Source organism: Vicugna pacos, chromosome 7, assembly GCF_048564905.1.
Source record: "Vicugna pacos chromosome 7, VicPac4, whole genome shotgun sequence".
In the NCBI taxonomy this organism is placed as follows: domain Eukaryota; kingdom Metazoa; phylum Chordata; class Mammalia; order Artiodactyla; family Camelidae; genus Vicugna; species Vicugna pacos.
Window position 1 is genome coordinate 21,026,268 of NC_132993.1, and position 233,347 is coordinate 21,259,614.

Here is a 233,347-nt window from a genome sequence, read left to right on the forward strand (position 1 = left end):
ATGGCTTGTATCTAGAATATATAAAGAACTCTTACAACTGAATAATAAAAAGACATAGAACTCAATTTTTTAAATGGGCAAAGGATTTGAATAGCCATTTCTCCAGAAAAGACACATAAATGACTAATAACCTCGTATAAAGTTGTTTAACATCATGAGTCATTAGGGAAATGCAAACCAAAATCACAGTGAGATACCACTTCACACCCACTATGATGGTTATAATAAAAAAGTTAGACAATAGTAAGTGTTGTCAAGGAGTTAGAGAAATTGGAACCCTCATATATTGCTGGTGGGAATGTGAAATGGTACAGCCCCTTTGGAAAACAATTCTACAGTTCTTCAAAGGATTATTTAAAGATAGTTACCATATGATGCAGAAATTCTACTCCCAGTTATACACCCATGAGAAATTAAAGCATGTGCCCTCACAAAATCTTGCACGTGAATGTTCATAGCAGCTTTATTCATAATAGCCAAAAAGTGGAAACGACCCTAGTGTCTATCAACTGATGAATGGATAAGCAAAGTAGGACACATATGTACAATGGACTACTACTTGGCAATAAAAAGGAGTGTAGTATGGATACGTGGCACGACATGGATAAACCTTGAACACATTACGCTAAGTGAAAGGCCAGGCACAAAGAACTACTTTTCTGAAATGTCCGGAATAGGCAAATCCATAGAGAAAATGTGGTGCCTGGAAGCATTCTGTAGAAGAGTGGTTGCTTAGGGCCAGGGGATGAATGGTGGTGAGAAATAGAGAGTGAATGCTGAAGAGTATGGGGTTGATTGCAGTGGTGGTCATACAACTCTGTGAATACACCGAACTATTGAATTGTACATTTTAAACAGGTGGATTTATGGTATATGAATTATATCTCAATAAAGCTCTTACAGAAACAAGCAGGAATTTGAGGTTACTAATAGGGGCCAGGACATCTGGTGCCTTGAGATGGACCCAGCTGTGGTTTTGACGCACTGGCCTCTACCCCTTTGCCATCTGACCCCTTCTCTTCTTACTACCTGGAAGGAGCAGCTCTGATTCCTCCTCAGCCCCTGTCTAAGATCTTATTTGTCTCAAGACTATGGGGTGGAGCTATGGTACTGGGTGAGATCAGGCCCTTGACCAGAGTCCCCATGGTAAGTCTTGGCCCAAACTCCTGCAAGATTGTGTCTTCCAGCCAGACTTCATAGGAAGGTGAGCATGGGCTGACTGCAAAGGGAGTCAAGAGAATGGCCGAGGGGCGCCGGGCTAACCTGAAGCGGGGGCCCTGGGCAAGTGCAGGCAATGCCCCTACTCACCAGCCTCTGTCAGCTCCTCATAACAAACAGAGTTGGGCCATGCTTTGCCTTTCTTTAGTCTGAATATTGGGGCCCTAGATCAGGAACGCAGGGGCAGGGGCCAAAGGAGCCTCTGAGACTCAGTACCCCCACCCCAGACCCAGTCCTCAAATTTTGCAACGGGGTTGAGATGGGAGGAGAGACCCTTAAATGTACCCATGTACTGGTACCTGCCAAGCAACCCCATGGCCATACTGTGGGATTAAAGCAGAGGAGGGGCAGCGCTGGCCAAACTGACCTACCCACGGGGTGCTGGCAGCCCCATGAGCAAGGGAGAGTACGCCTGGGTCTTATAATTGAGTGAAGACCCAGCACTGTCTGGGGAGGGCCATGGAGAAGTGGACGTTCCCAGTGCACAGAAAAGTCACGGGCAGAGGGAGAGGAGCAGGTTTAGGAGTCAGAGCTGGGGTGCAGTGCCAGTTCCTCGGCTCCCCAGCTGAGTGACGTTGGTTGAGCTGCCTAAACTCTCCAACCCCAGTTTCCTTACTCATCAAATGGGGACCATCACAGCACCCACCTCTGAGAGCTGCTGTCAGCATGAACTCTGAGAATCCTTAGCCCCTGCCTGGCTCCCAGTACAGTAGTTATTATCATCGCCACTCGGGGGCGGGGACCTAGAGCTAGGGCTGCCACTTGGGGCTGTGCACTGCACAACTCTAGGAGGGGCTCATTCACATTGAAGCCATTATGGATCTATTACAAAACTTTTCCAGCCAATGGAAGGAAGCACGCTGTCTTGAGAAGCTGTGCTTATCGCTAATTTGCACAAAGTTGCCTTACGGTCTGAATACTCGCTGTTCAGTACCATAGCCACTAGCTACATATGGCTATTTCTATTAAAATTAATTAGAATTAAATAAAATTTAAAATTGAGATCCTCAATTGCACTAGCTGTATTACAGGAGCTCAGTTGCCTCATGGGGCCATCAAATTGGACATTTGCAGGAAATTCTACTGGACTATGCTGGTCTAGATGGTCTCACACTGCCCAGAACCACAGAGGCTTTATAGAATCTTGACAGCAGGGCCATGAGGGATAGAAGAGAAAAGGGTGGGAAGCAGAGGGAACCGCAGGCAGGAAGCCACACTTATCTCTTCTCTTTGCCTCACCCTGTTAGCTTCTTCAAACCCTAATGGGATCCTTCGGAGTCAGTCACTGAGAAGAAGAAAGAAAGAGACTGCAGAAACCCCAGGTGGGAATGGGTGCAAGGCTGATTAGCAAGCTCCCTTCCAGGCTGGAGAACGTTGAGACTTGGAAGTCCCTGTGTGGCGCTTGGAAACATTCTGCCAACCCTCCTCCTCTCTAGGTCCTGGCTCTGTTTCGAGGGTCAGATGTGCAATCTGATTTTATTGGCCTCTCTTCGCACATACACTTTCAAGATTCCAGCAGGTTCCATTTAACAAGGAGGTACTGAGTTCCAACTGGAGTATTAACCTGTGAGCAGTGATGGTCAAGTGTGTGGACTGACATCGGTACTTGAGTAGGCATGCGGCAGCTTGACACACTCCCTGGAACACAGTGAGGGCGACCCCTGGCATTTTAAGGACAGGCACGGGCAAAGCAGGCCCTTCCCGGAAGGGGGCTGGCAGCTTAGCTACTCTGAACTGGGGGAAGGAATAGCCAGCAGAGGGATACAGCTGTGGAATTAGAATCTCAGATCTGTCATAAATAGCACATCCCCCACCGACTGCAGCTGCTCAGCCAGTCAGCCCGGGGAACCTTTGCCTGGAGTGAACATGATGTTGTAAATGGGGAGAGATGGTCCTAGGGGAATTGGGAAGTTGAGATGGGAGCCACCAAGAGAGGTGACTCAGGGGCAAGTTGGTGACTTGTGGGGGCAGGTGGGGATAGGGGCTGGGATCCTGCACAGCCTGTTTCCAAATACCACATCCAAACGCAGTCATGTGGTGTGCACACATGGGCATGTTGTTGTATGGGCCAGGTGGAGGGTGTGGAAAAGAAGACTGTGTTACCATTGGTCATGTCAGGTGGCAGTGATGGACAAGGAAAGGCGCTGGAGCAGGTATAATGACGGGCTTTGCCTTTAAACCCTTGTGGTAGTTTATTTCATTGGTTATAACTGGTGTGATCTCAAAGACATTAAATGAAGTATAAAAATTTAATCATTTACTAATCCCTTCTTCCCCTTCTTCCTCACCACAACCTTTTCCTTCCTGCCACCAGATCCGGAGAGAAAACTCACCCGCTGCTATTGACAGTACAGCCTGAAGGAGGTAAGGAACCACAGGTAACTTACGCTGGACTCTTCTGTGTGCCAGGCCCCAGGCCTGGGTCAGGCACCCATCACATGCTCGTTGCCTCACTGGACTCTGCCAGCCTGTGATGGTGGTTATTACTTCCTTCTACAGATGAAAGATTTTGGCTTAGAGAGGTAGAATAACTTCGTGGAATGTATGGCAAGGTTAGCATATCGGCTAAGGGCCCAGGGGAAAAGAGAATTCCTCTCGAAAGAGTTTAGCTAAAGAGCACTTAAAAAAGGGACCATTTACAGATCTGCAGGCACAGTTAAGAGAATCAACAGGGATGTTGAAGACCAGAGACTGACAGTTATAGGGAGCCACTTCTGCCCCCTGCACTGATGGGATAAGGGGAAGGAATAGCGTTACCACAAGAACCTTGGTGAGCAGGAGGAAGCCAGGAAGAAACACCTCATCCATTCTCCTCTCCTGCCCTTTAGGCCCTGCCAGTGCCGCTCACTGGCTGACCCAACAGGAAGCCAGAGTAATGCAGTCTGTACGGGGTGGAGAGGGAGAATGAATGGAAGAGGGAGAAACAGAGGACAATCAGCAGGACTTGAACTCAGGGCTCACTGATTCTAAGCCCTGGGGCCCTTCTGCTGTCCCGCATAGCAACACATGCTACTGTGCCCACAAGCCCCCCTGGGTCCCACACACCCTTCCATGCACGGGGACATCCTGTCAAGTAAGGACTCAAGCCTGGGCCCAAGTTATTCTTTCTTTAGCCAAAATATTCCTCTTCTAAAAAAAGTACTGCTATTTGGTTAGGATGGCGGCATCTGGTCCCACTAGCTCAGCAGAAAAATGTGAGCACCTTATTTCAAGCCTGACATCTGAGTGCATGTGTGGTCTCCTGCTTACGCCCCTCCCTCTGCCAGGGCCACGTCCCCTTCCCTTCGCCTGGCGTGGGACATTCCAGCCATCACTATTCCTGATCCGTTCATCCCTAGGTTCCTGTATCTAGCTCGATGCCAGGCACCAAAGAGGTACACAATGGTCACTCACGGCAGAAACGCAAATGCCTCTCCAAATAACACCCTTTCCTTAGGGCCCTTGATTTTTATTTCACAGAGTGAATTTTCCAGAAGCTTCTCTACTTTCTGTTACAGATAAAGAATGCTAATATTGGCTTTCAGGTGGGGCTTCAGTAGGAGATGATGATGTTGATAAAAATAATTATATATTTTGGGTGCTTAACATGTGCCAGGTACAGCAAAAAGTTGTATATGCATTGTCTCATTCGTTGGCCACCGCTTATGCACATTCTCTCAGCTGCACCTTATTCCAGTTCTATGAGGGCTGCGAGCAGCTCTGCACAGGTGCATCCTGGCAGCATCTTGACTCAGGCCCTGGCTGTAACTCTTGCTTTGTAAATCTGTCTTGCTTTGGAATTTCCCTGTTGTTTGGTGCTGGACACCCTGGGGAGCCCACTTGAGCACTCGTTCATGCATAACTGGGAGCAGCTAATGCCCTGTGGGGCCACCCTAGCCCAGTGGGGCCCCATGTCAATGGATAAGTGCTTCCACTTTCTGGCTGAGCCGCTTTCATACGGCTCAGATGGTCCCGTGGGATTGGACACAGCCGTCCATAGCAGTGACCAGCTCCTCCATAAGGCAGCCTTGCATCGGCTTTCCATCCTTCCCTGTTTTGCACTCCCCACCCCTCATTCTTGCCCCCTGGGGTCATATTCCAAAATAAATTTGCATGTAAGGCTTTGTCTCAGGCTCTGCTCTCAGGGAACCCAGGCTAAGAGAATCCTTACAAAAATCACGACAGAGGTACTATTATTATCCCCACTTCACAGAGGAGGAACCTGAGGCTTCGACAGGTTCAATAACTTGCCAAAATCATACAGGGGGTAAGGACAGAGCCACTGAAATGCTTAGGAAGGAAGGAGAGGGTATGACTCAGGGAGTGGGAGATTGGATTTACCAGGGAATTGTAATAAAATTTCTGTTGAAGTTTGCGTGTCTGTTGAAGTTTGTGGCCGTGAATTTGAAGCGAATCCAGCCAGCCAAGTGATGGAGTGTTCTCCAAAGATGCTCAGATGCCCCGACAGACAGACGCATGGGCTGGAGTAGGCACTGTGGGTGGGCAGGGGTGAGGGCATTGGGCAGGGCAGTAAGCAGCTAGGAGTAAGTGTGACCAGGGATGACTGAAGGGCTTGGGCTCCTGGTGATGATAAGGAGTGGGGGCCCTAGGGCCCCCAAGGACCTGGCATTGAATCCAGGTTCTGTGGTTTCTCCTCAGTGTGACTTTGAGCGACTTACCTGGCTTCTCGGGTTCCTCATCTGTGAAATGGGAATAAAGGCACTTCACCCACATGGTTGGGGTGACAGAAAGCACATAAGAGAAGTAATAAGAGCTAATGGCTACCTGCCAGGCTCCGTGCTAAGTGTGCTCCCCAGTCATTAATTTACTTAACTCTCACAAACACTCTGCCAGGTAGGTGCTGTTAGAGTCACAGGTCACAGCTAAGAAAAATCAGCCACTGAAAGTTAAATGACTTGCCTGCAGTCACATAGCAGGAAGTATCAGACTCAGGATTTGACCTGGGAGCTCTCACCAGAGTCTGCTCTTAGCTGCTCCTCCACCCAGCCTCCCAGGGCCCTGCCTTAAAACAGGCACCATTTTCTTTAACCCTGGTGGGAACAGAAGTGCTATTTCCTTGTTCTTTTTCCAGCCGCTGACCCTGGCTTTCCTCTGCTCCTGTGAGCCTAGCTCCCGGCCAGCTGAGGACTGAGGTCAGGTCTCAGCACTGGCTTAAGACCTCCCCTCCTACTCCCGCCAACTGCTCGGGGCATATTAGGGGCCCGCCCTCCTGGGGGGGACACTGCTTCCTCTTAAGATGCATGGAGAGTGGACTGGGGGGGCCTTTAGTCTCATCCTGGGCTGGGGGGCAGGCTGGCTCTGATTTGCTGCCCTTTACGGCAAGGAGGGAGCCTGCTTTGGCGGGATTCATAGCTCCACCCACCATGTCCCCTTGCCTGTGAGCTTGGGGTCCACTCCCACCTCCCCTGCTTCCCAGCTGCACTGAGGAGTTTCCCAGCTTTGCGGCCCATGTGACCAGCTTCCCTCACTTCCTTTGGCCCCCTCCGCCTGCAGAGCCCAGGGCCGAGTCCTGTCTTTGCCCAGACTCATCCCCTAGGCCAATCCTGAGCCCAAGAGCTGGAAAATAGGCTTAGGTCAGCCAGCGAAGGGAAGCCTTGGCATGTGGGGCTCAGCCTGCAGCTGCTGGGTTGGATAGTGGTGGAGAGTAGAGTCCAGGAAGGAAATGTAGAGGTGGGGAGAGGGGAGACCGGGAGCCCTTGACTTCCAGACCTGGAGCAGCATCTCTTGTTACTTATTTACTGAGCACTTAGCATGCGCCAACCACGACCCTACCCTAGATTCTTTATCTAAATAGTCTCACTTAGTCCTCATCGCAAGTCTATTAAGTAGATATTATGATCTCCAGTTTACAAACAGGGAAACCGAGGCAAAGAGAAGTTACAGACCTCAGGGCACGTGGAATTAGCTGAGCAGGGATCTGAACCCAGCTCAATTTGCTGTTACAGTAAACGGGCAAGGAAGGGGAAAAGCTGAACTGGGAACCCCAGGGTGATGGAGTAACCCAAGGCGCAGACAGACCGGCTCTCTCAGAACTCACAAGCAATGAATTTGTGGGTTTTTAGGGCCTGCTGTAGGATCATATGTGGGAGAAGTCACCCTCACCCCCTCCCAGCTTCCTGCTCTCCTGGGGGCTCTCCTGAGCCAGGGCTGGGGTCAATGTACCCATCAAGGAAGCAGGCGCCACGGGGCTGGATGACAGACACCAGAAGCCCTCCCTGAACAAAGACTGGGTGGGAGGCGGCCTGGTGTGTCCCCACCCCGCCTCTCCCAGCGCCTGCTGAGCTGAGACCACAGACAGCGAGGCAGGCAGGCGGGGCGAGCATGGCCAGGGCAGCGGCTGCTCTGCTGTCCCTTGTCCTGCAGCTCACAGGCCTGGCGCTGGCCCCGGCGACGGGCAGGGGTAAGTCGGGTTGCCTAGGGCTTGAGGAAGGCTGGGCAGGACCCCACCTCTTGCTCAGCCAAGTCTGAGGGAACGGCTAGGGGCAGGGGTCTGCCTCTCTGGGCCCTGCCTTGGGGTGCGTGTGCCCCTCAGTCCAGCCTGAGCCTTCCCCCTTGCTTGGTGAAGGAGCCAGCATGGTTGGGGCAGCAGGGAGGCTAAGGCATGGGGTCCAGGAGTGGGAGGGGTCTTCCTGCTCTGCCTGGGGAGGAATTCCTGCAGGCAGCAGTGGGGGAGAGGCTGCCCTGGAATCTGGGAGTCTGAAGTTAATTACTTGTCTTGAGAAAGGGGAAAAAAAAGGAGGCCCGCCATGGGAGCTGACTTTGAGTCTCTGGGTCTGGCTTTCATCCAGAGGGCAGGCAGGAATAGCGGGGCCAGTGCAGGGACTGTGCGGGGGAGGGTGAGGGGAGCCAAGGACAGTTCCTTGGGGAGCAATCAGGCTTTGTGCAGCAATCAGGAGCTCTTTCTGCAGGTCTCTCCAGGCAAGGGACTGGCCCTATCTTCCCTGAGGGTCCCAGAGGACCCCCAGCTTCTCCCTGAGCAGGCTTGTAGGGAGTGTCCTGAAAGGAAGGATCATAGGGGTGGGGTGTTGAGCTGGGGTGGAAGGTTTAAGATGCTGAAACCCCATTCTTGGCCGCTCTTCATGGGGCTGGGAAGGAGGCTCACCGAGACAGAGAGCCACTCCATGTGACTGGCACCCTGCCCGAGGGTTGGGGGTGGGAACAGCCACAAGAGATGTGGGTGTCGGGTGTTAGAACTCCAGATGTGGGGGGCAGTATGATAAGTGACACTTGGGAAAGGTCACACTCGCCACTGGGAACCTTCAGATGTCTGATTTAGAATCGGTTTGCCAGGAGAAGAGGAGCAGGTGGAGGGAGGGTGTCTTCAGCCTCCTAGGTGGAGACAGAGCGGAGAGGAAAAGAGCTGGGGGTAGGGGGAGGGGAGTTGGGAGATGACTGGGTGAGACCAGAGACTGACGGGGTTTGGGAGGAGAAGGAAGAGAAAAAAAAAGAGGAGGAGCCCCAGATTTCTGGGTCGGTGGGGATGGTATTAACCAAGACAAGGAACTCAGGACAAAGCAGGTTTGGACAAAAGAGGACAATTTAGATTTTGGACTAGAGTCTCTAACCCCCCTCGGTGGTGGCAGTGGGGTCTGGGGGTGTGAGCAACCTTGTTTCCCTGCTTCACACCCAGGCCCGGCCTCACTAAGGAGCTGTCTCTGTGGACAGACCCTCCCCTCTCCCTCCTCCTCTTCCTCCTCCTCGCTCACCTCCTGCTCCAGACCCTCTGCTGCCCTGCCCACCCCCACGGGGCAGGGGGGATGATGTTTGTGGGAACCAACGCCTGGAGTCAGACTACCCCCACAGCCATTACTTTCTTGACTTCGGAGAGAAGAAAGTGAGGTGAAGTGGAGGTCCCCACGCCCAGGCCTGAACCCAGAGGAGCCCCCTCCTAGGACCCAGTGTCATCTAGCGCCCTGAAAGGCTGTCTTCATTCTGCTGGGGCCTTGAAACCTAGTGGGTCCCTGTGAGCACCTTCTCCAAACACTTCAAGAAATGGAGCCAAGTCCTGCTCTCTGGAGCCCACCCTGCCCAGGGTGGGGTCCCCAGGCCTCTCTGCCACAGCCCTGGAAAACAGTGGCACAGCTTGGGAGTGAGGGCAGAGAGCAGAGTTGCCCCTCTCTGCGCACAGAAGTGGTGCCCTTTCTCACAAGTGAAGATAGGCAGTTGAAGGGTGGGGTCTGCTCACACCAGACTCCCCCAGGACCTGAAAGCAGCCCGCCTTTCTCACACACATCTGTCTCCCTCTCCTGTCCTCAGCCTGTGCTGGCCTGTTGGGCCTCCCAGCATGACTTGTCAGTTCCCCAGGCTGCCCCTGGCCAAGTCTCTGGCCCAAGTGAGGATGGACAACCCTGACATGGTCCCCCACTGCTGGCGACTCCTGTAGAGTCAGGGCTGGCTACAGGGGGGCCCTGGTCTAGATCCTCCTCCCACAGCTCCCAGTGAGGTGGTGTCCCTGGGGCTTGTATCTGACTGAGGTTCTTACTACTTAGGAAAGCTGGTCTGGGTCCCTTTTGTCCCCCTAGGACTCCCTCTCCCTCCTCCCATGCTTTCACTCCAGCCCCATCACAGGCCATCTCTCCTTCAGTGGATGGTGGGTGGCAGGTGGACAAGTGTGGGGCACAGGATGGACACTGCTGGAAAGACAAACCCTGGAAACGTTGCTAGCCCGTCACCCATAGGCCTTCTCTGGATTCTTATGCTTCAGGTGGGGCTGTCCCCAGGGAGCCCCCCGGGCTTGCTGACATCCATGACTACCAGCCGCAGGCACAGCTCCACATTCCTTCTCCTGCTGGGGGCCCCTGGGAGCGGCGGCACCCCCTGGAGGAGCGGCTGGGCAGACTGGAGGCTGAGATGACGGAGCTCAGAGACCAGGTACCATTGGAGGCTGGTGGGTATGTGTGGGGTAGAGCAGGCCTGGTGTAGCAGGAGGAAAGGAGAGAAGGGTTGGACCTGGGGGGGTGGCCCGTGGGACCCTGAAAATAGAGTTTTGTTTTAAATGCACACAGAAAGGTTCTTATCTGAAGAGTTCTTTAGAGCAGTTCTTTCATACAAATGAAGAACCCTCTGGGTATTTGCTTTGTCAATCAGATTTTCATCTTCTTCCATGTATTTGGCAAACATGGCGCGCCTACTATATATAAAGCATCACCAGGACAGATTTTGGATGGACAAAGGTCTTTAATTATTAGGTCATGAGTACTGGCTCACCTTTTGTCCAAAGGAGAGGACTGGGGGCCCCCTGCTTTCCTGGGAGCCTGTCCAGACCCCAGGCCCTGAGAACTGGGACTGTTTGAACTGGATGCTGCCTGGAGGGGGATCCACTTCTGCTCTGAAACTTTCAAGTTTCCTTCTCCTCCTGGCTAGGCTTCCACACCCCGTGAGTCTGCAGGAGGTGGTGGGGGAAGCTGAACCAGAGCCTCCTACCTCCCCACCTCTTTCTCCAGAACAAAGACCTGCAGGGGAGGGTGAGGCAGCTGGAGTCCTGTGAATGCCACCCAGCTCCTCCCCAGTGCTGGGGGCTGGGGCGGGCCTGGCCCGAGGGGGCTCACTGGGAGCCAGATGCCTGCACATCCTGCATCTGCCAGGACGGGGTTGCACGCTGTGACCCCAAGCCCGGCCTGCCCTACTGCCGTGGTGAGTGCCATTCACCTGCCTAGTGGCATCACCTCGGGGCATGGAGATGGCCCGGAGCACCTGAGTGAGAGCCCTATCTCCCCCTCAGGCTGCAGCCACGATGGTCAGGCCTATGGCAATGGGGAGACCTTCTCCATAGACGCCTGCACCACCTGTCGCTGCCTGGTGAGTTCCCACAATCACCCTGGATATTCCACACCTGTCCCCTTCAATTGTCTGCCTCACCTCGGCTACCTGTTCCTGCTGTCTGGTGTGCGGACTAAGTAGTGGGGTCTGCCTGCCCGTCCTCCCAAGACACTGGTGGCCTTCGGCTGATTCCAAATAGTTCTACTTTCTGGAGTTCAACCCCCGTGCACACAGTGGGGTGTCTGTCTTCATACCTGTCTCCTCACCTGTGGATCCTCACTGTCCCTGCTCATCCACCTATCCATGTCATCCACCTCCTTCTTCTTCCTCACTTGGTTCCACATCCACCTTCTTCTGGCCTTTCCTTTCTCATTCCTCGTTCCCTTCCTAAGATCTCTCCACTCTGAGGAATTTGCTGGCAGCCGGAAGAGACGGTTTCTGAGGGTCGAGAGTGGCAGGAGATAATGGGGTGGGGGAAGGACATCGCTTTTCTGTCCTCGGGTCAAGGGTAGCCCCGTACTCTGAGCCAACTCAGCCTCTTGTTCCTCTGGTGGGTCCCAGCCTGGGGTGAGGTTTTGGTTCTGGAGACCGTACCCTCCAGGGTTCTGATGCTGCTGCTCCACAGGAAGGAGCCATTACCTGCACTCAGAAGCCATGCCCCAGAGGACCCTGCCCGGAGCCGGGGGCCTGCTGCCCGCACTGCGAGCCAGGTCAGCCTCCTGCCAGCCCCAGCCCCACCTCCTCCACTTGCCTGCTTCCTGCCATGTGCCCAGAGAGTGCATGTCACTTGCTCTGGCAGTGGTTAGCGGAGTTTAGAACCAAAGCCCAAGTCAGCAAATGTTGCCTCTGGCCTGGAACTGAGCCAAAGGCTCTATATAATCTTGTTCCTTTCCTCAGGGAGCTACTAATGGAGCTGAGAAGATAAACGTATATAGCTAATATAATGCAAGATTTAAGAGCCAATGAACAGAGGAAGAGGAGGTGTAGAAAGGTAGTAAGTGGTTAGTTGCCAGAGGAGAGGGCAAGAAGGCAGGGGAAGCCCACCCAGACTCAGTGGGCAGGGAGGGCTCTATAATCAGTCCTCCCAGCTGGATCTTCAGGGGAAATTGGGGTTTCACCAGGAGAGGGCGTACTTGAGGGCCCTCTGGGCACACAGAGTAGGGAACAGAGTAGAGAGAGGTGTGTATCAGGAATTCAGTCTGGGACGGCCAATGGGAACAGATTGCCATAAGCCTTGCATGTTGGACTTTCTTCCGTGGACAATGGGGAGCCACTGAAGGCTGAAGAACCAGAGTGTGGCAGGTTCAAAGAGGCATTTTTGGAATATTCATCTGCTATGGGCTAGATGCAGAGAAACCAGTTTAGGGGGCTATTACAGCAGGTGCCTAGGCATGGAGCCAGGGGCGGCAGTGGGCTGCAGAAGGAGGGGTGTTTCTAAAGAACACGGTTGGATCCCACAGAATAGCGGACTCCAGGCGTGGGAAACTAGGAAGTCTGTGTTTCACACACACACACAATAAGTGATATGAAGAGAGCTTAAAGCGAGTGGAGGCAGCAGCTCAGCTGGGGGTGTTACTAGCTCATAGTCAGGAAGATACTGTTGCCAGGCTTAGCAAATGAAAATATGAGATGCCCTGTTGTATGTGAATTTTAGATAAATTTTGCACATTCTGAAGTAAATGCTAAAAAATTATGTGTTGTTCATCTGAAATTAACATTTAACTGGGTGTCCTGTAGTTTATCTGGCAACTCTACCCCAGGAAGAATGTCAGCTGGTAGTTTAAAAGGTGGGACAGTGGCTCAGGGGCCAGTGAGGTCTGGAAATGTTTTCTGAAAGTCTTGTCCAGAGATGAGAAATAAAATCTTGGGAAATGATAGATCTCAAAGAAAAAGCACACATGCACACATAGCTTGTAGAGCACGTGGTATCTCAGGGCCACTACTAGCCCATATGATGTCTTTGGTGAAACGGGGGTGGGGTGATAATTAGGTTTACTTATTTATTTACAGTTAAAGAAGGTACTGGGGATTGAACCCAGAACCTCATGCATGCTAAGCATGCACTCTACCACTTTAGCTATACCTTGCCTGTTGGTGAAATTAAAAAAAAAGGGGGGGGGACCCTTTCCTCAACACTTCTATGTGTTGTAAAATAACGGAAATCTACCCATTATGTTTGAGTCAGACACTATACTGCCATCTGCTGGGAAGTTGTAGTAAATATCAAATCTCTATCACCTGAATGGTGCCCCTTTGATGTGGTGCCCTTGTCTGTTCTTCTGCCCCAGTTCTCTGGGTCTCTTAGTTGGGGGCCTGGCCCTGGTTTTGCAGGCTGCCCTGGAGGCCACAGGGATGGGGAAACATGGCAGCCAGAGCCTTGTGTCATCTGCACCTGCCAGGTAAGGGAATCCAAGCCCGGCCCTGGCCATCACCCATGTCCCTGCTGCTCGGTGTACCGCAGGCCTGGCAGTGCCAAGCCCGTCTGGGGGCCTGGCAGGGCTGCTGCTGCTGCCACCCAGGCATTGAGGCCTGGAGTCTGCTAGGCCTGGTACGCCAGCAGAGAAACGACTTGGGCTGTGGAGAAAGCGGGAGGGCTCAGTGTCTGACCCACAGGCAGGGACCGTGCGATGCCAGGGGCCCTCATGCTCAGAGCTCAACTGCCTGGAGAGCTACGCCCCACCTGGGGAGTGCTGCCCCATCTGCCGGCCAGGTGACCTCCCCCCTGCCCTGCCTTCCATCCCTTCAGCCCTAGAGGGTTCAGTATCTACTTGGGATCATGCCTTCCCTTGGGTGATGTCCCCACCCTGCTCTCTGCTGACCAGCCTGTCACCCTGGCATCCCTCCCCAGGCTGTGAGTATGAGGGGCAGCTTTATGAGGAGGGGGCCAACTTCCTGTCCAGTTCCAACCCTTGTCTCCAATGCTCCTGCCTGGTGAGTCCCCCAACCTTGGCCCAGGCCCTGCTCCTCCTGGGACACCCCCACCTGCCCTGGGCTGTATCTGCCACTCCTTCAGCCCCTCACATGCCTTCCAAAGCCTAATGCCAGAGAGATTCTCCCTCCATCCCCACCCTGTACCCCACCCTTCCAAGGGTGCCAGACACCTGCCCACCCTGCTGTCTCTGGGAGCCAGCCCCAGAGGCAGTGCAGCTGTTGGCGCATTACAGAGGAGCCTGGTTCGCTGTGTGCCCGTGGAGTGCCCGCCCATCCCCTGTCCTGAGCCTGTCCTGAGGCCTGGACAGTGCTGCCCGACCTGCCAAGGTGAGAGCCCTGCCCCTTCCCTGGTGGAGCTCCAGGTGGGGCTGTCATGCCGTTTCTTCAACCCAGAGCCCACTCTGCTGGCCTCTGACCTGGGGGGTTCCATCAGTGGAGGAGCAATGCCTTGGCCATGCCTGCTCTAGAGCTGGAAAGCCTAGGCTCACATTCTGCCCTTGTCACTTAATGGTTGTGTGCCTCCGAGCGAGGTACTCCATGCCTCAGTTCCCCATTTGTAAGGTGTGGATAATGATAGTATATACCTTAAGAAACGTAGACTGTTAACCTGCTTTGTGCATGTAAGACAGAGTGAGCCCTCGAGGCGGACCACTAGAGGGTGACACTGAGTCACACACCAGCACTGTCACCAAGGCAGGATTAGTTTAAGCACAAGATACTATGGAAACTCAGGGGAAGGGGCCCTAATCGAGCCTAGGCACAAAAGAGAAAGTGTCCTGGAGGTGGCGTGTCAGGAACGAACCTAAAGGCTAAGGAAGGGCTGGGTATAGCTCAGTGGTAGTGTGCATGCTCGTTAGCGTGCACGAAGTCCTGGGTTCAATCCTCAGTACCTCCATTTCAAAAGATAAAATATTAAATTTTTTTTTAATTTAAATAAATAAATAAATAAATAAATAAATAAATAAATAAATAAATAAAAGTAATATTTTTTTTTAAAGGCTAAAGAACGGTTAGCTAGGTGGAGTTCAGAAATAGAAGTAGAGGGCAGAACAGAGCAGAGGGCATTCCAGGAAAAAAGGCACTCAGTGTGAGGTGGGTGTAGGTTAGTTGAGAAGGTGCAAGCACCAATGGCCAAAGCTCACAGTGAGAGGTGGGGTGGGGCCAGTGTCAGGTGGGCGTGGCCATGCTGAGGCCTGGAAGGCCTGGAAGGGCAACTAAAGAGCTTGGGCCTTACCCTGCCTAGGGGGCTGGGAGCAGGGGTCTAGGTAGAGGCAGGATCTGGTCTGGTTTAGGCTCAGAGGGCATGTGGAAGTGGGTGAGGCTGAAGCTGGGTTCTAGGTTGGCTCCCACCAGGCCTCCTCTCTCCCCGTTTCCCCCCAGCCCAAGGCTGCACAGAAGGTGGTTCTTACCAGGAGCATGGCCAAGAGTGGACCACACCTGGGGACCCCTGTCGGATCTGCCAGTGCCGGGTGAGCTCCTATGCTGCTCCTGGGCTATCCCCATCCCCACCCCCCGGGCCCCAGGCCTGCCATAGTCATTCCTGCATTCCACTGAACATATCCCAAAAGGCACTGTGAGGGAATAGAGATGGAGGAGACATAATCCTGGATGCTGTGAGGGTGGGGAAGGGGTCGCACCCTCTATCCAGTTCTGAGCGGAGCAGGCGGGCAGCACAGGTTTGGGAACGGACTCAAGGAGCTTCGGGCTACAGGAGTGAGGCTGGGCAGGATGTGACAGGCAGCCCAGACTCCAGGGAGGGAGAAGCACAGACTGGCTTGAGGCATCTAGAATTCTGCGGTCTGATCAGTAGCTACTGCACGTGGACACTGAGCCCTTGAAATGTGGCTGTCCTGTTTAAGATGGGCTATAAGCATAGGATATACACTGGATTTCAAAGACTTAGTACAAAAGAAAGGAATGTAAAATATGTCATTAACACTGCTGATTACATGTTGAAGTACCATTTTGGATATATTGACTTGAGTGGAATGTAATATTAAAATTTAGTGTCATCTATTTCTTTTTACTTTCTGAAATCTGACTACTAAAGAATTTTAGATGATGTATGTGGTTTGTGTTGTATTGCTATTGGGCAGCACAGATCTAGAAAATCTTCATGCACGGGGTTTACTTAGGTCTTAACGGGTGAGTAGGATTTGAGCAGGGAGAAATGGGGAAAGCCCCTCCAGGTGCTATAGACTGAATATGTCCCCCCCAAATTCATATGTTGAAATCCTAACCCCCAAAGTGATGGTATTAGGAGGTGGGGCCTTTGGGAGGTGATGAGGTCATGAAGGTGGAGCCCTTATGAAGGGAATTAGTGCCTTTATTGAAGAGACCCTGGAGAGCTCTCTCGTCCCTTCCACCATGTGGGGACACAAGCAAGAAGACAGCCATCTATGAACCAGGAAGGGGGCTCTCACCAGACACTGAAACTGCCATCACCTTGATCTTGGACTCTCCAGCCTCCAAAATTGTGAGAACTAAATTTCTGTTACCGGTCACCCGGTCTATGGTGATTTTAATATAGTAGCCTGAGTGGGCTAAGACACCAGGTGTAGGGAAGAGTCAGGGCAAAGCCTGGGGGAGGACAGTGGGGACATGGAGGCCCAGGCAGGGTGCACGCCGAGGAGGGCTGTGATTTATGGGGGCTGAAGCCAGAGCCACAGAGCTTCCTGACAGCTTGCCAAGGACTAAGGACTCCACTGTGAAGCCCGGGGAGCACCCAACTCCTTGGCAACCATGTACTTCCCCTCCTCGTTCCCACTGACACCCCACACCTCCCCCAACCTGTGAGAATAGTCACTGGCTGCCCAGATACTTACGGGGCCGGAGGTAGTAAGCCCAGGTGGAGGTGTGAACTCCAGGGATGGTCTGTCTGGGAAAGACCCTGGGGAGTAGCAGCAGCTTCAGTTACTGTGTAACCGCCAGCTTCCAGAGGTGGACGCCACGGCACACGCTGACCTCATCACCATAACAAGGCTATGACAACAGGACTATCATTGTCTCTTTTTTTTCAGATGAGTAAACTGAGGCACAGAGGACTTCAGTGACAGGCTGGGTTATGTATCTGTATTAGTTTCTAGGGCTACCATGATAAAGTACCACAAATGGAGTGGCTTCAACACAGAAATCAATTGTCTCACGGTTCTGGAGGCAGACGTCTGAAACTGAGGGGTCAGCAGGTTGGCTCCCTCCGAGGGCTGTCAGGGAGAATCCGTTCCAGGCCTCCCGAGCTCTGGTGGTTGGCCGGCCATGCTTGGCATCCCTTGGCTTCTGCCTTCATCTTCACATGTTGCTCTCCCTGTATGAGTGTGTCTCTGTCCAAATTTCCACTTTTTATAAGGACAGCAGTCATTGGATTAGGGGCCACCCCACTCCACTCTGACCTCATCTTAATTGATTACATCTGCTATGACCCTATTTCCAAATAAGGTCACATTCCAAGGTCCTGGGGGTTAGGGCTTCAACATAAGAATTTGAAGGGGGACACCATTAACTCATACAGCATCTAAAGTGGGTAGCTGGGACTTGAATGCTGTTTCCTCCACTTGCTGAGCTCTGATGACCCCTTCCCCTGCCCACTCTGCTCCCTTCCAGGAGGGCCACATCCAGTGCCGCCAGCGAGAATGTGCCAGCCTGTGCCCATACCCTGCCCGGCCCCTCCCGGGCACCTGCTGCCCCGTGTGCGATGGTGAGTCGGGGGTGGGGCCTGGAGGGGCTCAGAAAGCTGATGGACGGCTCCGTCAGGCCTCTCATGAAGGCCAGGACATTGAATGGTAGGGGCCCCTGAGGAGGATCTAAGGCACCCTCTTCCCAACAGGCTGTTTCCTAAACGGGCGGGAGTACCGCAGCGGGGAGCCCGTGGGCTCTGGGGACTCCTGCTCGCACTGCCGTTGTGCTGTGAGTGTGGCTGCCCCGCAGGGAGGGCCTGGCTCCTGGGCCTGCCTCTCCCATGCTGACCAGGTCCTGTTGGCAGAACGGGAGTGTCCAGTGTGAGCCTGTGCCCTGCCCGCCCACGCCCTGCAGACACCCAGGCAGGATCCCCGGGGAGTGCTGCCCAGCCTGTGACAGTGAGTGGGGGCTCAAGTCACCGGTGGGAGGGCAGGCACTGCTCCAAGAGAGGCTCTGGGTCCTGGGGGTGGGGAGTTGCTTCCATTGGCCCTACAGGAAGCCCCCTTGAACTAAAGTACACGGGAAATCCTTTATAAACCTAGGCTCTGTCACTACAGGTGAGGGACAAGTTCTCACCTTACTTAATGACACACTGGACACAGTGGTGGCCTGTCACTCCTGGGTGTGAGGGGAGGCTGGCAGGGTCTCCTGGAGGACAAGGGTGGCTGTCCTTGTCAGGTTTGGGGGTGAATGCCTTGGGTGGCATGAGGCTTCCCTATCCAGCCTTGTCCCCCAGTCCCACTGTTGTCCTGTCCAGGCTGCGAGTACCAGGGACACCAGTATCAGAGCCAGGAGACCTTCAGCCTCCAAGAGAGGGGCCGCTGTGTCCGCTGCTCCTGCCAGGTAGGCAGTCCCGCCATCTCACGCCCCAGATCTGTCTTGTCCCTTGAAGGCCTCTCACCCAGCCTCCCTCCTAGACCGGCGAGGTCTCCTGTGAGGAGCAGGAGTGCCCAGTCGTCCCCTGCACCCTTCCTGACTCTGGCCCTCAGTTCTGCCCAGGTATGTGTGGAGTTGGGGGGCAACCACAAAAGAGTGCTTCTGCCAGAACTAGAGGTGGAGGAGCATTCATTCACAGTAAAGCAAGGGGGCATTACTAAGTCCACCAGTCATTCCAGAGTGTGTTCAGAGGCTGCTGAGGGGATGGCAAAGTCAGGGTCCTGGGAAGGGTCCTGTGGTCTGGGAAGAAAAGGATGGGTGGAGGTGTCCAGGTTGCCATGGTGACAGCTTCACCCTGCTTGTAGCCTGCGTGCTTGATGGAGAGGAGTTTCCTGAGGGGGTCCAGTGGGAGCCTGATGGTCAGCCCTGCACCGCCTGCTCCTGTCAAGCTGGGGTGCCTGTGTGTGGGGCTTTGCTATGCTCCCCGGCCCCCTGCGAGCACCCAACCCAGCTTCCTGGTGAGTGCCCCACCCCAATCTAGCTTTCTTCCTTTCTTTGCCCAGCCCACCCTGACTAGCTGGGTTCTGATCAACCTACCCCACTCAGGTGCCTGCTGCCCCAGCTGTGAGAGCTGCACGTATCATGGCCAAATGTATGCCAATGGGCAGAACTTCACAGATGCAGACAGCCCTTGCCACACCTGCCGCTGTGAGGTACGTCCCCAGGCTTGCTTCTGCCCTGCTGAGCCCCTCCCGGGGCCCGCCCCCATTGCTCTCTCACCTGCTCTCAGGATGGGACCGTGACGTGCTCCTTGATCGACTGCCCTCCCACAACCTGTGCCAGGCCCCAGAGCGGACCCGGCCAGTGCTGCCCCAGGTGCCCAGGTACGGGCTTACTGCACCTGTATGGCTCAGGGGACCTTAGACCCTGCCCTCCCACAGCCCCATGGGCCCAGCCGATACCTTAGAAAGCAGTGGCCTTCTGACTTCCTTTCAGTCTGACAGGGCTTGGAGCTCTCTGGAACTCACAGGGCATGGACGGGAGAGAGGGGAGATTTGTTTGTCCCTTCACGTTACTGCACCCACTTCCCTCCTATCCTGTACTTCCCCTTCCAGTACCCCCGCTGCTCAGATATATACATGTATCTGCCGGTGTAACACTGGTTCAGGCAACAGATGTTTGAGTTTTCCAGTTGGGAGACGAGGAGGTGGGATACAGTATGCCCTGATCCTGGCCCACGTGGAGAGTGTGCAGGGCGTGTGTCCCCAACCCAGGCACGCACACGCATGAGCCCTTCGGCTTTCACCCTCAGAGACACATAAATCTGCCTGCAGGTAAAGGGACTGAATGCACACCTGCACACACACACACACACACACGTGTGTGCTCAGAGATACCCCTGCCTGTGTACACAGCCCCTCTTCCTCTCTCCCTCCATGGGGACAGCATCCAAGTGGCACTTCTGCAGTGGCTCTGGACTCAAGGGTAGAGGGCTTGTCAGCCTGCTCCTCGAATTGTCAGTCTTTGTCCCCACTCCTACCCCTCACCCCCACCCCACTGCGCAGACTGCAACCTGGAGAAAGAAGTATTTGTGCATGGCGAGAGCTTCTCCCACCCCGGAGACCCCTGCCAGGAATGCCAGTGCCGCGAAGGCCACGCCCACTGCCGACCTCGGGCCTGCCCCAGGGCCTCCTGTGCCCACCCGCTGCCTGGTGTCTGTTGCCAGAACAACTGCAATGGTGAGGTGGATGGGATGGGGGTGGTCTCTTGGGATGGCTTGGCCGCATCACTAGGCATTTAGGACCGGAAGGGCAACACGCCCTGGGGGGAGGAGGGCCTCTCCCAGGCCTATAGCTGCCCCCTCCCCTAGGCTGCGCCTTTGGTGGGAAAGAGTATCCCAATGGAGCAGATTTCCCCCACCCCTCTGACCCCTGCCGCCTGTGTCGCTGTCTGGTGAGTCTGCCACCGGGTTGGGAGGAGGAGCCCAGGGGAGGGGGGCTGGGACTTAAGGAGACCAGGAGAGGTCCGCCAAGGCCGGCATGGGAGGGGTCGGGCGGGGGGGTTCTCAGCCTTCCACCGCTAGCCGCGCCTGATGTGGTCTACCTGTCCTCTGCAGAACGGCAACGTGCAGTGCCTGGCCCGCCGCTGCCCACCCGTGCCCTGTCCAGAGCCCACCCTGCTGCCGGGAGAGTGCTGCCCGCAGTGCCCCGGTAGGAGCTGCAGGGCTCGCTGCTTCTCCGGGGAGCGGGGTGGGTCCCTCTCCGCAGCCTTCGCTGCATCCCCTGACGCCTGCTCTCTGGCTGCAGCCACCTTTTCTGATTGCCCTCGGCCCGGGGGCGAGGTCCCCGCCCGCCACCAGGAGCACTTCTCCCCGCCCGACGACCCCTGCCGACGCTGCCTCTGTCTGGATGGCTCCTTGTCCTGCCAGCGGCTGCCCTGCCCGCCCACGCCCTGCGCCCACCCGCGCCAGGGGCCCTGCTGCCCCTCCTGCGACGGTAATGCCCTGGCTGTACCCCTCCCCACCCCTGCCACCTGCTTCTTCCAACTCCTCCCCAAGGCCTTGCCTTCTTGGTCTCCCGCTAATTCTGCGTCCTTCCTTCTCTAGCCCTGGGCGGGGGTCCACCCTGACTCCCCTTTCCTACTGGCCCACCCCTCCCACATCGGGGTTCTCACTAAGAAAGTGGGGGAACAGTGCCCACCCAGTCTGCAGGGCCTGGGAGGCCGTGTGCCTGGTACATGAACTCCACGGCCCCTCAGCCCCTCGCCTGCCCCCTAGGGTGCCTGTACCAGGGGAAGGAGTTCGCCAGCGGGGATCGCTTCCCTTCACCCACTGCCCCGTGTCACGTCTGCCTCTGCTGGGAGGGCAGCGTTAGCTGCGAGACCAGGGCCTGTGCCCCTGCACGGTGCCCCTTCCCTGCCAGGGGTGACTGCTGTCCTACCTGTGACGGTGAGGAGCAGGGGACTGTGGGGGTGGGGGGGTGGGAAGGCTGGGCAGCGACATCTTTACTGCCCTAGAGTGGGTCCAAAATATTTACTACCTTAAGAAAAATGCCCTGGACCAAAGCCTGGATTTTTCTCCTGCCTCTGATGCTGTTTGGCTTTGTGACCTTGAAGAATTTACATAATCTCTCTGAACCTAATTTTTTTTCAATTAAAAATACATTTTATAAATGTGTATTTTTATAGAATGCATAACATTTTTGCAGGATGGTAACATAAAATTTACCATCTTCACCATTTTTAAGTGTAACTCTGGGCCTAATTTTAACTCCTGTAAAAAACAGAGGGTTGAACTAGACCCAGTTCCCCAGTCTTTGGTCACTCTTAATTATCTCAGAAATTTTTGCTACATACCCTCTACCACCTGAAACTTTATTTATTTAATGTTTTTCTTCAGATTAACTCACTTTCAGAAAGGAGCCTTGATATCTTACTGTAAATGAAAAATGAAATTTGCAAGGTATAGAAGATTACCATAAAAATGAATCCAATTAAAATAAAATATTAAATTCAAGTCAGATACTTTTGCCTGCCAAAGCTTTGAGCTGAGACTCACTCACTCTCTCTCTTTTTTTTTTTAAAGACTTTTTTAGAGCAGTTTTAATTTCACAGCAGAATTGAGAGAGTACAGAGATTTCTCATGCCCCCTGCCTCTACACGTGCACGGCCTCCTCCGTTATCAACACCCCCACCAGAGTGGTACACTGGTCACAATTGATGAACCTACATTAACTCATCAGTATCAACCAAAGTGCCCTCTCTTTTTTAGTGTCAGAGAGCTGCTAAGGTCAGGCTGCCGCCACCCCGGGACCCTCTCTCCTTCCTTGGTTAATCAGAAGCCTTAAAAGAGCATTGGAAAGAGGGTTCCTTGGGTCCATGCCACCTAAGTCACCTCAAGCAATTCCGAACTCTACTCGGGTTGGGAACATTGAGACCTTCTGGCCAGGGAGCTTCTTCGCAGGCTGAAGAGAAGAAAGTTTGCCCTTTGGCCAATCTAACCCCCAGACTCCTTTGCCACCTGCCTGGATTTAGTCCTCCCCCACCTTCTGGGTCTTTGAGGCCTTGGACTCAGGCCAGGCAAGTCCAGAGCCCGATGATTGGTCTCCTCTCGCCGATTTCTGCCCCTCTGCCCTGCCCTCCTTGTCCTTTCTCGCAGGCTGTGAGTACCTAGGGGAGTCCTACCTGAGCAGCCAGGAGTTTCCGGATCCCCGAGAGCCCTGCAATCTGTGTACCTGCCTTGGAGGCTTTGTGACCTGCAGCCGCCGGCCCTGTGAGCCTCTGGGCTGCAGCCACCCACTCACCCTGTCTGGGCACTGCTGCCCGACCTGCCAGGGTAGACCTGCCCTCCCACTGCCCCTCTCGACTCCCCAGGCCCCCTCCGCCCAATGTCACCCCTCCCTGGAGACAGCCGTGCAGCAAACCCACACCCTGTGTTTTCCTTGGGTTCCTCACCTTGTACCGGTGCCCTCCTCTCCGTCCCCGCTGTCACCTCACATGGACTGTTGTACTTATCAAAGAACCACCTCTCAGCTGCCAGACCTTCCTGCCTTTCCGTTGTCTCGCTGCCTTCCTAAAATACCATATCACCAGACTCAAAATCCTTCGACGGCTCCCTCTGCCCTTGAGTCGCCTAACACGAGGGGCAGCTCCCTTCCCTCCTGGCTTCCTTAGCCCACCTCCCCAGCCCATCTCACCTCTCCCCTTCATTTCCAGGTGTGCCCATCCCTCACATCTTCCCACACTCGCCTGCAGTCTGTGATCCTGCCCCCAGCCCTCCATCCGCTTCATGCAGGCTGATCTCAACCCCGCCCCCCGCTCCCAGGGTCTGGCTGATGTCTTTCCTCCTGTTCCCCACCTTCTCAGCCACTCATTTCTCCCTTTCTGACTCTTTAGCTAAGCTTTGGTAGAGGACCCCAGTCCCATCTGTGTGAGTGTGTGTGAGTGTGAATGTATGTGAGTGTATGTGGGCAGGTGTGAGTGTTGTGGGGGCAGTGGAGGGCTCCACTGATGGCGGCTCTGCCATTGCATCCCTGCTCTGCCAGGATGCCTCTATCATGGGGTCACTGCTGCCCCTGGAGAGACCCTTCCGGACCCACTTGACCCCACCTGCTCCCTCTGCACCTGCCAGGTGAGGCGGCCCTTTGGGAGCTTGAGAACACTTCATCCTTGATCCTCCTCTGGTCAGAAAGAAGTTGTTTCCTCCACGCAGCTGTCACAGGTTACACCCTGCCTGTGACAGCTATCAGGACAGGATTGGGTTCTAGTCCCCCGGGCCGAGAGAGGGTGTTTGGGCCTGGCAGGCTCAGTAGGGGCACCCCACCATGGGGCAGTGTGCAGCCTGGTCTGAGGGTGTGTGACATGGGAGTCGGGAAGTGGCAGCGTGACCTGTCTCCCCCAGGAAGGTTCCATGCGCTGCCAGAAGAAGCCGTGTCTTCCAGCTCTCTGCCCTCACCCCTCTCCAGGCCCCTGCTTCTGCCCTGTTTGCCACAGTGAGCACAGACGCCCCAGCCCTCTAGGCTCTTCCCTGCGCCTCCTCCCTCCCCTTCTGCCAGGCCTGAGGTTGGACTGGAAAATTTGGTATGGCACCCCCCACCCAAGAAATGTGTCACCCACAGACTGCCTCTCCCAGGGCCGGGAGCACCAGGACGGGGAGGAGTTTGAGGGGCCCACAGGCAGCTGTGAGCGGTGTCGCTGTCAGGTGTGGTACGGAGGTGGCAGAGGGGGCGGGGCACCTGGCCTAGGGAGCAAGTCACTGACCCTGCATCTCCTGCAGGCCGGCCGGGTCAGCTGTGTGCGCCTGCAGTGCCCGGCCCTGCCCTGCCCGCTCCAGGTCACAGAGCCAGGGAGCTGCTGCCCTCACTGCAGAGGTATGCCTGGCCGGTGGGGCTGCCCCCTTGCTTCTGTCCCTGGGTCCCATGTCCCTCCATCCACCCCACTTCCCTCTCCTCAGCTCTCCTCCAGCCTCCCCACTCCCCCATTCACCCATCTGGCCCTCCCGCACCTCGGTCCTTGAATTCTCACGATGCCCACCTTCAGCTCTTCCTACCTGGCCCTGGCCCTGGCCTCCCCAGAACTTCTCCCCTTCTAGGCACTTATTGGAATTTCCTCAAAGCCACACCATCTTATAATAATTACTTAATAACTTAATAATATATCATTTATAATAATTACTTAATAACTTAATAATATATCAACTACCCCATTCTCCATTCATAATAATACTGATATAATTGACATTTATTGAGAATATACTATGTGCCAGACCCTACACATACCTCATTTAATCCCCACAAAGATCTCATCAGATAGGTACTATAATTATTCCCCTTTTACAGATGAGAAAAATGAGGTACAGAGAGGTAATGTAACTTACCTTTGGTCACTTAGCCAGTAGGTGGCAGAGTCAAGATTTGCATCTAGGCCATCTAGTTCTAAAATAGGGGACTTTCTTAGCCTGAATGGGCCTTCGCCCCATAAACTGCTCAATATAGTGTAGTTCTCACAACTGGCAGTGTCTCCTTGCCCAGGGAGGTAGGCAGGACAGATGAAATCCCCATTTAACAGATGACAAGACTGAGGCTTGGAGAGATTGAGTTACCTTGGGCACATGGTTAGTGATGGAGCCTTTCATTTATCCCACATGCACTTATTACATGCCTGCTGCATGCCAGGAACTGGTGCTGGTGCTGGGCCACAAGGGACAGCACCTGCTGCCTGGCAGTTGGTTTAGCAAGCAAGCAGACAAGGAACAGGGTTAGAACCCAGGTGGTCTGACTCCGACCCAGTGTCTTTCCCCTCCACCACAGACAGGAGTTCTGCCCCAGGCCACCTTTTCACCATATCCCTGCAGAACCCCCTCCTGGCACCCACATGCCCTACTGACCACCCAGGGTGGGGGTCAGGGGCAGATTCACAGAACCTAGACTCAGAGCTTATCCCTGCCCATCTGGACACAGGCTGCCTGGTTCATGGGGAGGAGCATCCTGACGGCAGTAGCTGGGAGCCTCCCGACAGCCCCTGCTCCTCCTGCACGTGTCACGAGGGTGTCATCACCTGTGCCCGTGTCCAGTGTGTCACCTCCTGTGCCCAGCCCCTCCAGGGTCCTAGTGACTGCTGCCCTCGATGTTCTGGTACTGGGAGCCTTGGGCAGGGCGGGGGATACAGGGAGGCAGTGCCCGGTCAGCATCTCTGTTCCATTGCCCTGGACTGGGTGGCAGAGGCGGACTGTGCCAGCAGAAGTGGCCCCCATTCTTATACACACCCCAATCTCTGAGGCTGGAGGCCCTGGTGGGCAGAGAACCCCACCCCAGGCTGCCAGCCTGAAGTCTCCCTGGTTCTTACCCCGCCCCCCAAGACTGTGAGCACGAGGGTCGGAAGTATGAGCCTGGGGAGAGCTTCCAGCCTGGGGCAGACCCCTGTGAAGTGTGCATCTGTGAGGTAGGTGAGGGAGATGCTGAGAGTGGGGCACAGTGGAGGGGGCAGCCTGGACACTGCAGGGAGCAGGCACTGGGGGGTCAGAGACAGGAGCATGTCCCTGTGGCCAGGAGGTAAGGCAGGGGCTTGGGGTGAGGAGCCAGCAGGGCCAGGAAGTCTGGGGGTGGACATGGGCCACAGGTGCTGGGGGTAGGGGAGGCAGTTGGCAGCCCCCCTGGCTGGAGTGTAGGGTGGTGTGGATGGAAGTTTGGGGGAGACGCCTGCGAAGTGGTTAGGGGCCATATTAGGGAAATTCTATTTGAGAGGTCATGGTAAGCCAGTGGAAGGGCTTTGAGCAGGCAAATGACATCGCAGGTCAGGAGATAAGGCAGTGGGATGGGAGAAGAGGATGGCATGAGAGTGCCGAAGGGTTAAAGGTCACATGAAGATTCAGGCCCAGGTGATTACAGGGAGCAGGCACTGTTATCTCTGAGGATCGAGGCATGGGGTGAGGAGCAAGTCTGGGGAGACACTGAGTCTCGGCAGACCGGCGTCTGACCTGCTCAAGGCATAGAGGAGCCTGGAGTCCAGGGGAAAGAGGGGGCTCTCGGCTTCCATGGCCTAGGACCCACCCCCTATTCACTCATTCAGCTGCAACCTGAAGGGCCTCCCAGCCTTCGCTGTCACCGCCAGCAGTGTCCCGGCCTGGTGGGCTGCCCTGTCAGCCAGCTCCTGCCCCCTGGGCCCCAGCGCTGCTGCCCCACCTGTGCCCGTGAGTCCCTTGATTGGGGGGTAGATAAAGAGGGCAGGGCTGCCACCCCCAAAAGACACTGAAAGAGCCAGCCAGCCCTCCTCCACAGTCACAGCCCCAGCCCCAGTTCTTTTCTAAGACCAGTGGATTGTTCTGGAAGCCCATACCCTGGTGGATGAGACCTGCCCTAAGGGGCACTGAAGAAGCTTGCCAGACCTCTTGATTCTGAAACCTGGCGCATCTTGTCCAGCAGGTGGCGCTGCAAGGCTGCTGTTGTGCTGGGGGCTGGCTTCTTGAGGGCAGCGATGTTAGGACCAGAGGGGCAGTGAGTGGCCCAGCTACATTTGTTAGAATGCACTGCAGGGAGAGAAAAGGAATAATATTTATTAAGCACCTACTGTATGCCATGCACTGTATTTGATGCTTTTGATAAATAGTATCTCATTAAATTTTACCCAGTGAAGTAGGCATTTTTATTCCCCTTTTACAGATGAAGAAATTGAGGTTCAGAGAGATTGATTAATTTGCCTTAAATGACACAGGCACTAAGTGCAGAAGCCAGGATTGGAACCTGGGGCACCTGGCTCACTGTGCTTCCCTTTAGACAATGTGAAAGGAAGTGGGATGGGGAGCAGACCAGGAAGCCTGGTGGTCCTTAGTGACCATTTCCAGGTCCCCCATCCTAGCAGCCTAGCAAAGTTCCTTTTCAAAAGTCCAAAGTTTTCTCTGTTGAAACAAAATGAAAGAGGTTATCTTTCCTGGAGTCCAGGTGCTAGGATTATGCCTTGGGCCCAAGAAATCAAGGGACACAGTGGGTAAGAGGGTCAACTGGGCTTTTGTCCCTTGCTTCCCCTCCCCACATCTCCCACACTGTTCTTGTCTTCACAGAGGCGCTGAGTCACTGCACGGAGGGCCTGCTGGGGTCTGAGATGGCCTCACCAGACCCCTGCTACACCTGCCGGTGCCAGGTGAGCCCTCCTGCCTGGGGGACTCCCAAAGCCTCTTCTTCCTTCTCTATGGGCTGTTGCTGTGACTTCTCTCCTGCAGAAGACATTCCCACTTGCCCCCAGTGACATTCGCCCACTTGTCCCGAATGTCACATTCCACCTAGGTCCTGCTCCCTCCCTGCTGTTCCCTACCTGTGGAGTTTCTATGCCCTTCCACAGGACCTGACTTGGCTCTGCACTCACCGGGCCTGTCCTGAACTCAGCTGTCCCTTGCTGGAGCGCCATGCCCTCCCTGGGAGCTGCTGCCCCGTGTGCAGGGGTATGTCCCCAGTTTTGTTCTGTGCCCTCAGAGCATGAGCTCAGGAGGGAGGCAGGAGGGGTGGCATCCATGGGCCAAGTGGGCAATCTGGGGAATACACTCTGAATGCAGGCTTTGTTCTTTTGTAGAAATGAAGGGCTCTCTATTGGGGTGGAGGAGGGACCCATGATGCATAAGGAGGCAGGGAATGAAGCCTAGATTCTCCAGGCCTGGCCTGAGGCTTGTCAAGGGGGTCAGGGACCCCAGGCCCACTAGCAAGGCATTGCACTGCTGAGCTGACAGCCGGCCCAGAGAAGGGTTCCAGCCTCTGTCTTGCCTGGCTTCCAGGACACTCTGGCCATCCTCCAAGCACTGATGCAGAGGCTGCCATCTAGTAGGTCCCAAGGCAATGGCTGAAGAAATCAACACCATCAGGGTGCTAATTGGATGGGTGGGCACCCCCCTGCTATGGGCCTTCTAGGTGAGCTCATGCAGCTGGAATGACAATGTTCCCCCATCCCTATTTGTTTGTCCTCAGAATGTGTGGTGGAGGCTGAGGGCAGGACAGTGGCAGATGGAGAGAGCTGGCGGGACCCCAGCAACGCCTGTATCACTTGCACCTGCCGTGTGAGCAGGATGGATGGGAGGGTGGGGGGTGGAGAATCTTATAGACAGATAAAGGGAGGAGCCTCAGGACATTGGACCAGAGAATATGGGGCTTGTAACGAATTAGAAAAAGGCGCCCCCTCTAGGTGAGGAAGGAGCAGAGGCATCCCTGTGTGAGGGCAAGGAGCTGAGGGCAGATTTTATCCTCCACTTAAACATGAAGAGGGTGTTCTCGTGGGGCAGGGGCAGAGAAAGAAGGGGCTGCTGCCCCAGTCCCTGATCCAGAAGGCCCCCAGAAGTGTGAAGCCAGGCCCTCCAGACCCTGCTGAAGTCCTAGAACAATGACGTCTGTCCTCAGCGGGGCCACGTGGAATGCCGCCTCGAGGAGTGCCAGGCTCTCTCCTGTCCCCACGGCTGGACGAAGGTGCGGGAGGCTGGCAGGTGCTGTGAGAGATGCCAAGGTGAGGGCCAGGGCTATAGGGGGAGACGGGAACGAGACCCAATGTGAGGGACCCGCAGCAGACCTCGCCCCCTCCTGTCCCCTCAGCCCCCGCCGAGTCGTGCGCGCACCAGGGCCGGCAGGTGGCCTCCGGGGAGCGCTGGGCAGTGGACGCCTGCACCAGTTGCTCCTGCGTGGCCGGCACCGTACGCTGCCAGAGCCAGCGCTGCCCGCCGCTCTCCTGCGGCCCCGTGAGTGCCGCGGTCCGGGTGGTGGGGTGGGTGGGCAAGCGGCACCGCCCTCCTGGTGCACCTGGCGAGAGGGAGGAGGCGGGGTTAGCCCCGGGCCGTGCAGTTCCCGGCGCGGCCACGAGGTGGTGCCCTGACCCCACTAGCAGTGAGTCGGGGGCCCCTGGAGCCTCCCTCGCTATCCTCTGTTCTCCGCGGGGCTCTGCGTGGGGCACCACGGAAACGGCGGCGTGGTCTGACAGCGTCTGGGGCGGAGGCCAGGATGAGGCCCCCGCCCTGAGTCCCGGCAGCTGCTGCCCCCGCTGCCTGCCCCGGCCCGCTTCCTGCATGGCCTTCGGAGACCCCCATTACCGCACCTTCGACGGCCGCCTGCTGCACTTCCAGGGCAGCTGCAGCTACGTGCTGGCCAAGGACTGTCGTGGGGGGAACTTCAGGTGCGCAACTCCCTCTGCCTTTTCCCTGTCCCCCTACACCCGTCCCTGCTGACCACAGCACCCGGGCCTCCCACACTGCAGCGTGCACGTGACCAATGATAACCGGGGCCGGAGCGGCGTGGCCTGGACCCAGGAGGTGGCCGTGCTGCTGGGAGACGTAGCCGCGCGGCTGCTGCAGGGCGGGGCGGTCACGGTGAGCAGAGCTGAGAACCCTGGAAAAGTCAGTCCCACGCTGTCCATTCGTCCTTCCTGACCTCGCTCCTCCTCCCGCCTCCTTTTTCCTCCAGGTGGATGGGAGCCCGGTGGATCTGCCCTTTCTCCAGGAGCCTCTGCTGTACGTGGAGCTTCGGGGACGCACGGTGATCCTGCACGCTCAGCCAGGGCTCCAGGTACGGCCAGGGCAAGTGGGGGCAGGGGAGCCTCGGGCCTGTTCAGGCATCTGTTTCTGTAGAGGGAGTGGGGATACCAGCTACCTTATGGAGTTGAGAATTCTGCCGGATTCTGAGGGGAGGAGAGGAATCAGGGTTAGAGACCTCCAGGTGCAATGAAAGAAATTCTGAGCCTGGTTTCTAATCTTGACTCGCCCACCAAGACACTGGGGCTTTTAGGCCATTACCTTAAGCCAGTCCTCTCTGGGCCTCAGCTTTCCCATCAGTCAAATGGGGGAAGAAATGGGAGGTGGATATAAACTGTGGTCTCCTAGATGGTTTCAGAGATTGCTTCCAATTCCTGTGTCGAAAATTACTTCACTCCTCTCCCTCTAACAACAAGCGCACTTGTAAATTCATAAAATAAGTCTTGTGTACTCTTATGATACAGACTCTATGCTTTGTCCTCAGTAAGGCCTAAATGCCCGAGAATGAATCTCTGGAAGTGGGTTGCATTTCACGTAGGGGCCCACTTCAGGATGCCCACGGGAGAAGGCGCCCTCTTGCAGGAGTTGTGGGCAGCTCTTAACGTCTTCTGTGTATGCCCAGAGCTCTCCAGCATGTCCCCACCTGGCCTTGGCCAGGGCAGCCTCCCTTCCTTGAGGCTCCTCCACCTGTCCATTCTCCTCCTCTACAGCAGGGGGCGCGCTGACACAGTGTTTGCTGCCAGGATGGGCCCCGGGCTTCTTGGGGCTCTTGCCTTTTCCCACCCTCCAGTCGCAGCCTCTCTGCACAGGTGCTGTGGGATGGGCAGTCCCAGGTGGAGGTGAGAGTGCCTGGCTCCTACCGGGGCCAGATTTGTGGGCTCTGTGGCAACTTCAATGGCTTTGCCCAGGATGATCTACGGAACCCTGAAGGGCTGCTCCTGTCTACTGAGGCTGCATTTGGGAATAGCTGGCAGGTGAGTGGCACAGGAGCTGGGGGCTGGGCATGAGTCTCAGAGCAGCCCTCTGGTATGGAAAGTGGGAGGGTTGGGCACAAGATGGTATTTTGGCCTTTCAGGGAGGTTTGGGGCCTCCTTGCCTGTTATGGCGCTGGGGGAGGCAGGATGCCAGTTGAAAGAGGTCTCATATTCTGAAACCTCAAGCCCTGCTATGCCACTCACTGACTGTGTGATCTTGAATGAACTACCTACCTGCTCTGGGTTTTGGTTTGTCTCTCTGTAAAATGGTGACAAAAGAAAAGCAGCTGATGCTTCTTTTGCTGTTCTTGTAGGGAAGTTTTTGAGGCTAAAACAAAATATTTGGTTGAAAGTGCTTTGAGGAACATAGCACACAAAGGTTAGCTGCCAGTGGACGCTGTCATATCAAGGTCTCTTTCCCCATGCAGGTCCCAGAGGGGTCAGGACCTGGGCGGCCCTGTTCTAAGGGCCGCGAGGTGGATCCATGCCGGGCAGCTGGGTACCGTGCCAGGCGTGAGGCCAATGCCCGGTGTGGGGTGTTGAAGTCCTCCCCGTTCAGTCGCTGCCATGCTGTGGTGCCACCAGAGCCGTTCTTTGCTGCCTGTGTGTATGACCTTTGTGCTTGTGGCCCTGGCTCCTCGGGTGACACCTGCCTCTGTGACGCCCTGGAAGCCTATGCCAGCCACTGTCGCCAGGCTGGAGTGACGCCTGCTTGGCGGGGCCCCACGCTCTGTGGTGAGGGGGCAGTGCCCAGTGTGGGTTGGGGAAGGGGTGACAGAGGGCTCAGGTCTGGACAGGGTAGGTACAGGGAAGGTCATAGTGGGGAGCCAAGTGACTAGAACAGTGACCCTTCCTTCCATTCTGCTTGCAGTGGTGGGATGCCCCCTGGACCGTGGCTTCGTGTTTGATGAATGTGGCCCACCCTGTCCCCGCACCTGCTTCAACCAGCACATTCCCCTCAGGGAGCTGGCAGCCCACTGTGTGAGGCCCTGTGTTCCGGGCTGCCAGTGCCCTGCAGGCCTGGTGGAGCATGAAGCCCACTGTATCTCACCGGAGGCCTGCCCCCAAGTCCTACTCACTGGGGACCAGCCACCTAGCGCTCTGTTTGGCCCAAGCCGGGAGCCCCAGGGGCCACCCTGAGCCAGGATGACACTACCAGGACTCCTCAGGCCAGAAGTCTCCCCTTGGCAAGCAGCTCCCACCCTGCCTGGGCACTCAGAGCCCAGGCCCGGGGCCCACAGAGACCCCAGCTGTGTTGAGTTGGAGCAGTAAACTTGGGGCCTCCCCTAAGGTTTCCTTTCGTGTATGTGTGCTTCCTCCTGCTGCAGGGGTTCTGGTGTGGGCTGCTTGGAACCTGGGATCCAGAGGTCAATGTTTCCAGGGTCAGGGTGGTGGCAGCTGTGGGACCTTACCCATTCTTTGCACCTGTACCCCGAGCCATCCCAATACCGAGTGCTCAGGCACTTCCTGGGCCACTCTAAGAGCTGGTGACATAGGGATCCCCCACCTGGAGTAGGGAACAGGAGAGACAATGTGTCTGTGATGACATACAGACACATGTGAAACCCATGTACATCTGTGTGTGTTCATAGCAACACCCACCCCAGATGGACACGTGGGAGGGGACACGTGCAACTTTCAAAGACATCCTTATAGGGGAAGGAATGTGGGTTTTGAAGTTGAAAAAAAATCAATTTGACAAGAAGTCTCTTCAAAGAAAACTCTATTTTGAGTTCTCTTTGCCACCTACCAGGTGTGTGACCTTAGGGTTTTAGGGACCTTAGCTAAAAGATCGGGGCACTCAATTCTCATTGCAGGAACCTTATTATTCCAACAGGGAGCAAAGGGAGAGCGAGCTTTGGGCTGAACTGAGACCCCCTCCCTGCTTGCTCAGCCCATTTCTGCTGGGGCCCCTTTCACGGAGCCCTTACAAGGCAGTTACAGGCAAGACTGCTCATGGTGGCAGGAGGTGTGGAGACTACAGACCATCTCCTACGCCCGTTCCCTCCCCTTGTCATAAGTCATGCAAACTGTGTTCTCATCTGTCTGCATCTCACGTGTCTTGGGGAATAAACAGAGTAACCAACAGATAGCACTCTGCGCTCGGGCCACTTGCAGTGAGCACTGGGGAAGAGCATCCCTGCTTATACTTGGGACCACATTTTCCCAGAGCCTGATTCTCATGGCCGTCTGTCTCCAATGAAGGAGATAGTGCCACCTGTTAGTTAGGGCAACTTATTCTCTGGGGCCGTTTTCTTGACTGTGAACTGGGGATGAGAGTAGTAGCACCTACTTTGTCGAGTTGCTTCGAGGAAGGATTACACGGACATAGGCTTCTGTGTCCTGGCACACAGTAAGCTGCTGGGAGCTGCTGCTGTACTGGGCACATCACATACCCATACAATGCAGTTGCAAGCATAACATGTACAGTTGACATTTGGAACAATGGGCCTACTTATACTCAGATTTTTTTCAATGTAAATACTGCAGAACTACACCGTCCACTATTGGTTGACTCCTTGGATAGGGAGGAACTGCCGATACGGAGAGCCAACTATAAGTGATATCTGGATTGTCCACTGGGTGGAGGGTCAGCATCCCTAACCCCTGAGCTGTTGAAGGTTCAACTATCTATGTAAAACTGATGCTCGTTCCGGACTGCAAATGAGCACCTGCACACACCTCTTTATCAGGATCTTACTCCTTACCCCACACTGCCACCCAGATGGCCAAGAAACCTGCATCAGAGTCAGGTCAGCATCTCTATGAGACTTGGCTGAGGCCCAGGCCCTGGCTCAGATGTCAGGGAGCTGCATTATTTAGCTCAGGAGCCTTTGTCTCCTCCTTGCTCCTGTCCCCAGCTCCTGGTCCTCCTCCTCTCTCGAGGAGCAGCAGAGGGAGAGGAAGGCAGGATCATCTTCACTGGCCCACTACCCCATGGAGCAGACAGCCACTCCTGGGGGCCGAGGGCTCCCTTGTAGCCTCAAGCAGGCCTTGGCCCTGTACCAGCGCATCTTCCACTGCCCTGCAGGCTTGGGCCAGCTCTGGGCTGCCCTGCAGCAGGTGAGGGCGGCGGGGCACTGTTTTCAAGGGGGTGGGCTCTCCGTGGGGCCTGATTCCACTTTGCCTCCCCAGGTACAAGAGGGCCAGGCCTGTCCCTCAGGCCTGGAACTGCCCACGGTGCTACTGCAGATGGAGCGGAGCCGGCGGGCCCAGGAGCAGGTAAGGTCCAGCCGGCCAGGGGATGTGGCAGAGGGCAGGGTGGGTGCCCCTTCACATTCTGGCACCCTGTCTTCCTGCAGCTCCTGTGGGACTTGGAGCTGCTGACCGGGGCAGGGCTGGGCCTCTTCTGGCCCCACCGGGCCCAGCTTTGTGGTCTGAGAGGCCAGGCCCAGTGTGCATGGAGCCAGGGCAGCATGCCCCATGGTAGGATGGATGGGGGCTCTGAGCAGCGGACAAGTTGGGTGAGCTGAAGGCAGGGGGGCAGTCAGTGGGACTTTGGGACACTTAAAGTGGTTGAGAAGTAGAAGGGCTTAGAGATAGAGGGATCTGGGTTCAAATCTCTGCTGACGCTCCTTGTGATTGTGAGCCTGTTTCCTCAGCTACGAAATGGGGAAGATAATAGCTCTTTCTCAGGGGGCTGCAGGGGGGACTGTATCTGGTACCCAGGACTGTCCCGGCTCGTTACCATTCCATAGTGAACTATCTTGGTCAAATCAACTGCGTGTTGACACCTAGAAGCCTTTGGACATGGCTGCAGTGAGGGAGGAAAGCAGGCCTGGTGGGGCCCAGAGGGTGGAGGCACTGATTCCCAGGGTGCCTCTGAGATGAGACCCTGAGCAGCCCCAGTGCCTGGTCCCTCCCTCCAGGAAGGAGGGAGCTGTGGCGACTGGGAACTAGGATGTGCCTCCCAGTCCCAGCTCAGCCGTCAACTGCCCGAGGCCTTTTGGGCAGGTTAGTAGCTGTGGCAGGAGGGGGTGTTAGCGATGACCACTGAAGAAGTGTCCAGCCAACACTTTTGGCCAGGACTACAGTCTCAACTGAAGGCTAGAGTGGGCAGGAGGGATCCATTTCCAAACTCCTTCACTTGGAGGGGAAGAGGAGGGTGGTCACACAAGGACACGGATACCAGGAGGAGGGATCACTGGGGGCTTGGAGGTCGCCCACTACACTGGAGGTTGATGCCCTATGGACTAGGCAGCCCCCAACCCTTCCAGAGTTCCAGGCTGTGCTCATCGCCTCCTGCTGAGGACTCCCTGAACCAGACCCATCAGCTCCTGGAGGGGTGAGCCTTTCTCCCAGGGAATTTCATCCACTCCATGTTGCCACACTAAGCAACCAAGCACTGGATCCTTCGTTCTGTCTCTCTCCATACCCCTGCCCATCGACCCCTCCTCGTTCCCCCAGCTCCTCCTGGGGCTCTCACTCAATTGTATCCATAAATATGGTTGCCCACAGCCCCTGGAAACGGTAACCTCGAGTTCCAGCTCCTGGGACCCAGTGATGGGTACAGAGTTGGGGAAAGATACCCTGGACTGAGCTTGGGTGTTGGAGTGGGACGGCTTAGCAGCCTACTGGGGGCAGGGAGTCTGGGAGGCAGGGTGCCCCTGTCTCTCCAGAGCCCAGATGCAAAAGGTGCATCTGAGGCAGTCTTTGCATTCCTGTAGGGGGCAGTCGGTGGACCCATCATCAGCCTGGGATCTAAGTGAAGCCAGGAGTAATGCAGACCCAAGGTGGGAGAGCCCTGGCATGCCTGCAGAGTCCACGCCTGGTACGTTGACAGGAGGGGTTAGCAGCCAGGAGAACAGGCGTCCCTGGGCTGGAGTGGCCAGCCTAGGTTGGGAGGATTGGGGAAGCCCTCACCCCAAGTCCTGGGATTTCAGTCCATCCTCACCTATTCCTTGCCTCGTACTTTTTGGGGGGGTGCCAGGGGCACCCAGGGACAACAGGTAGATTTTCTTTTATATGCCAATTCCACCTGATTAGTACCAGCTGTCTCAGGCACTGTGTCCAAGAGGATTCTGAAGCTAAGCTGGGGTACAGAGGGGAGAGAGCTGGGAATCACTGTCCACGGCTGCCCAGGGAGGAGGGACTTGAATGGCCGCTCCAAGCTGCCTAGTTGCCACCCGCATGCCAGGCACTGGGGAGAAACAGCACAAGAGAGACTTGGCTCATCACTTGTCCTCATCTCTAAGGAAATCATAGCCTAGTGAGAGAGTATGACAATAAACAGGCGATCAGAATTCAGTAGGATGGATGCTGTGAGCCCTGGGCCTGTTAGTTTAAATGAAACAGGCTCTCAAGTGATTTGTTAAATAATAGGCCTGGCAAAGTCATAAGCCTTCAATTGTGCCATCATGCCCGGGAGAGAGGAGGAAAGTGCCAATGATTATTTCTGACCGACAGAGAGATTTTTACAAGTATATTATTACCTGGGAAGACATTGTGGGAGACATCAATTACAACACTACAACCAGAGAAATAAATGACCTAGTAAGACAACAGATCAGAATGACAAGGGGACAGGGGTTGGAGGTTATTTTCACAGTTCATAGCAATAATTTCTAAAGGCTTGGGAGTCTTATTAGATTCTTTTGTTTGAAACTCTTCAAAAGACAGATTTGTTTTCACAGAGAGCATTCCCATTTGGTTACTGTTATGAATATTCACACATCCATATTGCATAAAGATGGCATTTCTTGTGAGAGTTCTCAATTTAAGACCTTACAAAATCAAGTTCTTTTAACTAGTTTTATGGATGCAAAACAATGCTCCTTCCTCCACAGCTGCAAAGGAGCAGCGACATTTCATCTTTTTTTAGATTCCTTTTGTTCATTAGGAAGACTTGCAGTTTTTAGGTTAGCCTCTGGCCTAAAATTCCACTTCTTGAATTTCACTTGATTTTTCTGTCAGAAACCAAGAAAGAGCTAAGGAGGATTATCCTAAATAGTAAGAAACTAAGGTCCATATGGTGGGGCTGGGCAGGCACACAGGGATAAAGTGGGGGTAGTCCTTATGAAGGACTGACAAGCCAGGTAAAAGCAGTCCCTTCCTGCTCCTAGGCCTACCCTGGTGGTTCTGAGGAAGAGGGTGTGCAGGTTCCTCTGAGGTGGTCCTTGGCTGGGAGGATGAGGAAGATGGGGTCAGCTGTTGGCAGGCAAACCTGACAAACAGGCACATAGCAGACTGTGTAAATAAAAGGGGAGTGATGAACTGTGACAGCCTTGAAATTCCAATACCAGTCCTCAGGGTACCTCCCTGCTTCCATGCTGGGGACTCCCTAGGTTTCTTGGTTCTGGTTCTGGTGGAATGTGTGTGTGGGGGGGTGCTGGGACAGGAGCAGAGGGCTCCCAACATCAGTCTTTGTCCCGTAGGTTGCTTACAAGAGCTGAACCCCACCACCACCGGCAGTTTTGGGGAACCAGGAAGCTCAGAGTTCAAGTTGAAAGGGTTGAAGGGTCCTGGGCAAGACCCCTCTCAGATTGGGGATAGCAGGGGTTTGTCTGGGAGGAGGCTGCTGGGGTGAGAAGCCCACTCACTGCCAGGTGGAAGAAGGGACTATCAGTGAAGCACCTTTTCTATTATATAACATGGATTTAATGAATTCAGGAAAAAAGGCAAGGGCCCTTACAGGCCCACTGGGGTCTCCAGGGTTCCATGCGGGACATGGCCCTAGCACAGGGGGTGCCTCAAAAACCTGGGACAAAGTGTTCTTCCTTCCTAGGACCTGACCCAGAGGGATGAGAGGGGCCAAGCAGAGCCCACAACCCAGAGGCCCAGTCGATCATCATCCAGGAGCCTACAGGAGAAAAAGCTTGCTCAGGGAGCCCCAGGACCCTCAAGCTTCCCGCCCCAGGGCCTGCCAGAACCCCAAGATCCCCTGGAGGGGCTGGGCTGCAGCCCAGGCCAGGAGAGAGCAGAGCTTCAGAAGCTGCTAAGGATTGAGATGATTCAGAGTCAGAGAGAGGAGGACCCTCAGGAGCAGAAAGAAGAGACCCCTCAGGATCAGAGAGGGGAAGCCCCCCAGGGGAAGGACAAAGACTTTCCTCAGAGGAAGAGAGAGAAGACACAACAGGGTCAGAGTGTGGAGGCTACGCAGGCTCTGAGGGAAGAAGAGGCCCCTGAAGGGCAAAGGTGGGAGGCCCCCCAGGGTGAGAACAAAGAGGCTCCTCAAGGTCAAGACAGAAATCACTCTAAGTGTCAGAGAAAGGAGGCCCTCTTGGAGCAGAGTGAGGATTCTCCTCAGGGCCTGGAAGTGAAGATCCTTCAGTCTTCCGACGGCAGAGGCTGTCTCTCACAAGCCCTGGAGGTGGCTCAGGGAGAGGCGCCTACACTGCCCTCGGAGGAAGGCGGCTCCCTGGGAATTCTGGGGGACTTCTGCAGGTCCCTGGGAGAACAGATGCCGCAGCCTGAAAGCTGGGAGAGCCCAGGCCCCCGGGGAAGGACCAACCAGCTGATGCAGGTTAAGACTGATGCCTGGACAGGAGAGTCGGCATCGGCCGTGGGAGAGCAGGGGCCCGCCCGGGAAGGAACGTGGGTTCCCCTTCCGACCCCGAGGCCCCCAGCCCAGCCGCCACTCCCAGGCCCAGGAGTGGTGATGCTAGCGGCCCGACACACTGGGGGCTCCGGGCAGCTGGAGCACCTTGCAGCTCCCTCGGGGCACCCGGGCCTGGTGCGCGATCCGTACGCGCTTCAGGGCCCGGGAGGAAGCCCCAGCCCCGCGGAGCAGGAGGTGGGCGGCTCCACGGGGCTCCCGGGCGCCCTCGGGGAGTCGAGGGGTGGCGCCGAAGCCCCCAAGGCCTCGAAGGCCGCTTGGCCCGAGCCCCCGGGCAGGAAGAGGTCGTCGGCGGGTGTGAGCGCGGCGCAGCAGGAGACGGCTCTTCAGCGGCTGCTGGAGCTGCACCGTGAGGCTAGGCGCCGCCGGCGGCAGGACCGCGAGCAGCAGCGGCTCCGGGTGCGCGGCCGGGCCGGGCCGGGCGGGCGGGCGGGCGTGCTGTCGGGACACCGAGGGGCGGCGGGGCGGCCGCTGACAGCCGCCTCCCCCAGGTCCTGGAACGCCTCCGCATCGCCAGGAACCGCCACTGCCGGGTGCACCCCCTGGGACCTCCACCCAACCCAGCTCAGCTCCCACCACAGGCAAGACCCCCCCCCAGGAGAAGGCAGTGGGGCCGTAACGACCCTGCCCGGGCGGGAGGCGGCGGCCGAGCTGGGCGCGACCCGGGTCCCTTGGATGTGCTTGCGCCGCGCACTTGCAATGACACCTGCGGAGAGCGGGAGGGGCGGGCCTTCCCGGGTGCTGCCCCCTGCTGGCCTCATCGAACCCGGGCGCTGGGAGGCGCGGACGCTCAGCGCTCCGTACGGCCCCAGGAGGACGCGGCCGGGCAGCGGCGCGCCCTGCGGGAGCAGCTGGAGCGGGCGCACCGGGAGAGGACCGGGCGGCTGCGGGCTCTCGGAGCCAGGTGAGGGGGCGAGCGGGGAAATTTGTGGGGTGGTGGCAGTCCTCTTTCCCTGGCATCTGGGGTGACAGACCACTCTCTCCCCAGGAACACCCAGAACTTCCAGCAGCTACTGTGGCCCCCTGGCGCTGAGGAGCCTGGAGAGTATCGCTCACCATTCCCAGACTCCTCTAGTCACTGCTGAATCCTCAAAGGGATGATTAAGAGATGGGGGGTTAAGGAAAAAGCAAGAGGTCAGAGAGTTTCAGAACGGCCCAGAAAGCAGCCTCAGCGCCTGGGAGAGCCAGACAGACACACACGACAGCCTTGCCCCACCAAGAGGTGTGTTATTTCTTTTTATCCCCCCTCAGCCCACTACCTGGCCTAGGGTCAGAGGGCCAGGTCCTGGGGGTCAAGCAGTGCGAAGGCCCCATTCTTGCGGAAGAAAGATTCAATGCGGCACATCTTGCAGGAGACCAGTTCTTGCTTCACTGGGGGGCCTGGGAAAAGATGTCAGAGACCAGGAATGGGTTCCTGGGAAAGGAACTTGCAGAACATGGGAGCCCTGCCTGCATAACCCTAGGAATCTGCCTGTGTTGTATCCACTTTGTAAGTGTGAATAAATAAAAAGAAGTGCTTCTGAGGAGTGGGGAGCTATGGGAAAACAGGGAGCTGGCTGGCTGCTCAAATCAGCAGTGATGGCCCAATGCCAGTCAGCTGTGTACCACCATCTCCCCCAGCCTCAGGATCCTCCACAGAGGCCATAGTGGGACACCCAACCCTGCTTGTTACAGGGACAGACAGAGCTAGACTTCTCTGGGGCAGTTTGGCTTCCTTCTACCTCCTGCTCCCATTTTGGGCTCATCTCCTGCTTTTGTCTAGAAATTGCTCCCTTTCCTCCCTCTTTAGGGCCCTGGGGAAAGTAGGGGGACTTTTTCAGCAAAGTTTCAACTGTTTATCCCCAGCCATCCACCTCTACTGTGCAGCCACTACAGGGGCTGGAGAAAACACGTGACTGAGTAGTCTCACTTAAAATTCACGACCACAGTCAGCTCTGCATCACCCAGCAATCCCACAACACTCACTGGCCTATTCTTTTTCCCACATCTTGACACTTCATCTCAGACTACACCTTTGCCTCTGCTCCTCTCCCTCCCAGCTGATGACCGTGACTCAGTCCAGATGGACAGCCTTCTCGTCAACAACATCTCCCTACCCCTTGCCGTCCCCCTGCCTTCTGTTTGATCAGGCCTCTGCCAGAGCTCCCTGGGTAAGCTTGCCCAATCTCACAGCTTTAAAGAGCACTTGTATTCTAATGACCCCCAAACTTGCATTTCAGCTCTGACCTCCCACCAGATGGGACTCCCATACACAGCTGACCTACTGACACCTGTCTTCACACACCCCCAGCCCTGCTTCCTTCCCAGTTTCTCCTGTTGTAGCTGCTTCAGCCAAACACCTGGGCATCGCCATTGCATTCTTTTCTTTTCTCATTCAATCCATCAGTAAGTTTCACTGATTCTTCCTCCAAAACATCTGGACTCTATTTCAGCTCTACTGCTAATCACCCTAGTCCAAGCCACAGTCATCTCTCGACAGGAGAACTCAACCATCTGCTAGCGTCTACTCTTGCCCCTGAAAAGGCCATTACCTATAGGATAAGGTGATTTAAGTAAATCAGTATCAGTCACCTGTTTAAAACACTCCATGGCTTCCCCTTGCATTTATAATAAAGCCCAAACTCCTTCTCCTGGTCACTTAGCTCACTCAGCCTTTAAGGTCCCCAGAGAGGCCATTCCTGACAATGCAGTCTAAAGCAGCACCCGCTCCCTCCCCGATCACACTCTAGTTTCATTGTGGAACTTGTCCCTCTTGCTCTTAAGTTTATGGCCTGGACCCTCCACTAGAATGGACGCCCCCAAAAGGAGTGTCTATGTATCTCAAGCTTCTAGTGCCAAGAGCCCTGCCTGGTGCATGGCAGGTGCTCCATGTTTGTGGGGTGAATAATCCCAGGACGTGGGGGCTCACCCAGCTGCCAGCCATATGTGAAGTTGGTGGTGATGGGGAAGAGGTAGCGCATCTCTGGCATGTCCAGCTTTCGGGTGTTGAGGTAGCGGTAGCGGCCCTGGAAATCATGGGAGATGCCTTCATACAGCAGGGCCCGGGTGGCAGGCAGTACTGGGTACATTTCTGACTGAATAGGAGCCTCCAGGGCAGGGCTGGGGGCCTTGGAAGGAAGTTCTTTGGGGGCAGGCGGTGGGCAGAGTGGGGCTTTAGGGGGGAGGGTGGGCAGCTTGAGGGGAAGGCGGGCTGCAGCCTTGGCCTTCTGCTTGGCCTTCACCATTGACCCATACTTGTGGTGCCATTCACAGCGCAACATCTTCTCCCTCAGATATTCCTCCTTCCAGAAGTTCTGCCTCACCGTGTCCATGTTAAGTTGCCGAGACATGGTGGCAAGGGAAGGAGCAGGACGAAGGTGACTGCAGCTGAGTGCTGAGCACAGCAAGCAGAGTCCTTCTGACAGCAGGTGGCTGCCCAGGACCAGTCACTTGGCAACAGTGCATCACCTCACACAGGGCCAGGGTTCCACTAGCCATGCCCTCAGCACACCTCACATGCCTTATGTGCTGAGGCAGCAGCAGGCCAGGGCCCACTGGCCAAGAGCCTTGACCCCCAAACCTCTGATAGGACCCAGACTAGAATCAAAGACTTTCAGGTTTCCTGTGAATTTCGCTTCCATCCCTTGAAGTCATGTCCCCTCCCAGCCAATACAGACTCAAGTCGGGGAACCAGGGGTCTGGATGCCAGCCTCCTTCATTCCTCCCTGCCAGAGCTGGTCATCTCTGTTTCTGAGGACTCTTGGCACAATCTTCTCAGTCCAACTCTTCTATGTTTGAGTCTTTGGTAGAATCTTTTCCAGCCCTGCCAATCCAATCCCCACCCAACGGCCTCATCCCACATGTGTCCTTTCTAGCACCCAGCCTCAGTTTGGAGAGAAGCAAGAACGTTACTTTAATTTAACATCAACAATGACACTGTGTAACAGCACAGGGAAGAGGTAGTGGAGAGAAGACACTCAGGCTTCCTGTACCCTAACCAGCCTTGATTTTAATGGCACAGCCCCAGCAACCTAGAAGCCCCTCGCCTAGCCTCTCAGTGGAGTGGGAAGGGGCAGGGAATTGGAAATCAGAGGCTCAAATCTTAGAGAAGGGCTGATGGCAAGCCTGGGGAGAGGCTGCAGGGCTGTGGGGAGTCCCCTAGCGGAGGTCTTCAGCCGTGAACATGCCCCTGGCCCTGCGAAGGATGGAGTCCTTGGCAGCATCATAGGGGTGCTCCTTGGATGGGATCTCCAGGACGGCCGGAATGGAGCGCTGGTGGGCATCGAGCGCATGCCGCACCATCTCTGCGATGTACTGGTTGATGAGGATGATGCCAATGTCGTCCCGGTTTAGAAACTGCCTGTTGGGAGAGATGAGAAGGGAGTCCAGGGCGGTCCACTCTCAGTTGGTGGGCTGGTCTGCAAAGGGGAACAAGCTTGATCCAGAGAGCACAATGGACAAGGGAAAAGGTTGCTATCTTAAACTTGCTCCATTCTATTCAGAATCAATTTCACTCAAAAGCTAAGGGCCACGGCTTCTACCTTCCCCTGCTTGGAAGGCTCCCAGCTGAACTGATAATGAAGATAAGGGTGCATGCTGGTGTATTCCATATGCTGCCTTCATGTAAGAAAGGAGAGGATAAGAATACATATGTCTGACCTTTTTATCTGCAGAAAGATAAGGAAGAAGCTAAGTGGTTATCTGCGGGGTGGAGGAAGGAGGTAATGAAGTAGAAGAGGTCGGGGTGAGAGTATGACTTCTCAATGTGTGTATCTTTTAAATATTAATTTAGAAACCACATGAACACATTAACTTTTCAAAAGAAAACATTAAATTTTTTCAGGGGGCACTGTTGAGACCACTCAAGGTCTATGCTGCTAAGGGCAGGGGGTAGATCAGAGGGGAAGTTTGGCCTGAGTCAAGAACACAACACAGGAAGAGGAAAATTAGTGACCAAGGAAATCACACTTTCCACATAGAGAACCTGGCGCTGGACTCTTACTTTCATGTGATCCATTCCATGTGACCCATTCATTAATTTATTTACTCCTTAAAAACTATTTACGGAGCACCTACTCTGTGCCAAACACTAGGGAAGGTTATACTTAATGATTTCTGAGGTCCCTTTTGATTGGAAACTTGGAAAGTTCTTGCAGTAATATTTGTCCTTCTCTCATGACAACTTGGGTCACTCTACCAGACTGCTTAGGGATCAGCAGAGATCAGCTCCCAGGTAAGGGCCTATCATCCCCCAGGCAGCGGGAACCAGTTTCAGCCGGCAGCTCAGGACTGGGCTGCTTAGGGAGAAACAGGTAAGAGTGGTTTGTTCCTGAGACTTGGCACAGGGGCCCTAGAGAAGGGGTGTGGGGAAAAAAGGGAGGACTGGCACCCTCAATTCTAGTCATCAGGACACCTCCTGGATTAAGGGACATGCCTGCACCTACATTTTGAAACTATTGCTCTTAACCCAGGACAGGAAATGCATATTTGAAGTGCAAGGTCTTAGCAGAAGGTAGGACACAGTCCTGATAACCTGTCCACTGTGCTAAGGGCAATGGGAAATTCCAAAGCAAACAGAAGACAGCGGCACAAGCAGAGTGTAGACCTGGCTTAAGGAAGGCAGAAAGAGTGGGGACCAGGTTCAAATCCCTTCCCTGCTCAGTCTCTTCAGCATTGTATGACTTTAGTAGGTACCTTAACCTCTGTGAACTTTTTAGTTTTCTACCTGTAAGTGGGAATACCCACTCCCTACCTTACCTCACGATTGGGGCCTCAAAGGGATATGAAAATAAAGAAAGCCGAACTCACTGCCCAGGTGTTCAGAGTGTGTGGTTCTTTTAGGGGTCAACTCGCAAAAGAGTGCTTGCAGTGCCCGAGCCTGCTCTACGGCTGAACTGGGGAGGCCCCTGCAGGGAAGCTGAGTCTGGCCCCCTCCAGGGCCTAGGTGCTCTAAAAGCCCAGCTCCGGCGGGGCAGGTTGGGCCGAGCGCGGCGCCAGCCCGTCACGAGCTCTGTTCCCCTTCTTTCCTGACACACGGTCATGTGAGGGGGGAGCTTGTGGACCCGACATAGCCCCGGTCCCATACGGAGGCCTTCGCTCCGGAAGGGCGGGTGGACCGACTTCTCTGAGCCCGGAGGACGGGGTCTGATACTTCGGTTAAGGTCTGGAAGCCTAGTGCCGCCCCCGCCTTCCCGCGCTGCCACTAGGCAGCGGAGGGTCCCGTTCAGGCCTCGCGGGCTACCGTACCGGAAAGTGTCTTCGATCTCATTGATGGTAGTATCCTTCTCCACCACCAGGAAATTAGGGTGGCGGTTCTTGTTAAGCTCCCCTATGCCGCCCAGCAGGAAGCCAGTCACCGTGTCCTCGTCTCCGATCACCGCAATTAGCTTCCCCCTCCCCGCCATCCTGACAGCCAGGCAGAGATCAGCCGCGACCACCCGAAGTCACCGAAGCCCCGCCTCCGCAGCGCACCGCCTTTTCGGCCGCACCTCCACCCGTCAGACATGCGCAGTTCCACCACTCCGCCTCCCGGAACATGCGCATTAACAGCAAGAGCGCCTGAATGTGAATACGCCTGCGCCATAAAGAGAGGCCAGAACCCGAGGACTACGGTTCCCAGAAGCCCGCGCGGCATCACCGGCTTGCGCAATCACGTTAGCGCGTTCCTTCAACCAACTTGTGGAGCCTACTGCTGTTAGACACCGAGACGCCGGAGAAGAAAAGACGGTTCTCGAGGGTAAGGTCCGAGTCTGTATCGTGTATGTATGTAACTACGGCACATAGTTAACAACTACTACGTATTTGTTCAATTAATAAAAGGATGAACAAGTTAATGATGATCCTCTTTAGTGCGGTAGAGCATTGACAAAGCAATGTGTTAATTGGTAAAATGTGAGAAGTACGTGGAAGCACACTTCAGGTGTAACTAACTCATGGGGGGAGGTGGGGCGCGCAAAGAGGGTTGCCAGTAGGATGCAGGGGATAGAGATGAAGACAAGAAGGTGTTTTAGGGAAGAGCAATGGCATGTGCAAAGACTTAAGAGACTAGAAAGTAAAAGTGCCTTCAAGAGAAGTTAAAGGATCTGGAGGTTGTCCTGGGAACAAACTTATTCTGAAGTAACTGAAGAAATTTAAGCACGAGAATGATATAAACAGGATCGAGACCGTGCTGTGTGCAGAGGCAAGACTGAAGGCAGAGAAACCATTGTGGTAATAAGAGATGATGGTGGCCAGAACCCAGGTAGTGGTGATGGGGAATGTGGAGAATTAGGTGGAGTCAAGAGATATTTAAAGACAGAATGGGGTTTTGGATTGGATATATTTGGGGTGACCCAGGTGACCTCCAGGTTTCTGGCCTGTGCACCTAGGTGGACAGGAGTAACATTCCCGATAGAGTGAACTCTGTGAGATGAACATGTTGAAAAGAAAGGGCCACTTGTTCCTCCTCCCTTTTAACAAATAGGCATCCTGGCATCTGGCATGTGATTTGCAAGTTTAGAGCAGGTGAGACATCCAGCTGGCCTAGTCTAATCGTTGCACGTATGATAGGCTCAGGACTTGAATACATTTGGTTTGAATTTTGGCCCTGCTTCTTGGAGATGTGATTTGGGACTCATTACCAAAATTCTGAGGACCTTGGTCTCTTCAGATAATAGTATACCAGCATTGTAGGGCTGTTGGGATTAAGTGAGATGGAGTCCCTCAGTGCTCAGCACGCATGACGAGACTGTAGTTGGGGGAGAGCAGCTGGGCTGGATATTCGTAAACACATCCACAAACAGGTGGGGAGGGCAGCAGAAGCTGAGAAGGAGGCCAGCAAACCATGCAGGGAAATGCTCCCACCTGGGGCGAGGTGGGAGGGAAGGCAGAGTGAGGAAGGGTGTGTGTAGAAGCAGCTGGTTTGGTGCCTGGCACAGAACTGACCCTTAATGGCCATGAGTGGTTGGGTACTTGAGAATGGATTCTGCCTTCAAAGGGCCTTTCAGGTTAAGTAGGAAGCTAGGAGAGTGCCACATTTATCACACTCCTTCATTCACCCAGCACGTATCAAATGTGGACATGGCGAGGCTGAGGACCAAGATTGATAAAATGCGATTTCTGTCCTCAAGGAGCTCCCTCAAGATCGAGGGGAGAGTAGAAAATATCACGAGGAGGTGGGTAGACATACAGAGTGGCCCTGGAGGGGTCTTGAGGGGGCAGGACTCAGGAGAGGTAGGGGAAAGAAGAAACTTAAAGAGGAGTTGGGAGGCAGACAGGTTACCCAGTGAAGGTAGGGGGGATTCGGAGGCAGGCTGTGTATGTTGCATTTGCTCTGGCTGACTCATCACCGTGTGCTGAAATGCTTGGGGTGAGTCTAGAGATGGGGGATCAATTGAGTGAAATGCTGCTTTACTCTGCTCTGGCTACTTAGTTGCTCATGCATTTATTCATTCATCATAGCTGTCTGTATTAGACCTCCCAGGGTCAAAGGGCTCAGTCTGGTGGGGGAGACAGATCCTCTAAGATACACAGTCACAGATCAAAGTAGTAAATGCAGCCAGAAATGTGCTCCGGGGCAGTGTGAGAACTAGGGGGCTGACCTGGGGAGGGGCAGGGAAGGGTTCAGGAAAGCTTCCCATTGGCCAGAAGATGAGTGTGGAGAGGCAAGTGTGTTCCTGGGCAGAGGCCCAAAATGCCACATGGGTGCCTGGGAAACCAGAGGTTGTGAGGAGAAGTGGAGGTGGAGGGCACACTGCCTGACTCTGGGCACTTTTTGAATAAACAGGTAGGGAGGCTGGTGTCTGAACCTAGAGACCTTGGAGGCCTCATTAGGACACGTAGACTAGCCCGAAGCAGAAGGACATTCAGAAGGGCCCTGGACCCGAAAGGGCCATCCATAGTCCCTTTGATGTGACCCCCTCTGGCTGCAGCATGAAAGGTGGGTTGGAGGGAGGTTAGTGGAGGGGCCAGTTCAGGAAGGAGGCCCTAAGCAAGGTCAGGGCTGGAGGTGGGGAGGGAGCAGGCCCAGACTGACCCAGGACCTAGCGGGAGTGAAAGAGCCCTGGGTTTGCATGAGGTTCTGCCTGCCTGCTGAGCAAGGAGCATTCCTGCTTCCGTCAGTGCTGCTTTAAGGTCCTAATTTTGAGAACATCTTTGAAATCAGGCTGAATGGAAACTGGCCTCCTGGTGGTCCTAGGGCAGTCTTCTAGAACGTAAGTGTCCACCTCCCTTTCCCACCCAGCAGCTCTCCAGGAATCTGAGGACCAAGACCACATCCCTGACACCCCACTGCCATCCATGATTCTTTCAAGGAATCTGCCAGCATTCCAGACCTCCCCACAAAGACGGCCCAGCGGTCTGCCCCAGGTCCTTCCCCTTGGTCTGAGTCAGTCCCCCAGGGATCAAGCAGCCTGGCCTCTGCCTCCTGGGGCCTGGTTCAGTGTCAGCAGCCAGAGACAGCCAGCCACGGGGAGCCCACGCACAAGGAACAGCCAAGCCTCTGCGACAGGCCGCACTTTATTTGGAGTTTTCCACCTAAGCAGCTCCCAGCTGAGCCGCATGACATGTGCAAAAATCCCCCCAGAAAGCTGGGCCTCGCAGTGTGTAAAAAAGGCCCCCCATGGGGCAGAGCTGTGCAATCATAATAAAAAAAAAAAAGAGAGAAATCAGTCCCTCAGGAAGCCTGGCTGGGATCTAAATCTCCCAGAGCCAGGCCACGTGCCAAGGCTGCTGCTGCTGGTGTGGGGTCCGTTTTCTCCTCGGATTGTGCTCTCTTCCAAGTCCTTAACACTCTGGGGTTGTGGCTGCCAGAGGGGCTGGACGCAATCCTCAGTGGCAAGGAGGCCTGGCCAGCAGTGCAGTTGGAGGGTGACCTCTCTTACACACACAGACACCCCCAAACATGTGCTCCCCCACTGGCCTCAGCCCCACCAGAAAACGCAGGGTTTCCCTGGCCCCCCAACCCCCAGTCCACTCTCATGTCACGTTTGAGGCAAGGGACATGGCCCCGGGACAGACAAGGCCCTCCAACCCCAGGGCCCTGGTTGGGTGGGGGTCAGAGCCACTCAGTCCACCCCAGGGCAGGTGTTTGAGGTGTCTGATTCTGCGTGTGTGCATCTGGGTGTGGCCCTTTTGCGTGTGTGTATGTGTGTATGTGAGTGTGTTTGGCCAGAGGTGGGGGCCGAGGCTGGGGGAGGCACTTCTGGGATTCAGGGCACGTTGACTTTGAAGGGGCTTCCGGGAACACTTTCGTCGCCCCACTTGACGATGAGGATGTAGTCCCCTTTCTCCTTGACGGTGTAGGTGACGTTGTACACTCGGTTCCCCATGTGCTTCACGTACACCTCCTCACAGGGGGTCTTGGGCCCATGCACGCCCACCATCATCATGTTGGTGCCTGGAGAGGAGGGCAGTGAGGGACAGGCTCGCACCACAGCCCTTGGCCTCACGTTCTTGTGCATTTGCCCACCCCAGGAAACTGGCCCCTCTCCCCCAGTGGCTTGCCTGCTTTGCTGCAGTCCACGGTGAAGGAGTTCTTCTGGCCCACGAAGGCCTGGGACAGCCCGGGGCCCCGTGTCACCACCTTGCTGGCATCCGAGGAGAACTTGGGGATGGAGCTATAGCTGGAGCCCCGGCTTGAGGACGACTTGGTCACAGTCTCCACCAAAACCGTGGATGTTTCATGAAGGCTGTGGCCTCCAGACAGCCGGGGACCTGAGAGGCAAGAGTGGGGCGGCCACAAGCCAGGTCAGTGGCATACCCTTCCCTAGGTGAGCCCTCTGCCGACACTGACAGCCCCACGTTCCCTTCCTCTGCTGTAGCATCCTAGGAGTGGCCCCCCAATTCCTAACGAGCCAGGGAGGCAGGGCAGGCTTATCTTGAGGTCTGGGGCCTCGGATGGCTCCGCCCCCCCCTTCTGGGCTTTGTCTGGGACCCCAAGTCACAGGGTAGAGTCTTGCTTTAAAAAGGAACATGTATCCAACTAATCCTTCATGCAGCTTCCAAAAGGAATGCTGGCTAAATATTTACTGAGCTCTCTCTTCTTGGAAGCCAGAAGGGCAGAAAGCTAAGTGAAAGCTTGGGGAGCCACCGCAGGGAAAAGATTAGTTGAGTGATGGACAACAATAAAGAGGGAGGATTTGATTTTTGAAAAATGATCTACACGAGTCCATGTGGAGAATGTAGAGAATGGTGTGCTGTGTAAAGCCAGGCCCGCTTTATCCCTGGTAACCTGACCTTGATGTTTGGGGCAGATACGACATGGGTGTGACTGGCTACCGGAGTCAACCAGGACTTCCCCCCTCCAGGACACTCACCTGTGACTTTGGCCTTGAAGGGGCTGCCCACGATGTGCTGTGGGCCACCATACTTGATGGCAATGAGGTAGTTGCCAGGGGCCATGGGAGTGTAAGTGACCACGTGGCCCTCAGGACACTCCCGACAGTCCAGCTGCACCTTGGAGGGGCCGTCAATGGTGACAGACAAGGCCCCTGAGCCCGCGTTCAAGGTGTTGACGATGAACTCTGATGACACGCCTGGGACCAGAGGTAGCAAGGGTGTAGGCAGAAAGGGTTTGGGGCCCAGAGGTGGGTGGGCTGGAGCCCAGGCTCCCTGGAGCAGGCCTCTGTGAGGACTCAGAGCTCATCAGCACTGCCCCAGGACTGGGGGCTAAGCACCCCAATATCACCCCCTCCTCCCAGCCACTCACCTGTAGTGCCTCCCTCAAGCCCAGGACCGTAGGCTGACACCAAGCCTGGGTCTCCAGCCTGGCTCTGCTCCCCAACGCGGATCTTGAAGGGACTGCCAGGGATGTGGGCACCGTTGAACTTGACATCGATGGAGTGGACGCCATTCTCATGGGGGATGAAGCGGATGGTGTGCTTGTCTGTGGGGCAGAGATTGTTAGGTGAGCTTTTGTCCTTCCCCTCCCTTTCCAAGAAGGTCCTGGCCTGACAGGGACTGGGCTAGCTCACCACTGTCCAGCTCGGAGACGTAGCACTCCTCCACTGCACCCGAGGGCGTGTGCACCCTAGCATCGATCACACCCCGAGCACCGTTCAGCTGCACCGCAAAGGACGCCGGCTGGTTCACCTTGAGCCCCGTCTCCTGTAGAGGTCACAGAGGGTGCTCAGACTCCTGGGAGGGTCTGGAGCGCTCCTGTCTGCAAGCTGGCACTGCTTTCACCACATACCCAGCCTGGCTCCTGCCGCCTGGCCCAGCTCCCAGAGGCCCTCAGCAAGACTACAGTAGCGGTAGGGGGCTGGGTCTGTGACCCCAGCATCCACCTGCAGGAGGTGGGCCCACTGGCTGTTCTGGGCAGGTAGGGCACCAGAGATGACGTGCCCTGTCCTGGCTGAGGAGGTAAGACCCAGACATTGTAAAGCGGGCCCGATGACAAAGCTGCTAGAGCTGTGTGGACCTGATGAGGAAAGAGGAGAGTGGCCTGGACTGGCTAGCGGTGCTCAAGGGGGGAGGTGGGCCAATGGGGAGGCTGGGGGGGGTGGGGCACAGAGCCCAGCTCTAGAGTGGGGGTAGAGCTGGAGGAAGGAGAAACACAAGGGTTCTGATAAGACTACCCTGAGCCACAGCTGGAAGGGGCATGGAGCCCCCTGCTGTACAGATACTGGGAGAGAGGAGATGTCTGTCTTGACCTTTGAAGGTCACTGCTAAGTCCCTGGCCACATGGGCCTGCCATCCTCTACTCCTGCCCATCTCTCAGGGTGGCAGAGGGGCCCCATCCCTGGGCACACACCTGGAGGCTGGTGACGGTGAGACGGCGAGCATCATCTGAGAGGGAGGCCACGGGTACCACAAAGGGGCTGTCTGGGATGTGCTCATCGTTGAACTTGATGGAGACCTCATAGTCACCTGAGGAGGGAAAGCCAGTCAGCATAGGCCCCAGGATGCAATGGCAAGGCAGAGCCACCTCCACCCTCGCCTCTTCCAGGACAAGCTCCTGGAGACAGATGTGCATTCCCCGGGTGTGGGGTGAAGGTAGACAGCAGAGAAAGAGCAGCAGCCCAGGTGAAGAATCAGTTCAGTAGTCCCTTCTCCTGCCTGGTCAGTGAGCAAGAGGCCAGTCTAGAAGGTTATTCAGGCCCAGCTCCACTGTGGACACCCACCTGGTTCCTGGACAACATAGGAGACCCCACAGGAGCCATCTTTGCGGTCCTCAAATGCAATCTCCGCCTTGCTGGGCCCCTCCACAGCAATAGACAGGCCCCCGGCACCTGCTTCTCGAGTCCAGATGCTGAATTCGGCTGGAGACGGAAGCAGGACAGGGGCGGCTGTTCAGCACCATTGCCCATCCTGCCAGCTGCCCTGCCCCCATCCCCTGTCTCGGCTTCCTCCCCCTTACCTGGCACACCGGCCACCCCTCGCTCCAGCCCTGTGCCTCCAGCCCGCACCTTGTGGGCACCACCTTCACCCAGTGGCCCCACGGTGAACTGAAAGGGGCTGCCTGGCACATGCTGCCCGCGGTACTTGACAGTGACCGTGTGGGGCCCCATCTCCTGGGGCACAAAGCGCACACTGTATGCGCTGTCCTCCCCCTCCACGATCTCTGCAGCTTCTGTCTTGCCGGACGGGCTGGTCACCTGTGCGGTCATATCCTGAGAGCTGGCCTCACCTGCAGGGGGTGGGGTGTGTCAGGGTGACACTTGGGCTGCTCCTAGCCCCTTCTTCCCTCCTTAGTAAAACCCTCCCCTTGCCCCAAGGGATGGAAGGCCCAGCCTCCCCAGGAAGACCCTGGCCCTGCTCACCCTCCTGCTGGCGAGTGATGCTGCCAAAAGAGCCCAGGCGTTCTCGGCCCAGAAAGTCCCCGAAGACGGTGGGGAAGGGGTCTCCGCCAACCTGGGTGGACTCCTCCACCCGCACCTCACGCTTGGTCTCCCCGCCCCGTGTCTTGCTAATCTCTGTGCGCTCTGTGCGGGTATACGTGTGGCTGCTGCGGGTGAAGGTGCGTGTCAGGCGCTCCTGGGCAGACACCATCTGGAACCAGTTCCCTGTGGGACACACAGAGCCAGGGAAGGGGAGGGGAGGGAGAGGAGAAATGAGCCAGCAGGACAGAGACCCTGGGGGCAGGCTCGGGGCCCTCCCCATTGCCCCACCCTGCCCAGGCTCTTCCTGGCTCCCACCTGGGATCTTGAGGTTGAGGTCACAGGTGCTGCCGATGGTGGCGATAGAAGGCGCCTGCCTGCGCCGGGTGATGCTTTCCTTCATGCGGCCCTCACCGGTAACCTTCACCGTGAATGGGCTTCCTGTAGCAGGAGAAAGGGGTCTTAGATCCCTTGCCTCTAGCCTCCTGGCTTGTCTTACCCACCGCCTGGACTCTTACCCGGCACATGCTTGTCGGCAAACTTGATGTTGATGATGTAGGTGCCAGGTTCAGTGGGGCAGTAGGTGACTTTGCATGTGCCATCCTCCATATCCTCACAGTTGATGTCCACCTTGCTAGGGCCTTCAATACTCAGCCCCAGGCCCCCATAACCTACCGGGAAGCAAAGGACACATCTCCCTCAGTCCCTACTGCCATTCTGCTCTCCCCTCCCCAAACTGCAGGCTCCATCCAGAATGGGCACCCCAGGTCTATCATAACCACTAACAAAAGATGGCTCAGCAGGAGGAGAAGGGGCAAGCAAGGCACTGACCCAGATGGTCAGGGAGAGGCAGTCTTGGAAATTCCCTAGGGCAGGCTTCTTGGGTGCCAGTGAGTGAGACAGAAACTCACGACAGCTGAGCTTTCTCTTAAATGTGAGAGAAGTGACATGGGGCCCACTTTCTTCATTGGGCCCCAGAATATGAATCTCAGCAGAGACTGGGCCAGGAAGTTCAGGGAGGAGGGTATGGCCAAGGGGCATGGGGCAGGAAAGAAGGACTAGTCCTCATTAGAGGCACCAGCTGAAATGAGGGGTCTCTGGGACAAGAAGCACCTGCATTACGAGTGTCCACGATGAACTCCGCCACCTGGAACGTGTGTCCCTCAGACAGGCCCTTGCCCCAGACCCGCACCTTGCTAGCGTCCCCGATCTCAGACGGCCCCACCAGGATCTTGAAGGGGCTATTGGTGACGTGCTTGCCGCTCTTGCGCACGCTCACCACATGCTCCCCAACCTCCTTGGGGGTGAAGGAGATGCCTGTGGAGAAGAGGGGTCAGGCATGGAGCCCTGGGCCTGGCGGCGTCCCTTCCCGGCTCCCCCCAGGCCCCTCCCGTGGCCCCATGCTCACCAATGTGCCGGTTGGGCAGGCGCTTCAGCAGGCAGGGCTCCTCATTGCCCGATGGGGCACGGATGCTGGCAGTCAGCTGGCTCAGGTCACTCTCGGTGATCTTCAGTGACACATCCGTGGAGGTGCCCACGTTCAGCTGTGAAGTCCTCATCGAGTCATCGCCTGGGGGAGAGTTGGCATGTCAGGCAGTGTGACTCCAGGCAGGCCCTGCCTTCATGGAGCTCAGGAGACCTCCTGGCAGATCCTGCTGGACTCAGCAGAGACTGGGGGCCACTCACAGGCACAGAGAAACTGGGGAGAGGGCAATCTTCATTCACATTTAGCTGCCAAATGTGGGCCCAGCACCCTAGTCCCCCTGAATCGGTTAAATCCCTAATTTACACAAATTTCAATCTTAAGTCACGTGATTTTATGGAGACAAAACACTAGACTGGACTAGACAACACAGACCCTTTACTAGCTGTGTGGCTCTGATCAAGTTGCTTAGCCTCTCTGAGCCTACTGGTTTCCTCAGCTATCAAAGGGAATTAACAATACTCTAACTTGAAAGCCTCAACAAGATATGTTTCAGAGCTGGGGCAGGGGAGGTGGGGGTGGGGGTGGCTGAATGTTTCTCACCTGCTGTAGAGAATAGGATTACATCCTTACATTCATCCAGAAATGAACTCTTCCACCTCAAGGGGGCCCTACCCTAATGCCTGGTGACTTGAACACACCAGGCTTGTACATCCTTGTGTGCTGGGGATGGGGGGTGTCATAGGCTGTGGGTACCCACATGTCCACCCACCTGTGATCTTGGCTGTGAAGGGGCTCCCCGGGATGTGCTTGTCATCAAAGCGCACGATGATGCTATAGTCTCCAGGCGCCGTGGGCAGGTAGGATACAGTGCAGGTGCCATCCTTGTTGTCCTTGCAGGTGATCTCTGCCTTGGACGGGCCCTCCACGGCCAAGGACAGACCCCCTGTAGGTGGAAGTGGGGCTGAGATCAGAGGTCCTGATCAGCTACCCCTCCCCCTCACAGCCCCTGTCTGCAGCTCCCTCACCTTCCCCAGCATCCTTGGTGACAATGGTAAAGGTGGCCGGCTTGTTGACCATGCCATGGCTCAGGCCTGGCCCATAGGCACTGACATGGCGGCTGTTGATGGCATCCACGTAGAACTGCAAGGGGCTTCCTGGGGGTGGATGGAAAAAGGGGGCTGGGTCAGTAAGGACAGGGACTGCCTGAACCCGCCTCAGCCCACCCCGCACCTTCCCACAGTCTCCCTGCTGAGCCCTACATCTCTGCCGTAGGGGCCTGACTGGTGGAAGTCTGCCTCCCACCAGGATACCAGCCTCCCCAGGGCTTCCTGTGGTGTCTGCATACAGCAGGTGCTCAATAAATATTTTTTGACAGAAGGCAGGCAAAGATGAAGTCACAGTGGGGCTCCTCTCAGCCCAACCAAGCCCAGCCCAGCCCAGCCGCCAACTCACCAGGGATGTGGTTGCCGTCATACTTGATCCCCATGTGGTGCAGGCCTTTCTCAGTGGGTGCGTACCTCACTGTGATGGTGCCATCCTTGTTGTCGGTGATGTTGGGCCGGGCCGTCTTCCCGGAGGGCATCCGCACCTCCCCTGGAAGGCAGACACAGTTATGTGGGGGACCTCAGTTTCTCCTACCTCAACCCCCTTGCTGTCCCAGGCCCCTACTCCTGTGTGGTTGTGCCTCCACCCCAGAGGTCCGGCACCAGGTGACAACCTGGAGCATCAGGACAAACCCCAAGCTGGGAGACAGAAGGCGTAAGTCTGAGTTCCAGCTCTGCCCACATTGCTGTGTGATCCTGGGTAGCTCACACCCCCTTTCTGGGCCCCAGCTTTCATCTCAGACACAAGGAGCTGGGCCTGAATGCAGGTGTCCTCCCTTTGACTCCTCAGGGCCCCAGGGCAGTACCTGTGAGCTCCCCTTTCTGCACGGTGAAGGGGATGACCAGGTTGAAGGGTCTCAGCATGGACTCCATTGGCTCCACAGGCACCACTGGCTCCTCGGTGGCCTGTGGCAGGTGAGAGGGAACAGTCACTGGCTGGAGAAGGCCTGGGAGCTTGGCCTGAGCCATGACTGAAGGCAGAGAAAATGAGGAAAGAACAAGATGGTTAATGTTGAAACTGGAAAGCAGGAGAGGCGCATCTGCTGCGGGAGAAGTGCTGTGCCCAGCTCGGGGGTCTGTCTCCCCAGCCTGACTCCCGCCTGCTCCCCAAGACGGCCCCCAAACCATGCCCCAGCCCTGGCTGCTGAAGAAGAGAAGGAAGAAGTGGAGGGAGAGGAGGAGGAGGGCGAGGTCTGGCCCAGGTGGGAGGTGGCAGTACCCAGTGTGTGGGGTAGGCGCTGGGCCGGTGCAGCTGCAGCACATCAGAGGGTTCCTCCACGTGGGGCATGGGGTCACACGCCTGGGAGGCAAGGCACGGAGAGCACAGGATGTGGCAGGCCAGTATTCACCAGCTCTAGTGACCAGGAGCTGACTCAGAATGGCCCAGGGACCCGAAATCCTGGGTTGCCCATGGGGCAGGATGGGTATCTTGGGTGCTTTACCCTCTGGAGGGCTTCATTGTCCTGCAGGGCCACCTTGGAGAGCTGTACAGGAACAGTGGGCTCAAGGGTCAGAGAGGAATATGGCAAATTCCACCAGAGAGGGCTGACCGACTGCCAGAGGGGCCAGAGGCAGGGCTGTGCTCACCTCCCAGGTTGGGAGGCTACTGGGAAAGCAAAGGCTCAACTCTGGAGCACTCTGGGACCAGAAGCCATCAGACATGGCGACAGGTCCTGGATTCCTTGCTATTGCTAGTAAGGCTGGCCCCCCCACCCCCTCCAGCCACCATCTAGTCCTGCTGCGGCCGCGGAGCTTACCAGCACGTGGAAGGGGCTGTTGGGGATGTGCTCGCCTCCGAAGCGGATGGTGATGACGTACTTGCCCGGCTCAGGTGCAGTGTAGTAGATGTCGAAGGTACCATCGTGGTTCTCAACCACATCCACGTCGAGCTCTGCCCCATCCGGGGTGGACACTGTGCACGTCACCTTCCCCTTGCCTGCTGCCTTGGCGTCCACTGTGATCACTGTCTCCTCCCCAATCTGGATGCGGGGGCCCAGGCAGGCACCTGCCACACAGAAGCAACCGGTCATGGGTTCTGTAGGGGCCCTAGGCCCAGCCCCACTCAGTTCCCAGCTGCCTCCACCACCTCAGCCCACAGCAAGAAGAGAAGGGGCACTCACCCAGGCCGTGACCTCCAATGGACACTGGAAACAGAGAAGAATGTGAGACCATGAAACACTCAGGAGAGGGTGGGGGGCAAGGGATGGGTAAGGGCAGGGGAGGTGGGAGAGGGGACTGGGGCAGGGGAGGCGGAGTGGGTGCCCACCTGTGACGAGGCACTTGCTGGCGTCCCCAGTGGGCAGGGCATGGATGCGGAAGGGCGAGTAGGGGATCTCGTCACCACCGTACTTGATGGTGATGGTGTACCGGCCACTCATGTCTGGCAGATAGGACACGGTGTATGTGCCATCCCCGTTGTCTCGGATGTTGGCCTTCTTGGGCTTACCCTCGGGGTCCTGGGGGAGAAGCAGAGGTCAAGGCCGGTCTGTGCCCAGAGCCTGACCAGGGAGGTGGGCAGCACATGGACTTACCAGGATCTGGACAGTGAGCAAGCCCTCCCCAGCATCCCGGGCATCGATGGTGAACTCCACAGGCAGGCTGGCAGGGATGCCAGCGGCATTGAGGCCGGGGCCGCTGGCCCGCACCTTGCTGGCATCATGGGCTGGAAGCACCTTAATCTTGAAGGGGCTTGAGGGGTAAAAGGATAGTTAGTTGGCTGAGGGTCGGGGGGAGGCAGAGTCTTGTCTCATTTTGGGCCTGGAGTCCTTCCCACATTCATGAGAAGGGGAGATGACTCCTGAGTAGGGAGGAGGGACCAGGTCACAGCCTGAGTCATGGGGGAGGGTCATTTGGGTGTGCCCCCAACCGAAGCCTGAGCATTTCTTCTCCATTCTCCAGGCAGATGCTGTGGTTTGTTTAAAGTGGAGGGTGCAGGAGGCTGCCCTCTCCCACCTGTTTGCAGCTACATGGTGGGGGGAAAGCCCAGCCAGAGGAGGGTCCCTGAGGCTGTGCTGCCTCCAGGTTGGAAAAGACAGGCAGGGGGCCCTGAGAAAGAGTGGGAGGGGGCAGCAGAGACCAGATGAAGCCAAGACAAGTGGGAGGAGTGTTCCCAGGGCCCCACAGTGGCCCTGCAGGTGTGGCCTTGGTAGGAGCTCCCCAGAGCTCAGCACAGCACAGGAGCCCAAAGCTGGTCCTCACCTGCGTGGCACCTCCTGGTCAGCATACTTGACGGCTACTGTGTAGGGCCCATCAGTGGCTGGGGTGTAGTGGACAGTGTGGGTGCCATCTCCATTGTCACGCACCTCCACAGGCTCAGCCACACCTGGGCAAGGGAGCAGGGTCAGCAAAGCCTCCTGGCACCCTGTCCCATCTCTCTCCGCCCTGCCCATACATTCTCATACCTGTGGGGCCCAGCACGGCCACCTGCAGGGGGGCCCGGCCAGCTTGGCTGCAGTCTACCGTGAAGGTCTGGGGTACTCGGGCCCTGACACCAGCCCCCAGCCCCGGGCCCGAGCATTTGACCTTCCCAGGGTCCACCACATCCTTCACCGGCACCCGGAACGGGCTCCCTGCAAGGAGAGAGACGTCAGCCCCTACCCACCTGCCTGGGAGGGGCTCCCTGACACTGAGGAACCAGGAGGAGGAGGCCTTCCATGCCTTTAAAATGCCCCAGGGAGGCCAGACCAAATGTGCAAACGCTTAGGAACTTGCTAAGAAAATGTAAACAAGGAGAAATAAACTTGGCTGCAGACCAAGGCTGTGCAAATCCACTTACTTAGGTCACAAGCCTGGAAGGCCTTTCTAAATTAATAGAATGTTAAAAGTGGAATATTTGTAAAAGAAAATACATTTTTGACAGTGTAAAATTAGATAAGGGGGGAAAATGTCCAATTTCAGCAGGCCCAAGTTATGCAATAATTGAAGGCATGACCCCTACCCTGCCCCCACCCCTGAGCAGCTTATCCCTGCAGGAGAGCAGGGGGGTTCCTTGCTTTGTAAACAGTGAGAGCGAGAGGGTGTGAAAGGTGGCCCAGACTGTGTCTGAGAGACCAAACTCACAAGGTCTCGCGCTCCAGGCAAGGGGCCAGGACAGCAGTGCTGAGCTTCTGGGAATGAACTGCACCCACCGCCCTGCCTCTTGGCCATGACCGTGCCTGCCTGCTCAGCATTCTCTCTGCTGGCTGGACTGGTGGCCATCCTGCTCTGGGGATGAGTCTCCACACCCAACTTCCCTTCCAGTTTCCCTATCAGTGAGCTGGCCTCCTACTGCCCTCCCCAGCCCCACCCGCTCTCTGCACACCTGGGATGGGGCGGCCCCCAAAGGTGATGTTGACGTCGTAGTCTCCGGGGGTGAAGGGGATGTACTCCACGGTGCAGCTGCCGTCCTTGTTGTCCTTGCAGGACATCTTGGCTTCTGAGGGGCCCTCAATGGCCAGTCCTAGGCCCCCAGTGCCAGCTCCCCTACAAGAGGACCCCTCTGTCAGCCTCACTAGGACCACTGAGTGGAGATGAAGGAGCAGCTGAATAGGAGCTGAGGGCCAGGCTTAGAAGGGACCAGCTACAGGGGCTGCGACACTAGGGGAGGTTTGCACCCTTGATGGGGGATGGGCTGAGGATGAGGCACACGCAGACAGACAAAGGGGGAGGGCAAGTGGTTGGGATCAGGATGGCCACAGCTTCAGGGTCAAGGTTAGGAAAGGGAGAGATACCTGGTCTCCACAGTGAAGCGGTTGGCCTTGTTGACCAAGCCACCCTCTAGGCCAGGCCCAAAGGCCCGGACGCGAGTTGGGTCACAGCCCTCGGTCACGCCCACTCGGAATGGGCTCTTGGGCACAGCTACATCATCATACAACACCTCCACCAAATGCACGCCTAGAACCCGACCACAGGGTGCAAGTCAGGATGTGCACGGCCCCCTCCACCCCGCCCCCCTGAAAATGCTGAGATCAGATCCCCACTGTCCCCACTCAGCCCAGTCCCTCACCCTCTTCATAGGCTGTATACTGCACTCGGTAGGTGCCATCCCCATTGTCTGTCACATAGGTGTCTGTCTTAGCACCCGAGGGGTTGAGCACGCGAGCTGTCACATGGTTCCCACCCGTGGCAGTGAGGGATCTTGCATCCACAGTGAACTCAGTGGTCACCTCACGCAGGACACCTGGGTGCCAGGAGACAAGAGCTCAGTGTGGGTTTGGGGCAGCCTTCACACAGCTGCTCACCTCATCCCTCCCTTCCCAGCTCCCAGGTGGCTCCTCCTCTCCTCCTGTATTTCCCAGTCTGAGACCAGCCATCCTCTCAGGCCTGTGAGCTCCAGGCCCTGCCACCCACAGCCCCTGCCTCAGCTCCCTTCCCCACATGGTGACATTCTGTTCATGTAAGTCTCCCTACCAGGCTCTGGGCCCCTTGAGGGCAGGTATGGGTCTTACATCTTGCGCCCCCTGCCTCCATGCCCAGCCCAGGGTCTGGTCCCCAACAGATGATAACTCACATTCACTGAACTGAGCTGAACTGTGTCCTGAATCCTGTCACCCACTACCCCACAGCTTTCCCTCTGCACTATGGAGAGCAAGGTTCTTAGCTTTTTCAGATCATGGACCCCTTAAGCTGACGAAGGTAGAGGATCTCCCCAGCAAAATGCCCATGGGCAGATGCAGTTCTGCCACAAGACCAGAGGCAAAGCTCCATGTCCTTCCCTTGGCTTTGGCTCCTCTGGGGTGTCTGAGCTCTAAGGACTCCAGGGCTGCCCCAAAGCCCCCCGTTCACCTCACACTGCCCCCCAACGCCTTCAGCACTGCTTCCCGCCCTCCCTGACTGGCGCCATGACAGGCTCCTGGCTCCTCCTCCATCACTCACCATGTGGCTCCACACCAGGCCCTGAGACCTTGACCCCACTGGTGTCAACAGCGGGCTGCACGTGGACACGGGTGGGGAATTTGGGTACGGGGTGCCCGCCATACTTGATGGTAATGGTGTAGGTGCCAGGGAAGGCGGGGCTGTAGGTGATGTGGTAGGTGCCGTCAGCATTGTTGTGGATCAGCACCTCGGCCTTGACCCCGGCGTCCGACAGGATCTCGATGGTCAGCTCAGCCTCACCCGCCTCCGAGCAGTCCACAGTGAAGGTGGCAGCCTCGCCGGCCTTGCCACGCTCCAGGCCTGGCCCACTGGCCCGCACCTTGCTTGGGTCGAACACGGGCCGGATGGTAGCCTTGAAGGGCGAGCCGGGGATGTGGGCTTCGGCAAACAGGATGTTGATGGTGTACTCGCCCGGCTCCGTGGGCAGGTAGCTGACAGCACATGAGCCATCACCGTTGTCCTGGCACTCAATCTTGGCCTCGCAGGGGCCCTCCACGGTCAGCCCCAGACCACCTGTGCCCGCCCCCTTGGTGTCAATGGAGAAGGGCGCTGGTGTGCCTACCAGCCCGCCCTTGAGACCAGGGCCGTAAGCACAGACCTAGAGGAAGGAGCAGGTGTGTGGGTTACCTACACCTGGCCTCTCCCATGCCCAGCCTTCATGGCTCCCTGTGAAAGCTAAGCACTTTCAACTGTAGCAGCTACTACAGACTGAATCCTTATAACAATTCCACGTGAGGAAATGGAGGCAAAGAAATTGAATAATTTGTCCCAGTTGGTGGACCTGAGATTGAAGTCAGGCTCTTAATAACTCAGCTGTCTCAAAGGCAGGTCCTGAAGTGGGGGACTGCCTCGGCCCCGGGTCCTTGGCTGTGCTCCCTCCAGGACATAAGGCCCTCTGGTCTCTGCCCCTATGACTTATTCATCTTTCCTACAAGCCCCCAATTCCCAGCTCCCACCAGCCCCCGTCTCCTCACCTTGGAGGGGTCAGGAGGTAAGACACCCTCCACAGTGAAGGGGCTGCCAGGCACCGGGTGACCATCATAGGTGATGTCCACCTTGTAGGGCCCCTCCTCAGGGGGCATGTAACGCACAGCCTGGGTGTCGGCTCCACCCCCAGGTTCCAGTTTGCAGGGGATGGGTCGTCGGGAGGGTGAGGTCATCCGCACGTCCAGCTGGCCCTGACCACCAGCCCCTCGTGTGTTCACAGAGAATGCCTGTTCTTGCCCCACAGCGACCTCTGTGTAGAGAGCAAGGGACACAGTGAGCAGAGACTCCAGCCCACCCCAGCCAACACCCCTCACTCTCAGGTCAGCTCTTGCCCTCACTTACTGCTGTTGAGGCCTTGAACTTTGACTTTGCTAAGGTCCAGCGGGGGTGCCACATTCACCACAAAGGGGCTCTTGGGGACAGGATCTCCACCATAGGTCACTGTCACTGCCATGTTGCCCTATTGGATACAACAGGTCAGAATTGGGTGGCTTAGAAACAGCCTGGCAACATGCCCTTGGCCGATGTGGGCCTGAGGCACAGAGATCCACAGCAAGAGAGGATGGGAGGCAGGAAAGAGGCCAGAATCCAGAACTGGCCCTATGAGCCTGGAGGAAGGAGACCTAGGACGCCAGCCAGGATGAGTAGGGCAAGGGAGGGGGTGGGCACACCTGCTGGACGGCCGTGTACTTGACAGTGTAGGAGTAGTCATGGTTGTCGATGATTTCAAAGTCCCGCACAGCCTCGCCCTTGGCGGCCCCAGCAAAGTGCACGTCCAGCTTGGCCTTGCCAGCTCCCTTGGTCAGCACCGTGAAGTGAGTGGGTTTCCCAACTTCCACACCTGGGGAGCCCACACCAAGATGGTGGTGAGGGACTGGCGGCCAATTACTCCTAATCCCAGCTCGGCCCAGCCCCTTCCCAGACACCAACCTGTCCGGTTCAGCCCAGGGCCCTCAGCCTTGACTTTGCTGGCGTCATGGGATGGGTCCACCTTGATATGGAAGGGGCTGGCGGGGATCTCCTGGAGGGAGAAAAGGCTTGGTCAGGGTGGACATGAGCAGTCTCTGAGGTATACTGACTGCCCACAGGAAGTGCTCAATGGCTGTGGAACTGTTCCCAAAGGACAGCCTCTCAAGTTGCTGGCTGAGTCTAGGGGGTGCTGCCACCAATGACAACTAAAAGCCAGGTGTAGGGTACCTGGTTGGCAAACAGCACCATGATGGTGTAGCGGCCGGCCCCTGGGGGTGTGTACTTGACTGTGAAGGTGTCATTGTCATTCTTGATGATGTCAAAGTCGATGTCAGCCTCTGCAGGACCCACCACACCGGGGGCGCACTTGATGCCAATGCTCACATCGCCTGAAGGGAGGCAGGCAAGAGGCCATGAGTGTGGGCCTCAACAACCTCCTGCACTCTGCACCTCTGCCTTGAAATAGGCAGAGGTACTGGCTCCTCCCAGCCAGACCCCGCCCTGGCCCCGCCCCACTCCCTCCCCACCTCCAGGCCCACCTTGCCCTGCCTCGCTGCAGTCCACAGTGAAGTAGGTGGGCTCATTAGCCTTGAGGCCTGTCTTCTCCACGCCTGGGCCATAGACTTTCACCCGCTCGGGGTGACTGCCCTCTCCCACGTTTACCTGTGGGGAGGAGATGACGCTCAGCACAGTGCCCCTCCATCAAGTCCCATCCCCTCCCCCAGCACTACCAGCGCCGGCCTTAGTAGGACCAATCTTAGCCTCTTCGCTGGGGCCTTGAGGTGGGGGTGCCATGACAGGGCTCACGGACAGCCAACATCTCCCGCGTGGGGCTCCGCCCTCCCTCTGGGGCCCCGGCAGTGGGTACAGTACAAGACGCAGAGGACGTACCCGGAAGGGGCTCTTGGGTACGTTGACACCTCCCCAGGAGATGATGATGGTGTGCTTAATGGGCTTGGTGGGCACATAGGAGCAGCGGAAGGTGCCATCGCCATTGGGGATGACTTTGATGTCGATAGGGCAGCCGTCTGCGTCCTGTGGGCATCACCCAAAGCAAGGTTCTTAGAACGCTCCGGCCTCCTCAGAGCACTGGCGCCCTCTGCTGGCCGACACACTCACAGGCCTCGCCCCTGCCACAGACCTCAGACCACAAGCCTAGTGCCACGAGCTCTGGTGGCCAGGGAGCACCCTGGAAGCCAGGAGATGGGGCTCTAGGCCATCTGTGTGGCCTGTTCTCTCCCAACCTAGGTCTCTGAAATATGTTGTCAGGGGAGAAGCTCAGCTAAATCAACGTTCCTAAAATTGAATAATGAGCCGTTTAAAGAAGAATCATCCTCTTGGACCCAAGAATACATTCATTAACCTCTAGGGATCAATGGACAACAGTTTGAGAAATTCACCTGGGAAACCAATCTCTTACTCAATCAAATCATCTTTTAATTAAAAATTGTCACTATACAAATACATTTTTGGTAAAATGTTTTTAAGATTATCATTAGGAAGAAAACACAAAACTTTAAATTCTCCATAGTTATTATGGATCCATGAGACTCAGTCCTGTGATGCCTGGATGCCCCTTTCTCTAACCTGCCCCATCCTCCCAGGGTCCCTGCTACAGCAGTGAGGGGCAGCGAGTTCAGGCAACACACTACCTGGGCATAGAGCTTCAGGTCTCCCTTGCCAGCTGCACGGGCATCAATGGTGAACTCTGCTGGCTTGTCCACGATGCAGCCAGTGGGCTCCAGGCCAGGCCCAAAGGCCTTCACCTGTGCAGGAGCAAGAGAAGAGGGCTGGGTTGGGTACTGGAGGAGAGCCATTCACCTTGTCCCGGGCCCACGGGCAGAAGCGGGGACCACACCTTGTCTGGGAAGCAGTCGGGTGGCGCTGGCTGGATGTGAGCAATGAAGGGTGAGTCACGGATGTCCTCATCGTCGCAAATGACATGCACAGCGTACTCCCCTGGCTCTGTGGGCCAGTACCGCACATCGCAGGAGCCATCTCCCTTGTCATCACACTCAATCTTGGCCTGCGAAGGCCCCTCAATGGAGAAGCCTAGGTGTGAGGTGGGGAGGGTTAGAGGGCACAAGAGGCAATTTGGACCCTCAGGCAGGTCCCCCATCACTCCCCTCCCCAGCATCACCACCCTGGTCACCCCTATGTCCCATCTCCCCATCTCATCTCAGACTCGCCAGAATTCCTGCCTCCTGTTCCCCAGTCACTTCCCAGTGTCCCTCCATCACACCACTCCTCAGCACGCCCACCTGCTGCCATCCAGCCACTTACCCAGTGTTCCCACCTCGGTGCCAATGGCCTCCACCACAAAGTCAGCTGATTTTCCCACCTGGCCAGTTTCCAAACCGGGACCCCAGGCCCGTACCTTCTGCACTCCTGCCTCTGGGCTCACCTGTACCTCAAAGGGGCTGAGGAAAGAGGGAGCTGGTGTCAATGCTGGGCGGTGCCCCCATCAGAGGTACTCCTCCTCCCTTCCCTCAGAGTCCCAGGCAGTCCGCCTCCCTCCTCCCACCCTATGAGGGCCCAAACAGGAAGGCACAGGGGTTGCATGGTGCTTACCTGCGGGGAATCGCATAGCCGCCCCACGTGATGGTCACCACGTACTTCCCGGGCACCACGGGGTAGTACTCACACTCGAACACACCATCCCCAGCCTCCCGCACCTTCACTGGCTCCTCTGTGCCCTCTGAGGAGATGTGGGGAGTAGGGGTATCAATGGCCTGTGAGTCCCAGCTCCTCGATCCCCTTGGGATCCAGAACCCTGGGGACCCAGGCCCAGCCTGAGGGCAGTGTTGCTAGTAGGCAGTGCTGAAAGTCCAGGCAGGGACCACGCGTCATCCCCATGCATAACACCCTGGGGTAGCCATAGGGCAGAGAGCAACATTTACAGCTTGCAGACAGTGAGACCGAGGCAGATATAAGACAATGTGCACCTTTGTGTCTCTTTTAGAGCCCCAACAGGGGTACGTGGTGCTGGCTGTCACTGCCCTCAGGGAGTTAAACCACTGGCCGAATCTTCTCCCTGCACCCTGACCCTCACTGGCCCTGGGCCCTGCCACTCACTTGGTCCTTTGACTGTGACCTTGAGTTCCCCGCTGCCAGCACCCTTGGTGAACACCTTGAAGTCAGCCACCTCTTTGACACGTACACCCTTGGGCTGCAGGCCCCGCCCAGAGGCACGGCAGGCATTGGGGTTACAGGCTGGGAGGAAGAGAAGAGGCGGGGTTGGGGGCACTGAGGGGCCCTAGACAGATCCTCAGCCTCCCACCATTTGTCCCCCACCTCCCTGTGCACAGTCCTCCCGACACCCACAGACACAGGCCATGGCCTCATGCAACCCTCCCCTGGGCTCCCTGGTGCCCCGGACACCACTGGGAGCCATGCTAGGCAGGGGGCCGGCCACAGCGCCCCTAGCCCCCCTCATCAGGCTGGCTATAAGAAACCCTTCCCGCTGGGCTTCTCAGAGTCAGTGTCGCCTGGGACAAAGGCATGGCAGAGCCTGGGCAGAGACTTGAGCAGAGACACAGGGAAGGGCGCCTTACCCACCCCAAGGCCATCCACCTAGAACCATCTGAGCCTTCTCAGAGCTACCACAGCAGCTTTGGGAATGACATGCCACAAAACACTCAGCAACATCATGGAACGAGAGGTATTCATATAACAAGAAGCCTGCCACAGATCACAGGCAATGCATGGGAGTCAGCCTGCCACAGAACACTGCCAGTGGCAATGAACCCAGACTTTGCTACTGAACACAGGCCAAAGAACAGTGATCTCAACCTGCCACGGAACACATAAAATGGCATGGAACTTAAGGGTGCCACCAAACAGGCAACGACATATAATCCAGGCCTGCCACAGAACAGACAATGGCACGGAACTGAGATCTTCATCACAGAACTCATCAGGCAAGTGGCAAGAAACGAGATCTGCCACAGAACATAAGCAAAGGCATGGAACCTGGGGCCTGTCACAGAATGCCACGGAAGGGGGCAACTCCACACCGCTCGGGCCATGCCACACAGCACAGGTGAGACCAGTCAGCTATGGCCATGCCTGGCCCCGCCTCCGCTGGCGTGTACTAACGTGGTGCCACTCTCCTGGCCTGGTGGACGATGGGCACAGAGGGGGCGAGAGGCGGCAAGGGCTCTGAGTGGTAGAGAGAGAACCGAGTGGGGGGAGTCACCACCTGAGGGCCTGCCCTACAGGGGCTCACCGTCCCTTTTCCCTCGCCCTTTCATGGTGGCGCTTGTCTGGTATCCTTCTCTGAGGCCTCCTGACCCTTCTCAGGGACGGGATGGACAGATGATCTCTCAAGAGCCCCACCCCTTGGCTCTTCCTTCTGCCCATTTTAAGCCTTCAGATGGCTCCCCTCAACCAACCCCTGGATTTAGTGCTTCATTTCCTATGAATCCTCAGACTCAGAATTTGGTGGAAATGCTCTCTGCGTCCTGGCCTCAGCGAGGGAGATGGTAAGGATGGGTGAAGGGCCTTTACCTTCTGCCACATGGACGGGGAAAGGACTGCGGGTGATGGGGGCACCAGCGAAGGCCACATGCACCGTGTGGGGCCCCTCCATCACAGGCCTGTATGTGCAGCGGAACGTGCTGTCGCCTTTGTCCTCCAGGGCCACCTCCACTGTGTCCCGCCGGCCCTGCGGGTCCACGATCACCACAGCAACATCACCAGTGCCAGCCCCTGTCACGACAATGGCGATTAGCCCCCATTCTGGACATGCACAGATGTTCAGGGATCCCTCCCCCAAGACCACCCCTCTCTGGCTGGGACCCTGCCCCAGTCCCCCACGCACACCCTCCCCATGCTGTGAGGGGCTGCCCGCCTGAAACCTCCTAGGACCCTTCCTCACCTGCTGTGTAGATGTCAAAGTAGGTGGGTTTGTTGGCCACGTTGCCCACAGGCTCCAGGCCAGGACCACGGGCTGACACCTTGTTGGCATCCCCCAGGGCCATGCCCACATTCACCTCAAAGGGGCTGCGTTCGATGTTCTGGCCAGCAAAGAGCACGGTCACCTGGGGGTCAAGGGCCAGAGATTAGCTAGAGGAGAGGAGCTAGAGGAGAGCAGCTCTGAGAGGGGGTGGAGGAGCAGAGCAGAGCCAAGGTGGGTGGGAGGTGGGTGGCCGGTGCACGGCCAGGATGTGAATGGAATGGGGAGGTCAGGGGAGGTCCTGCAGGGAGATACCTTGTGCAAGCCGGCGACCTTGGGCACATAGGAGACAGCGTAGGTGCGGTTCTTGTCGTTGTTGGGAACCACTTTGGCCTATTGGGAACGGAAAAGACTGGCAATCACAGTGGCTGTAGCCCCTCCTGACCCCACAGCACCTGGAGGCCCAAACGGTAAGCACCCCGCCCCTGTCCCCAGCACAGTGGGTGACTCTGGCAGCCATCACCAGGCCAATGCTATTGTTGGCCTGTGGACTCTTGTCCCATCCCACGCTAATCCCCCTCGTCCCAGAGGCCTCTCCATACCTCCTCAGTGTGGCCCTCGGGATCCTCGATGTAGACCAGCACCTCGCCCACACCAGCATCCACCGTCTGCACGGTGAAGTGTGCGGGCTGCAGCACAGTGTTGCCCTGGGGCTCGATGCCTGAGGGGCAGAAAGTGGAGACAGATAACTTAGGGAGATCCTTCCAAGCCTGTGCCCAGCTGTCTGGGGCGGACTGCCAGGGGCTCAGCACATACCAGGCCCATAGGCAATGGCCTTCTTGGGGTTCAGCTGCTTGGAGCGAACAGGGGCACCAGGTTTGAGTTTGGCCTTGGGGAACTGGGACAGGTAGGTCATGACAGAATGCTCATCCACATTGGGGTCCACAATCTCCTCGGGGGCAATCACCTGCCACAGGGAGGAAGGGAGTTACAAGGTGCCCTCCTTACCCAGCAACCTCGGTTCTCCCCACATCCTGACCGGATATCCCTACAGACCCAACTCCATCCTTGGCCCTCTGGCCCCTAGACTCTCCCACTGCCTGATCCGTCAGCGTACCTGGGGCACCCCGAGCCAGTCGTCCGCCTGCTGCATGGCCTCCCGGGCGTTCTCCACAGGCTGGTTGGGGTCCCAGGCCTCCCAGTCAGGGCAGAGGCCTGGAGAGATGGCAGAGGGAGGCAATGATTAGGGGAAAGTGGTCAGCCAGAATACAGAGCATTTGCTGGCCCAAGACTGTCACAGGCTGTGAGTTCACGCTCCCTCCCACACAGCTCTGGGGCCCTGACCAGCCAGGTTTCTGCTGACCCTCTATGCTGTAGCCCATCAGCTGGGATGCCCATCGCTGTTTAGAGGAACGGCAGCCCTCCCGAGCACCAACAATGAGGCCTTTCTGTCCCAGCTGACGCAGCCTGGCACCAGCCCTGCCAGCCAGCCTCCTGCCTGCCCAGGCCCCAGCACTGATCCTGAACACCACACCCCTATAAGGGCACCCCTGGCAGATCTCTCCTGCCTCATTCCAGCTGCCTCTGGGGTGGGCAGTCCCTGTCCGGCACAAGTCCCTGACCCATCTCCTGGAAGGTCTTCTCCCAGCTGCCCTGAAGCCCTAGATCTCCAAGCATTTCGCACATCAGCCTTGGGGCATGACTCTCTCTCCTTCCTAACTGCCCATTTGGGGAAACAAAGGCATTGAAGGGCCTATTGGGAGAGGATGGGTTCTTCTTTCTGGTCACCCAGAACCCAGCCCTTCTAATGGGAGGAATGCTGAGGTCACTCCTGGGAAGGCTTAATGCTAGGTTACTGGGTACTTGGTCCAAGCCAGAGCTGGAGAGGAGGGCAATGCTAACTGGTGGGGAGTGGACCAGCTCAAAGGCTGGAATCCATGACTGGCCAGAACAGCTGAGCTCACTGCTGGCAGTCGCATCAGCGTGGGCAATGGCTCAGCAGCTGGGAATGCTTCCCAGGCAGCCGGACGGTGCCCCCGCCTCCCACCCCCTGCTCCCGGGCTGACCCCAGGCTGGGGGAGGATTCCCCCAAGGGGCCATGGCTCCCTAGAGGCAGAGGGGAAGAGAAGACCTATCTTCCCAGGAGAGGAGGGTCAGAAAGGGAGTAACACATGGGGTAGGGCTCTAGTCCGTGATGCTTGTCTTCTTGTGGGCCCTGAGCTGCCCCCACCTGACTAGGCCGGGGCCTACACTGACTGAGGGTAGGGCTGGGTCACCTGCCACTGGGCAGGGTCACACCAGCCTCAGCCCACATCATCCTGGGTCTCATCCCCTTCTCAAAGCTGTGCTAGGGTCTCATAAAGAGGAGCCTCTGTGGGTCTAAGTCCTGGCCTTCTTTCTACAAGTCCCACCGCATTTCCTCTCTCCCGGCTGAGCAGAAATGGCATCCTTATAGCAAACTAGGAAGTTCACAGAGCAGGGAGTCGAGGTCTTGGGCTCTGGTTCAGTGCAGCCTCAGATAAGCTGTGTGATCTTGGACAAGTCACAGGCCTTCTCCAGACCTCAGTGACCTTGTCTGTAAAATCTTCTGCTATTGCAGGAATTGGCAACTCATCAGGGAGGGCCTAACTCTGGCAGTGGTTCCCAGCTGGACCAGGGGGTCCTGATCCCCCAGCCCTGAGACACTCATTCTGACAAACACAAGCCTCGGCACCACCAGTTCAGCTCAGCTCTCCCTCCAGGGTCAGGGGTCCATGGAGTGCTGCTGTCCTACTCACCGGGGGCACAGTTGTCCACCAGGGCGCCCAGCGCTTTGCCGTCCTGCCAGTCACGGTTAAAGTTGGTGATGGGCAACTGGGGCACCTTGTTCTGGATCCAGCCGAGCAGACGCTGCTTGGGGGTCTGCTTGCGGGCATCCTCATCATCCTCATCCTCCCACATCGGCATGGAGATGGAGTAGTGCAGGATCAGTGTCCAGATCAGGCCTAGGATCAGCTTCAGGTTCCCATCCACGATGGCCTTGCTGTCTGCAGAGCAGAGGGGACAAGCTGGGCTCGGGAGGGCTTGGGAGGGCCCGGGACTCTCTCCCGGCACAGTGCCCTCTCCCCTGCCCAGCTCCTGAGGCTGCTGCTAGTGCTGGGGTCAGGCCTCCTTCTGGAACCTACCCCTTCTCTGCCCACCAAATTCTCTCCCTCCTGCGAAGCCTGGCCCAGAGACCCAGCCCTTGACAAATCCCCCCTTCTCCCTTCAGAAGGCTGTTTCCCAATGTGTTCCTATGGCAAGTAATTTCACCTATAGCACTGCACTTATCAGGCTACAGGTATCCATGCAATTATGCGAGACTATAAGCCTCTTGGGGTCAGACACTGTTGTTTTGTTTCCTTTCATTTTTTAACACTTTGATTTGAGGTATGCTTGACATACAACAAACTGTACATATTAGAAAGTACAATTGGATACTTTTTTTTTTTTTGAGTCTGTATGTACCCAGAAAGCCATCGTCACAAATCAAGATAATAAATGTTTCTGTCTCTCCCCAAAGTTTTCTTTCCTTTGTGACCTGTTCCTCCTGTCCCTTCTTGTCCATCCTTCCCAGGCAATAACTGATCTACTCTTAGTCACTACAGATTAGTTTGCATTCTCTAGAGTTCTACATGAATAGAATCATACAGTATGTATTCTTTTTAGGTCTGGCTTCTTCCCTTCTAGATAGTATTTTATCTTTCTATACTCAGAGTCTAGAACTTAGTAGAATTTCAATAAGTACTGGTTGAAAGAACGAATATTTTAAAACCTGAAGTTGGAGAGAAGTAGAACCAACCTGGTTCCAGCCAGATTCTACTCTGAACACTATAAAAGGCTTTTGGAACTAAGTTCTGGGAGGAGGGAGGGGGTATAGTGCATGTTCTGTTAAGGCCTGAAAACCATGCTTTCAAATGACAGGGGCGGCTAGTGAGATTTCACAAGAGCTGGAGGAGTGTTATCCATGTGGACTCAAGTCTCAGAAGCTGAGACTCTCAATTCATCCCCTCCTTTGAGGAAGACTATGGACCAGAACTGGTACCCCACGGTTTTGGGGGCCTAGTTCTCCTTTAATAGCCAGAGAGAAATATCCAGGAACTGCAGGTGGCATAGAGTATAGATCATTGGAAACCAGCTTATTTGTAAAAGACAATGCTGGCCTGAAATCCATCAGCTTCCCTGAGCACTGCTTTTAGGAGGCTGGGAAGGGGTGGAAGACAGCCTTGTTTATTGGTGTTGCCTGAGAGATGGGAAGGGTGGGGCTGGAAGTGCCCCCTTCCACATCTTTTCCTGCCTGCCCCTAGATCTTGGGAGATAACCTTAGGAGAGTGAAGGCCTGGGGGAACCCCAGTATTCCACCCCCCACCCCCGACCTGCTTCAGGAGGGGAATCTCAGTCTCTCTGTCCCTCTGGCTTTGGGCCCTGGCCCCCATGGCTCCCCCACCCTTTCACTGATTCATCCTTCCTTCCCTAGCAGCTCCCCAGGCCCGCCCCTTCTCCCCCTGGCTCCACTGCAGCACAATGGTTTGGCAGCTTGCAGATTCCATGACACACTCAATCCCAGCCTCCCGGTGCTTTGGTGCATTCTCTCTCAAATACACACAGGCCCACAACACTTTCACACAGTCTTGACACCCAGGGCCTCACAGCCTCTCACAACCCTGACAGCCTCCAAAGCTGGTGCTCACACACCCAGATGCTTCTTACAAACTGGAGCCAGATCCCTGGGAGGGAGGTCTTGAGGCTGCTGGCACTGGGGGTTGGGAGGGGGGTCATTCATATTTGCTGCAGGGAGAGGTTTCTCCCCAGCAACTGGCCCTGGGCCAGACAGCAAGTGGTCCTGGTCAGCAGGAGAGGGGTGGATCCAGAGTCCCACTCTGGGAGCAGTGACCATCCTCTCCCTCCTCCCCCTCGGAGGCCAGGCAGAAAAGGGGAGTTCTGCTCAAGCCAGGCTTCATCCTTTGCACCCTACTGGGGATACCACCAAAAGGGTGGGAGGAGTCTGAGAGCCAGTCCCTGAGGCCACCCCAGGCCTCAAAGAGGAGGGGGAGGAGAGAGGGCCCAGTGAGGGAGGTGCCGGGACAGCTGCTGCCCCCTCCAGCCCCTCCCTCGGCGGTTGGCTCAAGGAGAAGGAATAGCAACTGGGGAACAGCTGCGGGACAGAGCTGCCTCATAGGCCTCTTTGTTCGGAGGGGCTGAGGGGGTGGTGGGGGTAAGGGCACACAGCTCCTTCCACCCAGGCTGAGAACTGGACCTCCTTCAGGGGGACTGCTCAGCTACCACCCCACTCCTAGAAAGGGAAGTGGGGAGTCTCTGACCTCCTCCCAGGTGCCCAGATGCTCAATTTCAATCCTAAGAGAATGCCCAGGAGGCCACCCCGACAGCCCCTTCCCACCACTAAGTGGGCAGAAGGAACTAGAGGAAGCAGGATGCCCACCTGGCAGCGAACCCTTTACAATCACCTCGGGATTGGGCAGCCCCTGCCCCCTCCCTTCCAGCCTCAGCCTTGGGCCCAGCAGCTGAATTGCTGACAGCTTATCTCACTCGGTGGCAGCGGCAGAGTGAGCCACTTGGCCCAAATGGGGAACAGTTCCCTTCTCCTCAAAAGGAACATAATGGAGGGTTCCCTCCAGCCCCGCAAACCAGTTTTTGCTTCTTCCCCCTCTCCTCCGAGCCGGCCTCTCCACATACAGTTGAGCCAAGGGGGCCGGAGCCAGGCACCACCATGGGGGAGGAGAGAGGTGTGCTCAGGAAGGATGAGGCCTGGAGAGGGGCTGAGCGCCCCCGCAGCAGGGAGGAGAGGGGAAGGCTGAGCCATTTCCTATAAAGTCTCTGTGAGGCCCCAGGCCCTCCCCTTGAGACCCCATATGGGACAGTCAATCCTGTCGGTCAAATCTCAGCTGCTGAGGGATGAAGGCCCCAGGGATAACTCCTCTCTGACCCCCGCCCCCCGAACCACACCCGCTCTCAAGCAGCCCTCAGCCCCACTACACACACCAGGGCCCCCTCCCCCACCCCCTGTCCTCAGGCTTGTCCTTCTGGAAAGCTCAGAGACATCTGCTGTGTCACGGAGGCAGGGCTATTTCCAGGCCAGAGCGGGTTGGGGGGGGCAGTTTTGGGGCAGGAGGGGGTAAGGCCTAGAGAGGGGACTGGACAGGGCAAAGGGCCCCAGACTGACCTCAGCAGCTAATTCAGGAGGCCTAGAGATACCCTAAGGGAGAGTGGGGTTGGACAGACATTCAATTATCTGAAGAAGTCTCTGGGGCATCCTGGTGGGGCACCTGACCCCCTGTGAAACTCCCTTCCAGGGGCCTCGGAGTGCATCTACGCTCCCCCTCACCACGCTCTTTCTTGCAAATCATAGCAGGGCTCTTAAGAGCTCACCACAGGGGTAGGGGGTCTTCCCCAGGTCTCCAGCCTGCGGGGATGACTGCAGGCCTGTGAGGGGAGTGCCAGCCCCTCTCCTCTCAGAGTCCACCCTAGGCTCCCCAGCTCCCAAGCCTAAAGTGCCTCCCCACCCCCACCCAGCACTGACACACCTTCCAAATCTGGTTACACTCAATGACTTCCTCCCTTCTCTAGGCCTTCCCTCCCTCCTCTCAGCCCAGACCATTAGCTGCAGCCAATCCGGGTTTAGAAGGTGGGCTGAGGCCGGGCATGGACAGGAGGGAGCCCCCTCCCCCGCTGGCTGAAGCCGGTAGAGGACAGGCAGGGGTTAAGGCTCCCTGCGCTCGCTCAGGACCTTTTTAGGTTTCCGAAGCTGGGCTCTACAGGCTCTGGCCCCTGGGCCTGAACCCAGCTGCCGAGCACATGCCTGCGGGGGCCCCAGGCCCCGCGCCCGCCCGGTCACCAGCTCTCCCTCTGAGCCCTGTGATCGGGCAGTGGTTGGGACCTGCCTTCTGCTCCTCCTTCCCGTTGGAAGTGCCGGGAGGCTGGGAAGCCATTTGCTTTGTTTAGGGGGAGGTGCCCCCAGGAATCAATAATAGGCATTGGCCCTGTCCTCTCAAACAAGGGCTGGGGTTGCGGATGGCGGGAAAGGGGAAGATGAGTAGAGGCGGGTTGGTGGGAGTGTGCGGGGGAGACTGAAGCTGGAGGATTAAGAAACGGACTGGTCTGGACTCTCCCGGACCTCTTTGGGATGCCGGCCGTCCAGAGGGGTGTGAAGGCAGAGCCCGAGGGGTCTGCATCGGCAGGCGAGAGCCGGGCTGGGGTTCTCTCCCGGTGCCGTGGCGCTCTCTGCCCTTTCGGCTTCCCGCGCGCCCACCCAACACCTGAGTCCCCTGTCCCCATGGGTCAGCCCCGCCGCGGAGCACTACCCCTCCACACCCGCACTGACCGATGGACACGAGCTTGATGTGCTCGCGCTCAAGGAACTCGAGGGCCACAGACACATTCTCCAGCTTCATCTGGCGGAAGTTGGGGCGCGGGTGAAACTTGCGGTACATGCGCTTCTGGCTGAGGACCTCGAGCAGCGCGATGAGGCGCAGCCCGTCGCTGAGGTCGCGCTGTAGGTCGGTCAGGCGCTTGCCCACGCACTTGAGGTGCTCGTTGCACCACCGCGTGAAAGTGTTCTGTTGGATCTTCTTCCATGGCGCGTCCTCCGCCAGGTCCTTCTCCGTGGACGGCATGTCGTCCGCTTCGTCGCCCAGACCGAGGCCCGGGGCCTCGGAGTAGCCGCTGTTGTTCATCATGCTGGCGCGGGCTGGGGCGGGGGCTGTGCTGCCGTCTGGGCTCGGGCTGGGGGCGCTCTGGGCTCGGGCTGGGGGCGCTGTCGGGGCGCTGTCGGGACTCGCGGCTCTGCGCTGCGCGGCTCTCAACTTCTCTCGCGCCTCTGGCGGGACTCGGCGGGCCTCCTTGGCTCTTCAGCCGCGCTCTCTCTCTCTCTGTCTTTCTCCCTCCGGGGGCGGAGCGGTGCTCGGGAAGTGCGGGCCGGGCTGGGGCGGGGGGTTTAAGAAGCCCCTGGGCCGCGTCCCCCCCGCCGCGCCCGCGGCCCCCGGGTCCACGTCAGAGCGCCGGCCTCCCAGGAATGCCGCCTGGCCCGCGGGTGGGGGCCGCGCCGACCCGGCCGGCCCCGCCTCCCTCCCTCCCCTCCCCCACGTGGCCGGCGGGCGGGAGGGGGCCCTCTCCCGTGGCCGGGGTCTGCGGCCCCGCGGGCTTGGGACCCAGGGCCGGCGCGCTGGAGAGGTGGATAGTGGAACTGAAAAGTGAGGCGGGGTGAGGGCTCCCAACCAGAACTAAGCATTGCCAGCCAGAGATGAAATATACAGAGAGAAACTGAGGCCAGTGGTTAGGGCAAAACACACTCATCTGGTGTTGACAGAACTTTCTGGATCGGTTGATGGCAGGGCTGTTGACAGGGCCTGGGAGTCCTGGCTCCTAGCCCAGGGTATTGTCCACCTGCGGACAGGGAAGGGAAGTGTGTGTGCTTCTGTGCAGATAGACTGAGAGGAAGTAGTGTCACTGCCCAGGCCAATTAGGGAGAGGCTTGGGGTGGGCGTGCTCCACTTTACAGGTAGAAAAGTCTAATTTGAAGCCCAAACCCAGGGTCCCAGGGGAAAGACTGAGGCCACCCCTGACTCAGTGTCCCTGTCACCAGCCCATTTGGCCTCATCCCCTCAAGAATGGAGCTGAGCTCAGGAAGAGTGCCAGTGAGTCACACTGTGCTCCCCTCCAAGTCTGACTCAACCAAGGTGATGAGGAGGGTGGGAGAGGGAGCCCCCCTGGGCGATGTGTCCATTTGGGCCACAGGGCAGAGCCTTCCAGTCAAAGGGCAGGTTAGCCAGACAGAAACAGGGAGAGCCCTGCCCAGAGCAGCAAAGGGGAAATGCGATGGGGGCTGGTGGGCAGGGAGAGCCCTAGGGAGCCCGCCAGGATGTCTGGGCAGGACTGGGCTCAGGGTGAGCCAAGGGCAGCTGCAGGCCTAGGGCATGGTGACAGCAGGGAAACTGAGGCACTCCAACAGAGAAGCTGGCCTGGGATGAGGTGAAAGAACACATATAAAGAGAATATATATCCTGCAATTCTGTAGGATACATTCATTCCACACCTCCTGGTAACCCCTTTAGACCAAACTTCCTCAGCTTTCCCATCCTTCAGGCCCATAAATTTGGGCCCCAACTCAAGCAGTGTGATGATTGAAATTTGGGGAGTTTCTGATGAATTGTTCTACCTTATTCCTTTTCTCCCACTAGGCCTACTGAAAAGGAAAGGAATAGTGGGCATTTTTGAGGGCAGAATGAGGGGAATCCCTGTTATGGAGCTGGGGGAGAAGTTCAGGAGTCCTATGGTGGGTAGTGCTTATGGTAAAAGGGGTCCATGAATGATTTCTTTCCCTTCTCATTAGTTAGGGAGGGGGAGGAGCAGAGAAGGGACCAGAAACAGAACAGGGACCTGCTGTGCGTGGCTTAGGAGGGGGGCAGCTGGGGGCCCTGATAGTGACAGGCGAGATATAAATAGCTTGGGCCCTGAGGCTCATGTTCTGTCGGCTGCCTGTGACGAGGTGCTCAGGAATTCCACTCTCCTGTTGGCACCCCTCTTCCCTATCTCCAGAACTCTCTCCCCCCATGCTACCTTTGTCCCATGGCCAAAACCAACCATCAGGTATCAGTGATCTCCATCTACTCAAGAGGCTGGACGCTCCTGTGGAGAGATGCCCAGCTCCTGGGGACACAGGACACGTAGCTGGGTCTCACGAGGGAACTCTGTGTGTGTGTGTAAAAAAGCAGGCTTCTGATACACAATCTGAGGTGCCAGTTCAGGGTTCAGTGATGTCATCTCTAAAGCCCTGATGAAGAAACTGAGGTATAGATCTGAGCATGATTGATTCCTCTCCCAGAGCCTCTGGGAAGAAGAGAAAGGGGTAAAGTGGGATTGTCTGGAGCTGATAGCCCTTTACAGACCCTAAAGGCTCACAGTCCTATTTTGTGGGTGTTACCTAAGGCCCCCCAGTAACTTGAGGGCCTTCTTTAAGTTGGGGGAAGTTCAGAGGGAAGCCATTAAGTGGACAAAGAACTTTCCTCTCCCCCTTCTCGTTCCCTCTCTCCAGGGGAGGGCTGTGTGCGGGCCCCAGGGGAATGAGTGAATGGTCGGCAGAGGGTGCCCAGTGCCAAGGATGGTTCCCGGCACCCCTCTTACCCCCCTTCTCCCCAGAAACCTGAGCCTGTCGCTCTCCAGGATAAATCAGGGCCTGACTCAGGCCCCAGCCAGCCAGTCACAGTCAGCCTGACCCAGGCGCAGGCTGGTGACTCAGCCCTCAATATAGCCCATGAGCCCGGGCCCCTGGCCCAGCCAGGAGGGCTAGAACAGACCGTGCACAATGCTGGTCCTGGGGCCTGCCAAGCTTGGGCCCCCTCCCCAAGGAGAGCTGATGCGTTCCTCCCAGAGCTGGGCAGGGGCGCATAGAGGGGCTTGCAGGGGGTTTCATCAGCTGAGTATTTGGGACAGTGCTGGCTGTGGCCACAGGCTGTTTATAGCCCCCTGACTCACCACCTGCTGACCTGTCTTAGGAGACCAGGTTGCCTGGCTTTTCACCTAGCTCTGCCTTTCCCACCAAGGGGCACTGCTTGCCAACCACCGACATTGGCCATATTTAACTTGGGCTAAGCAGAATCTGGGTGAGTGGGTCCAATGGACCATGTGTGAAAATCCTGTTTTCCTGGAACCAGAGACTTTTCCAGTCACTTGTGATGGCACCAGGACGACCAGGCTTACAGCAGGCACTGTGATCTATCCGTGAGACTGACTGTGGCCCTGATCTAGGTTGGGAAGGGACAGTGTGGGAGGGTGGAAAGATCCATAGTCTGAATTCCAGCCTCTTCACCCCTGGTTCTGTAAACTTGGGCAGGTAATGTAACTCTTTGGGGCCTCAGTTTTCTCTCATAGCGATATTTTTTATGTGTGAAAATGAAAGGAGGTAACATGTAAAATGATTAGCATGGTGCCAGGCAGCTAATAGGTGATCAGAAAAAACTTAGTTTCCTTCCTCTGCTGGTATTCTGGGAACCATGTGGGTTCTGGTGAGCTAGGCCTTCCTCACGGCTGTCTCTATCCCCTGTAGAGTCCTGCCAGTATCTGCCAGTATCTCCAGGACTCCCTTCTTCCCTGCATCCTAACACTCCACCTGCCAGACTCAGAACCAGAATACTTCTGATCTTTAGAGCCACCCGCTGTGCCCAGTAGCAGCTGGTCCTTGACAGGGGTGCCAGGTGGTGTGCTCTACCTCGTGGCCTGGGAAGGGAAAGCAGAGGGGGCCGTGGTGCAGGGAGAGAGCAGAAAGGAAGCAGTCATGCAGAGGGCAGAAGAGGGGGAGACGGAGGCCCCTGGACGTGTTTTGAGTCCTAGGTTCTCTCTGTACCTGGGCTTGGCTGCATGCCTTCTTGTGGCTTCTAAGAGACACCGCTTGTAGATTTAAAGCTCGCTCAAATGAGTGTTTCACATCCAACTCAGGCAGACCTCTTAAATCTACTCTAATGACCGTGCAGCAGCAAGACTAGGAAGCACAGAGTCCAGATCAATGAAGAGGATGGTGTTCTAAGATGAGCCAACAGGGGCAAGTGTCCTAAAGGAAAGAGCTCTGTATTCTAAGCAAAAAGGCTGAGGAAAAGGACCCCTTTCCTGTCATTTCCTAAGCTCTCGGTTTGAATCTTGGAAGGACCAAGTGAACTCCTGACTGCCTACCAGGCCATGACTCCATCTTGGCTTCAAATTCCAAGTTAAATAAGTGATGCTTGGTGGTAGGTAATCTTCCAGACCTTTCCACCACATCCATTCTCCAGTCAACTGGTGGCTGGCGTGAACTGGATAAAAAGCAGGGTCTCAGTACACTCAACAGCAAGGAGCCAGTGGTGGCAGGTAGGAACACTGGTGAAGGAATGTCTTCAGTTAGGTTACCACTGAGAATACACAGTCTAATATAGTTGAGGACAGTGCTTCTCAAATTTTATTGTGCTTACTAATCAACTGGGGATTCTGTGTCAGTGGGCCTGAGCTGGCTTCCTAACAAGCTAACAGTGCTGATACTGCTGGTCTGTGGGCCACACTCTGAGTAAGCAAGGGGCCAGGCCACCCTAAGTCAGCCCCATCTTTAAAGAGGAGTCAGTCATAGGGAGGTAAAAGGGACCCGTGGCACTGCCCTCAATCTGCCAAGGTGCAGCCCTGTGTCTAGGGGCTGGTCATCATTTCAGCACTGGCCATGGGCCAGCTAGGACAGCCTTGTCTCTCCTCCGGGCTCCACACAATTTTAAAATCTCCTAATTCTAAATGTCCTTGTCACACCCCATAGGAAAAAGCTGGGGAAGAAATGAATTCACTTAGTGCTTAGCAGTGCCCATCACAGCACACACTCCATAGGTACGTGTTGTTTTGGCTATTTGGGTGAATGAAACAAACTCCTTCAGTATCAGGTAGAAAGAAGGCAGAGAGAGGGTCCCAGGAAACCAGCAGTCCTGAGGGCCATTCTGTCCCCTGTGGCTTGTGAATACACTTGGGGGCTTTCATAAGAAAACGTTCATGATGAGAACAACCAATCACAAAGGGTTCCACAGGAATGAAGGTAAACAGGGACGCTCATAAATTATCATCATTCTGCTTGTCCCTGCTCAGATCCATTCTCCGTCTTTTGCCCTGCTCTGAACTCCAGGAGGCTGACCTTGAAAGACTGTCACCTGGGCACCTCTGTCCTCTGTCTCCCAGTTGCAATCAGCCAATAAGAAGTATCAACAGGTAACTAGCAGGTGGGAAGAGAGAGTGGGGGAGTTCATAAACTCCCCACTGCGTCGTGGCTTTGACAATGGCTGCACCCCGCTGCGGCCACCATGTGTGTCTGCTGTCCCTTCTCAGGGCTCCAGGTCTTGCTTCCTCCCCCTTCCCCTTCTGGCCTGGGATGGTAGCCACTTTCCACTGTTGCTGGTGCCTGGGGACCTCACTATTCCTTGTTGGTTCTCCTAACTCTGCCTTCCATATATAGTCCCGTCTTTAAAAACTCTTCAGTTAAAGCTTTTGGGTGTGCCACCTGTTTACTGCCGAGACCCCAAGTGGTTATTGAGTCATCTCTGAGAGCACATCTCTTAAGAAGTCATAAGAACGAAGTCCCATGCAGCGCTTCTCAGGGCATCCTTTTCACAGTAGAGAGATGTGGGCACAGAACCCAAGGGCAGGTCACTTGGCCCCCCTCACACGAAGTACCCAGATCATTCCATTTCTCTGGGCTCAATGACTTCCTTGAGATAGGGAACATGTACACACCAATCCATCTGCAATTTGGCTGGCAGCATTTCTGGGGTCATTTGTAGGGTGAGAGACCATGTTTTAGAGCCAGACCCTTAAGTGAGTACCTGTTTATCAGGGAACTACTCTGTTCTGGTTGTGTTGTGAGGTATTTAACAAATAAAAAGCCACAAAGTCTCATGTAATTCAGTTGATATTTAATTACAAGGAACCCAGGTTCTTACACAAGGCAGGAGATGGGAGCCAGCAGTTCCCCATGAGCCTTTCCAGCCTGAGTGGCTGAGGCTAAGGAGATGGGGACACATGGAACACATGGGTGGGGTGGGGGCTCTGGCACAGTGTGTCCTGCCCAAAGCTGAGTGTAGTGGCCACTGGGGATCTGCCCCCTCGGCTGGCCCAGGTCTGCCATCACTCCATGAGGCAGAACTCTGTCTCCTGCGGTCGCATGCTGGGTAACACATATAGAGCCACAGCTGCAAGAGCCAAGAACACCATAGGCTTCCACATCCCAAACATGTTCTGTGGGGACCAAAGACAAATGGTGAGTGCCCAGCCTTCTGAACCCTTCCCTAAGCCAGAGAGCCCCTGCCTACTGGTGCTGGGAAGATACTTCAGGAACATCCTGTCATGGTCCAGTCTCTCTTACCTCCTGGGTAACCGCTGGAGATGGTGGGGTCTTAGTCCCGCACCACTGATACCTGGAACAACACTATGTATGTCACGTGAGGTGGCTGCCTATATTCATGGCCCATGGAATGTGAGGAACAGCAGCTCCTGTGTGTACAAGCAAGCTCAGGAGCAGACTGCAGGGTATCCAAATGGTTGCAACGAGAAAGGATCCGATGCATGGCAAGAAAAAGAGGGTAAATTCGGGCCCTTGGGAAAAGCAGCAGCACCTCATTAGCTTGACAGAGGAGAAGTGAGCTCAGAGGCAAGAGGATGATCAGACTGTGGGGGAAGTGGAGAAAGTGCACCAAGGAGTGCAGGCAAATATGAGGTTCTGAGGCAGCCCAGACCTCTTGTGGAGAATGGTGCTGGTTCAAGGAAACTGGAAGCCAGGAAGCTGGTCACTGGCCCTGCGAGGCAAACACCAGGGTCATTAAAACACCCCTGGTTACCAGGTGTGTTGACTGACTTCCTGGAAATGTGCTAGAGTTGCTGAGCCTCCCAGACTCTGTGGACCACAGGAAATCCTACAGATTCATGGGACAACAAAAGGAACATCATGAAATATTGACAAGAAAATACATATACTTGGGGAAATAGTTCTTATTTGTGTTCTTTTTTTAAAAAAAGTTTTATTGAAGTTGTGTTTTTTTTTTTTTACTGTATTACTTGAAAGACAGAATTTGAGTTTTGAGTCATAAGCTATGGTATAAAGTAACAAAAGGATGGTTTTAGGTAAGGACATACTAAGAATGCATTAGCTCAGAGAGTAATCAGAAAAGAGAATTTCTAAGCCAAGCATAAAGAGCAAAGGAAATTTCCTGCATTTGTAGGAATAGTTAAGAGGAAGAGAAGATATGAAATGGAAAACAAAACAATGTTGGAGGTGCATATACAGAGTAATTCATGTGAGAAAAATAACTGAAAAGGGAGCTAAAAAAATATTTACATGTTCAGATGCTTACATCCTAAAGTGCATTGCTAAAAATGGCAGTCTGATGTTCTTAAGAAAGGAAGGAGCTGAAGCCCATAGATGTGAGCTGGTGCCCTTTACACAGGGCAGAGGTGAGATTCTACACTTGCTGAGGAAAGGGGAGGTTTGGGTATCCCTAAGGGGTAAGTCGTGTCAGGCTTTCCTTTCAGACTGGTCACTAAATTGACAGATCAAGGAAATCACATTTGGGGACTTAATCAAGGTGTATGACAAGATTTTCTTTATGAACTCCTTGGAGAGAATATGAGGCAACAAGAGCAGGAAGACGGCCGTCTGCTGTATGACCATTTGTTAAGTGACCAGTGAGCTGGATTAGAGCCTGGAGAGGCGGTACTAGAGGCTCATCCTCATCTGTGATGTGGGTGAGGATGGGAAGGTAGGTGGCTTGTCACCCCTGAGGATGAGGTGCAGCTGGTAGCGAAAGTGAACATTTTGAAACCACAGGGTCAAGATTAAAAACAAACAAATAAAAAACTTCGTAAGTGAAAACAGTGGACAATGAACTATGTATCTAATAGAGATGAATGGAAAATTCTGCCTTGGATCCAAAAATCAACACAGGCAGAGAATGGCGAGAGGACCCTTAGCATATGCCATGTGCAAAGGGGTTTTATAAACAACACATGAAATAAGTTAGCAATGTGATACTAGTTATCAGCAGAGCGAGTGTGAGCTGAGGCTGCAGGAAAAGGCTGCTGTGTAGTGTCTTCCTAATAGCTTGGAAGCAACCAAGGAAAACTGCTCAGAATGAGAGATGGTAAGCGGAAACAGGAACTTTATCTGTTGCCTGTTGCTAATATTCAGTCCTTAGAATCCAATTCACAATTTACCAGCTATATTGCTTAGCCTCTCTACGCCTTAGTTCTATCACATATAAAATGATGATAGCTGCCTCAGGTGATTAGAACATGCCCAGCACATAGTACACATTACGTAAATGTACGCTCTTTTTATTATTTATGTGGTGTTTTATCGTTTCTAAAGTATTTTCATATACATGAACTCATCTGTCCTTCACATGAGGAAGCCAGAGGTTTTTCATCCATTGCTTACATTTGAAGAAACTAATTGTTCAGATTATGTATTTTGCCCACTGGCACCAAGCTATAAGAAGTACAAAAAGACTCACCCAAGTTCTCTGCCCACTTGAGTCAGCCACACACTCTATTCTACTCTGCTGCCGCAGTTTCTGGATGGGGAGCTGCACACTGGGGCATGGCCAGGCTCTGGGCATAACAAGCTTCCCCAAGAGTTCCTTTCTCCCCCTCTGATCAGGCCTAGCTGGGTTTGAGTTGGTCAAAGGTTATGGTTGAATGCTTTGGGTCTCATCCCATAGGGACTCAGAAATCTGGGAGTGTACAGGGAGGAACAGGTACAAGGAGAGATCCCTCTCACCAAAGGAGTTAAAGACTGTCTGTTGTTAGTAACTAGAATGTCCAAAAGAAGAAAGGAGAAGGGTTGAAGAGAAAAAAAGTGAGGAGGAAAAAAGGAAATAGTGCTAAGTGCTACCAAGAAATGCTTCAGTGGTCACTCTGAACCTATGCATTGAACCAACTACACTCTGTTGCCAGAGATGTGAGAAGAAGGGGCGGGAACATGGAGTGGCAAGAGAAACATGAGAAAAGAGCCAAAACAGGCCCAGAGAGAATAGTTTATGGGTTCTGGAAGGGTTCTACCTTGGGCCATAAGACCATTTCACCTTCTGAATTTGGTGTCCTGTTGACAGATCCAATTACATGGGACTGGTGCCCAGAATATATCAGTTTGGTTCCCTGAGAACACGGCATCTCTGGTTAGTGGAAACTTTTCACCAATACCACATTCTCTCCAGAAAGCCCAGTTTGAGAAGCCAATTACAATTGAATCCGGCCTCAAAAGGGATGTGGCATTCTTGATCTGATTTTTTTGGAGACCAGAAGCCCCAAATCAGAGAACTGCTCAGTAGTAAGTATATAACATGGTAGGGGTTTGATGCCAAGGCTGAAAGATGATGAATTGAAGCTGCCCTCATACAAATGACCATGGGGCTCACAGCTCCCCAGACCTCCTCTCTCAGCCAGTGAGGAAGGCAGTGATTCCTTATTTTGCCATCCTGGGTAGCCACAGTAGTAAGAGCTTGCCTTTAGGGCTAAACAAAGACAAAGAGCAGCCAGGCCAGCCTTGCAGACAGACATCAGCTCATCAGTAGTCAAGGGAGCTTTGAAAGTTGCCACAGTGTTGGGACCAACCAAATTTTTCCCAGCCAGAGGACAGAAACTCAAGCCATGTCAACAGTAGGCATTCCAACACCTTGTGTGTTACAAAGATATGCTCTGAGATGTCATGGGCTTTGCAGTAGCCCAAGGAAAGCCAGGGCTAAAACTCAGACCTGAGCATCACCTGTTATAAAACGGCAAAAGCAAGAAGCAAGCAGCTGAGAGAAAAGGGAAAGAGGAGAGGCCAGGGCAACCTGCACCCTCCCTCTAGCCCTGAGAAGGAGAGGACGCAATACCAGTACCTGCGTTAGGACGACGTCTCAGCCCACCAGCACCAGAGCAAAGCCGATATGACCACCAGGCCTACAAGAGGCAAGGAGAAGATGGGGGGATCGGGGGCAGGGGAGGGCTGCAACATATCACATGAGAAAGAGGCACAAGGAGAGACCAGGAGATGAGAGGTGGTACAAAAAGACATAAACACATGAATCCAACAGATAATGAAGATGATAAAACAAAGGGAAAAGAGAAAGAGATCAAGAGGTTAAACAGCAGGTAAGCGAGAGCAGCGATATTTCTTCTCTGCTGCTCGGCCTGGGTCTTCCCCCTGGTGGCCTGCGGAAGACACAAAACTGAACTGCTTGTGCAGCTGCTTAGGTCCAACTTGGGTGTTAGGTCCACGTTTCTGGCTTGTCATATCTCGCTCCTATTTTGTCAAGCAAGGATTATCTGCACCTAGACCTTTCTTGTATGTCAGTAAAACTCTGGAAAAGTGGCGCTCCAGGGAGTAGAGCGGTGCTCTCCAGATGAGTAGGACGCATACTTTGCCTGGGTCACTCTAGGAAGGGCAGCCTCCTGCCAGGCCACCTGGCCCTTTGTTCGCCACGTGTTCTGGCTGCTTTCCATCAAGTCTCAGTGCTCTGGGCTCTGGTCTCTACCATCCCCTAGGAGTCTGATGCTGTCATTGTGAGACAGAATGCACTAAAACAAGCTAACAATGGAGAAGGGTTAGTTCTTGACTGCACCAGTCATCCAGAGAGAAACTGAATTTGCAGGCGGTAACACATATGCCATTAGAGCTGCCTGTAAAAGATGCAGGACCCATTTGCAGGAGGCAAAGTGACACTTCCGTATGCAGACACAAGGAATGTGCTTGACTTTGAAGTAGAAAAACCTGGTCTGGTGTTTAGAAATGTGGCACCTGAGGCAAGCAAATCTATGAGGCTCTGAACCAGCATGTGGTGGGATATGAAGAATTCAGAGAAACAGAATACTGGGGGAGAGGCTGTAGTTACTCCTACTTTTCACATCCTCAGTAATGGTCCTCTGCCACAAGGTTAACAGAGAAATGCATGCTGGGTCCTTAGCCAGGGCTGCAGACTGAACTGCTGGGAAATTCCAAATAACCTGAGAGTTGAGTGGGACATCCCGCCACAAGAGACATTTTCTTCCCCTGTGTTTAGAGGGACACAAAGAACCTGTACTGTAAACTGAGGACTTATTCAGGAAGTACAAACTCTTCAGAAATCAGAGCCCCCAGTTAACTTCAACCAGGGCAGGGATTCAGCTGGTATGCACCTCTAAGATGTACCAGCTGTTAAAATACAGAAATATTTTTGTACTGCTGGTACATTACGCAAGATACTCCCACCCCAACCTCTGGAGATCCAGTGGCTAAGGGGTTAAGGTTCTGGCTGGTCTCCCTAGACTGGCCAACACCCCTGCCGTACCGACAGAAATATTTTATCACTTCTGATTGTCCGCGGCCCCCACCCACATGCCCCATAGTATACAGGGCCCAGAGGGCAACACCATCATCCCCACACCCTTCACAGCAACTGAGGTCAACCTAACAAAGCACCTCAGAAGAGCAGGCCTGGATGACTCTCCCAGGCTGACAAACACCCTGAAGAAAGCCTTGCACTGTCAGCAGCATTCGAGCAGTGCTGGGGAGGGTAAAGAACCTTCCAGAAGTAAGTAACGAGGGCTACCATGTACACGAAAGGAGGAAGGACTCCAACCAGCCCACCCTGGCTCCCACCCTGGTCTCTGCGACAGTTCCACAGCAACTCGGCCTCAGCCTGCTATCTCCCTCGGAGAGACTGCTCTCTCCAGTCCCACCTCTGTCTCTACCTTCCCCGGAGGGCTGGGTCACCCCAAACACTGGGCACTTGCGCCCCAGAGCCCATTTCCCATGTGATCCAGCCTTGGCTGCGGTTACCTTTTTGCTCTCAGAAAGTTTGAGGGAGTTGCTTCCCTCTGAAGTCTCATCGTCATCCTCCTCTTGGTCGTCGTCTTCCTTACCCTCCTGGCTGCGGAACTCTTTGGTTACCTCCTCCTGATCTTCTTCGGATTTAACCTCGCTAGGATCTGGTGATCCAGAAACTAGTTCATCCCAGGACTCCTCCTTCATTTCCTCCTCGATTTCCTCCTTCTTCTCCTCTTTCTGTTCCTCTTTTGTTAGATCGTCTAAAGTCATGTGACTGGCCTTGTAGTACAGCACCACCTCCAGACTCTGCGGGGCGGAGGCAGGGCAGGATGGGGGATGCTGTTACCTGTGAAGATCCCTACCCTCACAATAATGCTGAACTGTCTCATTAACACGCTGCTTCCCAGCTTGTCACCGTGCACAGAGAGTACTGTGTTCCAGGACTGAGTTGATGTCCCTGTGCGGTGTGGAGGGCAGTCACACCCAGCCTCTCTGGACCCATGCATCTTTCTGGCTATTAGCTATTTCCAACAGCTCCCAGAGCGCAGATTCTGCACCTCAGCTGCTGCTTCCTACCCCTGCCTGGTGACTCCCACTTTATCCAATCCTCTTCTACCTATGTGTACACAAATGCTTTAAGTTAGTTCCTCTCCTTTCATCCATGTCCTTCCCTTGGGCATGTGACCCAGGAAGAACAGGGGCCCCAGAAAATTGTTTTGGGCTAACTGAAATGGCCATACAGCCTAGGGACTGTGGTCCTTTGGGGCTGTAGCTCCAGGTCTGAGTGGTCTGTATCCCACTCTCTCCTTGACTTCACAGGAAAAGGGATCTCCAAATCACTGCTAAGACGGAAATTTGCTAGAGATCCCAGAATCTTCTCTACAAATACGTCCCCTGGTCGGCATGGTGGAGATGATTTTTCTTCCCAGGATCTCTTTTAACATTCTGCTTATCTAGCTACTAAGGTCACTACTCACCTTTCTGGTCTCAAAGTTGCCCTCAGAACTCTCCAGGCTTGGCTTGGCCACCTTTTTATTTTTGACCCCATTGGCATTCTTGTTCATGTTCTTATAGCCATTCTTTCCCTTGCCTTCTTTGAGCTGGCGAAGCTCTTCCTGGCAGCACTGCAGCTGCCCCTCCAGCTGCTCCTGCACGGCCAGGAGCCTCCCCTGCTCGTCCATGCTAGCCTGGTACTGCAGCTGCAGCTCCCGCAGCTTGGCCTGCAGTTCTCTGATCTGTTGGTAGTGGAGGGCCAGTTACCCGCAGCTGGGCCTACGTGATCAGTCTGGCCCCTGCCTTGGGGTCACTGCCTCAGAAATGTCCCTGCTAAAGCCCAGGAGGAAGTAGATAATACAGAAAACATTAAACTGTGGAAAATGAGCCTCCAAAGTAGTTTGACAAAGGGGTTCTCCCTAACTTGAAGACCTGATAATTTACATCTAACGTGATCAAAGAAGGATGGCTTAAATTATGTTTTTACGGTGACCTGTCTGGGGAATAAATACAGGGCTACCTCCTTCTGAGCTGCGGGGCTTTATTACACTTTATTAGTTATTTCTGATGGGAACTCCTACTTCACCCAAGCTATTTTTCTAATAGGTACCATCGCCTAAGGAACTGTGTTGTATATACCTGAGACTGGATCTGGGCTCCCTGCCTCACCCTGGAAACAGAGGCAAGTTCTAACTCTGCTCCCTAATCCCTGGTTTTGTCTTTCCTGACTTCTGGCAGCACATCATGGTCTCCTTGGTAGGTACTGATACTAAGCCACCTAGGCTCATGTGTTGCTTGCTCTCTGAACCTCTCCCATGCATACAGTGACCCCCACTGGACTGTGGACTAATCTGGGTCAGAGACAATGCCTTCTGTCCCATTCCTAGTGGATGCAGAGCACTCTTCTTGGCATTATGAGATCCCAAAGAGGAAGACATAGACCTGACCTTGAGGTGCTTACAATCTAGTTGAGGAGACAAGGCAAATACATAGAAAATAACTAAAGAAAACTGGCAGGTTAAAACAAAAAATACAATGCTATAGAAATGCTCTAGGATACAGAGTGAAAGAGAGAACAGACATGGCAAACGGGAAAAAAATATTCAAGTAGTCTTGGTGATCAGTAAATCTCAGCACAGTGGGGCCTGAGAAGTGTCCATCAGTGATGCAGCAGACTGCCCAGCCTCCTGGGGTTCAGCTCCTACTCTGTCCCTCTCACCAGGAGGTGGGCAACTATACAGAGCTGGCAGTGAGCTCCAGTCTCTCTCCTTAGCCTCTCTGAAATGGCTATGTCCTCCTCTGGCTCTAGGGACTCCTACAAGAAACCCTGCCTCCCTGAAAGCAGTTACCTCGTTCTTGTCATTTTGAGAGCCAGCTGGCTTCTCGGGCTTCTCGAGGCATTCCATGCACTCCTCGAATTCCTTCTCACAGGCATCCAGTTCTTCCTTCAGCTCTTTCTGCTGGTCCAGCAGCTTTTTCATCTGCTCTTGCAGCAGGCTGTGCTCCTCCTGGCTGAACTGGTACATGGCCTGCACTCCCTGCAGCTTGACCAACACCTTGGCAACCATGTCCTCAAAGTGCTGTGGAGGGCGGGAGGGGTGGTGGTGGTAGTGGCGATGACAGCACCCTGAGGAGCACCTGCCCTCCGCCCACTCTCTGTGCTAGGCTCTTTCTGGGGTACGAAACAGCGGCCACAAGGATCCGAAGCTGCCCAGGGGAAATACTGTATTTCTTTCCGTAAAGAGCGCCATAACTGTGTTGAGGACAAGACCTGAATCTCATACCTCCATCCAGATGGAGAATCTCTGTATGAGATGCGCAGAGTGCCACATTTATTTCTGGTAAGTAACCCAGCTCAGCTCTGAGGCTGCTGCCCACCTCACTGCTTGCACCCTTCCCCCGTGACTTCTCTCTCAATAAGATAAGAACCTTCTCCCTCTGTCTGACCTGCCATCTGCCTACTTTTACCTCCATATCTTCAGGCTCAGCAACCTCGTCGTTGGTGCTGCTGCTGATGTAACTCTTGTGACAGGTGTCAGAGCTACTGCTGATGCCGTAACTCCTCTTACAGGTAACGCTGCTGCTGCTGCTGCGGTAGCTCTTCTCATAGGTGTCGGCGGTACTGGTGCTGCTGGTGTAGCTCCTGAGAAAGCTCTCCTTACTGGCCTGGCTGCTCATGTAACTCTTGTGATAGCTCTCCTCATCATCAATATTACAACCATAACTCTTGCAACAGTTCTCGCTGCTGGTGCTCGTGCTACCGTAACTCTTCTTGTAGGACTCAAGGCTCATTTTTATTGACGGGGACTGGACTTGGAACAGCTGCATTTCTTCCAAGCAGAGCTGCAAGTCGGCCTGCAGCCTCTTCCGCTCCTCTAGAAGCCTCTCCTGCTCCTGCTGCAGCAGCTCTTGCTCGATCTGACTGGCCTCGTACATCTCCTGCAGAGCCTGCATCTGGGCAATGATCATCTTGGACTGCCGGGAGTGGGTGGCGAAACGTCATGGTTACTCTAGACACTGTGGTCCTCCTGGCTGCACCCCTCCTAGTGCGGATGTCTGCGAGCACACATCAGAGAACTGCACACCTACCCTCCTGTCTCACCACAGCCTAGGTCTTCAACTTAGCCTACAGGTAACTGGAACATGTGAGTTCCTTGCTCGCTAGGGAAGCTCTCCCCAAGGCAGATACTCCACCATTTCCAGGCTCCCATTTCTGCTGGTTTCTACACTCTGGTAACTCCTTCTCTTCTTGGAGCTGTGCTGGGTGGATCTCTAGATCACTTGGGCTCTCTCCCCTCCCCTCTTTTCAGTCAGGTGTACCCATTATCCTGAACTTTAGGGCTCAGTCCCCTCCTTCACCCCCCAGTTCTAAAATCAGTCCTGGACTCAATTGTGAGCATAAGAATTCCTTTCCCAGAAGATGCAGACTTGGAGCCAAGGTCTCACTATGAGTTCCCATACCTCCTGCCTCAATCCTGAATCTGGCCTCTGGGCATATTTCCCAGGCCCTCTGGGCCTGGCTTCTTGGCTGCTGAGGCCAGGATGAGATCTGATCGGTTAAGGAAATATTTCATACCTGGTTCCTAGTCTCTGTGCTACCCAGGCTGAAATCTGATGCCCCTGGAATCTGACCAGATCTCACAGTTTGGACTTCCGCTACTCCCTACATCTGCCTGTCTCGGCTAATATCTGAATGGACAGATTTCACCTAAATTGAAACTGTCTACCTGCTCTTCCTTTCCCCTACTGAGACCTAAGACTAAAAGCATCCCCCAACCCTGAATAGACTTGTCTGGAAATCTCCACCTGTGTGACCTTAGAGGCAGGACCACTTGCTGGTGCTTGAGACGCATCGATTCTCTAGTCTAACCCCCCTGACCTTGCTGTCATTGCCACAAAGTTCCAGTGAAGATAGTATGGTCAGTACCAAGAACCCCACAGGCTAGGAATTCTTCCCTTAGAAATGGATGGCCCCAGATGTGCCTCATGCGGGACACAAAAAGGTTATAGATTTTAATCACTGGAAAATGTACTTCTCAATTATCGACCAGCACATGAGAAAAGTTTAGAGTCAGTCCTAAGGAATCCAAACAAACACTAAGCTGATCTACTTCCAAATACACCTGGAAAATGAGATGTTGAAAGGATTGAGTCAAATTATCAGGAGATCACAGACTTCCAGGTCATCTGGTTCTAGGCATTCACAGCACTTCAACTGGAGATGCACCTGGGGGAGGAGTTAAGGTTGCAGCTAAAGCCATGAGTGGTTGTGGCTGAGAGGGCAGGGCTTTAGCTTCGTCCTTACTCCTGGCCAAACAGGCCTTCCAAACTCTGACCCCTCTGTGGAGCCCCCTTTCCCTACCATGCTGTTGCCCTCAGAACTGTCTCCCTGCCTCTTGCTATGGTTACCTTGTTATGACCACATTTTGAGGACTTAGGTGATTTGGAATCCTTGGGATTCTCCAACACTTCCTGGAAACCAGACTCCTTAAAATGTTGCAGTGCTCCGTGCAGGTCTAATTGTTCTTTTAATACACATTCTTGATTCTGTATCAGTTTTTTCTGCTCCTCCTGCGTGCCCTGGTAGAGCATCTGTAGTTCACACAGGTCTTGCAACTTTGTAAGAAGCTCCTGACTCTGTGAGGTAGAGTGGAAGGAAAGGGGCAGGAACTGTGGTGGTTACACGGAAAGAACTCTGCCTCCTTCCTGCTGGGGACCCTCCCCTTGAGAGTCTCTGAGCTGGTTCTGCACAGCCCATCTGGGATTGGGATTGGCGGTGGTGGGTGGGGATCCCTCTACAGAGACCTGCTGGTTGAGTAGCAATGACCTCATACATTTGGATGTGTTTTGCAGTTTACAAAGTGCTTTCAAGTACATTTTCTCCAGATGGACTATATATCTAAATATAAAATGCTGGACAGATTCCAGAGTATATGATGTATTTTAAGATGAAAACCCTAATCAGCTATATGGAACCGTTTTGTTTGAAGAGACCGGTGAGAAAGTAAGGAGAGGTTGGTTAAGAAAAGAAAAAGTTCTACCCCTACCCTTTTACTTCTCCCAAGTACAGTGACACTTAGGAAGCCTCTCAAAGCAGCTTCTCCACAGTGAGCAGCCGTCCCCGGCTGTGGTTACCTTGTGGAAGAGACCAGACTTGGGTATCGGGAACGTGAGTCTGTGAAGCTCTTCTTGCAGCTGGCCCTGCTCCTCCTGCATCCTCCTCTGCTCCTCCAGGAGCTCGCACTGCTCCATCTGCAGCTGCTCCATCTCCTTCTGGCTGGCCTTGTACCTTTCCTGCAATTCTGTCAGTCTGAAGAGCAGTGCATCACACTGTGGAGGGGGCGGGGCGTGGAGGGGTGGTGATTCGGGGAGCTAGGCTCCCTGGTGTTTCTCTGCACTGTGCGGCCACCAGAACACTTGGTGCTCTCTTCCCTGTAGCGATTCACCAGGGTCTCCCTCCCTGTACAGTCACCTTAGACTGATCACCCCAAACCATACTGCACTCATACCGCCCTAGATGCAGAACGAGAACCCCAGCAGGCTGCTTGGCACTGCTGTTTGGCTGTGCTCTATATTCTGCCTCCTAGTCCCTTCCGAGGGCAGTTTGCGAGGGAGTGTTATCAACGCCCCTCCCTTCTCATTTCCTCACCTCCCTTTCCTCTGGTACATACCATTTTCCCACCCTGCAGGGAATTCTAGTTCCTGTTACTCTCATTATCACCAGTTGTTTCTACAACTAATTATGCTCCTTACCAATAAGGACTTACTTTTACCCTGATTTCTCCCTGTTTTTGTTTTTAACCAGCTTTAAAAAATCTTCAGAAAAATATGAGCTACTGCTGAATTTGGGTTGAGAAGACAAAATCCCCTTGATTCCAAAACCCCAAATCTAGTATCGAACTAATCTCAGCACTGTTTTTGGACTAGAGCAAAGGCTGGCTCTGTGTGTCAGCATGCTTTTCCCTCCACACAGTCTCGTCCACTAGGAGAAGAAGTGGTGAGCAAGTCTGGGCCCCCGGAGCCTCTAAATGGAGTGGGAGTTGGGGGAGGAGGAAAAGGGAGCCTGGGTGTAGAAATGCAGACAGACAACTACTGGGGTGGTCTGAACAGCCTCCCCAGTTCTGTGTCCTCTGAAGGCCTCTCCCTGGGGACACAGCCTGCTGTCGGCTGTGGCAGGAGCTACTGAGTATTCTGGCAGAAGGCAACTAGTTCTACCATCTTTTGAGGATCTTGTGCTTTTTTTCCCTCATCATTGATACCATTCTATTTCCTGGCAGCGATCAGGAGCTGAAAGTACTCAACAAGGCTACCTGATAATGACTTGTGTTTTACACACTATGGAAAAAAGGGAAACTGAGGAAGGAAGGCCTTATTCACCACAACAAGAATTTTTTACTAAGAGAAAGTGAGATGAGAATGGCCTTCTGCTCAACTTTAGAATTCAAGCTTACAATTTTAACTAATCTGAAGTCATAGAATAAATCCTGGAAAAGTCTAAGTCCTTCTTATACCCAATCAGCACTCTGGGCACAGGCCACGCCTTCTGACAAGAGCATCTGCAGTCTGCCTCAGAAAACTGGACCTTTTCTTTCTAGTTCTAACAATCGTGGTTATATATGTTCTTCTCCACAAATGACAAGATAGTTCTAAGCTATAAATGTTAACATACATGGGATCATTCAGGAGTTCAGACTGAATCCAGATTCTACTAAGCCGTGACTTGGCCTCAAAATCAAGGTCAGGGCAAAGTTTTAAAGTTAACAGCATGGGGATCTGCCTTTGTTTCCTGGCTTTCCACGCTCAGCTGTGATCGGACAGGAAGCCCATCAAGCCCCTTGGTTGGATGATTTCACCTTTTGGGCCTATACCTCCTCTCTCTGATGCTCAGGAGCTCTCACTTCTCTAAATTACAATTACCTTATTAGCATATTTTCCCTTGTCCTCTGGTATGGGCTGGGTGGTCTTGAGCTGCGTCAGCTCCTGCTGACAGAGCAGGAAGTCCTGCTCGAGCTGATCATACATGTGCTTCTGCTGCTCCAGCGCATCCGTGCTGGTCTGGCACAGCCGCTTCATCTCCTGCAGCTGGGCGTGCATCTCTGCATTCTGGGGTAGGGGAGGCAGACCCCACCATCATCCCAGGAGCTCCAGGTGCTGCACTCTCTCCTCTCAAGAGGGACTAAGGGGATCCTACCCTGTCCTTTCCAGTTCCAATTTCATCCCAATGGGAGCTACCTGAGATGGACCAATCCCTCACTGGCTCTACACAGAGACCTGGGGCTTCCTGGGGATGTGGGGAAGGGAAAGGGCTTCCTTTTCATAGGCTGATTTTCTGATTTAAAATCAAATCAATTAAAATCTGACACCACCTTTTCCACGAAGCATCCTTTTATCCCCCTCAACGACAGCTGCTCCACCATCCCCTTCTCCCGTGTACTCGTCCTGTTACAGGACAGTCTGCCATGCTACACTCTCCCTCATCTGAAGCTTCTTTTACCTTCTCACTGCTCTCTTGGAAGCAGGCCACGATGCCCTTGAGGTGCTGCACCTCTGCCTCGTGGCACTGCAGGTTCTCCCGCAGCTGCTGCTGCACGTCCAGCAGCTTGTCCTTCTCACACATGATGTTCTGGTACTGCAGCTGCAGCTTCTGGAGCCGGCACAGTAACTCCTGTGGTGGAGGGGGCCTTGGGCAGGACCTCTGGGACCCTCAACCCACTCATTCTTCTGTCCGAGCGACTATCAGACACGGACAGTCTGAGAATCCACTTCTCCCTGCCCAGCACTTACTGGTTGTCCTCTTGTTTAATGGAAGACTCGAGGGTGGCCGGAGTTTGTCACCTGTGGTGCTGCACAGGTGGTGGCTGGAGCTACTGTAACTCTCTCCTCTTATCCCTCTTCCCCCAAACCTCCTGGCACCTAAGCAGCCCCTCACCTGGGGTTGCTGTTACCTTCTCACTCTGGCTTTCTATGACTGTGGGTTTCGTGACTTTGAGCTGCCGGAGCTCAGCCTGAAGTTGTAGCTGCACCTTCAGGAGCTCATTCTGCTCATCCTGGCTAGTATCGTACTTCTGCTGCAGGGTACAGAGTCTGCTCCTCAGCTCCTCGTTCTGTGGTGGGGAGGATGCGGGTAGAACCGTTACTCTCACAGGTCAGCAGACCCCTCTCCAGACCAGCCTGGTTCTTTTCCAGATGCAGACCTCTTGAGGAGATCCCACAGGCCTAGGATTTGGTTTCTTCTCTGCAGCAGATGCTCAACAGTGACTACCATTTCTAGAATGCAATGCTGTATGACTTCTCCAACTGCTCTCTGGTAGATTGTGCCCCTGGTCGCAAGGCAAGAGTCAGCAGAGCACAGCCTTCCTCTCCGTTCATCCTCCCCTGAAGCGGTGGCTCCTCGTAGGCCCTCTGCCCTCCCCTGATGCCCTTCCCCGTCAGTGTTTACCTGGGTGACATTGTGGGAAGTCTGAAACCGAAGCATCTCATTCTGTGCACACTTGAGCTCCCTCTGCAGCCGCCTCTGTTCCTCCTCACTCGTCCGGCGATGATGCCGTAGCTCTTCCAACTCACAACACAATTTCTTACACTGTGGGGGAAACAGAATAGGAAGGCTGATTTACTAAAGGTGACGTATGCACTCAGGGAACAGGCTTGGGCAGAGCACAGTATTCCTTTTACTAATATTTACATCAGGCAAGCAAGCGGGACGCCAGGATACTGGCTCCTGCTATAGCACATGCCTCCGTTGTCAGCCTTGTGTCTAAGATGTTTTTACCGCAGGCCAGGAGGAGGTGACAGCAAGGCACTGAAGGGCACCTGCCTTCCCCTACCTTGTTCTGCATGTCATGCATTTGCTCCTCAGCTCCCAGCAGCTGCTTTCGCAATGACTGGGTTTCAGGATCAGGCTCTAGGAAATCCGCTTCTGAAGTCTGAGACTCCGTTGACATCGTACTCCGTTCCGTTTTGGACTCCAGCCACCTTTCTGTTGCTCTTCGCGTCCTGTAATCCAGAACCCCAGAGCCAGGTTTGGGAGAGAGCTGTCTGGCATCACCTACCAAGTGTGCTTGGTACTGATGCCTTCATTTTAGGCAAAAGATAGTAAGGAGCCTTTTATTGTGATTTACCTCTGAAATAAACATGCTTTTAAGATTGCAGAAAAAGTCCCCAACACCTCAGTCTGTAAAGGCATGTCTGACTCTGTAAGAGTGCTAGTCCAGTCGGGCTCGAGGCTGGGCCTGGAGTCAAGCCAGCTCCGATCTGGAGGCACTATGCCATTAGACTGAATCAAGTCTGTGAGGACAACAAAGGAATTGTTTCTCATCTACTCCAGGGCAGAGCAAACCAGACCTAATGCCTAGAATGGAAGAAAACTCAATTTCAGAACTCACTCAGCTCTAGTCCAGAGACAACTGGGTTGGATCCCCAGGCCAGCTTCCAGGCAATATCTGTATCCTTTGGAGACCATGGAAAGGACCAGCTCTCCAGAAGCAGAGGGACGCTCTTAGCCTGGGTATCTGCCTGCACCAGTTCTACTCAGGGAAAAGCCCAGTCCTAAAGAGCCCCCCGACCTCCAGCTGTACCTCTCACTCTCCAGATCTGCAAGCTGCCCGGTGAGGCTGCTGTTGCTGTCCTGCAAGGCTCGGTACTCCTCACTCAGGAAGTGGTAGCGGTCCCGCAGTTGCTGCAACTCTTCTGCAGAGGACAGGCAGAGAGGTGAGCTCCTAGGAGGAAACGTTGATGACCAGTCCCCCATTTTCTTACCTAGAAATCTGACTGCAGAAAACTGAATCCTTTCTCTTTTTCTAAAGACAGAAGAGATACCACCTACAGAGGCTTAGACAACAGGGCCCAGAAAGTTCCACACTGCAATGGGTCTCTGTCCTCTTTCAGTTAACTGCCCATCTTTTCATCTTCCCAGAAGATCTGCCCTGTGTGCCCATCTTCAAAACCCCAACCAAGACAGTCTTGAGATTTTAGGAGCTCGTATGGGTTTAATTAAGTTTTTCGCTTACTGCATTTAAAGTTTCCATTCAACTGTTTATGGTTAGCTTCCTCTTACACTTTTAGTATGAAAAGCTGAGAGATGTGAACTGCCAGATGTTACACTGCCAGTGCGGGGCTTTCAAAGACAACCTGAGCATTTTCACCTTCTGATGTCCTTTTACTTCCTTTATCACCATGAAATACATCAGCCTGCATGTGGTCAAGAATTCTAATGATCTGTTATCTGCTGTCAAAAAAGCCCACCCCAACCAGACCCACAAATTATCCATAGGCATCGGCAGAGATCTGGCTGAAATGCCCCAGCACGTATCCCTTAGTTCCACATACCAATAATTTTTAATGTTGTGATCATACAAACACCCAAATCTGTTTTATTTCTTCATGATTTCTCTCAGAATACTAATATTGAAAGAACACTAACTTGCTCTAATTAGAACACAAGGCCTCTCTTACCTGCTGTAAGATTCAACACCCTGAAATTCACTTCTAATGTTCCTTCTTTATTCCAATCAAAAGTCCTCGACATACTGCCGATTACCACAGAAGGAAGGAAGGAAACTAATCGTTAATGAAAAGCAACCATGTGCTAAGCGTTAGACTTGATGATTCCAGCCTCGGATTTAGTTGTGTTGGAGTCCTTTCAACACACTATGTATTTCAATTAATCCCCAAAAAAGCCCTATAAGGTTTTCTATCTTTCTTTCTTTTTTTAAAATAAACTTTAAGTTTTAGGATAGTTTTAAGATTTACAGAAAAGTTGCAAAGATAGTGCAGAATTCCCTGGGAGTGTTCTCACCCAGTTGCCCCTATTGTTAACATCTTCCCATGAGGACATCTGTCACGACTAAGGAATCAACACTGGTACATTACTGTTAACTAAACTCTACACTCTATTCAGTTTTTTGTACATTTTCCCTAAGGTCCTTTTCCTGTTCCAGATCCCATCCAGCTGTAAAGTTTTATTAATCAATTTTGACAGGTAAAGAAACTGAAGGTCAGAGAGATAATAAGCAGGCTAAGCTCATCCTGCTAATTGGCAGAGCTGAGATTCTGAACTCAGGTCTGTTTACCTCCAGCCCAAGCCTTTCCACTGTTCTGACCTCCCTCTCTTAGTACCACCAGTTCTGAGGCTCTTCTGAGGGCTTGTTATAGCTGGGAAACTTGCAGTTCTTTGATTCCTTGTTGATTGCCTCTGTTTGACCTGGCCTAGTACAGGGCCTTCCATTATACCCAGATCATAAATCCAGCCTCAGAATAAAGGCAAACTCTCTGATGTCATGAATCCTGGCAACTAGCTGGGAGACTCGCTGTCTGAGAGCAGAGCTCTAAGCTTTTGAGCACCTCATGTAATACTGGAAATAACCTCTCTTTCTCTCCAGCTGTCTTGTGCTCCTGTTTATTGCCCCTAAAGCTTCTACTTGAGAAGGGCTAAAGGAGACTAAAAGTCAGCATCTTGGGACCTGGGAGCAGGACTGGAGCCCCCCCAGAAAGTGCCCAGGCAAAGCAGCACGATGCCAGAGCAGCGGGAAGAGTTTTCTAAGGTGACAGGCCCCTATACTCCCATCCCAGAACTGGAAACTTTCTCAGGAAGTGTTGTAGCATAGGCAGTTCAACAAATGCCCAATGGTGCTCCAAGGAAGAATTCTCAGGGTACATCCCCATGGTGCTATTTCTTACACTATTATGGACTGGTTATGTGACATCAGGGTAAGTTCTTCTCCCTCACAGTTTTGTATTTAAGCTGGAGGTTTTTCCCTAGACATTCCTAATTCATGACCTAAGCCCAACTGCCATCATCTTCTTGCACACTATCTCCCTCTGCTTGATTTGACTGACAGACTGTGAGGAGGGCTTGCTTTCTCATACCTTGCATCTCAGAGAAATCTGAGAGACTTAAACTATTGGATGGGTCAGATCTCTTCATTTCTATTTCTGCACGGAGGGAGGTGATCTCAATCTCATATTCTCCCCGGATGCGCTCCATGTCCTCGAGTTCATTCTGCATCCGGCAGAGATCCTCCTGCAGGGAGGCTATGTCACTCTCATGTTCAGTCGCAGAATCCACTGCTGCTTGCCGCAGATTCTGGATCTCAGCCTGGGCCAGATGCAACTCCTGTTCTATTTCCTTAAGTTCACATTCTTTTTCACGCTCTAACAGGGAAATCTCCTCCCGTAGAGACCGCAGCTCACCTGCAAAGCCCAAAGGTTGAGATGGTCAAGAGGATAAGTGAACTCATCCCCCATATTCTAGAGGCATAAAGTCAAAGGCAGATTTATCTTTTATCTATAAAGTCTTGACAAGCTGATCTCTACCCCATCAGAGAAGCATAGCTTCATCTGGTTTGGAATAAAGGGAGTACCTCAGAATGGAACAGAGTGAATCTATGTTGTAAGGTACAGTGGAAAAGTAGATCGTGAGGCTTATCAAAAGCAACAACTTGGGCTACTGCAGACAAAAAGTATTAAGTGCTTCTAAGAAACCACCTGACAGTTAAAGACCAAACCTAATTTACAGCATTTTACTGACGCCCTGAGTCTCTCCAAAAAGTCCCTGACTAAAATAATTTACACAGACTATTTTCATCCATTCAGTCTGGGAGCTTAGAAATTACAGAGCCTCAGATCCCCCATGAACTGCTTATGTAAGTACTGGCCCCAAAACAATGTGTATTTAGAACTCACAGCTGAAATTCAAATATAAGTTCATTACATAATAACCAAACATGGGAAAATAATCAGTATTTCCTAGATGCTAATCAGTAAGGGACTGTTTAAACTGAAGGTTAAACAGAATATAGGCATATCCATAGAGAAGACATGAAAAGGTTTCCATAATTTACTAACTAGAAAGAAAAAGAGCTGTAAAATATAAGGTATTATCTTATTTTTGCCAAAAATTTGTATGTATAATATATAATACAAATATACAAAGACAGAAAAAGGCATGGTAGGATCTATGTCTCAAACCATAAATCATAGTTGCTTTTGAGGAACGAGATAGCATGCGACATGGATTTTAACGTCCCACATCATATATACCAGCTGTTTGATTTTCACAACAAGCCTATATATTATAATAGGTTTTAATTTACAAAAGAGACATATAAGAGTTCTCAGTATCTGTGGAGCATCTCAAGGTTTCTGGACACAGGTGCCCATCTGGGATCAGGAGAACCTAAAAGTGGGGAGAGAGTAAAAGGCAACTGCCACCAATAAAGAATTCAAAATTTGGGAGTCAGGAGTAGGGAATTAGTGAGGATTGGGTTGGGAGGCTCAGGGCCTTCCCATGAACTCTTTGCAAGGTGCACTGTCTCCCTCCCTTGCCCCCAACTCCTGCTCATTCTACTTACCATTCAGATTTCAACTTTCCCTAGCCTCTGTCCCATCTCCTCAAAAAAACTCAGCAAAGTCCTCCATTAAATGTTCTCATAGTGCCTTGTACTTCGCAGTGTGTGTGTGTGTGTGTGTGTGTGTGTATAAAACATTGGTCTCCCCTCATTTGGTTGTAAATTTCATAAAGACAGGAAACATGTCTGTTTCACTCACCATCACAGCACCAGGATCTGCCACAGAACCTGGCATAATGCACTCAATAAATAATTTGCTGTGTTCATGGATAAATGAGGCAGCGGTTTAGCTAGTCCACACACTTTTACTGAGGATCATGGGTACAGAATTACATGTTTGGGTATTAAAAAAAAAAAGGGAGAGACAAGAACATAGATGTTTGAGAAGAAAAATTTGGACATACTGCAGATATAAATGCTGAGTGGACAGGGTGTTTCGGGGGTAGGGGGGGAAGGTCTGCTGTACTCAGCCAAGCTCACAGGTGCACATCTTTTGCTAGTCTCCCTTCTCTACAACCATCCTAGCTGTCTCCTCCTCTTGGTCTGTTCAACAAGTATTAATTGATCATCATCTCTGTGCCAAGCCCAAACATCACTTAGATTCTCTGACTTCCTTCCTATTTGAAGGAAACAAAGTCCTTGCTCTTTCCACTACTGAAGGTCTGCCCCTTGGAGGTTACAGACTAGTGGGGGAGACACAAAAGTCAACCGGCCATTAGGATAAAGGCCTGGGTGGATTTTCTGTCGGGAAGCTGACCAACCTCCACTTCCCCACTATGTCCTTGATGTTACGGTTCAAATCTCCCTTAGGTTGTCCTCTGGGATCTAGCCCTAAAAATGACATTCTCAGATCAGCTGGGGAATGTTGGAAGGTCGCCCTCAGCCTCAGAAAGCTCTTAATTAGAAACACAAAGGAGCGGAGGGACGGGACTTGGCGGGCCCGAGGGAGGGGCTTATCTGGAAGCCGGGCGGGGCGAGCCCCGGCTGGGAGTTGGAAGGGCCCGACCCGGGTTCCGAAGAGCTGGCGCCGGTTGACAGTGGGGCTGGAACCGTCGCGGCGAGGCTGAGGGCCCGGGAGCTGGGCTGCGGGTGCGGAAAGGTCAGTTCTCACTCACTGGTTATGGCCTCCATCTCGCCGGCCCCCCCGCAATCGGTCTCTCTGGGGGGCCTCCCGCCGCCGGCCGGTCCCGGCCCCCGAGGGGCTGTGGCGGCCGGAACGGCCTCTCAACACCAGCTACCTCTGAGGCCGCGCGCGCCCCCTCTTGACGGAAACGGGCAACGTGCGTGCGCAAGGACTGGAGTTTGGGCACCTTCACCAGATCAGCAGTTCCCATCCCAACCCCCACCGCCACTCTCGCGCTTAGATGAGATCTAATACTCTACTGGATCCTTTCCTTCATCATACAAACATGATCATCTAGTGTGTCCCATCTCAAAAAAGGAACACCAAAAGCTCTCCCTTGACTTCGTCTCCCTTATTTCTCTACTTCTTTTCAAAACATGACTATCGGAATTAGGGGTACTCACCTCCATTTCACCTCCCCTTTCCTTTTCAATCCCAACACAACAGGCTTATTCTCACTGATATGTCTCACAGCCCTCCGTCTTGCCAAATACAAAGGCCATCTTACTCGACTTGGCAGCTTTTTGACACCGCTGATCATTGTCTCCTTGGAGCTTGGAGCACTTTCTGCTCTCGGTTTTCAGGTCACCAAATACTTCAGTAGTTCCTCCTACCTCAGTCTTTTTTGTTCATTTCTCCTGCTTTACTGGACCTTTAAATTCTGGAGTATCCCTGGGACTAGACCCCTTTCTCTCTATGTATCTCTCCATGTGATTTCATGGTAGTCTCCCATGAATTCAAATGCCTTCTATGTGCCAATGACGCCCAAGTTTGTATCTCCAGCCCTGATCTCTCCCCTGGTTCTAGATTCGTATTTCCAACTGCCTCCTTAATATATTTACTTAGATGTCAATAGCCATTTGAAACTCAACATGTAGAAAACATGTCTTAAACGGCTCCCCAGCCTCCAATCTTTTTCCTTGTCAAGTCTTCCCCATTTCAGTAAATGACACCACCATCCTTCCAGTTTCTCAGGGCAAAGTCATCTTTCATGCCTCTCTTATCCCCCAATCCAATTCAGCATGTCCTGAGAGCTCCAATTTCAAATTATATTCTAAATCATCCCCATTTCTAATCCAAGCAACTATCATCTCTACTGCAATAATTTGCTGATCAGATTCACTGTTCCTTTCATCTAATTTCCACACAGTAGCTGAAGTGCTCTTTTTAAAATGTAAAGCAGGTGGGGAGGGTATAGCTCAGTGGTAGAGTGCATGCCTGGCAATCCCCAGTACTTCCATTAAAAAAAAAAATCTAATTACCTCCCCCCACAAAAAAAGAGTATACAGAGCTTACAGAGATACAATATATATCTCAAAAAACTGGAAGAAAAAAAAGAATTATTTTTCAAAATTAGTAAAAAAATATTATCCAAAAAAATAAACATAATAAAAACAAAAATATAAAGCGGATCAAGTCCTTCCAGCCCTGCTAATACCCTCCCATGTTTTCCCACTAAACTTAGAATAAAAATCAAACCTCTCAGCTGGCTGTAATCTGAATTTTGTAATCTGAATTCTTTTCTTACCAGAATCATCCACATGCACTTTGCTTCAGCCACAATGGCCTTTGTTCTGTCCCTCAAACACCTGAAGCTCAACCTCACCTTTTGTGCTTTTGCCATTGCTGTTCCATCTGCCTGGTGTGCACTTTCCTCAGATCTTCCTCAGTATTCAGGTCTTAGCTCAGATGTCCTCTTCTCAAAGAGGACTTTTCTAACTACCCTATTGAAAATAAACTTCCATTTTACCCCATCTCTCTACATCATATTGTTGTATTTTCTTCACAGCACTTATCGCCACCTGAAATGTTGCTTGTCTGTTTTCTGCCTCTCCCTGTAAAAATGTACTCTCCATCAGGGCAGGAACCAGTCTGTCTTGTCCTCCCAGTATATAGACACTCAGTAAATGGTTGATGAAGCACATAAATTAGCCCTATTTTACAGTTAAGGATCAGAAGATAAAAGTGACTTGCTCAAGATCACAAAGCCTGTTTTGTGGCAGAGCTGGGCTCAAGAATTGGTCTGAGACCAATGCTCACGTGCTTTCCCTGTGCAACACAGCTCTTGCCATTTCTCTCCTTTGCCCCCTCCTCCCTGCCCCTTTATTGTCTACTTTTCCTGCATCTATCTTTGCTTACATCTTCTTTCCCTTCTCGTTCCCTCCCCCTCCCCCACCTTGGCTTGCTCCTCTCTAGGCCTGCTTCCTGGCCTTCCTTTTTTCTCCATTTATACTTCTTTTTTGGCTTGATCTCAGTTCTCCCTGGAGAGTCCCTGCAGTTTTCTAGGGCAGCTCCCCTCAACCTTCCAAAAGCCCACAGATGTAACAAAATCTGTCTCTTTATTTGGCGGTGCTGTGGAATGTGGGACGCCTGCCTTGCTGCTTCCCAGAGACAAAGGGATGTGGGCGTTAGAAGAAAGGGCTTTTGGGGCCACCAGCTTGGTTCTAGGTAGCAAGAGAAGAGTCCTCATCTGCTTCCCTTAAAACATGCACAGAGTCCCCTCCAGTTACTTCTCATTGGCTCACTGCTCTTCCCATGGTGCCCTTGGAGGGGCAGGAAAAAGAAATCTGGTTGGGAACTTAACCCTGACTACCTACCCTTGGCCCTGACCAAGAGAACAGAGGAAAAGGGATGCAGGAGTGAAGGGGAGAGACTGAAGAGGAAAAGGAGAGAGTTAACCACAGGGAATGGGGGAGAAATGGGAGGGCAAGAAAGGGAAGGGGAGGACAGAAGAATGAGTCAGAGATGCATAAAGAAAGGAAATGAACTAAAGAGGAAGGTGGAGGGACAAGGAGAAAAGGGTGAGAATAGTAGAAGAAAATGAGGAGAAAGTACTGAATTCAGTTTCATCTGTCTGCTATGCCTCAGCCAAACCCTCAAGACAAAAGTCTTGGGATGGCCACCCGAGTGCAAGGATTTACCTTGGAGCTGCTGGATCTGCTTGGTGAACACCTCTGCCTGCTGGGCACTGGCCAGCCGCTCATCCTCCAGGAGCCCTGCAGTGAGGGGGGAGCTGGCATCAGGCCTGGAATCCAGTGGGCACAGAGCCTTCAGGCCCAGGCCCTCCGGCTCCGTGACAGGCACTCACCCTGCAGCTCCAAGGAGTCGTCCTCATGCTGCCCTGCCAGTTCCCGGGTCTCCTCCAGCTCCGCCACCAGCTGCAGCACCTGAGCCCTCAGCTCCTCCAGCTCGGTCTCCGTGAGGCTCAGGCCTCGGTGCTTGCTGACTGACAGGGAGCCCACACTGCCACCTTTCTGCACTTGATCATCCTCTTCCTCCACTTCTTCTTCCTCCTCTTCTTCCTCCTCTTCCTCTTCATAGAGAGCTGGGAGTAACACTTCCCCTAGGAGAGACCCCCATCCCACCAGTGAGTAAGGGTCAGCTGCCTTTCCACAGTCCTTCAAGGGCCTTCCAACTCACTATCTCAGGGCAGAGATGGTATAACAGTGCCACCTTGTGTCACCCCAAGGAGCCCCTGGGCAGGACCTGTGCACAAGATGAGTCCTCCTCAAGTGTGAGCTTCAGGTGGAGGTAGCCTCCCTGCCTCCCAGGCCCTTTCTGGACCAGTGTTGCACCTGGTGGCCTCCTAGTACTGCCTTGGGGCAAACTGAGCAGCCAGATGCTGGCTCAGCTGTGCGCAGCTTAGGCAAAGATACCTGCTTCTTCAGTCCTTATCTCTGGGTGGTGAGAAAAGTAGTCAAGAAAGGATTCAGACACTGGTGTGTCTTTAAGCCAAACAGGGCAAGAATTACAGTTTGGGGGGTTTTAGAATGTTTACAAATTATCCAGGTGGCTTGTGAGAAATTAGCCTTTCCATAAGTAAGCATTGCCTGTCAGTAGACAGAGAAAGAGAACATCTGAATTAAATGATTCTCAGTGTTTTACTTGGACAATCACTGGGGCCCTTTCAAATATATTCTATCGAATAGCCTTTTTGAAATTTTCTACCAGGTTCATCTTTCTTTTCCCTGCTGAGTGTCAGGAGGTTTCCCCTGACAAGGCAGTTTTCGGGAGGAAGTCATAGGTTATTCTTATGTGTAAAAGAAAGCCTGACATTTTAATGCAGTAAGAAACTGGGGTGTACTGGTTCCCAGCCTCTGGCTGGCGATCACCCCCTCCTTTGCTGCAATGCAGTTCCTCTAAACAGCAAAATCTTGTCTGGATGGCAACAGTTTGTTTTAAAATTCTGTATCTGGTCTGTCTTTGCCGGATAACCACAACCTAAGGTTCATCTGGGACCCCTTGGGGGAACAGGATTGTACACACTGAGTGTGCATAGGGACCTGGGGACCCTTCACAGGAAGTTCTGGAAATAGGACCAACATCCTTCTAGGGTCCTGGTGTTGGCAGCAATTGCCAAGTCGCATGGGTGTGGTGGGGAGGTTGGCCTTCTCACCTGTCCCCCTCCCGGGCCCCCTCTTTCTGGCAGTAAGCTAGCCTAGAAAACCAAAGCCACAAGGCTTCCATTCGAAGTTAATGGTGGGGGCACCAGAAAGATAATACACATGCTCACTTCTCTGCTTTTGAAAATAAGAGACAGCTTGGGATCTGGGTCGGGAGGCAGTGAGAACAAACCCCCTGCTGAAAGGCTGCTTCAAAGCTCTGTCCAACAAGGCCTCTTTCTCTGTCTGGCAGCTCCCTCGGGACACACAACCTGGTTAGCTGGTGATTAGGACCCCAAAGGGATGTACCCTGAACTTCCCTCAAAGCCTGAGGCCTGAGGAGGGGTTGGAGCTCAGACCTGAAGGATGGAGGGGGCTGAGCTGAACTGGGGGGGTGGGCTGTGTCCTGGCTCAGAATTCTGGGGGTCAGAGGGAGGAAGGAGGAAGGAAGGAAAATTGGGTGAGGGGGAGGGAAAGAAAGCTTTTTGGGAAAACTCACCCTCCATAGCTTGCATCCCCCGTCGTTCTAGGGACCCCCAGCGTTGACCTTTCTTCCTCTCACAACCCTCAGACACCTCGTAGGAGCCTAAAGTGGTAACTGTGGGTCCTGTGAGCAGGGAGAGAGGAGGTATTGTGGGATGCTAGGGGCAACTGGGGGCTGGGGTGCAGCGGGAGGGGATGGGGACACGCCTTCTAGCTCTTTGGAGTCCTGGGGGTTTTCATTCCGGTGGAAGTATATGGCTCACTCTGCCCAGTGCTGTGACTCTCCTTCCCAGGCCGCCCCTCAAGCTGGGCCTGCGGGGACACCGCCCTGCACTGCCCAACCTCCTCTCTACCCCCTGTTCCAGGTTTGTCTCCTTTGCACAGACGGAAAGGATGTGTCTCTTTGGCCCAGAGGGGACAGAGGAGATGGGCAAGGATGGCAGAAGGCGGGAGCCAGTAAAGAAGAGGCTGAAAGGATGAGGTGGTGCTTGGAAGGGGAACGGGGTTATGGGGGGGTGAGAGGCGTTTGGGAAGGGGCTCTGGGCTGGTGCGGCTACCCTCCCCTCCATTCTCTTACTGGACTTCGTCCACCAAACCCGCGCCCCAAGCTTAGAAGCTTTCGGGGTCAGAGCGGATGCAGGGTCTGGAGTCTCCAGGGCTGGAAGCACTGCCGGCTGGAGAGACGAGATGGAGACGGCTCAGGGGAGAAACTGCCAGGGAGGATGCGGCCGGTGTGGGAAAGACCCAGCCCGGAAAGATGGAGACCGGGCCGGGGTTGGGGGTGGGATGGAGGGAGGAAGACTTAGGAGGGAAAGGTGGGGGCAGCGGAGGGGGAGAGGAAGTGGGGGTCTGGAGGGAGGAGAGATGGAGAAGAGGAAGGAGCGGCGGTGGAGAGGTGAGGGAGGGCGCTCTGACCTGGACCCGGGCAGCTCCAGCCCGCGGCGCCCGCGCCAGCCCCGGCGCCCGCCTCCATGGCTTCTCGCGCCGCCGCCGCCGCCTCCCGGAGCAGGCGCTGCAGCCGTGAGGCCGGGACGGTAGCCGGGCACGCGTGGGGACGGAGGGAGGGCCGGCCGGCCGAGGGGGCGGGGCCTGGCCCGGCCACCTGACACCGCCCCCGCCGCCGCCCGGAAGCCAACCCTCCTCCCGAGCGCCCTGACCCTGTGCTGGCGGGCCGGCGCGGGGAGGCCGAGCGAGCACGTCCCTCGACACGCCCCAAGGCCCTCGCGGAGGGAGCGATCAGATCCCCTGGTCTGGCAGTGGGTCCTACCCAGAGTCGGCCGCGCGCCGGGACCCCTCTGCGCCGTGTGTCAGGACCCCATCCCGCTCGGGGATGGGGGAGGAAAGGCACAAAGATGGACAAATCCTCCCAGCCTGTTTCCTCCAAATCTGCAGACGCTCACACTTCCTTTGCTCCTCACGCAGCAGGGCGGCGACCCCAATCTCGGCAGTCAGCATGGACCAGCGGCTGCGGGCCCCAGCCTCAGAGCTGCCTGAGGGCTGGAGGAGGGAAGCCGAGGCCAGGATATGCGAACTGTGAGGCCCTGATCCATTTGCTCTCCCGGCGCCCCCACCAAGCCAGAAGCAGAGACCCTCCTAGGAGTGGCCATTCCGTGGCCCAACGCAGTCCTTAGTATCCCCTTAGTATCCAAAGACCTCCTTTCTCCACCGCCTGCCTTCCCACCTGGCCCCGCGCCCGGTGGGCTGCGAGACGCGACCCCCACTCACCCTGCCCCTGTAGCATGCTGATAGTGGACATTGCTGATTTTCACTCTCATGGAAGGGAGATGTAAAAGCCCAGAGAGCTTATGTCACTTAATCATTCATTCAAGGAACGTCTACAGGGTGCCCAATCTTGACGAAGCTACTGTTCTCACATCTCTGCAGCCAGGAAAGAAATGGGTACACTTGGGAACCGGAGCGTCCCAGCACATCCAGAAAAGCATTGGGAGATTCCTAAGCCAGAGACACACACCAGTCCCTTCTCTTGCACATCCATGCACAAGACCATGAGCAAATACTGTCTGTGTCACTCATACAGGCTCCCAGATTCACAAGCTCTCCATATTCCTCAGGAGAGAAGCCCTTCTTTGCCTGGACATCCCCTGCTTATCCTTCAACACTCAGTTGGGAGTCATCTCTAGGAGCGGTTCCTGACGCCGCACTCTGACCCCATTAGATGGCCTTCCTGTTCTCTGCCCTGTCCTCCTTCCCTCTAGGGCAGCGCCAGTCACTGTGGGTTGTCAAGGTCAGGTTTCTACTTTTCTGTCTGCCCAGTTTCTTGAAGACTGGGAAGTTATCTTAGTCATTTTTGTATCTCCAGCATTTGACAAATTGCCTGACACATAGAATAAATGAGTAAAGGTAAATCTCCCAACTATACAGTTAATGCTCTGCTCATCATTTTACATATGATTTTACATTTAAGGAGTTCAGTGTTACCTGTTAACAGTATTGTTGCCTATAAACCTGTCCCTCTCTACCTCTCTTCTTCCTCCCTCTCATACCCCTAGCCCAGTATGTGCTCTGAGCACTGGTGAGCACAGACCAAGATGTTTCATTTGCTCCCCCGGGGACAGGGCTCCACTCCATACCCTGTGGTTAAGGCGATCCAGCTGTGGGGAAAGGCTGAGCAAGCCCACGGAGACCACTTCCAGAGTGTCTGCTACAGACTTCAGGCCTGTCCAGACGTGGGGAGCAGGGCAATTGTCAGGGATGATGGAAAGGGGCCAGCACTGGGAAAGTGGAGGGCTTAGGGTTCCGGGGAATGACTAAGCCTAATGCTGGAAGCAGAGTGACTGTTCAGCCCCAACACCACTCCTTCTGGTTCTGGCTGAGCCAGCAGGGTCAGTTAGTAGTTGACCTTGACTGCTCACCTCTTGGCTAATGGAGGGAGGGATAGGGGAGGAAGTTGTCAACTGTAACATCCAAGGGTTCAATCTCTCCTCAGGGAGCTCTGATCCTGAGTATTAGGACTAATCTCTCCCTGGCTCCAGGGGTGCAGGTCAACATTCATCCTTGATTTGGGGAGCATTCAGGGAAGGCCTGAATCAGTCTATTCTCAGGACCCAAATTTGGGCAAACTCTGGCCAGACTAGTACTAGTTTAGGGGTGGGAGTGAAGATAGTAGGCAGGAGGAAAGGGCTTAGCAGGTATGGGGGGAAGTGGAATGGTCCAGGGATGCATCTCTGAAGGGCTAGGAGTGGCGGGGATGCTAGCCAGGTGATCAGCTTAGGGGCATGATCTAAATTAATCCTTGTAATCCCTGGACCCAGGACTCAGCCTCCCTCCTAATCTCATCCCAGCAGATCATCCTCTCTGAGGATTGATGCAGCCATTTATCCCCCTTTACCCTTATTTCTAAATACCTAGATTCTTTCATTAAAAAGAAAAAAAGGGAAACTTTTAAATATGCAAAACTACAGTGCAGAGAATAACATAATGAATATCCATGTACTCACCATTGAAATCCAGTAACTGTTCATTTCTTGTCCCATTTAATTAAGAAATAACCCGAGATAGCCCTTCTATTTATGGTTTTACAGTTTTACTTAAATACATGTATCCACAAACAACAGAGAATCCTGATTTGCGTGTTTTAAAAAATATATCTAAATGGTGTTATATTGTACACATATTCCTGAAAGAGACAGAGAATGAGGGAAATGTAATATTCCAATAGATAATGATTGCGTATTTTCCAAAACGGAAGAAAAATACAGTCCTCGGGTTTAGAACTGAACTTATAAACACACTGCAAAATATTGAAGAGAAAGAGAAAAATCTTAAAAGCAACCAACCAGAAAAAAAAAGCTTGTTTGCCTACAAAGATAACAATTGGCAGCTAAATTCTTTTTAGCAAAAACAGTTTATAGAAAGACTTGTATTTCTATCCCTTTTCTCTGCTTCCTTGGGCTGGTGTATATCATTTTTAGTCTTCTTTCTATGGACAAGGTAGACCTTTGATGTTCTGAGATTTATGCAGGATATTCAGTCCCAGCTCCTTGTCTCAGGTGGGCTGAGGCCACATATCCTATATCTGAAACCATTAAAATGCATCTCCAGGTCCCTGGGATATATCTGTGATCTGCGTCTGAAATGAACCATGGGCCACTGTGTTAGCCCTTTCCCTTTCTTCTTCTCTCCCTCCTCCTCCTCCTCCTCCTCCTTGTTTTGTAGTCCTTAAATTCTGATATCTGGGAATTTCCCTTTTAAAACCAATTTTGCAGTTGTTCATATTTTAATTTTTAAATTCTGTTTTATGCAGTATTTCTCTGCGTTTTAGGGGACACTGGGTGAAGAGAGAACTACATTAGTTCAGTCTGTCATGTTGCCAGAATTTCCTCTCTAAATCCTTTTTATCTTTAGTAGTATTCCTAACAGTACATTATAGTTTGCAAAGGGTTTTTACATGTAATTTCTGATTTAATCCTCCCAACTCTGAGAAATGAGTATTATTGTTCCCATTTTACTAAGAGGAAAGCTGAGATTCAGAATTGTAACTTTAATCCTAGCTTTTGGACTTTGAAGCCGATGCATTTCATAGCTTGGGTTTTACATAGAGAGCTGGCCTTATCTTGACCTCTAGCTCAGGCCCACCTCCCAAATTGTCCTGATCACTTACTCTTGACCTGAGGCTCTCTGAGAGGCTTTCTGCCTAACATGAGGCAACACTTTGGCTCTGGATTCAGTGCCTGGAGCTATATCAATTCCCTCCTGCTCCGTTTGGCCTCAGTGGTATATACATGGCTAATGGGGAGACTGACTGGTAGCTTGTCCTCAGGGTCCCTTTATTCAGTCACCACTGGGCCATCTCTGCTTCTACTTTTAAAAGGGCAGGCAGTGTAACATGTGTGGCAAGGAAAGGGGGACAGAAAAAGAGAAAAAATTTTAAAAAGGAGGGCTCGTCCGGGATTTGAACCCGGGACCTCTCGCACCCTAAGCGAGAATCATACCCCTAGACCAACGAGCCACTGATAATTATACTTTGCCAGATGTGCCTTTCCTGCCACATCAGCAGCCGCAGCAGTTTGTGGTTCCTAGAAATGGCCTCTCTTCTTCCAGGCTGGCTCCCAGCCCAGGCCGGCTGCACTCCAGCCGGCCTCACCCCTCGGCTCTCTCTTGCTCCTCCCCGGCCCACCGCAGAGTCACACAGATGCCCCACGTTCCAGGCAAGGCTCTTTCTTCTCCACAGCCAACCAGTTCTCCCCTAGGGCTGAAAGGTGGGGTTTCTAGGGATGATGCTGAGGAAGAAGGAGCCCGGCTCCAGTCACCTCCCCTTCCGGGAGCCCCAGGGCCTGGGGGCCTGTCTGGCAACTCCTGCACCATGAAGAAGCACACTGCTTTCTTACTTCATGATCAGACCACCAGAAAAAAAAAATCCTCCAAACTCATCAGCTTCTGAGGTGAGGACTGAGAAGTCTGTCCCAGATCACCCTTGATTAGGTGATGTTTGCTAAATTACTGTTTCTTCATCTGTCAGTTGGGGAAGTAACACCTGCCCGGGATGCCTTATAGGTCAATTTGAGGATCAGGAGAGAAATAGTATGTGAAAGCACTCTGCAAACTGTAAAGCGCTGTACAAAGAAAGGAGTTATTATGATGGCAACATGAGGACGGGGAGAAAATACACAATAGGAAAGCTGCCACTTAATGCTCACCGTGGGCTGAGTGGTGTGATCTGAGCTTTACAGATCCTGCTTAACCTCGTAACAGCCTTGTGAGATGGCTGTCCCCTCACTATAAGAAAAAGAAACTTGCCTAAATTCAGCTTATAAGAAGCCCATTTATCTGAATCCAAAGCCTGTTTGAAATGGAGTACACGCTGCTACTCAGACTTTCTAGAAAACCAGAGATGGGAATACATCCTGTAAATACGCGCTGTCCCTCCCCCACCTCATCCTGCCCAGGGAGGCTGCAGAGAAGAACCTGCCAATCTGCTCAGGGTGGCCTGGGTGGGGGCTCTTCAGGCTGGGGTTTCCCAAATAAGAGTGACAGGGGAGGTCACACCTCAGAAACTGGGGCCTTGTAGGAGCCCTCAGTAGGCTCCGCCAAGCTCTCTCTTGAGTGCTGCCACCATACCACAGCCATCACACCCCCAGGACCCTTGCTTACTTCCGGGGGCAGGGGCCACCCTCTGTGAGGCCTGGAGCTCCAGGTGGGGGGCTGGGCCAGGGACCTGTCTCATTGACCTTTGGATCTGGCCCTGTGTCTGGCACTTGGCAATCCTGCGGACAAATACAGACAATTCCCAACATTTCTGGGTGCTTGGCCTTGTGTAAGCACTTGACCAGATTAATCTCATTTCATCCTCACAGAACAACTGTTGTAGGCATCTCTTAGCACACGTTTGTGGAATAAATGAACATGTGAATGAACGAAAGGAAGGAAGTCAGGAGTGTGCACAAAAAAACCCAGTGGCAACAGATATACAAGCGACTCCTCATCACTTGGCTTGGGATAAAAACCACGAGCCTGAAGAAACGCTTCCCACCCTCCATCCAAAATCAGGCTTCCTAATGAACCAACCTGTCTGCTGAATAGAGGGAAGAATGGCCTTCACTTTAGAGAACGGAGTGGCCAACATTCCTTTGTACCCAGGGGATAAAGTTTTATTATCTCCATCCAGGAGTGTCTGGACTAGATGACTCGCTCTGCTAACTAATCATGGCCAGAGAGAAAGGCAACAGCTCATCTATCCTAAAACCAAGAAGACTTTTTTGGGTAGCTGTTCTCCGGCTTTAAACTGGCTTATAAATAAAAGCCACACAACACGTCATTCCATTACCTCAGCACACATTCCCTAGTTGTTTCTTTTGCTGGGTGAGCCAGGGGTGAGGTTGCTCTAAGCAAGGGCTCCAGGAGAACCTTGCTGAAAATGTTTCAGGGCTGAGGCCAGGGCTGGGTCCCAGCCAGGGCTTCTCTCTGGGGGTGCTCTTGGAATTTGAGGCAAGATCATTCTTCTTGGTGTGGCCTGCCTAGAGCAGTGTCCTGCCCCCTCAATACCAGTAACCCCCTCTTTGCCTGCAGCCATAAAACCACCCCGCTCCCATCCCCACCCCACACACTTTCAAATGCCTCCAGGATGGCTGGTCAGGGGAGAGGAGCGCTACTCTGGTGGAAATCCATTGGCACCTGCCATGCATTGTTTTCCAGGCTAAAATTACTGTGGCCTTGAGCTAGGCAGTAGGATTTTAGGACCTCACTGACTCATTTGTCTGTGTTTCAAAGCCGCAGATGCAATTCTCTAGGGAGAGTCATGGCTCTGCCTCTGGGGGTTTCTTCCCCTTCCTCCCAGGCATGAGGATAGCATTTGTTCAGACAAATCCTTGGAGGATTCCTCACTTTCACAACAGCCTGTGGACCTTTCCCTTATCTCTCCACTTATCTGGAGAGCCTTATGGCGAGGGGGCAGTATTTAACAGACAACGTTGTCACAACACATCATTTCAAGCTCATTGTCACCTCCTACACATCAAAAATACAGCAAAAACAAACACTGGTTGTCTCTAGAGAGTGGACCTGGGAGCCTGGGTGGGAAAGAAATGTATTTTTCACCAGATATTCTTTCGTCCTTTTTGAATTTTGAGCCCTGGGCACATATATAATCCACTGAAAACAGAAATGAAATTATAAAAAACTAAGCAGAGAGAAGCAACAATTAGAGGGGATCAGGAGAAATGCCTTTCAAGCCTCCAGAGAATTGAAATGTCCTCTGGGTCAGAGCAGCCGGGCAGAGCTGGTATTTGGCCCCCAGCCGAATGGTTCTGGTTTATGTCCAGTTCTGAATTGTGCTTTGTACAGAGCCCGTATTGAGGGTAATGGCAGGAGACCCAGTCCTGTGAGACTGGTCGTCGTGCTACTCAGGAATGCTGTTGAGGACATTGTTCATTATATCACACCAGTGTCTCCTTTGTGAACCCCCATGCTTGTCTGTCGTAATCTGAAGAGCAGTTGGTTTGTGTTTACTTTCTGGACGCTGAATTATGTAAATGAATAGCTGCTAGAAAGCACGAATGTGTGGTCCATCGATAGTGAGCTCCCAGAGTGGTCATATTCCTTTCTTTCTTTTTTTGGGGTTCTGGGGATTTGAGTCCCATCTGGGGTGAAGTGGTTTAATTGCCAAATTTTTTCTGTTTTTTTTTAAGTTGAAGTATAGTTGATTTACAATGTTGTGTTAGTTTCTGATGTATAGCATGGTAATTCAGTTATACAAATATATATATTCTTTTTCATTATAGGTTATTATAATGTATTGAAAATAGTTCCCTGTGCTATACATACAGTAGAACTCAGTTGTTTATCTATTTTATAAGTCTAAATCCAAATCAACGGTTCTCAACAGGACGGGAGGGGAGCAGGAGGCAATTTTGCCTCTTAGGGGCCATTTGTGTCTGGAGACATGTTTGGTCATTATGACTAGGGTGGTGGTAGTGCCGCTGGCATCTAGAGGCCAGGGATACTGTTAAACATCCCACATTGCACAAGACAGCCACCCCCCAACAGAAGAATTATCTGACCCAATACGTCAATGGTGCTGAGGTTGAGAAACCCGGGTCTAAATGTACCTAACATGATCTTCTGTAAAGCCTTAATGTATTATCATGTTCCTAAATTAATAAAGTAAATTTAAATCTGAAAAAGGTACAGTATATATATTAAATGTACAGTTGTCCCTCAATATCCATGGTAACCTCTGTGGATGCCAAAATCTTATAATGCTCAAGTCCCTTATATAAATTGTGTAGTATTTGCATATAATCTGCACACATCCTCCTGGATACTTTAAATCATCTCCAGATTATTTATAATACCCAACACAATGTAAATAGTTAGTACAATGAAAATGCTATGTAAATATTTGCCTGCATAGGGCAAATTTAAGTTTTGCTTTTTGGAACTTTCTGAAATTTTTTAAATTTTTGAATATTTTGGGTGAACCTGCGATGCAGAATCTGTGGATAGAGGGCTACTGTACCTCAAATGTCTCCAGTTTGGGTTTTTTTTTTTTTTAAATCATTGCCCTTCTCCTTTACCACCTACCCCCTCCTCAAAATCTCCCCTCCCACTTCATGGCTTCAGTGACTCTGAAAAGTTTTTTGTCTCCTGCTTAGATACCAGTGAGACTCTATGCTTGCATAGGGTACTTTTTGGCCTGAGTCCCCCAGGGGCATCTGCCCTATTTTAGCTGTGTCTGGACTGCTCTTAGCTTGGGCCCATGGCCCCTCCTTCTGATGTGGGGTGGGATAGGGTAGAAAGAGACTGGGAAAGTGTCAGGACAGTACCAGGTGAGGCCAAAGATGCAGCCAGCTGCCCTGAGTAGTTAGTGGAAGTAAGAGGGCCTGGGTGTCTTCTACGCACACTGGCTGGGTTGGCAAGCCAAGCCCAGGGGCTGCCCTTGCAGGCTCCTGTCCAAACCATTTGCAGAAGTGGGCACCTCAGCAGAGCCCTGCAGACAGCTGAGGCTGACTCACTCCACTCAGCCCAGGCCAACAAGTGGCCGGCCGTGTGCCCTGCCCAGGGAGAGGCACTTAAACTACTGCCTTCAGGGGCAGCCTGTGGCCCTGGTCCTAAGGGCCTGCCCAGGGCAAGAGGTGTGCTGACTCAGGCAATCCAATGGAGAACAAGTGGCCTTGCAATTCCTGGACCCTTATCTGGATCTCACCAGGAACCTCTGCCAGGAATTTAGCCTGTGGGTGAGTGTCTGTGTGCATGCACACATGCACACTCTTGTGCCTGGAAATGTCAGTGTTTCAGAAATGGCTGAGACGTCTCCATCTAGTCTTTCTAGCTCAGGCAGGATTCAAGGGACATAGATTATAATCCTAAAGTGTGGCCTTCAGGGATTGTTAAATGGAAAGCCCAAAGCGTTTGCCCAGCCCCTCTAACTTGGAAGGAATCAGACATAAAGTCTTTCTCTGCTTCAGTGGGTAGCAGCCACAGTCTCTGCTCAGCTTTCAGATCTCCGGCTCTTGCCTTTTGCTGGGCTCCTTGGCGACTCCTCCATGCATAGCTTAATAGTCAGCCTAGGATTTGAGGGGTGTTTATATGCAGATTTGAAGGCTTCCCCTTCTGTGGCCTCCTTCATTCCAGGAAACCTACCTTCAATTTTCAGCTGCTTTGGAGTCTCAGACTGTCTTTTGACTCTTCAAGCCAATAAAGGCTGGGACTTTGCTTGAGTTCGAGCTGTCCCTCACCATTTAGATGGGGAGTGTATTCAGGAAAAAAAATCATTTGAGTATAGATTGCAGGTGGTTCTGTTCATTCAAGGGTTGAGTCTCTTTCAGTTTCTGCCTGCTTTGGGAGTACTCTACAGTGCTTTCAAATAATTGTTTTTCATATTTTTTCCAGAGTTTATAACTTTTACCTATAAGAGGATTCATCTGATAAAAACTACCTTGCCATTACCAAGCCATCCTTTCACTTTTAACTTATATATATTTAAAGTGAGTTACTTTTATCTATATATCTGTAGTCTACTGAGGTGGGGAAGAAGATACACTCATAAGGGCTGAAGTGTAGTGTTGAGTGTAAGTGCAAGCAGAGCTTAGAGCAGAGCTGGGGTCTCTGGGGTGGGCTTCCCGGCAGAGGACTTTCCAAGTCAGGCTGAGAGCGGGGCCGGACTTGGATGGGGAGACAGGAGAAGGACTGGCAGCTTGGGCACTCCTGAGCTAAGGACAGGGGCAGGTGTGAACATGCCATGAGAGAGACAGTGAGCCAACCAACCTCGACCTGGCTGGGGGAGGTCTGAGTAGGAAAAATACCCTCTCTGGGTAGACTCACCATGAAGAAACTGGCAGCCTGGGATGCCTTAGACCTCTAGGCATTGTCGAGTTGCCCCTGAACTGTTCCATGAAGGCTGTTACTAAGGCGCTCCAGGGCACTGTTCATTCCCTGCCCCTTCCCACAGCCTGAGGCTGGTTCCCAGTCTGGCTGTAAGCCCAAGATCCCTGGAGAGGGAAACTTAAGGGGTACTGTCCACAAAGGGGCAGGCGGGGTGCAGACACCTGTAAGGATGTAGTGGTGTTTGAGCCAAACAAATAGGGGTGCCCTTGATAATTCCACTCAGAGGAAAAAAGGGGTGGAAGGACCTTTATTAAATATGGGTCAGCACCTGCCCAGGCCCCATTGAGCCCACTCTCACTCATTCCAGCACCCAGCATTGCATGGCCAGATTCTTTGAGCCCAATCTTTTATCCTTTGAAGAACACACAATCGGCTTTGGGGCCACAAAAGGAGGTTTAGGTGGGGGTTTGGGGTCTCTAATCCCGAACTTTGTTCTTAGGAGGCTTAGGATCAGTATTGATCTTTCAGGGAGCCTAAAAGTGGCTTTGGAGGAGAGTCCTTTGGCAGGGTGGGGGAGAAGTGGTGGTGGGAGGATGAGCTATAAGAGGAATCAGAGCGGGTGGGGGACATCCCATGAGCAAAATGTCAGAGGAGGAAGAGTTTTATCTGTTCAAGAACATCTCCTCGGTGAAACCGTGGGATGGGCCTCAGTACCACCTCGCCCCTATCTGGGCCTTCCGCCTCCAGGCAGCCTTCATGGGCTTTGTCTTCCTTGTCGGGACGCCACTCAATGCCACGGTGCTGATAGCCACGCTGCGCTACAGAAAGTTGCGGCAGCCACTCAACTATATTCTGGTCAACGTGTCCCTGGGGGGCTTCATCTACTGCATGTTCTCTGTCTTCTGCGTCTTTGTAGCCAGCTGTTATGGATACTTCGTCTTTGGGCGCCGTGTTTGTGCTATGGAGGCCTTCCTGGGCTCTGCAGCAGGTACTGCAGGAGACGGGGGCTGGGGGGAAGCAAAGGACCCTGCTCCAGGATTGGAGCCAGGGACCAGGCTGTTGGGTTACAGTGGGCCCCTCAAGAGGAGTCTGGGGGATAGAAGTTTGGTGTTCTTTTGAATACTGAGGTGCAAAGCAACCCACACCAGAAGTCTGACCACCTGAGTCCCAAAGTCTACTTGACTCATCATCAGTTCAACCCTCCTCCCAGCCCTCTGCCCCTGTGCTTTCTCCACCCCTGTATTCTGCTCTGTGTTCTGTCAGGATGAGTGGGGCTATTTACTCCATTACCCTCACATTTCATCACAGGTCTAGTGACAGGCTGGTCACTGGCCTTCTTGGCCTTTGAGCGCTACATTATCATCTGTAAACCCTTCGGCAACTTCCGCTTCAGCTCCAAGCATGCAGTGATGGTGGTTGTGGCCACCTGGATCATTGGTGTTGGCGTCTCCATCCCACCGTTCTTTGGCTGGAGCCGGTGAGAGTGCGGGGCAGTTGTGCTAACTTAGCTAGAAGCTCAGGTTGTGAGGGTGGGAAGAGAGTTGGGTCTAGTCTTTGACCTCTGATTTTTAAAGAACTGGTGGGACAGACAAGGGAAAGGAATGTGGGAAACAAGGGCTAAAGTTTACTCTGCAGTTGGAATTGCTAAAAGCTCGCTAGTGAGGACAGAAAATACTCCCTGCATGAAGTCACTCCAGGTTCTTAGTGGAGAACACAATCCAGGAACCTCCACTCCCGTTCCTCTAATTCTTGTAGTGAGCCTCGCAATGAGCCTCGCAATGAGCAAGCACCTGGTCCCTTGCAGGTACCTGCCTGAGGGCCTGCAGTGTTCCTGTGGTCCCGACTGGTACACCGTGGGCACCAAATACTACAGCGAGTACTATACCTGGTTCCTCTTCATCTTCTGCTATATTGTGCCTCTCTCTCTCATCTGCTTCTCCTACTCTCAGCTGCTGGGGGCCCTCAGAGCTGTGAGTGGCTTTTGTGAGGGTCAGGGAAGAAGGGGTCAGAGGGCTCTAGGTGACAGGGAAGAGTGGGTGAGTGCTCTAGCACATCAAACATCTGGAAATGTCCTTGGCCAGGTAGAGGGGTATCAAAAAGCAGTGAAGGAAGTGGGGACAGGGAGATGATGAAACAGAATGAATACGGTGGAGTCATCCCTGCTCGGGTCTGTCGAGAGATGCATGGGTTGTCTTCCAATGTCACAGATCAGAGAGCTGCCTCCATCTTGCCTTCCTCAAGGAATGGGAGCCAGAGGGACTAGGCCAGAAGCTGGGACAGAGGAGAGACAATTAGAGCAGATAGCCCCTGGTAGAAAAGGGTCCAGGGATCTGGGAGATCAGGACCAGGGAGAAGAGGGCGCGATGTTTTCTGTGCTCTTCTCAGGTTGCAGCTCAACAGCAGGAGTCAGCGTCGACCCAGAAGGCTGAGCGGGAGGTGAGCCACATGGTGGTAATGATGGTGGGATCCTTTTGTCTCTGCTACACGCCATACGCTGCCCTGGCCATGTATATAGTCAACAACCGTAACCATGGGGTGGACTTACGGCTAGTCACCATTCCTGCCTTCTTCTCCAAGAGTGCTTGCGTCTACAATCCCATCATCTACTGCTTCATGAATAAGCAGGTAAAGCTCTCTGTTTACATTCCTCCGAGACCCTGGCCCATGAGTACTGGTTCTTCCAACAATGACTTTTAATTCAGAGCATCTTGGACTCTACTCAGAGGCTTTCTAGTGGTGAACAGGGGAAACCATGCAAATCTTTAGTTGGCTGGAAAGCACTTCGTAAGTAAGCACAGGGGTGAAGGTGTGGTCATTAAGACAAGATCACAGAACCCAGGGAAGACAACTTGAGCCACAAAAATCAAGTTGCTCTAAAGGGCAGGAGGAGAAGTGAAAAGACTGTTTCATTGAAAAAACTGATAGACTGACAATTCCCCTAAATAAATAGTCCTTCCATTTCATGAGTTCTTAATCCTTTTCAACTTCTAGGCTGCAGGAGCATTTATGTAAAGCACAGAAATCACAGCACATGCATAAATTTCTAAAACAGCTTATCATCTGAAGGTACCAGGTGGCCTCCTGTCCTAAATTCTGAATCTAATAACTCAAACTCAGATGAGTCTAGGAGGGTTCCTGTCTTATAGGGCAAACACTCTGCTTTGAGAATTGTTACTTTGTTTCCTCAACTCCAGAGATGGATTAAAAATGAACGTGAAACCTCCTGGAGAGAAAGAATTGGCAGTCCTTTCCCAGTTGGGAGCATCTTCTAGTAATGGTGAAGTGGGTGGGCAGGGCCATTCTGGGGCCACTTTTGACAGTGCTCTTGTGAGGCAGTCTGGTTCATGAGGTTTCTGAACAGTGGGGTCTGGGTTAGCCAGAATGTGTAGGGATTATTGTAGACCCAGGGGTAGCAAGTAGCCTTAGCCTGGTATATAGCTAGCTCTCAGGATTGAGATGATATATTCAAAACTACTTGAGGAGATGCTGGGTATAAGGCATTTGGGGGAAGCTTTGGTGACACAAAGAATGTTATCTTTCTTCCCCCACGCTTCCTGATGTTATCTCCTCTGTACTGGTCTGCCCAGGGGACTATCTGCAATTCTGCTCTTTCCTTCAGTTCCGAGCTTGCATCATGGAGATGGTGTGTGGAAAGTCCATGACAGATGAGTCTGACATGTCCAGTTCCCAGAAAACGGAAGTGTCTACTGTCTCTTCCAGCCAAGTTGGCCCCAACTAAGGAGCCACACTGGCCTATTTGCAGCAGCTAGGATTTTACATTTAAGGAAATTTCTGTTTTCTCTGTCAAACCAAACTACTAACAACACAGAAAAAGGGAAGGGGAGTGATAGTCATCTGGGGCATCAATTTTCCATTTTCCTACTATTTCCTTCCTACTTACACAAAGCTACTGTTCCAACTGGGTCTGCGCCAGACCACCCCAAAGGCCACTTCAACAATCATCAGTTTCTGCTCTTCAGTGGCAGTCTACAGCACTTGGAGAACAAGTATCGAAATACAATGCAACTATGGCTAATTTTTCATTGTATGGACAGTTATTTTCCTTATTAACATTTTTTTCCTACTGAAGAATCTGTTCAGAGATGATACAAATTACAATAAACTTTTGAAAACACCTCAGAAATGGGAGACATTAAAAAAATAAAATAAGCCTTTTAGTAGGTCCCAATTATGTGTTTGAAAGAACTTTCTTATTCTCTGCCAGCAGTTGCTATAGCTTTGGCAGGGACAGCCATGGCCATAAACTCCCGAGCCAGCATGAATTATTCCAGGTGCTTCCTTTCCACCAACCTCCTATTTGACTAAACCTATACATCTGTCTTAAGCTGTGTATTTACTAAAGTTAATAGTTTAGTTCCTGTTATGTTCTCAAAATGAATTTGCACATCTTAATACCATTTATAAACTATACAAAAACGTGCAAAAAAACTGTTTTACTTTATACTTCCCCAGCCACCCCATGAAGAGCCTTTTTGAAATAAAAATCAAGATAAATGTGTGTACATTCAGAAATGGCTTGTGTTTGGCATCAGACAATCATGTAATGAGCAGCTGGGCTCCTCTCCACTTATATGGCCTAAGGGAAGCAGAGAAGGGTTATAGCTGTAATGAGAAGGATGCTAGAAGATTTCAGGAATAGAAGAAAAGAGTAACCAATTTGGGAGAAAGTAGTAATTTCTCTGGGTTGGGGACGAGGTATGGTAAACCTGCGAGAGCTCTTTTCCTGGGACACTTTATAGCACCAATAATTCTAAGCAAGAGTACCATTTCTTAAGAAAATAAAGGACATACATACTCCACAATGAATGTAAACAGTTTTATTTAGAAACAGATAAGGTACCTGTTTGCATTATAGAATATAAAACTGGGTTTACACTCTATAAAAAATAACCAGTATTCAAATTCAAGAGAGCTAGCATTCACAGAACACACAGTGTGGGTGTGTAGCTACTGTTCACCAGCCTCAGGCTTGATTTTAACCAAAAAAAAAAAAAAAATTGTCCAGGGGAATCATTAGAGATTAGAGTACAATGCTTACTGATGAGCACCCAGCATCCAGAAGTTGCTGTCTTAGCAGATGAAGGTTTGCTTTCTAAGTGCGTGACTTTAAAATAAGGCCTGGGTTCTCTGTACCTAGTGAGCTGCAAGGCTCTCTTGCCACACAATTCAGGATGTGCCCTCTCCAAGCCAGGGTTGGTGGCATTATTAATTATCTCTGGTCTTCTATGTTTTCATTTTTTTTGTTAGTGGAAGTACTGGGGATTGAACCCAGGACTTTGTGCATGCTAAGCACATGCCCTACCACTAAGCTATACCCTCCCCACTCTGGTCTTCTTAACAATAAAAGTGGGAAATCTGGAAGGCAGAGAATTTCTATTCCCTTGTATCAGGGTTAAAAGAGTGTATCCACTCTCAAGAGCTTGATGCAAAGACTGGGGTGAAGTTACACGATATCTGGCTTTTTACCAGGCCAAGCAGCCCACCTCAACATGATTCTGGAAGACCAAAGGATACACCTAGGTTCAGATTATAATAATCACCCAGCACCACCTGAATGAATTATCCAGAAAGATATATGAAATAATAAAGGTTAGAGATATATATATATATATATACATATTTATCTTAGTAACCTGAGGGCTAAAAATTTAGAATATAACAATTCTTCTCAAAAGAGGTCCATCTGTATGAAAGGGACCAAAAAAGTCAGTTTCCTGTTACGTAAAATACAGGTAAAGTGAGTTGGGTACAGAAGATGGTTTCTTCAGCTCGTTTTATGTCCCTCTCTTTGATAAGGACTGGCAATCTGTTGATCCATGATAAACTTTTTTTTGGCAGTGGGGAGGAGAGATGGGGACATAGGGAGTGATGGGTCAAAGGCAGGAAGGGTGAGCAATGGTCCTCAAACCAAAGAGCCCTTTCATCTTTGAGTCTTAGCTCAAGCTCTCTAGCTGACACAGAAACAGGCCTGGTAGTAAGTGGTTAGCATTCTGAGGTATGAGGATCCCTGGTAAATTCAGCAGCATGTGGTTTTTGGAAACCAGCCCACAAGATAAGAACACTGCAACCAAGCCTCTAACTAATACTGCTATTTAACCACCGTTCAAAAGAGAAAGGGAAGAAAAAAAATCCCCACTACACCGGGAGGTTCTAAGCTTTCATTTAAGGTGGTCCAAATAATCTTTTCTTTATTTTATCTTGGGGTTTCTTAAGAGAATCCTCATCCAGTGATCATTTCTCTAGTTAAAGGCACTTTCAATGACATGATTGGAAAGGAGTACATTTTAACTGCAGTGAAAGCAAGATCAATTCCTTGGAACACCTGGGGAAATAGGAGCTGAATGGGGCACTTACAGTGATTGAATAGGCAAGACAGTCTTGAGCACTCCAACAGATGCTCACCCAGAAAAGTGTGTGCCCTGACAACACTTGTATTTTTCCTTTAGTTTTCCAGCTGTTTCTATGTATAGCTCTGTAAGGAGATCATGCTCACTACTTGATTGATTTTCAAGACACTGGCCCCACTCTTCCCACCACAGCTGTGCTTGACAAAATTAGCAAACAGCTAGTCCTGCAGGAAAGGGGGAAAAATAAAAAAGAATGAATGAAATCAAATTGAGTCAAGCTTTCTTACAGCACAGGGCTCTGTCCTTGCCGAGGTACCACCAGAATCAGCTGCTGGACCTTGAGCAACTGAACAGAGTATGTGGCCCATCCTACTTATGAAACATACTTTTCAAACGACAAGTTCAAGTGTTCTCTCTCTAAATATATATCGTGGGGAACAATTCTTCCCTTTTCTTTCTTCTGAACATTTCTTATTGATCTCAGGCTTAAAAATTAAGTCAGAATTATAAAAATCATATGATAAGGGTTGAGAAAGAGTGAAGGGCTAATGTTTGCCTACAAAGTGTGAGTTGAGGATCTTGATCCTTCATATCATACTCCCAACCAGAGAACAAATACAAAAATAAACACACATGTTATACATAATACAAAGTGTAAATCTACAAACACAAGTGTACTAATTAGAGTTGTTCCTCAGAAGCATGGTTTCCCTCCGGTCCCTCAGAGAGGAGGAGGAATGGGGACGGGATCATTTTTGTTACAGCTTTTCATGTCTTAAAAAGTTTGTAATAACAGTCTCAGTAGCGCAAACAATTTCACGTGAAACCAGAAGCTGTAAAAATAAATTACTTTCGAAGAAACGTGGGTTCCTCTGTCTGCAGCTCAGAACTCATCATGCCGTACTAAGGCCTCACCAAAATCTGTGGCCTGGCTGCCCACAAATAAATCATACTTATCAACAATCTCCTCCTTGGTAAGCTTGCCATCCTGAAATTAGAGAGAATATTGAATTGAGGCAAAATATATTTCAAATTTAGAAACACTGCTATAGTATAGTAGGGGTTAGTGAAGATTTAAGATTCAAATTCCCACTAAATCAATGTGAACTCAATCCTCACTGCCCTCTGCCCCACCCTCCTGCCACACACACACAGAGGAAAGAAAATAGCAATTGATACATTTTTCTTATTAAGAAATTTAAAAGTGGAAGGATGGCAATGATATAGTTCAATAACTCAGTGCTAGGGATACGGGTTTGTTTCCTGAGGAGAAAACTCCCTTTCGAGCAAAATATGGGTCCTCCCCTAGATATGGGTAAATAAGAGGCAAGGAGAGCCTGGTAAAATACTTCAAAGTGACTCGAGTCATTGTCTAAGAGGACAATGATATCTGCTAATATCAAGCACAGTCCTCACCCCCACTATGCCCTAGCCACCAGTCAGATCCCAGACACAATCCCAAACAAAGGCTCAGACACTTAATTCAAGGATTATCTAGGCCAGATTCCCAAGGGATGACTACCTGCGTTTCCCTTTCTCACATTATCCCAGGACACAGCACCTGGCTACTGAAGTGACTGAGCAAAACTCAAAACAGATTGACCCTTAAAAAGGCTCAATGATAAGAAACTGCATGAAAACCAAAGATTAACCTAAATAAAATGGACAGCATTCAAATCTCTGAAAAAATTGACAGGGCTCAGTGATAACACCATTCTTAATGAACCGAATCCCTCAGATAACTGATCAAGGGTAGTTTTAACAGGCTTCAGAGAACCCATTACAAAGGACTTAATTTTAAAAAGCATATTTGATTTAAGAAGAAAATAATCAGCTTTGAGTAGCAAAATGAGCCTGTACTAGATAAAGAACAAAGGACATAACAACAACAAAAAAGCAAAGAAAATTTCTTGGGGTTCCAGAGATAGCAGATGATGCATGCTAGGCACAGGCTATGTCCAGAGGCTCTTTTCTGAGGCCTAAATCCATCCAATGCTGTGGACACTGGGCAAAGGGATTTCTAAAATGAGATCAGCGAGCTAGTGCTGTCCTTTAAGTGTTCAATCTCCAACTTTAGATCCACAACAGATTTAGACTAATTAAGACCTTAAATGCTCTATGTACCTCAACAGAAATTTTTTAGGCAATCCCCTTGAAAAAGACTTTGATTGCTGCAGGTTGTTTGGCTCTGGCCAGACTTACCTTGTTTTGGTCTGATTCATAGACTAGGTGCCTGGCTTCTGCCTCTGCATGATCATAGTCTGAGGGGAGGATCCAGTCTTTGGTCTCTTCCTTATCCATCTTCCCATCACGGTTCTTATCTCGAAACTCAACAAATTGTTCTCTCTCTGTCTTTACCCATTCTGGCTCATCAGCATTTCCATCGTGGCTGTACATGTCACCTGTGTGAACAGACATACATACAAAAATGGGTTTGTCTTTTCCCAAAGACTGCCCAGGCAAATCTGGCCTGACCCTTCTTCCTCACTTATCTGTTTGGAACCTAATAGCAGTTAAAAGGGTACTTTAGGTCAGAGAGACCTTAAGAAGCAAGGTATGTTCCTGAGGCTTAATAATTATTGATTTTGCAACAAGAATATTTCTAGTTGTTGGTCTTGAGTGATATGAGAGCAAAGAGAATCCTTTAAAAAATGCAGAAACAGAGGGAGATGACTAGCATCAAGAAAGGAAAGACTAGCTTTCATAAGACAGCTGTTTCCTACATTCCATTTCACTGCAAGGCAGCTAATTAACCTGACCACTGGTTTTAGAAAGGTGCTGTTTCAAAACCTCAAGAAAACTTGAGGGGTGTTATAAGTCAAAATGTGTACCAGCCAATTACTGTATATATTCTAGAATATATCTCTTAAAATGATGGGCATTTTCTTATAGAACCATAATGCCATTATCACATTTTATAAAATCAACGTTTTGATACTAACATCTTGTCCAAATCTGAATTTCCTAATTATCTTTTAAAGTCTATTTTTTCAAATCACCTGTATGAATAAATGGCAGGTAAGAAATTGCTATGGTATTTAAATTTTATTAGATTTATTTAAAAGTCAATGTTTACAACTAACAGAGATTACTCTTTACAACTATGTAAACTTCTATTTAAAAAAATTTAAAACTTTTTTATTGATTTATAATCATTTTACAATGTTGTGTCAAATTCCAGTGTAGAGCACAATTTTTCAGTTATACATGAACATACATATATTCATTGTCACATTTTTTTCTCTGTGAGCTACCATAAGATCTTTTATATATTTCCCTGTGCTATACAGTATAATCTTGTCTATCTATTCTACAATTTTGAAATCCCAGTCTATCTCTTCCCACCCCCAGCCCCCTTGGCAATCACAAGTTTATATTCTATGTCTGTGAGTCTATTTCTGTTTTGTATTTATGCTTTGTTTGTTTTTTTTTAGATTCCACATATGAGTGATCTCATATGGTATTTCTCTTTCTCTTTCTGGCTTACTTCACTTAGAATGACACTCTCCAGGAGCATCCTCGTTGCTGCAAATGTATTTAAATATTTTAGATGTCAACGTTAAAATGTGTAAGGTAATAAATACTGTTTGTCAAAATTCTTTTAGGAATTTTGCAAGTGAAAGTCTGAAGACTCCTAAAGACTCCTAAATAATACTATACTCAAATAAGTTTACATGCATTTTATGTAAGGTATGGGAACACATCTAATATAAGACTACAATAGTTATTTATTTGTGATAAAGGTAATTCGTATGTTGGGACCCACGAAATGCAGGCTGCCCCTGTGGCCTGGCCGGTGCCACAAATGTAAACCTAAATCAGCCTGCACTTAGAGAAAACACCTCACTGCCAAAGAAACTGAACATACACACACAGATCACAATCCTCCAGCTCAGCTTTAGTCAGCTGACTTTACTCTAGAAAAGAACTGCTATCCTTATGAAGGAAATCCCTGACCTACTAGCCAGTCATGCCCTGCATCTGAGTTGCTCATCTAATGCTCTATAAGACCTTGCCCAAAATCCCTCAGGAAAAGTGCTCTACTGCTTGTGAGGTACTTTACTCCCCCAGTCCCTGGATTGATTTCCCCTGAATAAAGGACATCAAACTTTCATTTTCCTGAACTTGAGAATTAAGAGTAGAACTACTCCTTCTGTCTTAAACACAAATTAGCAGTTTTCAGAGCAGGACTTGCCAACTTTTCCCCCCATGCTACAGCCCATTCAGAAGACACAGTATTTGTAGGATCCAAAGGACCAGCACCTTGCCTAGCTGTCCTGTCCCGGAGACCTTTCACAGTATGTAGATTGGGAAGTTCTGAATTAGAAAAGGAATAAAAGTTTTAAAAGACATACTTTTAATAGAAACTAGAATATACAACATAATATAAGTGCATCTTAAAGCTGAAGAGTAAAGAACAATACTATTTAATTCTCCATTTAAAAAAATTTGATCTATATTATATTAAGGAATTATTTTTTGAGATTATATTAAAAAAATTTAGAGCTACGTATGTACCTTAAGAGATTTAAAACCAAATGTTTACAGAGGAAATGAGATGATGATTGCGATTTACTTCAAAATAATAAAGTAGGTAAGAAGTGGACGTGGATTTGAAAGGACTGGCCATGAGTTGATGGCTGCTGGGGATGGGCTCAAGTACAAGGGGATTTATTACACTATTCTATTTAATTGTGTGTATGCTTGCAATGCTCTCTAATACACTTAAAGGGTTCAACAGTGTAATTCTGGGGACACATTAATGTTAAATGTAAAAGAGACAAAGACCATTTGTTTCTTTTTCCTCTCTCTCAACAGGGTAGAAACTAGTACACCCCTAGAAACTGGAAAATACCATTTGGGAGACTTTTAGCTTTACGAAGCCCAGCACCCCAGATGTCAACACACACACAGTTGATAGTTTTAGTAGCTTTAAGATACAATTCCTCCCTTGGATCTGTATGATGGAGAGGGAGACAGAAATGTCTCCTTATTTGGCCTCAATGCTTGATAAATAATGGTACTTAACAGTTATAAAACATAATTCCTCCCCTCAGGAAGTTCAATTGAGTTCCTCACAGTTTTAGCAATGGTGACAATATGGCAAAAAAACAAGAATTAAAAGATAAAATATTTAAAAATAGAAAAAGTCAGTTTTGAAATGAGCTCAGTAAATGCACCCAGGCATTTATTTCCACTGTGTTGATGAACTCCACTAAAAACAAATCATTTTGGAAAAAAATTCTATCTTCCATTGCTTACCCCTCTTTCTCTAAAACTCAAAGTACATCATTGCGTCTTAGAAGAAAAGAGTAATCAAGGAATAATTCAACTGAAATAACTCTAGAAAATAAATAGCAGACAAAATCTAAGTAAAGGAGTGACTTGTTCAATACACTGAAGTGACATACAGGGATAGAGGTCAGGCTCAGGTCTTCCTTTTACACTTAAACATTTCAGGTAAAGATCAGAGGTCTAAAAACAGTTTTATGAAACACAAAACCAGTGATGCACCAAAATTAAGTTACTATAAGTAAAAATAAGAATGTGAAATATAAAATTATCTAGTATTTTTCATTCCAAAATGGAATGACATTTCTAACAGAGACATTTGTAGTATCTTCCAACTCTTCTCCTTTACTTATGTTAATTTTCATCACATTAATTATGAAATAATTTGCTCAAATATTTGGTAAGAGAGGGAGCTTTTAAAACAATGGGAAAAAAATCTTAAAATTATTTTGAGGATAATAAAAATAGCTTTACTTGGGAGAAATCAGCCTTGGGAGAAATTAGGTGTAGCATCTCAAATAAACAGACAACTAAAAGGAAAAATGGCAGAAAGGAGCAACTTAAAAAAAAAAGGAAACTAGTGAGAGAATCTGGACAGAAAATACGAACAGAATACAGTGAAAAGGAAAGACTATAAAAGGAATCAGCAACTCCGGATTGCTTGTTCACCTGTCTCTTTTATTTTATTCCCTAGTTTCCTAACATCAGTCAAGGTTCCCTGCAACTTTTTTTTCTTTAAATGTTCATTACTTTAATTTTTAAAGGACATTGTGCTGTACACCAGAGATCGTCACACTGTAACTGACTATACTTCAATTAAAAAATAAAAATAAAACAAAGTAAGAAATAAAAACGTACACAGGAGAAGCCATGTTTTACACAGGAATACACACATTAACAAAGCATTTCCTAGTTTTCCAAAACTCTATTTTATCAGTCTGAAATTTATAAATTAAACATATCAGAACCTTTTAAGTTAAAATAAAGTCCCGGAAACTACTGGATATGCTAGACTTTTCTCAAGATCAAATGAGCAGAGAATGTGAATATGGTTTGTGTTAAGTAAGGTTTATTGTTAGCTTTATTGCTTATAGTCTGTAAGATGCAACTTTATTGTGCCTTTGCAAACAGGATACATTTCTTAAAAAACTGATCAAAACTTTCCATACATACATATGCAACACTATTGTTACATAACTATAGAAATACTATAGAACCGAAGAGCACAGGGTAAGCAAAAGAAATACAATCCTGAGACATCTGAACAAGATGATTTGATGAATCCTTTTAGTGTGAGTTTAGAAAACACGAAGTGGGGGGAAAACACATGCACACTGCAGCAAAATACATCATGAGCAAAATACATTAAATACCTGTTCTTCTGTTAGATAGTTAGGGGTAAATGGTGAATTTCAGACACACACACACTCACTCAAGCTCCGGTTTTCTTCTGCTTCCCTCCCATCCCCAATACATTCACTTCCACCCCTTTCCAAAAGATCAGGCACTAAGTCCTAGTGAGCCTCACATTTGCCTTGCTAGAGAACATTTAAGTGACTGCTAAAATAAGAGTGCTGGTCCTCAACCATAACATGAAACAAAGCATGTGCTATAAGCCAATTCCAGCTGCTTCTGCCTCTGGAAGTAAATAGAGCATATGCTCACAAGAGTTTAAAACTGTAGAGGGAATCCCTGCAACTCTTTACTGTCAATTCCACGGGGCATCTGGGATGTACTCTATCAGTGCCGTCCACTATAGGAACCGCTAACTACATGTGGCTATTGAGGACTTGAAATGTGGCTGTTCTAAATTGAGATGTGTTATAGTGTAAAACATACTTTTGAAGATCTGTATGGGGAAAAAAAACCTTCAACAATGTATATAGATAACATGTTGAAATTATAGTATTTTGGAATATTAAGTTAAATAAAACACACTATTAAAATAAATTTCATCTGTTTCTTTTTATTCTTTTTGATGTGGCTATTAGAAAAGTCAAAATTACATATGTGACTCACATTTACATTTTGACTGGCCAGTGCTGCTACTGTTTATCATGACTCACTGTTCCTCATGCTGGTCTGACTTAACCATGTGCTAAGAGTTGGCCCATGGGGATAATTTGTTTCTACTGGTGAACATATAGTCTCAGATTGTTCTAAGAAAAACACTAGAAACAGACTTACCAATATACTCTTCTAGATCAATCAAACCATCAGCATTCTTATCTATATCCTCCATTGTTTCCTAGACAGAAGAGAATACTTAGAGTTAGTATCTGGATTACTTAAGTTTAGGCAATTATTTATCATTCATTAAAACATACACACATATATGTGTATATGTATATGTGTGTGGGTATGGTTAAACCATAAGAAATTGCTGTTTTTCTAGCTGAAAGAATGATAAAATATCATTTTTGTATGCTTCAACTTAAAATAACTATAGACTTCCTGAAGGAACACAGGCATTGCTTAATAATGAACTACCCCATCAAGCCCATGATGATCTGGTAGCCCTCGTCACACTCAAGTTATACTAACAGGAGATATGACCAGTGAATACGTCTACAGCCACAGTTTATGTTTTATCAGTTAACTGCCTTCTGTGAGAATCCTTTAGTATCACTGTTATTACTCAGTGTCTGGTATTTTAAAAAATAGGATTTTCCCTCATGCTTACAATATGCAGCGACCAATGAAATGGTAAAATACATTAACTGATGGTAAGTATTGTCATTCTAAACAGAAAGCACCATCAAGATCACAGAAAAACAGGGTGACAAGCTTGGACTCAATCTGGCCAGCACTTTTTTACTCTTCTCAATACAGAGGAAAAGCTAAGGAGGAAAGAGCAAAAGCAACAAAAAGAGAAAGTTTCCAATGAGAATTCTTGCTCTCATCCACCTGTACTACTATATCCTTCATGTATTCATACTCCTCAGGGTGCAGGAAAGCTGTGAATTCCTCCTTTGTGGCAATGAGGTCTCCATCCTTGTCTGCCATTTTAAACCTCCGCTCATCTCTAACCATCATCTGTTTATAGTTAAATCCATCATCAGGGTCTGGATCATCTAGAAAACAAAAATTTAGATCAAATCTTAAAAAACTTCAGAAAACATGAAAATGTATGGGGAATCAATTTCCAAGAAAGATAAACCAAGTACTGAAGAATTAATTTTGATCATACAGGTGAAACTGCAGCAGTATAAAGACATTTAGTTTTGGTAATCAAAGACCTCAGTCAGGCTTGAGTCAAATATAAATGCTTGACATTGAACATGGAATCCTGGCTCCTGGACTATGTAATCCATTATGTAATGCTTCACTGTTACTGGCATTAGGGCTACTAGAGGGCTTGAGTCTTCTAGTTATATCTGAGCAGAAGTGCCTGGGTTTGAATCCTAACTGCCTGGGTTTGAAATCCTAACTCTACCACTTCTTAGCCATGGGACTTTGGGCAAGTAATTTATCTGTGCTTCAATTTACTCATCTGTAAAATGGAGATGATAACAGTGCTGGCTTCACAGGACTGTTATGAGATTAAATCAGCAAATAAATCGAAGTTAAGTGTCTAGAACAGTGCCTGGCATAGAGTTGACTTTTAATAAATGTTAGCTATTGCTATGTTTATTAAACTTTAGGCTCTCATCAAGAAGCCAGCTATCAAAGGCCTTCTGTCTTATTATATAGGCCATTTGGATTCAAGCATCCTTTGAAAGTCACACTTTAGTTTTTTCAGCCAACTCAGAAATATACCATGAGTTACAAGTACTGTTCACTACCCTCCTTTCATTTTTGTAAAATTCTAGAAAATGCAAATAAGTCTAGAGTTACAGAAAACAGATCAGTGGTTGCCTAGGGACAGGGGATGGGGAAGGTGAGGATTATGAAGAAACACAAGGAAACTTTTTGGGGTGATGGAAATGTTCATTTATCTGAATTATAGTAATAGGTTCATTGAGTATACACATGTCAAAACTCATCAACTGTGCATTTAAAATATGTGCAGTGTATTGTATTGTCAATTATAGCTCAATAAAGCTGTTACAAATAAATAAATATTAGACTACAACCAAATTGAACTTGGGCCTATCCATCTGTTAGGATGTTGAACTACACAAGCAGTATTTATTTAGCCTATATAAGAATCTAGAAAAATGACATTTAAATTGAAAAAATGTGGAGTTAATGGCAGAAAAGGGAAAAAAAACTTTTCAAGCTGAGTTGCTGTGTGGACCAAATAAGGTAACATGTGAAGATATTTTGAAAAGTAAAAGAGATCACATTAAAGGTAAGAAGTGATTGTTCCTGTAATATACTGATCAAATAAAAAAAGATACAGCACTAGTTTCATAAAAAAGACCCACAGGGCCTCTTAACAATAACATTACACTGTTGACTTTTGATACCGTAGTTCAATCTTTCCATACTTCAAGCACAGTTTTAAAAAAACCCCAACAATAAACTACTGCTCTATTTTGAGAGCTGAGCAGCTTGAAGCTTCATTCTTTGATGAGTGTCAAAATTCAGTACGACAACTTACTGAATCATGGGGCTTTAGGGACCCTATATTATATACTCAAAGCCATTAATAGGTTGGAGATAGAGAATTTAAGGAAAATATCACCTTTCTCAAATACTAAGCCATTTCTTCTAAACAAGTAAGGCTTCAGTACCAACTATGTAACATAAATAAGAAAGATAACAGAAGACAACTTACATATTAAGGCTGGATTCTTAGCTAAGAGCCCTTCCCTCCTTCTTAGGTAAAACATGGTGACTAAAATCACGTAGCCTGATAACATACACATATGTAAGGATGAGAAAGGAAGATGTAAAAACTTTTAACGACTAAACTCAGGTGTCTATCATCACTACTCGGAGTGTCGTTATCTACCCTAAGCACCAGTTTACTAGGCTAGTCAGCCTGCACGCAGCTACGGGTAAGCACTTGATCTAGTGTTGGTATAGGCAGGGTGGATCTTGGTATCTCTTATTTCACTTGTGGCAGAGAAAGGGTTAATTTTTTTTTTTGTGGAAAGCAGATACATTATTTATAAGCTAAGATGATTTATACCTGAACTCAAATTGAATCAAGAACACATTCTCACAAAAAACTACACATCACTTTTGTAAGGCACCTCACTACCCCAAGCACTGTCCACCCACAGGCCTCCAGGGAAAGATGCCTTATAAAGACATTGCTTCTCCAGCCAGTGCTTCAGCTTATGCAGTCTCAGTCAGTAGAAATACCCGTTACATTGAATCATTTGCTCTATGAGGCAACAAAGCTCTCAACAAATTTTTTATACACATAATCATACAAAGAGTTTAAGATTCATTCCAGACAACAAGTGAGTGCCTAGGTCTGAGCTGAGATTTATTAACATACCATCCTGTTGAGATCACCAATAGCTTACCCTTTGCTTTCTATTTATAATTAATTCCAAATAAATCAGGACGGTGTTGTGTCTCAGTAAGAGAGCAAGAAGCACGAACCCCTCTCCATCTGTACTGACTTTTTAATACACATGTTCTTAATTGAGTGAAGGATATGTTTGGTTCTTGGCTAAGTGTCAAGCATGGAGAGAGACTGCCACTTCAGTCTTAGGAATGAGAACAAGCCTGCTACAGAAATAAGTCTGTTCACCAGAAATGCATGCAGTCCTGTAATTAACACGGACAGCTGGCTATCCAGTGGGGGAAAGACCATTATATCCTTACTGCCTGTTAGTAATGGAGTGATGGAATAATGCAGTGATAGAGAATGCCTGTTTTAACACAGAAATTTACCTAATTTCCAGAATAAAAATGCAAGAAGAAACATTTGTACATTCTTGCCTCAAGTTGTAACCATATACAATAGAGGAATCTCACTAACAAAGACACCCTAAGTCATCAACTCAGTAAGATTGCCACCTAGCATTCAACAGCAGGCAAGTGTAATAGTAAAAGACAATTATTAACAGGTGGCCAAGCATACAAGCTACCAAATCAAGCTACCAAGAAAGCAATCAAAGTCACATTTATTTGCCTTCAAGCATTTGCAAAGCAGGCTGATAAATTCATGTGCCAGAGAAAACAAATGGGAAATAGTCAATTCTAAACTTCAGTAAGCAGACATACTAAAATAGTTAAATTCCATCAAGGAAAGCTATTATACTTGATCTTTATTTCATTAAGGAAAGACAGAATTTCCCTCCTATTCTTACCAGTTACAAATGAATCTAATTTGGTCTGAATTTCAGCTCCAACAATTTAATGTGACCATGTCAATAGACACCTCAAAGCCTCTTGCTTTTCATTGTTGGAACAATGCAGTCTTTTAAAAACAAGATCTACTCAAAAAATGATCTGAGGGATGACAGAAGGAAAAAACAGGGAAACATATCTGAAATACTATAGATGTAAAAGATGCCAGATCTCAGAAAACCAAAATTCAACAAATTTCAAAAAATACACAATATACAAATTTAAAATTAATAAAGTGAAGGAAAATCAGCTCAGCATCAAACTATCTAAGATAAGCATAACTGCTTCTTTCCCTTCACTGCGTGACCCATTTGTTTCTTTGACTCAAGACCATGGTCTCTGCCAGGCTGACATCTTGCCCCTTACCCAGGTAAGTGCCATAAGTCACGTTTCTGTACTCATCCCAGGAGATTAAGCCGTCTTGATTCAAATCAAACTCCTGCCATTGGTTTTCAACATTGTCATATATGTATTTCTTCTGGGCGTGCTTAATCCAGGATTTCAGCTCCCCCTCCGTCACAAACCCATCTTTATCCGCGTCTATTTTATCTACAATCATTCTACAAGACAAAACAGTTACGTTTCAAGGTGCCGGCTCCACAGACTTTTTCCCCCAGATAGTAGGGACCTACCTAAAACGTAGCCGTAGGTGGCATTTTTATACTCCTCCCAGGAAACGAGGCCGTCCTCATTGAGGTCATGCCCCTTCCACTGTCGCTCTACATCCTCGTAAATCCAGCGCTTTTGGGCAAATTTAATCCAGTCTTTGAGCTCATCCACAGTCACAAACCCGTCCTTGTCGCCATCTATTTTACTTACAATCTTTCTGTAGAAAATGCAGAGAAATCCAGCAAGAGGTTAAAAGGACACAAGGCTCTGGACTTAGCCAGCTGTGTGCTGTGGCCACAGGTGTTGCTCAGGGCTAAAGCATGGAAATAAAAATTGTCTCCAAAACAAAACTGCCAGACAGGCAACTAAAAATTTTCTCTTAAGTGCCTGTTACTGGTCTGTAACAAGCCATCCGGAAAGGGCAAGCACAGTCCATGGGTGGTGTACTTGGACTATCCCTTTAGTGGTAGGTTTCAGCCAATGGTCAGAATTTAGGAGTGAATATTCATTCCTATCTGGGTTCTCTACTCTTAGTATCAAACAACATGCAAATCTTCATATATATATAAAATATATATATATAGTTTTATTGCTTTCAGAAGAATCTGAATATCTGGGTAAGTAATCACAACCACTGACTTAAAATTCAAAAATTTAAACCAGACTTTAAAAAATTCAGCTGCATTTAACAAAAAAACAAAAAACAAAACATTTTAGTTAAAAATATATCAAAAATAGTTCTGGGATCATTTATACCTAAAGTCAGGATTATTATTGAAACCCCAAAACAGGTATACAAAGACAGAAGCATGTTTATTTTTTAAAAAATGGCTAGCAGTTTATTATATACTATGTTGAACTGGATTTTTACATATAACCACAAAAACAGAGAGCTCTGAAGAAGTAATGTGGTAAGAATGTATACACCTGATAATGAGAATGTTAATAAGCTGAGAGGGTTAGGGTGCAGATGATAAAGCAAAACTACAAAGCTAAAGAGTCAATATATTTTGCCCTTCATGAGTTTCTTTCTTCTAGATCGGTCATCATAATGACAGACATTTAAGGATTTGTTTAAAGATTTCAAAATTTGTGCATGAGATGAAAACTCCTGTTTAAAGATGCAATCACCTACTTAATAGAAGCTCAGATAGCCTATGAAGTTACAAGAATTTTGAATCAAAACTTCCAATGGAATTGAAATCTTGGCCAACTCCTATGCCCTATATTTGTAGGACTGAAAAGGACTGTCATTTGGTAGCAAATAATGTCGTTTCCCAGTTTGTGTTCATCTCACGAATAAAACATTGGAAAGTGATAAGAATCACAGAATATAAGCAACACTGAAAATTTCATCCTGATATTGATATGGTGTTAGCCATGACTATCCTATATCCTATAATTAACAAGCATTTTCCTTCAGAGAATGTGTAATCTTATAGCTTTTGCTCTAAAATGTTAAAAGGTAAAGCAGTAAGAAGTCACTTCTTAAATATTCTATCTACATACACATGGGACAAAAAATTTTTTACAACTTCAACCCTGTTGAATTTTAATAATATTAATAAATTGAGTTTTTAACAGTCCAAAAACTCCTAAATTATCTCTTTTGGGATCCAGCTTGTGTCCAAAAAGTATTGGTTACCAAGAGTGCCACTGTACCATTAAGAAAAAAAGGGCAAGGTATCAGAACCTCTCTCATTCCCAAAAGAAGATTTTAAACTATTATAAATACCCTAACGAGAAGGATCACTCAGATTAAAAAAAAAAAAAAAGGCATATGACTGTTCAAGATGGGCTTTTCCAAAAGAAGCTGGCTGAATGCCATTCTATTTATTCCAGCAGAAATATCCCAAAAGGTTTAATTCAGAGGTTAGCAAAATTTTTTCTGAAAAAGGACAGATAAGAAATATTTTTGACTTTGTGGGCCACATATGGTCTATTACATATTTTAAAAACAACAACCACACACACACACACTCATTTAAAAATAAAAAAGCCATCCTTATCTTGCTGGCCATTCAGCCTCAGACAGTTGTGAAAATACAACGGAAGTGGACATGTCCTATTTTAGGCATGAAGCTCTAAACTCTGATCTTTAAAAGCCTGTATAAATTTATAAAGCTAAGGGTGTTGTATTTCTGTGACACTGGAGAATCCTACAGACGCAGTCATGATGCCACTAAATAAGCATTTACTCCAGGACAGATACAATGCCCTTAGTGGACCTTACGTTATTTCTAAGAGGTAACATATACTTCAACATTTCAAAAGGCAAAAAGCAAACCCTTTGATTTTTTTAAGAACCTAGGACAATAAATGGGCTCCAGGAGGGTTCAAAATATTCCAGAAATTTTCAGCATGCAAAATTTTACATATATTCCTGTATATGCACTTTCCGTTAGCTTTCGTTAGACTGCCAAAGGGGCTGGGCCTATGACCCAAAAAGGATGACGAACTGCTGTAGTTCATTTCTATTACAAATAGATCAAGGGTGAGAACTTCTTTATATTAAGGACTGCCATCTCAAAATAAATAAATCATCATTTGAAGGACACATAAGTGAAAATTAAGTATATTTAGACTTCTTGGGGATGGGTTGAGCATATACAAGTAAGAAAAACTGTTCTACTTGTCAACACTCTTCATAAGAAAAAAGGAACTAAAAACTGGATATTAAAATTGTTTTTAAATGCTTCCTGTAGTCTTTTAGCTATTATTACTAAAGATCTAAAAATAGTAGTGAATTCCTGAAACTAGAGCTGTAAACAATTGTCTTAATCTATCTCCTAACAATTACTGGCCTCCTAGATCAGTGGAAAAGAAGGGGAATCTGCTATTCCCAGCTTCTGGTGTAGTCACCTACCAAACAACTTTTAGAAATGCCATAATGAATAAGTTAAAAGAAAAAAAATGTTCACCTGGAATTCTTGCTTTCAAAATTATATCACCTTATAAACTGTGGATATTTACCATTATCCCACAAATTTGGGAGAAGCAAATAGTATTTGGTTCGTTCATACAGTCCATGAAAAACATGATTTTAACCATCTTATTCTAATCAAATATGGAGCCTGCTCATGTGTTGAACTTCTGATGTTTACTGATGACAAAAAGGAACATTTTCTCTCTACTGAAGACTGTTAGCAGAGCTATTCCAGCACCTGCACAGAGCAAGAACACCCTGACTGACAGCAAACCTAAGGGCCCTTCATTATTTAACAGTAATTCTGCAAAGAGACATGTGTAAACCAAAATGCAGGCTGGACATGCACGTTATGAATAGGCAAGACATGAAGACTGAGAACACCCTCATGCACCCCTACCTTCGGCCTGGAATGTTAGCACAGTTATAAGATTAAAATTAAAAGTGAACACAGTCCCTCAAAGTTGGAAAAGCAACCTAACAGAAGACTAACTCTTCTATATATTTGTTTTCTCTATCTACTTTCAAATGTTTTGGGATAGTTTCTCATTTTACATAGCAAAATCCTTTGATTATTTTTGTCAGTATTTAAGGACAAAATATTGCTTTGATTAGCAGATAACCCAATGAAGGAATAAATTTACTCTGAAGTACCACCCAAAGCAAACCCTATAATGTCTTCCATCATAGCACTATCCATGGGCAAAATACTTTTGGAAATTCCTGTGTGGTACAACTTTTCAGACAAATCTTTTGAATGTAGTTCAGAAAGTTACACCAATAGCGCTCAAAGGAGAATTTCTTTTACTAAATTAACCTGGATTTCTTTAAAAAGCAAAGCTTTGAAAGAGCTAAAAAAGACATTCTCAGATCCTCAGTTAGAAACAATCAACTGGAAATTCTACCAAATCAACTCTTTAGGTAAAAAGATGCCTGCTGAGAGAGCCAAAGAGCCTGACCATGGCCCAACTGTTACTGAAATAGTAACGCATACTCAGACGTTAAGACCACTGCTTATTACAAAGGCAAGGTTGATTTGTTTTTGTTTTTAATTAAGCAAATATCTGAGAATGAAACCAAAGCAGGTGAAAGACATTCTCAGAAATCATAAACTCAACAGAAATTAATCAGCCCAGGGTCTAATTTGCAGTTTATTATCCACTCAAAGACTTGGCAAGGGCAATAATAATGAATAGGTCACAGACAGTTTTCAAAAATTAAAAGCAACAAGGGGAGGCTCAGGGGTAGAGTGCATGCCTAGGATGCACAAGGTGCTGGGTTCAATCCCCAGTACCTCCATTAAAAATAATAATAAATAATATAAATTAAATAAATAAAAATAAATATCCCTCCCCAAAAAAGATGAAAGAATAAAAAAAAAAATTAAAAGCAAGAGAGTTGAGAAGAACCCCATGTAATGCTCCTTTGGGATCAAGATGATGCAGTTTAAGCTGAGTCCCATAGTATTTGGCATTTTTATGTGTAAATGACTTTGCTCTGTAGAATGAGGTAAAATCATTTTGTTATTAATGAAGGAATGTAGGAAAGCAAGCAATTAATTCAATTTTAGTGGTAGCAAATCTGTAGTTAGCTTTCAGAAGATGTAGTTCAACACAGCTTTACTGGGTAACTGAGCCAGAAGAAAAAAAAGGAATGAGCGGATTTATAAAGATATGTCATTACTCTAACTAGATCCCTGAGAGCTGACACCTTACCCAAGTCTTTCCTTGCTCTCTTCTGGTGTCAGCTGATCGAAGGTCTTTGCTTCTTCAGCACCCAAGAAGGCATCATGGTCATAATCAAAACTCTGGGCATCATTGTGAACCTTGTCACTGAGCTGAGGCTCATGGTGTACACGATCCTTCTTTTCCGTGGGCTTGCTCAAGGCAAAGGCTGTGCACAGGGACAGGCACATAAGAAACTGTCGCAGGTCCATGATAATCAGATCTTAAAGAAAAAAGAAAGGAAGTTCATTCAGGAAACAGTATGCTTAATAATTAAACAAGAAATTAAAAGCTCATATCCAGTAAAATTATCAATTTGATATTATCCTAAATATTATTACTTAAATCATAAAATAAGTATGGTAGACTATCAGACTTTCCAGTTTTACTGAGAAATTTTCACCAGTTTCCTTCAACTAACTGTAGACTGACAAGAAATTATAGTTTAAAAACATTCACCTTGTAAGAAGTATCCCTTTAAAAAACCAAAGTAGAACTTTAATTCTTCTGCCCAAGTTCATAATATTTAAAAGTGAAAGGACCAAAATTTAAATCCAGACTTACTGACTCTAAATAAAATTTACTTTTTGTATATCAGTGGTCTTGTCTTCAAACCTGGCTGGTTATTAGTATCACCTGGGAAGCTTTTAAAAAATGTTTCCCCTATTGAATTAGAATCTCTGACTTGAATCCAAGCATTTATAGTTTTAAATGGTTCCCAGGGGATTCTGATGGTCATCACATTAGGAACCAATGAAATATTTGGGCAGTTTCCCTGCCTATAGCACCAAGTCATTGCCCATTTCCAGGCACGATGTCAAATCATCTTCAAAGATCAACTACTGAGATGGTACAGTGATGGATAACAACTGCTTTATCATTCTGTATACTTGTGTTTCCCAAATTTGCCCAGGTATAAGGACCACCTGGAGCACTGTTCATAGTATAGATTCCCCAGCCCTACTTCATACCTTCAGAATCTCTGCAGTCACAGGTGATTCTAATGAACAAGCAGAAAGCTGGAACACTTCATCAAAAATAGTGACAAAAATTGCAGAGAAGCTGTAGGATAGCAACCGTTTAGTACTCTTGACAGATAACCTACAGCACTGTCCAGAAAGGTTAAGGTTTTAGAGAAAAAAACTGTAAAATTAAAAATTAAAAATAAAGGAAAAACAAATTTCTTTTGTATAGCACAGGGAACCATATTCAATATCTTGTAGTAACTTTCAATAAAAAAGAATGTGAAAATGAATATATGAATATATTTGCATGACTGGGACATTTTGCTGTACACCAGAAATTGACACATTGTAACTGACTATACTTCAATAAAAAAATGTAAGAAATAAAAATTAAGGGGAAAGATTTCTCCAGACTTTCATATTTTAACTACTCCTTTATCAGGAGAACACAGATTCTGAATGCTTCTCCTCTTGTGGTAAGAATAAGCTTTGCAATTTCACATTATTACTTATTTCCCCTTATGACTAATGGCTCCCTTACTAGATGGGTAGGTGGTTACTGAGCATGAGGCTTGTTGTAGATTGAACTGTGTCCCCCCAAAAGACATGCTAAAGTAGTAATCCCTGGTACCCGTGAATGCGACTTGATTTGGAAATAGGATCTTTGCAGATGCAACTAAGTAAGATGGGCTCTAATCCAATGACTGGTGTCCTTATAAAAGGAAGGAATTTTGGACACAGACACACAAGGAAAAGAATGTCACGTTACAAAAGAGGCAGACTGGGGAGATCATCTGTAAACCAAGAAACGTCAGTGATTGCTGGTATCCACTAGGAACAAGGAAGAACCCTCACCTAGAGATTTCAGAGAGACCATGGCCCTACTGACATTTTGATTTCTAATTTCTAGCCTCTAGAACTGTGAGAGAATAAATTTTTGTCCTTTTAAGTCACCCAGTTTATGGTAATTTGTTACAGAAGCCCTAGGAAACTAACACAAGGTTACAGAGGGACACTGTATCACATGAAAGTTAAATGCATTACCTTGTCCTAATCTACAGATTAAACCATCCACAGGCCTCACCTTCCTCAGGATGTCACCAGTGGAACTACGTAGTCTAAGGCTAATATTTTACATATAAATATTTTTAAAAACATGAATATCCTTTCAGTATAGCTTCCAACTCAGTGATTCTCAATTCAGACTGTACTCTAGAATCATCCAGGGAGTTTTTAGAAATGGCCACTGAACTGCACCCCTAACCATAAATATTTTAAAAAGGCAGCCAGGTTGAGAACCACTATTCTAACCAAACTCTCAAACAGCCATAGTAATAATCTGAAATATGAGAAATGTGATCTGAAAGTATACTTAATATGAAGAAACTGCCTCAAAGTTTTGGGAATTAGAATGAAGGGAGTGATTTTTTTTCAAGGGATAAAGAAATCAAATATGTCAATAAATTAGACATATTCCAATGTATCTATTTCCTTGTAACCCCCAAAGAGTAACTAAAAGAAGTTACATTGTATTTGCTTGGATTTATAGAGCACTTTGGATTTAATAAACTTAAAAATGCTTAGCACAGCTAATGGTGAGCATGTTATATAAAGATTCCTTAAAAATGAAAGGAAAGCAAATAGAGGAATATGTTTAATCCTAACACAATTTAGCTGATTATACAAAGGCACAACTTTATGATGCCCCCATGAACAACTTTCAGGCTGTAAAGGGCATACAAGGGCACTGTATGTGATTGATGGGAAAACAGCTGAGATGGGAGGTCCAGAAATGGCAGAGAAGGATACATCAATGGAGGGTAGAAAGTATTCTAAACAGGACAGAGCCAATAAAACAAACAGAAATGATAGCTAGGGAGATATGGGAGCCAATCAGTCCCCAAGTTCCCATCTTAAAACAAAACAGGTAATCTCACTGGACAGTTGTTAAGAATGATGAAAATCCGTCAGAGGAAACAATGTGAAAGTAACGCCATAAGATTCATGCAGAAAGGGAAAGAAGATGGTTAAGCTGCTCACCAATATTAGAATCTGCCTATGCTTCTGAAAGTTTATCAATGTTCTGCTTCATGTTATCCCATCAAAATGCCCAAAATTGTATACAAAGATGCTTCAATACAAATGTTCAATGATAGTTTATAATGATAAAAAAAATGGGAAATAAACTGAACCAAAGAAGTGGTAAATCCTTATTAAATCTACATTGTGGAATACTACACAGAGGTTAAGAAGAATGGAGTGGATCTATTCGCACTGAAACTGAGAAGGCACTGAGATATGTTAAGTAAACAAAAACAACAAAAAAGCAAGTTGTAAAACAATGTCAAGATCTCATTTATGTAAAAAAACAAAACCAAACAACCTCCCCAGGTTGTTTATATTTATATAAAATATAACATATATGCACAAAAATGGTGTGGAAGAATAAACATCTCTCTATAAATAGTAATAACCCCTAGGCTGAAGGAAGAAGAGATGGGGGTGGGGTGGTGAGGCTGGAGTGGAGTGAACTTTAATATTGTACTCTGTTGTGTTGTCTATTTTTGGTAAATGAGCACACACTTGTGTATTATCTTTTTGTGTATACTACTTTTTAAACAATATTATAAAAATTCTTTTCAATATTAGGTAGCAAAGCAAATATTTTCAAGCCATTTCTCCAGACTAGAAAAGGAGACTGAAGGAAAAACAAATATTCATTTTTAAGACACAAACCCTATTTTTAAAGTAAAACAACATTGCCCTAGGAGAGTAACACTCCAGCCTACCCCTCAATAATTCAACTCATCAATCAGGTCAGTGGAATAGTAAAGAGAAAATCAGTTTTAGTGGCTCTCTTAAAACATCAGAGTATGTCTTTATTTTAGGGCAAAACGAAATTTCCATTTAAAACTACCAGTAATTCTTCAGATAAATAAAACTCTTTAGAGATAAGGAACCAGTTATATTTTGTTATTTCGTGATACACCCAAACAATATCTATAATGTTAGAGGCTTATAGAATCAAGTAAAATCAAGAGTCATTGCAACAGAGGATTTTCCTTATGCCTATTATCAAGGGGATTTCACATCTAGAAAAATTTTATAAATGACTAATTACATCCCCAGAATAAAATACCCGAACAACTCTTGCATAATATGCTGAGAACTTTTGCAAACCCCAAATGTTATAACACAAATAAATGCTTTAGCCCACTAACGCTATCAGGGCCCTGGAAGGATACAGTATAGTTTTGTTACTGTGTAACATAAAGAAATGTAACAGATTGATTCACTGTGCTTTACACGGAAAACTACATGTAAGTTTGAGGCGTAACATCTAGATACAGTGATAAAAGAAGATTTTCAGAGTAAAAGCCAAGTGATCTGGCTTTATCATTTATCCATCTCTCTTTCCTTTCCCTTTTCAATTAACCTTTAATCCTGCCCCTCTACAGATTCCTCCATTCTGCCAATCGATACTTCTCAGGTCATCACAACCCAAAAATCAGTCTTTCTCAGACCCCGATATTTCTTCAAGTGTGCTCCTCCCTCTCCTTCACCCACACAGTCTCTAGGAATTGCTATCTCTGCTTCCTCACCACCTACTGTTACCCTGATATATGGCTTTTTATCTACCACTGATGAAACCGCCTAGAAGTGTCAACAAGGACCACCTGCTGGACAAAGGTTCTGCTACCTTAACCTCTCTGCAGCTGGCAGTGAAAACTCGGCACTTTAGTAAATTTTTAAAAATGCTCTTTGTGCCCACATATTGTCCAAGTAGAAACAAAGGCTATCTCCCCAAGACAAAGGATCTATACTGTGAGATGTGAGAAGAGTATAAAACAACTTCTTATACAGGGCGTCTGAAGAACCACATTATCGCAGTTATTTCTGAAGCATCTTTCTTTTTTCAACCAAACTGAAATCAAATGATAGAAAGCTAAAAGACCTCTCTCTTTCTTCATCATGAAAGCTACACATCAATGGATAACAGAATTATTAGGAAAACATGATCCATTACATAAATGAAGGACTTGGTTGAGTTTTTAGATCTAGAGGTAAATCAACAGCTGTGAAAAATTCATCTTTCCATCTCCCATTTCTCAAATGACCTATAAGTTTCTCTCCCTCAAATTCTGTCCCTCCCTCACTAAGGGTAAGATTTATTATTTTTTCTTAAACAAACAAACAGAAAACTAGACCTGCACTGTCCAGGACACTAACTACTAGCTGCATGTGGCTACCAAGCACTTGAAATGTGGCTAGTGTGAATTAAGATGTGGTGTAGATTTTATATTTATATCAAAAGAATGGTATTTTGTATGTATTGGATTAAATAAATTATTAAAATTAATTTCACATGTTTTAAATATTCACTTGTAAATTTAAAATTACGTATGTGACTTGTATTACATTTCTATTGGATTGTACCACATTAGAAACACAAACTAAAGAGCTAGAACAGAAAAGGTATCAAGTAACTATCATACTTCTGCAGTATGTCACCAATAATGGTCTCCTGCAAAGTTATTTTCATGAACTGTTCCATTTAATTTATAAGGAGAAAAGTTAACAGCATAAATTTGAATTTCTTTCAATAACAATGATAAGCCTTAAGAATCAGTATATTTTACTCATTCAAAAATTTCCTTGAAAGATCTAAATTCTTCCCCTCTCTCTCTTACTTCTTAGTCACTTTTTTAAATAAAAATCCATTGGTCACAGAACACTTAAAAGTAAGTTGTTTCAGGGAAATTTAGATGTCTGGATTAAATTTAACTTCTTAAAACATTAACACTAAATGACCCCACAGTCATTCCGGATGACCAAAGACCCATTGCTCAATGTAAATAGCGGGAGAAAATGGGTGTGGTGGTAAAATTCCAGTTCTCTGAGCTGGATATTCAGGGGAGTTAAAAAACAAAAGGCATTCTTCTATAGTGCAGCAAAAGCAGAATCTCATTGCTTAAGTGTCTACTTCAATTGGGGATTGAGGGCAAGAGCCAGATGGCAATTTAACTATACTAAGGCTCAGGTTATAAAATCTAGGAATTAAAGCTATCTGGTTATCTACCTGATATTCTCACTTTCAGACCTTAGCATAGTACCACTAATGGATTATCACATTAAAGTAATAATGTCATCCTTCAGATTTGGTAAGTCATAATGACAAACTACTTATTCAATGTTACTCTAGCGATGGAACAGAAAAGGAACATTAGTTCACTAATACATTCTAATTAAATTACTTGTGTGACTGACAGCATTTATAAGACAGTTGAATATATAAAAGTGCAAAATTTGTCTGTAGAAGAAGAGCTTTGAAATGATAAACTATTATTTAGGTTTTATTAGTTCTATAACCAAAGAACCCCAGTACAAACTTAAATTTTTTCTTGCTACAAAGAAAAAAATTTTCCTTAAGAAAAAAGTTCTAGAAATCCTGGGAGAATGAAAGTTTCCTTTTCGCTGATGAAAACTTCAATACCTAATTAATTGCCATAGGAATGCTATGTAAAATGTAGGGACAAGAGTTTTGATTTCTAGTTGTAATTTTCTGTGCACGTGTAAGATGCATAAAATTCTTGGGAATTTGGCAGTTACTTTAGCTCAATCTTCCTTTAGTGCCAAATATAAATAAATAATTAAAAAACCCTAAATGAAAAGATCTATCTACTATGATCACTCTGGATGGAAGTGATCTGTACACATTCCTCTAACTTGTTTGTTCCACTCCACAATAATGATTATAGGCTACCTTAAGTTGTCTCCTTAGTGCCTCTACAGATGGACATTTTTGGGACGCAGGGATCTCAGCTAATATAAATTAATACTCCTCTATAGTCCCTAAAACAGTGTTTTGCACTTTTAATCTACAAATACACTTTACTGGATTAGTTGGACAGTACTTGGCAGCAACATACTTCCTGCCTGCCACCAGTGCTTCCGAACCCAATTCCCCTTACCGGATCCGGCCATCAGCCAGCAACAAGAAAAGTGTTATTTAGGCTGTTTTAACTCTAATACATAAATTATAATATCAACAACACCCATATTTAAGAGTTCCTAGAGAGAGAGGATCTAGGACCTCATGTCCTAGCAAGCATCTCCAATGGCTATTCCTGGCTATACACACTTGTGCTTCCAACACCCCTGGCACAACTGTGTGTGTGCCGCACACACAGAAAATGCGTGCTAAAATCAATGTACTGATCTCCAGTACTGGTGTAACGTATGTACAATGTCATCAGTAAGTACCTTTTGACACATCACTGGACAAATGGAAGCAAATAACTATATTAAGAGTTATGACTAGGAGTTGATTTCAAAGATGTATCCAAGTACTACCTACTCAGGCATACTCAATTCATCTTGATCAGCTCATGTTTCTCCTAGCTGTGATTCTCAAAAGACTCATACTGGAGACACCTGAATCACTGTAAATCTCAGATTACGTCTAGGCAAATTCATCCTCTCTCCACACAAATACAACTTACAGGTTATCTCTGGACCCTCACTTGTACTATATTACGTAAATTCTTCAGTGATGACTATGGTTTGGTACCTGGTTAACTAAATCTACTGATTGAGGACAAATATGCATTTGTCTTGTGTCAACTTTTATTATATGGCAAAGAATAATTTATCAGAAATTCCATGGTTTCTTACCCCCCAGCTACAAAAATAAATTAAAAATTTTACCCTGATTCACTAACGTTGACTTGATGGTTCATACCAGGAAGCGAATGCAATTCAACTCTCAAAGACACTTTTCTGGGATTTTATACACTTAGGAATTCAGATCAAAGGCTCTTAAGTTTTAGAAGGAGCCCTACCGAGCTTTGCCTCTATGCAAAAGCACCTTTCTGAACGGCAAATCACACTACTCTTAATCAGGGAAGCTGTCGGGAATTAAATTTACTTATCACAGCATGCCAAAAATCAGAAGTAGGGTCTGGGTCTCGAAAACAAAGTAAAAATGCAATTCCTTAACGAAGCTTTTAAAACTATTTTCTGTCACTGACTGAAGCATGCAGCCAACATGGAAACTCGAAATATTTGTCTTTTTTTTAAAATTATCAAGAGTTTAAAAAAAAATCAGTGTCTTCAGGCTTTCTTTCCCCGTTGCTTCTACACCCTCAAAGTCAGCGAACACGACTTCCTTGGCCGATGCACCGTCCTCTCGGGATGTGGCCTTGGGGCGGGGCTGGTGGACACAAGCAGGCCGGTGTGTGGGAAGTGGCCGGGAGCTGTAACAATAACGCTATCTGACTGCCCTCCAACCTTCAGGAGGCAAACAAGAATGACCCTTTAGGACGAGGGACTTGGTGACTGACGGGGCCCAGGGACAGAAGACGTGGCAAGCCAGGCACAAAACAGTACAACACAAGACAGAAAGCCGGGAGTCGGAGTTCGCAGGGACCCAGGCGCTTTTCCAGAGCTCGTCGGAAGGCGAGCGGCGGCCTCCGATCCAGGCTGCGCGCCGGAGGCCGGGCAGTCGTGAGCAGGCTCAGGCCCCGGAGCCCCGAGCTAGCAGATACAGGGGCCCCAAGCCAAAGAAGCCCTGACGCACCAGGAACTAGGCTCAAATGACAAAAAGAAAGTGAAAAAGGAGGCGGCGGCGGAGGGGCCGTGCACCGCGATACTCACCTTTCCTTGTAGCGCCCACAGCCCAGGGTGCCGCGGCCGCCGCTCACCCACCGGCTCAGCTCCGGCGCACAAGCACCGCCCCACCGGAAGCGGCCCCGCGCTCCGCCCCCATCCGCCTCGCCGGCAGCTCCGAACCAATCATCAACAAATCTGTAGCGGACGCATAGCTTTCCCGGACAGCCATTGGTCCCACGGCCACGTAGTCGTGATTGGCTGGAAAGCGCCACGTCCCCGCGAGCGCGCCGAGTTGCGTGGACAGGATTCCCGCCCAACCCTTGTCCCCGGCCCTGTGGGGTTGGCGGGCCCCAGCCCCTTACTCCTGGTGGCTTGTGGACGCGGCTGTCTGGCCGCCACGTCCCGGTTCCCAGTTCTTGGCTCGGCCTCCATGGGGCTTCTTAGATTACCCGACCCACAAGTACCCGAGGCCGAATTAATCCGACTCTTACTAGTCGCCAACTGTATTGAACAATCCCAGCGTCTCCTTTCACTTCCGCGCTACAGCCCAGATCCTACCCGAGGCTCTTCACTCGCTGGCTCCGGCTTCATCTCCCACCACTCCCTCTCATGTATCTTGTGCTCTGGTCACGATCATCTCAGGTGTTTCCTAACAGTCCGCCTTTCCACATCTTTATAGTCTTTCGTTATCAAGCGACCTCCTGCACCAGGGGTGAGTGCGTTTTCCAGATTCTCTGCCTTGTGAATGACAATAGAAGTCCCGGTTCACAGAAATCTCGGTTCAGAGGTTAGATTTAGAAGCCTTTCCTGACCCCTCTAGGCATAGTAATTCCTCCGTTATTTGCCTTCATAGCACTTTGCATCGTCAGTACAATTCGCCAAATTTTGGTATAAACGCTGCGTATCCATTTGTCCTCCTCTAAGCTAAGGGTACAGCTGTGCGTTTATTCATCTTTGTACCTACAGCTCTGAGCTTACTGCCTAGTTCAAAGTAAATGCTTAATCATGTTAAGTGAACTGAATGGGTGGAACCCATTGCATGTCCCTGATTTAAGAGGAATATAGGAAATTACTAATTTATTCATTCATTTTCAAGTCATCAAATTAAAATTAAATTAAACGAGGGCTACTGTGTTTGCAACATAAGTGGATTATAAACCTACTGTATTCATAGTACATAAAACTTCAGTATTTTAAAATCCAGTTGAGACAAAGCTGTACGCTCATGACAGAGTAAAATATAAAGCAACTGAGTTTATTTTAAACATCAAGATGAGAGGTTGACAACCAATGCTTTGGGAATTTGGATAAGGTGTGGCTGTGACCCATAGTGGTAGCCAGGAAGGGTTTCCTAAGAAGGTATGACTCAGGCTGGACTAAGAAATTCCCAAGTGCACTATTCAGCAAAAGATATAACAAGAACAAGGGCAAGTGGGGGACAGAGTAGGAGGAAAATCCTTAGGCCAAGTAGAGAATGAGGGAGGTAAAAAAAGGGGAGGGGGTGGAGAAGAGGGGAGTGGGGGAGCCTGAGCTGAAGGCAGTGGGAATTATGGGTCTTCTGAAAGTTTGTAAGCTTGTGCCTACATGGGAAGTGGAATATGACTGAAAGTAGACCAAACTCTCTCATGGTGCTTATATTCTTGTTAGGTGGCCAATAAATAAGAGAAAAAAGCAAAATACATAGAATGAGGGTTGATGATAGGTAGTGTGGAATAAAATAAGGTAGGGAAGGAGAAAAGGGAGTGCTGGGACTATCAGGAATGGTGTTGCAATCTTAAAAGAGGTGGCCAGGGAAGGCTCATGAATATGATGACATGTGAGTGAACATCTGGAGGTGGTGTGAACAACATCCCAGATAAAGGGAAGAGCAAGGGCAAAGGCCCTGAGCTAAAGCCTGCCTTGATTGTTTGAGCTGCAGCAGGAAGCCAGTGGGACTGGAGTGCAGTAATTGAGGGGTGTAGAGGACATGAGGTCAGGGAAATAGTAGCAGGGATGGGGGTGAAGGCGAGAGGGACACCATGAAGGGCCTTTGGCCCATTGTAAGGACTTTAGCTTCTACTATGAGTGAAATGGTGTGGAAGAGACAGGCTAACTAGTTACCAAACTCTTTCCTCTTCATTCTGTGAACAGAGCTAGACTACATTTCCCAGGCTTTCTTGCAGAGTGGCCATGTGACTGAGTTCTGGCTAAGGGAAGAGATGCAGAAATGATGTCCACTACTTCCAGTACTGGCCATGCAAACCTGCCATGTGCCGTTCTCCAAGCTCTTTCTCTTTCTGTGGCAACCCTAGAAGCTCTGTGGTGCAGATGGCAAGTCACAATATGGAAGGGGCCCAGGGTCCTGTCCATTCACTGGACAGGAACACCCTTTTGGACTTTCTTGTGAGTAAGAAATGAACTTCTATTGGTTATTTTATGTCATTGATATTTGGGGCTTATCTTTTACAGAGGTAGAATTACCTTAACACATATGGGAAGATATTGGAAGTTTTTGAGCAGAGAAGGGACATGACCTAAGATTTTTAAAGGGCCGCATTAGACTGAAGGGGGTAAGATTAGAAACAAACCACCAACTTAGAGGATTTTTGCAACAATCCAATTGATGATGATGATGATGGCTTGGTCCAGGGCGGTAGCCATGGAATTAGTGAGAAGTATCAGATTCTGCATATATTTTGAAAGTATTTTAAAAAGATTTCCTAATGGATTGGAACTGGGGTGGAGAGGAGTCAAGGATGACTCCAAGGTTTTGAGCACTAGAAAAATAGAGTTGCCATTTTCTAGGATAATAAAGACCTTGCAGGGAACAAGTCTTGAGGGATAATATTGAGGGATTAGTTTGGGACATGCTGAGATGTCTGTTAGATATTCAAATGGAAATGTTAATTAGGCAGTTGGAGTTCATAGTGTTCTGGTCTAGAGATATGAAATTGGGAGTAATTGGTATATGTGTAAACCATGGTAAAACCATGAGTTTTGATTAAAAGAGACCCAAGGACTGAGTCCTGGAAATTTTTAGTGTTTGGAGATGATGTGTACATGTGGTGTGTTGTTGATGAGAATGAATCAGCAAAGGAAACTGAGAAGAAAAGCCAGTGGAGGAGGAGAGTATAATGTTCAAGAAGCCAGGTGAAGGAAGTGTTTCCAGGAGAAATCACATATGCCACATGCTGTTAACAGTGAGATGAAAACTGACTGGCCATTGGCTTTAGCAATGTGAGGATCAGGTTTGGTGGGATAGTGGGTGCAAAAACCTACTGGAAAGGTTCAAGAGAGAATGGGAAGCAAGATATTGGAAACCATTGGGGGTTTACTAGAAAAAGCATCAGAGTAGGGAGAGGGACCAAGAGAGGTTTTTTTTTGTTATTTTTTTAAGTGGAAGAAATAACTGTGTGTAGGAGAAATACCAGCTTGTTTGTTGCTCATGGGAAGGATCAGAAGAGATGATCAAATAGATGATGTAGGGAAGAGGAGGCAAAGTTGCTGGAGCAATGTCCTTGAGACAGTTCTTCCATAGTAGCCAGGAGAGAAACTAGATCTACCTGTCTGGCTCCAGATAAGTGATAAACATGTGGTGAGACCTTGGAGTTCCCTTTCCATTGCTACTACGTTCTCAGTGAAATGGGAATCAGGGTCATCAGGAAGCACTGGGGGTTTAAGGAGGGAGGAAGTGTAAAATAGCCATTCAGCAAAGAGAACAGATGAAGGGAACATAGTACGATCTCCAGGCAACATTAAAGACCCTCTTGAGGCTTGAGATTATGACTTTGAGGTGAGACTCGTTAGTATGTCATGTGGTTTTCTCCAGGCAAGTTTAGCGACATGGTGCAGCCTGGAGTTGGTGGAGAGTTGGATGTTGCCAGTGCACAGAATGAAGTGGAAGAGACACGAAGGTGCTGAGGGTGCGTGCAAGGGAGTGATGATACTCATGACAGATTGTGGAATCTAGGCTGGAGGGAAGGGGAATGAGGATGTGAGGAGAGTGAGGGATAGTGAAAACCCAGAAGGAGCAAGAGATTGCAGGATTGGTGGAGTTGAAGGATTACTGAACTCAGGGAGAGATAGGAGGTGGTAGAGTTGGAGAGTAGGAACATTGGGGGTGGGGTGCAGCTATTAATGACAAACTCCATGGTAAAATCAGGGGACTCTGTGGCTGAGGGTGGAAGACAGGATCGCTGGGCAGCAGTTCAAGGAACAGTCACCAGGGTATGGGAAGGATCATCTATGTGGATATTGGAATCACCAGGAATTAGGACCTAACTCATCCTTGGCGACAGCGAGGTGATCCAGGAACTTACTTTTTAGCCCTCCAACCATTTCAGTCTGAAAACCACTTCAGTGAAAAAAAAGACCCTACTAGGATATCTTAAATTAAAGCAAGACATCCAAAAAAGCTTTCCAGTTGAAAGGTTGGGCAGCTTTTCTGAAACACTCATAGTCTGGTTTTTATTGAATGTGAATATTGTGCATGTTAAAGAGAGGCCAGTCCATGGGCGGTCTGGCAGGCCCTCCTTAGTGACTCAGTTAATCTATAGTTTGTGAACCCTTGATTTTACCTGTACTTTGAGCCTTGAACCTCTGATTTACCTGTGCTTTGAGCCTGTGTCTTCTCTTTTTGGAATCTTCAATTTCAAAAGCACTAACAAGGTATGTCAACATTTCAAGGAGGTGTCATATGCCAAAGAAATTGAGCCAGTGTTTGTAGGGCTGGGATGACAGCAAACTCGGAAAGTTTTAACACAAAAAGAGAAACTCCCCTTCCACACACACCTTGTCTTACCACCTCCTGAAGGAAACTTTCTGTAGCCTCAAACCCAAACCTCCATTTGGAACAGCAGGGCTGGGCTAGCAAGTCTGAGTTAGGGAATGCACTAAAGAAGGGGTAGATGGTCTAAAGCTTGAATCAGAAAAGAGACTAACAAGAAAAGTTGGCAAAAAGGGAAATTTAAGGAGAGGACCTCGGCTAAAATTCATTTCTGGTCCCTCAGCCTTGTCCAGAGTAGTCTGAGCAGAGAAGAAAATACATATCTCTTTTGGTATATGGCCTTACTTTTAAGTTTTAAATTAGATAAATAGAAGCTTGGTGAGGCATTGCTCAGTGGTGTAATTGTCCTCTCTTCTGTTTCCTTCTGTTACCACTTTTCAGCATCTCCCCTCTTCTCTGACTCCCTCCTTCCACCTTCCTTTTCACCTCCAATTTGTTCTCTTCCACCTCTCCTCTGGTTCTGTTTCTGTTTCCTTCCTTCTTGCCTCCTCTTGGTCCTGGCCCTTCTGAAATCACGTCTTCTTGTGGCCTCCCTGGGGGTGGAGTGGAGGTGCACTGTGGTGATGTGTGGAGTTGAGGACATGAAGTTTGAAGTTCCATGCTGGAATGATGCTGGAATGAAGTTTCTCACTGGGAGCCATGCTTCCAAGTGGTTCTTCAAGGAAAGGCTCTGCTGTCAGGGTGAGATGATTCTAGTTTTTCCTTAGTTGCAGCTTTCTCTTCCCCTGCATCCAGCTAGAGTCCCTCAGAAAGCTGAATGCTGCAGAGTGGCGTTGGTGAGGGCTGCAGAGATTTCCCCCCATGTGAAAGGGTGGCTCAAATAAAACTTCCTGTTAGTGTTGGAGAGAAAAATATTCATTAAGATGGAACTTCCCTTAAAAGCTCTTCCATGGGCACCTAGATACTTCTGTCAATTTTTTTTACATTGTCAACCATTAAAAATAGGTAACTTGTAAGAGTTAGTGGTTTATTGATAATATTGTACTCTAGACAACATAAACCACTTGTACCTTCTTTAAGGATCTAGCTCCGGTCAGACAGAGGCACATAGGAAGTACTTGATGAGTGGCTGTTAAATGAGCACATGGATGGATGGATGAGGCTTGGAGCTGGAAAGATAAGGGCTGGGCCCCAGAGAAGGTTGACCCCTACCCCATCCCTCCTGGCCTAGCTCCTTCTCACTCTCCACAGCAAAAGTTTAGGCCTCCCTGAGAGCTCTGGAAAGGACAAGGAGCTCCCCACCTCTGCAGAGGTAGCTCCTCGTGCCTCCCACCCAGCAGGGAGAAGGCAGCTCTAGTGACAACAGCTAGTCACTCTGTCCCTTACAGGAATGCCCAAGGGGCCTCTGGTGGCTTCGAAGGTGCCACACCTAGGGCTTTCACTCAGCCTAGTTGGAGGGGGAGAAGAGCAGGGCAGGAAGAAAGAGGGTTGAGGTGGCTGTGGCTGGCCCCCCACTCCCCCACCACAGCCTCCTGGAATCACACCCAGGACCCTGGGACCTGAACCCAGGCCTGAGGTGGAATCCCAGGCCTGTCCCAGGAAGGCAGCTGGATTAATCCCATCACCGTACCTATAAATGGGGCCCGCTGTGGCCCCATAGAGGCTGCCAGAGTGCTGAGAAGTGAGAGGGGCTGCGGCCCAGAGGGGTTCTCTCTTTCCCACTCTCCACAGGTGAACGAATTCCTCCAACTGAGGTCGAGGGTGCAAGGGATGGAGTCTTCACTGTGACTGTTTTTTTCTAGGTCAGAAAAGGGAATGCATTTGTTTGTACTTTAATTGACAGTGCACTCTCACAGATTCCAGCCAGCCTTTGTGAGGTGCTTATTATGGGCCAGGCACTGTTCCAAACAATTACACACATTAATGCCCTTTTAATCCTCACAACAACCCCAAGAGGTCAGTGCTGCCATGGTCCCCATTCAATGCATGAGAAATCTGAGGCCCAGCAAGGTTAAGTCACTTAACCATGGTCACATAATGAGCAGGCAGGGCCAGAATTCAAAGCCAGATAGCCAGGCAACAGAGCCCGTGGTTTTACCACTACATCATGTGAACAAGGTAGTACCAGTAAAAGGAGGGAACCACCATGGCTTGGAGAGGTTAACCGAGTGAATTTTCCCAGGAGATTCAACTAGCTGCACTGGCAATGGCCTTGAATTCAGATGGCCTGAAGCCAGAAGTTGTTCTTGGACCATTTGACTTCAGCAGCTTGAAGCGTGGCTGGCTCACAGCCCAGCAGCTTTGGCATCACCTAGAGTTTGTGAGAAATGTAGTCTCAGGTCCACCCAGACCCACTGAACCAGAATCTGCATATTAACAGGATCCCCAGGGGATCATTTGCACATTAAAGTTTGGGCAGCACTGCAACAGATCACACCACCCACTGACGGGGAATTAAAAGGTTCAACCACATAGGTAAGCTTGGGGATGCTGGCTTTTCCAAATGTAGCTCTCTCTCTTTTGCCATCCAAAAGTTCCAAGGGTTGGGGTGTGACTGTCCTTCCAAACTGAAAGGGTACACTACCCAGGCCCAAAGAGAAAAGAGGGGTTCCTTTAGCTCCCCCTAAGGAAAGAGCAGGGTCCTGAGGCTATCCCAGGATGATTAATTGAAATCGGCCCCCTATGGACATCTGGGAATGATAGTTTCCATGACACAGATATCCTGAGTCTGAAATTCTAGCTGTTCTCTCAAGCCCTAGAATATTTAAAATATTCTCTATTTCTACTCCTTCAACCCTAATCGCATGGGATATGTCTTGAGTGTAAGCGTGCTTGCATGTATGTGTAAAAACATTAATGAATCACCATTGTATTAGCAGTCATATTACATGAGAAAGCATTTATAGACCTGGAGAAAATGTGGGCCAGTAATCAGCTCTACTCACCGTTTAGAACAGGGGCTCTGAACTGCCAGCCTCCAGGCTGACTTTGGTCTATAGATATGTTTTGTTTGCCCAATAAGTGTTGGCCTGTGCTGTACTTTAGGTTTTTGTCTGTTTATTTGTTTTAATGGAGGTACTGGGGATTGAACCCAGGACCTCGTGCATGCTAAGCATGCACTCTACCACTGAGCTATACCCCTCCCCCTGTACTTTAGTTTTTTATGAAATAGGGGGAAGTGTGTCACATAAAAATCTAGATTTTTGGTTTTTCTTGAAAAATCAGAGTATCTGGCAACACCAGGCCTGTGTTCTAGCATTGCAACAATTAACTGAAGCTTTAATTGAAGCATTCACTTTCTCACTGCCACTGTCTTCACCACTCCATACTGTCTCAATGCTGAAACCAAGTGTCAGCCCAGTTGTTGTTTCACTTAATAACAGAGTTGAGAGAAAAGTCAACCATTCTTATGTCTATGATACCTAGACTCTTTACTCATTTATACTACCTGCAGATGTTTGAGTTGCAATCCCAGGTTTCAATAAAACTTGGTACAGCTCCCTTGGGGTCTACACGTTCCTCTAAATCTCTAACTAGAATATGATATTCTGGCTGCCTCCTCCTCCAGTTTGGAGGAATAATTTATTAGTGGTGTGGTGCATGAATATTTATGGAGTTCCTATTGTGTTCCCAGCCCTGTGCCTGCCACTGTAGATAATTCAGGGGCATGAAAAAAATTAAGTTTGGTTGAAGAAATAAGACTGAACCCTATGAAACAATTACGGAATAATGTAAGAAAGGTTATGAGCAAGGAAAGATTCTTCTGGGTAGGAAGGTGTTGAATGTACCTCAGAGGTTAGTAGGATTTAGCGAGGCATCAGCAGGAACGGGGCAGAGGTAGGAGAGTAAGGCATGGGGAAGGGTAGCTAGCTAAAGTTTGACCAGAGCAGAAGACTTGGGCTGGAGAAGAGGAGGAGGAGAAAGTGATCAGACAAAATGGTAAGAGAGGGAAAGTTCATGCAGGGTCATGCATGCCCAAATGAATAGATTTGGGGTACACTAGAACCTGGAAATAAATAGGGAATTGGCTGCTATCTCCAGAGTGTGTCAAGCTGTCTCACACAGACTCTGTGTCTCTTCTTAGAATCCCTGCTTCATCCACTTTGGCCAGCCCACTTGTACTCATCCTGTGTGACTCAGCTCAGACTCCAGGCCTTCCTGGACCACTTTCTGGGAGGAGTAAGGGAGCCCTGTCTTTGTGCTCCTGTGACACACCAGTCATGAGCTTTGAATGTTGCCTGGAAGGAGAGGTTCTGTAATTTTGGGATTTACCCAACTGACTCCAACAAATTATAAACCAATTGAAGTGGGTACTGTATTTTCACTGTGACTCCACAGCCTTCAACAGTGTTTGGCATTTACCAAGTGCTCCATCCTTGTTTTTGAATGAATGATTGAATGAATGAATGAACCAACTAGCAGAAGATCACTGCGGTGGTCCAGTCAAGAAGTGCTAAGGTGGACTAGGGTAGGATCTGTGGGAGTAGAAATGAAGTAAAGAATATAAGAAACATTTCAAAGAAAGAACTTGGTAGGATTTGGTGCCAAATTGACTATGGTGGCCAAAGATCCCAGAGGAACTCAAACTAAGTGCAGAAGGACAAAGGCGATCCTGACAGCACCAGGAGAGCTGGGATGGAAAGCCGGAGGGGATCCTATTCCTGCATCTGCAGGGCAGAAAGGTCTCCGAGACAAGGGGGCCTTGTGCCCTCCCTTACCTGAGCTGTCCTTTTTGGTCTCTGTCTTTTTGCTGCTCCTGGAGCTCCAGCCATTTCTGGATCAAGGAAATGAAGGTCAAAAGGAAAAGAAGGGAGCATGAAACTCTCATTTCAAAACTTGTTTCTAGTTATATTTTTTTCTGATGCAAAAAAAGCTTTAGAGGCATATATAAATATGAAAAAGGCAAGCAGTGGCTATATTGGGTGGGTGTGACACATATTAAAATACCAAAAGAAAAAAAAAGTAGGGAAGGGGAGGTGGGGTGGGGTGGGGTGGGGTTTGGGGAGCAGAACCCATGCTTCTGATTTTGCTGAGGTGGAGTGGGCGGGACTCCATCTGTTTGGTCCTGCGTCTCAGCCATTTATTTTATTTGCTGTCAGTTGCACATTGTTGCCAATGTGCAAAAATGGCTAAAGCTGCAACCAGAATAGAACTTGCCTAAATGAGAAGAAAAATCACCACTCAGGGCTTCGTTCTGGGAAGTTAAAAAGAAGAAACTAAATGTACAAAGCAATTATTGAGACAGGGAAGCAAAAATGAAATGTTCCCTGTTTTTCTCGCGTCCCTCTGATCCATTTTGTACATGGCAGCCCAGACTCGGTTACCATAGCTTCCTGGCTGGTCTCTCCACACCTACCCTCCCTCTCTTCAAATCACTGTCTCTGCAACAGCTAGCATGACCTTTTTAAAATGTAAATTGAATCACGTCACTTCCCTGTTAAAAATGCTGCTAAGGCTCCCATTACACGTGAAGTCTAAATCCATCCGCCTAGCTTCCCAGGTCCTGCCTGGCTTGGTCCTTGCCCTCTTCCACTTGTGTCCTTCTACCACCACCCCCACTTCCCCACTGGCTTTTCTTCCCTTTCTCTAAACTCACCAAGCTTCTTCCTCAAGGCGAAGCCTCATTGTTATACTCATTTTTTCCCTTACCCTCCACAGCTTTCTTCACCCTTAATCTGGCAAGCGTGTGTTTCTCCTTCAGGTATTTGACTCCTCTGACCTTCTGGAGATATTAAAAGCTGTCTGTGCCAGAGATTGCCTAGTATCCCTTCTTCCCTTCTCCCTCTGGGGCAGAGCATCTAACCTCGTGTTGGGCCCCTGGCTCTGCAGAATGGAGGATGCATTTCCCAGCCTCCCCTGCAGCCGGGTGCCGTCATGTGACTGCATTGCAGCCAGTGAAATATAAACAGTAGTCATCCTTCCCAGAGTAATAAAGAAAATCTATGATTTAACATTTTGATATAGTCAAAAAGTTGCTTCAAAATATCTTGCTCTATCCAAGTCCAGGGCTCTCCAGCTGAGCAATGTGACATCTTACCCTGAAATTTCTTCATTACGATCTCTCTATGTGACATACAGAGTGATGATCCCAGCATAAATATTTTTCCTTTTTTTTTATTTTTCAGTTTTATTAGGTAAAATTGATACAATTTGACTGCACATATACAATATATTGCATGTAAGTACATATATACAATATACTGTACTTTTAAAAAACTTACATATATGAAAATTATTTCTATGAACAGTTTAGAGCTTAAGCTTTTAAAAAAACTTATGTATTTATTTTACAGTATCATATTTTTTACATTGAAGTATAGTTTTTGATGTACAATGTTATATATTACAGGTATACAGTATAATGGTTCACAATTTTAAAGGTTATAGTCCATTTATATTATTATAAAATATTGGCTATATTCCCCATTTTGTACAATACATCCTTGTAGCTTATTTTATGCTTGATAATTTGTACCTCTTAATCTACCTCGATCTTGCCCCTTCCCTCTCCCCAGACCCAATATAAATTCTGTAACAGCAGGCAACTCACAAGCCTTTTTCTTGTGTTAATTCCAATTCCAGTCCAAGTTAGAATTAATAATACAAATTTATATGCATTGAGAGTTTACTTATATCTGCCTCTAAATCTGCTGAGGATAGGCCAAGCACTTGATGCATAAGAGTTTATTTAATCCTGACACTCTGGATGAGGTTGGCACTATGTAATTTCTATTTTACAGACCTGAACACTGAGGCCCAGTGAAGTTAAGCAATGTGCCAGGTGTGCCCAAGGTCTCATAGAGCAGTGGCTTGGGGTCAGGTCTGTGTGAGCTCTTACCCACTAGGAGAGATCGCCTCCTGTGAGCTCTCCTGGTTTTTAGTGTATTTCCAGCATTCACAAAGAAACCTTTCTTAACTTGTTGTTGTCGTTCAGTGTCTGAGTTGGTTGTCCCTGTTATGACAAAAATCTCCTTCTCTCTGACACCTCATTTTTCTCTTCTGGTGCATTTACTAATTTATTTCTGTTCTCCCTTTTTTGTGACACCACAAATCAAGTTCCCTAGGGCCCCTAGTTCCCACTTTATCTGCGGTGCCCCGGGGTCTAAGTGCTCTTGATTCTGGTCTCTCTCATACCAACCAGTCTTAAGATTCAACCTAATGTCATCTGTACATTACAGGGACATTTCCTCAGGCATGGAGAAGACAGACCTGCACAATGGAGCTTTCCAGAAAACATTTTTAAGAAAATGATCACAGAAGCTCCATGAAGTTCAATCAGAGGCCAGGTAAGTAGGTAAAAGAACCTCATGATAGACAATGTTTTAAACAACGTTTTGGTTATTTCTCTGTAGGATGAGGAATTTGGTTAGAAATTAGATTTTACTTTTCCACTAGTTTACTAATTTATGATTCATATTGAAGAAGTTACCTTTCTTTCTTTCTTTCTTTCTTTCTTTCTTTCTTTTCTTTCTTTCTTTCTTTCTTTCTTTCTTTCTTTCTTTCTTTCTTTCTTTCTTTCTTATTTTTTTGATAAAATTCCTCCTCTGAGTCAAGCTCACAGTGCTGGTGGAGAAGGGGGATTACGCAGAGACTATGAAAAGGCTGCCCTGAGTCAAAGATACAGACTGGATACTGAAGGGCAGTATTTCATGACCCTTCCTGTGCCCATTAACTGAGTTACTTGGTTCTGGATCTCCTGGCACAGACCATCTGGGCCACAGGACCGGATGTCAGGCTGCACGGATTTAAGTCATGTACCTGAACTGGTTGTGCTGGTGCAAGTCGGGAAAGATCTGAGAGAGGGCCTCACTCTCCTCATTGGCCATCAGCTGCGTGAGGCTCTCACTGGGCTGGGAGGCTTGGAGTTTCTTCTGTACTAACTAGAGGGGAAAAAAAGCAAATGGTGGTTACGGCCTTAGCGTCTCTGCATTTTCCTAATATCATGATCTGGACCCCAAAATATGAGAACTCTTAAGCTGTTCCACTGGACAGAGTCATGCCAGATACTTAGAGAGGCAATTCTGAGGTCATATCTGTTTGTTTATACCCCTGTACTGTTATAAATGTCCTTTGTATACCAGGTCCTGGGTTCAATCCGCAGTACTGCCACTTAATAAATAAATAACCTGATTACCTAACCCCTGCAAAAAAAAAAAAAGCTTTGGTGGCCTAAGGATAATATCATCATTGAATACTTTTAACATAATTTAGAAGATAAGCTATTCTTATTAACATACCTTAAAATGTTATCAAATAGTCTATTAATATAAACTTTAATAAAGCTTGTGATACTTGGTTTTACATTAAAATGGAGGGGGAATTAAATATTTATTGTAGGAATTTAAAGTTTTACAAATTAATTTCTCTAAGAAATATCCTATAATGAGCTGCTTTTTATGCCAAGGTAAAACTGCTTATTTTTCTGTTGCCTGTGACCCCCAACAGATGCTCCAGTTGTGCACACTGTTTATACTCATTCAGTATTTATTGAATATCAACTATGTGCCAGGCGCTGGGGAATCACAGTGAAGAAGATTGATAAAAATCCCAAGCCTTCATTGACTTTATCATGTAGTTCAAGTCAAGCTTGTGTTCATCACACTCTTAAGACCTGGGGCAAAAGGCTCATGTGGCTTCTCTGAATTCTATCAAATATTTAAAGAAGCAGTAAAATACCAATTCTTTACAAACTCAGAAATAGAGGAGGGAACAAGTACCAAATTACTCAATTAGGCTAGTATTACTCTGATACCAAAGCCAGGCTATCACAAGAAAACCACTGACTATGTCCTCTAATGAACATAGAAGCAAAACTCCTTAAGAAAATGCTAGCAAACCAAATCTAGTACCATAAAAAAGGATTATATAAATGGAATTTATTGCAGGATCACAAGTTTGGTTTAACATCTAAAAATCAATTAATGTGATATACTGTCTTAATAGAATAAAGGGCAAACTACACGATCATCTCAGTAGATGCAGAAAAAGTATTTGGCAAAATCTAATATGCACTCGTGATAAAATATCTGAATAAACAAGGAATACAAGGGGACTTCCTCAACCTGATAAAAGGGCATCTACAAAAATCCCAAGATTAGCATCATACTTAATGAAAGGCTGAATGTTTTCCCCCTAATATCAGGAATGAGGCACTGATGTCTGCTTTTCCCACTTCTATTAAACATTGTTCTGAAGGTTCTAACTAATGCAACAAGGCAATAAATAAACAAGTGGATCCAAACTAGAAATGAAGTTAAACTGTCTTTATTTGCAGATGTCATGAATGTATATATATATGTAGAAAATTCCAAGAAATCTACAAAAACTACAACTAATGAAAATGATTAATAGACAAAAATCAATTGTATTTGTATATATTTTCACTGAATGATGCAAACATTAAATTAAGAAAACACAATTCCACTCACAATAATATCAACAATCAAATACTTAGGAGTAAATTTAACAAAAGAAGTGCAGAACTTGTATACTAAAAGCTACAAAACATTGCCAAGGGAAATTAAAGAAGATTGAAATAAATGTAAAGACATTCCATATACATGTATTGGAAGACTAAATATTGTCAAGATGGCATTTTCCCCCAAATTGATGTGTAAATTCAACATGTCCTTATCAAAATTCCAGAAGGCTTTTTCTCATATAAATTGACAAGCTAAACCTATAATTTACAATCAAAGGATCTGGAAGAGCCAAAACAATTTGAAAAAAAAAACCCAAAAGCAACTGGAAGACTTACATCACCCAATTCCAAAACTTACTATAAAGCTACATTAATCAAGACATTGTGATATTGCCACAAGAATAGGCAAACAGATCAATGGAACAGATTTGAGAAGCCAGAAACCTTTACATTTATGGTCAATTGATTTTTGGCAAAGATGCCAGTACAGTTCAATGGGGAAAGGATAGCCTTTTCGACAAATGGTACTGGGAGAACTGTATACTCAACATGCCAAAATAAAACAAAACAAAACAAAAAAGTACTTAGACCCTTACCTCACATCATACACAAATACTACCCCCAAAATGGATCAAAGACCTAAATGTATGAGCTAAGTCTGTAAAAATTCTAGGAGAAAATATAGGATAACATCTTTGTGACTTTGGGATGAACAAAGGGTTTTTAGATGTAACACCAGAAGCCTGATCTGTAAAAGAAAAAAATGGATAAGTTGCACTTCATCAAAATTTAAAACTTTTGCTCCTCAAAAGATATCATTAAGAAAATGAAAAGACAATTCAGACTGGGACAAAATATTTGCAGATTATATATCTGATAAAGGACATGTACCTAGGATATACAAAGAACTTTTACAACTCAAAAAGAAAAAAATAATTTAAAAATGGACAAAAGATTTGAATAGACCTTTCACCAAAGAAAATACATAAATGGCTAATAAGCCCATGAAAAGTCGCTTGACATCATTAGCCATTCAGGAAATCCTAATTAAAAACACTATATATCCACTAGAATGACTTTAATAAAAAAGATAGACAATACCAATGTTGGTGAGGATGTGGAGAAACTGAAACCCTCATGCAGTACTGGTGGGAATGTAACATGGTACAGTCACTTTGGAAAACAGTTGTCCAGCTTACACAGAAATTTACCACATGACCCAGCAATTTCATCCTTGGAATCTATCCAAGAGAAATGAAAACATATATCTATATAAAAACTTGTACACAAATGTTTGTAGCAGTATTATTCATAATAGCCCCAAACTGGAAATGATCCAAATGTCCATCAACTGATGAATAGATAAACAAAATGTGGTATATCTATACAATGGAATACTATTTTTTGGTTCATTTATTTTATTTTTTTAACATTTTTTATTGATTTATAATCATTTTACAATGTTGTGTCAAATTCCAGTGTTCAGTACAATTTTTCAGTCATTCATGGACATATACACACTCATTGTCACATTTTTTTCTCCGTAAGTTATCATAACATTTTGTGTGTATTTCCCTGTGCTATACAGTGTAATCTTGTTTATCTATTCTACAATTTTGAAATCCCAGTCTATCTCTTTCCACCCTCCACCCACCTGGTAACCACAAGTCTGTATTCTCTGTCTGTGAGTCTATTTCTGTCCTGTATTTACGCTTTGTTTTTGTTTGTTTGTTTGTTTTTGTTTTTGTTTTTTAGATTCCACATATGAGCGATCTCATATGGTATTTTTCTTTCTCTTTCTGGCTTACTTCACTTAGAATGACATTCTCCAGGAGCATCCATGTTGCTGCAAATGGCATTATGTTGTCGGTTTTTATGGCTGAGTAGTATTCCATTATATAAATATACCACATCTTCTTTATCCAGTCACCTGGACATTTAGGCTGTTTCCATGTTTTGGCTATTGTAAATAGTGCTGCTATGAACATTGGGGTGCAGGTGTCATCCTGAAGTAGATTTCCTTCTGGATACAAGCCCAGGAGTGGGATTCCTGGGTCACATTTATTTTATTTTTTAAATTTTTTTTAATTGAAGTATATAGTCAGTTACAATGTGTCAATTTCTGGTGTATAGCATAATGTCCCAGTCATGCATACACATGTATATATTCATTTTCATATTTTTTTCATTGAAGGTTATTGTAAGATATTGAATATAGTTTGCAATGGAATACTATTCAGCAATTAAAAGGAATGAATTATTGATAATCTGTTACTCTGCCATGGAGTTGGCCCCAGGCTATGACTATGGATGAACTTGAAAAACATTATGCCAAGTGAAAGAAGCCAGACACAAGAGACTATAATTATAGGACTCCGTGTATATGAAACGTCTCCGAAATATGAATAGAGACTGAAAACAGACCAATGATTGCCTGGGGCAGCAAGCAGGAACAGGGAATGACTGCAAATGGGCATGAGGGAAATTGTTAGGGTGATTGAAATGTTCTCTAATTGGGTTTTTGTGAAGGTTGCACAACTCTATACATTTACTGAAAGTGTTGAGCTGTACGCTTATAATGGGTAAATTTTAGTCAATAAAGTTTATTTTAAAAGGCCTAAGGCAAGGATCACCTTCACAGGGTGCTCCTGTACCAGCTTACCTGAGCCCTACAGCTCAGCTCTGGCCTTGGCTGGAGGTGGCAGTGGTGACCTCTTACCTTAGAGTCTCCTGAGGGATTGCAGCTGTTCTTGGATACCAGGCAGTGAGTGACAAGAATCCTAGGGTCTTTGGTGGTGATGGACAGGCCCTGCTGCAGAATTTGAACCAGTCGTATCCAAAAGCAGAAGACAGTCTCAGGATGGTCAGGGTGGAGCCTTAAGTAGTAGATTTTCTCCGTGACTGTCCTCAACCTTAGGATGCGCTGAAGGCAGTCACAGACCTGGAACTCCACAAACTTCAATGGGAGAATCCTGAAGGCACAAGGGAAGAAACGCATTGACAACCCCAATGCTTCTGACCCAACCCTATCTTCATTAAAATGAGGAGTGTCTCCACTGGGACTGAGGCTTTAGGGGATGGAAGAGAACATGCTTAGCATAGTGGTGCTCAAAGTTTGGGGGAAATTAGAGTCACCTGGGGAGCTTGTTTAAAATGCAAACACCTGAAGACACCCCCAAAGATTAAGACTCAAAAGGTCTGGAGTGGAGCCCTGGAATCTGCATTTTAACCTCCATTCATCCTGCCAAGAATCTCATGCTGGCATTCCCTGGATCCTTCTTGGGAGAGACAGCCCGGGAGTAAGGTAGCTGGGATCATAGGGTTTTCCAGTTTCTGTCTTGATAGCACAAAGGCAGCTGGCCTCCTCTGCCTCAGAGTTGGGCCCACTGTCTGGATTGTCTATTTATTGACCTTAATGGCTCAATTACTCTTCCAAAGGAACTAAAGTTCAAAGAGCTGGATTTGGATTTAATAACTTGTCAGCTGGGACTGGCTGTACTTGCTGGAGGTGTGCCTAGAACATAACGGAGAGGTTTATCACTGAAGCAACATGGAGCGATGAAGGGTTTATCTGGACTTCTGGGAATATCTAGAGATTCTTGAGATATCGTACAGCTATTACTTGAAGAGGCTCAAGCCTCTAAAAGGGCTATTTCATCCCAGAGAAACAGAATGTCACTATATGTTACAGTTTCAAGTGAGACTCAGTTATTTCTATTCATTTTACCAGTAGGAAAACTGAGATGCAGCAAGTCAACTCGTGACTCAAAAAATGTTTGAGTCTAGTTTGTTGCATACCAGGGACTACAACCTGCATCTCCCAACCAATGCTTCATCTGCCAGGCCTCTTGGCTTCCTTGCCCCTTGGCCAAAAGTGGAGAGATCACCCCTAGAATTCAGAGTGGTGACTACAGCGAGAAAAAGGAAAGTGGGCATGTAGACTGGCCCTCACTCCTGTCCACGTTGTGCTCCCAACCCCTTTGCCCCACTTGTTCCTGATGCTTCTGGTGCACCCACTGTCTTGGGTTACTGTTGCCTAAAAAAATTAATGTCACCGCTGATGACTTCTCTGCTTTCTCCCACCTTGAGTTTAGTCACCAAGCAGCCTCTGCTTTGTGCTCACATGTCACTTTACTTGTCCTTCATTCCCATCCGTGTTGCTTACCTCTTTAGGATGATCTTTGGGGTCGGAGATGGTCTGTTCCATGTCTGGCTCTGCCCGTGCTGCCATTTGACGCTGGCCATGAGGAGGATGTTGGGAAGAGGCAGGCAAGGCACGGAGGAGGTCACCCCAAGGGCCATGGTCTTGGAGGCTTTGTAAATGTCTATCCAGTTCCTGCCCTTTTTGACCTGCAAAGCAGCCCCCACCCGGGGAACAGTCTGAGCATTGGCAGAAGCTGCAGTATGTTTTGGGTGAGAGTTTCTCAAACTCGGCACTATTCACATTTTGGGCTGCATAATTCTGTTTGGGGGAGAGGTCTGTCCTGTTTGTTCGTTGTAGGATGTTTAGCGGCATCCATGGCCTCTACCCAATAGATGCCTGTAGCAACCTCCACACCCCTCCACCAAATTGTGACAACCTATAATGTCTTCAGACAGTGCCAGATGCCCCCTGGTGGTGGGGGGCAGAATCATCGCTTGTTGAGAACCACAGTTTTAACCAATATTGGTTAAACTGTAATAGTATTTACACTACTTAGTATTGCAATTGCCCACAAGAACAATACCCCAGGAGTCACATGTGTCACATTTCTGTGAATCCTCCCCAGACTATTTCCTGGCTTTTCTTGGAAAAACCTGCCCCTTTGCCTTTGTTTGAGTAGCCCTATTATCTCCTGCACCATTTCTGCACTGTGAGGTCCTTTAACTCCCACATTCTGTTGATTTTGGGTTCCATCTGGCCTGAGGAGGGCCCAGGCAAAGAAATAAAAATGCACTGAGTGCCGTTGTACTACGGCTTTTGCCTCCCATGTTTGCATGGAACACCCAGGTCAGGCCCTCCCCTTTAACAGTAGAGGAAACTGAGATTCAGGGTGTACAGGTCAGTGGACTAGACTCTGAGCCCAGATCTCTCTGGGCACCCAGCTCCTACTCTTTTACCAATCAGTGTTTCTGTTCCAAACCCTCAAAGGGCACCTCATTTTACTGCCTCTTTGTTCGTCTGCTTTGGGCTGACAGCCTGGAGGAGGAAGTACATTGCGGGATTCAGATACCAGATCCTCCACTCAGAGCAGAGAACACTTGACCTCTCTCCCCAGAATGCCTTCAGGAGAAAACCTGTCTGGGGCTGTGCAAAGTCATGGTCAGATGGGGGTGGCCTTGCCTTCAGTGTCTCTCTTTGCCTCAGTTGTCACTCCTCTCCAGTTCCAGGGACAGACATGGGAACAGATTTAGAAGAATCAAGGAGTGCCATTCTGAGCCGCCCAAGAGTACCTGGACAAAGTTGCTTTCAAACACCACTGATTCAGGAAACAGGTTGAATTCTGGAGAATGAACCATCTGGCAGAGCAGTCCCTCCTCCACACCCAGGCCCACTCCAGGATCTGGTTCCCCACCCACAGGAAAGAGGCCCCTGAATTCTTCCCAGGCATTCAGGGAAGGGACGGTTGGATACGATCTGGTGACTTTTACTGTCTTCTTTGGTTTCCTCCAAGTCTTTCTCTGTGGAACTGATGACAACATTTCCGCACATGCTCGGGGGCCTGCTGCGCGTTTGTCCTGGGATCTCTCTCTTCCCTCCTGGCCTTGGGCAGCTGGCCAAGGCCTGGGACCACCAATCAGCTCACAATGATGAATGGATGACATCATGAAAAGCCAGGGCAGGCCTGCAGGAAAGGGAAATGCAGAGGAGCCTCCCTTTTCCTCCAGAGTGCTTTCACAGCTTGTTTAATGCCCCGACATGCCCCAGCCCTTCTCAGGACCTGAGGATACAGTGCCCCCGGAACTTGCTGAGAAAGTGCTAAGCCAGGCAAAGAGCAAAGAAGGAAGGCTGTTGGGAAGCTCCTTCACTGCTAAGAGGAAAATACCCTCCCTGCCTTTCAACCCTCCGTTACTCTGAGTACAGCCTACCCGCAAAGACTTTACAGGGCTGTTGTCGATTTAAAACCCAGCCTTCCTGAGCTTTGCACCCTGTGGGTCCCATGGTCCTTGATTTTTCTGCCTTTTCTGGTTACGGGAGGAGCTGCAGGGCTGTAGATGCCTGCCCTGGGCTTTGCTACGGCAGGCTGATTCCTTCTGCAGGCTTGATTTCCCTGAGGAGATCAAATTGAAGGAACAGTAGATACAAGCAGTTTCTTACTCAGAGGCTGGCTTGGTGAGAGTGCCAGAGGAGAGACATGGAATCCTGATCTACAGGCAGCTCTGCTGGATCAAGAAGCCATGCCCCCTCCCAGGGAGTGGTGGTGCTCCTCATCCCTGAGCCAGAGGAATAAAGAGCCCAAATCTCGGGGCGGCTAGATCAGAGGCAAAGAACCAACCAGGCTGACCACAATTCAAGTCTATTTCAGGGAGAAATCATATTCTAGTTTGGACAAAATTCTGGAATTTATCAGCCATCATGGTATATTAACCCTCAAGGTCAAATACAATCAATTTAGAAAAGCAGTTTGACAACCAGCATATGCAAAGAACAAGCATGGAAGTTTATTTTTGTATTTCATTATCAAGTCAGGGAGAAAGGTTGAAAGGTCATGATTCTATCAGCCACCCCACTTCTGGTCATTTCCATTACTCCCCTGCTCTATCAGCTCCCTTGTTCTGCACTCAGTTTTCTTTTGTTTACCATGTGGGGAAAATGTCCTCTATAGTCACATTCTAAGGATGCGGTCGGAGACCGAGTCCTGTGGTTTACATTTCCCTGGAAACAGCACACAGTATAAAAGTGATGGCAATTAATACACTGATATGATGCTTTTCATAGCTAAAGCTTCCCTGCAAGAGTAAAGCTGATTGGCTTGGATACATGGTTTGGATATAATTGGCCATTGAGACATTCAAAAGTTTCCTTCAATTTGAAAGATGACTTTTTCTCTTTTCCATACAAGCCTGTTGAGCTCATTTCTGTGGTGTGTAGAGGATGGGTTTAGCACCAGTCTAGATGGCTAAATGTGAGGAGGCAAGCTTTTAGCTCTAAACAAAATGCTAAGCAATGATAAAATGGGGCTTTAAGATTCTTCTCCTTCCTACCTGCCCCCATCAAAGCTCAAAAACTAGCACACTGAATCTTTTAAAAAAAAGTTTAACAGATACTTAGTTGCCTATCCCAATATCCATTTTCCCTATTCCTTTAGTAATAGAATGTCTGGTTTTCAGTTGGGCACAAGTTGCTGGAAGAAGGATTACATTTCCTAGCCTCCCTTACAGCTAGGTAAGGCAATGTTAGGCCCATGTTCAGGCAAAAAAAAAAAAAAAAGTAAGCTCAAGTGTTGGGTAAAATTTCTGTGAGGAATCATTGTGGGAAGGGGACATACTCTTTTTCACTCCTTATTTTTTTCCTTTTGGCTGGAATACAGAATAGATGGCTGGAGCTTGAGCAGCCCTTTTGGACCAAGAAGTGGCACGTTAAGGATGGTAGCATAGCAAGATAAAAGGACTCCAGTTCCTTGATGATCATAAAATTATCATACTAGACCTGAAATCTGTACCTCCAGACTTCTTTTAAGTATGAGAGAAATAAGGGTTTTCTGTGCTTTTTAAGCCAGACTTAAAACTAGCTGACAGAACTATATAAAAGTATTTCTCTTCTGGACTGATTTTACAGAAAATGATGGTACTGTTTACCATAATTCTAAGCAATGAAGAAAATAGGGTTAATTTACAATAAATTGGGACCTTAAGAATGAGGAACATATAACTTTGGAAAAAGTTGTATAAGTATGTATTCCAAAAATATGAGAAACTCATTGATTTTGTTTTTCTGTGATACAGCGGTACTAATGCTGCCACAGTTGTTGACTTTTGCACATCTACTGATGGGCACATTGGTGAGCATGTCTTCGGCTATGTTATTGTCCTTCAGTTTAAGGCTAAAGTCACTTTGGCAGTGTTTGGTATCATTTCAAAGCTTCAGGATATCTGGTTATCAGGTGGTGTTGGGCCCAGGTTTTATGGGATTTAAAGCTTATACAATTCTGGAGACTCTTAAAAATAAAAAGGCTGGGAAGGGGGAGGGAGTAGAGTGTGCAGTAGAGTGTGTAGTATAGTGGTAGAGTGTGTGCTTAGCATGCATGAGGTCCTGGGTTCAATCCTCAGTACCTCCACTAAAATAAACCCAATAATATAAATAAATAAATAAACCTAATTATCTCCTACCCTCCTCCAAAAAAAATGGTAAAGGGATTTACCTTATCAGACTAGAGCCCACTGTTAAATCTATGTCCTGCTAAACCTGGGTATTTGCTGTCATAACTGTTTATGATACTTTCAGGGATCACAACAACAACGAAAAAACCAAAAACCAAACAAAAACAAAAAGATTGGAGGGAGGAGTGAGTTGGGAGTTACTGTTTAATGGCTACAAAGTTCCAGTTTGGAAAGAGGACCAAGTCTTGGAGATGAGTGTTGGTGATGTTTGCGTAACAATGTGAATGTATGTAATGCCACTGATTTGTAAACATAAAAATGTTAAAATAGTAAATTTTACAGTATGTATCTTTTACCACCATAAAAACATGCCGGAGCATAAAAAATAAAATTAAAAAATCCACAGAAGTACAATACAAAATTGCTAGAGGTCCTCCCATGGCCTTGGAGGAAGGAAGGGCACATGTGATTAAGGGACCCTGAAGCTTAAGCTTTATTATCTTCACGGTAAATCTTTCCCATTTAAATATGTGTCACTATTTTTTTTTAAAAAAACCTGTATTACATATGCAGTACATGTGCTTTGTAGAATATTAGGAATTACAGACAGGTTTAAAAACAGATAGCATATTCCTGCCTCCCAGAAAACATCACTGTAACAGGTACATGTGTGTGTACTAAAATGAGCTCGTACTCTAAAAGTTGTTTTACAGCCTTTTTATACTCTGTTTTATTTAGTCAACACTCTCTGCCTTTGTGGTTTGGTACTTTCATTTCATCTCATTTAATTTCCAGACCATATTAAAATTTCTCCAAATAACAACAATTATTCTTATAGCTGGTTTATCCAAATCAGCATCCAATCCGGGACCTCAGTGCCCTTTAAGTGTATTTTAATCTCATGCAGTCCCTTTTTTACAAGACTCACTAGTGGATGCAACTGAGTCAGTTATCCTACTGAATGTCCCACTTTCTGGATTTGTCTAGTTGTTGCCTTGTGTTTAGTTTGCTTCTCTGGCTACTATATTTCCTACAAAATAGAAGTCATATCTCAAGGGCAGATGGATTCACGAAGGAGTCACTATTTCTTAGGAAAGAGCTACCGTGGGATCTATGTAAGATACTACTCTCTGCTCTCAAAGAATGTCAGGAGAAAAATACATATAAAGAGTAAATATCAGAAGAAAAATGATTCCAGAAAATAGAAAACATTCTTTGAAAGAAACTTTTCTGCACTCTCAAGAAAATTGAATACAGTAGGTCACCTTATGAAACAAAAAATCAGAGGTACCAAAATTAGATGAAGACTTGAAAAGGTAAGGAAAGACATAGAAGAACAACCCAATAAATAACTGGAAGTTATATTAGAAGCCACAAGAAGTGGAGTTGACATGACAGAAAACTGAGTCAGTGCCACAGATCATAGATTTGAGAATATCACACAGAACGCAAGAAAAGAAGGGCAAAGAGATGAAATGATTGGAAAGAAAATGATAGCTACGTAAGACATTTATGTTGATCCAACATACAGCTAGAGTCCCTGACGAGGAGAGAACAAATGGAAATGAAAACACAGTCAAAAACATAAAAGAAAAAGCCATTTCTGAAACAAAAGACTCCATTTGGCAAATGAACAGGATTTTCTCTATTCCAGGCAAATTGAGTAAAGAAACCATTGGATCAGAAAGCTCTTGTGAAATTCCTAAATCTTCAGGATAACAAAAGCATTCACTAAAACAAGGAGAAGAAGCAGACAGTCTACCAAGAGGAATCAAATAAGACTGACCTCAGACTTCTTTTCAGCCATTTTAGATGGCATAACATGATGGAACAATGTAGAAAGAATGTTGAGGAGGATAAGATGTGACCCAATAATTTCATAAATGGCTAGAAATTAATTTAAGTGTAAAGGTAGCAAAAATAACCCTAAAACTCTAAGCACTCTAGAATAAAAAAAAGCTACAAGCTGGTTCTTTGAAAAAGAAAAATTAGAGGAACCACTGGCTAACAGTTTAATTTTTAAAAAGGAGGACATAAAGCAAAAATTTGAAATAAGAAAACAAATGAGTACAAGTAACAAGGAGGTGTAGATTCGTTCCTGGGTAAAGGTGGTGACACGAAGCTGTACTATTTAGAGTATAATCCAAGTAGCTAAAAGATCCCCAAATCCAGTGACTTAAACAAAACAGAATTTTGATTCTCTCTTACATAGTAGTCCAAAGGGAAGCAGTCCATAACTGGTAGAGTAGCTCTTCCATTCTCAACATGTGACTTCCACCTCCGGGTTCTAAGATGGCTGCTCCAGCTCCTGCCATCGTAAGTTTGCACCCTTACCAGTGAGAAGGGGAAAAGGGAAGGGGAGTGTACACTCATTCCTTTTAAGGGCACGACCTGGAAATGGCATAATCACTTTTGCTCACATCTTATCGGTTGGAATTCAGTCACATGGCCACACCCTGGTACAAGGGAAGCTGGGTGGCCATGAGCCCACCTAAGACTGGACAGTCTTATTCTTTATTATTTAAGGATGAAAGATAACTGTGGATTATCAGAAGCCCCTAAAAAGAAGCCATATCACAGAATAACTCCCTCTGACCTCTGCAGTAAATACATAATATGTATATTTTAGTAGCAAAATTTTAACTAGTGACAATCTAACCAGGAAAGAGGTTAAGCGGTGTCCAAAGGATAGGGAAAACAGAACATTTGGGTATGACCTGATAATAAAGAAAGCAAGTTAATGTGATTGTGTGTGTTCTCACAAATTACTCACCACCCCCAATAAGAGAGGGGCAGCCTGAGGGAGTGAGTAATCAGCTCAGGGAAAACAACAGTAAGAAAAATGCTCAAGAGTGGAAGCCCTTGTTGATCACAGCACCGTCTCTGCAGAGGTAGAAAAGCTCAGCTGGGCTCACCATTTTTCAGCTCTCCAGGCTGAACTGACAAAGGTTATTCCATGAGAACAGGATACATCTCTAACTAGAGAAAAGGACTTTTAAAAAACCTTCTGAAGAGAGAACACAGCCCAGATTCCCACCTGGACAGACAGTGCAGAAGAGATTGGAGGTGAGAAGTGAGTTGGAGTGAGAGCAGAAGAGGCAGGAGGTAGCTGAGGGGCTGGGAAGGGGCGGGAGAGAGACTGAGGAGGGGGCGATGGCACTCCCGGGATTATACCAGGGGACAAGTGATGCTTTCAGGGACTCGCTTCCCTGAGAGCTAAGGAGAAATTGTGGGGCTGGCAGAGCAAAGGAGCCTCTGGTAGCAGCCCCGGTATGAGGTGGGAGTAGAAGGAAGTGGAGATAGCAAAGTGGGCTAAAAGTTGCTGTCTGTCCAAGTATCATCAAAGTCAACCATGCAATACCTAGGAGGAAGTCAGTACTCCCTCCCATACAGTGGCTCTCAGCCTTGTCAGACCCAAGTCCCCTTCTCATGGCAAATATTTTGTAATACCTCTTCTGCTATTCTGAAATACAATTCAGTGATTAAACCATATATAAATGTCGATATATACACATATAGTTTTTAAAAGTCGAAATGCTAGCCCAATATAACATAAAAGCAAAAAAACCTAGAGTAAAAATATATATTTCAATATGTAAATGCTTGAGTATGACTCTATTTGAAGTCATAATGAAGTCTAATCAGAAGCTTGTACTCAGAATGCAGTAGTTACAAAAAAAAAGACGCTTACGGGTGTATTGTATTGGCTATTCAAAGACAGTAAAACTGCACCATCTATAGATTGGTAAATGAGGTCCCAAATAGTCAATAGAGGTGGAGTGTCGTTATTCTGAAGTTAATAAAATGCCTGGGGTTAGCCTGCTCAGCCAAGGCGCTGAGGGATGCAAATCCAACCACCGGGGTGCCAGCTGCAGTGTGGCGCCACCTGCTGGTGGTGGTTCGCTCTGCTTACATAGGCAAGAATCCGGGTCTTGGGGTTGGACCGAGCCCCTCGTTTAGCAACTAGATTGGGCTTAGTCTGCAACCTAAGGTCCCAGTGATGACAGAAGTGGGCACAGTGGGGACTGACGCTTGTAAGAGGAGCCCCAGAGGTCATTGGCCTTATTGCCCTCTGGACTTTGAGAATCACAAGCTGTCCAAAGCTCATGCCAAGCTGCTCTGGGCTTTACTTTTCTCATCTGTGAAGTATAGTCAAAATAACAGCGATCTCATACAATTATGAGAATGACATTAGATTGTAGATGTGGAGACACTTTAAAAAATACAAAGTATTTACAAATGGACTATCCCGAGTACACGTGAGTGACAATCCCATACCACCAGTTGCCACATTCTTTTTTCATCTAGATTTGGCCTTTGAATAGCAGGGACGGGAGGGCTGGGTGTGACAGAAATTCCTTTCCTTCTTTGTGCAAGCCAGCGTGCTTGACTGGAGACTTTAGCGGGGATAAGACCACTTTAGAATAAACTATGATTATTTCTTTGTATGTCATGGACACATGGTGTGTTTCCGGTTACTGTTGGAACTACTAACATTCAGAAACAGTGTTTTGTTTGGGGACATAATAAAAAAGAGTATGTCCCCAATGGGGAAATTAATTGATTTACCCTAAGTCAGGCAGGAATCAGAGACAAAGCAAAAACCTGAACCGTCCCCTCTGGATATATTTCTAGCTTGTTGTATTTCCAGTTGTTTCCTTCAAGTTATAGTTCCTGTAAGTGGCCTTAGCCTTAATAATTCTAAATTTTCATTTAAAATGTTTGTTTTATGAAGCTTTGCCATTCTCAGTGGTTGTTTTACTCTTTTGAAACCAGAGTATTGGATTTCTCAAGATTGACCCCTTTTTTCTTTTTTAAGAAAAATAAGGAAGGCTTTATTTGAGGCAGGAGGACTAACACAACATGTATAGGGACCACCGTGATGGAATTTTACAGTTGGGAAAAGTGATTGGGCTCAACTCTGAATGCAGCATGGGTATGTGGGGGGTTTATAGCCCAGGGGCAGGGGCAGGAGCAGTGGATGGAAAATTACTAAGAGGAAACATCAGAGCGAAGGGGGATTCTGGCTAAACTGGCCTATTGTTTTGTTTTCTGAAACAAAGGCCTATGGTTTGGAGAGTTCATTAGTAGATCCTCAGTGCCCCCAGGATGCAGGTCAGGACCGCTCATTTCTACAGATTCACTGTCCTCAAGCCTCTGTCTCCCTCGACCTGCTGTCTCTTCAGCACCACTAGAGTCTTAATAGACTCACTGTTTATTATTTTTCGTAAGCCTTACAGGAGCATTTGTGGCGCTTTCATCTCACTTCCGTCACACGTGCTTCTCAGTATCATGGACATTTCCTCTTTTGTCTGAATTCCATTTCAGAAACTTTAAGGGGTATTCTTACTCTGTTTGGCGAATTGTTTTCACAAATGTCATGTCCTGGTGGGCTCTAAATGACTCTGGATAACAATATTTTGTTTCTTTTCTTTTTTAAATGATGTGTTTATGGGCCATTAAAAGCTTTACCAGTCCCGTACTTGTCCCTTATGTGTTAAGACCGTTTCTCTGGGAAGTCAATTTCACTGATACAGCCGTTCAGCAAAGACTGCAGTTTCTTCCCTTGTTTGGGTGGTGACAACGTGGGGCAGCCAGAGTAGGTTATGGCAGAAATGGATTTATTTAACAACCTTGAACTGACTTTCTAATGGGAACCAGGCACTGGAGGATACACAAATGAATAAGATGCCTGTGGTTGCCATGTTTACGCAGCATCCACTTTTCTGCGAACAGCATCACATCAATCAGACTTCATGGTTGAAAGCACAGGAAGTGACAGGCCAACTCAAGCCAAAAGGAGTTTGTTGGAAAACTCTTGGGAGGTCTTGACAACAGCTGACAGTTAAGGGAACCAGACTTGGGAGATTTTTGGTTCTGGGCAAGAACCAAAAGAGGAGCAATAGCCAGATGGATGCCCAGCCACTGTCACACAGCCAGCACTGCCTAGTCAGGATGCTGCCCTCACTGCCACACCTTCATTTTGTGGGGATGAGTGACATCCCTGCTCAAGACAGAAAATTCAGGAGGGAGCATCCAGTACACTAAGACCATGATGGACCTGCAGGGTAAGGGGAGGGAAGGGTTACTGGAACTGGGAAAGAGAGAGTTGACTAGAAGAGGCCATCACCAGAGGAGCAGTTTCCTTCCATTAGGGACACACAGCCAGCCTTATGCTACTACAAGGGAGGGAATAACTGTCTTGACTCCATTCTCCTCTCTCTCTCTGATCTCCTACCTGGACTTCCCACTGGCCAAACCCACTTGGAGACCAGGGGCAATGGGCCCTTTGATGTAGCCTATAGATCAGCTTGGAGAACAGGCAGGAACCAAAGGCATCTGGGGCACAGAGAGGGTGGGGAAGGGAGAGAGCAGGTTTGGAGGGAAAAGGAAGGGAACTGGCACAGGTATGCACAAGGTTCAAGCACAAGGACAGAGAACATGGTGGAGACTTATTCAAGCCAGTGACAGTGTCCCAGATAGAGTGTTGATTAAATCCAAGTCCTACATCCTTGGTGCCACCCTTGGTCTGCCCGTTCCAGGCCTGTTTCTCCAATTATCTCTTTAATTCTGTGAGCCATCCCCAAATGGCACAGGAGGACACAAAACCCAAGCTCTTTCTGCCAAATATAGGGTAGTTCCTATTGCTTGCAACTGAAAGACTCTAATCTAGAAATTGGTACCAGAGAGTAGATTGCAGATTATAGGTCCTCAAGGAGTTTATTATCCTAACAAGATGGAATAGAATGCAGCAAGACCCCATCGGTGTTCTGGGAGGGGACCTTAACTGTCAAGGGCCCATAGCTAATTAAATTAACAGTTGTTGATAACGAGGACCATTTGATAGCTGAGGATATCTGGGGAACAAGGTGGCTGCTGCCTTAGGACAAAGGGTATGAAGAATTCCAAGACACTGTGGTATAATGAATGCTTCTGATGACACCGAATGACTTAAAGAAGGAGAACAAAAAGTTAAAAGAAGAACTCAGAATCTGGTTCTTTGGGTTGTTGAATTTTGAAGGCAGTCAAAGCTACACTTCAGTCCGGTCTTCTATGTGAAAGAGAGGCACAATGATGTAAATCAACTACACTTTAATAAAATTCTTTTTAAAAAGAGAGAGGCACAGTGAAATAGTGTGAAACTCTGACAACTGGGACAAGGATAGCTGAGAAGACAGGGAAGACCCAAACCCCCAAATCCTTCTGGAAATTCCCCACTGCCCATCCCTTGTGAGAGGAAGCCTTTCGCTTCTCACAAGAGGATGCTAACAGTTCCCCACAATGTTAGGAGGCTGGTAACCAGAATTCAGTTCCGTGATAGCCAGGTGGGTGTGGGTAGTTAAGCACAGAAATCAATGTAGGGAAGAGAAAGTATTTACCCAGGAAAACATGTGGTAGGAATTCGACAATTTGTATCTCTAGACTCTGGGACCATTTATTAGAATAAATTCTAAGGCATTCCGCCAAGGAGGGAGAACATAATTTTAGATAGGACGGATTTTATTGATATGGGTGCTCTTACCAGAGATTATGTAATGATTGTGCTATTTCTCACAGCTCCTTATGTTTCTCATAGTTCGCTGTGTGGGCTAAAGTGAATTTGGATTCAACCTGGTTCACATTATAGAACAATGAGAGGCCAGAAATTCCTTGATGTGATGTAGAAAAAGGAATTCTAAGCCTTTGGGGGACAAGAATGCTGACTCATCGATCATGAACCTTCTGCCACCCTCACCCAACTCTGACCTTTGAGAAGATCCTGCATACTTGTACACCTCCAAGTTTTTGAGAAAGCACTGGAATGGTTAATAGGCTCTTTGTAAGCCAGTAAATGGGCTCCTGTGGAGATCTCAGTGGAGAAAACAGGATTCTGGGGAGCATTCAAGGACTAGAAGCAGAGTCAGGCTTGGTAATCAGAGCTGAGAATGGTTTGCCCTTTTAAGATCTGTGTCTGTAGTTAATTAATTAAGGGTGCTTTGGGGACATTTTTCACGCCTTCTGGTTGTGGATACTTCTGTTTGGGGATTCACACATTGTGAGTTTCACTTCCTCCAGGAGGAAGCCAGATCGTACTCTCCCAGCCTCCTTTTCAGCTCAGATACATCCTATAATCTGGGTTTTGTCAATTAGACTCACCGGCTTGGGAGTGAGTAAAGTAAGGAAAGCAGCACTGCATGGAGTCTTGTCTTCTGGGTCAGGTGGCAGTGGAAGAGTCTGAGTTTAGAAGACAATGATGGCAGGCTGCTGGCCTGGGGGGTCCCTTGTGGGAGCTGTAGTGAATGTACAGGAGTGGGGAGTGGGATCTTTGCTGGAGCCGCCCAGTTGTGGCTGGGCTGTCATTCCTTGCACTGGCTATGTGAGCCTTCAAGCCATTTCTCTCTCATGTTTCTGGAGAGTGTATCAGCTACTGGATATCCTGTAAAATGTTCATTTTATGCTTGAACTAGTAAGAGTTGGTTGTTGACAACTAAAAAATCAGGACTGATTTAAGGTGTCTAGGAATAAAATCAATAGGCAATGACTAAGGTCTGTGTGTCATCAAAAGAATGATGAGGGAGAGGGTATAGCTCAAGTGGTATAGAGTACATGCTTAGCATGCATGAGGTCCTGGGTTCAATCCCCAGTACCTCTAAAAATAAATAAGTAAACCTGATTACCTCCCCCCCACCAAAAAAATCATTTAAAAAAGGCAAAAAGTGTTGCTTCTACAAGATGGGGGCAGGGAGGAGTAGGAATGGAACCCAGATGACTTCTGAGATGCCTCTTTACAGTGCCTGCTCAGTTAACAGAAGAGCACATGCTCCTACACATGCAAGACCAGCAATGGCTCAGGTTTTTCAAGAATGAAGTTTTGTGGTCTCCTTACCAGAAGAAGAACCCCATTCAGCTGAGGTGCTGGTCAAAGCAAGAAGTATGTGAAATGGGCAGTAAAGAAGGAAGGGCACGAATACTAGCTACTGCCTTATCACCAAGAGGCAGAAACAAGAACTTCCACCTATGTTTCTTTCTTTGCAGCAATATACATATTAGGTGAGTCATTCCTTCTCTCGTTAGTGTACATAGGGTATGTCTGTGGCATTTCAATTTACCATTTGGTATAGAAGTTTTGGGATATAAAGGCAAGATAGAAACAAACCAAGGGAAGAATGGACATTGCCCAGTGAACCCAGATGTGGAAATGAAAGCAGTAATTGAGGAGGCTTTGTGTTTTCCCTATAAAGAGATCTCCTCACCCTAGACATAGGCATTAAGTTAGTTGGAGATTATTTTTAATAGTGAAAAAAATATGCAGAATAAGAGTACTTGGGTATTGAACCCAGGACCTCACACATGCTAAGCATATGGTCTACCACTGAGCTATTTCCCTCAGCTGGGTACAGGACAGGCATAACAGTGGTACACTGGTATGTCAAAAGAAAGAGAGAAAAACAGAAAGAGAGAAAGAGAAAGAAAGAAAGAAAGAGGGAGAAAGGAAGAAAGAAAGAAAGGAAGGAAGGAAGAAAGAGAAAAAGAAGGAAGGAAGAAAGAAGGAAGGAAAGGAAGAAAAGAAAGAGAAAGAAAGGAAGAAAAGAAAGAGAAAGAAAGAAAGAAAAGAAAGAAAGAAAGAAAAAAGAAAGAAAGAAAAAGAAAGAAAGAAAGAAAGAAAGAAAGAAAGAAAGAAAGAAAAGAAAAGAAAAGAAAAGAAAAGAAAGAAAGGAAGGAAGGAAGAGAAAAAGAAGGAAGGAAGAAGGAAGGAAGGAAAGGAAGAAAAGAAAGAGAAAGAAAGGAAGAAAAGAAAGAGAAAGAAAGAAAGGAAAGAAAGAAAGAAAGAAAGAAAGAAAAGAAAAAGAAAGAAGAAAGAAAGAAAGAAAGAAAGAAAGAAAGAAAGAAAGAAAGAAAGAAAGAAAGAAAGAAAGAAAGAAAGAAAGGAGGAAGGAAGGAAAGAAGGAAAGAAAGAAAGAAAGGAGGAAGGAAAGACAAAGAGTACAGACTTTGGAGTTAGACAGACTGGGTTCAGGTCCTGGCTCTGTTACTTTCTCCCTATATAACCTTAAGCAAGTTCTTGAGCCTGTCTTGTGGCTTAGGTTCATCATCTGTAAAATGTGATAATAAGAGTATCTATGTCCCAGCGAGTCATGTGGATTAATGATCTTTGTAAAGTCTTACCATAGTGTTTGGCATATAGTAAGTTTCTAATGAAATTAACTATTATTATTATAATGATGACAGAATCTGGGAGACCAGTTGAAGCTATCACAATAATCTAGGTGAAAGCTGATGGAGGCTTAAATCAAGGCAATACAAGTAAGGATGGTTACTAAATGTTTGTAAGCACACTGCATTAGAGATTTACCATTTATACAGGGACATTTTTGAGAGTGGAATGCGTACACATTAATAATGATACTGGGGTGTGGGAGGTATAGCTCGGTGGTAGAGCGCGTGCTCAGCATGCACAAGGTCCTGGGTTCAATCCCCAGCCCCTGCATTAAAAAATAATGATACTAGTACAACAGGCACAGACTGGGAAGTGTGGTCACCCTTCATGCTAGTCTGTTCTGAGTTCCGCTTCTAGATGTCCCTGACCAGCGCCAACAATGCTCAGCTTCTTTTGATTGTAACATACTGAAAGGAAATTTGTTTTGTTTTTATTTTTATTGGAGCCAGGAAGAAACCAACAAACTTAGGCATCCTCAGTTCAGATATCTTTTCCGGTCCAACCTAACTGAGCGTGCACAAGGGAAGAGCGGTCATATTCTTTCTCCGTCACTATTTTACGTACAGTGCAAACTGTACAGAAGCAGGTCCTCCAGCCTTGCTTTGCGGACTGGGTGGCTCAAACAACTCACCAACCTAAATGGCTTTCTTGTGTCTCCAAAACAGGGCTCAGTATCTTTGCCATGTGCTCCCTAAAGGCAGGTAACAAGTCTACCTGTCTTGTTCTCGCTAATATACCCAGCATTTAGTGCAGTGTCTGGCATCTAGCAGGAGTTTGATAATTGCTTACTGAATGCTGTGGTAGTCACTATTCCCCACTTATCCAGAGGTTAGCCAAAGCTCCTGCCCTCTCCCTTCTCTACACAGACATCATGCCTTCCTGTAGGCTTTCAACAGGTCCTAGGTAGGAAGAATCAAAAATCAGTTAGGACTTCCAGTGATGGGTGGCTACCATCATTTGTACCAGAAGCCCTGTCTTCTTTAGCAACCAAAGTCTGCATGGCCAGAATGAGCCTTCACAGCTTTGCATTAACACAGGAAATGGGGCCGGGAAGACTCAATTTCTTGCTTGAGGTAAGTGGGGCAACACAAAGGCATCTCCCAGTTGGTCACCATCGTTCTCAGAATTTCTTTCACTTTGGGCTTGTAGCAGCCCTGACTGTTTCCTCCTCTCTTTGAAAGAGAAAGTTGGCTTTTTCCCCACGCTGTTTCCTCTAGACTGGCTTTCTTGGCTTCACTTGGCTGCTTCAGCATTTCAGCTGAGCAGACAGAACATTTTCCCCACTTATTTCCCAAAGGAGTGAGCTCCTGCTCCTAATCAGTCCTTCCCTCGCCTGGACCCTCCCCCTCCCACCCCTCACCCCTTCCACAGCACAACCCACAACAATTAGGGACTCACTTGGAGGTTTATTGGTGGAAGAACAGAAGCACCTTGTTATAAACACCACCTTACCTCCCCCGTGCTCATTTGGGCCACAACAGGAAAACAGCATTAGAGAAGGTTGTAGCAAGTACACTGAATGAAGCCAAGGAAGATCACCCTGTTTGGCTAGGTGTTAGGGTCCCAGAAAGTTCTCTCCTAGGGAACTGGCTACAGGACCCTGCAGGAAGTGCTCGTTGGAGTTCTCTTGTTCCCAAAGGCTGTGGCTCAAGGCGGCTCTCATGGGTATGTTCTAACGGACTGCAGATGCCACTGGCGAGGGTGTCTTGTCACAGCTGTTGAGATTGTGTATTTTAATGTCAGTGTCGGTGTTTCTGGAGTAGCCCGAGAATTTTGGAGTCATGGAAAGCAACAGAAGAAAAAGAAAGCATTGTTAAGAATCTAATTTAAAAACTATTGTTTAAGTATGTCTTGTCCAGCATGAGTGCGTTGAGCACAGTTGTGAATGAGGAAATCACAGGCAGTGACAACATACGTATGTGGCACAAGGCATCCAAGAGCAAGTTAAGCAGAGAAAACCAAGCAGGAGGGAGGCTGGCATGAAGGCCTCTCTGCTGCAGTAAAACAGATATCACTGCAAACCATAAGTATTGCTTTTCTATGTTGAGAACCTAACGTCTTATGATTCGAAGGCAAGACCTGAACCCACTGGGATCCGATGCCCACTATAACCAGCCAGGCGTCAGCACAAGTGCAAAGAAAACCTCAACAGTTCTCTAAAACAATAACTTTAAAAAAATCACAACCACTTATGTGTCAAGAGAAACACACTATGGCTAAAAATTTTTCAATGTTGATTTCAGGTGAAATACAGGCTTATTTTAAATGAAAAAAGAAATTATTAAAAAGCACCAAAAAAGAAAATAAAATCCCTTAACTATTCAGAGATAAGTACAGAGTGTTTTTTTCCAGTGAAAATAATTTTAGAGTTATTTAGCTAGAGATTGGCCATATGGCCTAATAATCTAAAAACGTCTTTGCCACAAAAACCTAGAAATGCTGGATAAAATACAGTCAACATAATTTTAATGCATTGCTAAACTTACAAAAGGTAAAGAAAAAATTCCCAGGGACCAAAAGTTAAAGGCCAATGAGGTGTGAGCTGAAGTTGGGTTGGCCAAAGGACTGGCCAGTCTTGGTGACTCAGGCCTTGGGTTTTCATGGCCATGTGGCACAGGAGATAAAGTCTTGCACCTGAGCTAGGTGGGGAGTTAACTGAGGTATTTGCATAATTCCAGGACTTTCACAGCCACCTTCTTGGCAAAAGGGGATACCAGAAAGAAATCCATCCAGTGTTACAAGCTCATCTGTATCAAGCTGGATTCTAGGTCAAAACAAAATTTCTTCTGAAAATTTTTATCTCTGGGACTGTCCTAATATTGGCTTGAAGTCTGAAATGACACATGGTCCAAGAACTTCCGAACTGAGAAACTAATATAAAAAAAAATTCTCCTTGGGGAGAGGGTATAGCTCATTGGGAGAGTGCATGCTTAGCATGCATGAGGTCCTGGGTTCAATCCCCAGTACCTCCATTAATAAACCAACCAACCTCCCTCCCTCCCTCCTCTCAAAAAAACAAAATTAAAAAACAATTTTAAAAAATTTCTCCTGAGCCAGTAATATCTCTGAGGCAATCGACAGAAGCAAACTTACGATGGTTTTTTGGGGTCAACCCCTGCCCCTCCAGTTTAGGCCAACATGAATTCCACAGATAAAGGCCTGCTTGAGATGAGCTCAGATAAAATATTACAGCTACAGACAGCTCCAGGCCCACAGGATCTGTGCGAGAGGAAGCAGAGAGAAGCAACGGGGCATCTGATGTACCTGTAAACAGGAGAGCTACATCTCCCGCAGGTTCTCGGTAGAAAGTGCAGCAGGCCAATTTGAGAAGAAGGAAACTGGGAGTGCAAGGGGTCAGCGGTACAGTCTTAAGAGATTGGGGAAGTGTGTGCCTTAAAAACTGTCAAAACCGCTAGAACACTCTCTCTTGCAGGATGCAGCAAGGAAAAACCACTGGAAATGGAATCCAAATTGAGTAGGAGGGGAACAATAAAAGCAAAGCAAAGAGAAAGTTCAGCTAAAGATAGGAAAGAGAACACAGCCTGGGAATCCCATACGGTACAAGGCTGTAAACAATTCACAAAAACGACACAAGAGGGAGCTCTAGAGCCCAACCAGAAAGCTACCTTGATCGGCCCCTCCAGAAGTTCGGGAAAACCATTTCACATAAAAATAAACATTAGAAAAGGATCATATTCCGTGGGGAGGATATAGTTCAAGTGGTAAAGCACAGGCTTAGCATGCCCAAGGTCCTGGGTTCAATCCTCAACACCTCCTCTAAAAATAAATAAACCAAATTACCTCCTCCTTAAAAAAATTAAATAAATAAAAATGGGAAAAAATTAACATAAACACTGCTTTAAAAAATACCCATATAAAAAAAAAGAAGAGGATCATATTCAAACACCACCCACAATTATATAAGAAAGAGCATATGAAGCATAATAAATCCTTACAGACAATGAATGCATTCTAAGATGTGTCTGCCAAACAAATGAAAACTGCAACCTAGCATTTCAAAATAGTCTAAAAGAAATTAAGACTATGACAGAATATATGAAATAATGATACGTCAGAACTCAAAAGATTTACAAATGTGGTGATAAAACTGAGAAAAGAATTAGACATTTCTAAAGGAAGAACAATTACTTCCAAAACGAAGACTAAAACCAGAAAGAACACAAGAGAAAAGCAAAGCAGATAATTCCTTAAGAGAAATAGAAGGATAAAAGGCGAAGAAGAGTTTCAAGAATAAAAAAGAAAGAAGGTGGCAGATAACTGGCAAAGATGATCCAATATACTAACAGTAAAAGTACCCAAACAAGAAATTTTTACATTAGAATTGAAGTTAAAAAAAAATACTGGGAAGTCCACATAAAGGCACACCATGACCTGGGACAACTGACCCAGCATGGTCACTGCTGGGACCTGCCCCAGAGCAAGGCTACGAAAACACTGAGAGAGAGGATGTGTGGAGAGTCCTTTGCGTAGAGCAGGTGCCTCTTTCCCCTCCAGATGAAGGAGAGAGCCTTCCTAGAACCACCCAGAGGCCCTGAGCAGTGCCCCTGGGGGCTGGGAGACCCAGCAGGCCATAGCACAATCCTGCCCAGGAAACGTGGAAGGTGGGAGAAATGGGAGAGCAGGTTTCTTTGATGACAGAGTGAGAGGAGTTGCTTCTGTGTCCAGGAGGCACAGTCCTCTCTCCAGTGGCCGGTCAAAGTCGGAGAGGATGTCTCCTGAGGACCAGATGTGGGCTGTACCAGACAGCGAGCCAGCCCGGAGCCACTGTAAACCCTACCTGAGAGGACTCACTGAAAGGTGAGGGACTCTGACAGCTAGTGCCTGGGTGGCATGGGTGCCTGCAGAGCCAGGGCCTGAGGCAGGTGGAGGCTGGATGGTAGGAAGGTGTCCCAACATCACTAGAGTTGCATTGGGGTGGGGAGGTGTCATGTAGGGGACTTCAGAGAACCCAAGAAAGCTCCTAAGGAAAAAAAAATCAGCTTTAAAATTAGGGAACAGAAGGAGAGAAGTGACAACCCAGTTTCCACTAGGAAGGGCCATCTTAATATGAGGCCAGGCTGAGTGAAAGGGGGCTGATGTGATCAGTGCAGAGTCTGATAATTTTCAGGCACTGGACAGTTTAATTTCAGAATGGATGCTGTTTTTGTAGTTTAAAAGGACCAAAAGATCTTTTATATTCTAAGAGGGAGCCCTTATTCTTATGGGGCCTGCCCAAGACCAGCTTTTATCCAGGAGCAAGAGGAAGACGTCTCTCACTGAAAAAAAATTAGAAAGGGAAGGAAAACATTGCGTTTCAATGTTCGCTACAAGTTGTACTTGTTCAACGTATTATTTGCTCTATCTTGCTTTTGTTTTCTATCACTTGTTACAGAAAGAATCTAACATAATGACAGTAAATTAGTAAAACTTTGGAGCCAGCAGTGGTCTCCCTTGTGGGTTACTATCTATTCTGTTCATTTTACAGAACAGGTAAGTGAGGCACAGAGGCCTTGAGATTGTCTTACCCAAGGGACCTTGCGAGTTGGGATTGGAGATAATTAGTATCCAACTCCATGAGCCTGCTGTATTACCCTTCTTTGAATTAATTTATTCATCCCTCACTCCTTTTATTGAGCACCTTCCACATGAGGACACTGGGATTTGCCTACAGAATATTCAGACTAATCAGCAACTGTCTATAAAATAGATAAACAACAAGGACCTACTGTATAGCACAGGGAACTATGTTCAATTTCTTACAATTACATATAATGGAAAAGAATCTGGAAAATATATATTTATGTACGTATATGTATAACTGATTCGCTTTGCTGTACACCTGAAATTAACATAAACTACACTTCAATAAACTACACTTCAACTACATTTCAATAAAAAACAAAATTAAAAAATAATCAGCCACAGACACTGCTTTCAAGGACAAGCTAACAATAAAATTAAGGGGAAAAATCACATGCAACAGTCTAAAATGAAAAGAAGGAGCTGAGATAGGTAGGCAGAGGGTGTCACTGACCACCCCCGCCCCAGCCCACCCCCATGGCTCAGTTCTGCAGGAACAGGTGCTGGAGCTACCTGCATGGAGGACCCACCTGTCTGCTGTGAGCTGGGACCTTCCTGAGAGATTCAAGAAATTGTCACTGGTTTGTTCGGCTGCCAACATCATGGAGCTTCCGCTGGGCTGGGAGAATGACGGGAGGCTGCTTTCAGACTGGGTGGAGAAATTTACAGTCAGATGACCAGGTCTGCTCTCTGATAGTTCTTAGCTTCTTCGGGCCAGAACTTTGAAGAAACTCACTTGAGTCTTCCAGCCTAGTCCTGGGAACCTGTTCCTTAAACATTAAGCCCTAGAATCATCAGACCAAAAACGGGGCCCTCCTAGCACAGTCACCCCCTCTCTCTGATGGGCTGCTGTGGCTACTCTGCCCAGAGCACAAGGTCTGAACCTTATGAACCAGAGCAGCAGAGCTGTAGGAGCTGACTTTCGAGGTCAGTGATAACATACCTAAAGTACACCACTTAAATGAGATGAGGAAAGGGCTTAGATTCTGAAATCTGAAGGTTTAAGGCAATCCAATCTATTAAGCTTTTCCTTCCTGTGTTTCTACTCTAAGCAGGTACTGGGAAAGCCTTCTGTGTATCAAAAGAAAAAAGAACCCTTAAATCAACTGAAAGGGAAAAGTAAATCCTTAGGGAAAATACTTGCAAAAAATTGTCATCAAAGGCTTAAAATTTTTGATGTATAAAAAGCTTTGTTTTACAAATCAATTTAGAAAAATGCAAAGCTGCCAATAGAAAAATGGCCAAAGAACATAACAGACAATGCAAAAAAAAAAAGTAACAATGTTCAAATTCATTGAAAATCAAAAGATACGCCATTTTTTTTAACCTATTGTATTAGAAAATTAAAATTCATACTTCTCAGTTGAGATAAGGATACAGTGACGCAGACATATTATTTGAGACAGTATAATTTGGTACTTTCCAGAAATAATATGGCAATATGTATCAAGAACCTTAAAAATGTTCATATCCTTTGAATTCTGCTTCTAAAAATCTGAGAAAACAATCAGAAATGTGGATAATACATAAATGCTTGTTTCAGCATCAATTACAATAATGAAAAGTTAGCAACAACTCTGAGTGTCTGATATTAGGGGAATGGTGATGTAAATTTTAATTCATTCATACAACTGAATAGCATGAAATTATCAAAATGATGTGCATAAAGAGTATTTAAAAGAAATGGGGAAATGCTTATGATATAATCTAAATGGAAAAAATCGACATCCAGAAATGTATATATATTTAATGCTTTCAAGTATATAAATTAAAAATTAAGATGAAAGACTAGAAGGAAATATGCCAAAATGTTCCAAGTGATTGCTTAGGGCTGGAGAGAAGTGGGGGTGATTTTTCTGTAATTTTCTGATTTTCTTCAGTGAGTATTATTCCTTTATAACACTGAAAAAAAAAAACCTAGCAAAAACCAGAAAACAATTTTTAAGTGAGTTAACTATTTGATGGCTCTTTTTATAGGAAAACAAAATTGATTTGCTTTTTATGTTTGTAGACCCCAATATGGTGTGTGCATATCACTGACCTTGAAAAAGAAGTCTGTCCCCCCACAACACTAGGCTCTAATATCCATCAATTCTCAGGAGGCAATATGCCTCCGATTCCTTGCTTACTCTCTACAGATCTTGGTGAAACTTACTGTTCCAGTGGAGCTGCAGGGCAACTTGGGCACCAGGCAGTGAGAGATTTGGATTCTCGGGTCTTTGGTGGTGATGGACAGACCTCTCTGCAGAATTTTCACCAAGCGGATCCAGAACTGAAACACGGCCTCTGGGTGTTTTTCGTGGAGCCTCAGGTAGTAGATCTTTTCAGTCACTGTTCTAACCCTCAGGATGCGTTGGAGCCGGTCACAGATTCGTAGCTCCACGTACTTCAGGGGGAGAATCCTGGACACAAGCAGGAGGTGCCAGTGATTTTAATCAACCATGCTGGTGCCTCCCTAGAACTTGGGTCAGCCTCACTAGGCTCCCACCTCTGCTTGGGGGACTCCCAAGGGAGAAAGCCTGAGGTCTGGGAGTGGGAGTGATCACTAAGATGGACTCTTCTCTGATTTCCAGGGCCTGAGTTATTAAGGAATCTGCCCACATCAACGACAGTGGCTGATAGTTGACATATAATATCTCATTTAAACCTCACAACAACCCTTTGATGAAGGAAAGCTAAGTAATATTAATTCCATTTTCCAGAATTTGAAACCATGGCTCAGAGAAGGTAAGTGATTTGCCCAAGTTTAGATCTTCTTAGGTAGGAACCGGAACTAAGGTTTTCTGACTCCATCTCCAGGCTTCCCTCTCCCTAGATCCTGATTAATTGTGTTGAAAGAATAAGGGGAAAGATGGAGATCTTTTAAACAGCCAGTAGTTTTTATTTTTTCAATCTCAACACCTCATAATCCTATTTGACTTCATATCACTCATCTTTTTTTTTTGAAAATCTCTAAGTCTATATTGACAAAATAAAAATAAACAAAAGGAAGCCAAGATCCTCAAAAACTATACAGGGACTGGTGCTCTACACGGCACCAAGCACAGTGCTTGGTACATGTAGATACTAAATATTTGTTAAATGAATGAATGAACTCTACATAATTTATACACTAAAGAACACTATCCTTTCTTTTCATCTGAAGTCCAGCTGCAAAAGAATGCAGTCATTCATCCCACCCCTTCTGGCCCCTCATTCAAGCCTTTCTTTACCTGCTGAGGGTGATGACTGGGGCACTAGCAGGTGTGTTCCAGGTGGACAACTGACCCTGGGGCCAGGTGACATTGGCCATCAGGAGGACGTTGGGGAGTGGCAAGGAGGGCACCGAGGAGGTCACCCCCAGGATCACAGTGGTAGACCCTTCACAGACATCCATCCAGTTCCCCGGCTTAGTGACCTAGAAGTCAGCCCCAGGCACGTGGGTCAGAAAGAAGCAGAAGACAGGAGTGGAAAGATAAAGGTGCTAGAAAATGGCACCTCAGCTTGGCAACAGGCTTGAAGCTCCTGTGCTTCCTGCAGGTTCGTGGCACACCGGGCTACCCAAAGAGACAGGTTCTTTGGCAACAGGAATACGGTGCTGCCCTTCTTCATGTCCTTTGCATTTACTAACTTTCAAAGGATGCACTGGGGAGTGGGGAGGGATAAATTAGGAGTTTGGGATTAACATATACACACTACTATATATAAAATAGACAAACAACAAGGACCTATTGTATAGCATGGGGAACTACATTCAATATCTTGTAATAACCTATAACAGAAAAGAATTTGAAAAAGAATATATATGTATATGTATCTGAATCACTTTGCTGTACAAGGGAAACTCATGCAACATTGTAAATTAACTATACTTCAGTTTTAAAAAATGTTTTAAAAAAATGATGCACTAGTAAGAAAAAGCTGAGTGGCATTGAAATTTCATTCCTCCATCCTTGGGTAGAAGAAGCCAGCACAGGTTTCTAATGGTCTGGAAAGGAGGGTGTGCAAAGAAAGTTCCAGAAGGGGAGGAGAGTGAGGAAAAAAGCTGTTGAATGGGGAGGACTCAGGCAGCCCAACTTGAGGGAGGTTTGGGGAGCTTCCCCTAAAATGAATGAGGGCATGGCTTATTGCTTGGTCTTGAGTGTAATAAGGGCCTGTTCTCTTGCAGCACCCAGGGCTTTGGCAGGACAGGGAGACTGGATGCCTGGTACTGGGTCCCAGTGTCTCACCTAAGAAGCACCAAAGCCGTAGCCTTTAAGGAACCACAGGGACCAGGGTAAGGAACATCTGAGGGGTGATCCCTATTTTCCCAAGACCAGAGGGCCTTTTCACAATGTCCTAGACTTTGTAAGATCATCAGGGCCGTTTACAGTCAGTGGTGGAACTGGGGACAAGGGGAAGGCAAGCCCCAGGAATGACTGAAACGTAAGTTTCTACAAGCCTGAGTAGATGTTGCTCCAAGAAAAGTGAATTTTGATTTTGGGGAAAGAAACACCATTTCTTGGAGCCCATGTTGTGGAATGAAATTCCTATGTACTCCAAAACACAGAGGGCTGCACACATTGAAAGTAAGAGATAAATGTTTACAGGTGACAATAGTGGTGGTGATGCTGAGGAGTGGGGAGGGAGGGAGCAGCACGATGATGTGGGTCAGATCGTTTCCAGTCAACTCTGCCTGGGCCAGCTTCAGCAGGCACGCTTCCCCCCTCACTGGCACAGTCTGAGTTTCCTGCTGCCTGAGTCACTTTGTATCTAACTGGAGAATCTAAACAGTTGTCATATTAGGCAGCAACGGGAACATGTTAAGAGAATAAACCTACTGCCAAAGCATCCCACTCAAATAGACAGGACTAGAATTTTGTATCCTGAGTCTGGATTTCCCACATTCCTGCTCCTTCTCCTCTGAGCATGCCCCCAGGCTGCCAGCTGATTGCCCAACTGTGCAGCTCCCTGGGGCAGTGCAGGGATCAGGGAGCACCTGGAGCCATGAACCAGCTCTCTGAAATCTAGGGGACCTCATCAGAGAGGAGCTCGCTGCTCTGTGAAAGGGTCTCCAAATTAAGCCCAGTACCCACCTCCAACCTCCTGTAACTTCTTACCACTGTTCAACTCCACCAATTGGTACTGGAGACCCTCTCTGTGCGTTCCAGCCTCTTGCCTTCACCCAGGAACTTGAAGTCCCTCTGCCCAGAAGGTTGTCCCCCTGCTCTTCCACTTACCAAAGTCTCAGCAATACCTCAAAGAATGGCTTAAGACCTGTCTTCTGGGAAGCTTTCCACAACTGCTGATGTCTAGGGAATGCTCTGCGCACGCTTTAGAGACCAGCTAGTCCAAATCCTCTGACATAGAGCTTTCATAACATGCCCTTTGAACCTACAAATTCATAAGCTTCTCTGTCAGGGACACTATCTGATCTCTTTTTGCATCTCTTGCCTGCCACATAGCTTGCTGACTAACTGGTTATTGCCATACCCGCAGTGGGGCAGAGGTGTGCAGTTTCCAGCCAGACCACTAGAGGGGGGTGGGCAGCCCCTCGGTAGGATGTCAGCAGATTGAAATGACCGCCCCCCACTCTCCATAAAGCATGGTGGCTCCATGCATCCCAGGCCATAAGTTCTCACTTCCATAGTCATATCCCTACTCTTCTGGGGGTGGTAGGATCTGGGCAAGGCTGATTTACGCAGGGGTCTTGCTCTCAAGCAAGGCTATTTATAAACCATCCCAGAAAGAAGGAGGCTAGGCTTCAGAGAAGGGATTCTGACAGCTGCCTTCATCCCCTCTAACCAATTAGTCTGGACCAGCAGCCCCAGGAGAATGCTGATGGACTTGGCCTGGAGAGTGGGCTCTGCTGTCTCCTTCTGTAGGTATAATTCTATTTCCCAAAAGCATCTGACCTGCAGGGAGCCCTGTGATACTGTAGGCACAAACTGAGGCGAACCTGGGATCCAGACCCTCTCATTTTCTCTGGCTCTACTGGCTTCTTTCTCCTCCTCAGGGCTTTTGGATCAATCCCTGGGAACAGGCTGTGGAAAGGGAAGGTGAGCTGGCCCTCAGCTGCACAAGGGTACCTGGATAAAGTTGCTTTCAAACACCACTGAGTCGGAGAACAGGTTGAATTCTGGAGAATGAATTAGTTGACAAAGAAGGCCATCTTCCACCCCAAGTTCCACTCCAGGGCCTGGTTCCCTGACCTCTGGTGGGAGGCCCCTAATGGTACTCATTGGTTCTTGGGAAGTATGGGCTGGGGAACATCTCTGGGGCTCCACGCAGACCCAGCCCAACCTCAAGGTGTTGGTGTGACCACTACTCCCCCTACCTCCACAGCTCCACCTCCCCTCCTGACTTACGGGCTGTCCACCAGGCCGGGGAGGGCCTGTTGGCTCACAATGGCAGGAATGACATCAAGGAATGTGATGGGTCACAACAGGAAAGGAAAAAAAAAAAAAAGAAGAAGAGGCAAGGAAGGATTGGAGGTGAGCAGAGTGTTTTTCTCCCCTTTCCCACTCACTACAAACTAGCAGTAATGTAGTCTACTCCATTTTTCACTCAGTCTCCCCTCACACTTGAGGAAAATGATGCTCCCAAGGTTATGTCAAGACTGCAAGCAGGTGAGCAGGTGGGAAGAGCAAAGGGAGGCTCTCGGGAACCCACAGCCTTCAATCCTCCCCACTCACAGCAAAGGAAGCCTCTTGCAAAACCTTTCTCTGTAAGTGTGAAAGGCTCGCCTAGTGTCAGGCCCTCACTGGGCCAGGGGAGCTCAGGATGGGGGCAGCAGTTCACCCCAATCCTCCCTCCCCCATTTCATGGGAGAAAATAATACCAAGCTATTGACAAAGCCAAGAGGCTTATTTATTTGGAAACTGTGAGCAAATGAGGAAATGTATTACAGTGGTATGCTGGAGCACTGCAGAAAAGATCATGAGAGCTATCTAAAATTTTCAGGATTTTAAAGAATCAGTTGTTAGACACAGCCATTATTAAACATTTAATTATAGAAACTTACAATTAAATAAGTTATACAAAAAACAAAGGTAATAAATACCCAAACTCATTACTTCTTAGTTGTCTTACTACATTTGACGTCTCTCTATTCCCTTGAGGTTGTTTGACTCTATCGCATCTACGTGGTAGAAATACTATATAATGTTGGGCTACCACTACCTCTCTCTTCTCAATGTGTACACTGGACCTTCGTGGTGGTCTGTTTCTTGACACCAGCCATGTTGGGAGTTATTTACACCATGGAAATCAGTCAATGCTACAAATTGGGCCATGATTTATTGTTATTTTGATTATCTAAAATGACAGAGAAAAAGCCAATGATGCCAATTGAGAAGTGTGTCTATAGCTGTTAGATTATGGGCACAAAAAAAATCTGAGCAAATAATCTTCCAGTATTTGAAAGGTATTATCTAAAATAGCAAAGAAGTTGCTTGTCATTAATGAACAGATAAAGTTTCAACATGAGACTTTGTTATTTCATGTTTCCCTTAAGTTTAAATGAGCATCATTTTCCTCAAGTGTGAGGGGAGATTGAGTGAAAAATGGAGTAGACTACATTACTGCTAGTTTGTAGTAAGTGGAAAAAATCAGCCGACATTCATGTTGGAACTACACTGACTTCTCAGTTACACAGGTTAGCTAGGAATATAAAAGTCTGACAAAAAGCTATGAAAGCTTTCTGTGAGAATCAATTAGCTATCTGGAAGTTACAGTAAAGAGTATTGTACATTCTACTATTAGCTGTTAATTGTGTGCTATACATAAAGTAAATTTTAAGTAAAATTTTATAAAGTAAAATTTATTAAGGAAAAAAACATGTATACTTGTATGTTATTTATATATGTATACATATACATACTGTGTGTATGTATATACACACACACACACACACACACACATAATTTCCCTAGGATAGCTAGTTGTTGAACATTTATTAGCACACCATTGTAGTGGCGCCAACTGCTCTTCTCCTGCTGCAATCTCCTATCCCTGGTACCAGGACAAGAAACTTTCACTTAAAGACTTCTTCAGATTGCATGAAGTTGAGGAGGGATGAGCCATTGGTTATCTTTCTCAGACTTTGGCTGAACAGCTACCAGGCTCTCTCACTTTGGTGATTATTCAAGGAGCAAGCCAAGGGGTTAAGTCAGATCTCTGGTCTTTTAAGCTCTCAGGACTCGCACTGCTGCAGTCCCCCCATGACTGGGGTTAAATCTCTTGGTGCTTCTGTTATCACTGGGAGGAAAACTTGCTTCTCATTATTTTCCCAGAGCTGGTACATCAGAAGCAGGAGCTTCTATCTCATTAGCTTACTTCTTAAGATTTGCTTATTAGAAAATTTTTGTCTTTTTCATTGATACAAAGTCTAAAAGACCAGGAATTTAAACATTCACTCTTCAAGGTTATTACTTTTGCTTTCTTATCATAGTGCTCTCTGTTCTTGACATTTTTTTTCTCCTTTTCTTGTGGAAAAAATAGAAGGAAATTTCTCTTCCAATGTTTGTAACATAAACTAAAAATTTAAATGACACAGAGACCATCAGCATGACCCCACGTGCTAGAGCACCTCACTTGTGTAGTAAGTTCTTGTTTTAAATAAGTAGATTTCTAATCAGGAAACGCTAATATGACAGTCAATTCACAATTGCTTGCTTCTTGGTTTTTGCCAGAGACTTAAGGTTTTTAAAGGTTACAATTATATGTAATTAAAGCTACTAAAATAATAAGGAAAATATTTCAGTATGCTAAAAAAGTAAGATTGTGTTTTCAGTAAAAAAGTTTCACGGAAAAGAAATACAGAGAAAATAGTTTTATGCATAATTGGGATTTTAAGTATTTAACAAATTCTAGAAGTTCTTTGTAGCTCCAGCTAACTTTGAGATACCTTAAAGGAACCCTAAGGCATCTTAGATATTAAATTAACTAGCATTATTTGGTATGTGAAGTTAAATATAATCGATCATAATTTTACTAATTGTAAACAAGTCTCTTTGTTGATTGCAGGTGTTTAACCATGCCTTTTAAGTCTTTCGTCATTACAAACAGTTGAACTGTTGCTAAAAGGTGCTTCATCTTTAGGAAGACTTTTGGGTAGTCTATGGAAACAGTGGGTTACAACAGTCCCACACAGGATGATGGCTATGCAAGGATTCCAGCCCATACCACCCTCTGATGCAAAAACAAAAGGCTGTCCTGCCACTGGGGCACCTAGATTAGGCATTCAGAGAATTGTTTTACTCCCTGATAGGCAGGGTCAATGCCCCTGCTCAGCCCAGAAGTAGTTTCAGAAGAACTACCAACCCGTTGCCTCTCTGCACCCTGCCCCATAAGGTTATGGGAGTAAAATCTCTGAGAGGGGAATGAGACAGGAGAGAAGGGGGCATTCAAAGAATGACACAGCAATTAACACCAAAATGGTGGAAGAGTCAACTTCCACTAGACCTTGAAGCTCAAGATGGCAGGAGAATTGACTTCTAGTAGAACTTGAGCTTAATTAGAAGCTCATTGTAATACATTAGCATGATAAATAACATGCCCGTAGACGCCATGACAGTTCTAGGGCTAACCATAAAAGGTCAAAGAATGGGCAGTGGCCCAATTCCTGGGAATCCCAGCCCCTTCCCCAGGGTAGTTGGAATGGCCCTTCCACTTGTGGGCATGTGAAGCTACCAAGCTAATAAAAACTGGCAACACCACGCCTCATGGCTTCTCTTGCTCCCTCATATTCCTGCCCTGTCTATGGAGCGTGTATCTACTTCTACTTTAACCTGAGCACCCAACCCACACACCTCGTGGGCCTTCTCTTGCCTTCTGAAACAGCCTACACTCTTTGTAGTATGTATCTCTCTAAATAAATCTATCTTTATTCAAAAAAAAAAAGTAGAATATTCACTGCAACATTGGTTGAAGTGAAAAAAAACCACTGGCAATAACTTAAATGTCCATCACAGTTAAACTATGACACAAATCCTAATCTTAACCATAACCCTAACCCATATGATGTAATATTTTGCAACCATTGAAAGAGTAAGGCAGCCTTCTATATACTGATATGGAACAATTACCAAGGCCTCTTAAATTAAAATAAGATGAAGAACAGAATATATATAATATGCTACCACTTGGGTAAGAGGAATTTTAAAAGAATATACACATTCTTTGAATATACTTGAATATGCCCCAAAATTTCTGGGAGGATAAAAATATAGTTGCCTTAGGTGGGGTAGAGCATTGGTAATTGTGGTGAAAATGCAGATTTATTTTTCACAGTGCATGTATTTTTATGCTGTTTGAATTATTTACCATGAGCATGTATTTCCTTTTTAAATAAATTTTAAAATAAAAAGTGTTTAAAAATAAAAAGTATTAAAGAAATATCCTATATGTGGCTCTATGACTACTTACCAAGAAGCAACTATGTACAAGGTATGCCACATACTGAAAAAATCATTACTAGCTCTGAAAGTAGTCTGATCAGAGTTGCGGACATGTGGTCAGGGCTGTCTTGAACATGACTCTTTACCTCCTGAATAAAGATACATATTTGAAGAAACAAGGGTGGGACTATATTCAAATACAATAAAAAGTATAAATGACATCTATACAAAGAGTAAGAGCACTAGAAATTATAAAAAAAGTAATATTTAAAATATATATTTAAATATACATTATATATAATTTTTTAAGGTTCTTTAAATAATTGTTTAAAAATTACAACAATGTAACAGGTAACATCAAGTTTAGAACACATGTAGAAGTAAAATACATGACAAGAATGTCACAGAGGATGAGAGGGGAGAAACAAAAATGTACTGTTGCACAGCTCTGACACTATACATGAATTAGTACAATACTATTTGAGCAGCTAAAAAGCAAGAAAATTATAAAAATTGAGAAACCTGTAGCTAGTGGATCTCGAAAGAAAGAAAGAAAACACAATTGCCAATCTGGAAAAGAGGAGATATCACTACAGAGCTTGTGGATTTTAGAAGTATTATGAGGAAATAGTTTTAACAACTCAATGCCAGTAAGTTTGGCAACTTAGATGTGCTATATAAATGACGTCACATAGAAATTACTAAAACTGCCTTAGAAAAAACTTTGACTTAAAAAAACTGATTTAGGAAAAATCAAATATATACATTCATCAAAGACACTGAATTTATCTTACCACAAATAAAATTCTAAGCCCATATAGCTTCACTGGAAGGGTCTATCAAATATTTAAGGGATAAATAATGTCAATCTTACACAAATTCAGGAAACAGGGTAGGAAATAGTTCCCAATTTGTTTTGTAAATCCAGCATTATCAAAACCAGATAAAGACAGTGCAAGAAAAGAAAGCAACAGAACTTAGATCGACATTACTGACGAACATAGACACAAAATTTCTTATCAACAACAATGAAAGGAGAGAGATGTTCATGGACTGGAAGATTCAATATCAAGATGACAATTCACCCCAAAATGATCTGTAGATTCAGTAAAATCCCAATCAAAATTCCAGAAGGCTTTTAAACATAGAAATTATTAAAGGGAAAGTTTGATTATAGGCTTTTAAAAATAAAATTTTGAACAAGTAACACACTTACAAGGTACAAAAATCAAAAAGTATCAGAAAGGAGATAGTGAAGTCTCCTTCCCACCCCTGTCATTGGCCCAGTTCCCATCTTTCTCCCCAAAGAAGCCACTGTTGTCATCTCTTGTTTATTCTTTTAGAGAATGTTTACACATATTTATGCCAATATAGTACATTTAACTTTTCCTATCCCCTTTTACATAAATATTCTAAGTCTTGCGAATATAATGTTCTCCAACTTCGAATTCTTCAAATCACATCAAACTATCTGCTTATATCAATTATCTAATTCTATATTCCATAATGTTAGGCAAAAGGGAGAAAGGAGTCCAAATTGCACTCATAATATTACAATACAGAAATGCCTGATGTGTATTGACAAGGTCTAGAAGAAAACAGTAATAAAGACAGTGCTCAAGTGATGAATTATGGATTGTTAAGTTGGTATATGTTTGTCATATAAAGTAAATCAAGTTTGTTGGCATCATTGATATTCTAAGAGCAAAGCAGCATGTAAAATAAACATGGTAAGTTATAGTCATTTTGTAATTTTAATTTTGTTACAATAGGTTTTTTTAGAAAAAAAAAATCTCACATGTGCTCACATGAGAATTACCTCAGGGAAGAAAAAACTCATTATTGACATATTTTGTGGTACTGCATTTTGACCAATCCTTGAAAAAGAAAAATAAAAACCTCGATGTAGAAAAAACCTGCATACTAGGAATAGACTACCAATTAATTCAGTGATATTGTCTAAGTTACTTAGTTTTCTCCTGTTTCCTCTGTAGGAAAATGAAAAGACGCCATCCAGTACAGTAGCCACTAGCTGCATGTGACTTGAAATGTGGCTAATCCAAATGCAGATCTGTTATACGTGTAAAATACTCAGCAAGACAAATACACACTTAGTACAAAAATAAAAGAATGTAAAACATCTGATTAGTAACTTTTTATGTTGATTACATACTGAAATATTTTTAATATATTGGGTTAACTAAAATTTGTTTAAAATACCTTTTCCTATTCCTTTTTTCTTTTTAATGTGACCACTAGACAATTTTAAATCATATACATGGCTTGTATTATATCTTTATTGGACAGTGCTAAACTAGATCATATCTTCCAGCCCTTAATATTCTGATACTTCTCTTAAGTTTTAGGAGTGCAGCCCTTTAAACCCAGAAAGCATTACACAGCATACATTTAAAGTATTTCCTTTCCTTCTGTTCTCTTAGACGGCACTAGAGTTAAGGTTTCAAGCTAATAATTAATAGATATTATTAAATATTTAAATATTTGCAATTTTCTAAATATGTTGTGCTTAGTCTTATTGCCATGCCCTTGCTCCAAGGCTTTCCTAACTTGACTGCCTTATCATTCTTTAAAATTCAGGTCCTCTAAGAAGCTTTTCCTTAACATCCATCTCCTGCCTATGAATAACTTTATGTATCCACTGTCCTATACACATTATTCTGTAATAGAACCATGAAACATTTTTGTTTACATGCATCCCCCTCCCCCTGCCTTCTATCTTGTGTATGTTATCTGACGTAGTAATGAGATCTCAGTTGATGCCTGGCACCTAGGTGCTGTAAGCAATGTATCAGTCAGGATAAGCCAAGTTATGCTGCAGTAACAACAACAGCAAAAAACCCACACCACACTAGCTTAAGACAACAAAGGTTTATTTCTCATGTACACTCCATGTTCATCAGGGCCCAGTTGAGGGCTCTGTTCCATGGCATCCTTACTCTAGAACCTAAAGGACAGTTGCATTTGGAGCATTGCTGGTCACTGTGGCACAAAGGAAAAGAGGGCTCTGGGGGTTTTTGAGCCTGTGATTAAATGCTCCAAACTAGAATTGACACAAGTCGCTTCTACACAAAACTCATTGGCCAGAACTAATCACATGGCCTTATCCAACCACAAGGGTGTCAGGAAGTGCAATTCTATCATGTGCTTGAAAAGCAAGGGCAAAAATATTTAGAGAATATTAATAACTGCTGCTAATGACCCTTCTATTCAATAATCTTTCAGGCTACTTTTCCTCCTGCAGTTGAAATACATTCACTATACGCTCCCCTCATCCCAGCAAAGAAACAACCCAAGAATTCCCTTCAGTCACAATGTCAAGTTCAAATTCAAGAATCTGAGTGATGCACACTAGTTCCTGTACCAGTTTCAGATGTGGCTTGAGATCGAGGGCTATAAACTAAAAAGACAAGCCATGAGCTACACATCTAATACACAATGGTGGAATAGGGGCAGGATACATGCAATAAGGGGAGACAGGACAAACGGGAGCCACAGCAGCCTAGTGACTGTGTTCCACTAAGCAGATGTGATGAAAGCCCCTTACCCTGAGGAAAAGGAATATTTCTTGATTAGCCCCCAATTCTGCTTCTTGGGAAGGCATCCTTAGGTAATTCTTCCGTTTTAAGCTTCTAAGATTTTAGGGTTGTTGCTGCCACATAGCCTAACCCAATTTCTCCTGACTGACATGGAGATTGGAATCTGGGGGGCTGCATATTAAAGGGAAAAAAAAAGCAAAACCCTACATGTGTAACAATAACTTACACGGAGGGCAGTAAAGAAATGGAGGCTGGAAGGGTGGCAACCCATGTTATACAGTAGCAAAGTATTTGGTTAAACTGTTGCCTGCAGTAAGTTAGAAGACATAGTTTAATAATCTGCCTAGTAAACCAGGAGAAACAGAGAACAGAATTTTAGCAGCAGGAATTGGATACAGTTGGTTGCTATTGACAAAACACTACAGGATGAGCTCAGGAGAGAACTGGGATCTAGAGGAAATGTTACGGAAATGACAGGCCAGCCAAGAAAGAAGCACCACTCGGAGGGTTGGAGTACTCAGATGTATTACGCCGGCGGGCTCAGAGAGGCTTCTGCTCTGAAGCTCTGAGCACCTCCAAGACGTGCACATGAGGTTTTATAGGGTTAATTACAAGTATGGGGCTATTGGCCAATAAGTTTCAAACAACAAAAAGCAAGGAATCAGTACACTGGAGCTTATCAATTTGGAACAGATCACGTTACTGACACTTGTTGAGCTTGGATTTACGAGTTAGCTTGTTAGCCCAGTAAACTGACACTAAACTTTAGATTTACAAGTTAGCCCGGCAGAACTTGTATCAGTAAACCAACACTTAACACACTTAGATTTGTGACTGAGCTCGTTAGCCCAATAGACTGACACTAAACTTCAGATTTATGAGTTAGCCCAGCAGAACTCAGATCAGTAATCCGACACTTGTTACACTTAGATTTATGACTTAGCTTGTTAGCCCAGCTGGGCTTTTCCTTCACAAGACCACAGAAATCACAGGGCTTCACAGAAGCAACTGCTTCTCATCCCTAAGTGGTAATACATAAAATGGAGAAATATTTGGAGTGACAAGTCACTCCAATGACAATTCAAATTCAGTTTTGTAGGGAGGGTGATCAACTCCCAGTTTACCCAAAACTTCCCCAGTTTTAGCACTGTAAGTCCTGCAACCCAGGAAATCCCTCTGCCAGGCAAACAGGAACAGTTGATCACTTTACTCATAGGAAAGATCAAAACAGTGGTATGGCCATCACATCTTTGTTGAAACCTGAGTGGATTACATTGTTTTAGAGCAAAGACCTCATTAACATTGTGGCATCCAGTAAACCACTTCAATTAAACTAAACTGCTTGGACTTCAGATGCAGCTCTAGAACTGAAAGATCAAAATGTTCCAAAGTAGTTGGAGAGGCATAAGGAGAAAACTATACTAAAATTAAAAAAAAAAAAGTCTAGAAGAGGGCAGCTACTGGTACATGAAATCACCTAAAATTAGAGCTAAAAAGCCAACTCTATTTTTGAGAGCACTCTGCTAACAAGACCAGTCACATAAGCCCAGCCAACCGCGGAAGACCAGGGAGTACAATCTGACCAGGTGCCCATAGGGTGGGAAGCTGGAACTACCTGACAGCACTAATGACCACCACAGTGCAATAAATAAGAGTGATGTCCAAACCACTGGTTTCTAGGGTAGTGGCATTTAAGTTTAAGGACACTCAGGAAGAAAAACTGGTTTAGCAGAGGACACCAGGCACCATTCTTACCCTTTAGCAAAAGTAAATCAAGCTCACCATATGTGAAATGATGTGCACACTAAGACATGTGAATTCCCACAGGCAGAGGAGTGAATGTGCTTCAGCATGGGATGGGGATGGATGAGGGGCAGATTCAAGAAGAAAAAAAAAACCCAAAAAACCCCTCCAATTCTGTGTTAAGGCCAAGCTGCTTCAACATGGGAGAGCAGAAAAGATTCTCTGTGAGGTACACACATTTCAGTGGCTGAGGAGGGCACACACAGGGCAGAGGAGGCAAGTGTCTCTGCCTTCAGGTTCAGAGGTTTATTTACCTTATGTCTTAAAAGCGTTTTCGGTACCTTCCCTCTCCAAAGTTTTAAGATGTGAAATCTTAGATCTGCAAATTAAGACTCTTCCCTACCACCAACTTCAAGGGCAGAAGTAGTCAACAAGACACATAACAGAAATACATATTCAACTTTATTTCATTAGAAAAATTCATTGAAGCCACAAGGTGGCCATAATGCCCATGTCCTGAGCAGGCCTTGTCATCCCACTGCCCACTTCAGGCCAATACACACACACATACATACTGTGTTGGAGGAAGGGCTTAAAATATAAAACAATGAGAAACGGACACTGAACACTCCACCTCCCCCGTGCCTACAGCCAACCCACACACCTCAACTGTCATCTGCACACAGAGGAGCTCTTGAGGAAGAGGAGCTGAACACCAGATAAACTGACCATGAGACACTCAAGTCCAAAGGAACTCTTGGCAGATGCTTAGAAAGTAGGGTTGAAAATAAACACCATCTTCCAACAGCTGAAGTTGCAGCACAAGCTCTCATCTAAGAGGTGTCACAGGCACACTGCCAAGGACCACAAACTCTGGGGAGACAAGTGAGATCACTCCATTCCACAGCCATAGGCAACCCACTCACATCTATGTATTAAATAGGCTCTTTTCCCAGAGGAAGGAATATCCAGATGGAGAGGCCCTTCAAGGGCCTACTAATAGTTACTTCTCTGATAACACTGGTGCTGAGCTTGCCTGCCCAGGAACTGGGACAGCGGTCTGGATTCCTTTAGATCAGTGTTCCAAGGTTACAGCCGGTGGAGGGAGGTCTCATCACATCCCTCTGGATGGATGTTCTGGAAGGCGCTTGGAGGCTCTGTGTTGGCTATTCGACCTCTGGTGGTGCTAGGGCTCCCAGGCAATGGGCTCCCCAGTAAGCCTCCCAGGGATTCTATCAGTCTAACGAAGATGGAGAACAGGGTCAGCGCCACACCTAAGAGATAGAGGTTCAACATATGCTTCATGATTGAAAGGACCTCACTTCTTTGTAGAGCAGTGGAGCTACCTTCTGCTTCTGGAAGGCCTTTGGATCCTGAGAAAAGAGAGGCAAGGTTAGTCTCCAGCCTTCTGGGACGTGCATGACTCTGGCCCTGACCCAGCAGCTAAGGGAGTGGCTCAGACAGCCAGGGAGGCAGGGACCAACGGATGTTCTATCACAGCAGAATATGTAAGTATATTTACATTGTAAACTCCATGGCTGTGGAACTAGTCTAGCTTCTAGGACTAATTCAAGAGCACGCCCTAAAACTTTTCTCTTAAAATAAAAACATTTATTTCTCTTGCTAGGTATGCACAATCCCTGTGCCACAGTCCAGGGACCAGAAACCTTCCTAAAGTAAAAACTCAATCCTTTTGTGGGGATGTGGTGGGTAGGGAGTAAGAATGTAAGAACATGTCCTGGAGACAGCAAAAGCAACCTGCTTAGAAGTCTCCCTCACATCTCAGTCAAACTGGAGTTAATCATAAAAATTTTTAAAGTCAAAATAACTCTAAGGAAGTCAAATCTACCGAGTTCACTTGTTTAACAAGTACACCTTGAATACCCACAATGTGTCAGGCACCCTGGAAGGTACTAAGGGCACCCGAGGCCATCAAGACAGAACCTGGCCCTCATAGACAAGAAAACTGGCAGTTTCTACAAACACACGAAGGGCTGTGACAGGAAGGAGATGCTAAGAGTGCTCTGGGTGGTATGGCATGGGCGCCTAACCCAACCCTGGTAAGCATGGGATAGGCCACGTGGATCCTAGTCAGAGCCACCCGTGGAGAAAGCAGGGCTGGGCGGCAGAGTGGGGACCCGGATTGGGGCAGGGCGAGGAGAGAAGTTCTGGACGGCGCAGCCCCAGGCGGCGAACGGCTGGCGGCCCACGGGGCACGCAGCCCGGGGGCTGGGTGCGGGGAGCCGGGGAAGCCCACAGGTCAGCTCACCTCCAAGAGGAAGGGCCGGGAATGGCTCCCTCGATGTAATAGCCGGTAGTGCGGAGTCACAAAGAAAGTCAGACAACGAGCAGCGCGAGATGGCAACCCTGATGCGAAGACAAAACCGTAACCCGCAGCGAAACGCAACCCACACCGTGCACTTATAGTCGCGGCCCGCCCCAAGCCCGCGCACGCGCACTAGGGCACGCACGCACGCACTTTGACGCCAAGATCCCGGCCCCGCCCCGCCCCGCCCCCAGGCGAGGGCGGACCGGGGTCCCCAGTGGTGCGCTAGCAGGAACAGTTGTTTGGGAAAATGCAGACTGTGCGGCACTGAGTCACTGAGGTCGGTGGTAGAAGCAGGCGTGTGTGTTAACTGCCTTTTCTTAAGGCAGGAAACTTTATTGCAGCAGGAAACGTTTGAAGGACCAGAAAGCTCATTCCTACCCTGCAGCCTCCAGCACCCCCATACCAAATCTGGAATACACACCTGAGGTGCCCCTAGTCCAAGGGCAGGGGAGTAAGTCTGGACGGCGGGGGATGAGGTCTTCACCGGAGACTTCAACAAAGCACAGATTGTCGGAGAAGGGCCTCAGACCGCCCCCCGCCCCGACTCTCAGTTTTCTCCATTCCGAGACTGAAAAGCTGACTTTGTCTCACTGCCCAGAGAGAGGTACCGGGATTCCAGATGCCACCCCCAACCTCCATTTCAAGTGCTGAGGTTTAACTTGCCATTGATACCTCTGGAATGGCGAGACATTTTTATATCATTAACTCTGCTTTCTATGGGAGTTTGTGAAACTAAGACAATGTGAAATCCTCATCTAACTCTTGTGTCTTCGCCTAACTGCATGTGGACAAGTCACTTTGCACGCACTAGGTCTCAGTTTCCTCATCTAAAATGTGGCCGCTAAATGATTTTTGAGGATGCTTTGAGATTTAACCAAAGATCTAAGAGGTCACAGTCCAGCCTTATACCTGTATTTGGGGGCTGGGAAGCCTTACTAAGCACTAAGCACCAGCCCCCAAACCAAAGAAATGTTGATGTTCTGTCGCTAGAGCACCCAAAGGCGAGTCTCGGGAAACAGTGCTGGGGAGGCACTGGAACTGGGGGGGCTCCTGGGGAGGAACGTCTACGCCGTAGAAGGAAGGCTGTCGGCGGTTTCACTGCCTTCCGAGAATGCAGAAGAGAGAGGGCCAAAGCTTGGGGGCCGGTGACTAAATCTAGCAGGTCTCCTGATCTGTAGGCCTGTCGGTTTCGCGAGCCTGGACTGGACAAATGACAATCCGGGAGCTCCGTGGCCTCTGCTGAACAAGCGGGGCGGAGCCAAATCCTGGTCGCGACCTTTCACCTACTTTCTTGGCTCTCAGTCAGTTCTCGGAGGAGGAGTGGCTGGAAAGACTGGGAAAGGAGAAAGTTGGAAACTGGAACGTGCTGGGAGGCAGGCATTTTTTAGTTAACTTTTCTACTCAGCCCTCAGGAATTTTTGGTCCTTCGTTATACTAGAGTTTCGTCTGTTCGGTGACTCTTTTCTTGCACTGTTATTAAGGAGAGGCTCCAGCTCTGAAATCACACTATCAGGGGTCCCAAATGCCACCACTTGCTAGTTGGGGGCCTTGCGCAGGTCCTTTAACCTTCAGGTACTTTGGTTTCCTCAACTGTTATATGGGATAATAAGTCTTCACTTGGATATTAAGTGACTTAATCCACATAAAGCACCGAGAATAGTGCCTGGCGCAGAGAAAACACTCTGTAAATGTTAACATCATCTGTATCATCGACTACAAAACTCCCAGTGAGTGACTTTGCTCATAATAGCCCAAGTTCAGAGAGTGAATGCAGGAATTCCACAACAACCCTTTGGGCTCTGCGGATTGTGAGCTCTAAAATTGTATTTTCACACTGCTCGAGGGAAGAGATGGGCACCTCTCCAACAATTCGCTCTTGCCCACGTTCAGTGCCATTCTCTAAACTGCCATTCTCTAAGTAATTCACTGCCATTCTCTAAATAATGCATGTAAAGTATGTGTCACATGGTAGATCATTACCAAATATTAGCTGTTGCTTTGTGTCACATAGTAGATTATTACCAAATATTAGCTGTTGCTTTTCTACAAAGTATAAAAGCAGGTTCTTGTCCTAAAATAAGCTTGTGACCTGGTTGGGTAAACAAGACAAAAAAAAAAAAAAAAGCTAGCAACTCAAGGTATGGTGAGGCAGTGGTTAGAAATTAGTCAGACCTCAATGTGAATCCTGCTCTGCAATTTGCTAGCTATTGTCCTTGGGCTCTGCTTGCCTCTGTTTCTTTATTGAAAAAATGGGAGTAATGATAGTTTTTATCTAATAAGATTATTGTGAATATTAAGTAAGAGAGGTAAAGTACTTAGTATAGATTAGGGCAAAATAAGTAGTGGTGGTGATTCATCTAATTAGCTTCTACAGTAGCCTGTAATAGATTTACTTCAGTACTTGGGAGCCCAGAAATGGGGGAAGAGAGAGAAGTGGGTGGCAGAGAAATATGAAGTCAGAACATGACTAAGGTGACAATGCTTTGCTTGGGGATCTGGAATTTTAATATTCCCTGTGACTAAATGGAACAGTGGAAAGAAAATAAGTGTTTACCCAGTAATTGACGTGCTAAATATTTTGCTGAATGCCTTAAGTTAATTCTCATAACAACCTTGTGACGTAGGCATTATCTTACTTCTTTAGGTGTTAACCATGCTTTTTCCACCAAAAGAAAAAGAGACTTCCCTTCAGCTAGTCTTTCACTCATCCTTCATATCTCAATTCAAACATGGTTCCTCTGGGAACACCTGCGCTGGCCCTCGGACCCTTGCTGCAGGCTCCAGTAGCGTGATATCCATTTTGCTTACTATTTGCTTCCTTGTCTTTAGTTGTATTATGTCTGCTTCCCCTCTAAAGCCTGAAATGTCAATGAAAGGAGTGTCTGCTTTGACTTTTGTTTTCATTCCATCTCAGCACCTAGCACCGCATTGTCGGCTTTCAATAAATATTTGTTGACTGAAAGGATAAATGAACAAATGAGGATCTGACCTAGCATCTTCAGTGAATCCTCACTGTTCCACCAAGGAAGGGTGGATAGGGCTTCAAGACAAACCCTCTTCAGATTCTGCCTCCTTCTTGGGAACTGCTAACCAAGGAAAGCTCCTGATGAATTGTGTCCTTCTCCCCAAGCCCCCCAAAATCAGTGGTTCCATAGTTGGCCCACACAGGAGTACATACTAAGAATACATGTGCTTCACAGACTTAATCTTATGATCCTGGGTCCATTTAAAGAACATGTCCCCACATTGCTGGTACCCTCTCTGTGGAAATCAATATGCCAATATCTATAAAAATAAAAGCATACACATGCCCTTTGACCTCGAATTCCACTTCTGAAGAATGATCATTACAGACAAACTCCTGCATACAAAGAATGGAATGTAAGAGGCACTCATTGCAACAATGTTTGTAACAGCAAAAGATTGAGGGGAAAAAAAAAACACAGCAGCCTATGAGTAGGAGACTGGTTAAGTTAGTGACCAATAGCAGGATTGCACGTTCATACAATGGGCTACCACAGAGCCAGCAAAAGAGAATAAGTAGTTTTGCACATAGTGGCATGATCTCCACAATATTAAGTAGAAAAAGCAAGTGTATAGTGTGTGTACAGTATGCCACAGCTTGTGTTAAAACAAACCCACAAGATAGGATGTACAAAATGAGATAGCACCTCCTACCCACTAGGATGGCTAAATATATATAAATATATATATGGAAAATAAAGTGACAACTGTTGATGAGGAAGTGGAGAAAACAGAACCCAAAAACATTGCTCTTGGGAATGTAAAACTGTGCAGCTGCTATTTGACAGTTTAACAGTTCCTCAAAAAGTTAAATTTAGAGTTATCATATGACCCAACAACTCCACTGCTAAGTATATATTCAAGTGAACTGAAGACATGGGGTCACACAAAAACTTGTACACAAATGTTCATAGGAACATTACTCGTAATAGCTAAAAAAGTAGAAACAGCTCAAAGGCACATCAACTGATGAATGGGTAAAAAAAAATGTGGTGCAATGGAATATTATTTAGAAGTAAAAATGAAGTATTAATACATGCCACAACATGGATGAACCCTGAAAATGTTATGCTACATGAAGAAGTCAGACACAAAAGGACATGTAGTGTATGATTCCATTTATATGAAATGTCCAGAACAGTCAAATCCACAGAGACAGAAAGTAGGTTAGTGTTTGCCCTGGCCTGGAGGGAGAGGGGAATTGGGAGTGACAGCTTCCGGAGATGATGAAAAATGTTCTAAAATTAGACCATAGTGAAAAGCAATTTTTTGAATAAAATAAAATTAGACCATAGTGATGGTTGCACAACTCTGTAAACCACTGAACTGGACACTTTAAGAGGCTGAATTTTGGTATGTGAATCATATCTGAATGATAGCTGTTATTCATCAAAAAGGAGGGCAAGTTGAAGACATCTTCAGATAATAAACAAAAACATTGTTAATCATTACAGACCCTTACTAAAGAAACTTTTGAAGCATGTCCCTAAAAACTGAACCTAGAGGGAAACAGTGAGATGAAAGAAGAAATGGTGAGTAAACAATCAGAAAACATATGAATGAATCTAAACAAATCATGACTACTTAAAATCATTTTAAATAATAATGATCAGTTTGGCAAAGTAAGAATGACAAGAGGAACTAAAAAAATGGTAAAAGTTTCAGATGGGAGCAGTGAGCAGAGAAAGTTGTTACTTCTTATTTGGGAGGAAAGTAGATGTTGATTCGTTTTAGACATCTGAAGTCTTTATTAAAATGTTAAGGGTAGTTCTTCCTCATCCTTCACTTCCTGAACAGTTCAGTCTTCAAGCCACTGGGTAGAACAAAGCCAGTGTCTGCTGTGAAGAGGAGGACCAGCAGCTCAGGGGGGAATGTCTCTTTTATTCTCTGCTGTATCCTCAGTTCTGAAACATGATTCAGTAAGTATCTGGTGAATGTATGGGTGCATGAATGAATGGCTTACTCTCTTATCTTCCTTCTAAATCCTGATCAAGTGTCATTTCTCAAGGAGGCCTTCCTAATCATTAAATACAAAACAACACCCCCACCCTCTCCATCTCCCTTACTCTGCTTCATTTCTTCTTCATAGACATCAACACCAGACAAGGACTTGGACTATTTCGTCAATTGCCATATACCTAAACTCAAAGCAGTGCCTGGCATCTCATTGGTGCTAAACAGATATTTATTGAATGAATAAATAATAATTTTTGTACATCTGAGTTCTTTTTTTTTAAGGAGCAGCTGCTCAATGATTGGTTCTATTCATTTGTATTTGTTGTGCAACAACATTTTAACAGTGATCATTTCTGGGTGACACAGTTACGAGCTCCTTTTTTCTCCACCCCACCCCACCCAATTTTCTCCCATTTGCATCTGTTGCTTTTACAACTAAAGAAAAAAGTTAAAATTTACTAACACTTTGTAAATTAATTGCTTGTACAACATTGTGACAACAACACATAGGCAGTGAGGAAAAACAGGCAAGGGAATTTGGGTGGGGAAATTGGGTCAGGAGCAGCGGCCACTGCGGGAGGTGGGAGGGAGAGGAGTGGGAGGGCTATGACAGCAAGGTGCCCATGGAAGATAAAGCCAATCCCAAAGACGGGCAAAGGGCACTCAAGGCCAACAGTGGCTTCTTCACCCCTGCCTCATCCGGGAGTCTCAATTCTGAGTCTGGTTCTAGCACTAAATAGCCACCGACTGGGATAAGTCAATTCTCCAGGCCTTAGTTTCCTCTTCTGTGAAACGCAGGGCTGGAAGATATGCAATATCTCCATGCTTTTCTACCTCAGAAGTTCGTTGTTCCAGAACCTACACTTAGAGGCTGCAGCATGGATAGTGTGTGTGTGTGTGTGTGTGTGAGAGAGAGAGAGAGAGAGAGAGAGAGTCCTGAAGGCACACTAGAGCTCTGTCCCCAATACCTATTTGGGAAATGCTGAATGAACCATGCAGAGAAGAAAAAACAGTGTTTAAAATTATGTGGGCCATGTAAGTTAACCACAGAAATTTTATAGAGAGAGAGAGACTGGTAAGATATACTCTTAAATACTAACATTACCATTATTTTTCACCAGGCTGGCCCTCTTATCCATCAGTCACAACAGGCATAGTACCTGGGGCCTATAGACTTTATAATGACTCAAAAATATTTCAGACATGGAAAACACAATATATTGGCTTCAAAATTTTTAAAAAGGCAAAATTAAAACAAATAAACATTTAATCAAAATTCTCCAACATATGACATTTTGTCAACTATACAATTTCAACTCAACTTAGTAACTATAAATGTGAGAAGTGGGTGTTTTTTAATGTGATGGGGGCATCCTGTAATAAGCATGTCTAAGGCCTGTGTTAAGTTCGCAAAGTGGGTGGGTGGAGGGTAATTACTCAGTTGTAGAGCACATGCTTAGCATGCATGAGGACCTGGGTTCTATCACACAAAATAAATAAAAAATAAAGTGGGTGGGTGGTGGATTATGGATTCATTTTATAGTTTCTTCTATTCGCCAGTTTTCTACTATAAGCCTATTTGGTAAGAAGAGGAAAAACTTCAATGAATATTTTGAAAAAGCCTGTTAGTGAAAAAGCTTAGGAAAGATTTGGGGTGAAGAAACATAGTTTCCTTGTGGACTGTCTAGTCCTCTGTCTTCTGCATATGATAAGAATCAAACAGGAAACTCACTCAAAACATGTATTTAAGAGCATTTTCTCTTTCTGTGCTATTTATCAAGTTATGTCCATCCAACAGTTTAGGATAAATCTCTGTTGATACTCTCTGCTCTCTCCTTCTTTCATGGAATCACAAAATTATTAAATGTTAAGACCTGGAGGAAGTCTTCCTTCCTGTCCTCTTGTCTTGGAGATCAGGGTGGGCTCTCTGAGAATAGTGAAGCCCAGGCCAGCTGTGACCAAGCCAGGCGTGGAGTGAGCTTTGTGCTGCCTGGCAAGTGACTGCAGGAGCTTCCAGAGAAGGCAGGTGTCTTGTCGCCTTCCTAGGGAGGTGGCAGTTGGGGTAGAGACCTTGGGAGGCAATGGGGTGGCTACACACACCCGCCCATATTGACATATATATACACACACAGGCACATTGTCCCTCTTCTTGGCTGGCTAGCACTTTTCCCCCAGATGTAGATGTCCAGACATTTCTACTGCCAGCCAGCTACCTCCACGGCTCTGCTTCAAGTCAGACAGTGGAGGGCAGGGGGGCTGCCCTGAGGCCTCTTATCCAAGCCAGGAAGGGCAGAAGCTGCTTCTGGGAAAGACTGTCCAATCAGAATACTCTCTTATCTTCCCCTCAACTGTGATGGCTCAGTCCCTGCTGAGCCCTGTCCCCACAGAACAGAACCATTCACATGACGAATCCTGAAAGGCAGCTAAAATTACTCAGTATCTCAGGCTCCCAGTTCTCTCCTTTGGCCCTGGAAACCTCCCCAGTCCCCCAATGCTGGTTCTTTTGCATATTCAACTATCCCTTCCTGATGTCAGAGCGGTCAGCATTTGTGCTTCCTAATTAGTAAGTATGCTCTATCTAGAGAAACTCTTGTAGCTGTTCTTAAAAATTATCACACACATTTTACTTATTTATCTCCACTGTTAGATTGTAATCACTTTGAAAGAAAGAGTTATTTTAAAGCTTAAAGATATAACATCTGTTTAGTCTATGGCTTGTACAAACCAGATGCTCTGCGGTTATCTGTTGATCAGTATCGTATCACTCACAAGCACCCTGAGCTCACTGAACCCTTTAGCTGGACTGAAACTGTAGCCTCTCTGCCCATCCCACCCGCGTCAGTAAACTCCTACTCAGGATGTCCAGCTCAGAGCAATGCGCAAATCTCTTTCTTTCTCAGCATCGGGATCTTCACCAATAAAACAAATGGGCTGAGCTCTATGTTCCTTTCAGCTGATTAGATTCTATAACTCAGTGCTTCTGTGAGGTGCTGGCAGCCTCCCATCCTCAGGCTTCTGGAATGAATTCATAGTTGTCTCCTGCCTCTTCTCTCTCTGCTAAACAGGGAAATGTCAAGGAGAAAGAAGAGAGGACAGTAAAGGACACAAGGATCTTTGGGACTTGCTCAAAATGGGGGCTACCCAAAAGAATGAGCTTGGTGTGTAGCAGGAAGTAGCCCAGTGGGATCTGAGGGACCAGGACAGGTGTGTGCACCTTGGGGTGGATGTGGTAGCTCCGAACCTGTCAATGTTCTCATTGTCGATGTGACTTCTGGTGCCCCAGGGTATCTGAGTGTGTGGCTGTCACAGCCTCCTGGTGCAGTCAAGTGTAGTCAAGGGGCATGTGACTGTTGCTGTTTTGGTGTAGATACTATGTGCTGGGCTCATCACTGCATGAAGTTCAGGTTCTTTAGCTGGATTAATGAATCACCTAATAAACAGCAGACAAGGACTGTCTGTAGCTCCCTTAATTCTTCCAAGCCAGGAAAGGAGGGCAGTCCTGCCATGCCCCCAGAGGCCAGCCCGCCTGAGCAGCCCCTTCCCACAAAGGGCATGCACTGCGGAAGTCACCCTTATCTCCTAAGGGTGAGGTCTCAATTATGAGGTCCCTAATGGGAAAGGCATAAAGTCAAAGTCTTTGAGGAACTGAGAGACAGGACGAGGGCCTGGAAGTAAGCTCAGTAACCACCCCTGCAGTTGCTAAGCCCCTGAGTCACATCACCTCACCTGATCTCTCACAAGGAAAAGGCATTTTCACATGCCAGGTACGTTGCTGCTATTATCAAGGCCCAGGTTTCAAATTACCCTGCTCCCAAGGCTGGGTTCCCCTGACCTGTCAGGACAGGACAGAGCTGGCCCTGCTCCTCCCCGAGCACTTTCTCCAAGACTGTTGTCCACCTGCTACAGTTGGATTTCCTGCCCAGAGGGTGAGCTCACCTTCCAACCCCTTTGCTATAAAGCCACATTCCTACTTCCAAACACCTCTGATTTCCTGGCTGTTTTCCTCAACTTGGAACATCTGATCACCCTGTCAGGACACGCGGCAATCCCTTTCTTATCTTCTTGCCTGTCTGAAAAGATCTAACCAGCTCCCCTGCAAAACTCCTTGCATTCTCTGATTAATTCCCTCTTCTCACATTCCTGAGGTCCACTTATCCTCATATGGTCCCTAATGTTCTTTTGCAAAGTTAATGTGCTAAGTAAGTTCCAGGAGAGGCATGTCTCCAGTAGATCTGAGTCAACCATTCATCCCTTCATCCAGCATTTACCTGGCATTGTCATTTTTCTAGTAAAGATTTCATAGTTTTCACATCAGTTTTCCAAGTTCTTGATATATTAAGGAGTTGAGCCCTTTCTCACTGTATTTATGAAAATACTTCCCCATCTATTTGCTTTTAATTTTGTTTATGATTAGTTGCCTCTTTTTTATATTCACTTATTCATTAAATATCACTACAAATACACCCTGGGGGAAGCAGTTTGGAGGCGAAACTACTTGTCTTTAGGACTCTTCCTCCTTCCTATCCCCAATTATTCAACTTACAGGTCTAGAAGCTTTGTGGTATAGTCATACTTTTAGTTGATAAGGCTCTGGTTTTCTTTAAGGTTTGTCACTTAAATTTATATACAGCTACTTTTATCATTAATAGAGAAGGAAAAATTTGTCGGAGCCAGCCGACAATCGATCAGGTCCAGAAATCTGTGCTGCAGGACTGAGAAAAGAAAGACAAGACTAAAAGGAAGACAAGACTAAAAGGTGGGGGAGAGGGTCTCACTCTAGCCCGCAAGACGCTAGGTCAAGAGTGGACCTCGTGTTTATTTCCAGCAGTTAATTTATATGCTTTTAACCCATAGGCAACAGTATCGTAGGTAACGGTATTGTTTTTATGATCTCTTAACAATGTGTACTAAAATCAGTAACTTGTGCATAGTTACATACATCATTATTGTTTATATTTCTCATCAATCAAGACTAACCGTTCCCCAAGAGCTAACATCATTGATTACTGTTATTGTTCCTCTAGGCTAACATCGTGATTTGTGTATTGGTAACTCAGGTGATTGTTACTAAGATCACTAACTTGTGTGACCTGTATCTCTCTTTCCAGAAGCCCCTGTTCTTAATAACTCAATGGCATCAAGATGTTTTTCCGACTCCAAATGCACCTGCTGTTTTTCTGACAAAGGGGTGGCGGGACAGAGATTGTCTTTGCTCAATCAGCCTTAGAGCCTGACGCCCCGCACTCTGGGAGTTTAGGCCCAGTTTCTGTGCTCGGCAGCCCTCAGGTCATGAGTGGCCCCCCGCAAAAATTAACTTAGAATATAGAATATGTAGTTATGATAACGCAATATTAATAAAACACATGAAATTGACATGTAAATGTTTATTCATTGACTTCCATTTATTAAATCACAGTGAGAAATAAACCTGAGAAATAAATAAGCCAGGCCTTATACTGAATGGCCAGCAAGTGCTTTCTTTCCTCTGTACAAAAGTCCACTTGGGGACCCAAACATGACAGAAGGTGGCTCGGGGCAGGAGAATCAGAGGCGAGACAGCTGGCTGGGCCACCTCAGAGGTGAGCATCACGAAGCTCCAGCAGCCTGCTGTCCTCACTGTCCCTCCACAAGGAGACACAATGGGACCGGGTTTCTCATGTTGGTGTTTTAGGGTTAAGAGCAGTGGCTTCCAGGACAATTGAACTGAGTCAAAGCTCAGCTCCACTACTCAGTGACCTTAGACAAGCTCCTTAAGCTTTCTGAAGCTGAGTTTTCTCATCAGTTTTCTCTCAGTGAGAACGATCATGCCTACCCACATAAGACTGTTTTGAAGATTAACTGAAATTATGTCAGCAGGGCATTTGGTACAGTGTTTGGCACTGAAATGTTCAAACAATGTTAGTTACATTTTGTTATTATTATCCTTATGTTATGTGTCAGAGGCTGTACTGGTACGTGTACAGGTGCTGGGGGTGCAGTAAAGAACAAGACAGGGTCTCTGCTCCACTCCATCCCCAGGGATCTAAAACCCTGATTCAATTTCCCACCACCACACTTGATCAAGTTAGACTGTGTTTTCCAGCACCAAACTCAAATAGCCTTAATTACACATGTGGCTTTGTATCCCTTTCTTCATTGCCTTGTTGAGAAAAATCACTTTAAATCAAGTAAAATCTTAGACTAGAAGTTCTTTCAGGGAAAACATTTAATTTATTTCTTGTTCCACTGAGAAGCATGACAATTCATGTTTGGAAAGTGAATAAATTGTAATCATCCTTTGTATGTGCAGAGGGCTGTCAGTTGTCAAAGCACTTTCATACTTATTTCATACTGGACGATAACCAGGTGAGTTAGAGAAAAAGATGATGTTTTAAAAAATCATGATAGAGAAATGTCAATAAAATAACCTTAGAAGTCGCAGTGCCTAGAAGAGTCTATAAAACCAGAATTCAATTAGAAATCACTTTTGCTTGTTTTTATTCTGGGGGATTTAGGGTCATACACAAAAGTAGACAGAAGAGCAGAGTAAGTGCCATGTATTCAGCACTCAGCCGCCAACAACCCTTAACCCATGGACAATCCTGACCTACTCCCACACCCACACTCTTTAAAATTAATTCTCCTTTTATAGATCATTTAGAATGCTTATACTTTTTACTGTTATAAACAAAGTTGCAATGAATATCTTTATACTTACATCTTTGCACACTTATCCACTTATTTCCTTAAGAATAACTCCTTGTTACATACTGTCAAATAGCCCTTCCTTTCAATTAGAAATCACTTTTGCTTGTTTTTATTCTGGGGGATTTAGGGTCATACACAAAAGTAGACAGAAGAGCAGAGTAAGTGCCATGTATTCAGCACTCAGCCGCCAACAACCCTTAACCCATGGACAATCCTGACCTACTCCCACACCCACACTCTTTAAAATTAATTCTCCTTTTATAGATCATTTAGAATGCTTATACTTTTTACTGTTATAAACGAAGTTGCAATGAATATCTTTATACTTACATCTTTGCACACTTATCCACTTATTTCCTTAAGAATAACTCCTTGTTACATACTGTCAAATAGCCCTTCCGTTCGCACTGTATGAAAGTGCCGTGTTCTGATAGTCCATGCACATGGAATCCAAGTAGTATCACATCAATTTACAAGTGAGGAAATGGAGTCGGGGACCAGAATCCTTTCTGAGATGAGTAGGGCTGTTATCTAAATAGTGGGTTGAGGCCACCTAGCTTAAAGAGTCAGGTACAAGCAGGGCCAGGGCTGAGGCTGAGTCTGGCTGCACTGTGTTCTGCCATTTTTGCCCGATTCACAACCTTTCCTGGTGGTATGTGTGTGTGGTAGGGGAACACCCAGGGCAGAAACTGAGACAGTGAGTCAGAACTTCCAGCAAGTCACTGTCAGTCCTCCAGAGATTCTGGGCAAATGTAATTCTAGTAACTGCAGAAAGTAAATTAGGACGGTGTGGGTTGAATTGTGTTGCTCTAAAATATATGCTGGTTACAACCTTGGGAACCTGTGAATGTAACCTCATTTGGAAATGGAGTCTTTGAAGATGTAATCAGGTTAAGATGAGGTCATACTGGAGTAGGGTACGCCCTACCCTAAAAAGAAGAGGAAAATTTGGACACAGACAGAGGGAAGATGGCCATATGAAGATGGAGGCAGAGATCAGAGTTATGCTGCCATAAGTTAAGGAAAGCACGGGGCTACCAGAAGCCGAAAGAGGCACAGAAGGATTCTCCCCTAGAGCCTTCAGAGGGAGCGTGGCCTTGCTGACACTTTTGGCCTCCAGATCTGTGAGCAAATACATTTCTGTTGTTTTAAGTCACCCAGTTTATGGTACTTAGTTATGGCAGCCCTAGGACACTAATGTAGATGAAGTCAGGTGGGGTCCAGAAAAGGGATGAAATGGATTCCAAGAATTGACATCATTTACACATTTGCAGGAGTGTGTCAGCTTAACTCATTTTAGGACACCAGAAATCTATGTTGAGTCCTGGGGAAGGGGGTGAGAACAAAGCATGGGGGTAGAGGGAGGTGGATAGCGCTGCTGGACACTCAGCTTCTAGGGGCTGAGGATATCAGGGTGAGACCCGAGGGGAGCTGGAAGCTGAGGTCCAGAGGAAGGAAGACACAGGCCTTGAAAGGGAAGTTTCCCATCAGTATTACCTGAGGAATAACTTTAGGGACAGGGCACACTTCTGGATCCCACCCAATGCAGAGGGTCCCACTCTTCTCACACCAAAGACTCCTTCAATGAGCCTTCATCCATGAATCCACATTTTGATTTTGTCTCAGAAAAAATTGCCAATTAGATATTCTGATTAACAAGTGAGAACTAACAATTATTTATGCATTCTCTTCAACATTTCCTATATGCCAAGTTTGTGCTACTAGGTGAAATGCATTCTAGGTTCTTAAATAGCCTAAATTTAAATAATTCTAGTCAAAATTAAATCACTTGACATTTCTGTTAGCATAGGAACCCTAATGAGAGGAAGTGAATAGGTTATATCAGCATTTTTGAAATATTAAAAATAGTCCTGGGGGAAAGAAAAGAAATAGCCCTAGGGATATTTTTAGTATAGATAAGACTGATTTCCTAATTCTGAAGGGTAAACAGAGTGTGTTTTTGTTGTTGTTCTGTTTTGTTTTCCAACCATGTGAGCCCTATGCAAAGATCACAGACCCTATAATACAAATAAAATAAAAGCAAGATTTAATGCCACTTCCCATAGACCTTCAGACCCAGAGGCGATAACAAAACAACAAAAAAGCGGATAACAGGTGTTGACAAGGATGTGGAGAAATTGGAACCTTCATAAACCGCTGGTGGGAATATAAATGATCTGGCTGCTTTGGAAAAAGAAGTTTGCTAGTTCCTCAAAAAATTAAACACAGAGTTGCTATATGACCTAGCAATTGTACACCTTAAACATGGTGAATTTTATTGTATGTGAATTGTACCTCAACAATAAAGAAGAGTTTCAACCCATCTCTATGCTCCATCCACCCCATCTCCAAAGGCAACTACTTTTAACAGTCTTTGGTACATTCTTCCAAAGAAAGCTATATACTATAGATGTATAAATATCTATACATATAGATGTATAGGTACGTAGATTTTGGGGGTGCAACTTAAAAATTCTATGGAAAGGAATATTATTCTGGATATTTCATATAAGTGAATCATGCAATAGGTGACCTTTTGTGCCTAGAATTTTTTGGATAATATCTTCAAGGTTCATCCTTGCTGTAGCATATATCAGAATTTCATTTCTTTCTATGTCCAAATAAAATTTCATTGTATGGATATACCACATTTGTTCATTCATTGATCAACTGATGGACATTTGGGTTGTTTCCATTCTTTGGCTATTATGAATAATGCTGATATGAATATTTGTGTACAGGTTTTTATATGGACATATGTTTTCAGTTCTCTTGAGTATATAAGTAAGAGTGGTAAGTCTTTGTTTAATATTTTGTGGAACTGCCAAGCCATTTTCCAAAGTGGCTACATCATTTTACAACCCCACTAGCAATGTATCAGTGTTCTAATTTGCCACATTCTTGTCAGCGCTTTTTATTGTCTTTTCTACTTTAGCTATCCTAGTGGTTGTGAAGTGGTATCTCATTATGGCTTTGATTTGCATTTCCCTAATGACTTATGATGTTGAGCATCTTTTTTATATGTATATTGGCTATCTGTGCATCTTCTTTGGAGAAATGTCTATTCAACTCCTTTACCCATTTAAAAATTGAATTATTTGTCTTCCTATTGTGGAGTTGTAAGACTTTTTTACATATTCTGGATAGATACGTGGTGTGCAAATATTTTTCCCATTCCATGGTTGCTCATACTTTTAAATAATAGTTTGGCTAAATATAAGTTCTAGCTTGCTTATTATTTACTATTAGATATTTAAAGATAGTAGTCCTTTGTCATGTAGGTTATGTTATTCATAGGAGGTGAAGATTCATGTCATTCATTGCTTCTGGACCATCCTCAGCCACTATCTCGTGCCTTTCTTTCTATTTTCTCTTCGCAGAATGCCAATGCGGTGAATGTTAGTCCTGTCACCTGAAAATTGGGTTTGCTTCTTGGTGGGTATTGAGCCAGAGACACAACCAAGCCAAAGATATGGGGAAGGAAAGATTTATTACTTGCAGCAAGTAAGGAGAACATTGGGGATCTTCCCCAAAGCAGTGTCTTCCCAGACAGCAAAATTCGGGAAGTTTTAAGATAAGGGTACGTGTATATTCAGGAAGGGGCTTGAGCAGATGAGAATTCAGCTCAGAATTGGGGCAAAAGTTGACAGAGTTCAAGCTTTAGTCGACTGACGTCAGAAAAGGTCAGTATCAACATTCCTTCCCCCACCTGTGTCGGGGCCTTAGTTCCTGCAGAACTCAAAGATGTGTATCAGATTGTGATATATATCCCTTGAGTAAGTATTAGGACTATTTTTTATCACTGAACAATTGTTTCTTGACTGCTTTCCCTTTTTTCCTGCATTCCCTCACATCCCTTAAGATCATTAATTACTGAGAGCTGTCCAATGGAAAGCATTGTAGCCAGGCTTAAATCGCAAAATGGCTTAGGCTAAAAATGGCTTCTTTTAAGTCAAGAAGTCATGCCTGGTTCTCTTTCTTTAAACCCTCCTCCCCCTCTTCTGCTTACAATCCTACTCATTTTGGTCATCACATCCCTCTAATTTTTCCTTAGCATTTTTCGTCTTTCTGTCCGTCTCTCGTGCATTCAGTGTAATTTTTTAGATTTTTTTTTAGTTCACTAATTTTGTCTTCCATGTTATCTAATCTTCTGTTTAACTTGCTCATTTAGTTTTAAATTTCTATTGTTATGACTTTCATTTTTTAGATGTTCAATTTGATTTGTTTTTCAAACCTCCCTCACCTTTTTGGACAGAATATGGCCCTTTTCTCATGTTTTTAGTTTCCTCTTACTTTTCTTTAAACATTCAAAAAATTCTTATTTTTTTCACTCTGTACCTAATAATTCTATTATCGGAAGTCAGAAAGGGTCTTATGCAGCAATTTGTTGGGTTTGCTGATACTTGCTCATGGAGACTTTTTTCTGTTTTTTTAGAAAAAAAATTTGTGTGTGTGTGTGTTCGAGCTTTACCTGTCCAGACCTTTTGTGTGGGAATCCTATGTATCCTGGAGTGAAGGGAAGTGCCTCCAGAGAAGTTTTGTGCAAAGCTTCTTCAAAGAACCACCAGTCCATTTCTAATTTTTGTTAATCTTTCCTCTTGTGTTTTCCCAGACCATGCGTAGTATACATTCTACTCTCAAATTCACTAGAAGCACAGGATCCCAAATTCTCAACTGGAAACTGTTTTATTAAGCCAGGAATGCAGGTAAAGACATACACACATCCCTGGCCCCTCCCTTTGCTGGAGGCCAGATTTCTCCCACCCTTCCTGGAGAGCACAGCCTTGAGGGTCCAGCTCTACACCTGGCTTTGGTTATCAAGATTGGTTAACACCCTAAGACAGCTGCAGTTTCAGGGTCTACTTACAACAACACTGGTTTTTAGGCTTCTCTTTATTCTTTGCTTTGTATGTTTGTTTGTCTTTTGCTCCTGTAGATTTCCCTTCCTTCTTTTTTTCTTCAAGCTCTGCTATGCATATAAAAGAATGTTCGCTATGATTTAGGTTTTGTGTTGGATGTTTCTGTTTATACTTAGATTGTCCTATTATCTAGTTCTTATGTTGCCTGACATAGAACCCCCAGGGAAAACATGCACAAATTGATAAACGTGATTTCCAGTGTGCGCAGCACCCATGAAGCCCTGTACAGATCCAGTTGCTTCAGAAGATAATCACATAATGGAATTCCTACTGCTGTTGGATAGCAGATGTATGACCTCTCTGGGTAACCTAGAATTTTGACCCAGTTCTTAAGGTTGAAGAAGCAAAGTCAGTGCTAAATCTTTCAAGTAGTCAGGAGGAGAGAAATTGGAGACAAAGGTTGGTCCTTCTGAGAACCTTAAATCAATCATCCTCCACCTAATTCTCCTATGTAGGGCTCTAGGGGAAGGTATCTGCACATAACAAGGGCTCGATAAACATCTGCTGACAGAATGAATGTATAATTGAATCATTGTGTCACAAGACATTCTTGATTTTCTGCAGTAAATTTCCCTCTCTATTGATGTGACTAATTCCCAGGCTAGTGTTGGAGAATGAGTTTGTTACAATGTTGTTATCTAGAAATGAAGTGTGTTGGGGTAGTATGCAATGAATAGCCATTTCAGATTAATCAAAGAAAGCTTCTTCGACAGGGTATACTTGCGTTGAATGGCGAAGAAAAATTATGTGCTACTCCAAAGCTTACATATGAATTGTGAACAGTAATATCTAACATTTATGAAACACCTACTATACACCGTCACTGTTCAAAGTTCTCTCCATATATCAATTTATTTAAGCATCCCAACAACCTTAGCAGCTGGGTATTACTATGATTCTGTTTTATAGATGAGGAATTGAAATATAAAGAAATTAAGTAACTTGCTAATGGGTAACAGAGCTGGAATTCAAACCCAGGTAGTGTAGCCCATGAGTCCATGTGCTAAGCTATTATTGCCATAGCCCCTCAGCCGGGACCTGGGTTCCTTTACAAAGTGCTGCATGTTATCCCACAGACCGTGTCCTGGGAAGCCTCTGAGCCTTGCCTGTGCTCTTCTCAGCACTTGAAATGTATTCTTTCTTTATCTGGTGAACTCATTCATCTTTTCAGACTCAGCTGAGATTTTTGGTGACTCCAGAAACTGACTCTAGATTAGATAATCGCAACAAGGACAAAAGGGGAGGGGAAGAATCTATACTCTATGGTTAAAAAAACCAAAAACTAATAGACTGATTACATGAAGCCATCAAGGAGACATCCATGTTGCATATTGGCTGTGGCTCTGGGAGACTGGGCTGAGACCTTGTGCGTGTGTTTGTGGTGGTGGTGGTGTGGGGGAGGGGGGCTGGAGTGGGAATCCAAATGGCAGAAGCATTGTTTTAGGAGTTTAGGAAGCAATCTTTACATCCTTGTTCCTCGCTTGCCTTTATTTGGGACTCTCTTATCCAGGAGGGAAACTGAAGTGGCTGGTGGAAAACATCTGATTTGGGCAGTCACACAAAACCCACCTGCCCAATATATCTTCCTTTTGTGTGAAATCCTTACTCTTTGGGATAAAGTATTGTCCCACAAAAGGCACATTTTACAACCATGTATTGTGTTGGTACCACGTGCCAGGCCCTGTGCTAAGCGTGTTCCATGTCTGTCTTATTCAATCTTCACAGCCATCCTAAGAAACGGGTTCAATAATTACTGTACATTGTACAGATGAGAAAACTGATCTCCTAGAAACAGCAGAAACAGTTTCCTAGCGGAAACTGAGGTAACACAGCTCAAAAAAATGGCAAAACTGGGACTCAAACCCAGGTCAGGATACTAGAATCCATGCCCTTCACTACTCCCCACATTCCCTCTCATACTTCATGTGTGTATGTAAATCCCGTGCTTCTTAAAAGGGGAAGGGGCCATGGAGAAGCTAGGACGGGGGAAGTAACTATCTTTAACCGAGTGCCTGGAGGGTACTAACTTGGTCCCAGGAGGGAAGGGAAACCTAAGCAAGGTCCCCGACTTGCTGGGGTCAAGGCGTGCCTTCTCTGGCTGGACAGCGCTGGGGTCCGACAATCCGGGGGCCCCGACCCCCGCGCGCTCCCGCAGCCCTCTGCTTGCCTGCCTGCTCCCGGCTCCCTTCCAGCAGGCTGGGGCTTGGAGCTCCCACGCGGGCCGTCTATCCATCCGCCCATCCACCAGCCAGGGGCGCGCCAGGGACTGCCCAGAGCGGGAGGAAGTGACCGGAAGAGGCCCCGCTGGCGAGCCAGAGCCCTGAGCTGGCCGAGTCGCGCTCTCTCCCGAGGCTGACTCAGCGGAAACTGCCCAGGACCGCCCTTAGCGGGTAGGGACCTGTCCTCACCCTTACCCTGGTTCAGAGACACCGAGGCAGGCAGCGGGCCCGCAGACCTCAGGAATCAGAATTCCCGCTCGCTGGGCGGGGGCGGGGCGGGTGGGTTTGGAGGTAAGGACAGGGACTCCAAGGCACCTGGGAGGACACCTCATTCTCAGGTCTTAGCAGAGGGGTCTGTCTGCGAGTGCCTTTGGGTCCTGTCTTAGACTGTCCTCTGCGTGGAGGGCCTCCAGAAGGCGTGGTCCCAGAACTCAGTGAGGCAGCTATACTCCGCCTTCCTGAGGATGTCCACACAGCTACGCGTGCCCTAGGGAACCCCCCAAACCTGGGCCAGAATTATAAACCCCTTAGAGCAGCAGAGTTCTGTCATACTCCTATCCCTTGTCCAGCACATTGTCCCCCTACCCCAATACACACCAGAGGAGTCAGCCCTTGTGTGACAGGTGTTTGCCCACACTCTGTAGGGACCCGGCTGCAGGAGGGAAATGCGTGATCAGGAAGGAGGTGAAAGGTCGCTGTGCAGGTCAGCCTCCACCTGAACGCATGAGGTCAGCCAACCTGGGCTAGGCAGGGAGGGCCAGAGTGACTGAGTCATTCCAAAAACTGGGAAGGGCATAAGTCTTGCTCTTGTTACAAGCAGGTCAAAGGCTGGCAGTCATCTTAAAGCCTTCATTGTCTTCTCAGAAGCACTGTCTTCTTAGGGATAATTTGTATCCTGATTGATTTTGCTTATAGTAATTTTTTTTTGAAAGACGGTGAGTTTGGTGTTTTACAAAAGTGGTGAGGTGTGCTTTAGGTAACTCAGAGTCCCAGGGTGGGGATAGGTGGTGGATATTAGGACTGGCCAGGGACATCATGCCCAGAAGCCATCACGTGGACATTAGCAAGCATGTTGGGATTGACTATTCTAACAATACTCACCCAACCTGTCTTGCACAACCTGGAAACTCCAAAGGTTTAAATCGAATAAGCCAAATCATCTCCTCAGCCGTGGTCAGAATGCTCGTGTCCAGCCCTCAGCTACTTTTGTAAATATCACCTTTGCCACCTTTCCCAATGTGTAAATTTCTGATGAGAGCAATGAGATATCTCCAGGCCTCTCAAACTCAGAATGGGTGCAAGGCCACCTTGTTTTGTTGCCTCATTTCGGACCCACTTCCCCTGGGGGCTGAGGGAGGAATTAATACAAACCCTGTGTAAGGCTGGAACTTTCCCAGAAGGGCTGGGAGCAAAGCTTGACCATGGGGACATGACAACCAAGACTCAAACCAGGCCCGCTGTCCAGTTAGGATGCAAGCTTGGAATGATGAGAGTTTTAAGGAGGTCGTGTCCAGATATGGCAAGATAAGGAAGATTAATGTGGGGCTCCCAGTACCATGGTATGCAGGCTTCCTCACTCACACACACACACACACACACACACACACACCCCATACCAGCAAAGACTTTGCATGTGGTAGGGGCTCAGTAAATAGTTGTTAAATGAAAATTTGCAGCTCGGTTTTAGACTTAAAAAAGAGTTGAGCTCACAGCAAAAAAAAAAATGTGACAATGATATATGTATGTTCATGTATAACTGAAAAATTGTGCTGTACACTGGACTTTGACACAACATTAAAATGACTACAACTCAATAAAAAATGTAAAACAAAACTTGGTTGTATCAAAACAAATAATATATCACTTAGGAACAACATCAACAAAAAAGAGTTGAAAGCAGGTCATAACCATGTCCCAACCTGTTGCACAATGGTAGGCCCCTAATTCCCACACACTATCCCTTCCCATCCCTGGACCTTTTTTTGTGTGCTCCTGTTTTCTCTACCTGGAATGCTCCCCATCTCCTTCACTTGGTTAACTCCTTTTCATACTTTAAGTTTCAGTCTAGACCTCAATTCTTCCAGGAAGTCTTTGCTAATCCTCTGAGTCTGGATTCTGTACCCCTCTTACGTGCCCTTCTATGCCTATACCTCCTTCCTGCATTAGCGCATATCACATAGGATTTGTAATTGCCTGTTTCCTAGCCTGTGTCCTCCATGAAGCCGTAAGCCTTGAAGGCAGTGATTGTACCTTCACCGTGCTCATGCCCCTGCCCCTGTGCTTAGCACGTAGTAGATGCTCACTAGATATTTATGAGATGAGTGTGTTAGGGACACTGGCTCTTCTTCCACTTCCTTCCCAGAAGCTGATCTGAAGTTCAACCGCCTGCCAAGACTTCTCAGAGAAGTCTATTTTATAAAAAAGCTTTAAGCCCAAGGAAATAATATCTAAAGATGAAAGCTCAGACACATTGGCTGGAGTAGGGGTCTCCTCCTGCAGATAACACCTGGGGGAGGTGGTCATTGCTTCAATTGATGCTGCTGAGAACCAATGGCAGGAGTGTGTGCGTATGTTGAGATGAAGTGGAGGATGTTTTTAGGTCCTGAGCAGCCCTTTGGTCCAGTGGTGTTATGCACAGTGACATACTGGACAACTGGAAAGGGAGGGTGGGGTATGTCTACAGAGTCTGCGCAGTGCTGTGGGGCTGGTAGAAGCTCTCTTGTAGCAGTAGCTATCCACGGAGGATTTGCGGAGAAAGGGGAGTAAGTTCAAGAACTTACATTATTTGTTCCACTGTTTTGTCAGTTTATTTTGTGCTGCTTTAATCGCCAAGATGCTGTGATTATAGGTATATATGTACATATATATATAAGGTGCTTGAGGTGGAGGACTGGGCATAGACAGATGGTTAGATTGTGTGTGCGTGTGTGTTTCACACCTCCGTGGACACTGATGTGTCCCTATGCCTTCAGGTCTGTCATGGAAGTGAGGAGGGAAGAAAGGGAAAGAACATTTACTGAGTACCTGTTCTGTACCAGATGCTTTACGATTTTTATCTTGTTTAATCCTCACAATAGCTCTGTAGTGTAGATTTTGCTACCCCCATTTTATAGATGAGGAAAGTGAGGCTCAGGGCATTCTATAACTTGCCAAAGGACATTGTAATAATTGGTGTCCTTGACAGTAATGTCCAGTTTATGTCAGCTCTACCTCAGGCTGACTCCTAACACAGTATTCAGGTTTTGGTATCTAGGACAGGACACAGAAGTAATTGTGTAATTACTGATTGAGCCCAGTGAAGAGGAAGGTTAGGCATTCAGGCTCTGGGTCAGTTCAGGTTCTACCTCTGCACGTTCACTGTGTGGCTTTGACGTTAGGGTGGATGCCTTTGGTGCGTCAGTGCTTTGCTCTTTTTTTTTTCTCGAAAAATGCCACAAATTTCCCTTTATTAAGTAGTCAGTTCCAAACAACTTAATAATTATTTATGTCCTAACAACAAATTGAAAAGACAAACAAGTTTCTCCTGTAGAGCACAGGGAACTATATTCAATATCTTGTAGTAACCTGTAATGAAAAAGAATATGTAAATGAATATCTGTATGTACGTATATGACTGAAACATTATGCTGTACACCAAAAATTGACACATTGTAAACTGACTATACTTCAATAAAATAAATAAGAATAAAAGAAAAGACAATAGGCATAAATTGAAAGAAAAACATTTGAATTCATTTTAACTTACCATAGTTACTAAGGGGATGTCTGTGACTGTTGGGCTTTGCATTGCTTCCCTAACTTTGGAGTCAGAGTAGCTACCACCACACTCATTTCCTGTTACACACTGATTTCATGTGGAAAAATCCAGTTTTGCAAAAATATGACGTCATTGGAAGGAATGTAGCACCATCTACTGTAGAAACAGTGATCTGCCTTGAGCCAGTGGTTCACATGATGCCTGACAGATGTTGAGTTTTGCTCAACATCTAAATATTTCTAATATGCTGTGGCACCTCACTGTGGCATCTTGGAGCACGCTGGCACACAGGTTGGGAGTTTCGGTCTTAGGGAGTATCCAAGGCCATCTGAGCAATTGACTAATCCTTTCTGTGCCTTGGTTTCCTCACCTGTAACCTCTGGATAATAATATGTAGCTGATGGCGTTGTGATGAGGTTTGAAGGTGTTTATAAAGCACCTACACGATGGTGCTTGATACTCTACATTGGAGTCACCTGGGGGAGTTAATAAAAATCATGGATGCCTGGAACCTTACCCACAGATTCTGATGTATTGGTTGGAATGGGCCCCAGGCAGGGGAGTTACTTTAAGTACCCCAGGAGATTTTTTTAATAACATTTTTTATTGATTTATAATCACTTTACAATGTTGTGTACCCCAGGAGATTTTAATGTTCGGCCAAAGCTGAAAATCACTGACCTAACACATAGTAAATAGGCTATTTTAAAAATAAAAGTAAAGTTTTTATAATGGTTACGCAGAAAAACACAAACCTAAGTATCCAAAGGCCTGGACTCTAGACCTTTTTTTTCCATTTAAGGGCTGTGTGGTCTTGGGCAAATCATTTGCTGTCTCTTAACCTCTATTCATCCACATAAAATGATGATAACTTTAGTCTACTCTTAACTCACAGGGTTATCATGACATGTGAAATAGTGTGTGTGTGAACCTGCTGGGGTTTTTTTTTTTTTGAGTAAAAGTAGATTTATTTAGAGAGATGTAAAAGGGGAGTGGGTTAAAGTAAAGGTAGATACAGACTCCATAGACAGTGTGGCCTTCTGGGAAGGCAAGAGAGCGACTGAGTGGTATTGCCAGTTTTTATACGCTTACAAGTGAGGATTATTCCAATTACTTTGGGGAAAGGGCAGGAATTCTCAGGAAGTGGGCCACCACCTCTCTTTGATCTTTCATGCTTAGCTTTGGAACTGTCATGGCGCTTGTGGGCTAGTACATTACAATGTGTATAATGTAGCTCAAGGTCCACTGGAGGGCTGCCATCTTGGGCCTCAGGGTCCATTGGGAATTGACTTTTCTGCCATTTTGGTGCTGATTGTTGGTTTTTTTTTTTTTGGTGGGGGTAGGTAATTAGGTTTATGTATTTATTTATTCTTAGAGGAGGTACTAGGGATTGAACGGAGGACCTCATGCATGCTAAGCATGAGCTCTGCCACTTGAGCTATACTGTCCCCCTGTGTCATTCTTTTAATGGCTATGTCCTGCCCAATTCCTTCCTGTCTCATTCCCCCCTCAGAATTTTACTCCCATAATCTTATGAAAGTGCAGAGAAGCGGAGGTCCATCTTCTGTAGCTACTTCAGGGCTGAGTAGGGGTGCTGACCCTGCCTATCAGGGAGTAAAAAATCTGAATTCCTGATCTAGGGGCTCCAGGGGCAGGACAGCTTTTTGTTTCTTGAGTCCAAGGGTGGTATGGGCTGGAATCCTCGCATGGCCATCATCTTAACCACTTCTATAATGTTTCTATGACTCTTCCTAAAGATGAATCACCTTTGCAACAGCATCAGAGCACAATATAGCTGTCTGTAAACAACAAAAGACTTAAATGGCATGGTTAAACAACTGATTGCAATGTAATCAATAAAAGGAGTTATTTACAATAACTAGAATTATGGCTGATTATATTTAGCTTAGTATACTAAATAATCCTCATACCTTCTTTTGCTGAAAGCACACTTCTTACTTTCCTTGAATACTAAAATGTTTCCCTTATTTCAGTAGCTTTAATTGCATCCTTAATCCCTAGCAAAAACCAAAAAACAAATAATTATGAACTATTTGTTAAACCAGCGTTTTTGTTTGGAAACTTGTTTTAGTCTTCCTCTCCTAAGAAGGCAAAGGTAGATAAACTTAGACCTGCCCAGAAATTAATGTTCCGATATTTTATAAATGACCCAGATAGTCAGTGAGTTTTCTTTATTTAACTTAGTTTCAAGTTTTAGGTACCAAAATCTGGGGAGACTATTTTAGATAGACACTTCCAAAACATAATTATTCCTAAAGAGTTTACCTAAAAGCTCTTATCTCGTTTACATTTACTTTCCTTGAAAGTTTTTTTCACATTGAGTTACTTTCCTGGCTGACAGATCTTATTTGACCTCTAATAAGCCAGAACAGAAATATTATGCTTAACACTGATGACGCTAAAGACATGTCTATATTAATTAAACCAACAAGCTCAATACTAGATTTTGATTTAGTACTGAATATTTCCCAGATCACATGAAACTGAAATTTACTCAGGCCAGTTTTTAAAAAGATATTTCTGAGTATTCATATAAGCACTAATTTCCTTTAAGTCAATTAAATAGAGCTATTTTACAAATTAATTTTGGCAATACCATACATTTTCGACACTCAAACATATAAAACCCAGAGACCACATAGTTCCCATTCCAAAATTTTAGCCGTGAATCAGGTATAACAATGTAAAAACCCATCAGTTATAAGAGGTTAGATTCAAATTGGGTTTCTGGCAGATGGAACAAATCAAAGTCACCTGTCTAGATGGCTGAACTTTTTTACTAATATTTATGGAAAAGAGACAAGATTTTTATTGTCCAACAAGTTCCAAATTGCTTGCTCCCTTTCCTGAAATTTGTATCTCAAAGGCATAGGACAGGCAAACTCCTCCCAGAAAGATTTTGTTTCCTTAATGCCAGAAAAAGATTTTTTCCTAGATACTTATAAGCCTCTTAAGATGAGTAAGGGAGGTTTGGGGAGTGGTAAAAGGATTGGTGGGCTTTGTATTATTTCTGGAGCCACACCTTAGGTCTTGTAAAGACTAGATTTGTAAAGCAAGGACAGTTTTATTTTTTCCTCATTTAGCTTAGGAAAGAATTTCCCCCTCAAAATCCTATCAGGCGACGAATATCAGCTATGTTCAGTTTAGTCAGACAGGTAGCCTCCCATTTTGGAAATTTATTTACAAATACTTTTGATGACCCTTTCTGGGTTTGAGAGGTTCTCTAATTATGACCTTCAGTTCAGCCTTTGATGTCACTTTGATGTCAAGAGGCTTGCCTATACCCCAGGTGGTCTCATTTCTAAAGGCAGCCTGACAGTAACATCTCAGTGTTCCAGACAGTGGGGTTCCCTTGAGAAACAATATGGGGATGGAGAATGGAGACCTCCCCTGGCTTGGTACTGAGGCAGGCTCCTGTGGCCAAGAGCAATTGTTTTTCTGGGCGGGTGTCCTTTTGGTGAGAGTTCCCAAGTTGGACTACTGTTTAGAATTTAGTGAGCAAGTCCCTTCACAACAAAGGGATGGGGCACTCAGGCATGAGCAGAAACTGATATGTAAAGGTAAAATTTTCTAGCAGGCAGCTAAGGGCGCGGGTATGTAAATTGCTTGGTTTGGGGCTTTTCATCGGTCCCTGTTATTACATAGGATTGGGAGGCAAAGGGTGCAGGGAAATCGGTCAGCACAGAGTAGGCAGCTCCCATATTTAATAAGAAAATAACTTTCCTACCTGCTACCTCAAGGGTTACCCGAGGCTCCTCCAGAAAGATGACTAGATGTCCTTTGGGAGCCAGGGATGGTCAGCCAGCCAGGGGCCTTGTCTTCCGTCCTCTCAGCCATTGTTGGTTTGGGAGCCCCAAGCCCTCTTCAGGACTGGAGGCAGTCCTGCTTTCAGAGTCCTTCTTGTTTGCATATCAGGCAGGGTCCTGGTGGACTTTTTCCATACGGAGGGCATTTGTCCTTCCAGTGGCCCGCCTGGCTGCACTCAAAACAGGTCCCTTCTCGACGAGACAGTGGTTGTGATCCAGGCTTCCTGGATCCTGTCCTCTCCATGGATCTTCAAAAGGAAGGGTAACTCTGAGGTGTGAACCTGCTGTTTAAATTGTATGGCATCAATGTAAGGCATCGTTGGGAAAATGATGTGACCTCTTTCCTCAGAAAGTAATAAAACCATAGGACACTTGAGGGCCACTGCCCTCTGCTGGTCTGTGCACCATAGAGAGACCTGCAGGCCCACAGCTGAGATGAAAACATACCTGCTCTTTCTCAGGAGCTGTGGAACGCCAACCACCTGCCTGTTTGTGGGATTGCTGCAGTACCACTAAGTCCCAGAAGGCGGCAGCATTATCTCAGCCCCAGACGGGTTTGACTCTCACCATCCTACCTACGTGCTTTGAAACAGTTGTGAACGTATACAGATTTTATTTATTTTTATTAGCCACTTTATATAATGCATGAAGTAATTACAAACTCAATTAAAACCAGAATGACAGTGTAAAAACTGTAAAAGATATGAAAGCTAATTTTTACTTACCTAAACCTTTCTGGCAGTAGACAATAGCCAAAAGTTTCTCTAGATTTCTTCTTTTTTTAAAGAACTTGTTTCTTTTATTGTGCTTTTGATTTATGACATTTCTTTTTGGTTCTTTGTTAGGATTTCCACGTGTCTGCTTATTTCTCATCTATTTTTCCATTATATATTATTACAAGAATGTAGTTTCCTGTGCTATTCAGTAGGTCCTTGTTGTTTACTATTTTTTATATAGCAATGTGTGTCTGTTAATCCCCAACTCCTAATTCTAAATTTATTTTTAATCACCATTTGGACTTTTGATAATTACATCTATATTCATAGTGGGCTTATATATATCAGCCACAAATTAGGTATGTGCACATAATGAAGACAATAACAATGAAATAGTTATTTCAGCAGTTAGAAGACAAAGCACTGGTTTTAACCAATGAAGAGTAACACTTCATTCTTTCACTCTGAACATAGCTCAGTGTCAAGGGAAATCAAGTCCCAGACCCCTAGAACCAGCTCTCTGCAGAGTCTTCATGAAAATGCACAGGATTTCTATTTAGCTCCAAGTATCATGATAATAATAGTTACCATTTATTAAGCAACTAATATGTGCTAGATGCTCCATTTACAAACTATTCCTCATAGCACATTAACAGAAGGCATGATCATCCTCATTTTCCAGATGAAGAAACAACACAGAGAATTTCTGCCCATGGTCCAACAGCTGATATGGGAGGAATGAGGGAGACCTCCTGTCTGCCAAGCTCATGGTGATCCACGACACTACTCAGCAGTTCTTGTTCCAGTAGCTTTGGCTTGGAGAGTCTCTGAGGTCTAGTCTGAGGCCTCAGGCAGGGCTGTGTGGAGGAGGTGTCTTTCCCCACAGCTTTCTGC

At 47.6% G+C, this 233,347-nt stretch overlaps 11 protein-coding genes, 1 long non-coding RNA gene and 1 other non-coding gene across 28 annotated transcripts; 4 read left to right on the forward strand and 9 right to left on the reverse strand.

Annotated features, from left to right (window-relative positions):
* The first annotated feature begins 7,490 nt into the window (after positions 1-7,490).
* On the forward strand, positions 7,491-32,220 carry KCP (kielin cysteine rich BMP regulator). Its single transcript, XM_072964523.1, has 42 exons — positions 7,491-7,618; positions 9,923-10,089; positions 10,662-10,851; positions 10,940-11,016; positions 11,603-11,687; positions 13,309-13,376; positions 13,591-13,687; positions 13,826-13,908; positions 14,142-14,235; positions 15,289-15,377; positions 17,509-17,602; positions 17,732-17,811; positions 17,888-17,981; positions 18,341-18,426; positions 18,501-18,582; positions 18,825-18,977; positions 19,066-19,172; positions 19,250-19,343; positions 20,025-20,198; positions 20,330-20,412; positions 20,576-20,669; positions 20,766-20,954; positions 21,236-21,406; positions 22,616-22,792; positions 23,502-23,587; positions 23,858-23,948; positions 24,075-24,157; positions 24,233-24,326; positions 25,416-25,589; positions 25,814-25,896; positions 26,524-26,644; positions 27,512-27,591; positions 27,790-27,889; positions 28,407-28,495; positions 28,833-28,935; positions 29,022-29,164; positions 29,423-29,595; positions 29,677-29,788; positions 29,883-29,984; positions 30,760-30,924; positions 31,353-31,659; positions 31,796-32,220. The coding sequence occupies exons 1-42, from the start codon at positions 7,540-7,542 to the stop codon at positions 32,062-32,064; spliced, it is 5,082 nt and encodes a 1,693-aa protein (XP_072820624.1). The 5' UTR covers positions 7,491-7,539; the 3' UTR covers positions 32,065-32,220.
* A 1,126-nt stretch (positions 32,221-33,346) lies between these two features.
* On the forward strand, positions 33,347-39,694 carry LOC116278740 (uncharacterized). Its single transcript, XM_072964524.1, has 9 exons — positions 33,347-33,987; positions 34,060-34,146; positions 34,227-34,388; positions 35,142-35,209; positions 35,592-35,695; positions 37,299-37,364; positions 37,647-38,878; positions 38,971-39,383; positions 39,468-39,694. The coding sequence occupies exons 1-9, from the start codon at positions 33,862-33,864 to the stop codon at positions 39,562-39,564; spliced, it is 2,355 nt and encodes a 784-aa protein (XP_072820625.1). The 5' UTR covers positions 33,347-33,861; the 3' UTR covers positions 39,565-39,694.
* Positions 39,687-42,010, reverse strand: SPMIP1 (sperm microtubule inner protein 1). The gene is made up of 2 exons (XM_015237574.3): positions 41,388-42,010; positions 39,687-39,859 (listed from the first exon to the last, which is right to left on the reverse strand). The coding sequence occupies exons 1-2, from the start codon at positions 41,806-41,808 to the stop codon at positions 39,750-39,752; spliced, it is 531 nt and encodes a 176-aa protein (XP_015093060.2). The 5' UTR covers positions 41,809-42,010; the 3' UTR covers positions 39,687-39,749.
* A 437-nt stretch (positions 42,011-42,447) lies between these two features.
* On the reverse strand, positions 42,448-44,973 carry ATP6V1F (ATPase H+ transporting V1 subunit F). The gene is made up of 2 exons (XM_006202275.4): positions 44,705-44,973; positions 42,448-42,818 (listed from the first exon to the last, which is right to left on the reverse strand). The coding sequence occupies exons 1-2, from the start codon at positions 44,860-44,862 to the stop codon at positions 42,617-42,619; spliced, it is 360 nt and encodes a 119-aa protein (XP_006202337.1). The 5' UTR covers positions 44,863-44,973; the 3' UTR covers positions 42,448-42,616.
* Positions 44,974-47,937: 2,964 nt separating this feature from the next.
* On the reverse strand, positions 47,938-75,540 carry FLNC (filamin C). Of its 2 annotated transcripts, XM_072964521.1 has the most exons (48): positions 74,847-75,540; positions 70,267-70,515; positions 68,607-68,704; positions 68,306-68,456; positions 68,092-68,210; positions 67,805-67,882; positions 67,472-67,634; positions 67,102-67,302; positions 65,668-65,805; positions 65,164-65,290; positions 64,876-65,012; positions 64,451-64,644; positions 64,245-64,358; positions 63,484-63,627; positions 63,132-63,255; positions 62,821-62,981; positions 62,554-62,644; positions 62,295-62,464; positions 61,966-62,083; positions 61,611-61,873; positions 60,637-61,234; positions 59,768-59,941; positions 59,493-59,655; positions 59,084-59,244; positions 58,185-58,352; positions 57,982-58,105; positions 57,315-57,471; positions 57,050-57,239; positions 56,904-56,927; positions 56,541-56,788; positions 56,003-56,083; positions 55,590-55,689; positions 55,133-55,273; positions 54,706-54,834; positions 54,450-54,623; positions 53,663-53,824; positions 53,368-53,571; positions 52,773-52,925; positions 52,573-52,695; positions 52,198-52,440; positions 51,795-52,064; positions 51,559-51,696; positions 51,189-51,304; positions 50,410-50,542; positions 50,145-50,321; positions 49,753-49,971; positions 48,941-49,150; positions 47,938-48,833 (listed from the first exon to the last, which is right to left on the reverse strand). In XM_072964521.1, the coding sequence occupies exons 1-48, from the start codon at positions 75,199-75,201 to the stop codon at positions 48,646-48,648; spliced, it is 8,163 nt and encodes a 2,720-aa protein (XP_072820622.1). In that variant the 5' UTR covers positions 75,202-75,540; the 3' UTR covers positions 47,938-48,645. The 2 variants fall into 2 exon arrangements, with proteins under 2 accessions (XP_072820622.1, XP_072820623.1); XM_072964522.1 differs by lacking the exon at positions 56,003-56,083.
* Positions 75,541-80,916: 5,376 nt separating this feature from the next.
* Positions 80,917-107,690, reverse strand: CCDC136 (coiled-coil domain containing 136). 8 transcript variants are annotated; one of them, XM_072964526.1, is made up of 18 exons: positions 107,540-107,688; positions 106,641-106,748; positions 104,848-105,102; positions 104,681-104,755; positions 99,156-99,479; positions 96,866-96,977; positions 96,116-96,284; positions 95,731-95,871; positions 95,237-95,395; positions 94,786-94,956; positions 94,209-94,394; positions 92,427-92,621; positions 91,701-91,928; positions 89,760-90,266; positions 89,141-89,371; positions 87,776-88,033; positions 86,811-87,104; positions 80,917-81,253 (listed from the first exon to the last, which is right to left on the reverse strand). In XM_072964526.1, the coding sequence occupies exons 1-18, from the start codon at positions 107,595-107,597 to the stop codon at positions 81,143-81,145; spliced, it is 3,582 nt and encodes a 1,193-aa protein (XP_072820627.1). In that variant the 5' UTR covers positions 107,598-107,688; the 3' UTR covers positions 80,917-81,142. The 8 variants fall into 8 exon arrangements, with proteins under 8 accessions (XP_072820627.1, XP_072820629.1, XP_072820630.1 ...); XM_072964528.1 differs by lacking the exon at positions 91,701-91,928 and having other exon boundaries at positions 107,540-107,689; XM_072964529.1 differs by lacking the exon at positions 87,776-88,033 and having other exon boundaries at positions 107,540-107,689.
* A 3,831-nt stretch (positions 107,691-111,521) lies between these two features.
* TRNAP-AGG (transfer RNA proline (anticodon AGG)) lies at positions 111,522-111,593 on the reverse strand. Its single transcript has one exon. It is a non-coding gene; the product is annotated as a tRNA-Pro (tRNA).
* Positions 111,594-118,039: 6,446 nt separating this feature from the next.
* On the forward strand, positions 118,040-121,595 carry OPN1SW (opsin 1, short wave sensitive). The gene is made up of 5 exons (XM_006202271.3): positions 118,040-118,394; positions 118,715-118,883; positions 119,211-119,376; positions 119,792-120,031; positions 121,026-121,595. The coding sequence occupies exons 1-5, from the start codon at positions 118,040-118,042 to the stop codon at positions 121,143-121,145; spliced, it is 1,050 nt and encodes a 349-aa protein (XP_006202333.1). The 3' UTR covers positions 121,146-121,595.
* Positions 121,596-122,224: 629 nt separating this feature from the next.
* CALU (calumenin) lies at positions 122,225-149,310 on the reverse strand. 2 transcript variants are annotated; one of them, XM_006202270.4, is made up of 7 exons: positions 149,202-149,310; positions 140,572-140,803; positions 135,688-135,881; positions 131,974-132,140; positions 131,254-131,314; positions 125,977-126,176; positions 122,225-124,762 (listed from the first exon to the last, which is right to left on the reverse strand). In XM_006202270.4, the coding sequence occupies exons 2-7, from the start codon at positions 140,790-140,792 to the stop codon at positions 124,658-124,660; spliced, it is 948 nt and encodes a 315-aa protein (XP_006202332.1). In that variant the 5' UTR covers positions 140,793-140,803; positions 149,202-149,310; the 3' UTR covers positions 122,225-124,657. The 2 variants fall into 2 exon arrangements, with proteins under 2 accessions (XP_006202332.1, XP_006202331.1); XM_006202269.4 differs by lacking the exon at positions 135,688-135,881 and adding an exon at positions 135,954-136,147.
* Positions 149,311-149,483: 173 nt separating this feature from the next.
* LOC140697342 (uncharacterized) lies at positions 149,484-189,760 on the forward strand. Of its 3 annotated transcripts, none has more exons than XR_012074290.1 (3): positions 149,484-149,868; positions 161,040-161,147; positions 189,461-189,760. It is a non-coding gene; the product is annotated as an uncharacterized lncRNA (long non-coding RNA). The 3 variants fall into 3 exon arrangements; XR_012074289.1 differs by having other exon boundaries at positions 189,500-189,760; XR_012074291.1 differs by lacking the exon at positions 189,461-189,760 and adding an exon at positions 168,647-168,808.
* On the reverse strand, positions 154,085-169,107 carry GARIN1B (golgi associated RAB2 interactor 1B). Of its 2 annotated transcripts, XM_072964535.1 has the most exons (7): positions 168,716-169,090; positions 167,448-167,632; positions 166,002-166,254; positions 161,620-161,741; positions 158,580-158,635; positions 155,492-155,659; positions 154,085-154,751 (listed from the first exon to the last, which is right to left on the reverse strand). In XM_072964535.1, the coding sequence occupies exons 1-7, from the start codon at positions 169,088-169,090 to the stop codon at positions 154,738-154,740; spliced, it is 1,173 nt and encodes a 390-aa protein (XP_072820636.1). In that variant the 3' UTR covers positions 154,085-154,737. The 2 variants fall into 2 exon arrangements, with proteins under 2 accessions (XP_072820636.1, XP_072820637.1); XM_072964536.1 differs by lacking the exons at positions 154,085-154,751; positions 155,492-155,659; positions 158,580-158,635 and adding an exon at positions 164,384-164,523 and having other exon boundaries at positions 161,659-161,741; positions 168,716-169,107.
* GARIN1A (golgi associated RAB2 interactor 1A) lies at positions 183,168-193,594 on the reverse strand. 4 transcript variants are annotated; one of them, XM_072964537.1, is made up of 6 exons: positions 193,409-193,498; positions 190,839-190,985; positions 190,574-190,758; positions 189,517-189,763; positions 187,892-188,010; positions 183,168-183,535 (listed from the first exon to the last, which is right to left on the reverse strand). In XM_072964537.1, the coding sequence occupies exons 2-6, from the start codon at positions 190,950-190,952 to the stop codon at positions 183,454-183,456; spliced, it is 747 nt and encodes a 248-aa protein (XP_072820638.1). In that variant the 5' UTR covers positions 190,953-190,985; positions 193,409-193,498; the 3' UTR covers positions 183,168-183,453. The 4 variants fall into 4 exon arrangements, with proteins under 4 accessions (XP_072820638.1, XP_006202328.2, XP_072820639.1 ...); XM_006202266.4 differs by lacking the exon at positions 190,839-190,985 and having other exon boundaries at positions 193,409-193,594; XM_072964538.1 differs by lacking the exons at positions 190,839-190,985; positions 193,409-193,498 and adding an exon at positions 193,279-193,380.
* Positions 193,595-203,883: 10,289 nt separating this feature from the next.
* On the reverse strand, positions 203,884-205,445 carry HILPDA (hypoxia inducible lipid droplet associated). Its single transcript, XM_015237573.3, is given in 3 exon segments — positions 203,884-204,171; positions 204,174-204,392; positions 205,289-205,445. Coding segments are annotated over 2 exon segments (189 nt in total). The 5' UTR covers positions 204,325-204,392; positions 205,289-205,445; the 3' UTR covers positions 203,884-204,133.
* Positions 205,446-233,347: the final 27,902 nt, after the last annotated feature.

What these genes read in the sequence shown, in the direction of transcription:
- KCP (XM_072964523.1), top strand. Translation starts at nt 7,540, where the DNA reads ATGGCCAGGGCAGCGGCTGCTCTGCTGTCCCTTGTCCTGCAGCTCACA. An exon ending in GTGAGCGGTGTCGCTGTCAG is followed by an intron (nt 24,158 to 24,232) that starts GTGTGGTACGGA and finishes CATCTCCTGCAG; the next exon opens with GCCGGCCGGGTCAGCTGTGT. An exon ending in CGCCGCTCTCCTGCGGCCCC is followed by an intron (nt 29,165 to 29,422) that starts GTGAGTGCCGCG and finishes GGCGGAGGCCAG; the next exon opens with GATGAGGCCCCCGCCCTGAG.
- GARIN1B (XM_072964535.1), bottom strand. Translation starts at nt 169,090, where the DNA reads ATGATGTCATCCATTCATCATTGTGAGCTGATTGGTGGTCCCAGGCCT. An exon ending in CCAAAGATCATCCTAAAGAG is followed by an intron (nt 166,255 to 167,447) that starts GTAAGCAACACG and finishes TTGTGCCTTCAG; the next exon opens with GATTCTCCCATTGAAGTTTG. An exon ending in CACCAGCACAACCAGTTCAG is followed by an intron (nt 158,636 to 161,619) that starts GTACATGACTTA and finishes TCCTTGATCCAG; the next exon opens with AAATGGCTGGAGCTCCAGGA.
- LOC116278740 (XM_072964524.1), top strand. Translation starts at nt 33,862, where the DNA reads ATGGAGCAGACAGCCACTCCTGGGGGCCGAGGGCTCCCTTGTAGCCTC. An exon ending in GCCGGCGGGCCCAGGAGCAG is followed by an intron (nt 34,147 to 34,226) that starts GTAAGGTCCAGC and finishes GTCTTCCTGCAG; the next exon opens with CTCCTGTGGGACTTGGAGCT. An exon ending in CTGAGCAGCGGACAAGTTGG is followed by an intron (nt 34,389 to 35,141) that starts GTGAGCTGAAGG and finishes CAACCCTTCCAG; the next exon opens with AGTTCCAGGCTGTGCTCATC.
- FLNC (XM_072964521.1), bottom strand. Translation starts at nt 75,201, where the DNA reads ATGATGAACAACAGCGGCTACTCCGAGGCCCCGGGCCTCGGTCTGGGC. An exon ending in GTATACAGCCTATGAAGAGG is followed by an intron (nt 59,656 to 59,767) that starts GTGAGGGACTGG and finishes GTCGGGTTCTAG; the next exon opens with GCGTGCATTTGGTGGAGGTG. An exon ending in CACCAAGGATGCTGGGGAAG is followed by an intron (nt 54,624 to 54,705) that starts GTGAGGGAGCTG and finishes TTCCACCTACAG; the next exon opens with GGGGTCTGTCCTTGGCCGTG.
- CALU (XM_006202270.4), bottom strand. Translation starts at nt 140,792, where the DNA reads ATGGACCTGCGACAGTTTCTTATGTGCCTGTCCCTGTGCACAGCCTTT. An exon ending in GAGAGCAAGGAAAGACTTGG is followed by an intron (nt 135,882 to 140,571) that starts GTAAGGTGTCAG and finishes TTTGTCTTGTAG; the next exon opens with AATGATTGTAGATAAAATAG. An exon ending in GACTTATGGCACTTACCTGG is followed by an intron (nt 132,141 to 135,687) that starts GTAAGGGGCAAG and finishes TTTGTTTTCTAG; the next exon opens with ATGATCCAGACCCTGATGAT.
- GARIN1A (XM_006202266.4), bottom strand. Translation starts at nt 193,561, where the DNA reads ATGAGTACCATTAGGGGCCTCCCACCAGAGGTCAGGGAACCAGGCCCT. An exon ending in CCAGTCATCACCCTCAGCAG is followed by an intron (nt 189,764 to 190,573) that starts GTAAAGAAAGGC and finishes GCTTGTGTCCAG; the next exon opens with GATTCTCCCCCTGAAGTACG. An exon ending in CCTGCAGCTCCACTGGAACA is followed by an intron (nt 188,011 to 189,516) that starts GTAAGTTTCACC and finishes TTCTCCACCCAG; the next exon opens with TCTGAAAGCAGCCTCCCGTC.
- SPMIP1 (XM_015237574.3), bottom strand. Translation starts at nt 41,808, where the DNA reads ATGTCTCGGCAACTTAACATGGACACGGTGAGGCAGAACTTCTGGAAG. An exon ending in CACATATGGCTGGCAGCTGG is followed by an intron (nt 39,860 to 41,387) that starts GTGAGCCCCCAC and finishes ATCTTTTCCCAG; the next exon opens with GCCCCCCAGTGAAGCAAGAA.
- ATP6V1F (XM_006202275.4), bottom strand. Translation starts at nt 44,862, where the DNA reads ATGGCGGGGAGGGGGAAGCTAATTGCGGTGATCGGAGACGAGGACACG. An exon ending in GAGATCGAAGACACTTTCCG is followed by an intron (nt 42,819 to 44,704) that starts GTACGGTAGCCC and finishes CTCTCCCAACAG; the next exon opens with GCAGTTTCTAAACCGGGACG.
- OPN1SW (XM_006202271.3), top strand. Translation starts at nt 118,040, where the DNA reads ATGAGCAAAATGTCAGAGGAGGAAGAGTTTTATCTGTTCAAGAACATC. An exon ending in CTTCCTGGGCTCTGCAGCAG is followed by an intron (nt 118,395 to 118,714) that starts GTACTGCAGGAG and finishes ATTTCATCACAG; the next exon opens with GTCTAGTGACAGGCTGGTCA. An exon ending in ACTGCTTCATGAATAAGCAG is followed by an intron (nt 120,032 to 121,025) that starts GTAAAGCTCTCT and finishes TCTTTCCTTCAG; the next exon opens with TTCCGAGCTTGCATCATGGA.
- CCDC136 (XM_072964526.1), bottom strand. Translation starts at nt 107,597, where the DNA reads ATGGAGGCGGGCGCCGGGGCTGGCGCGGGCGCCGCGGGCTGGAGCTGC. An exon ending in TCCAAGAGAGCAGTGAGAAG is followed by an intron (nt 94,395 to 94,785) that starts GTAAAAGAAGCT and finishes CCCCTACCCCAG; the next exon opens with AATGCAGAGATGCACGCCCA. An exon ending in GCAACTTTGAGACCAGAAAG is followed by an intron (nt 87,105 to 87,775) that starts GTGAGTAGTGAC and finishes TCCGCCCCGCAG; the next exon opens with AGTCTGGAGGTGGTGCTGTA.